The 255,896-nt window shown below is 35.5% G+C and overlaps 14 protein-coding genes, 3 long non-coding RNA genes and 23 other non-coding genes across 42 annotated transcripts in view; 29 read left to right on the forward strand and 11 right to left on the reverse strand.

Moving 5' to 3' along the window:
• The first annotated feature begins 7,849 nt into the window (after positions 1-7,849).
• Positions 7,850-17,963, forward strand: LOC136807246 (uncharacterized). The gene is made up of 10 exons (XM_067063846.1): positions 7,850-8,018; positions 10,704-10,782; positions 13,430-13,483; positions 13,753-13,823; positions 14,213-14,271; positions 15,248-15,300; positions 15,444-15,502; positions 15,858-15,935; positions 16,554-16,596; positions 16,850-17,963. The coding sequence occupies exons 1-10, from the start codon at positions 7,923-7,925 to the stop codon at positions 16,948-16,950; spliced, it is 693 nt and encodes a 230-aa protein (XP_066919947.1). The 5' UTR covers positions 7,850-7,922; the 3' UTR covers positions 16,951-17,963.
• Positions 17,520-20,011, reverse strand: LOC136807247 (dickkopf-related protein 3-like). Its single transcript, XM_067063847.1, has 3 exons — positions 19,737-20,011; positions 18,658-19,025; positions 17,520-18,314 (listed from the first exon to the last, which is right to left on the reverse strand). Exons 1-3 carry the CDS (start codon positions 19,872-19,874, stop codon positions 18,251-18,253), a joined length of 570 nt encoding a protein of 189 aa, XP_066919948.1. The 5' UTR covers positions 19,875-20,011; the 3' UTR covers positions 17,520-18,250.
• A 2,787-nt stretch (positions 20,012-22,798) lies between these two features.
• LOC136807248 (dickkopf-related protein 3-like) lies at positions 22,799-28,012 on the reverse strand. The gene is made up of 4 exons (XM_067063848.1): positions 27,770-28,012; positions 24,767-24,856; positions 24,124-24,497; positions 22,799-22,961 (listed from the first exon to the last, which is right to left on the reverse strand). The coding sequence occupies exons 1-4, from the start codon at positions 27,869-27,871 to the stop codon at positions 22,925-22,927; spliced, it is 603 nt and encodes a 200-aa protein (XP_066919949.1). The 5' UTR covers positions 27,872-28,012; the 3' UTR covers positions 22,799-22,924.
• Positions 28,013-43,803: 15,791 nt separating this feature from the next.
• On the reverse strand, positions 43,804-51,885 carry LOC136807250 (uncharacterized). The gene is made up of 2 exons (XM_067063851.1): positions 51,555-51,885; positions 43,804-43,958 (listed from the first exon to the last, which is right to left on the reverse strand). Exons 1-2 carry the CDS (start codon positions 51,797-51,799, stop codon positions 43,844-43,846), a joined length of 360 nt encoding a protein of 119 aa, XP_066919952.1. The 5' UTR covers positions 51,800-51,885; the 3' UTR covers positions 43,804-43,843.
• Positions 51,886-52,079: 194 nt separating this feature from the next.
• Positions 52,080-67,413, forward strand: LOC136807249 (protein mago nashi homolog). The gene is made up of 6 exons (XM_067063850.1): positions 52,080-52,228; positions 60,985-61,043; positions 61,282-61,338; positions 61,486-61,539; positions 66,494-66,576; positions 67,050-67,413. The coding sequence occupies exons 1-6, from the start codon at positions 52,138-52,140 to the stop codon at positions 67,147-67,149; spliced, it is 444 nt and encodes a 147-aa protein (XP_066919951.1). The 5' UTR covers positions 52,080-52,137; the 3' UTR covers positions 67,150-67,413.
• Positions 64,126-64,616, reverse strand: LOC136807251 (uncharacterized). Its single transcript, XR_010846660.1, has 3 exons — positions 64,527-64,616; positions 64,347-64,406; positions 64,126-64,204 (listed from the first exon to the last, which is right to left on the reverse strand). It is a non-coding gene; the product is annotated as an uncharacterized lncRNA (long non-coding RNA).
• On the reverse strand, positions 64,621-66,087 carry LOC136807068 (dynein regulatory complex protein 1-like). The gene is made up of 3 exons (XM_067063636.1): positions 65,632-66,087; positions 64,765-65,227; positions 64,621-64,682 (listed from the first exon to the last, which is right to left on the reverse strand). Exons 1-3 carry the CDS (start codon positions 66,085-66,087, stop codon positions 64,621-64,623), a joined length of 981 nt encoding a protein of 326 aa, XP_066919737.1.
• Positions 67,414-72,420: 5,007 nt separating the features above from the next.
• On the forward strand, positions 72,421-74,882 carry LOC136807252 (uncharacterized). Its single transcript, XM_067063852.1, has 2 exons — positions 72,421-73,593; positions 73,978-74,882. Exons 1-2 carry the CDS (start codon positions 72,528-72,530, stop codon positions 74,265-74,267), a joined length of 1,356 nt encoding a protein of 451 aa, XP_066919953.1. The 5' UTR covers positions 72,421-72,527; the 3' UTR covers positions 74,268-74,882.
• Positions 74,883-76,072: 1,190 nt separating this feature from the next.
• Trnal-uag (transfer RNA leucine (anticodon UAG)) lies at positions 76,073-76,154 on the forward strand. The gene has a single exon. It is a non-coding gene; the product is annotated as a tRNA-Leu (tRNA).
• Positions 76,155-76,478: 324 nt separating this feature from the next.
• Positions 76,479-76,560, forward strand: Trnal-aag (transfer RNA leucine (anticodon AAG)). Its single transcript has one exon. It is a non-coding gene; the product is annotated as a tRNA-Leu (tRNA).
• Positions 76,561-76,848: 288 nt separating this feature from the next.
• On the forward strand, positions 76,849-76,930 carry Trnal-uag (transfer RNA leucine (anticodon UAG)). The gene has a single exon. It is a non-coding gene; the product is annotated as a tRNA-Leu (tRNA).
• Positions 76,931-77,553: 623 nt separating this feature from the next.
• On the forward strand, positions 77,554-77,635 carry Trnal-uag (transfer RNA leucine (anticodon UAG)). Its single transcript has one exon. It is a non-coding gene; the product is annotated as a tRNA-Leu (tRNA).
• Positions 77,636-78,258: 623 nt separating this feature from the next.
• On the forward strand, positions 78,259-78,340 carry Trnal-uag (transfer RNA leucine (anticodon UAG)). The gene has a single exon. It is a non-coding gene; the product is annotated as a tRNA-Leu (tRNA).
• A 247-nt stretch (positions 78,341-78,587) lies between these two features.
• Positions 78,588-78,669, forward strand: Trnal-aag (transfer RNA leucine (anticodon AAG)). The gene has a single exon. It is a non-coding gene; the product is annotated as a tRNA-Leu (tRNA).
• A 294-nt stretch (positions 78,670-78,963) lies between these two features.
• Positions 78,964-79,045, forward strand: Trnal-uag (transfer RNA leucine (anticodon UAG)). Its single transcript has one exon. It is a non-coding gene; the product is annotated as a tRNA-Leu (tRNA).
• A 623-nt stretch (positions 79,046-79,668) lies between these two features.
• Trnal-uag (transfer RNA leucine (anticodon UAG)) lies at positions 79,669-79,750 on the forward strand. The gene has a single exon. It is a non-coding gene; the product is annotated as a tRNA-Leu (tRNA).
• Positions 79,751-79,997: 247 nt separating this feature from the next.
• On the forward strand, positions 79,998-80,079 carry Trnal-aag (transfer RNA leucine (anticodon AAG)). Its single transcript has one exon. It is a non-coding gene; the product is annotated as a tRNA-Leu (tRNA).
• Positions 80,080-80,376: 297 nt separating this feature from the next.
• Positions 80,377-80,458, forward strand: Trnal-uag (transfer RNA leucine (anticodon UAG)). Its single transcript has one exon. It is a non-coding gene; the product is annotated as a tRNA-Leu (tRNA).
• A 247-nt stretch (positions 80,459-80,705) lies between these two features.
• Positions 80,706-80,787, forward strand: Trnal-aag (transfer RNA leucine (anticodon AAG)). Its single transcript has one exon. It is a non-coding gene; the product is annotated as a tRNA-Leu (tRNA).
• Positions 80,788-81,073: 286 nt separating this feature from the next.
• Positions 81,074-81,155, forward strand: Trnal-uag (transfer RNA leucine (anticodon UAG)). Its single transcript has one exon. It is a non-coding gene; the product is annotated as a tRNA-Leu (tRNA).
• A 2,443-nt stretch (positions 81,156-83,598) lies between these two features.
• Positions 83,599-83,680, forward strand: Trnal-aag (transfer RNA leucine (anticodon AAG)). The gene has a single exon. It is a non-coding gene; the product is annotated as a tRNA-Leu (tRNA).
• A 294-nt stretch (positions 83,681-83,974) lies between these two features.
• On the forward strand, positions 83,975-84,056 carry Trnal-uag (transfer RNA leucine (anticodon UAG)). Its single transcript has one exon. It is a non-coding gene; the product is annotated as a tRNA-Leu (tRNA).
• Positions 84,057-84,304: 248 nt separating this feature from the next.
• Positions 84,305-84,386, forward strand: Trnal-aag (transfer RNA leucine (anticodon AAG)). The gene has a single exon. It is a non-coding gene; the product is annotated as a tRNA-Leu (tRNA).
• Positions 84,387-84,678: 292 nt separating this feature from the next.
• Trnal-uag (transfer RNA leucine (anticodon UAG)) lies at positions 84,679-84,760 on the forward strand. Its single transcript has one exon. It is a non-coding gene; the product is annotated as a tRNA-Leu (tRNA).
• A 246-nt stretch (positions 84,761-85,006) lies between these two features.
• On the forward strand, positions 85,007-85,088 carry Trnal-aag (transfer RNA leucine (anticodon AAG)). Its single transcript has one exon. It is a non-coding gene; the product is annotated as a tRNA-Leu (tRNA).
• Positions 85,089-85,380: 292 nt separating this feature from the next.
• Trnal-uag (transfer RNA leucine (anticodon UAG)) lies at positions 85,381-85,462 on the forward strand. The gene has a single exon. It is a non-coding gene; the product is annotated as a tRNA-Leu (tRNA).
• Positions 85,463-85,709: 247 nt separating this feature from the next.
• On the forward strand, positions 85,710-85,791 carry Trnal-aag (transfer RNA leucine (anticodon AAG)). The gene has a single exon. It is a non-coding gene; the product is annotated as a tRNA-Leu (tRNA).
• A 293-nt stretch (positions 85,792-86,084) lies between these two features.
• Positions 86,085-86,166, forward strand: Trnal-uag (transfer RNA leucine (anticodon UAG)). The gene has a single exon. It is a non-coding gene; the product is annotated as a tRNA-Leu (tRNA).
• A 246-nt stretch (positions 86,167-86,412) lies between these two features.
• Positions 86,413-86,494, forward strand: Trnal-aag (transfer RNA leucine (anticodon AAG)). Its single transcript has one exon. It is a non-coding gene; the product is annotated as a tRNA-Leu (tRNA).
• Positions 86,495-86,792: 298 nt separating this feature from the next.
• Positions 86,793-86,874, forward strand: Trnal-uag (transfer RNA leucine (anticodon UAG)). Its single transcript has one exon. It is a non-coding gene; the product is annotated as a tRNA-Leu (tRNA).
• Positions 86,875-87,120: 246 nt separating this feature from the next.
• Trnal-aag (transfer RNA leucine (anticodon AAG)) lies at positions 87,121-87,202 on the forward strand. Its single transcript has one exon. It is a non-coding gene; the product is annotated as a tRNA-Leu (tRNA).
• A 22,780-nt stretch (positions 87,203-109,982) lies between these two features.
• LOC136807253 (uncharacterized) lies at positions 109,983-112,302 on the reverse strand. Its single transcript, XM_067063853.1, has 4 exons — positions 112,145-112,302; positions 111,760-111,820; positions 110,694-110,800; positions 109,983-110,489 (listed from the first exon to the last, which is right to left on the reverse strand). The coding sequence occupies exons 1-4, from the start codon at positions 112,226-112,228 to the stop codon at positions 110,283-110,285; spliced, it is 459 nt and encodes a 152-aa protein (XP_066919954.1). The 5' UTR covers positions 112,229-112,302; the 3' UTR covers positions 109,983-110,282.
• A 2,161-nt stretch (positions 112,303-114,463) lies between these two features.
• On the reverse strand, positions 114,464-117,023 carry LOC136807254 (uncharacterized). Its single transcript, XR_010846661.1, has 3 exons — positions 116,961-117,023; positions 115,888-115,994; positions 114,464-115,673 (listed from the first exon to the last, which is right to left on the reverse strand). It is a non-coding gene; the product is annotated as an uncharacterized lncRNA (long non-coding RNA).
• Positions 117,024-130,260: 13,237 nt separating this feature from the next.
• Positions 130,261-160,781, forward strand: LOC136807255 (outer dynein arm-docking complex subunit 4-like). The gene is made up of 11 exons (XM_067063854.1): positions 130,261-130,573; positions 137,585-137,716; positions 138,099-138,252; positions 138,630-138,694; positions 139,084-139,261; positions 139,474-139,683; positions 140,033-140,240; positions 142,868-142,954; positions 156,638-156,834; positions 158,158-158,289; positions 158,479-160,781. The coding sequence occupies exons 1-11, from the start codon at positions 130,439-130,441 to the stop codon at positions 160,116-160,118; spliced, it is 3,138 nt and encodes a 1,045-aa protein (XP_066919955.1). The 5' UTR covers positions 130,261-130,438; the 3' UTR covers positions 160,119-160,781.
• Positions 160,782-169,001: 8,220 nt separating this feature from the next.
• Positions 169,002-171,942, reverse strand: LOC136807259 (transcription factor Sp8-like). Its single transcript, XM_067063857.1, has 2 exons — positions 171,722-171,942; positions 169,002-171,496 (listed from the first exon to the last, which is right to left on the reverse strand). Exons 1-2 carry the CDS (start codon positions 171,782-171,784, stop codon positions 169,439-169,441), a joined length of 2,121 nt encoding a protein of 706 aa, XP_066919958.1. The 5' UTR covers positions 171,785-171,942; the 3' UTR covers positions 169,002-169,438.
• LOC136807258 (uncharacterized) lies at positions 171,808-228,957 on the reverse strand. Its single transcript, XM_067063856.1, has 16 exons — positions 228,837-228,957; positions 219,547-219,687; positions 218,867-219,284; positions 217,048-218,149; positions 216,576-216,802; positions 216,268-216,442; positions 215,341-215,521; positions 214,451-214,825; positions 213,974-214,037; positions 212,873-213,017; positions 212,294-212,352; positions 194,972-195,485; positions 194,228-194,411; positions 192,442-192,593; positions 173,416-173,575; positions 171,808-171,850 (listed from the first exon to the last, which is right to left on the reverse strand). The coding sequence occupies exons 2-12, from the start codon at positions 219,674-219,676 to the stop codon at positions 195,326-195,328; spliced, it is 3,036 nt and encodes a 1,011-aa protein (XP_066919957.1). The 5' UTR covers positions 219,677-219,687; positions 228,837-228,957; the 3' UTR covers positions 171,808-171,850; positions 173,416-173,575; positions 192,442-192,593; positions 194,228-194,411; positions 194,972-195,325.
• Positions 201,586-208,381, reverse strand: LOC136807257 (uncharacterized). Its single transcript, XM_067063855.1, has 3 exons — positions 207,137-208,381; positions 206,631-206,858; positions 201,586-205,784 (listed from the first exon to the last, which is right to left on the reverse strand). Exons 1-3 carry the CDS (start codon positions 208,314-208,316, stop codon positions 202,201-202,203), a joined length of 4,992 nt encoding a protein of 1,663 aa, XP_066919956.1. The 5' UTR covers positions 208,317-208,381; the 3' UTR covers positions 201,586-202,200.
• A 3,580-nt stretch (positions 228,958-232,537) lies between the features above and the next one.
• On the forward strand, positions 232,538-233,561 carry LOC136807320 (uncharacterized). Its single transcript, XR_010846667.1, has 2 exons — positions 232,538-232,631; positions 233,360-233,561. It is a non-coding gene; the product is annotated as an uncharacterized lncRNA (long non-coding RNA).
• A 10,698-nt stretch (positions 233,562-244,259) lies between these two features.
• On the forward strand, positions 244,260-248,649 carry LOC136807260 (uncharacterized). Of its 2 annotated transcripts, none has more exons than XM_067063859.1 (5): positions 244,260-245,183; positions 246,461-246,549; positions 247,097-247,150; positions 247,723-247,866; positions 248,387-248,649. In XM_067063859.1, the coding sequence occupies exons 1-5, from the start codon at positions 244,289-244,291 to the stop codon at positions 248,552-248,554; spliced, it is 1,350 nt and encodes a 449-aa protein (XP_066919960.1). In that variant the 5' UTR covers positions 244,260-244,288; the 3' UTR covers positions 248,555-248,649. The 2 variants fall into 2 exon arrangements, with proteins under 2 accessions (XP_066919960.1, XP_066919961.1); XM_067063860.1 differs by having other exon boundaries at positions 247,723-247,907; positions 248,387-248,529.
• An 884-nt stretch (positions 248,650-249,533) lies between these two features.
• Positions 249,534-255,896, reverse strand: part of LOC136807261 (F-actin-capping protein subunit beta-like) — a 12,846-nt gene continuing 6,483 nt past the window's right edge. The window contains exons 2-10 of one of the 2 annotated variants that reach the window (XM_067063861.1): positions 253,997-254,086; positions 253,329-253,564; positions 253,014-253,093; positions 252,634-252,758; positions 252,109-252,162; positions 251,499-251,564; positions 251,100-251,176; positions 249,870-250,468; positions 249,534-249,680 (exon numbers count right to left, since the gene is read on the reverse strand). In XM_067063861.1, coding sequence (XP_066919962.1) covers positions 250,381-250,468; positions 251,100-251,176; positions 251,499-251,564; positions 252,109-252,162; positions 252,634-252,758; positions 253,014-253,093; positions 253,329-253,564; positions 253,997-254,086 — 816 coding nt within the window. In that variant the 3' untranslated portion in view covers positions 249,534-249,680; positions 249,870-250,380. Of the gene's footprint in view, positions 249,681-249,854; positions 250,469-251,099; positions 251,177-251,498; positions 251,565-252,108; positions 252,163-252,633; positions 252,759-253,013; positions 253,094-253,328; positions 253,565-253,996; positions 254,087-255,896 lie in introns of both variants that reach the window. The other variant, XM_067063862.1, reaches the window with a different exon arrangement.

Consider the following 255,896-nt stretch of genomic DNA (forward strand, 5'->3'; position numbering starts at 1 on the left):
TCCGCGGCATAATTTAAGTGAATACCAATGAACTCTTCCAGAAAAAACTATTCATGGGGGGGGGGGGGTGAAGGAAATCTTGTCCAGGGGGTATTGAGAAAAAAACCTGAAAAACTGCTATGTCCATGGGGTGAATATTTGTGTCCAGGGGGTCAATTTGATGCTTGTCCAGGGGGTATAAAATCGAAATGTCCAGGGGTAGATCAAAGACAAAATAATATATCCTCCACCCCCCATGAACGAATTTTTTCTGGAAGAGTCCATTATGCAAAGACAATCAAATAAATGTCGACAGAGCTAGAATCTTTTCGCGATATTTTTAGAGGTATTCTGTCAAAATTAATGGGATTTGTGTCGTCGAAAAGTTATATTAGAAATTACTACCACCACTTTAATTAACAAATCAAACACAAATCAATTACATAGCTTAAGTGAATTAATTAGGATGATATTTTGTATCATAATTTAATCTTCGTGTATGGTGTGAAGTCATAATTTTTGCCAAAGATTTTCATTTTTAGTGCTCGGGAAATGAAACTCGCAAAAAAATCAGCTTGAAAAAAATTACCCGGATTAGATACTTTAGGAGCGAAAAATAAACTAGACAAAAATGCAAATTAGTCTTCCCTTCAAAAATTATCTAAATGTAGAAAAACTAAGAGAATGAAAAAATAATACATAAAGTGAGAAATAACAATCTAGTAATGAATGTATAATAAAAAAATAGTGGAGCAAAAATATGCACCTAAAGTATAAAGCTAAATTTCCCTAAAAAACGACGCATAATTTTATAGTGGATCGATTATGTAAATCCTTCTAGATGGGAAATAAGCACGAACTTGCATAAAAAACCCTGAACAAATATAGACTCTAAAAATTCTATATACTAAGAACAGTATCTCACTAGGTATGAGCCTCGATTTGGCAATCACCAATTTATAAACTGAAGACATAATTCAGAGCTCAAAAAAATGAATCAACGACATCCACCATAAAGTTACTTTTTCCTCTTTGGCAAGGGTTCATTTAAATCGTAATCGGCTGACTGCACTGGCTGAATACGTCCTCTAGTGTTAGCAGTGACAACACGTAAAATGTCCGACTTTAACAGCATAATCTTTCGTTCGTTTTGAGAATATTGTAGCATGGTCGGGTTATCGGAGCCACCACAACGCATTCGTTGTTTGGAGAAATTCTCTTCTACTGGATCCTAAAAATCAAAGAATATTTAAATAAAATCTTTTCTTAAGTAATTTTAGCCATTCAATTGCCGAATCAAAAATCAAGTCTGTAGTAAAACTGATATGTGGTTCAATTCCGATTCGATGATGAGCTGGACAGCTTCATAGTATATTTATTCATTAAAATACAAGAACGAAAGCAAAAAAGAGCAATAGAATATTATTAAAGATAATACCTGGTTAAACTTGTCAGGTAGTATGTAGGTTTCAGGGAATTCCGTCAGCAAATGCTTTGCAAGTGAACAGAATGAGTGAACTAAAAAAGAAGAAAAATGTAGATATGAATGAAATGAATTTCAGTGAAAAATGTGATATTGCATCCACTATCAAATATCTTATTGATTCACGTTAAAAATAACATCACAATGTCAGGAAATGTCTTTACCTACATACAAGATATCAAAGTTAATCTTATCCAACGTTTCTTACCTGTTATTCTTATTCCATTGGTCGTTTGGCGGCTGATCATCAGTTTTGGTTTGACCTCTTCAGGAACACCTTTCAGGTTTTCGACTTGTTTTTCCCAATCCGAAAAAAATCCAATAACTCATCTTCGAGAAACTAAAATACAGAGAAACTTAACTTAAGGGAGCTATTTTTTGCGGGAACTAATTTTTGCGGGAACCAATTTTTGCGATTCGCAGTTCAAGATTTAATATTAAATATTTGCGGGAACTTAATTTTGCGGATTTCTCACTTGAAAGAAAATTAGAGCCGTACTGTGAATTATTCAGCCTTTGTTTTCGCATTTTAAAAATTTTGCGGGAACTTAATTTTGCAGTTTGGGCCTAAACAGGCCTAAATCCGCAAAAACCGCAAAATTTAGTTCCTGCAAAAATTAGTTCCCTTAAGGTATTATAAATTATATGAAAACTAAAGATATCACCAGAATCTAATACTATGGTAGGCTTTCCTTAAGTATGATAGCTAAGAAAATAAGCAATCAGGAATATCAGATAAAAATACAATTAATAGCGTAAATGAATACCTTAAATCTTTTGTCTGTAACTTCAAAATAAGGTTTTAAATCGTCTTTGTTTCTTCTCTGTCCAATGAAGAGTGACCAACCGTTTAAACAATCAAAGAATCGATCCATTTTTCGAATGTATTTCCGAGTCGAGGTTGTGGACTGAAGATTCTGTTTATCAAGTGCTAGTGCAACGCTGTTGCTCAAAACCTGTACAAAGTAAAAACTTTTTAACTTAGTATTATACACAAGAGATTTAATTCCCATATAAAAAGATCCTTTTTGGATGAAAGTTTATCACAAACAAAGTCAATAATATCTGAATGAAGTAAGGCTTGAGTTTAAATAATGTTTCAAGATATTTGAGATTCCACTAAAAATGAGAAGACTCTGAATCGATCAACGCTAATAAGTATATCCTCCCAAAATTTTAAATTTATGACTAACCTGGGCTGCAAGGTTCACTCTCATTCTTAATCTTGGTGACAAATGAATATGTTCATTGCTTAGCTTGTACAACTTCCTCATAGCCACACCATCTTCGTCTTTAGTATCTGGGATGAGATCTTGCTCATAGACTGCGATAATATGCTGCCAGCTCAATTCGTAACCATCAAGCTAAATAAAAGTTATCTATATAATTATGAGCACAAAATTTCCCCATTGTGTAGTAGGGTAAACCTATTAAAATTCAAAAAATCCCTTAACAATCAAAAGTAACGAAATTTTGACTTTGTTTGAAATGTTTCCAAACTATGGATGATGCTACAAAATTCGACTAAAGATGGTGTAGCTGGATTCAAAACTTAAAGACTGGTGATTATGATATCTAACAGTCATCAAAACCTTGCAGAGATCAAATAGAAAGTACAGAATATTAGTGAACATATAAAAAGTAACGAGTGCTACTTACTGTTAGCATTCGTGAACATAGATGTGCATGCGAGTTCTCCAAGTTGTTTCTAGCTGTTTTGATCAAATGCGGGACATCACAAAAGAAATATATTTTATTAGCAACATTGAACCGATTCCAGCACCAATAAAGGGTACCATCCTTGTGGATGTTGCTCTCAGCATCTTGATCACTAGAATCAGGCAATTGGTGGATAGCATAAAATGTTCGATTGCTTGATGCCCCATCACTAATGAATGCCCTGACATTGAGGCCAACTGCTTCAAGCACTCTGACTGCTTCCCAGGCACAATTATAGATCTGATCACTTCGACAACCGTTGGTACCAAAGAAGCCAATCGGATAATTGAGGTGGGTGTATATACCTCTCACCATAAAGCACAATATTTGTGTGGATAATGGACGCTCTTGGCTGCCAGCAAACTGCTGCTCAAATTTTTCGATTTCAGTGTTGATGTCACCAAGGTCTGTAAACCCAATCAACTTCCCTGATCCCTTGTCATACACTAGTCCCGATTTGATATGCATTTCATCAAATGCCAGAGCAACATTCTTTTCATAATCCTTGCAATCGTCTATCTTAATTTCTTTCAGGAGTTGCTCTATCTTTTTAACATCAAAACCGGTATTCGTGCTGCAAAACTGGCTGTAGGCATTCAGCGTTGTTTCACTGGGTAGGTTGAGAAATGCTCCAGCTTTGAGATGCCTGTAAGTAGCTGAAAATAAACAAAGGCTTACAATGAACATCTTCAAATAAAATTTGATAGGTCAATTTTTTGAGCTTTGTAGAGCTAAGCATAGTTTGCATTGGAATATGATCCCCCTATGTTTATTTCATCCCCCCATTATACTAATTCCCCCTTTTTTGCAGCAAAAATTTGTTTAGAAGAACTCGCTCTAAATGCATCACCAAACACAAGCAAACAATTCCACAATATAACAATAACTAGCATTTTATTTAACATGATGCACATTTTTGATTTGCTGGTACATACTTTTAATTTAAAACAGCCTGTAGTCATTTGTATATGACTAAATTGACCAAAATTTTGATCCCACCCATCATCCATCATTCCCACTCCCTCCAATTTTTTTGGTAAATGTTGGTGCCATCCTACAAAGGCCCCTAAAAATTTGGCACTCTCCCTATTAAAAGGTCTATGCTTAGGTCATTCTGTTTTTAATATCAGAAGTAAGCCCCTTTATTCTCACTGGGATGTAAATCATTAGTTTCCATAGTTATTCTAAAAAAATTGCAATGGATTTGATGTTTTCAAAATTCAAAATATTGTAGATTCTATGTATTTTTTTTTCAAGCTTGATCTGTAAACATACCTGGAGATTTCAAGAAGATACTGATTGCCCATCGAATGATTAAAGGATGCCAGCGCATTCCCCTTTTATCTTTCAAGGATGCATATTTTTGTTGTTGTTCCCATAAAATTCCTTGGGGTGTGTCAGCTGGAAAACCTGCATCATTACTTTCAAAAACAGCTGGAATGACTTCTTTCCATTCATCAGGCAATGCCACAGCTTCATTAGTCATAAGCTTTTTTACTTTAGTCTTCAAGCGTCTAATTTCATTTTGCAGTTCTCTTTTATCCCTTTGCAATGTTTTGGCTTTGTTTTCCAATTGTTGGCGAGTGAGATAAATATTTGGAGTGTTTGGGTGGTTAGTCGTTGGAAGTTTTTGAGCCCTGCTGGACATGGAAGATAAAATTTTACGTCCATAGTCTGCACAAACTTTACATTTAATATTGTCTTTGGAAATCAATTCACAGTTTACATGGCGGATTGTAAGCTTGTCTGGATGGATTTGGTTGAATCCAGGTGCTTCGATGCAAGCAGCAACTTTTCCTTGCTTGTCGAGAAATGTGAGATCACTTCCTTTATCAACTTTTTTCTTGACAAGTTCCTGATATCTTGTATTACCCTCACATACATTGTACAATGCCAACATTTCGAAAAATTCATTAGCATTTTTCATCGACAATACCGAACCAAACTTTTGGTAAAGTTCATGTTGAGCTGCAAGCTGTCTATTATTGACAAACACCTTCCATTGACAACTAGGATCAATTTGACAGTTAATATATATTTTAACTGTGTTTTCTAGATTTACTGGTTTTGAGAGTACTAGAAAGTCTTCATCAGTCCTCAATTTAAGGAAGCCATAATCATTACCAATTTTCTCGAATTTAGGAAGTGAGGGTGCAACTGTCTTTAAACTAAAGCGTATTGGTACCAATCTTTTGCAAACATCACATTCATCACGATGTTCCAGAAAATTAAACAATTCAGTTTCAGTTGAGTATTGCGGATGTTTTCTCTTGAGTTCAAGCTTTCTCTTACAATTTCCACAAAGATATGGCGGGGCATGAATATCACTCAACACATCAATGTCAAACAATGCTTTCATCTCGGTTGTAAAGTCGGTGATAGGTCTTTTTTCGGTGTAAGATTTATCGGTTTTGATCACCATACAACATATTCTGCAAATCCTTTGCAACTTAGCATTATGGTTTTCGGCCATTCTGAAAGATCAAAATAAAAGCAAATCAATTTTACAGAGGTAATTTAAAAATAAAATTATATGTAACCAAAATTTTTGCAATAAGTAATTTTTGTTATTATTTTGACACTAGAAGTCACTTTCAAGTCAAGCTAGCTGTTGGGTATAGCCTGGTTTTCTCATGGAAATAGTCGAGCCCGAATCTGGCGGCTACATACCCTAGAAACTCATTAAGAAAAACAAGTTAAATGGTTGCTATTGGATTGGGCAAGGGCAATAATTGCTCACTGCTTTGTCCTCACTCAGAAAAGCTCTTCTCAAATTAGGAACAGCTAATAGAGTTGGCTTTGTTGAGAAAAAAATGTCTCTTTTCAGAAGACATTTTACAATAATCAAATTATAACAAACGTGGCCATTTTTAGCAAGTTATTCAAATAGAACATTACTTTGAATCCAAAGTAAATCTTTTAGAAAATGAAACCAGAATCAAGTGAGTACCTTTCAGAATAATTCTTGATCCTTAGAGTCTTGTATTATATGACCAGGATGTATTTAAAAGAGAAAAGCTCAGGCAATGTGCAGATCACCCCTAAATTACAGAGCAAAATAATAGCCAATTTCTCCAAAGTCCTGTAAGTTCCTGCAAATTAAACTGATATAAGTGTGTTCTAGCTATATTCATGAGTGGCCACAGAAAAAATCATAAAAAAAGGAAATGTATTTCAGAAGATATTGAAAAATCAAAACTCACCTGAGTTCTCTCTAACTTGTGTCTCCTCGTGCAACTACCACAAAAACAAATTTGAATAATTTTGGATAAACGAGTCCAATCTGTCAAATTTCAAAGGGAAACCCCCAAAAGGTAGACAATCTTTGAAATAAAGCCACACTGGGTTTTCCAATGCGATGAAATCAATCAAAATATGAAAAAATTCCCGCGTCACCAAAAAAAGTGGAGAAACTAATCAGTGTAAGAAAATCGCCATTTTGAACTTCCCGCTAGAATTCGCGCCGACGAAGTGTGCGCATGCGAAGACATTGTTAAGAACAATGCAAAACAATGACCATTGTTCGGACTTTAGATTCCATATATCCTATGTTTCTTGATATATTGGTATGCACAAGCCATACGAAAGCATCCACCGAAGGGGGACTTCAAAATATCTGTTCTGAAGGCACGTTCCAGCTGGATATGGCGGTCTGTTCTTAGCGAACTAAAGAAAAAAAGTCTGCTGGAAAAAAGTGGTCTGTTCTACTGAAGATTGGGATCAGCTGGAAAAATATGGTCTGTTCTACTGAAGATTGGGACCAGCTGGAAAAATATGATCTGTTCTACTAAAGATTGGGGCCAGCTGGAAAAAATGATCTGTTCTTATGAAAAAATAGTTTGATATCTTCTGATATTTATAAATAAGGTGTCTAAGAATTTCCTAACTGTTCTGAGGGAATTTCAAAAAAGTCCTGAATGTGGTTGCCTGGAGTGGCAGCTGAAAATTCTCCATCTGTTCTACAAAACATGTAGAAATTGTGGATCTGTTCGAACTGTTAGCTGGAAATTAAGTTTCTGTTCTTAAAAGTCCTTCAATGTCAAGCTGGAATTTAGCGACCTGTTCTTATAAGATTTTGTCAGTCCTGGTAGATAAGAACAGTTAACTCGCGTAAAATCAATCGCCTGGTAATTTCGTATCTGTTCTGAAAGTTTTTTTACCTCCTAGCTGGAAAAATATAACTGTTCTGGAGTAAAAATTTCCCCCCTGAACAACGAGGAACTGTTCTTAATTTCGCGGAAATCCTTCCAGCTGGCAAATCAGAACAGATATTTGCAAATTTTAGGTCGATGGCTGCTTCTGGCCATAATAAGTTGGGGCCCGTAAGTTTGAACACTCTGTGACTAAATACGTGTATTACACGTATTTCCTATTAGCGGATTCATGTAAAAAAGTCACGAAAAACGTCGAGAAAGTCTCTGATTGGCTGAAATATTGCATATACAAGCATATTTTTCCAAATGTCCTGAGTATGAGGTAATCTTTGCATGCCTCCGCCAATCAAAAGTTTATTTACTTGACGTTTTTCGTGACTTTTGCATGAATCTGCTAATAGGAAATAGGTGTATTGCCGTTTTTGTTCGCGGCTGTCCAGCGCTGTCGCGCCCCGCGGGGCGGGAACTGGTCAATCTTCATTGGCAGTCGGGTTTAACCTTAAGTTAAAGCAAGAGTTTTCATCTACTGGAACATTAACTGTCAAACCCGACTATACTAAAGGGTAATCTTCGAAACACAAACAAACATGGCGCAAATTTCCCAAAATATTTCTGACACTTTGAGAAATGTAAATCTTCAAAATCCAACTCTTTCAACGCTTGCTAAGAAAGGAAACGAAAGTGTAAGTAATCTATTTATATACTTAAATCGATATTTTATATGGATTGTTTAAGTTTATGGACACAGACCTGCACAGACCATTTTTTTTTTAACACAAGTAAAATCTCTGGCAATATAGTCTATCAACCGAACCCTTATACTTGTCGAACCGATTTTCATAATCGAACCATCAAATTTTATCAAACGATGGGTATTCAATTACCAAACTTGATCGAACAGTAATATAAAGTATAAAGTTCGATTGCTTATCGCAGTTCTATTAAGTTTGATATCACTAGCTCAAATGGTTAACCAGTTTACTGCTATAGTGCAACAGCTCTAGCCTAAACGATCCCTAATAATCATTGGATTAGCAGAAAAGAGTTGTTCATGCGCTCCGAGAATGATTAAATCAAACACATCGAACATCAATCAATCGAACTAACCGAACTTTACCTGGAATTTCTCGGTTCGATGACTGTTCGATTTGGTTCGGTAATCAAACACTTATTGCGGTTTGTGTAATTTACGATGCGCGATCCAACGATTCATGATGAACGATGCACGATCCATGCGTGATTTATGCCAATTTATGTTAATTATTCTAATTATGCACGAATAAGTTTTCATAATGCTAGCTACAAACATCATATAACAATAACGAAAAAAAAATTTAAAAAAGAAAGGGAAATAATTTATCATAATCAGAATGATTAAAATAACTTATATCTTCTGTGTAGAAAAGCCAAAAATTGATAGCAAGAGAAAGAAAATGTTTGCCTGCATACCTCACTCCTTTTTAAAATGAAAGAAAAAGCCTTGACGTCATAGAAAAGTTTTGGCGCGAAAAATTTATTATAACGCAAACTCATTTTTGTACGTTTATTATTTTTTTAAGAACAGTGAATAAAGGTAAATAAGGAATCATTGGCTACATTACTTTTGGTGTGTTCTTATAAAAGCCTTTCACCAATTGAATTGCAACTGGTGTTTTTATTTATTTGATATTTTTCTTTGTTACACGCACTCTCTTCACTAAAAACGTCTTCCCACAACATTGTAAATTTTTTTTATAACCCTGTCTCAATCCAATGCATTTGGTTGGTTTAATCGGAGAAACATTTTTTTAAAGAAAGAAAGCAAAAAGGTTACAAGATATTCAATTCAAAGCATGGGCAAAAAAGTTTATGTTTTGATTTGATTTGATTGTCGAGGTTAAAATATATACACGCATACTTTACATTGATTTCCCAGGAATACAAAAGAAGAAATTAAAATATGTGAACTGTAAATGCATAATTAGAATAATTAACATAACATATGCATGGATCGTGCATCGCGCATCGTGAATCGTTGGATCGCGCATCGTAAATTACACAAACCGCACTTATTGTTCGATTAATTTCAATTGAGTTCGATTAGTTCAATATTTCAAAAATAGTTCAATTAACATTGCCTGGAAAATCTGGGACAGCATATATTTGATAGGGGTACTCAGACTGGGCAGGGGACTCTACTTCAAATAATTTTTTATGATTTTAAGAGGGACGTTCATTTCATTTGGGGGGGGGGAGTTTAAAAGAAGAGGGTGTTTATTGAATGATCTTTTAACCAAGATCAATTTAATAAAGTGGATTGGTGGGGAGGCGTTTATTCAAGTGGGAGTTTATTCAAGGGGATGTTTGAAAAAAGTGAAAAAAGGGGGCATTTAAAAAAGGAGCATTTATTTAAAAAATGGCAGGGAAAATATTTTACAATTTTCATTTTCAAAACAGAAGTCATGTCAACCTTTTAGGACAAGATAGGCAAAGTTTTTTCATTGAGATGAAAATTTCAATTTTTACCCATATTTTACCCTTTACATAGCAATACCCCCTTAACTGGCAAAGCCCCTTAGGAAATTCAAACTTTTAACACCCCCTTGTTTGGGTTTCATCAAGATTTGAGACCCCCCCCCTAAATGTAGTGGGTTAGAAACTAGGCGGCAATCAAAAATATGTTCCATTCGGGTCCTAAAACATCTTCAAATCCAGTCAGTCGGTCGGTCGGTAGTAAATTTTGTCAGATTTTTAAGATCTAGTAAATCCCGATAAATCAAGTCGGCAATCAACAGAATCTTATGTTGCCATCTTTAATTTGCCAAACTAAATGTGTGCGCGCATGTGTTAACCTTAAAGTGGCCCTTATTTCGGCCCCCAGGGCCCTACCGCGTCGCTGAATTTTGACATGAAAATTACAATAAGGGTACATGAAAAAACTTAAACGGGACTCAATGTGGGTTAAGTAAACAAAAAATAATGATTCAAAGACAAGCTCCTTTTGCCCGTGCCTGCCATTATGGGAAAGATCTGAACCTGAGAACAGCACCCAAAAAAATCCAACAATTTTACCAACTTTCCGAATAAGGTTTTCTTGTAAATAAACAGGCGGTCGGACGACCCGAATGGAACATATTTTTGATTGCCTCCCTATGAACTTCTATCTAATTTCTATCATCCTTCTTTAAAAAAGAAGAAGAAAAGAATTTGCAATTAAGAACAGGGTTGTAATAGCTTTTTTTTCAGCAAAAATTTTCAGAGATCACATAATGACTTAAAATAGGAAATCGATCAGAGGTAGCAGATAAGTATAAGAGGTATATTCGTATTTCTCATTTTTTGTACAATAATAATGTATGATAAACAGTTCTTTTGAAATTACATTTCAGTTAATTCAAAGATTTCTCACGGAAAACCTTCAGATAAGTGGAGATGAAGAGAACAAAATGCAAAGTCAACTTTACATTGGTGATTATTTCTTTATTTTTAATTTGGATGAGTGGACCTTGACAGCCTTGGAGCACAAAGTGAAAGGATTCCCTGAAAACATAGAAAGATCCTGATTTCAATGTAAAACTTTGCTCTTTGTTAGTTTTAGAATTTTTGTCTGGGCTCGCCAAAAAAATAGCTAACTCTTTTCTGCTTTGGCAAGAGATCCAAATTACACTTACATACCCCTTCTCATAATGTTTCACAATTATAAAATTTTTGTTGAAAAAATGTTTGTCTTTTCATCTCTGAAACATTCTTTGTCTTTTGACGTGATAGAGAATTCCCAAAAGGTTTTATACGTAAAGTAATTGCTTTTTCAAGAGTTCTAAGCCAATTAAAAATTAAAATACGAGCACAAAAATATGTGGTTTGTCCCCTTGCGACCAAAACCGTTGGTGAAGCCATCACCATCATAATAAAAATCAGAAATATTTGATTTAGCAAACAGGTTTTTGTTGCCAGATTTCACTTAGGCACAGATTTTGATTAATTCGTCTCAGACGTCTGAGATCATCTAAATTTCATCTCAAATCTTGACTATTTTTTCCTTAAAAATAAGGTCTCAGACGTCTCAGATCATCTGAGATCTTTCGACATCATCTGAGGTTCATCTCAAATTTTGACTATTTTTTTCCTTGAAAACAGCGTATCAGATGTCTCAGATCATCTGAGATCTTTCGAGATCATCTGAGGTTCGTCTCAAATTTTGACCATTTTTTTCCTTGAAAACAGCGTCTCAGATCATCTGAGATCTTTCGAGATCATCTGAGGTTCATCTCAAATTTGACTATTTTTTTCCTTGAAAACAGCGTCCCAGACGTCTCAGATAACCTGAGATCTTTCAACATCATCTGAGGTTTATCTCAAATTTTGACTATTTATTTCCTTGAAAACAGCGTCTCAGACGTCTCAGATCATCTAAAGTCTTATGGTCATTTCTTTCTTTTAAATGAATTTTTTCCAAAAATTGTGATTAGCCTCAACTGTTTGTGAAGATAAATGAGCTAATTTACAGCAAATATAAAAAATAAAAACATATTAATGGTTCGAGACAATTACAACTAGAGTTATTAAAATTCGAAGCGAAAAGATCTAAAGGTTATAATCATTTTGACATTGAATCAGATGATGTTTTAAAACTTACAAAATAGCTAAGATAGGAGAAAAATATCAAATAGTCAAAATTTGAGCCCAACCTCAGATTATCTCGAAAGGTCTCTGACGATCTGAGACGCTGTTTTCAAGGAAAGAAATAGTCAAAATTTGAAATGAACCTCAGATGATCTCGAAAAGTCTGAGGGCCCTGAGACGTCTCAGATGCACATTTTAAGGACAGAAAGACTTTAAACACAGGAAAAAATTTTCGATTTCCAAGGTTGAAATTTCAAGTTTTCTTAATTGGAAAAAAGATAAAATCCAATGGAAAATCCAACCTGGAAATGTGGGACATTCTCCAAGGTTGGAAATTTTGCATTTTCCCTGGCGTGGAATTTTCAAAAATCTAGGTTGAAAAAAGCCAAAATCCAAAGTAAACAAACTTGGAATTTTCAAAAATCAAGCATTGAATAAAGCCAAAATCCAAGCTAAAAAAGGTTGGAGTTTTCAAAAGCTCATGTTGAAAAAAGCCAAAATCCAAAAAGTGATGGCAGAGATGTGGAAAAAGAGATCTCAAAGGCTTTTGTTTTTGTGAACATTCACTCGCTAGCCTAGGCTCGATGGCTCCCAGTCAATCTCTCGTCATTTTTCGCACAGATACGTGGTTGATCTTATATCACTCACACAGCTCAGCAGGGCACCATTTGAAACAAGTACCTTCACTGTGCGAGCTCACTGCGATTGACCGAGGCCGCTCCGAAGGGACGCCTCACCTGAAGGAAACTTACATCTTGACTGCTCACATTATAGCCAAGTATCTGGTTAGCTATACATCAAAACAGTTTTGAGCAAAAAATCGCTTGTGGTTTTCACAAAGGACATGCGCATAAAATGGTTACAAAAACGTAATTTTCACATGGATTTTTAACATTTTCCAAACAGTTTGGAGAAACAAAAATTTCCAAGCCAAAAAGTCTAGTTTTCCAATTGACAGAGTTTCAATTTCACAAAAATGTAATTTTCACATGGATTTTTAACGTTTTCCAAACTGTTTGGAAAAACACAAATTTCCAACCCAAAAAGTCTAGTTTTTAAACCAGCCTTGGAAAATTGTCATTTCTACATGGGTTTTTTTCACTAGATTTTTCAAGGGCATTGGTTTATTCTACAAAACATATATGGGAAATTTACGTTTTCCAAATCAGCTTAAGGTAATCGCTCAAATTTCCAAACTTCAATTATAAAACCAAAATTTCCAACCCAAAAATGAAAAAAATTTTCCAGACGAATTGTGCAAAATCCGTGCTACACTCCCAGTTTTCCAGGCTAAGTCAGGGCTAAAGTTTGCTTTGTACATCTCTTAGAAAATCTTCAATAAGTTGTGTAGCAAAAATTGTTCAAAATATCTTTCTAAATCAAAACTTTTTTCTTTTTTTTTAAATATCTAACTGCTCCTTACTAGTCATTAATTATGATAGTCATTTCAATAACATTATTTACATTATTACAATAGTATTTTTCTTTTCAGCCTCTTTTTGGGGATTTGCAGATGTAGTGAAAACACTTCTTGAGAATGGCGCAGGTATTTTTATGTAAAGATACCATTGTTTGATTTTATTACCCTAGACATTTCCTAGCTCACTACGAATAAGTTATCCAAGAATTCAGATCAGGAATATTACATTGAAAAAATCATCTATAGTTCTTTGACAAAATATATTTTAATAATCCTAAAAACATTCCTCACTTCTTCTTTTAATAATAAAACATCCATTAAATGCAAAGATTAAATTATCTATTTCCTCTGTTGGTAAGTTTCTTTTTGCAAGGTTTCGATATTTTTTTTTCCAGATGCAAATGCACAGAATCCTGATACATTATGGACACCATTACATGCAGCTTCTTTTCAAGAACATGGAAAAGTATGATCTGATCTAGTACTTCAGTTTCTCTTCAGGAATGGGCTTTTCCAGTAAAATTTGAATATGGGCGGTGGATATAATATTTTTTGGAAATTTACCCCCCAGACATTGTGAATTTTGACCCTCGAACAGCAGGTCTACCCCCACCCCCTCCCCCGGCCACTCAAACAGAGCAAAATTAAACCCCATAACAGAACCCGCCGGACAAGACAAATTTTGTAGATTTTTCACTACCCACCGGACACTATATTCTCCACCCGCCTCCCCCATGTACAAACATTTTCTGGACAAGAGCCCAGTCTTCATCTATTTTTATTTTACATAATCCAGGGGAATTGCAGTTGACTGCTTTTTTTGAAACTTTTTTAAATACTGTTTTCTTTTGATAGGTGATTATGTTACTACTGCAGAAAAAAGCTGATCCTTGGCTTGAAGATTTTGAAGGAAGGTGGGAGAATTATTGAATATGTATACCGGGTGCACCAAAAAAAAGTATACAACTTTGTCAAGATATTGAGAGCTTCAGGATTCAAACTTTTTGTTTATTCTTTTTTTATCGCATAGAGGATGCTCTAACTTGAATTTTTAGCTATCATACATTAGGTTTGAAAATTATTTTTAAAAAAACTGACTTTTTTTAATGTCGAAATTTAAAAAAAATCATCAACTTTTATCTTGACACTTACCTTCTTTACACATAAAAATACCGAAAAATGCAGCTCTGTTCATCAAAATTCGTTACGGAATTTAAGTATATGGTAAAACAAGCTATTCCCATGTGGGATAACATTTTTGCAAAAGCTGAAAAAAGTTTTTGGAAATCTCCAAGAGAGGTTTTGATGTTATGTGTGTGTGTGCTATGTGAGAAATTTTTTGAAAAAATAGATCATTATTTCTCGACTAGTTTCTCAAAGAACTTGGGTTTGCATTGAGTTTGCTTGTGTTGGAAATGTTTATGACGTGTAAATAAGATGGACAAGCTGTTGGCAAAATATAAGTTAAGAGAAAATAGAACCAAAAAAACAATGAAATCATGTTTTTGTCTTTTTTGTCTTATTTATAGCGTGATTGCAGTTTTTAATGATTTCTTAAAATTTCGACATGGAAAAAAAGTCAGTACTTTGGAAATAACTTTGGAACTACTTTTTCGAATTTAATGTATAAAAGCTCAAAATTCAAGTTAGAGCATCCTCTATACAATAAAAAAAGAATGAACAAAAAAATTAAGTCCTGAAGCTCACAATATCTCTATAAACCTGTATACTTTTTTGGTGCACCCGGTATGTAAAGTCATGAAAATATTGACCAATTATTGATTTGTTCAGATTAACTTCGTCTTCAGGTGGCTTAAAACTCGATTATCCCGGGAGCTTTATGTGTTGTTATCATTTTTAATAAAGTTTTTATTTTTATCTTACTTTTAGGTCATCTGTTGATTTTGGCTCAGCCTCAGACAAAATATGGCCACTTTTTGCTTGTAAGTTGATTTACCTGCCAGAAAACATTCAATATTTTCGGGTTGTCCTGTTGCCTGGCTTGGGTTCGATAGAGGTCGGAAAAGACTGTTGGTAAAACAGTATGAAAATGAACAGTCACAAAGACTTTTTTTTTTTCATTTAGCATGTGGATGCACAAAGACTTCAAGGAATGTTTTGATTGAAAAAGGTGTCATTCGAAAGGTACAAGTTTTTAGTACATTTTTAAAATAAAAAGTCAAATTTATTTACACCGTAATTTATTATTTAGAATAAAACAAGCATTTAACTCAAGGAATTTCTTCATTAAAGTATTGTCAGTTTGCAATGGCTTTTTGGAAGAACAAAGAGATTTTCGATTTTTGGCCACTTTAGGCATGACGGGTGACGTCATTAAATTTTTTTTTGTTAATTTTTACCTTTAATGTCAAGGAACTTGTTTGAACTTATGGTACTTACCTTAAGATAGACGACCTTGAATTTTTATGGCTATTTTTGTCTATAATGTTTGCTCTTCCTATCTACAAAGAGTGTCAATTGGTTTATATCTTTGTTCTAGAAAATTGATGATGGCAATGTCGGACAAACAGGAAATCGAACAGAGAACAGTCTTCGAAGTGGAAATATGAACAACTTGGTAGGATGTCTGTTTTAACTTGCTACTTGTAACCCTGGCATTTTTTTTCTTAGACCGAGCAATGTGGCTTGCTTTTTAACAAGTAGAGAGAATAGACGTGGGACAATTGTGGTAAACTTATATAACCAAACAATAGTCTTACTAACATGTTACTTGTAACCCTGGCATTTTTGCTTAGGGCGAGCATTATGTGTGCTTGTGCTTGCTTTACATCCAATGGGGATAATTGTTTCAAAGTTGTACTACAAAACAACAACCCTACTAACATGCTCTTTGTAACCCAAGTAATTGTGTTTAGGTATAGCATTTTAGTTTTGTATTTGCTTGCCTTTCAACAAATAAGAGAATGGGCGGTATAACATAATTGTGTTTAACTTACGCCAGTAAACAAAAACCATATCAATATGCTCCTTTCGATTATGTACCCCGAAAGAATCAATGATTCCAAAGGATTTTTGTTTGTTTGTGAAGCTGTTTGAAGCCCACTGATTGCTGTTTGAGACGTTTAAGGATTTTAACTGAATTGTAAACAAAATGCTTCTCGAATGAGTAGACTGGTCGAAAGAAATTAGTTGTTGACACATTTTGTGATCTAACGTATATATTTTCTTTACCCAGATCAATTACGAAAATCGAGCACTCAACATTGACAAGACAAATGGTAAGCTTTTAGATGATTTAGATTTAGTTCATCCTGAAAGTTATTATTGATACCTATCCACGAGTCCGTTATATACCTATAAAAGAGACGATTTTGTATTTTGATGTTTTTAACCTACTCTGTCCTGCTCTGTCCTACTTGGAACCCACAGTGGAGGAAAAAAGGTTCTCTTCCAGCGGCACATTCTTCTTCCCATTTTATTATACATCTTTTTTGACAATGAACTAATATCTTTTCTACATTGTACTTTTAGAACGTTCAGCATATGCAGCTTCTATTGATGGAGATGTTTTAGCAGGAGATGATTCAAGCATGAAGACTGGGGACCAACCTTCGTTCAATGCTTGGAGATAACAAGGAAAACCCTCTTCATTATGTGATGTTTCCAAAAATGTTTCGATTCAGATGTCAAATGTTAGAAACGTTAAAAAAATTACTGGATTCGGAAAAAAATAGTCGAAAAATTTATAAATGTAACTCTTAGAATCTCAATGAGCATAGACTTTGGTACTATTTCTACACAGATTTGAAGACTTGATATAAATGAATGTTATGGTCAAGAATGGTCGCTGTTTGACAAGGTATACCGGGTTCTTGTATTCTATAATGACGAAATAAATCACCCCAAACAAATGCAGATGTTTGTCTTCGTTCTTCAATAACGCTGGCAGCTACTGATGCAATGAATTGTTATATGTATTATAATTTGTTGAAGTAAAACATGAAGGTCCATTATTAGTCTTGATCTTTCGAAACGAAGTGAAAGCATTCCATTGGCTTATTTTTGGGACTTCAATTCTAACCAATGGGTTGACTTTATTTCACTTCTCTTTCAACTTATATGCTAGTAGTGTTTGTAGAAAAAAGGTCAAAAATCACGAATTTAATCTGACACAAACTTATTAAATCAATAGACGATGATATTAAAATGACTTGATATGTTTTTAAAAGATTTTTCAAACTGTTACATACGTTGTATAAAAAAGTAAATATAATATATAATTTGGTTTATATAATATTTATTAAATTTAAGTATGGTTTTTTAAGTTAAAAGGTGGATTATATATTATTTTCTTTATTATGATACAATGTTGTAGAATAGTTTTTAGAATTTTTAAGATCCTGTTTTTCGTATAATTCATATTCAAATTTTGCTTACACTTTTCTCTTCAGATGAAATGCCCACAGATTTATAAAGCCCAAAGGGCTAGATGTCGTGCTTTAAGCCATCACAGGCCAAAAATACTGTTTCTATTGTTTTCGAAAACCCGTGAAGCTTCTGATTGGTCAAGAGCTGAAATTCTATTGTAATGTCACGTGACCTAGGAACCACTGCACACTTTTCAACCAAAGCACGACATCTAGCCCTTCGGGCTTTTTATATCTATGGAAATGTCATTTGATAAAGCGAAACTTTTCGAGGTACCCATTTCCAAATTTGAGTTTGATTTTCTGATGATTTGATTTTCTTCAAACAATCTAGATAGAACTCTCTCTAAACACTCACATCATCATTGTTGTATTCATTCTCATAAATGCTTTTGGTTTTCTAAATTATTCGATTCTTATTCATAAGATAAATAGTTTGTGTAATTTCCAGTTTTTCATCATCGAATCCGTTCTGGGTCTTTTGATTGATCTCATCCACATTTCTTCATTTATACGACGTCCATGTTGCGTTCGTATAGGCACATCTCAAATCATGTTTCCTCACAGTACTGAAATCAAAGGATAAAACAATCATGTATCTCTAAGTCTCATTTTATTATTGAAAGCAACGATTCAACATTTTAGGGACTAATTTTTTAGTTTCTCTTTATCGGTTAAAGTAACAACTTGATTTGTTTTGAAGAAAAATTTAAAGTCAACCATTGCAAATCAACAGAGTATTTAAGTTAAAATTAACTCCACTCGCTAGAAGTAATACCCAAGTATCTGAATCCTCGGTTTAACACAACCCAAGCTAGCTGTTCCAATGAGTCCTCAACTTTGTGGACATTCGAATTGGATAGTAACCCACTCTAAACATTTTAACCACTAACAAACATCAAACAAACTTACCTTTTAGCTTGGCATCTTAACCCTTTACCACAAGGACATTTATGATTGATGGTAAAAGAAATTCCTCCTGGTGGAACCTCACACGAATCTCCTTCCAACAACAATGGACGACAAACACTTTCACCTTCATATTTGGCACAACAGAATCCTGGTCGACAATCTTTCTGGTTGTAACATCTGTGGTTTTTCTTACCATCCGTCTTCAAAGGATCAATACACTTGCCCCATATACAACGTAAGTCTTCATTGCAGCAATTTCCACTTCGTCTACACAGTTCACCACGTAATTTACACCCTTCACAATTCTTGGTATAAGCATTGCACGTTTCTTTGTGTGAGCATTCGTAATCGTTTCCACAAACTCGTGTCTAAAAGTTAATAGAATTAAGTTATGTAATAAACTGAAAAATCCTATTATCCTGTATAGCTGATCCACCTGAAGAATTCTTTAACATGGATGAGAAGGGTTTTACTTTAACAGGTCATCGGGTCGTCTTAAACACTGAGTTTTTTTTGCAATTCCGACTCGTTTTGACAACTGACTTTCATTTTAAATTTTTTTGCCCACTATTTGCGAATTATCAGTTCGATAAAGCTGGGTTCGATTTCAAAAATCTTTTCTTTAACAGTCAAGATCACACTACTAGCCTACTAACAAAATAATGAAAATATCCAAAGGAAAATTGTCGAATAAAAAAGTTAAAGATTTAAAAGTTACATAATACAACAGAAATTATAAAAAGAATATCCGAGCGCAGCTCTTCTCTTTAGATTTAATTTGAAGGTCTTCGTAAATACGTAATGGTGAGCTTACATTAACTTTATATAATTGTACACAAATCTAGACCTAGTAGATCGTACATCTCAGGAAAAATTGGATGAATTCATTTGAGGATGTCAATAGCCTAGCTATAATCTAGCATATTAGTCAACTAATTCAGACATAGTAAAAAATAAGTAAAAAGTAATGGAAGGGACAAAATTGTAATTTATACAAACTGGTATTGCATAAATTAAAAACGGTCCTAGTCTACCTAGCTAGCAGTTTTTCTTTTGAGAAATTGACATATTGAACTTACTGGTGGTGGGTATGTAGGTTCAACAAAAACAATCCCTCTGTTCATTGCTTGAAGTCTTTTCCACAGACTATCAATAACATTTGCCTCCACCACGCCAACACATAATACCACAGATATTAGAAGTCTCCACATTTTCATAACATCAAATCCCTATTCAAGTCAATTCAAGTAGTAAAGATATTCTCAAAAATTTTTCCTCTTCCTGAAATATTTCTTTTGTGACCTCTCTTCTCTTATGCAAGTAAGTTTTGAACGAGATTTCATAAACTTGTACTGTATTTATAATGTAGCCCACACCAAACTCGTTAATAAAACCACAGCGGCTGTAATCACCTTTAAGACTGTTTGTTGGCTTTGGGTTTCATACATCATTTACTTTATCTCGTCGTCACTTTCTTCTCCTGTGTTTAATATTGAAGTAAAATCAAATAACAATTTATTTCTCGTCAACGCTTCAACTTTGTTTACTCGCTCGCTCATTATTTTGTCTCGTTATAAATTTTCAAGACAGATTCTTTGTAGACCGTGTGAAACGGTCTCTATTGATTCAACCACATCTTTAAGTTTGAAAATTGATAAAATGCTGATTGATATACGAGGTTGACATTCTACTTAGCTATCCAGCGTCTTTTATTTTTCAAACACACTCACAAAAAAGTTTTAATGAAATTCCTACACCGACCTCAATTTAATGGCTTTTTTAGGATACACCGCGCCTATTCTATATTACACGTCTTTAATGTCATTTTTTATTATATTGACTTTTAAAAACCCTTTAACAGTGAATTTTCTTCTCTAAGCCAATCAAATTTTCCAATAAAGTCATGAAAATCATATTTGAACGAGGTTTTTAGTTCTTAATTGTGGTTTTTACAGGTTTTCCTTTGTTGTGGTTTAGAATCATAGACTTTGTAAGTCTCAAATTTTTATCAACAAAATTTTATTTTTTTTCCGGGATAGGAGTAGCCAGTAGCACCAAAGAATTTGTTGGTGATTCCGCAATAGGAAGCAATGGCCGTCTGGTACAGGCTAGATAGGCCAGCAATCATTTATACAGATGCGAAGCTTCTCTTGAGAATGTGCTGCTAGAGATTTAAAAAGATACTTATAAATTTAAATGAAAGTTCTGTTTAACCAAAATCTTTCGAATCAAACTGTCGACACCCTTTTATTGGGGTTGTTATACATATTATACAAAGAATCGCATTCCCTTCTTAAGGCTTGCAAACTTTCGTGATTTCGCAAATTTTAGCCGTTTTCGAAAAAGGAAATATCTTTTCTTTAAAAATTCTTGAAAAAGCAATTCGGGAAAGTTCATGCTCGCGAAAAAAATCTGCAAAGAAAATTTACTCAAATTGTCCTCTTCGATGTTAACAAGGATAAAATTTAGTGTACATATTATATGCAAAAGTTCATCAATTGTGGTTTGAGTACATTTGAGCGATCAAAACACTGGTTTCGTGCATTTGAATTTACAATAAATACTAAAAATATACCTTAATCGCGAAAGATTATGCTGGCGAAATAAAATTTTTCGCCAAATTTGTGAAAGTAAATGTCGTAAATTTGGTGATTTTTCGACCTCGTGAATGTTTGTACGCCTGAAGTAGATCGAACAAGAAAAAAATTGTAGGGAAAATTCCAATAACTTTTGAAATATTCAGCCGATTGAAAGAAGTTTTTCCAGTGTGAACAAAAATAAAAAGTTGGTAAAAAAGTAATAATTTTTCTCCATTAAAAGATACTTTACAAAATAAGTTTTTATTGATCTTGAAGAAAATTTCTTAAATCATATATATGATTTACAAATAATTTCAAACTCTCGTTGTAAAGATAATTTTAAGTGACTTGATGTGAGGGTTTTTGCAATTTTCTAAAAATTTTAAAATTACAAAGGAAAATAAAGAAGATAAAAGTAAAGGTTTTTTTATATATTTTTTCGAAATTTTTAACCCCGCCGATTTCAAATATGTATTCCGATATTTTTATATCACTTTTGGATCACGAACCCTGAAAAGGTCAAGATGAATTGCTTAAAATCCTCCAAGTGGAATATAACTGTAGCCCTTCGCTCAAAGGAAATCTGAAAATCTGAATACGTAGGTATTTAAAACCAGTGGGGTTAAGATTTTGAAGAAGTGTATAAAAAAATTTTTTTGAGTACATATAAAAAACCTTCACTTTTTTCTTCATCTTTTTGCTTTTTCATTATCAAATTTTTAGAAATCAAGCAACTTAGAATTTTCTTTTTAACGAGTTATTACTTTTAGTTATACCCAATGAAGTATAAGCCCGAAGGGCTAGAAGTCAATCTCCTTGGTAGGATTTGAAGCCAACATATCCTACCCAAATTTGCGCAGCCTTGAGCGGCTCGCCTGGTTTTTACACAAATGACAGATTGAAACTAAAATTTACCGCTAAATTTCGAAAAAAATATCAATCATAAACAAAGGAATTGCTAGATTCAAACTGTCGTCAAAAATGCGGCGCGTTTTTTACGGCTTCACTTTTTCTTGCCTGAGAAAGGTTAGAGATTGACCTCTATCCCTTCGGGCTTTAAACTCAATGGTTATACCCCCCCCGAATGTTCGAAAAGGCTCGGCAAAGTATATAACAGAAGTTTTTAATCCAGTAGAAAAATCTTATTTCAGGCCGCCCAAAGTTATCTCTCCAACGAAGTAATTCTTGGCGTTATTTCTTTTTTTCAAGAACTATGTTTCAAAAAAGTCTATCGGTTCACCTTCAAAATCAGTCTCTCTAAGGGTCGGTTTTTAGAGGTCCCGTCCGCACATACCCCTCATCAGCCAACCCTAGTACCCCCCCCCCAGTGGACCAAATTTGATACTATTGTCTACCAGGTTGTTTTCAAACATAAGGCTATAATATTCCATTAATTGAGATTTACGATGAATAAAATGTCAGCTATTTAAAATCTGCTACGATTAATTTGTCTTCTTTCCGGTTGAACCAGATAAAAAATCACAAACTGCTTCTTCATCAAACTTCAGTGTCCAGAAAGTCAAACATAAACTTTTAATATAGATTGTTCGCATTGTTCGTTATGGCTTTTATGAGCAATCTTTGCTTCTTCAAAATCTGATTAAAATTAAGCCTGTCGTCTGCCATCTTTATAAAAGTCTTTCTTTTTCCATTATTACCATAAACTTTATTCAAGCTCTTTCATGTTATCAGCGAATTCTCAAGCATCGTGTGAACAATCCAAAGCTAAAATGTGAGAATCATTATTGAAAGCCTGAAAACCTGAATATCTTTTTATTCCTAACCAGTAGAACTGTTAGTAGGGGGGAATTTGTTCGTTTTTTTTTATATCGCTCGATTGTTTTGGTCAAAGCACTTGATATATATTTTTGGGAAGCTAACGGGTAGGGGAATCAAAATTACTTAAGTTTCAATTTTTTATCGGGCACTTTTGTGTGATTTTCGGACAAATATGACGGTCTCAGGCAAAAATTATGGGGTCAAAAATTGATGAAAATTTAAGCTTGAGAAAAGAGACACCTATAGTATATTTTTGAAAAGCTCTCAAAAAATTGCGCGTATAGGTGATTTCAGTACCTAACTCGAGATATTGAGCCTCAAAAAGCGCAAAAACTGGACAAAACAGCTGTTTCTGGCTTAAAAACACTGTTTTTAAGGGTCAATATCTTGAGTTAGGTACAGAAATCACGGCAAGGGATCTGCTCCAGAAAAGACACACTTGCTTATTGCAGTGTATGGTATCAAGAGTGAAATTAACGAGGGAGAAAACTTTGAAGGAGGGACCTTGATTATTTTGAACCACTTTGTTTAATCAACCCTTTTCTATTTCACTTATTTTTAAAAAGCCCTAAGCTATATTATTGACTTCTAGATGTTTGAAAAATCCTTCCAGGGCGTCTCTGCTGTAGACCAATCTTAGCTGCAGAGATCCTAATCATTCTACTATGGGGCCGTCCACATAGTACGTACGCACTAAAATGTCGAAAGTCGAGTACCCCCTCTCCCTGTACGCAAGCGTACGCAAATGGCTATACCCCCTGGTAAGTGCGTACTTTTTCATTCACCCCCCCCCCTCGGTTGAAGAAAATTTCGAATTCAAATTGTTTGGTTCGGACCTTTATTTTATACGTTAAACTCATCTTAGTAAGAAACCTTTTCTTTTTCCTTTATGCGTATAAGAAGCTTAAAAGTCGACAAAAAAGGCGAAAAAAGACTATGAAAAATTTCTCCCTCCCCTGCCCCTGTATGCAAGCATACGCTTTTGAGAAGATCCCACCTCCCTTCCCCTTAGTGCGTACGTACTATATGGACGGCTCCTATCATTATCGAGAAAAGAAGCAAGTAGTACATAGTACATAGTTTTACCTTAATAGAAAAAGGTACTTACAAGTCCGCCCTGCAGTGGAGTCCTTCTGCGCATGGGCAATGGTGATCAATGGAGTGATTTATACCACCAGGTGAAAGTGAGCATAATTGATATTTTTCCAATTCGGGTTTGCAGACACTGACACCATTGTTTTTCGCGCAGCACATACGTGGGTTGCAATCCTTGTCTGTATCACACATATGTCCTTTTCCACCCTGCCTTTTCAATGGCTCTCGACATCGGCCGTAAACACATTGTAAATCTTTGTTACAGCAATTTGCATCTCGTCGACATATTTCCATGCGTATTTTACAACGCTCACAACGTTTGGAATACATGTTGCATGTTTGTTTGAAGTCACATTCTTTATCTCGTAAGCATACTACCTCTTTTCCCTGTATTTGAAAATAGAATTTGTTATACGATATTAGATTATCACCATTTTGTTTCAAATTTCTTATATTCCCTGTACACCCCTTGTCTTAGATCTTAGATAAGACTTATAAAAGGCTGTTTGTTTCGTTCTTCTCTCTTTTGGTCCATTTTTCAGTGCGTTGAGGGGATGAGAGGGGTCTCGATGGTTCCATGATAAAGGGATGACCCTTTGGTCAGACTGCTCATCATATTCTAAACATTCTATTAATCTTTGAATCAATAGACTTACTTTATTCCAAGCGGATTTTTTGGGAATTTCCAGAGATTTTCCAAGGGGTCGATTAAATTGGATCGATTTGATTGATTTTAGTCTGTCCACCTGTAGAATTTTCCCAAAAAGAATAGTTAATTAATAGTGTATTTGGAGGTTCAAAAAGAAATTATTGAACCTACAATCATGGTCGTAATATTTGAGAAAAAAGGGAAACCCACCGGGAAGTTTTGAAACCACAATCGATTTGTAACTGCTCTAAAGTAGGTCGGAAGGGTAGAGTTTTAACTCTGAGTTTTAACATGAAACTTAAGACTTCTGATGATCCAAAAGTTCAAAAAAGGTCCAATAAGGCTCATAATATAGCCTGGAGGTCTATAAACCCGAGCCAAATTGAAATATCCGATTAATTTTGAGGTAAAAGTGATCTTTTCAAAAAGTGAAATATTTCACAAAATACTGATTTTGACTTAGTGAAAATGCTTCAAAATGGTCGGAAAAAGTTTTTTTTCAAATTTTCTGGGCTTTTCTCGTAATTTCGGATCCCCTGCAGAGCAGAAATCGGCATTTTTCATTTTCAAAGACAATCATGGTCGTAATATTTGAGAAAAAAAGGGAAATCCACCGGGAAGTTTTGAAACCACAATCGATTTGGAACTGTTCTAAAGTAGGTTGAAAGGGTAGAGTTTTTACTCTGAGTTTTAACATGAGACCTAAGACTTCTGATGATCCAAAAGTTCAAAAAAGGTCCAATAAGGCTCATAATATAGCCTGGAGGTCTATAAACCCGAGCCAAATTGAAATATCCGATTGATTTTGAGAGATGGCTCAAATTCAACTTTCTCGCCCGAACTCCAAATTTCGAAAAACGAGGAAAGAAGATTAATTCTCAATATATTTCGATCATGATTGTACTCTTAGGTTCCAAATAAAGGGGGGGGGGGGTGGAAAATTTTCGAAGTTTTAATAAGCGGGGGCCTAATTGCCGGGGGGGGGGTTAGAAATTGTTCTTCTGAAAACCCAAAAATAAGGTGAATATAGGCTAAATCAGGCTATTCAGAGCAAAATAAACGGGGGGTCCTAATAAGGTCCGAGAGTTGGAAAATTTTCGGAAGGTTCTATAAATTAACCCATGTCCGTCCGTTCGTCTGTTACCAGCTTTTCTCGCGATCCACTCATTAATTTTTTTCTGATTTTTTGCACAATGATGCAAAATTGCAATACCCAAAATGTGACGATGCTCGTCTTTGAGAAAAAGGTTTTTTGGTAAAATTTGCCTAAAATAGGGCTTTCATTAGATTTTTTTATTTAGGGACATTCCCTTTTGTCATTTTTGGAAAATTTCTCACGATGTACTTGGTATTTTTTCTGATTTTTTGCGCAATGATGGACAATGGTAATGTTTAAAATCTGATGCAGCGCGGTATTCGAAAAAATAGTTTATTTGGTAAATTTGGGCCAAAAAGTGCCTAAAATTGGGTTTTTTTGGACTTGTGAAATTGATGAAGCTAGTTTTTTCTGATTTTTTCCATAAAGACAGAGGGCAAGCAAGGTTCTTTAACGAGCGGATGAAGCCGTTTTTTCCGAAATTTTTTTTTGGCCGAAAAAATCAGATTTTTGTATTTTAGGCAAAATGAGCATTTCACGGGTTTGGCTCGGTGTCTTTTTCTGATTTCATAATTAGCATTTTTTTAATACTATCGTTGCCAACTTTTCTATTTTCTTATTACATTAGCTTACAGGTAGGTAGGTCCATTCAGCATATAACTCGGTGTATATTGAATCAAAATAATTCCTTTTGAATCATGTGGTATACAAGGGGGTTGGACCATGTGGCTGACAAGTAGAAGATGATACCCAATACTACTTTTTACGGTTTTTAAGTACAATTTTGTGGTCTAGAATGAGTACCCCTCCCGTATATTTGATAAAGTTTTTTTCATTGTGATTTTTAAACTTAGATTGAAATTTCAATACATTGTCAAATTGAGATTCCGTTTTGAAAATAATAATGTGAAATTTGAAATAATGCTAAGAAACTATAGATCACTACATTACAACGAGTGTATTGCTGATACAAAAGAGTCTTCATAACTTCGAAGTCAAACAAATTTTCTGGTCCTATCATCTAGCACAGTCTTTTTTCTCTGTATATTTTCGAGTTATAGAGACTCTATTGTACCACATGAAAGGCAGAGTAATACTTGGTAGAGTTACGCTTAAAAAGCTCTATTTAAGCGTTGCTAAGGCATTTTTAAGCAAAAACCGTGTAAATGCGATATTAATTTTTTTCTGGAAGAGCCCATTCTTAATCAAGTTCACAATGAAGTTTTAGTATATTGAGCCTTATGCTGGTTTGCCGTAGGCTTAAAGAAAATACATTTCTTGGTACTATGACCTGCTCCTCTGATAGTATATTCTTTTTTTTTTATAAGGAACACGTTTATAAGGAACTTGAGGCTGAAAATGGTCCCAAAAATGAAGAATTGACCTTTTCATAAATTACGTCATGAACATCACTTGCCTCGTTTTGAAATTATTGCCATGGTGATTAACTCTCAACGGATTTATTAAAACTACTTTCTATTTGTAAAAAAATTATTTAATGTCTCAAGGGACATAATCACCATGGTAATTGTTTGAATACGAGGCAAGTGATGTTCGTGACGTAATTTATGAAAAGGTCTATTCAGTCGAATACTCGATAAGGAACTTCGAGGCTGAAATTCTTTGAAAAAAATAAGGAACTCTAAGCTCGAAGCCAAGTTAAGGTTCCTTATAAGAGCCCCCCAGTCACCTTTCAAATCACGCCAGCACGCAAAAAGAAATCCAAATCACGTTATCACGAGTTGAATTTCCTTTTTATCACGATCACGTTGATCACGTTAGTTCCTCCGATCACGCAATCGTGCACTTCAAAATCTTAAAACACAAAATCACAAACTTGAAAAAAAGCCAATCGCGTCATCACGAAAACCACTGGGCTGGGGGCCTCTTACAAAAAGCGTGTACCGTACAAACCTTTCTTAGTTTCTTCGCGTAATAACTTTTGTAAGAAATCGATTCTGCAATCGTCACCATACAACAAAGCAGGATCAAAATCTTTCCAAACAGCCCTGTCATTTTGAACTCAAAATCACCACCAATAAAGTATACTATACGATGATTGATCTTTTTTTACTGTAAATTTTACCGTACCAAAGCAATTCAATTAAAATCAATGTCGTTTTGTTAGCTTTTACTTGTGTAATGATTTTCAGGAATAAATGTCTATGTGTAAAGGAGTGGTTTTTTATGAAGTTTTACTTTTTGTCGAAACTTTTTTGACAGTCTGTAGACCACATATAGGGTATAAAAACTATTGACATGATGGACTTAATATTACTATTTTTTGGATTTTCATTTGGAATCATTTGATTGGTTCACAATTTTACTTAAAGCCCTTTGGGTGCTCTGCTTAGTTATTGTTTTGATGCATTTACATGTTACTAGTTTTCTAAGTTCAAGGCAAAAACTGCAATCAATAGATATGATAGAAATAAAGGAAATTTGGATCTTTGACCAAAGTTGAAAATGACTATGCTAATTTCAATTCAATTGTTATCCTTACGCCGCAAGATCCTTAAAAAAGTTAGGGGCCGTCTGTTTCACAAAACGATGGATATTTTTTACTTTAAAATGAAAGTTAAAGATTTAGAAATTACTGACTTCGCAAAAAAATGTCCATTCAGAACTTAATTTCAGAATTCAACGATGCTTCCATTTCAAAGAGCTTCAATGGGCTCTTCCAGAAAAAAATTAAGTATGGGGAGTGGAGGATATAACATTTTTTGGAAGTTTATCCCCCTGATATCATGAGTTTTGACCCCCGGACAACAAATCTCACCCCCCGGACAAGCACAAGTTGATCCCCCGGACATTCAAATTACCCCTAAACAGAGCAAGTTTGCCTAAAAAACAAGTCAAATTTTGCAGATTTTTCACTACCCCCGGACAAAATATCCAATATATCCTCCAACTCCCCCCATGTACAAAAATCTTCTGGAAGAGCCCATTTCCTAGATTCTTTTGCAGTTAAATTGAAGTAAAATTATCTTAAGGCAGCATTATTACTATGAATGAATTGAATTTCTGAGAAATTGAAACTTCCTATGATCATACACCACAGCGAAACGAGGATCAAAGCTAATGCTACTTAAATCTGGTTTGCGTTACTTTTCACAGGTACTTTCAACTGTTAACCGGAATTATGATATAAAGTAGCCGAATAATTTACGACTAGCATGATGGAAAAATTAAATGACTTGATAAAGTATGTTCATTAAGGTTGGTTAAGATTATTCATGAGATATAGTTTACACTTTTCACACACTTTTCAAAAGTCCTCAACGAATTTATCATCATTGAAATTTTTGTGACAAATTTTTTCGTTGATGATCTGGTAAAATACAGTATTAATCATGCTCGTTGGGAAAATTTTGTGGTTTTCCGTCAAATATTGGTCATTGTCGAGTGTTGTCAGAATCGAGTGTCGGTTTTCGATCCGTCATCACACAATTATATGCCTTTGAATGTCTCTTCCGAATTTCGTCATCCGTTTAATATATTGATCATTCAGTTGTACTGTAATATGTTCTGACAAAGTTCGTCATTCATCGAATAAAATTCGTTCAGTCATTCATTCATTCCCTCACTTTTGGACGTGTCCTGCGTAATGTTATTTCATCCGGTTTTACACGGTCTTTAGAATATGCTTCGAAAATTTGCTCATTACATAATAGTTCATCCTATTGTTACTGTAGCATGTGCGATTGTATATTCGGTCTACGAGACTTAATTCTCGCAAAATTCTCTCCAGTCTGGCTGTTAACCCCATTTTTTATGAATCCCTCACATCTAGTACATAGGCGGCCAACCATTAGGATCCGTAACATCTTTCGTGGGACGCAAATGTATGTGATTGGTTCGAACGAAGATAGGATTTTGAGAGAGGGCCCGTGAATTAAGTCTGGTAAAGGTTTTTATGGCCAAGAAACTGATGTTACAGGCAAAACTCCTAACCCCCAAAGTAAGTAAAAAGTTTTCCTTTCCTTTCCAAAGTCTTTTGATGTTTACCTAAATAATTTTCAAATCATGGGATAAACGAAGCTTACACGAATTACGCATTCCGAGCGCTCATTAAAAGCCACAAAAACCATATCGAGTTTCAATGGGTTAAAGGTAAAGAAATTGAGAAAGGCTTTTGTTTGGTCAAAATTTATTTGAAATGACGAACGAACTGGTTTTCAATATGTCGCCTTTTAAAATGAAGTGTTAAACCAGGAAAATAATCAAATTCTTTCAGTGAAAAAAAGCGATCTTGTTATTGCATTAGAAACGTTTTGGTTTTCAAAGCCAAAAGATTCCGGACACAATTTTAGACGAATTCGTATGGGGAAATAAATTTGTTCGAGTTAAGGAAATTTCGTGTTATGAACACTGACCTTTATATAACCCTGGACCAAGCAATATCTGCCATCTTTGATTGGAATTTTTTTAGAATTGGTACCCAAGGAGAAGCCATTGCAATGCTAAAAATTAACGTCTAACGCCGCTACATCATCAAAAGAATTTGAGGGAAAGTAGACCTAGCTCTCTCGATGCATTTACACCGCTATCGAGTAGTGCCGACATTAGGGTACCAATTTTCAAAAAACTCCGATCAAAGATTTTGCTTGGCTGGGATTGAGAAGCTTTGTCCAGGGTTATATAAAGGTCAGTGGTTATGAAGTAAGGTTTATAAGGCATTGATTGTTAACTGAAGGGACGAGATAACTTGTTTGAATTAAGGATTAGATTTAAGACTTAGCACCTTAGGATGTGAGGATCCAAAAGTTCAAAAATGGTCCAGTAGGGCTTGAAATATAGCAGGCCAGTCTCACTAGAAAATCTACAAAATAAGTAGATGTATAAATTTTCTTAATTCTACGGACGTCTGTAGAATTACGGCACTCTTTAATATCGACATAAAATGTAGAATATAGAATTCAACTGATTTTGTAGATATTCTAGAACGATTTCACTTTTTGCGCGCTCGAGACTCGAGCTCCAAACCCCTGACCCAAGAACTTTTGAATTGACGAGTAAACAGTCTAACTGACGAGTTAGGCTAACTGTCTAGATCACTACTTATCCGGTATACATTCTCGCTAGAATTTCAATTTTCAAAAAATGGTAAATTAGCCAAAAGTGCCAATATATTATGGCACTGATTGTAGTAGTGGCAAATTTAAAATATATACGGTACAAAAGTTGTATGACATTTGCCAGTACTGGCAAAAACCGGGCTTTCCGTAGAAAACATTACGTCATGAATATCATGAATGTAGATTGGAATTGAGTAACTCCTTACCTAGTCTTCAGATCAGCAAAATTCCCGGAAAACTCGTCACCGCTATCTATTATCATGCTGTAAAGAAATGGATCAAAATTTAGCAGTTTAGGGCCTCTCCCCTTTAGTGAAAGTATTAACCAGTAAAGTGAATCAATCAATCAATCAATCAATCTTTTCTGTAACTGAGCTAGATTCATTGGCTAATCCTATGTCCAAGGGCGAGGATTGTTATAGCAAGTCTTAATTCACTTGTGGTTAACCCACGGAGATTTTTCTATAATTTTTCTTATCTTAAACTTAAGGCCATGCTCGCACGTGACGGTTCCGTTTCGCGAAATGAAGTAATTCTACTGGTTACATTCAAGTGTTACGTCACTTCTAACCAATAGAATAGCTTCATTCCGTTTCGGAGCAAAACGGAACCGTCACGTGCGAACATGGTCTAAAACAATGAATAGCTTTTTTGAAGTGAAACAAAGGAAAGCAATGCCATCTCTGAAAAGAGTTTCTGCGAATTTCTGCCAAAGACTCCTTCCTTTTTTCGGCAACCTCTTCAAACACAACCGTTGTCACCAACGGGTGTTATGGCGGGTACACAGAGTCTTTTAATGCTTCGTATGACGTTCTGGACGTTCGCACGACGTCATTTGGACGCGCCTCAAAGTCTTAGTGAGTGCTAATCCTTCATTCGCTTTTTTGTTATTTATCAAAACCTTTAAAGCCATATTTTGGTTCTTTTGTCATATTGGCCATAGGATTAATACGACAGTTATAACTGTACTGTGGCTAGATCCTTGAAAATGTAAGAGTTATTAGATTGGTTTCTAGGTTAACCGAACCGATTTTCCAACGTGTGATTTTTCTTCTCACCCTTCCCAACTTCCACTATCAATTAATTAGATGAAGAAGATTTAAGGACGTTCTAACTCCTTGTTGTTCATTGGACCTACCTGGAGGTCCTATAAATTAACCTTTGTCCTTCCGTCCGTCTTAGACCAGCGGCCAAGGTAGTGAATTGTGTCTTCGTAGGGTACCCCCTAGATCAGGGCAAATTTTTGATATTATGCTCCCAATAGAATGTAGAACTGACGTCATCAGAAAACGCTAAAAACGTCGATTTTTAGCCTTAAAATGCCATTTCTCGGCACTGGATGGTCGAAACTTAGCAAATAACCTCATTTTCGTTCGTTCGTTCGTTCGTTCGTTCGTTCGTTCGTTCGTTCGTTCGTTCGTTCGTTCGTTCGTTCGTTCGTTCGTTCGTTCGTTCGTTCGTTCGTTCGTTCGTTCGTTCGTTCGTTCGTTCGTTCGTTCGTTCGTTCGTTCGTTCGTTCGTTCGTTCGTTCGTTCGTTCGTTCGTTCGTTCGTTCGTTCGTTCGTTCGTTCGTTCGTTCGTTCGTTCGTTCGTTCGTTCGTTCGTTCGTTCGTTCGTTCGTTCGTTCGTCCTTTCTTTCTTTCAACTATTAAAAACAACCTCGAATCCTCATAAAAAAGTTTCCAAAAGGCGGACACTCAACTAGCGGACAAAACTTTTTGCACGAAATGGTTAAAACCTGGTGGTCAAACTGGTCACAGACATTGAACACTAACACTAACCCTATTACATTCCTAGTCTAGAAATCTAAGCTAGTTTGATTCAGTCACTAGGACCTAGGATAAATCTGATGGTAAGTTGTAACTGAATAACTAGTATTATTATCCATATAGCGGTCATTAAGTAAGCCATTAAAGGTTCAATCGGCGGGCGGTATGGAAAGGTTTTGTGACTCAAACTGTTATATCCGCGCTGAGGAAACTAAAGCGCCAGGCCTCAGAGGGCTGAAATATCATTAACCGCCCGGGTATAGGGCAATAACGTCATTTGTGGCCCGCTCGGAATTGGATTAAAGTCGTTGCATTGAAGCGAAGAGACTAAAATAACGTCAGAAAAAAACATATTTTGGTCATTTGCGGCCCGCTCGCAAGGTGCTAAAAATTTGTTGAAGAGATTGCATTGGAGCGAAAAGACTTGGTTGACATTAGAAAAAAAAACGTTGTTTGAATATCCGCTATGAATAATAATAGTAATAGCGTTAAGTTTTCGTTCGTTGTTGCATTAATTCTGCCCTTGCAGTTTGATTATTAGCCCTCTAGTGCCATTTGAGCCCTCCGCTTCGCGTCGGGCCCAAATGACACTATCGGGCGAATAATCAAACTACGCGGGCAGAAAATAACAACAACGACCTCAAACTGGACGCTATTGTTATATTCCAAGCCATGTGTCCTAGCCTTGTGAATATGGGCTTTGTTAACTAGACTACCCCCTATTCCTTGATGGTTGCCGCTAATTGGAGGTTCCTCTGTAGATTTTCCTCTTTAAGTAGACACTTGATTTGCATTCCAACCTATTTGTCATCACAGTTTGCAAAACACCAACAACAAAACAGTGTAAATATCTGCAAAATATGAAAAATATCTAAAGAATTTTGTTTCGGCATTTCGATACTTTTGGATGTTTCATCATTTAATACCGCACTCTCGGGTACCTAATCCATGTAGGACATTCTTATTCCAAACCCTTCGCTTAATGATTTTTGGGAAAATGTTTTTGAAAGTTCCCTCTTTTGCCCTAATTCTGCTGTATTAGCCTCATTTTCAAAAAAATTTTACCCAGGACATTTTTATTCCAACCCCCACCGCTTATAAAGTTTTGAGAGTTTTTCCACCCACCCTGCTTATTTCAAACCCCTCGCATATTAGGTACCCGAGAGCATCTATTTGATTTTTTTTTTATGTGCGGCGGCACTTATTAGAGGGTGAAACTTAATAGTGGGTGGCGTGGCGCTTTTTTGGAAATTCGACTTTTCTAGCTTATGAAATTTTTACCTATTATTTCTATAATAAGTGTCGCATTTGAAAGCGAGACGGTCATAAGAGGCGGTGCTTATCTTAAAACTCAAATTTAGGTGCTGCGCTTAATGAGTATAGGACGCGTAATACAACGGTATGTAAAAAAACTTTTTCGTTTCGTTGAATCATCACCTTTTGCACGCACTTACTCCTTTAGTACAAAATACTATCCAAAAAAAATTAATTATTATTATTAATACTATTATCCCCAACCTACAAATGCAAATCCAAACTTTTACCGTACACCCTCTGTAAAATATGAAAATACTAAATTCACTCTCACTTTTTATAGGAACCAGTGAATTGTTGAGGCTCAGTTGTTCTTGTTTGTTCTTATTATGATCTTATTTCCAGAGGCAAAGATTAGGTATGATGACAGGAGCCTTATTAATAATACCTTATTTTTACTACTTTGACACTTTATTTTCCGGTCCAAGGTTATCTGATATTCCGATGGCGTATTGGCGGCCGCCCACGCTAAAGCTCTAAAGGAGCGGGCCAATATACCATCGGAGAGAAATAGTAGTCATCCATTGATGTGCCGACATAAATTTAGCCCTCATTTTCGGGGCCGTGCTGAACGCTCAAAAATTGTTTTTTTGAGATCTGGCGCCTCAAAAAGACCGTCAAATCACTGTCGTTAGTTACCACGTCATGAGTATGCCGGCAATGTGTGCTGTATATGGTTGTTTTTGGTTTCTTTTGATGGATTTTTTGTAGTTTAACTGACTTATCACTCCCTGAATATTAGTTTTAGTATCCAGTGTAATTTCTGTATGTGCACCAACCCAAAAAATGTGTTTCTACCACAGAAAAGTTGATAATCATAACTTTTGTTTTTGTTTGTTTTGATGGCTGATTTTTCCTGCACTTTCTCAAATTTTATACCATTCAAAGACCAAAGAAACTGAAGCAGGTATGTTCCAATGGGCTTAGGCTTTTATCAGTAACTTTCATGTTGTTATCTATCTTACATCTTAGACCGTCCTCCAAATATAACTGTTGTCCACCGGCCGACAACCGACAAACCGACTTCAGTGTTCCAGAACTGAAGTTTTTTGGATAAAATCTTTATTAAACTTCACAAAAGTGTTCATTGAGGGTTAGTATTCATTTTCTATAGCTTTAGTTTTTCTTTTAGTGTTATTTATAGATGCTGATTATGACTTTTCTCTTCTTTCAGGCTTTTTTGTGTACAATGTTATTTCTATTTTGTTTTTGCTTCTGTGATCAGTTTAAAGAAGGAAAAATACTTATTTGAGTATTTCTACATGCCCTCCTTGTGAAAAGAATGATAATATTTTGCATGATTCCTTCTCCAAAAAGTTTTGTATTTGAATTTATTTTGTGAAACCTTTTGAAGTTTTTTTCTGACCCAAATTTTGTCGGCCATGACACCTTCCGTGTCCAAATTGCACTCGGGCCCATTTTTCTAAAAAATTACGCGGTCAGGCGAAATTCCGTAATGTATTTCTTCCAGATGTTGAAAATTTTCCCGACCTTCAGAGCTTTAGTGTGTCGGAAGAAAATTTCTACATCGGGTGCCAGATAAGGTCCAAGGTGCAGCTGTTCATAAATTGTTCTTATTTGTGACGTTTTTGAGCTTCATTGTTCTTAGTATATTGTTCTAATGAAATTGTTACTCTGAATAAACCTCCACCTCATAATACATACCGGGGTCCCTTCAATCATGTGCTTTGAATTGTTTTTAAGATTTATATTTTACTATTTTTCACATAAATATATTATTATAAAATTAAAATTGGGCAAATAAAAATAAAAAAGCTATACAACAAGGGGGTAAGGGCAAACAATATAATTTTCGATAAGATTTTAGCCATTATTATAATATATTTACTACGTTTTACAAGGTGTGAAAGTTGATAAAAAGGGGTGTAAAGTTTAGCCTTCATTTTCTTTGAATATTATAAAATAAATTAAATTTATATTTTTTAAATGTTAATTTCTTTCTGTTGATATTAATTAATAAAATCATGCATTCCCACATTATTACCAATGGGTTGTTCCTTAAAAAGAGTTCTGTAGCTTTAATACCCAAATACACGTTTTTTATATGAGAAAATAAGGCTTCGTAGCCCAGATATTTAAGAATATCCTAAGATAATTTTAAGGCTTCGGAGACACTGAAACATACAATTTCTTAGGAAGTCACGCCAAAATAACCTCGTGGTCCACACTTTAAGAACATTTTCAGGCTTAAAACCCAAAAAGTCTGAAGGTTACAAAACTTTTCAACACTTATTAAAAAACGTGTAAATTTACTTAATACAACAAAGGTCGAATCAAATCCTTTGCGAGGGTATCATAAATTTTTTATTTTAGGATAAAGATAAATTTGATCAGTTTTACACGATCCTGTGCATGATTCTTTTTCTAGGGAACAGTCCATTAGATTAATAGAAATTCATTTTCGAGAAAGTTCATTGATGTGTTATGTTACCAGTTATTCCATTCATTACACTTCCAAACGTGTCCTGTTTTATCCACGCATACCAAAATGAAAACATTCGATTAAATCTTTGTTTATTACTGTAAATCCATTCATGTTATTTTGTCTAAGTGGTATACAAGTGTTTTCTCGAGACATCCATTTGTGTTTTCTTCTCATACCAAAACACATCTCTTTGAATAAAAAATTATTGCACAAGTTTGTATACGGCCCATCCAGAGATTCGAACTCAGTCCACTTGTATGTTATTCACTCACTGGGACCAGAATTTTGTTAATATTCTGTCATTTTTATTCAGTTTGTGTGAACCTGTTCACGCCCACGCCACTGATTATAGGTTGCGTACTCACTTGATACACCGCCCGTTGGTTTGGCGAAATTCATCACTGAAATAAAAAAAAGCGAAAGTTTTAGTCATTGAACTTAATGTTCATAAAAGGTCGCTCAACTACCTTTTTTAAGACTTAGAGTTTACAACGGATTTAATGCAGTTCTATATCTAAATCCGCTCTTCAATTTGAGTTCGAGATTCGTTAGTCTCATGGTATAATTACTCGATTTGGGTCAATATTTCATACAATGATATTATAGCTATTACCATCATCATTGCTTGACGAGACGAAAGGAAAAGATATTACCGTATTACTTCGAATAAACGCCCCGGGCGTTTGATTAATTTTTTGATTTTTAGATGGGGCGTTTATTGGTGGGGCGTTTAAAAGAAGGGGGTGTTTATTCCCAGTAATACGGTATAATAAAGTTATGGCCCACATCAAGTAGTAGTGCCATTAGGTTAGCAAATTCAAAAATTTAATCAGTTTGGCCGGGATCGATAGCTGTCTTTAGAGCTTCAGTTTTCACATTGCATTTTTAGCTTTGACTAGGCCCATATTGCAAAGAATATGAGGTTTTTTGGCGTAATGATATTGGAATTTAAATCGTGTTGCTTTAGTTTTCTTAATCGTGTATTTTTCGTAAAGATAATCCTAAGTAAAAGATCACTGTACTTTGTAGCGGATATAACGGTTCTTAATACGCGTGCGCAAACAAGATAAAATCAATACATTATTACTTTATCAAAATATTTAGATTAGAATTTTCGTTGAAAGTTGTTTTGAAAAAAGGATTTCGGACTTTATATATACTGACGTCATCCAAAGATTTTCAGATTTTTTTAAAATTGAGCCATCGAAAACAAATCCATCACTTTTACGATTAGTAGGCACATAAATTAGAATTAGACTGGACACGTCTTGACTAAATCCTAAGGCGCCTGTAGCAGTCTAGACCAACACACCAACTAGAATTTAAATTTGGTTATCGTACGAGCTGAAATGGTCTTGACTTCAAAGGGTTTAAGCAACTGTTCCTTACTCTAAACACTTTTTATAGGTGTGCCCGTTGATTAAATTTGCAGTATTGACTCTTCCCAATTCGAAATCGAACGAAAGTCTTAATTTGTTTGTATTACAGAAGTTATTTTTTAGTTCGACTGGCATTTAGAATTACTACGACACATATTCGAAGAATTAAAGTTCGAGAGCTCTACTAATGGCGAGACCACTAATGGTTTTAGCCTGTACCACCCCACACACGGACGTTTATTCATATTTTGAAAAAAACTTGCTGTGTTATCGTTTCATTTAAGAGTTTGATACAGGCTATAACGGTTTTGCATCACCATAATTTTCTTATATCGAGTAAGTGAGGACAGTGAGGCTTTCATTTAAAGTGATTTCGAGTGAAAAGGAGTGGGAAACAGTTAATAACTGAATTGATATTAAATTTCCCTCAATGTGATAACCACAAAAAACATAACTGCAGGCCAGAATTTTATGGTTATGACCTGTCCCTACCCTAGCTTATTTTTTTTGACAAAAGACGCTCTTTGAAGTCATCTTATATGATGAAATCAGTACTAAGGAATTTCGATTGTTTTTTTGGTTTCAATATTTTCCAAGTATTCTAATCCACGACATAAGTGGTCTACCACCCTCGACCGTTGATTTAAGCCTTTCTAACATTTTTGAAATATGTTTGTCTCATTCAAGGAAGCTTCTTCTAGGTGGGCAACAACAATCTAAATACAGAGAGTCTTTATAACTCTATAGAATAGAATTATTGTTCGAACAGAGAGATTCGAGTTACAGAAGTTCGAGTTATGGAGACTTATCTGTATCTTCTTCATCTTCCTATCATTCACGACCTCATAACTAAGGATTACCTAATGTGGTTAGCTGGGACTAACTCCCTTGATGATTTCAAATTTAAGTCGTCTTAAAGAGTAGAAAAAGAATAAAGGCTACTAACCTATTCCGGCGATTGACTTTGCACCTTAAGCCCTGCTCACACGGGCACGAGTGATGTAGACTGAATACCAATCCTCCTAACGGGATCTCACACGTATCACCTTCTTTTTGATATCGTTTACAGACGCTGACACCGTGTTCTTTAGCACAACAAAGTCCCGAGTGACAATCTTCATTACTTTTACACAAGCTTTTTTCCGTTCCGTTAGTTATCGGTTCACGGCAACGTCCCCATAAGCATTTCAATCCGTCACAACAGTTCCCGTCGCGACGGCAAATTTCTTCACGGAATCGACAACGTTCGCACTTCTTTGAATATAAGTTGCACGTGTTACCTTTGTTGCATTCTTCGTTGCGTGAACAGGACTGAAAAATAAAGAAAAATGTGTTTGTTTTCACAGTCATGTTAAGGTCGCCAACTTTCGATGATACTTTGAATAATTTACGTCAATGTATGCACTTTGAAATTATAGAATTACAGACTTGAAGTCGCGCTAGTAAAAAATTAGGCATGATTTTTTTGGGTAAAGTTCGCTAAGTAAGTCTGGGACCGCAATCGGAGGTGATCAGAAGGCTCTCCTTTCAAGAACTGTCTACCCGAAGGGAGAGGAGGGCACCACTCTTTCTCCTTAAATTGGTTAACTAACAAAGGTTAACGCTTCTCTGATATCGTTAAACTATCCAAATGTCTTATAGAATGCCCAATAGTAGGGGGCCAAGCCTGGGGTCCCGTGACATCTTTTTTACGACCTAGTCATTTTTAGTCTATTCCAAAGAACAGATATTTATAAGATATTTTTGAGAAGGAGGACGCGGATTAGGCCCATAATAGTGACGCCATAGGCAGAACTGCAAGGGAAAATAAAATATCAGTCTTTGCACAAAAACACCCCAGTTGGCAATATAACAGTAGAGGAACGTTATTTTGACGTTGTGTGCCACCGCTGTACTAATATACACAAAAATAGTTATATTGTATAACGATCAATGAAACGTTCAAGATTCCATTGGGAAGATTGCCAACAGTGAACTTTTTTCTGGCACATCTTGTGCAAGTGGATACTCGTAATGACGTCACAACTTCATAATTGGTGACAGTTTTAAGTAACAAAATTTTGAATGGACTTGTAAACGTGATCATCTACATAGTTGACAGTTTTTCTACTACACTACAAGAGACTCCCTGGAATGACATTGCCGCCACAAAGTCTTTTTCTTGGGACTGTTTGCTATATTGAAGGGGGCTGTGATTGCTGCTCTTCGATTAAGTCTGAAAATGCCAAGTCAATATCTAGCTACTTTATTACTTGCCATTGCAAAGTTGCATTCATTGCATCATACTTCCTAGTACGTTTCTGAATAATAAATCGAGACTGATCTAAGTCAAGTCAAGATTTTTATTTCGTGATTTTCATTCATAAGTTAAATGCACTTATTTGTATCTCAAGGAAAAATATGTTGAAAAGTTGAATGAATTTTAGAGGGGTTCCTTGAATAGCACTTTTTGAAGGAAATGTGTTTTCAGTATGGAAAAAATTCCCAAAAATCAATCAACCTTTCCTCCAGTGAAAGCTGTTTTCAACAATGTCATTGCTATATAATATTATAGTCACCGTCAATATTTGGATGACCAATATTTGCGAAGGTCTGTTTGTTTGTTTTTCAATCAAATTTTGTGTAAACGTACGATATGAGATTTGGGAGAAAATTGAAAACTGAATATTTTCTGCCCATATCCCTCCCATAGGGGATACCCTTGTGTTTTAATTTAACCACAATTATTAGATAAATCATAGCTAAGATTTGAATTCTATAAGTTTGAAAAAAGTTTGATTTCCTTGGAGCTAACGAAACAAGGAATTTCTGGGGGTAATGATTTTAGATTCTAAATCCAAAGACTTTTGAATGCTCTCAATTCAAGATTTTCAGAAGGTTGTCTTTATTGCTCAGTCCATCATCACTGATGAAAATATGTTTATGTTTTATCATCGGGGAATTTAGATGCATATACTTTTCCGGCTTTATAGTTACTTCATCAAAATTTTTACCGGAAGTTGTGGATCAAATCATTTCCTAATTTCAACAAAATGACTAACAGTTAATCACTTTGTTTTTCCTGTGAATTTTTCTGGGTACGCACTTTGAAAAAAAGTTTTGTTAAACCTAACATTTTTCTGAATTTTAGATCCCGAGAAATTAGCCTGGATTTTAAAACTTTGGAGTTTCCAATTTTGAACTTTTAATCTCTTTGGCAGTTCCTGTATTACAATTTCAAAGTCTTGGTTTAATTTCTTTGTAGACAGAAAATCAGTACTTCTGTTATTCTAAGTATTGCCAAAACATTCTTTATTTGCTGAAACTGAAACATAGGAATATGCTAATACACACACGCAAAAAATTACCATTTCGCAGCAGTAAAATTTTTCTGAAATTTTTTGAACCTCTTTCATCAATCCGAAAGAATTGCCTTGTTCACGTTTTTTTGTAGATTTCTCTGTTTTACGTTTAGGATTGCATAAAAGCTGGAGTTTTGACATTGAAAAGACCCACAACATCGTTCAGTAAGTGATGATCATTCATTTTTCATCATTTTTGTGTCTCAAAAGATAAACCTCCGATTACGAAAGATTTTTCACACACCACAGTCCACAAAAAATATTACTGTATAGTCCAGATAGTTTCTCATAAAACCACTTTTTGGTTTTTAGAATGACGTTAAAAACCCATTTCGTCATGTTTCATTCGAGAGAATGCCGCCCTTCGAGAATGAAGTTTCTTGGCGATATTTTATCACTAGAATTATCTTTTTTGTCAGGAAATTTAGCAGTGTGCTCTATATTTCATATATTATTTCTGCTACACTGCATAAACTTTAGATATCGTATGAAAACAGGACCTTGACATAAATTCCTGTCCTGTCATCATTTTGGAACAAGCCGAAAAAATTTTCGATTTGTAATGATTGAAAATATTTATAGTCGGTGGTCAAAAAACTTTTTTCTCTCGTCAGGAAATGTTCAACTTCCGAATGGAATTCCAAGGATTTTATCGTATGTTTCCACGTGTTTTTTACCATGTCTTGTTGTGCAAGGCTACCCCTTCTTGTAATTATCTTTACAACTATGTATCTTCCTACATATATAGACGTAAACCCAAAGCAATCAATTTTTATTGAATGGTTTTTAGAACTTCTCTTGCAAATGATGTATTAGGTATTACTCGCTCATATGACAATAAATATTCAAATGGACTATTTTCTACATTTCCTTAGTTCATTAGAAATAAGAAAATACCCTATTAATTCCAATAGATTTCGATTTAGAGAGGATTTATTTTTTAAATGTCTCCATTCAAGTAGTATCCAATCCACTTCGATTCAGGTTTTCGCCTGAAAAGATCAATTCAAGCATAACTCTCGTCGTCGATTCTTTTGGTCGGTTTTCCAGGTATTGAGGTTTAATGTTTATGCAATGCTGTAGTTTTTTAGCCTGGAAATGTTGATATCACGTTATGCTTTACGAAAAACGCGAAAAACGTGTATAAAGAGTAGGTTTTTAACATAGAATCTGACAGGATAGGTTTTTCAGGGTAGAATCTGACAGGGTAAGGTTTTTCACAGTAGAATCTGACAGGGTAGGTTTTTCATCAAATTTTTCTTCTGACAGGGTCTATTTTTCATCAAATTTCATTTCTGACAGGATCGACTTTTGAAACTCCAGCGGCACGTCCCCGTCGGTCGTCAAGGTCAGTGCCCCCCCCGGGCTCAAAACACCCTATTTCTTAGAGAAATGGTAAAAATTATTCACAAAATGGTCAAAATAATAATATATGTTAAGAACATTTTTAAGGTTGAAACTCAAAAAGTTAAGAACATCAGAAGGCTTCAAAAATTGTGGATGTTCTTATAAAAAACGTGTAGAGTTGAAAATTTGCAATTCAATAGCATAACAAATAAATTCTGACACATGACACCTCACCTAAACTTTTTGCCCAATGCAAGAAAGCCTTTAAATGACATTTTGTTCCCTGAAAATGACACCTAGACAACAAAGCAACAAAACAAAAGAACACAGAGTAAATAAAGGGTTTTTAGACTAGACAATTATTTGCTAATGTGAAAATCAGTTTGAGTTCAAAATATTGACCTTAAAACTAAATAGTAAAGTCTGAAGCATACTTATTAAAAGCTGCAATAACAGAGAAAAAAAAACTCGCAAAATTTTCCGCCTGATATTTTGACATCAAAAAATTCTTCATCCTTTTTTCTTCTTCTTTTTCCCAATTTTTATCAATCTCTCAAAAATTGTCTACAAATACTTCAATTACAAATAACAAAACCATATGCTTTGGCGATGGAAAAACTAGGAGCAGAAAAGAAAGAAGTAGAAAAAAAAGAACGAAATTCATTTTTCTATGAGGAATTAAATTTCATAATCAAAAAAATAATATATGAAAAACAGACATGTTGGCAGAGAAGTTCCATGTCCACTTTTCTTTATCAACATAAATTATTTAATAAAAATCTTCATTCTTTATTCAAAGAATTCTTTTGAAAAACAAAGGGATCTCACAATACGCCGATTGTATCGTCTTCAAATACCTTCTTAAAATATTCATCACTTGTACAATCTCTCCTTCTCTTCTACAGCAGGTGGTTTTTCTGTTGTGATTCCACAATAATTTTCCCTTATTCATGCATCCATGGACCAGTTTGTTTTTTCCTACTCTATTAAAAAAATCCTCCCAAAATAACAACAACAAATTAGATCTAATTGATGATATGATAAAAGATATGGAATTCTTACAGAGCTTGGTTGGCTACATGTCGACATTAACATAACTAAAACCCTCCAAAGTGTTGGTGATTCATTCAACACCCTACTCGAAGTAAATCAGAAGCCTACGGGTTACCTTAAAATTTTTCATTCAAGCTGATTCAAGCAATATGATAACCTGAAGAGTCGTTTAAATAAAACTTTAGTAAGAGGAAGTTTTAATGAAATTAATAGAAAGCGACTTCCCGAGTGTGTTTCATATATTTACAAAATGTTAAAAAGCTAATAGTAATATACAAAGTAAGAGTAGCAATCAAACATTCCCTTACGTTTGATTGTTGCAGTGGGTGAACGACTCCTTGATCGTTTGCGATCTCTATCTCGACCTCTATCGGAGCTGGAAAAAGAAAGGAGGAAGTAATTGAAAAGTATTCGTCCACCAGAAATTGCACTGAGGTTAATAATAAACCATATCTCATCACAGCTGTCATTCTGTGATTTGCAAGGTAAAATTAGCGGAGAGAAAAAGGAATGAATGTTAGAAAATTGGCTTTCCCAGAAAAAAAACGTATACTCCCTGTTGAGGAGGTCTGACATATACAGACATATGGAGGAAAAAGAACGGATAATGCAAAATCTGCCTAAGCTGAAACAATTCAAGAAAGCTGGCTTTAGCATTACAGACGACTTCACCATCAACGTAATAAAAGTTATTAAAGAAATGTGCCAAAAGGAAATTAATTTAGAAAATGGCATGTAAGAGGAAGCCCTAGAACAAACCTTCGCCTAGCACGAAAACCTACGACAAAGACCAAAACAATGTCTAGTTTGTCCCATAGATTTATAAAGCATGAAGGGCTAGATGGAGTGCTTTAAGCTCTTCCAAACAAAAAAAAGTGAATATCGCAAAAAATATTGCTGTTCAGCCAAAGCAAGATATCAGATATCTAGCCCTTCAGGCTTTAAATCTATGGTTTGTCCATATCTTCTGACGACTGGACGACAGATGAAGATTAGACAATTATTTATAAATCTAAAATTATTTCGTATTAGGTCGATAGAATAATATAATTCTATGAATAAAATAGAATATACAAAAATCTGTCAAAAAAAACTGGAACTTCACAGGGGTAGCTTTTTAAATTCCAGTGGGGTTTAAACCTAAAATTGCCTGGAAGTTAAAAGCATTTCCAGCAACAAAGGAATAGACCTCCTCAACTGGGGGTACACGTTTTTTTTCTGGAAAAGCACAACAACTTTTAAAATTGAGCTACAGTTACTCATGGAAAATACTAAAAAGCCCCCTAAAAATAAAGCTTGGCGCTGAGCCAAGACCGTGAAATACCATTCTTCTGTCTACAGAGCTATTGGTGTCTATCATGGTGGTCATGGCATAATATTTGCAATTCTCCAGCTTTGTAGACAAAGGGGGAGGGAGACTCCTCGAACACTGAAATTTGTTGCCAATTGTCGAATGTTTGCAAAGACGTCTAGAATTTTGATTAAAGCATATGGCATTAGAGCTACTCCCCCCTCAAAATTGCCTGACCAAGCCTCCCAAATTGTTTCCGAAATGTGACAGCAGTGAGAAACTTTAGTTCATCAACGTTCATATTCTAAATGCTAAATCAACATTTTCAAAATAAATTTTATGCTGATTTAACCCTATTCGTCCTAGGGGGGGGGGGGGCTTTTTCTGTTCGGAGACCTCCAAGACCTGTCATATTAATGATAATAGCCTCTGGAATAATAAAATAATAGAGCTTTTGCCATGACATTTTCTGTAAATTTCTAACCTCTATTTAGCTTCAATTAAAATTTGACACCTAAAAATTTTCACACCTTGAGCATGATGACATTTCTGACAGTAAAGTATCACAAAAATTTATACAAATTTATTTTTAATGTCAAATATGGGACCATTCAAAGAGTACGTACGCTCAAAATCGTCGAAATTGACCACCCCTTCCCCCTTGTACGCTCTCGTACACTTTGGCATTACCCCCTCTTTCGCGTACGTACGCTTTTGAAATGACCCCCTCTCAAAAAAATTTTAGATCGTATTAAACAGTCTATACAAAGGTAAATTAGGGGATTTTGAGAAAAATTAAAATAAGTTCAACTTCTGTTTGTCTTTGTTGATGATATAATCAGAAGATCTAACCAAACTTTGACTGAAATTTCGTTGTATTGAAAAATGTCAAAGCGTACAAACCCTTCTACCTGACCTCCCCCTCCCCCTTGTACGCTTTCGTACGCTTTTGGTAATACCCTCCTAATCCCACTCAGAGCGTACGTACTTTTTGAATGGTCCATATATCGTTTAAACCGTTATTTTTTATTGAATATTAAGGATAAAATAAGCCTTTTAGACTCAGGCAATTTTTTTTCTAAAGTCTTTCTTAGAATGCGTTAGCTATTTATAAGAACAAAGAAAATTTTTCGGCTTTTGCTCACTTTGGGCATATAAGATAAGTGATCTCATCAAAAATAATTTTTTTTTGTCCAAAGTTACCTTATGTGACAAGGATCTTGTGTGCCAAATAGACCCACTAGATAAAAACCGCCCCTAAAAGCCTAGTGTGAATAGGATTAAATTTTAAGTGTAATTCCCAATGATATTGATAACATTATATGATTGATTTGCCTTTTACAACACAGCTACTGTTACCTAGTGACAAGATGATTTATCCAGCAAGTTGACTGAGGGAAAGTGATATATGCTGGAATAATTTCTTATTCAATAAATTGTTGAGTTCTCCTAAACGACTTTTCATAAGACTATTGTCCAAAGCAAAATAAAAACCCCTAGAACAGCTGAGTATTTATAAATTCAGAGGAAAATGTCATTAGCATTTTGTTGTCCCTACTTGATACCCTACACTATTCTGGGATGAAATAGATAAAATAAATTATTCTCAAAATTAACTTTATAGCACTTTTTTATTTTGAGAATCCAAAAGCTTTGCATTGAACGGTTCCGTTATAATAACTTGAAATTATGCAGATTGATGTTACACTGCTAAAAAATTATAAAAAGCGTTTGGGGACCCCACCCATGACTGGCTTCAAAAGGCTGGTCCTAACTAAAAATGAAGAAAAGTGAAATTTTTCTGTCCAACTTTCTCCATTGCTTATCATGTGCTATCATATCTAGAATATTTTATTGTTAATTGGTGTACAAAACCTCATACTTGGAGATAAATCATTATTTACATAATTTTAAGTGTCATTTGTTGTCAATATTTGGGGTTGATGATTTGTCGTTCAAGTCTTCTAAATAACATATTTTTGATATTACGTTTCCATTACATATAATATTTTCAGGAGCTTATGTTATGAGTTCCATCGAAATGATCTATCACAGCTCAGTCTACCCTTTTTTAGCGCGGTACGAGGATTGAGCTTCAAAAAACTGATTTTTGTTCCACCTTTGCGGGACTTTGGCTTAAGGGCTTGAGTGCAGCATAGGGTACTGAGTCCAAACATTGTGTTTCCTGTAATTTTTGTATGAAGAGTTAGGTTTATACTGTGAGTGGTCCTAAATCTGACAACCCTGCCTAAATCCGACCCCCCAAATAACTGCTATGAAAAAAATTCTATGTTTACAAACATTCCCTCTCCAAGTTGAACAATAAACTATTGCAAGAAGTCTCAAAACAAAACATCTAACAAGATGACTATATGTCAAGATGTCAATTAAATGTGATCAAAAAAGTGTGAGTTGTAAAATTAAGTACCTCTATTATTCTGAATCTGTTGCTGGTGTTTAATAACTTTAACAATTTTGTAATAAAAAATTATGTTTTGAATAAAAAGCAATTATTGTTATTTGATTCAATTGGTTCAGTGTATCAAATCTTTCAGTTTAGTTGACACTTTGGTATGCGTCACAGCAAAAGATTTGTTTTTATTTTAGTTTGTATCTTTGAAAGACCCCATCGGATTTAGGCAGGGCTGTCGGATTTAGGACCATTCACAGTACTTTCCAACTAAATCCAACCACGGTTTTTTTCGTTCATGTATTTTTGCATACAATTCAAGATGGCGGATGGAAAGGTGAAAAGGTATATTCCTGCTAAAACGCAATATTCCAAGCAAAAATCCATTTATGCAATTGTTTGATCGCGTTCGATTACGTTAGATTGATTCGATTGCACTTTTTGTTTGAAGTTGTTTGATTAACACTGCCTGGTGATAAACCAAGTCCAAAAAAAGAAACAAAACAAAATAAAAAAGCCATAATTTAGCAATAAAAAGGGGCCACTCACATTGAGAAAAAAGCTATACTTTAAAAGAACAAATTGCTTTTCCCGGATTTTTTTCCGCATTTCCGCAACGAAAAAATCAGCGGAAAATATGATGCCCACAGCTGATGCAAATAGAACAATTTTTCAATGACCGCCTAAATTATGTAAGTAAGTGACATTTTAAGTAGCAAGTTCATTGACAATTTTATTTTCAAGTTTGTTTTTAAAAACAAAACCCCCGTGCTAGATGATAATTTCATCTTCTTAATTTATGGACCCATTTGGAAGTATTTGTAATACAGATCATTTGGCAGTGTAGTTGCAGCCTATACAAGAATTGGAATCTAAAGTCTGAAGTCGTAACTCCTTGCCAGTTAACCCGCAGAGAAATTTTTAGTTGGCAGACACTGACTTTAGGTTGGCTTGGAAATTTTATTTTGAAATGTAATCTTCACTTTAGATGAATACTTTTATTTATTTGGATTACAGTATGAAAGGTTCAAGGTTTGTTTACTTTTTATTTCAAATTATTTCATTGATTTATTGAGCTGCAATAGCTGATTGAAAAACAAAGGTTTTTGATAGTTATCAGCGTACTTGCAAGGCCGGTGCATCATGAAGATTTAGCCATCGGTCAGCGTGGGCTTGGCCGCCATTTTGAACTTCAATTTATTTTCTCCTGTACTCGGCAATTTAGAGGTTGTTCGTAATACGCGATTTGGCTTACGCGCAGTTACGTGTAACACAGTCTGGGAAATCCTCTCAATTGCACGCTTATGTTCCGAGGCCGTAAGCGCGCAATAGAACCGTTGCAATGTTTTGATTTTTCGCGTTTGTATGCGCATGCGCCAAAATAGTTACGGTTTTTCAGAGGCAGAAAACACGAAGCGCTTGCTGGAAAAAGGCAGTTTTGATTTTATTTTTCAAAATCTCTTCATCAGAATTTCATGAAATTTTAGTATAAGAATCCTATATAGTTATTAGATAACATACTAAAATTTCTATTCAAAATTCCTTCTAGATCCTGAAAAAATTGACATAAACTGCGTGCCTCCAGCTAATGTTGTTGTCTTTTTTGCCTCTGAAAGTCGGGCCGTTTTGCGGGTCGTAACGAGCTGATGTAAACATGTGATGTCACATCCAGTATGGATTTCGTGTAACTAACGCCGAAGTTCTTCGGCGAAGTTCTTTGGCGTACAACTGAAACGTTTTTGGCGCATTGGCGTAAGGGTACTTACAAAGATTGTTTGATTTTCAGTTGGCGTAAAGTAATAATTCCAGCTCGGCGTGAATGACTCCATAATCCATTGATTTTTAGCTTCCATTTGGCAAAATTTGCTTTCGCTCGCTTACGCTTGCGTCAATTTATTAATTATGTTGGCGCATGCGCCTCTTTTCCCATCTTGCACCCTTATTGAAAAATTGAATGTTGGTACATAAAATTTTGCTTGGCGTGAGGCTTGCTGCACGGAAAAATATCTTCAGCGCGAGATTTTGTGGAATCCATACTGGCGTCACATGCAACGGGTCTATTGCACGGTTATCAAAATGGCAGAATTTTTAAGGGTGTAATTACACGCTTATCGAAATTATTCTGAAACGGGCGGTAAGCGGTAAGCGTGTAATTGCACCCTTTATTATTCTGACACGCAATTCCTTCCGAAAGCTCTGTTGAATTTCAAAAGCCTAGGGCAGTTTTACTCAAAATTTATCGTAGAAGAAGATTCTGTAAAAATGGATTGCCCGTTAAACCATGCCTTCGCCCGAATTAAAGAATTCTGAACCCCTTGAAATCCCTAAGCAATTTCAACCGGGGCGGGAGCGGGCGTAAATTATAACCATGCAATTGCGCGTTTACAGGACCCTGTTGATGCACCGGACTGTCCGGTGTATTTGTCCGGTGGCAAAAAGTATCCTTTTGCTACACCGGACGCAATAAGTCCGGTGTCAGTCCGGTGTTGTATACAGGGAATCTTGGACGCCGGACATTTATGAAACAAAAAATTAAGAAACACCGGACACCACCGGACTGGTCATGTCCGGTGTTTTGATTGTCCGGTGGGAAAAACTTTCCTTCTCCGACACCGGACATCCGACTTTCTTAAGTCCGTGTTTGTTAAGTCCGGTGCGTTGGCAGGGTCCTGCGCTTACGCCCTCGGAACATAAGTGTGCAATTGAGAGGATTTCCCAGACTGTAACACTGTACCAGAAAAATAATAAGTATGAAAATATACCGTAAGCAAAGAAAAAGTTTCAACCTTTCTATAAATTTCAGCTGATAAAAGGGTGCCGAAATTTAGAGGAGGGCAGGCTTCGGCATATTAGGCGTGCGATCGCACGCGCACGCCTCCGCACACGCCTAAAAGCCTTTTAGGCGTGCAATTTATCACACGCCATAAATCATGAAAACTTAGCGAGGCGTGCAATCAATCGCACATGCAAAAATTTATTCTAGAAATATTTTTTCTGCTTGTTGAAAGAAGATCAAATATCATTTTCTACTTTAATCATAAGAACCAAATAGATGAAAGATAAACTTTCCTTTACTCTTTCAAACTGCTATATGTATACAAAATTTCTTATAAAAAAGTTACTCTAATGGATACACATCTTCTCTCTCCTCTTTCTCTCATACTATGCTTTGGTCTTCAATAAACAAGCCTTTCTCAAAAATAACTTTTGCTGCACGTTTTTTCGTCTCTCTAAAACCTTTTTAAAAAAATCACTTTTGCTGTATGATTTTTCCTCTCTCAAATCTTTTTCCTTCCCTCTCGCATGCTATGTTTATGAGGTCGTTGGTTTATGACAATAAACTAGCTCTTCTTAAAAGTTACTTTTGCTGCATGATTCTTCTTCTCATTTGTTTTCCTAAAGTAAAGTATTCTCTTTCTTGATTATTCAGTGCTCTTTTGGTTTCTGTTTTTGTTTTTCAAATATGAAGATTGAATATACACTTTCTTCTTTCCTGTTGTCTAGTTTTTATGTAGATAAAAAAAAGATCATTCTTAGGAATTGTTCAAAAGTTTGTGCCTCATCATTGTTAATGATGTTTATAAAATAAAAGAAAAAAACGATCGCACGCGATCGCACGTCTAAAGAAAATGAGGCGTGCCATGATTCGCACGCCTAAATTACTAAAAATTACTATGTAGGCGTGCGATGATCACACGCCTTCTTTTTTCTTATGCCGAAGCCTGGGAGGGGTGTTGACATTAGACCAAGTTTCGGTAGTTTTCTTGGAATTTGAACATCTGTTGTTGGGCCTCGAAAATCGATATCTCTAGTAGATTTTCTTAGTGTCACTCGATCTAACCCACCCACCCTATAGCGTCAAAATGACGCTATGCGTGGGAAAAATCAATAAGTGAGTGGCCCATGCATTAGTAGCCTGGAGATCCATGCTATGATTTCTTATTCTATATACTGATGGCGAAATATATAGCATGGTATGGGCTGACAGTTTGAATTTCCCATATCCTAATAACGGTTGAAAACACTATTGTTTCACTGGTCACACTTTCTTAAAGAAAGCGCAACTTCCGAAATTTGGTTTTTATTTTAGTTAGTGAGGACAGCACTAAATTCGAATTTCCCACTGTAATTTTTTTGAGGCCAAAATCGGACTCACAGCTCTGACCCGTCAAGTATTCATCAGATTTAAAAAAAATACGCAGACGGGTTCCTGTCTAATGCATTAGCGATTAGGATGATGAAATATAATAAAAATAATAGACCATATATACCTGCCACCATAATTTGATACAACTGGCGGGGAAGCTTCTTTGCTTTCTAAAACAGCCTTGAATGCAGGATCTTTTTCTGTATATCTGTCTTCAAATTTTTTCTCTAGTTCTGCCACTCTTGGGTCTTCTTCTTCAGTCTTGCTTGAATCAACAGCTTCATTTGTTTCTTCTGTTGTGTCAGCTTCTTGAGGTTCTTGAGTGACCTGTTCCATTGGCTCAACCTGATCTGGAGTCTCTTCAGTCATATCTGCCTACCTTCTGAACTTTATATATTTCTAAACGAACAAATTAAAAAGAAAATATAAAAAGCTGAAAAGGCCTGTGAATATTTTGAATTTCTCCACCGCGTTCAGTTTAGGTTCTCCCGCTTAAACGAAGTGATATGTACAGGTATTTACAAGTCCAAATAGCTTTTAAAGTTTCAAACAGAGTGTTAACACGGCAGCCTGTACATATCAAAATTTTGAGCCGGGGTCGACATGGTAAAAGCATGACCGGAATACACTGGTATGATAGGAAGGGATAGAGAATAATTCTGAGGTCTTTATTTTACACGTATTCATTCTGTCACGCTCGATTCAAGATGGCGGAAGAAGATTTCTACTGTCGTTACTACGTTGGACACAAAGGCAAATTTGGGCATGAATTTCTAGAGTTTGAGTTTCGTCCTGATGGTAAGAATTAACTCTTTTATATTTTTTTTGCATTAGTCATTTAGATTTTACTCAAATCAGTAGTTGAGGGAATAAATGCAGTGTGTTAAAACGGAATTCTTCCTTTTTCTCCTGGAGTCTGTGGGCTAATAAATTGAAAAGTGGTCAACCAAAACACAAAATCAAAAATCTTACAAACAAAATAAGTAACTGTGATTTTTTCTTTAAATGACCCTTAAATTTTCCAATTTCAACTTTTAAATCAACCGAGTCGCACTTTTAGACTCTGTAATCAGGTGATTATATCGAAACACAACTAGTGCGTGAGGTTTGTCGGAAAACGATAATTACAAGGTCTCAAAAGAAGGTTGTCTATTGCTCATTCCGACATTTTAAATTTTCCGGGGGTTTTGTTGATTGGAATTGATTAACTAACAGTTAGGTAGGGTCAGGGTTGCTAGTAATGGCTTGTCACTGTGCCGGGTGCATACTCGGCGCCTTGGCGCTTGGGCCCCGCAGGGTTGCTAGTAACGGCTCGAATTTCAGTCAGGTTAAAAGTCGATGTCGGAATGAGCAATAGACAACCTTCTTTTGAGACCTTGTAATTATCGTCTCCCAGGTTTGTGACGGAAGGACAAGTGTTAAAATATAATGGACCTTCTTTTAAAAAATCAAATGATTAATCAAAAATGAAATGTTGTTTTAAAACAAGTATACATACCCTAGCTCGTTTAATAGGTTTATTCATTTTGAAATAAGTCAAACAACAAAAAAGTATGCAAGCAGAAACTTTTTTCAAATATCTAATTCCTTCCGTGACAATTTCAAGACAAAAAGTTTTTTCACTAGTTTTGTGCAAGTACACCATTCTTGATATTATTGCAAGTTATAACTATTGGTATATACCTCCTAACAAAAAATGAAATTACATTCCAAAGCAATCTCCTTCATATCTTCATATTCACTTACAAGGTCAGAAATTATTACGTCCTTCCGTGACATTTTCACCTTGTCCTTCCGTGACGGATTAAAAATATCTTGTTATTTTTAGAAATCTTGGACTTCAATGGGTCTTATCCATTGCAGGAGAGTGTCCTACGAGGTTTAGAACCATTGGGAACCAGCTCAATCCTGTATGGAGCTCAGGATAAGCTTAACTAAGGCTCCAGTACAGCGCAGCGTAAGCCCAGGCGGCTCTGGAGGCCTAAAAACCGGTTTTCTGGCAAAACTACTGTTCCCAGCCGGTTCTAAACCCTCAAAATCGCTTCAGCACCATGGAAATATGCTAATTAGAGCCTTTGGAAGTAGCTCACTTGCTTGCAAGGTTGTGTTTTTACGTTTTTTGCTTAAAAAAGCCTTAAAAACGCTCAAATAGAGCTTTTTAAGCGTCTATAAGCTATTTTAGTGAAAATTCGTCGGTTCTGCCCCCTTCGCTGGACTTCAATGGGTCTAATCCATTGCAAAGGAGTGTCCTACAAGGTTTAGGACCATTGGGAACCAGCTCAGCCCTGTATGGAGCTCAGAATAAGCTTAACTAAGAATGGAACCACTACCCAACTATAACTTGCCAGAAATCACCGAAAATCAACCAAATCTAAGTGATATCGACTTCTCAGAACAAAATATTATAGAGGAGATCGACACCTTATCCTCCAATGCTGCAGCAGGACCTGACGGCTTCCCTGCAATTTTCTTAAAACAAGTCAAGTCACAGATTGCGGCCCCTCTCTCTCTCTAATCTGGAGAAATATATTTGACAAAGGCTACACACCTCAACTTTTGAAAACCAGTTTCATCACACCCATCTTTAAAAAAGGCAACCAAGGCCTACCTGAAAACTATCGACCTGTAGCATTAACTTCGCATGTAACAAAGATCTTCGAGAAGATTGTCAGAAAACGGCTACAAAATCATCTAGAACAAAACGACCTCTTTAACGATAATCAACATGGATTCAGGTCTGGAAGATCATGTCTTAGCCAACTTCTTTCGCACACAGAACAACTCATCCATCACATTGAAAAAGGCCGTAACGTTGACGTTATTTACCTTGATTTCAGCAAGGCATTTGACCGTGTAGATCATACAATCTTACTCCATAAAATCGAGAGAAATGGTATAACTGGCAAATTACTGCAATGGATCAGATCCTTCCTTACCGGTAGGACCCAACAAGTATCTGTTGACTACATCCTCTCCAAAAAAGCAGAAGTCATTTCTGGCGTCCCCCAAGGATCAGTTCTTGGTCCACTTCTCTTCCTGATAATGATCCAAGATATTGACACTAACATCCTACATTCATTTCTATCTTCATTTGCCGACGATACACGTTTAATGAAGGAGATCTCTAATAACACTGATGTTCAATTTCTACAAAACGACCTTGATGTGGTGTATCAATGGACATCATTAAACAACATGCAGCTCAATGGCTTGAAGTTTGAACATCTTAAATACGGAAAAAATGAAGAACTGAAAGAACACTCAAGTTACCTCTCAGACACTGGCTCTCCTATCGAAACCAAGATGGACGTGAATGATTTAGGAGTCACTCTGGATGTTAACATGACATACAGCAAACACATTACAAACCAGATCGAGAAAGTCAAAAGTATCATTGCTTGGATCCATCGAACGTTCAAAACAAGAGATTGTCAAGTAATGCTAACTCTTTGGAAGTCACTGGTACTACCACACATTGACTATTGCTCCCAGCTGTGGTCACCTTCAAAAAAGATATCTGATCCAACAACTGGAATCACTTCAAAATCTTACCTGAATAGAATCCCTACACTTCAACATCTCAACTATTGGGAGAAGCTCAAAGAACTTAAACTATACAGCCTGGAGCGGCGCAGAGAAAGATACAGGATTATCTACACCTGGAGCATCCTAGAACAGCTTGTACCAAATTTTAACTATGCTGAAAACAAAGGTGGCATCTTCAGTTACGATAACCAGAGACTGGGTAGAAAATGTTATCTAAAAGAGGTGAACATAAGGCAAAAAAACATATGGAGAGACTCCCTGTCAGAAGAAGGTCCCAGACTATTTAACGCCCTCCCACAATCCATCCGTAACCTCAAAAACTGCTCCAAAACTAGTTTTAAACATCAATTGGACCATTTTCTCAATTCACTACCGGACGAGCCACTGCTGCCGAATTACTTTCCTCTTAGGAGAGCTGATTCAAATAGCATCAAAGTCATGGTCTATCATCGGATATCTCAAATTGGATGATTGTTGAGACGAACAAAGAAGCCTTCAAAAAGTATCAAAAAGTAAGTATCTAAGGCTCCAGTACAGCGCTGTAAGCTTACAGCGTAAGCCCAGGCAGCTCTGGAAGCCTAAAAACTTTGGTGTTAAAAATTTTGGTGTTAAAAAAATTTCAAGTTTTTGTCTTACAGCGTTTGGAAGACATGATAATTGTTTTCTCCCTTTTTTTCTCTTCACTTCATTTTCCTGCGCTTTTTCATATTAGTTTTATTTATAAGAATCAGTAGAGATGATAAAGCCCTAGAAACCAATCTCAAAAAGTAGTATGACACTTTACTCAATATGATGCAGACAAATACAAAAGGATACAATTAAATGACCTATATATTTAATCTCAAATAACGTTTAAATACTGTGAGAGGTCCTAAATCCGACACCACTGCCTAATTCCGACCCCCCAAATAACTGTTATGAAAAAAAATTCTATGTTTACAAACATTCCCTCTCCAAGTTGAACGATAAACTATTGCTAGAACTCTCAAAACAAAACATCTAACAAGATAGCTTTAATGTCAAGATGTCAATTAATGTAATTAAAAAGTGTGAGTTGTAAAAATAATTACTTTTTATTCTGGATCATGTTGTTCATGTTTATAAAACGATAACAGTTTTGTAATAAAAGTGACTTGTGCGGGAAAAATACAAAACAACTTGGGCTGGTTTCCATCAAGATACAAACAGACTAAATTGCAAAAATGGCGCGAAGTTGAAAAAAGGGCGGATGCGGTAGCACTTAATTTGAATAAGAAACATGGAATCAATGAGGCGGCAACTATTAACGCCCTCTTTACTACCCATACGTCCGGATGTTTATCTACGGAAGGCCCGCAATCAAGCCAAGTGCCAGTGTAAAGTAATAAAAACCAGGCTTGATTACGTAACATTTCAAAATGAGCACGCTTGTACACAGACCTCTTTTATATTTTCGTGTGCTTTGGAAAATCAAAACATTGCATTACTTTTTTATGATGCTGTTACTACTGTTGTCATTTATGACGTTGTGCATATTGCAATAAAAAAATATCTTTTGTTATAAGAAGCAATTATTGTTATTTGATTCAATTGGTTCAGTGTATCAAATCTCTCAGTTTAGTTGACACTTTGGTATCTTCGTTGCGTCACAGCAAAAGGTTTGTTTTTATTTTAGTTTGTATCTATGAAAGACCCCATCGGATTTAGGCAGTAGTGGTGTCGGATTTAGGACCTCTCACGGTAACGTTTAATCCATTTGGATCTTTATAAAGGAGACAGGGGTGTATAAGAATAACTGATTTTGGATATTTGCACATGTGTTCTTATAATTGAATCAAAGTCATAATGGAGAGAGCAGTAAAAGGAAGAAAAACTAGATAAAGATAATAACCTTTTGCTTTGTACTTATACGAGGCGAAGAAAATATTTACTTTAATATTCAAATATTATTCTTTTAGATAACACATTCCACGAAACTAATTTTCTTAGAATATAAATTTCGAACAGGCAAATGAGAGCCAGGGCCTGGAAGTTCTGGTCTGTAAAGTATCCAAACGGATTAGGTAGTCAGTATTAATTAAGTATTAGGTATAAGTATTAAGTAGTAGGTATTAGGCGTTTTAGACCTGTTTAGACCTGCCCTGTGAGAAACTGACGAGGCAGTGAGAGTGGCTGCTCTACTGACAGTCTGGACCCAAAATCCATCCAGAAAATATTTCTCAAAAATTGATCAACACGCCAAAAATTGATCAACACGCCAAAAATTGATCAACACGCCAAAAATTGGTGAAATCTTGGGACAAATCTAGTAATTAGACCTTTTCTCCTTTGGCGGCGGCAATCAAAAATATGTTGCGTTCGGGTCGTCCAACAGACTGTTTATTTAAGAAAACCTGATTCGGGAAATTCGGTAAATTCAGTAAAATTGTCGGGTTTTTTGGGTGCTGTTCGCAGGTTCAGATCTTTCCCATAATGGCGGGCACGGAAGTGATCTATCTATCTAGAATCTGCGCTCTTTGTTGTTGGTTTATGGAGAATTGGTATCGGCTTCAGAACTCCCAATGAGCCCCGGTCTGGAAATCGCCATTTTTACAGATTTTCATTGGATTTTTTCCTTATATTCATTTCTATGTTTTTTACACAAAAATGATGAATTTATTGCGTTATGCATTTTCCCTAAACGCTATATTTTTTTGACTGATTTTTTTTCATTTCTCTCCTTGCTATCTAACTTTCATCATCAGGTAGGTCCATTCAGCATCTAGCTTGTTACTTTAGGCATCCACTTGGGGTGACATGATGTGTTCCCTCCATCTATCTCTGTCGTGCATCAGCCGTATAAGTTCCCTCTCTTCCAACCCGGTGTCTTAGTATATCAGTGATTTGATCGTTTTGGTTGGTCGACCTCTTCGCCTAGGCTTTTCAGGTTCCCAGAACATAATTTTTGTTGCAGGTCCGTTACCACGTATGATATGGCCAGCTAAGCGGAGACAACGGATTTGAATGACTTTGCTGATTGGAGGTCGCCCTCCGTAGAGGACTCTGTTGGTGGTGTGTGATTGGGGATTGATGTTTTTCACCCTTCTCAGCATCCTTGTGTAGGTCCCAGCAATTTTTCTCTTGAGAGATTTATTGAGGGACCAGGATTCACATGCATATAAAAGGATTGACATGATTGTCGCATCAAAGATCTTTAGTTTTGTTTTATCAGAGTTTTTGGACTTCCAGCATTTATCAAGCCTGTTGAGAGCAGACCAAGCTTGTGCCATTCTCGTATTGACTTCAGTAGATGTTTCAAAGGAGGAGTATGAGCCGAGGTATTTGAAGTCTTGGACCTTTTCAAGTTCTGATCCATCGATGGTTTTGAAGCTTTGGTTACTGTTGAGTTGATATGCAAGTATTTGTTTTTTTTGTATATTCAAAAACAAGCCAATAGATTGTGATGCTTATTCAACTTTTTGGAGAACACGCTCTGCCTCTTTGATGCTTTCGTCAATTAGGGCAATATCGTCTGCAAAGTCTAAGTCGGCAAGATGAATTGAAGGGTGACGGCGGCTTCTTCGTCTGAACAAAGTCAATCCATCAGAACTCTTTATGGCCTTTCTTAGTGCGTAGTCCAGAACGATGATAAATAAGAAAGGTGCAAGTGGATCGCCTTGTAATACGCCTGTTTCGATTTTAAAGAACTCAGTTTCAACTATTTAATTTAATTAAGATTAGGGATATATTGAGAGTATAGTTGATTTCAGTACATAACTCGAGATATTGAGCTTCCAAAAGCGCAAAAAGTGGACAAAACAGCTATTTCTGGCTGAAAAACACTGTTTTTAAGGATTAATATCTCGAGTTAGGTAAAGAAATCACCTACTTTAACCGGGTTAAATTTCGCAAGATTAAATTTCGCGAGCTAAAAAAATCGCGAAATTTTCTGGATTTAATTTCGCGAGTGAGAGTTTTGAAATATTTTGCGTAGATTTAATTTCGCGAATAAGCCAGAAAACAGCTGAAAATAGCCATTTTTTGCCATAAATGGAGACTTGGAACTAGTTTCTCCGCCAAAAATACAATTTTAAAAGTTTTGTGGTGGACTTAATTTCGTTGAAGAATCTGTGTGTTTAGACAGGAAATTTGGGTTGCTTGGCGTGTTTTCATGAAAAAACTGGCCAAATTCGATATTTTTTTATAAGCACATTATCAATTACTTAGGTATTAGCTTTTCTCGAGATTGGCTCTTTCATTCTTTATGATTTATTGCACAAACATGCATAACTATAAACCCTCGAATGTAACGGAGCCCGATTTTCGAAAGAAAATGTTTTTGGCCAAATTTGGGCCAAAAAACGGCTAAAAAAAGGGTTTTTGGACCTTGTGAAAAATTGGATCATTAATTTTTTCTGATTTTTTGCATGAAAGTAGGTAAAAGATGGCTGAAGCAGATTTTTGTAAAAGAAGAATTTTTCAGCAAAAAAAAACGCATCTTTATCTATAAGAATCACTATTAATAAGCATACATCAATGTTCTTAGCCAAATTACTCAATTTTTTGAAGAGATAGATGTTTGTTTTTGCTCACAAAGTCTTGAATATGAAAGAATATTTCAAGAGCATGAAATTTTGGTTTCTAAACGTTTTTTTTATAAGAAACAAACGACTAATTTTAATAGATCGTCACTATTTGTGTTCTGAATGATTGTTTAATGGTCACGTCACGTAGATATCAATTATAAATGTGTTAAATGCATAAGCAGGTAGGTCCATAAAAGTATCACTTGTTTTTTGTTTATTTAATATTTTTACTGTTTTACATGTTATTTTACATAAGAAATTTACATTATGATTTAATAATTAGTTAATGAAACCTAGTACAGATTCTTTTAATTTTTTTTACTTTTATAACAATTTTACGTGATTTTGAGCTATGCAAATTTTGAACAACCATACCCACCCACCAGTTGTCCCTACAGCTGGGCAGAGGGGTATCAAGCCCCCCCTTAAAAACCCACTATGTGAGTGCATACCCCCTGATAGTAGTGTCCCATAGTTTGGGGTGAATATTAGACATTCCAAAGTAGGGACTAGGTGACCTGAAATTCAAAATAATTGTAGTTCTTTTTATGTCACATTTTACGGTCATCTATGATAAATCTTAATTCTCATTTAAATCTCAGTTGTAACCATCAAACTATATGAAATACTGTTGCAGCATGTGCTTATAAACTTTGCTAATAATGTAGTTTGTGGGTGAATATTAGACATTCCAAAGTAGGGACTAGGTGACCTGAAATTCAAAATAATTGTAGTTCTTTTTATGTCACATTTTACGGTCATCTATGATAAATCTTATTTCTCATTTAAATCTCAGTTGTAACCATCAAACTATATGAAATACTGTTGCAGCATGTGCTTATAAACTTTGCTAATAATCTAGTTTGTGGGTGAATATTAGACATTCCAAAGTAGGGACTAGGTGACCTGAAATTCAAAATAATTGTAGTTCTTTTTATGTCACATTTTACGGTCATCTATGATAAATCTTATTTCTCATTTAAATCTCAGTTGTAACCATCAAACTATATGAAATACTGTTGCAGCATGTGCTTATAAACTTTGCTAATATCTAGTTTGTGGGTGAATATTAGACATTCCAAAGTAGGGACTAGGTGACCTGAAATTCAAAATAATTGTAGTTCTTTTTATGTCACATTTTACGGTCATCTATGATAAATCTTATTTCTCATTTAAATCTCAGTTGTAACCATCAAACTATATGAAATACTGTTGCAGCATGTGCTTATAAACTTTGCTAATAATCTAGTTTGTGGGTGAATATTAGACATTCCAAAGTAGTAGGGACTAGGTGACCTGAAATTCAAAATAATTGTAGTTCTTTTTATGTCACATTTTACGGTCATCTATGATAAATCTTATTCTCATTTAAATCTCAGTTGTAACCATCAAACTATATGAAATACTGTTGCAGCATGTGCTTATAAACTTTGCTAATAATCTATGTTATATTTTCATTTACAGGTCTTCTTCGATATGCAAATAATTCAAACTACAAAAATGATGTCATGATCCGAAAAGAAGTAGGTTAAATTTAAAAGGGTTTTAAATTTCTGTAATAATTACTTTAATCTGCAAAAGAAAAAGAACAACCAGGGCAGCTTCTGATAGAGACAGAAAATTAGTTTTCGAAAAAAAGGCTGTTTTCCCATTTTTGCCACATTCAAGGTGGTCTTGATATATTAATATATTGTACCCTTTGAGAGTAAAAATTAATAATGTAAAATAATATTATAACACTTTTTTTGAATTTTTCTTCAGGTATTTTGTGCAAAGAGGTGTATTGAAGAAGTTAAAAGAGTTATTGAAGACAGTGAGGTTAGTTGAACTAATTTTAAGAGAGGCCAAATCTTCCCAAGTAGATCGAACTCTCAGTACATGACGATTCAAAGTTTTTATATAATGTACTGGAAAATATTTGATTTTATCAAAGAAACCCATTAAAATGACTTTCTTTTTACTTAGCTGCTGAAAGAAGACGATGCCTTATGGCCACAACCAGATCGTATTGGTCGCCAGGTAAAAACATGTTTTCTCGTTTTGTCATGTTGCTCTAATGTAAATTTGGTTTTGGACTTCGATCTCCTTCAAATTAACCTTACTTAAACTAATTAAAAAATCATTTAAGGTAAATCATTTACAGATTTTTGAGCTGCATTCCCAAATTATGGGGACATGGAGTTTTTACAAGCTCTTATTTGATTTGGTTGGTCGTTAAGATGTAATAAAAGAATCTTATAGTGAGGTCTGTTAGCACAAAAATACTTCAGATGGTGATTAAAGCATGAAATTTGGCACAGATGATCCTTAAAGGGTCTAAAACTTAATTTTAAACAGTAACACCAAATTTTGCCACCTGGCCACCTGCCAGATGACGTCATCAGGTGGCTTAGCAAAAATTAATTTTTTTGAAAATATTTAAAATCTGATGGTATCAGCGGAAAGAGCATGAAATGCTGATGAAAATCAAGGTATAAAACATGCCTTCAAAATCTTCCTATCAAAAGTTATGAAGGTTTAAAGTTTTGTGATGACGTCATCATAAGCCTTTCCAGGCAAAACCTAAAATACCGTAATAACGGAACTAGTTGACCAGATTTAGTGTTTTATACATGAGTCCATGTCAAAATTTGAAGTTCCATCTGATGCTTGGGTCTAAACAACATAGGAAGGCTTAAAACATCCAAAAAAATTAGTTGGTTTGTACACTGTGCTCTTGAAGGGAGAACGCTGTGTTGATTTGCCTTGTAAAGCTCAAAATCTAAGTTTTAGTATTCTGTAGGATTTAAAGCTTTTAATTCAATTTGAACATCGGAATCGGAAAAAGCAATAAATTTTGATATGAATTCATGTATAAAACATGAAATTTGGTCAATTTGTACCAAAATTACGAGGTTTTTAAGTTTTGCCTGGAAAGGCTTATCATGACGTCATCAAAAAACTTTCAACCTCCATAACTTTTGATAGGAAAATTTTCAAGGCATGTTTTATACCTCAATTTTTATCAGCATTTCATGCTCTTTCCGCTGAAACCATCAGATTTTGAGTATTTTCAAAAAAATAATTTTTTGCCCAGCCACCTGATGACGTCATCTGGCAGGTGGCCAGGTGGCAAAATTTGGTGTTACTGTTTAAAATTAAGATTTAGACCCTCTAAGGATCATCTGTGCCAAATTTCATGCTTTAATCACCATCTGAAGTATTCTTACGTTTTTATGTGCTAACAGACCTCACTATTATTACTTTTTATAAAGAACGCGTCATCTCTATCACTTTAAATGACCAATTAGTGAAATATCTTGTAAAAACTCCAAGGCATCTCAAATTATGCATATAACGACTCATAGAAATTCGTTAAGGATTCTTAATCGAATATTATCCATGTAATGTAAAGGATCTGTTAACTTTGATAGCTATGTATTTGGTAATATAGGTCGTGTTAGATTTATTTCATCTTTAAAGGTAGGTTTCATTAATAAATTCAAGGGAAATCCATTCAATAAAAATGTAAATATCAAGCTTGTAGAATTTGTTTTTGATGTTATATTTTGATGGTTATATTATGTATTTACATGTTCAAGAGGAAATCCATAGCGTCGTCCAAGTTGTTGGAATCAAACAATGCGTCACTCTCTTCATCAAGGATGTTTTTCGATGAAGAGGGGCCGAAAATATCGGCTGCCGTGATTTTCTCTTGTTTAGATTCACCAGTTAATGGTTTTGATGGGATTTTGTTCAGCTTTGGTAAAGAGTTGTTCCGTTTTGGCAATTGTTGTGGAATTGTCTTGATTGGATGGTATTCAGGGATGTTTTTCGTAAGACTTTTCGAACAGGAGCTGGCTTTAGTTTGCTGTTATCTGAACCAAAGATTTTCGAGGTTTCGCTGTTTGGTGCCTTGAGAATGTCAACATACTCTTTGTTCTTGGTCAGTGGAGTGTTCTGTTCATCAAAGTATTGCAAATCGACTTTTTGGTCGAAGGAGACTGATTTCTTTGTTCCGTTCAATGGAGAGATTTTTCGCTTCAAGTTAGATGATTTCTTTGGTGTTAATCTTGCCAAACTGTCATCAACGCTTTGTTTGATTTCATTTTCTGATGCAGCGAGAATCTTTTGCGGTGGCTTTACGTCAATTTTTGATTCATGGTCGAATTTCTTCGGGATATCGTTTGTACCGTTTGAGGTGTCATCTTGTAATTGAGCTGCAACATATTGTGGCAACTCACTTCTGATAACATCTCGTGGTGAACCAGCTTCATCAACGACACTCAAGGAAGTGTCGGCTTCGGTTTGTTCAACGAAACTTTCTGATCTTGGAGATGTTTTGTCGTCAGTAGTAACAATCTTGGTAGAATCGCCAGAGCTTGCTGAACTAACACATGATTCACAGCCAGAGTTGATGGTAGAAGGTTTTTGTTCACCAGATACCTCTTCAGAAATACTTGTTGCTGTCGAAGAAGAATTTTCACTGTGGCTCGCCTCTTCGAAATCATCTTCATAGTCTTTGTTCATGTTTTGCTCGACTCCCTCCTCTGATTTAACTTTCGGTTCAGAGGTATCGTCTTTGTGTTTTTCAACATCTTCGATTGGCAAAATAACTTCATCTGTGTTTTGTTTTGAATTTTGTTGAATTGAACATTCAAAAATAAGATCTTTAACAGCTTTGATGTACCAATCAGGTCGTTTGCTAAAAAAAAATTAGACAATTCCTTGCACATTTTGTTTTCTGGAACTGAGGTTAAGTTTTTTAATCATTTAAACTTGATAAAATAAACTGGTATCTAACTTTCTCTAGATTGACATGAACCCAGCTAAAAAATGATGCTTACCTCAGTTTGAATTTATGTTGCAATTCTTCCATTGCTTGTAAACAGAAAACTCCTGATTCCCTATGAATGAAGATGAGAATTTTGTTGGAGAAAGTACAGTTTAAAGGGTTTAGGTCGGGTGCTAGCTCTAATAAATAATAATCTTATATAGAATGATCAGGGGGTGGTTGTTATACTCACGTTTTGCGGAAGGGTGTTGATTTGTTTGTTTGCTCGCTTTCGCCTTTTAACTGTCGAATAATTTCATTCTTCAATTCTAACTTTTGTTCGAAGTTCAAAACTTCGAGACGAAAGCCAGCCCAAGCTTCATCGAACCATTCTTCGATGTTTTGGATTCTTGATGTCAATGTTACATTTTCTTCGATGACTTCTTGATGGGTGGTATCGAGGAGAAGCAAGCTCTCATATTTGTTGTTACTTTGTGATAAAGACTTTCTCAATCTTTGATTCTCCAGCTCAAGTGATTCCACTCGTCTAATCATTCCAACATACTCAGGTCGCTCCTTGTTGAAAGTGTCTTTATATTTCTGCTCCAATCTTTCATACAGATTTTTTAACGCGTCGAAGTTTTGATGGTGCTTTCGTTCTCTTTCCTTGAATTTCTCAACTTTCGCTTGACAAGCAGTCAAAAGGTCTCCTTTCTGAGCATGATCTTTCAAAAGGACTTTCAAATCTTCTTCACATTTCTGTTTCTCACTTTCCCACTCAAATCGTTCACTGTTCATTTTCTGAACCCTAGCCTCATAATCCTCAATCTCCTTTCTCATTAGCCTGACTTCTTCATTATATTTCTTTTTGACTAGCTTAAGTTCTTCGTCATTAGCAACAGACTGTGTACCGTTCTTCAAGGCTTTCAGTTTCTTACGCAACATCAGCTGCATCTAAAATAATAAACGTTGTTTTTAAAGAAAGTCGCTCGGAAATACAGTGGAACCTCTAATTAGCGGACACCATCGGGGAAAGGGGTTAGTGTCCGCTAATTAGAAGTGTCCGCCTTTTAGAAACTTTTTTATGAGGATTTGACTAGGAAACGGCCGGGGAAAATGAAATTGTCTGCTCATCAGAGGTGTCCGCCTTTTAGAGTGTCTGTGAATTAGAGGTTTTACTGTACTTTCCTTTGCTGGTTTTAACTGAATTTTACTGTAATTAAAATTGTTATGGGAAATTATCTTTCTTTCTGTCACAAGCTTTACAGCTTATCAAAAAAAGAAAATTACAGAGAATTACAAAAGATCCTTGTACGTTAGGAATGTTTTCGATAAAGTATCTTTCAGTCTTTTCTTACCTCTTTTTCTTTCTTGATGAAATCTTCTTGTTCTTTTTGTTTCTTGGTCAAAACCTTATCAAAGATTTTGACACGTTTCTTTAAACTTCGAATCATTTTATTCTTCTCATCTGCTTTCGCTTTCAAATCATCCAAATCCTTCGAATTGTTTTGATCTGACAGCTCCTCGATGAGAATTCGACGTTTGTCAAGTTCGTTCTTCAATATTTGGATTTTGTTTTTTTCACTGATTTTCATATCAGCGATTGTCTGTTGAAGCTTATCTGCTTCATTCTCTTTTTCTTTCAATTTCAACTCACATGCATTCCGTTTGGTTGATTCTTGTTCAACTTTCTTCACTAAACTAGCAATCTTTCCTTTCGATTCTTCATCTTCTTTTTGTAGAAGATCAACAGCTTTTTCAAATCCTTTTTGGACTTCAGCAAAAGCTGCGATTGATGGGGCTTTATCCTCCATCTTCGTACTGTAATTTTTTTCTTTTTATCAACTATTAATTCCCAATTTCTCTCGAAAATTATTCGTTAACTATCGCAAAACGCCAGAGTGAAACTTTTCCACTCAAAGTTTTGCGTTTCAATGATCATTTCATCTGTTCGTTCAATAATAAACTTTGAATATTGAATATTTGACGTCAAAAAGTCATAAAAATTTGACGTCGACAATATTCTAACTCGTAGTGACGTCAATTTTCGAAATGCCTTTCATGTATTTCATTTTAGCTCTACCTATATCGGGAATATAATTGCCGAAAGGTAAAGTTTGATTTGAAAATTTCAGCTTTGCTTAGGGTTTGTTTTCCCGAATTTATCTCGCGTTTCATGTTTTTCCATCGCCAAACAAAAGATTTTCTTCTTAACTTCAGGAATTGGAGATCGTGATGGGAGACGAACATATTTCATTCACAACCTCCAAGATTGGATCCCTCATCGATGTCAACAACTGCAAGTAAGTCTCACATCATGCAATTTTACACTTCACATAGCGCTGTTATAAACTACAATCTTATGTACACAGTCTGTAGTTTCCTTCCATAGTCCTGAGCCTCCAAATCTTTTTACCAAACGTTTTTTACAAAATCGAGAAATGACCATTTGAAATTTCTAAGAATTGTTTCTTGCACGGTTCTTACGTTAGAATTCTTTTGTCTTCTTGTTAAAAGTTGTTAAAAGTTATTAAAACTTGAATATCTTGACTTTGAGAAAGAGTAAGGCAAAACGATCTCAAGCCATTTGGGCAAAAAGATCTCAAATCATTTGGGCATAAAAGATCTCATACCATTTTGGCAAAAATGTCTCAAACCATCTGATTATCCCTTTAATCTAAAAATGGCGCTCGATGGCTCAAGAACTCTTCAGTTCCATGAAATTCGAATCAAACAGTTCTTTACTGATGACCTCCCATCTTTCTTTTATTTGTAGAGACCCTGAAGGATTGAAATGTTTTTATTACTTGGTTCAAGACTTAAAATGCCTCGTCTTTTCGCTGATCGGGCTTCACTTCAAAATTAAACCCATTTAAAACCTATGGTTCGTCGGGAGAAACTTATATAACGAACATTACACCGTACCGCTGACGTCACGTCATGTTGTTTATTCCTAATGGAATGATGACATTTTGAAATTACTGGACATTGCGTTTATTCATATCGTTGAAAAACATTAAAACAGACTATAAATGGTCATTACTATTATCATTATTGACCTATTTGGATGCTTTGTAAATATGTCACAATTATGTAGCTTCTAAAACGCAAACATAAGTTGGTCAAATTTTAAATTAAAATGCATTTTGCATTGCATTTTTTTCTTAATTACACTTCGTCTCGATTGTGAGCCTTTATACAGGTACGAGCCGGGAAGTATCTTATCCATTTGGTGGACTAACTTTCTTGGGGTTTTTCTTGTTCCTTATGGTAATAAGAATATTTTAAGCTTCTGGGCCACCTGGATTTCTCACCCGGATATCCATAATGGCGGATTTTTGGTCATGTGACCCCTGTAGCGAAAACTGAAAATTTTTCCAACCCAAATATAGGCTTATCATATATCAATCGATCGGAAATTTGATACTGATTAATTTTGAGATACAAAGTTGGGTCTGAAAATTTTCCTATCTCGGGATATAAATCACTTTCGTTTTCTCAGGTTTGGCTGCAGTTGTAGGCGGGCTTTCATTGAGTGATGCAATTCTTTTAGTCATATGTCAAGAAATATGCTTTTAAACATATCAAAACTTTATGTGCTCTTAGAAAAGGCATTACAAATTGTTTTTGCAAATTTTCAATAAGTTTGCAGTAAAAATGTGTATTTTACAGACCAGAGTACAATTTCCGTACCTTACCCTTTTCTTTCAAAATTGGCCTTTTTGTCTGAAATGAATGAGTGAAATGATTCTTAATAAGGTTTAGAGCCACTCGATTCTTTATATTATACTCAGAGAGGCACTTGGGGAATATATAAGGGCTAAATGTGTCTTGTCAGCACTTTATAAGCATGTTTTTTTGGTAAGATTTGATCCCAAAAACGGTGAAATTTCCAAGTTATTAATCAAAGATTTGACAAAGTCTCTCATTGTATCTCGACATTAAAGAAAGTTGAACCTTATTCCTTAGTTTGACACATGCAAAGAATTAAGAATACATGTAATTGTTGTGTGCTTTTTACAGACCAGAAATTAAGTGCTTCTAAGTGGTTATATTGCCCTAAAATGTTTAGACTTACCACGGAAAAACCCGAGCTGGAGAATTTTACTAAGTATAATCCGTCAAAATCCTCTAATTCCTATATCTTTATTATTCATGCATGTAACGAGAAATCTGTGTAGCCTGTCTTTGAGACTTCGAGAATTGCTTAAAACTTCCTGAACTGCGTAGCTACCAAAGCATAAAATTTTGATGAAATTAGTCTGGCTTTGAGCTCACTAAGCCTGGGTAACCTTGTAAGCGCGAGACGTCAGACTTTGAATCATTTTCCTAAAAAAGAACAAAGCCCGAAAGTTTTTATTCCTTGCATGCTTGCTAGACACTAGCACAGATTTGTCGCGCAGTCGCTTAACGGCCTGTAGAGTTTCTTTCCACCCAACGACCCTCACGTGGTATGGGTTAGTCCTAGAAAAGTAGCATTTACTTTTCATTAAGTGAAACACAGCACCGAGTTGGAGTTAGTCCTGATCTCCTAGACGACGGTCAATACTTGGTACACTACTGCACCTTCACATGGGATAAATCATAACTGGACGTCTATCTTCCATTGTGTCTTTGAAGTGAGCTTCGTTGTCACCTGTATTTTAAAATTGGTATAAAAAATCCGACAATATTCCGTCACAATGCTATTTCTTTGAATTACAGGTAAAATGATTGATAGATAGCTTGCGATAGCTTGAAAATCTATACTTTAATCGTAGAAATTTTAGCGAGACTAATTTTAGCGCATATTAACGAGTCACGAAATAATCCTGATTTTTTTTGGATTTATTTTAGCGAATCACGTTTCAAAAAATTTCGCGTGGATAAATCTTAGCGAATACTCGTCTGACAAAAATTTTGCGTCGATTAATTTTGGCGAGGGCAATGATTTTGGAGAAAAAATCAATGCACGAAATGTTTCCCTGAAAAAGGTTTCATCCTTTTCAATGCATTCACATGTATTTGTAAAACATTTCTTGACTGAGACCGGATAAAGTTGGAAATTTACGTCCCCATCCCCGGTTACTGGTTTTTGAAAAATTATGAAAATGATAAAAAATGAAAGAACTGAATTAAATACTGAATTTATTTTAGCGTATCAGCTTTTTGAAAAATTTCGCGCGGATAAATTTCAGCGATCTGTCGTTTCGGCGTGTTTTAGCGAGATTTATTTTAGCAAAAATAGGGAAAACTTGCTAATTTAACGCTAAAACGTGTGTGTTTACAACGTTTTGTAAAAAGTTTTCGAAAATCTAACAAAGCTCTACAAAGCCTCCTCTTCATGACGTTGAACTTTTTTCTCCTTTCTTTTATAAAATCAAAATCTTATCATCTATCGACAGCTATCTTTCTTCCATTAAGGTTTTTTAGATGTATAACGATTTGCTGGATTGGGACACGGAGCGTGCGACGCTGCGCATACGGCTAGTTACTCTTAAGTCACAAAATGATCATTTTCAATTTTTTTATACGCTGAAATGGAGAATTTCAACTGTGTGTATACTTTTGACTTGAAAAAAAAAGTATACCAAAGTTGAGAGCCTGTGTCATAAGAATATCACAATTTGAATCCTATACTCTCGATCCTATATACTCAATATTGTTTTCATATTTTTGAGTCAAAATTTAGAAATATTAGTTGGAGTTTTGACAAATGACGATGATTTCGTATCTGTTATCTTTGTTATGATATAGATAAAAGACTTGAGAAGAGTAGAACAACAGAGCCTTTTGTCGAAGTTTTGACGTTGTTAGCAAGGTATTCCCAAGGTAGATCATCAAAATCTATTGTTTCATTCTATGTTTTAACGAGTCGGCTACGAAGGTAGCAGTGCTTTCTACGAAGGTAGCAGTGCTTTCTACGAAAATACGAAGGAGAAGGATGTCCAGTCGTTTATATGTTTATGTTCTGATGAAGCCACAGAAACCAGATGATTAAAAATAAAACCTTAAAACCTCATGAGGGGAAAGGAAAATGGAATCACTATCAGCAAGCCATGTCCGAAACAAATAAGAATTTTAAAATCAAGATTTCTTAATATTATACTTAGATTTTTGTGAGAAAACGAGGATGATTTTGACATATAGCTTAAGAGGAAAAGGGAAGCATTATTTTATGTGGCAATAACTTCTTGAAAGCGCTTTTAGTTAAAATTCCTAGAGTCTGACTTCTTCAACTAGCTGAAGGTGTTGTGTTGCATTCATGTAGTTAAAGCGACTATACAATGATGCATTGGACCATTATACGCCTCTTATAATTGTAACAGTAACCAGCATAGCCCCAAGCAGGTTCACAAATATACCTCTATCGCTCCATTACAATGGCCTAGGCTTATCGCCTCTAGAAGCCATATTATGCCGAAGTTTTGTGGCCCTACACAGACAACACAGATTCTAAGCCCTCTAAATCTCGTTACATATGCATGAATAATAAAGATAAAGGAATTAGCGCATTTTGACGGACTAAACTCAGTAAGTTTGGGTATTTCTGTAGTAATCCAAAGTGTTTTAGGACAAGACAAGCTCCTAGAAGCACTTAAGTCTGGTCTGTAAAATACACACTGTAACGATTTACATTATTCATAATTCTTTGCATTATTCAATCTAAAAGAACAGAAGGTTCTCGTTTAATGTTAAGATGCAATGAGAGAATTTTCATTAATTGTTTGGAAATTTCACCGTTTTTGGGATCATGTCTTACCGTAAATCATACTTATAAAGTGCTGACCGGACACATTTAGCCCTTTTGTTGCTAAGTACCCCTCTGAGTGAGATTTTACGAAGAGAAGTGATTGGCTCTAAACCCTATGGGAAACATTTCACTCATTCATTTCAGAGAAAAAGGCCAATTTTGAGAGAAAGGGATCTTTTTTCGACGGTAAGGAAATTGTACTCTGGTCTGTAAAATACACATTTTTACTGAAAACTTATTGAAAATTTGCAAAAACAATTTTTAATGCCTTTTCTAGGAGCACATAAAGTTTTGATTTGTTTAAAAGCATATTTCTTGAGATATGACTAAAAGAATTGCCTCACTCCATGAAAACCGGCCTACAACTGCAGCCAAATCTGAGAAAACGAAAGTGATTTATATCCCGAGATGGGAAAATTTTCAGACCCAACTTTGTATCTCAAAATTAATCAGTATCAAATTTCCGATCGATTGATATATGATAAGCCTATATTTGGGTTGGAAAAATTTTTAGTTTTGCCTACAGGGGTCACATGACCAAAAATCCGCCATTATGGATACCCGGGTGAGAAATCCAGGTGGCCCAGAAGCTTAAAATATTCTTATTACCATAAGGAATAAGAAAAACCCCAAGAAAGTTAGTCCACCAAATGGATAAGATACTTCCTGGCTCGTACCTGTATACTTGTTTAAAAGTAATTTTGGGAAGAAATTTTGGATACATATTGATCTTCTACATGTCAAAGTATCTATTCGATTTGAAAACGAGAGCCGAAACGATTTCAACGTATCTCAAGAAAAATGTTTCTGAGAAGGTTTTCGCTCGATTATCGATTGTTTCCTCAGACAAATCACAATTTGTGTTTCGTGAGTTTTTGCATCCGCTTTGGCGTTGAGAATATGATTTTCGGCTGATGCAAACTTTCTCTCTGTTGCGAAGGTAGCATATTTTATTTTTAGTTTAAAGCCGCAGCACTTTTAATGTCAGGTGCTCCTTGTATTACGACATATTTGCAATAATTTCCCTACCCTCACCGCAAGTCTCCGCTTACGAAACGATACACGTGCTTGGCGCGTGATTTAAATTTGTTCATGTTTCAATTATGTCTCCAGATTGCTGTTTTCCAACTTCTTAGCCAATTATTCGATTCGATTGGAATTCATCTTTGTTATGTACGTCTATGTGAAAGCTGGATTTTGCATTGTCTGAGAAAGATTACAATCGTATTAATATACTAAAGTTCGATGCACTCTCTTTAAACTATGCATTCTGCGTTCAAACAAGAGTGATTCGTGCTGAGTATTTTGTATTTCGTCATTCCTCATTTTTCATAAAGAGGCCTCTTTAGAAGTCATGAGTTACTTAATCGACATGTGATCACATGATTAATCAATCTAAAATAAACAAAAAGAAGGTCTTAGCTAAACAAGAATTTGTACTATATATCGATCATTTTTCAGTGCGACAGTGTCTAGCAGACGTTTCTTATTCATTACAATCTTGTAGTGTTTACAGCTAGGATGTCATTTACTTCGAGTGAAAATCATGAAAAGCAACCTCTCTTAACATCCGAATCTAGTCAAAACTATCATAATCGCCATGGAACCAATGAAAGCCTTGAAGGTTCTCACTTTGTGGAAGTCAACCCTGGCGGCCTTTCCGTTATCAAATGCGCAATTTTTATCATCGCTCAGATGGCTGGTAGCGGAATTCTTGCGTTACCCGATGCCGTGAGTGGAACTGGGTGGACTGGTATTTTCCTTATCGTGGCTTTGGGAAGTCTAGCTTGTTATTGTGGAACTATGCTGGGTAAATGTTGGGTGATTATTCGGCGTGAGAACAACATACCGGGTCATGTCCGGGATCCTTACCCTTTGATTGGATATTATGCTGGAGGAAAGAAAGGAAAATACGTTGTAGAATTCTGTGTTATGATCACACTATTGGGTGCTTCCGTTGTTTTTCTGTTGCTGTCCGCTAGGGAAGTATCATCCATTCTTGACGTTTCAATTGGTTCGTTCAATACACAGAAAACTGAGTTCCGCATCTGGTTGTTAGTCATTGGGGGGATTCTCATTCCATGCACCTGGTTTGCTTCTCCCAAAGAAATGTGGTTGTTTGCTTACGGTGCCAGTTTGTGCACTATTATCGCTTGTTGGATGATCGTTATCAGAGCTTGTATGCAAATTGCTCGAGATGGTATCGCTCCGGCTTCTGCACGTAAGGACCCTACAGCTGAAGGTTTCTTCAACGCGTTCGGGACGATCGCTTTCGCTTTTGGAGGAGGTGCAATCTTTCCAACCTTTCAAGCTGACATGGAAAAACCAAGTAAATTTGTTTACTCAGCAATATTAGGTTTTGCAGGTGTTCTTTCTTTATACATGCCAGTGGCCATACTTCCATATATTGGACTCGGTAGCAACCTGGATACAAACATCTTAACCACTATGAAGAATCTGGAAGGTGATGGTCACACTTTGATTCTAGCTGCTGAATGTTTGATCACGTTTCACTTGTTATTCGCTGTAATCATCTTGAATAATCCAATTTCACAACAGATCGAAGAACACATTGGCATCGAACACAGTAAGAACACTCTTAAAATGAAAAGAAATGACTTTCAGATTTCCGAGAACGTTTTTTTAGAACTATGCGTCACTTTGGAAATGTATAAAAAGTTAAATTCCACTATCACGTTCATATTGAATTTATCTTCTCAGCGTCTCGTCCTTAGAAGGGACTCTTATTACACATTAACAGGGCCCACGCCATGAATTTGAAAGTGGGGGGTGGCAATAAATATAGAGTCTAAGGAGGCGCAACCTTTTTTTTTACTTTGCAAAAATGTGGGGTGGGCATGGCCCCCCTGGTCCCCCCGGTAGCGTGGGCCCTGATTAGTCAAAGAGTTTGCTTTTCTAGATAGATACAAATGTAGTAACTTTCGATTTTCACCTTATTTCCTTCTTTTAGAGTTTGGTTGGAGGAGAATTTTATGTCGTTCAGGAATAATGGTACTGGTGATGGGATTGGCGGAACTTTTCCCGAACTTTGGACCAGTTCTTTCTTTCATAGGAGCATCTACAGTCACAATGATGTCATTCATTTTACCAGCAATCTTCTACCTTTGTTTACAACACTCAGAACTAGTTTCTCTACATCAAAAGGTGTTCCACTACGAGATCATTTTAATCTCGCTCATCTTTGGTTGTGCTGGTATTTATTCTTCAGTTCAAGGGTTCTCCAACCCATTCAAAGCTTGATAATTCATTTATAAAACCTGCCAACGGTAGACAATTTTCATCTCACAATTCAATAATCGAAACCTCGACTTGATTCGAGCGAAGAATGTTTTTCGCGCTTCAAAAACTTATCACGATTGGATATCGAGGAATAACATCATGAGGCAGATTGAGCAAAATTGAATCTCTTATAGATAGGAAGTGGGCCTTAGAGACCTTTTTATAAATCACGTCACGAACATCACTTGCCTCGTTTTGAAATTATTGCCATGGCGATTAACTCCCATCGGATTTTATTACTATTTAGAACCATAAAAAAATCATTTAATGTCTCAAGTGATATGATTACCATAGAAATTGCTTAAATACGAGGTAAGTGATGTTTGTGAAATAATTAAAAAAAAGCCTATTGTTCTTATGTCCTCAGATTATAAATTTTACCCCTTGTTAAACTTTGGCTAAAAAGTCAATCATTGAATATAGTTACACTTGTAGGCATAAAAGTGCGCCCACAACTAGCTCGACTGGTTGAATTAAAAAAGTTTTTATAAGATTTTAATTTCATATTTGTAAATATTGCTTTGATTTCACTTTTACATTCATGCTGTATCGAAATAATTCAATCTCTAAAAATAATATTTCTGGAAGATTCTTCGTCACCAAATGTGGTAGATCGTATGTAGTGGATCGCTGGTTGAATTCTTAACAAGTTTTCAAGCTGGTAAAGAATTAAAGCGAAGCTTGTTTTACCCTAAACAGGTTTCCCACTAAAAACTGGTAAAGAAGTCGCCCCCAGCTGGTTAAGAATTTGGCCAACTGGTTAAGAATCTAGCCAAGAGCTGGTAATGGTTACGGAATGGTTAGTCCTGTAGAATTTAGGGCCAACCTAGAAAAAGTCATTATTATGTTTCTATATACCGTTGGAAAAATAATTTTTATCAGCTTTTCAAAAAATGAAACCGGTCTCTAACTTATGATATCAGCATGCTATGACCTTTAAATTTAGAAAAAAGCTTGAAAATGAAATACTAAAAGATTATAAATTATAAATTACTGCTAAAAAAATAATGACGTCATCAAAAAATACACTAAAAGCAATAAAATTACTAGAACTACTCTTGTTGACCCTTTGAACGATTGTTTTTGATAACTTATCAAATATTTATTCAATTCATTTGAAATTTTGCAGGTATGCACTAAATACTCTTTGATAAAGATTTAGGCAACATTGATGACGTCATCATCATTGGATGACATTATCATTCTTTGAACACACCAAAAATAGGACCACCCACTTTTTGCTCATATTTTGCAAGGCAACTCTGCGTGACATGTATTTTGGGCAGAGGGTAAATTCTTTGCCACCTGTTGGTACCGTGTACTCGAGTAACTTAGGGCAAATCTCAAAAACCTAGCAGTTTACCCTAAGTTTTCGCTACCAATAGCAGCCAGATTCAGAGATCCACTTAGGGGTCTAAAGTACCTCTATACCTTGAAGTTGTGACCTAATTATATATATCACCCCAAAAATCTATAATTAAAGAATTTGTAAAAATGACGTCATAATTTGATCGAATTTGGTGACGTCATGAATAGTATAATCGCTATAATATTAAAAATATGAACCAAAGATGCATCTAACTGAAATGTAACTTTTTGAGAAAAAAAAATATTCGAAAAATTTGATGACGTCATCAAAAGACTTTTCTTTGAAAATCTCGAGAATGAAAAGAACAAACAACCAGAGACAAGACCAAGAAGACAAACAGGAGGACCAGTGCTTGCTTGCTTGCAATCTATACACTCTACCCAGTTTATCAATGCACGGCAGGATGGCCGAGTGGTCTAAGGCGCTGGTTTTAGGCACCAGTCACTTCGGTGGCGCGGGTTCGAATCCCGTTCCTGTCATTATAAGGCTTGGGATGATGAAAGAGACAATCTCCATACAACTTTCACAACCCAAACCCTAACTCTAACCCTAGTCATTATAAGGCTTGGGATGATGAAAGCGACAATCTCCATACAACTCTCACAACCCAAACCCTAACTCTAACCCTAATGATACTTCCCATCCGCAATTGGGTGCCCTATGCTCCTGGATTTGATGAACAATAAGCTCTGATGACGAGGCTTCTTCGTTTGTACCACTTGGGTACCACTTTTACTACCTATAGAACGTTTATAATCGTCTACTCTTGCAACTACTATCTTCAGGGGCTGACATCGTGACATGGTAGGTTGGCCGAGTGGTCTAAGGCGCTGGTTTAAGGCACCAGTCACTTCGGTGGCGCGAGTTCGAATCTCGCACCTATCACTCACTAATACATTTTCTGTAAAAGAGCATTGATCAGTTTCGAAGTAGTGAAAACTAACAGGGATATGGTAGATAGTAATAAATTGCAAACTATTTGAGCAATTAATTCTAAATAAATTTTTTTTGACGTAGGCCCGGTTCGAACCGTGACAGCTCGTGCAAGTGCAAGGTGTTTACTTCTCGACAATTAAAAGAACAAACAACCAGAGACAAGACCAAGAAGACAAACAGGAGGACCAGTGCTTGGTTGCTTGCAATCTATACAGTCTACCCAGTTTATCAATGCACGGCAGGATGGCCGAGTGGTCTAAGGCGCTGGTTTTAGGCACCAGTCACTTCGGTGGCGCGGGTTCGAATCCCGTTCCTGTCATTATAAGGCTTGGGATGATGAAAGAGACAATCTCCATACAACTCTCACAACCCAAACCCTAACTCTAACCCTAATGATACTTCCCATCCGCAATTGGGTGCCCTATGCTCCTGGATTTGATGAACAATAAGCTCTGATGACGAGGCTTCTTCGTTTGTACCACTTGGGTACCACTTTTACTACCTATAGAACGTTTATAATCGTCTACTCTTGCAACTACTCTCTTCAGGGGCTGACATTGTAACATGGTAGGTTGGCCGAGCAGTCTAAGGCGCTGGTTTAAGGCACGAGTCACTTCGATGGCGCGAGTTCGAATCTCGCACATATCACTCACCGTTACTTTTTCTGTAAAAGAATATGTGCATTGATCAGTTTCAAAGTAGTGAAAACTAACAGGGATACGGTAGATAGTAATAAATTGCAAACTATTTGAGCAATTAATTCTGAATAATTTTTTTTTGACGTAGGCCCGGTTCGAACCGTGACCGCTCGTGCAAGTGCAAGGTGTTTACTTCTCGACAATTAAAAGAACAAACAACCAGAGACAAGACTAAGAAGACAAACAGGAGGACCAGTGCTTGGTTGCTTGCAATCTTTACACTCTAGCCAGTTTATCAATGCACGGCAGGATGGCCGAATGGTCTAAGGCGCTGGTTTTAGGCACCAGTCACTTCGGTGGCGCGGATTCGAATCCCGTTCCTGTCATTATAAGGCTTGGGATGATGAAAGAGACAATCTCCATACAACTCTCACAACCCAAACCCTAACTCTAACCCTAATGATACTTCCCATCCGTAAATGGGTGCCCTATGCTCCTGGATCTGATGAACAATAAGCTCTGATGATGAGGCTTCTTCGTTTGTACCACTTGGGTACCACTGTTACTACCTATAGAACGTTTATAATCGTCAACTCTTGCAACTACTCTCTTCAGGGGCTGACATCGTGACATGGTAGGTTGGCCGAGCGGTCTAAGGCGCTGGTTTAAGGCACCAGTCACTTCGGTGGCGCGAGTTTGGATCTCTCACCTATCACTCTCCAATACTTTTTCTGTAAAAGAATATGAGCATTGATCAGTTTCGAAGTAGTGAAAAATAACAGGGATACGGTAGATAATAATAAATTGCAAACTATTTGAGCAATTAATTCTAAATAAATTTTTTTTGACGAAGGCCCGGTTCGAACCGTGACCGCTCGTGCAAGTGCAAGGTGTTTACTTCTCGAGAATTAAAAGTACAAACAACCAGAGACAAGACCAAGAAGACAAACAGGATGACCAGTGCTTGGTTGCTTGCAATCTTTACACTCTACCCAGTTTATAAATGCACGGCAGGATGGCCGAGTGGTCTAAGGCGCTGGTTTTAGGCACCAGTCACTTCGGTGGCGCGGGTTCGAATCCCGTTCCTGTCATTATAAGGCTTGGGATGATGAAAGAGACAATCTCCATACAACTCTCACAACCCAAACCCTAACTCTAACCCTAATGATACTTCCCATCCGTAATTGGGTGCCCTATGCTCCTGGATTTGATGAACAATAAGCTCTGATGATGAGGCTTCTTCGTTTGTACCACTTGGGCACCACTTTTACTAACTATAGAACGTTTATAATCGTCTTCTCTTGCAACTACTCTCTTCAGGGGCTGACATCGTGACATGGTAGGTTGGCCGAGCGGTCTAAGGCGCTGGTTTAAGGCACCAGTCACTTCGGTGGCGCGAGTTCGAATCTCGCACCTATCACTCACCGATACTTTTTCTGTAAAAGAATATGAGCATTGATCAGTTTCGAAGTAGTGAAAACTAACAGGGATATGGTAGATAGTAATAAATTGCAAACTATTTGAGCAATTAATTCTAAATAAATTTTTTTTGACGAAGGCCCGGTTCGAACCGTGACCGCTCGTGCAAGTGCAAGGTGTTTACTTCTCGAGAATGAAAAGAACAAACAACCAGAGACAAGACCAAGAAGACAAACAGGAGGACCAGTGCTTGCTTGCTTGCAATCTATACAGTCTACCCAGTTTATCAATGCACGGCAGGATGGCCGAGTGGTCTAAGGCGCTGGTTTTAGGCACCAGTCACTTCGGTGGCGCGGGTTCGAATCCCGTTCCTGTCATTATAAGGCTTGGGATGATGAAAGAGACAATCTCCATACAACTCTCACAACCCAAACCCTAACTCTAACCCTAATGATACTTCCCATCCGCAATTGGGTGCCCTATGCTCCTGGATTTGATGAACAATAAGCTCTGATGACGAGGCTTCTTCGTTTGTACCACTTGGGTACCACTTTTACTACCTATAGAACGTTTATAATCGTCTACTCTTGCAACTACTCTCTTCAGGGGCTGACATTGTAACATGGTAGGTTGGCCGAGCAGTCTAAGGCGCTGGTTTAAGGCACCAGTCACTTCGATGGCGCGAGTTCGAATCTCGCACATATCACTCACCGTTACTTTTTCTGTAAAAGAATATGTGCATTGATCAGTTTCAAAGTAGTGAAAACTAACAGGGATACGGTAGATAGTAATAAATTGCAAACTATTTGAGCAATTAATTCTGAATAATTTTTTTTTGACGTAGGCCCGGTTCGAACCGTGACCGCTCGTGCAAGTGCAAGGTGTTTACTTCTCGACAATTAAAAGAACAAACAACCAGAGACAAGACCAAGAAGACAAACAGGAGGATCAGTGCTTGGTTGCTTGCAATCTTTACACTCTACCCAGTTTATCAATGCACGGCAGGATGGCCGAGTGGTCTAAGGCGCTGGTTTTAGGCACCAGTCACTTCGGTGGCGCGGATTCGAATCCCGTTCCTGTCATTATAAGGCTTGGGATGATGAAAGAGACAATCTCCATACAACTCTCACAACCCAAACCCTAACTCTAACCCTAATGATACTTCCCATCCGTAATTGGGTGCCCTATGCTCCTGGATTTGATGAACAATAAGCTCTGATGATGAGGCTTCTTCGTTTGTACCACTTGGGTACCACTGTTACTACCTATAGAACGTTTATAATCGTATACTCTTGCAACTACTCTCTTCAGGGGATGACATCATGACATGGTAGGTTGGCCGAGCGGTCTAAGGCGCTGGTTTAAGACACCAGTCACTTCGGTGGCGCAAGTTCGAATCTCGCACCTATCACTCACTAATATTCTTTCTGTAAAAGAATATGAGCATTGATCAGTTTCGAAGTAGTGAAAACTAACAGGGATACGGTAGATAGTAATAAATTGCAAACTATTTGAGCAATTAATTCTAAATAAATAATTTTTTTCGACGTAGGCCCGGTTCGAACCGTGACCGCTCGTGCAAGTGCAAGGTGTTTACTTCTCGAGAATGAAAAGAACAAACAACCAGAGACAAGACCAAGAAGACAAACAGGAGGACCAGTGCTTGCTTGCTTGCAATCTATACAGTCTACCCAGTTTATCAATGCACGGCAGGATGGCCGAGTGGTCTAAGGCGCTGGTTTTAGGCACCAGTCACTTCGGTGGCGCGGGTTCGAATCCCGTTCCTGTCATTATAAGGCTTGGGATGATGAAAGAGACAATCTCCATACAACTCTCACAACCCAAACCCTAACTCTAACCCTAATGATACTTCCCATCCGCAATTGGGTGCCCTATGCTCCTGGATTTGATGAACAATAAGCTCTGATGACGAGGCTTCTTCGTTTGTACCACTTGGGTACCACTTTTACTACCTATAGAACGTTTATAATCGTCTACTCTTGCAACTACTCTCTTCAGGGGCTGACATCGTGACATGGTAGGTTGGCCGAGCGGTCTAAGGCGCTGGTTTAAGGCACCAGTCACTTCGGTGGCGCGAGTTCGAATCTCGCACCTATCACTCACCGTTACTTTTTCTGTAAAAGAATATGAGCATTGATCAGTTTCGAAGTAGTGAAAACTAACAGGGAACATTAATAAATTGCAAACTATTTGAGCAATTAATTCTAAATAAATTTTTTTTGACGAAGGCCCGGTTCGAACCGTGACCGCTCGTGCAAGCGCAAGGTGTTTACTTCTCGAGAATGAAAAGAACAAACAACCAGAGACAAGACCAAGAAGACAAACAGGAGGACCAGTGCTTGCTTGCTTGCAATCTATACAGTCTACCCAGTTTATCAATGCACGGCAGGATGGCCGAGTGGTCTAAGGCGCTGGTTTTAGGCACCAGTCACTTCGGTGGCGCGGGTTCGAATCCCGTTCCTGTCATTATAAGGCTTGGGATGATGAAAGAGACAATCTCCATACAACTCTCACAACCCAAACCCTAACTCTAACCCTAATGATACTTCCCATCCGTAATTGGGTGCCCTATGCTCCTGGATTTGATGAACAATAAGCTCTGATGATGAGGCTTCTTCGTTTGTACCACTTGGGTACCACTTTTACTACCTATAGAACGTTTATAATCGTGTACTCTTGCAACTACTCTCTTAAGGGGCTGACATCGTGACATGGTAGGTTGGCCGACCGGTCTAAGTCGCTGGTTTAAGGCACCAGTCACTTCGGTGGCGCGAGTTCGAATCTCGCACCTATCACTCACTAATACTTTTTCTGTAAAAGAATATGAGCATTGATCAGTTTCGAAGTAGTGAAAACTAACAGGGATATGGTAGATAGTAATAAATTGCAAACTATTTGAGCAATTAATTCTAAATAAATTTTTTTTGACGAAGGCCCGGTTCGAACCGTGACCGCTCGTGCAAGTGCAAGGTGTTTACTTCTCGACAATTAAAAGAACAAACAACCAGAGACAAGGCCAAGAAGACAAACAGGAGGACCAGTGCTTTGTTGCTTGCAATCTTTACACTCTACCCAGTTTATCAATGCACGGCAGGATGGCCGAGTGGTCTAAGGCGCTGGTTTTAGGCACCAGTAATCATTCGCTGAGGTAAGACGTGTCTTCAAGATTTTTGGCGCGTAAAAAGTAGGCGTTGTTTCTCGAGCCAAAATGCCTGTAACAACAAGAAAACAGCATCAACAAGCTGATATGGAGGAAATACTTGCTGATATTCCTGAATACACCACTCAATCAACACAAGAACAAACACATAAAGATGCTCCTGATGGGGATATATTCCATGACTCAATTTCTCAACCTCCTGCTTCTTCAATGATACGTAGATCTGGTAGATCACAATTCGTGTCAGTATCTGGTAAAAACTCAAGATCAAAACCCATGGAACATGGTGTCCCGCAAGGCTCTGTCCTTGGCCCTTTACTTTTTCTTCTTTATGTGAATGATCTCCACATTGCACTTCGATATGCATTGGTCAATCTTTTTGCTGACGACACTATGTTATTTTTTTCAAACGAATCTCTAAAACCAATTTCAAAGCAAGCCAATATTGATCTAAAACTCTTGATGAATTGGCTGAAGGCAAACAAAATATCTCTGAACACCAGCAAGACTGAGCTCATGATCTTCCGTCCAGTCAGAAAGAAAATCAACTACGATTTAAAAATTAAAATCAATGGTCATCGGCTTAGGCCAAGCAAAGTTGTAAAATATCTTGGCGTGTACATTGACGAGCATCTGAACTGGAAACATCACGTCGACTTTGTATGTAACAAATTAAAAAGAGCCAATGGGGCTCTGAGTAAACTTCGACATTATGTCAACAAAAAAACCTTAACATCGTTATACTTTTCTCTCTTCCATTGTCATCTTTCTTATGCAGCCCAAATTTGGGGCCAACGTCAAACTACTCATGCTAAACGAGCTCTTATTCTCCAGAAGCAAGCTCTTAGAATTATGTCCTTCTCTGATTTTCGTGCACATTCGTTTCCCTTACTTTTGGACTTTAAACTTCTTTCCTTTTTTGACTTTGTCAAATACTTAAATATCATTTTACTGTTTAAACTTTTAAATCACAAGCTACTTCTTCCTCTTCTGCAAAGTCTTGAATATAGGCGTCTAAATGATACTGACCGTCATAATGTAATTCGTTGTAAGTCTGGTCTTTTAAAAATTCCTGAAGTAACTACAGTGACTTATGGTAATTACTCAATTTTATACCAATCTATTTCGATTTGGAACGAAATACAAAAATACCTAGCCTATGACGACATCTCTACACTAACATTGGATCGTCTCAAAGATTTAACAAGATTATATTTCCTCTCTTCATATACTTAATTTTTACGATTTTCGAGTTTCGTTCTGAATTTTTCATTTCTTTATTGCTATTTTATAAAAAATTTATTTTCAATGTATCCTAGTAAGATCTTAGAAACTATTTTTTCTTGTAACAGTAGCGTGCGGCCACCTCCTTAGTTTAGCTTTATGTCTATGAGTGTGGTCGCTCGTCTCGCTTATTAAGACAAAAAAATTCATTACTTACTTACTTACTTACTTACTTACTAGTCACTTTGGTGGCGCGGGTTCGAATCCCGTTCCTGTCATTATAAGGCTTGGGATGATGAAAGAGACAATCTCCATACAACTCTCACAACCCAAACCCTAACTCTAACCCTAATGATACTTCCCATCCGTAATTGGGTGCCCTATGCTCCTTGATCTGATGAACAATAAGCTCTGATGATGAGGCTTCCTCGTTTGTACCACTTGGGTACCACTTTTACTACCTATAGAACGTTTATAATCGTCTACTCTTGCAACTACTCTCTTCAGGGGCTGACATCGTGACATGGTAGGTTGGCCGAGCGGTCTAAGGCGCTGGTTTAAGGCACCAGTCACTTCGGTGGCGCGAGTTCGAATCTCGCACCTATCACTCACTAATACTTTTTCTGTAAAAGAATATGAGCATTGATCAGTTTCGAAGTAGTGAAAACTAACAGGGATATGGTAGATAGTAATAAATTGCAAACTATTTGAGCAATTAATTCTAAATAATTTTTTTTTGACGAAGGCCCGGTTCGAACCGTGACCGCTCGTGCAAGCGCAAGGTGTTTACTTCTCGAGAATGAAAAGAACAAACAACCAGAGACAAGACCAAGAAGACAAACAGGAGGACCAGTGCTTGCTTGCTTGCAATCTATACACTCTACCCTATAGTACAATGCACGGCAGGATGGCCGAGTGGTCTAAGGCGCTGGTTTTAGGCACCAGTCACTTCGGTGGCGCGGGTTCGAATCCCGTTCCTGTCATTATAAGGCTTGGGATGATGAAAGATACAAATTCCACACAACTGTCACAACCCTAACCCTAACCCTAGCCGTAGTGTTACTTCCCATCCGTAGTTGGGTGCACTATGTTCCTGGATTTGATGAACAATAAGCTCTGAAGAGAAGGCTTCTTCGTTTGTACCACCTGGGTGCCACTTTTACTATCTATAGAACGTTTGAGATCGTCTACTCTTGCAACTACTCTCTTTCAGGGGCTGTCATGATGACATGGTAGGTTGGCCGAGCGGTCTAAGGCGCTGGTTTAAGGCACCAGTCACTTCGGTGGCGCGAGTTCGAATCTCGCACCTATCACTCACCAGAAATTTTTCTGTAAACAAAGATGAGCATTGATCAGTTTTGAAGTAGTGAAAACTAACAGGGAAACGGTTAGATAGTAATAAATTGCAAACAATTTGAGCAATTAATTTTGAATAAACATTTTTTTGACGTAGGCCCGGTTCGAACTGTGACCGCTCGTGCAAGCGCAAGGTCTTTACTTCTCGAGGACCAAAAGAACAAACAACCAGAGACAAGACCAAGAAGACAAACAGGAGGACCAGTGCTTGTTTGCAATCTATATACTCTACCCTATTTTACAATGCACGGCAGGATGGCCGAGTGGTCTAAGGCGCTGGTTTTAGGCACCAGTCACTTCGGTGGCGCGGGTTCGAATCCCGTTCCTGTCATTATAAGGCTTGGGATGATAAAGATACAAATTCCACACAACTGTCACAACCCTAACCCTAACCCTAGCCGTAGTGTTACTTCCCATCCGTAGTTGGGTGCACTATGTTCCTGGATTTGATGAACAATAAGCTCTGAAGAGAAGGCTTCTTCGTTTGTACCACCTGGGTGCCACTTTTACTATCTATAGAACGTTTGAGATCGTCTACTCTTGCAACTACTCTCTTCAGGGGCTGTCATGATGACATGGTAGGTTGGCCGAGCGGTCTAAGGCGCTGGTTTAAGGCACCAGTCACTTCGGTGGCGCGAGTTCGAATCTCGCACCTATCACTCACCAGAAATTTTTCTGTAAACAAAGATGAGCATTGATCAGTTTTGAAGTAGTGAAAACTAACAGGGAAACGGTTAGATAGTAATAAATTGCAAACAATTTGAGCAATTAATTTTGAATAAACATTTTTTTGACGTAGGCCCGGTTCGAACTGTGACCGCTCGTGCAAGCGCAAGGTCTTTACTTCTCGAGGACCAAAAGAACAAACAACCAGAGACAAGACCAAGAAGACAAACAGGAGGACCAGTGCTTGTTTGCAATCTATATACTCTACCCTATATTACAATGCACGGCAGGATGGCCGAGTGGTCTAAGGCGCTGGTTTTAGGCACCAGTCACTTCGGTGGCGCGGGTTCGAATCCCGTTCCTGTCATTATAAGGCTTGGGATGATGAAAGATACAAATTCCACACAACTGTCACAACCCTAACCCTAACCCTAGCCGTAGTGTTACTTCCCATCCGTAGTTGGGTGCACTATGTTCCTGGATTTGATGAACAATAAGCTCTGAAGAGAAGGCTTCTTCGTTTGTACCACCTGGGTGCCACTTTTACTATCTATAGAACGTTTGAGATCGTCTACTCTTGCAACTACTCTCTTCAGGGGCTGTCATGATGACATGGTAGGTTGGCCGAGCGGTCTAAGGCGCTGGTTTAAGGCACCAGTCACTTCGGTGGCGCGAGTTCGAATCTCGCACCTATCACTCACCAGAAATTTTTCTGTAAACAAAGATGAGCATTGATCAGTTTTGAAGTAGTGAAAACTAACAGGGAAACGGTTAGATAGTAATAAATTGCAAACAATTTGAGCAATTAATTTTGAATAAACATTTTTTTGACGTAGGCCCGGTTCGAACTGTGACCGCTCGTGCAAGCGCAAGGTCTTTACTTCTCGAGGACCAAAAAGAACAAACAACCAGAGACAAGACCAAGAAGACAAATAGGAGGACCAGTGCTTGTTTGCAATCTATATACTCTACCCTATAGTACAATGCACGGCAGGATGGCCGAGTGGTCTAAGGCGCTGGTTTTAGGCACCAGTCACTTCGGTGGCGCGGGTTCGAATCCCGTTCCTGTCATTATAAGGCTTGGGATAATAAAGATACAAATTCCACACAACTGTCACAACCCTAACCCTAACCCTAGCCGTAGTGTTACTTCCCATCCGTAGTTGGGTGCACTATGTTCCTGGATTTGATGAACAATAAGCTCTGAAGAGAAGGCTTCTTCGTTTGTACCACCTGGGTGCCACTTTTACTATCTATAGAACGTTTGAGATCGTCTACTCTTGCAACTACTCTCTTCAGGGGCTGTCATGATGACATGGTAGGTTGGCCGAGCGGTCTAAGGCGCTGGTTTAAGGCACCAGTCACTTCGGTGGCGCGAGTTCGAATCTCGCACCTATCACTCACCAGAAATTTTTCTGTAAACAAAGATGAGCATTGATCAGTTTTGAAGTAGAAGTAGTGAAAACTAACAGGGAAACGGTTAGATAGTAATAAATTGCAAACAATTTGAGCAATTAATTTTGAATAAACATTTTTTTGACGTAGGCCCGGTTCGAACTGTGACCGCTCGTGCAAGCGCAAGGTCTTTACTTCTCGAGGACCAAAAGAACAAACAACCAGAGACAAGACCAAGAAGACAAATAGGAGGACCAGTGCTTGTTTGCAATCTATATACTCTACCCTATAGTACAATGCACGGCAGGATGGCCGAGTGGTCTAAGGCGCTGGTTTTAGGCACCAGTCACTTCGGTGGCGCGGGTTCGAATCCCGTTCCTGTCATTATAAGGCTTGGGATAATAAAGATACAAATTCCACACAACTGTCACAACCCTAACCCTAACCCTAGCCGTAGTGTTACTTCCCATCCGTAGTTGGGTGCACTATGTTCCTGGATTTGATGAACAATAAGCTCTGAAGAGAAGGCTTCTTCGTTTGTACCACCTGGGTGCCACTTTTACTATCTATAGAACGTTTGAGATCGTCTACTCTTGCAACTACTCTCTTCAGGGGCTGTCATGATGACATGGTAGGTTGGCCGAGCGGTCTAAGGCGCTGGTTTAAGGCACCAGTCACTTCGGTGGCGCGAGTTCGAATCTCGCACCTATCACTCACCAGAAATTTTTCTGTAAACAAAGATGAGCATTGATCAGTTTTGAAGTAGTGAAAACTAACAGGGAAACGGTTAGATAGTAATAAATTGCAAACAATTTGAGCAATTAATTTTGAATAAACATTTTTTTGACGTAGGCCCGGTTCGAACTGTGACCGCTCTGCAAGCAAGGTCTTTAAAAAAAACAACAAAGAGACACAAAAGAATAAAAGCCAATTTTTTCATCTTTTCAATCTTATATAATACCTTCTAGCTTGTCAGATAATCTCGTAGACACTTTATTTTGTTAAGATGGGTTCAATTCAACGATATCAACATGTGAGAAAACAAAACACGAATGGTGAAGAAATTATTCAATGCTTTCCACAACAAATTGCACGATGTTTATAGCGAGGGTTTACTCATTTGATTTAATTTATCAAGGACAAAATTGGGAGTATATTTTCCCACTGAGGACGATATTTTGGCCAATTTTTCCAGTAGGAAGGGCTACCGCCGGGTAAGAGGATGTTTTAAAAGCTGAGGACACTAAATGAGATCGTCTACTCTTGTCTAAGGCCTTTTGTTTAACATAGATTTTACCTCAATGCTGTAAAAGCTTTCATATTCAGGAGTTTAATGCAATTTCGGCCCTCTCGTATCTTTCATATATAAAGAACTGGACTCTGGATTAATTTAGTTTGTCTATTTATCAGATGTTTAATTGATAATAATGATAAGAGTAGACTGGGGCCGTTTATAATCTGTGAGTAATATATAATAATACGATGATTGTTACCATAATGTCAGCTTGTATAATTATGTCTGAATTACAGTCAAATCGTCTAGAATACTAGACTATGATATATAATGGCCCCCTAGAGGTTTTCGTAATAAAAAAAAGTTTAGCGTGTTGATGACGTGATGAGGAATGCTTCATAAAATTTTCTTTTTCTTTATTTAGCGATAGGAAAATCAAAACAAATTAGAAATATTAAGAAGTTAACTTTGCGAAAGCTTTTTATTTCGTCATGAATAATCAGCAGAATTATTTTCGATTAATTGGAATCCAAGAGATTGTCTTGAAGTTTTTGACCAAAGTTGATACATTGGAAGTTGCACATCATGAAGATTTGCGATCCATCAAAGACTTTGTTGAGACTGAGTATTGCATTCCAAAACACTTACAGATTTATATACTCTACAATGCAGAGATAAGAAGCAATAGCTCAAGCAACCAAGAAGTACTAAGGACCAATTAGAAGGATCGTTAACTCTAAATTTAATTACCAAACCTCCCGACACTTTACACGTGTCTTTCAGTTGTCCTTATTATAATCTCAAGGACTTGAACATAGGTTTACCAGAGATGCTTAAAATGGCTGAAACTTCGACAATTGCCGATGTTGAGAGAAAACTAGCACCTTTTGATGTCTATGTATCATTGTCCCCCACTCTTCCATCTTATGATAAACTTTCGAACATGAAAAAAGAAGATTGCCATTTGTTTCGAATTGCAAAAGATGGTGGTAGTTTCAGTATTGTTGAATTATATGTTTGCCGAAGGATCAAAGTTAGACTTCATTCGTGTAAGACCTGTAGGCTAGATGTCAAAGAAAGAGTATTTATCATTGACAGTATCACCAAAACTATCAGAGACTTTATAAAAGATGAATATATCCGCCAGACCAAATTTTGTTGTCAAGAGGTGGATCTACGATTGTTCAAAGATCACCCTAAAGACATTACAGTGCAATCTCACTTGATTGACTTTCCCCTAAATGTAGATTTGAATCTTCAAGCTGTGCGCTCGCCATGGCGATTCTTTAGATGTTAACTGACACAGACGAACTGCGACAGAAGTATTGCGTGCAACAAAGACTAGAATTTATAGAGATTCAGATGACGTTTATACTCATCTGGAAAAATACTCGACTATTTTGTAAATTTTCATTCATTTTTCTTCATATTGGAAGTTATTGTTGCTTTGGATCTATGATCTATGTTTGGGTACGTTTCGAGAGATTCTTTTCCCAACATCGGGCAAAGTGGATGATGTTTTCTTCGCTATTTGCACTAAAACCATCGGCCCATATAATAATTGTAAACTGTTTAATTTTTCTTGATTTTTGTCTTTTTTATTTTTACTTTTTTAGATTTTAAGAAATAATTTTTTTTCATCATTCTTACATGCATCTCGTATGATCTAATGAAACGGTAGGTTTGAAAGTATGAAAAATTGAGTTGTGGGGAAAGTTTTGAAACTGTATCCTGATGCAAACAGAGAATATCATAATGGCGCCTTCCGTTTGTATCTTGAATACCCAAGGTGAAGACATTATTCAATGGTTTCCAAAGGTGCACGCATGTACTGTGACAAAACTGAAATATTTCATAGAAGATCATATATTTCTTCCAGAATCAAACCAAGTTCTTTACTTAAACAAAAAGGAAATATATGATTCACCTTTTCGACAGTTTGATCTCCAAACACAGATGAACGACAGCCAATCTCCCTTGGAGATACAACTTGCTTACAAGTTATCTCACGCATCGAACATTGATGAAAAAGCTGAACGATCCATCGCTATTTATCACATACAAAAGCTTCCTGCACTTCCACTTAAAGATGCAAAATACAAGATTATTGTTTTGGAAGATGTTTTTGAACACATACGATACATACACTTGGTCAGTACTTGGGTAGAAAAATTAAAAGAAATTTTACGTAATCATTTAAATCTACTATTCCCGGCGCGTTCATTTCAAATCAGAACATCATCGAACGAAAAGATATATGGTGATAGGAGACTTGAAGACCTGGTCATTGATGACCATAATGGTTTTAAATCAAATTTTCATATTGAAGTGTCTCTTCCTATGTCCACCTCTGTTTCACTCAAAGAACATTATTATTTCAAAGTGGTCGGTTTGAAAACACTGGTTTTGAAGTCTTTAACCAAGGTTGGAAAACTGGATGTTTTAAAATGTAACACAATTGCTTCGATTAAAACTTTTGTGGAAAGCGAATATAAGATTCCAAGACATTTGCAGATTCTTATGCACAAGCACAGAGAAATGACCGAGAATGAGAATTTGATCGATATCTTCTGGGAAGATTGCAGTGCTGAGGAAAGAGCAGAAGAAATCTTAACCTTTAATTTGATAGCAAAGCCACCAAGCGATATATGATTGCATCCATTTGATCGGTTACCAGAAACTTTTTAGAAATGAAAGGAACTTTATTGCCAGAGCTGAATTTATTTATCAGAACTGACCCAGTACCCTATTTCTTTAGTGAAGCTGGGTGAATCTAATATTCGTGATATGAGGATAATTCATTTCTCTTTGGATTTGAGAGCTGGTAATAGAAGCTGTACTCTATAAAACAATTTTCTATGATACTAAATACCCATAATTTGAAATACACTTTATTGGGAAGTTTTTTCTTGCGATGTTGCCACCCAACACGTTTATACCTCCCTAAACGGCTCAAAATGGTGTATTTCAAGCAAACGCCTTGAAAAATTGATGCCAAAAGAACATCCAAATAGCTAAAGAACCACCAACATTTTTATTTTTATTTCTCTCGTAACTTCAGCTAATTATTTTTGTTATGGTGAAAAGATATCATATTTCATTTTGAAACTAGATTATAGAAGTAAGCAGCATATATTTCATTTATTTTTACGCATATAAAATGACACCGTAGGCGAAAATTTCGTTCATTTACGAGAAACATTGTGATCTAATAAAATTTATGAACTCGGTGATAACAGAAAATACACCCCCTTCCCACAAACTCGCCACGATTTCTACAGCCAGTGGTGGAAAAAACGGACTGAAGCTCGATGGGGATTGATATTCCCATGTTTTTATGGCTTGGAGTTTAAATTCTATTGTTTTCAAGTCAGAAAATTCAGTGGGGATGGAAAAAATAGCCAAATATTTTAAAGCTCGCAATCTGTTTTGTGTCGCGATAAATCAGGTTGATATGTCCAGAAACATTATTACAGCGAAAAGACAAAAAACTGTATGTTTTATTTCACAAAACGCCAGAAGACTTGCAATGGATCGTTGTGAATGGAAGCATTTGGTTTTAATAATAGTCTTTTCAGTGAATAAGTCATAAATAAGCGCTAAGATTTTTCCTAGGTTTATTACATTATTTTATATTTAGGCCAATTCCCCATGGGATGGTATACTTCTTCTTCTTCTATCTGACGAAAATTGGAGTAAAATTTTCCACTGGGGACGACTAAAGTCGTTTGCTATCCGTGTAATACAGTAATGTAGGTGTTAGAAGATAATACGACAATTATTACGTAGAGGGGAAACCATCAATTTGTATGAACTACAATTTGTCTCTCTTTCCTACTTCCTTGCTCTACTATGTATGAATTAGTCGTCTAGCATGCTAGATTACGGCCCGATGGGACCCCATGACCCCGTACGATTAATGTGAAAATTGTATGCTAAATATAAATATACGCAGTCATGCAATTCTTTTGATTTTAACGCAAACCACACTGTCAAAAAATATCCAAACATATATTCCGACTAAAAACTAGATTCCAGTTCATGTATCAGGTCTTTGCCTTTTACCTTAATATATCAAAAAGTACTATTAGTACGCCTGATTGGTGTAAAAATCGTGCGCATTTTTGCTTTGTCCAAATTTTCAAGATTTTTATGAAATTTGTTACCAGTCGGGCTTACGATGTAAAGTATATTTCAAGCCAATTATATTATTGAAGCCAATATACTGTATTCGAACTCATACATTAGCAATGTCGTTTGTAATTTTTTTTTTAACTAACTGACGAATGCTTGAAAGAGCAGAAAACTTTTAAGTATTAGGAAAAAAAGTTTCTCCGTTCATTTCTGAACTATAAAGTATATCACAAATATCATATTACAACTAACATACGTCATACGTTTGTTTGACCCGAAACCAAAACGTGTTGATATTAGATATTAGCGAGATCAAATTCTGCAAACGAAGCAGGAATTTTTGTCCATTTCGAAGAAAAGTGATAAAGCAAGCTATACTGATTGTACATTACATAAATATTGTATGTTTGTTGGCTTTTTTGGTTTCATAGAATTGTCTTTTGTATAGTTCGCTTTGTGAACGATTTGAAGAATTGGCAAATTTTATTATGGTGTTGAAAAATGAGATACTGTGGGCCAGTTAGAATACTCAACATGCATTGTAAAGAAATTATTCGATGGTTTTTCTTAACATTGGAAAATGCATCATAACTTTCCAAGCGTTTGTGATAAAGTAAAAAGTTTGTTATCGTTGGAAAGATATTCAAATGCGCTTAAAATATTTTCCACTCATTTTTTTTCAAAATTTGTTCAAGAAAGTGAAGAAAAATGAAGAAGAAAAAAATGAACTTCTTGTAGAGTAATTACCATTTTTACAAGAGTGAAACTTCAATCTTAGATCAGCAACATATTATATGTGTAGGTAAATTGAAATTGAGATCCTGGAGACCCTAAATCATAATCACTAAACGTTTTTATCATTTAGAAAAACTTAAAAATTGTGAAAGAACAAGGGCTAAAATCATAACCATCTTCAACAAAATCTGACTCTACAAGATACCATCATAGTTAACTTGAAAGATGAGCTTATGTAGAGAACTTTCATATGTTAGTATACTCAACACTCATGGTGAAGAAATTCTCCAATGGTTTCCAAAGAATGGCAATCGCACTGTGGCAGGATTGAAATATTTCATTGAGATAAATACGTGCATTCCATTTAACAATCAAGTTCTTTATTACCGTAACCGCGAGCATATGGATTTGGTATCAATCGGGTCTTATCTCGAATGGCTATTTAGACATGATGAAAATACTACACTCGAGATCGTTTTGACTTATAGATATATTTCTAAATCAAGATTGGACAATAAGGCTTTTGAGTTTATTAAGAAATACAGTTTACAGAAACTGACATCAATTCGTATCAAGGAGGCAAAATATGGAAAGACAATTATTGACATGACTATGGAGAATTTGGTTTCTTGTACACATTGGGAGATTAAATTGACGCAAAGCATTATGGAACTGTATAATATCACATATGACCAGTATGATTTGATGCTAAACTCTGGGAAAAGTATTGCAACTTGTAAATACGTCGAAAACTTGTTTTTCTTGGGTTCAAAGTTTGAAGAAAATGTTGAGCTTGTATTGGTTTTCTCAAAACATTCGAGCTTTGATAAAACAGAAGGCTTCTATTTCACGTTGCTTGGCCTAAAAAAACTTGTTTTGAAATCGTTAACTAGAAGTGAAGTATTTGACATTAATGAATACAGAACTTTATCTTCCATTGGAACAAATATACAGATACATATGAAGATTCCAAAGCATTTGCAAATTTTCATGCACAAGAAGAGAAAGATAAGCAAGAAGGAAAGATTGTCTGATATCTTTTGGTATCATTGCAACGAGGAGGAAAATGCAGAGGGAACGTTAACCATTAACTTGATCTCAAAACCTCCTGCGAGTTTAACTGTACGGTTAACCTCTCCATATCCTGCCAGAATCGGATTGCCAGAGACGCTGGAGATAAAAGAGACTGCAACAATTGCCGAAGCTGAAAACTACTTATCGGAACTGATCCAGTATCCTATCACCTTGATGAGACATGATAAACTTAGCGTTACAGATATTTGTAGAAAAGAACAATTTTTATATGAAATACCAAGAAGATATGGAGAGCAATTACAATTACTAGTTTTCAGAAGTTTCGAAATTAATTTTCGATTTTGTTCTAAATGTTGTGAAGAGACTCTCAGGGACAAACAAACGTTCTTTGTTTTGTATCATGAAGCTAAAACCGTGGAGAAACTTTTAAAAGAACATTTCAACAGATGGTTGTGTTGTTCTGACACAAAATGGAGATTATCAAGAGAGAATGCAAAATACATGTCTAAAGATTCTCTTTTGGTTGATTTGGCTCCTGATGTCATCATAAGCCTTGAAGCTACGTCCAAATCATTCTTAGCCCTCAGAAGAATATTTAAAAAATAATAGTCTTCGATTCTTTGGTTGGTGGTAGCAAAGTGTTGTTCTGGGGATGCGATGAATTTGAAAATTCATAAAATTTCTCAAACGGGCTGATAGCTATACTTTTTTTCATTAGAACCAGTAAAATTTTGCTGAGGCTCGGCTGTTCTTATTTTTTTGCCACTTTGAACCTCAAATTGTTCTTATGTTGTTATTTATAGGGTGTAATTGAGGTATTTTAGGCGGTATACTTAATTTTTACCACTTTGACCCCTAAATTGCTTGAAATTGGACCATCACTTGTGGCACGCTAAATACTTTTTAGGACTAAACAAAACTTCGATAGTAAGATGTATATCTGAAAACTTTTTTTGTGTGAGGATGCGAACCAAGAGTTGGGTGTTCTTACCTAAAAAAATTACTTAAGGGAATATGTGTGTTAAAATAATGCGAGCTGCGAATGTTAGCTCCGAACTTTTCGCCGGCTGTCTAAAGTCAATACATTTCTCTCTTTCGACGTCAATGCCATGGCCTCTTTCAAGCTTTTCAAGCAAAGAATTTAACTGCTAACTTTCTGCCCTTTTTTGTTACCCTTACAATAAGAATAGATAGTGGAGAATGTCGGCCGTCTAAACTAGAGCTTAGTCATTGTATACACGCTTTTCTCTGCAGAGCAAATTAATTTTGGCTGATGATTGACTTGTTCTGGTTTTTCGTAATTGTCAGGAATGAGTGCTCTTAAATTATTCTTAGTAACTTACTTTGTTCACTTATTGACTCAGATTGACTTAAAGGGCTGGAAAGGTAAAGTTTTCTGCAATTTCTTAAACCTGAGACTAGGATTGTTTTTAATTTGTTCTTAGGCTTTATTGCCGAAATGGACCATTGTTCTTATAAAATTCTTCTTATAAAAGATGAAGCGTGTAACATCAAGTAGTTATGAGAGCAATTAAAATGCCAAGCAATTACGGCTATTGTTGGAAAGGGATCCATAGACGGGGTCATTGATTCGTTACTTTGGAAACCACTACTAGGTATTTATAGATATTCTTGTAGGATATTTTTAATTGTTTTTTTATATTTCAAAGATATGAAGTATTTCAAATAGTGTGTAATTTCTAATCTTTGTTTTTGTCTGTTTATTCAGCATTTGACATTGTGCCCTTATCACAAACATAAAAATATGGTTAATCTGATCGGCATAAAAAGAAGCGATATTTTCCTGATTTTCTATTTCACATGTAACTACGCCATTGGTGCTGGGGAGGGGAGAAGGGGACCTTTCGACCATTTTCCAAAAAACATTTCCAGTGATATTGGATATTCTCAAACATTTTGCGTCCATGATTGTAGTTGAAGAACAAGATCGCAGTTCTGTTTAAGGCACATTTTGGGATTAGACTTTATTTACCTTTTTTGTTGTCATTTTAAAACTGAACATTGGTAAACTGAACTTTTCCAGAAACTTTTCCTACCCCCTTTTGAGGTTATTCCTTTTTCCAGTTTCACAGCCTCCTGGATGTCTTGCTTACAAAAAAGATCCCCTGGATATCCAACCATGTCTAAGTGGATAGAATGGTTGAGGATATCAATTCTGACATGTACCCCTCGGATATCCAGGCATTAGTTCTGTCATTATATCTAACACTGTTTGTCTGTTTAAGACCATATTCAGACATAATGGTTCCGGTTCACTATCATAACATCATACAAGACGACTTGAAGTCGAAAATTTCGCCAAATATTTGCAAAAAGTATGCTAAAATGCTGGCTCTGAAAAAGCTGTTAAGAAAATTACGAGGTGGATTAGAAAAAAAGGTTTAGGTCGAGTCATGAGAAATGATTCGGACACGGTCATTTTTTATGATGAATAAGCAAGCCTGAGCTATATTAAAACTGCTGCAACCAGTAGTCCCCTGTCTACCTTATAAAAACTAATTACCTAAAAGTATATCCCCAGCTATCAAAAGTTATTGATTTGATTTTTATAAAGTATATGCTTATAAGAAAAATAGATATGCCCATATTGTGCGCATTCCCTTGTTTACTTTGTAAGAACTAATTACCGAAGGGTATATGGCTGTCTATCAAGAGTTATTTATTAGATTCTTATAAAGTAAATGCTTATAAGAAAAATAAACATTCTCATATTGTGCACTGTCCCTTGTTTACTTTGTAAGAACTAATTACCGATAGGTATATCACCGTGTTTCAAGAGTTATTGATTAGATTCTTATGAGGTAGATTCCTATATGATAAAATAAACTGTTCCCGCATTTTATGCCATCCTTTGTTTACTCTGTATGAACTAATATCCGAAAGGTATATTGTCCATTTCATTTGACTATGTTTCTTAACCAAATCCTCTTTATTTTAAACGCATAATTAGCCTCCGTCTCAGAACGCGGTCAGAAAATTTTGCGGATAATTTCACAGCAAAAATGCATCCAGTGAAATGTAAGTAATGTATCATGATTAAAATCGACTGACATAATTATACCCATAATACAGGTTACAAGTTCTGGCTACGGATTCTCAAGCTCGGCTATAATAGAACTATTACATGTTAGTAGCAGACCCGACTGACCAATGTTATGTAGCAGGTTGAAACATGAGTTTCTGCTGGAAAGATGCAGTTTGTTTTCGAGTTAAATCTTCAAAATAAAACAAACTGTGTGGGTTTCTTTACTTCCAAACAACCTACCAATAGTTTTGGAACACTCCATAATAAAGGAAGATGGCTCTTCTTGTGGATTGGCTTTCTGATACCCCATATAAACACGATCAGACGATGTGACATGAAAGTGAGGAGACATGATTTGTTGGTTTTTGTTTGATTTGTTGACTCATATATCTCATGGCAAATGGGATAGCAAATGACTTTTCATGTATTGCTTGGCTCTACATATGATACCTCTAACTTTGAACACCTCCAGAATGTTGAAAAAAGCATTTTACGAGATAAGTTTCAATTATAATTTTCATGGAAATTTTTAATCGACAGATTTGGCTTGGCGTCAGTTTTGTTTGGTTGATGTTTGGTATCTTGATCATTAAAAGCAATGAAATGCCACACAGTCACTCTAAACATGATGCCTCCAGCCATGATTGGTATCAGAATGTTGGAAAAAAAACATTTTACGAGAAATTGTTGATAGAAATTATATTGACTTATTTTTACAATTTTGGCGGTGTGGGTTTAGTTGGTTGATAATGTTTACACTGTGGGATGGTTTTCAAAAAACTGTTATATTGATTGTTGTTTGTTGGAATTGATTACCAAAAAAAAAGAGAACCTTTTTTTGATAAATACTTTATTTTTTTCATGAATCGAAAAAACCGTGTGGATAGTATGTCTTGTAGTAACCAATGCAGTGTCTGTTTTCAAATTTTGAAAGCTCTATACCTACTGAATTGAAGCTCTGACTAGCTCTGTTTTTAAAACTTTGAGCCATGTTTTTTTCTTTGTTGCTATTAAAGATAGATTTTTAAATGGACGTAATGTATATTTATAGTAAAGTTTTAGTTTTTGAGTTTAGTTCATCAGTAATACATACAGTAGCATTTTTTCAGTAATCCTTTCTTGTAAATATAGTAACATTTAACCAGACTCATTGCCCTCAATATATTCGAATTTGTATTTTTTTAGGACTGATACAGTAAGTACATATTTTTAAACACCAAAACAAACAACATGCCAGTTCTTTCTGGACAAATATATATGTACACTTTATTGTGTGCTTTGAGTTCTATTTTAATCAACCCTCTCAACTGCTGATCTTTCAACTATCATTTAGGAGTATAGAATGGACTTCCATAGTACCATTTTCTCTAAGTATTTTGTGCAAATTTTCAACAAAGTAGACTTCTTGACTGTCCTTGTCCCTTATGTTAAAGTTGTTCTGATGGAGGACATTGCTATTTTTGGTAGCCTTCACATATCAATAAGGAGCTTTCGTGTAAATGTTTTTTCTGATGAAATCATACTAATCTGAAACTATTAGGCCTTTATGAACTTTCTAGAACAATAATCTTGTGAAACACTGGAAAAATAGGTTAGCATTCCCTGCCCTGCCATAATTTCACAGATTTCCTCTGCTTTCTGCTTGAAAACGCTGTCGTATAGCCGAAAACGAAAGTGAAACTGTGAAAACGTCCGCAAATTCGGGCCCAGTCCTCTTCCGAGACGGAGGCTAATAACCACTCTCTGTTTTTCATTTACGCATGTCAAGTAGAACATTCATAAGAAAAATAATAAAAGAATAAAGTGTTTGTTTAAAGTACAATGAAGATGAGCAAATAATATTAATGATATTTGAATTGTTTCAAAATTGTACGTTTTATATTTATTATTTTTGGACCTACCTCCGGGTACCCCGGTGGAGGTTCTATAAATTAACCCATGTCCGTTCGTCTGTTCGTTCGTCTGTTCGTTCGTCCGTCCGTCCGTCCGTCCGTCTGTTACCAGCTTTTCTCAGGATTGGCTCATTAGTTTTTTCTGATTTTTTGCACAATGATGCAAAATCGCAATGCCCAGAACGTGACGGAGCCCGATTTTCGAAAAAAAATATATTTGGGCAAATTTGGGCCAAAAACTGCCTAAAAATAGGGTTTTTTGGACTTTGTGCAAAATCCTGTCATTACTTTTTTCTGATTTTCTGTACAAAGATGGAGGGCAAGATTCTCTAAAGAATGGCTGAAGTGGTTTTTCCCGGAAAATTCTTATTCGCCTTAAAAGATGGATTTTCGTATTTTTGGGAAATTCCCTTTAACCAAATAAGAAAATATAGCTTTTCTCAATGTTGACTCATAATTTTTTTCTGATTTTTTGCACAATGATGCAATATGGCAATGCCCAAAATGTGAAGGAGCCAGATTTTTAAGGAAAATCTTTTTGGGCAAATGATTTTCGTATTCGGGGAAATTCCTTTTTACCATTTTACATTATTCAACACACAAGCTTTATTTTTCCATTCTGAATTTTTGTACAATTATTGTCACTTTTTTCTTATTTTCATCTGTCATCTGATGTTAATCATTAGGTAGGTCCATTCAGCATGTTGCTTGTTCTTTTTGAAAAAAAAAACGACCACAATATTTATACATGGTGAGTGTGACCGAGGAAAGGTAGAAAAACAAATTAAATTTAGTGAGTTCATCCACCGTATCGAGTACTTTCGTTTCCTAATTTTTTTTCCGAGGACACCGACGCCGCAGAAAGGCTATCGTAATACTTTCGCTAAGCGAAATTAAAAATCAAACTGTCAAAAAATGACAAAAAAGTACTATTAGTACGCCCGATTGGAGTAAACATCGTGCGCATTTTTTCTTTGTCCAAATTTTCACGATTTTTATGAAATTTGTTACCAGTCGGGCTTACGATGTAAAGTATTATTACAAGCCAATTATATTATTGAAGCCAATATACTGTATTCGAACTCATACATTAGCAATGTCGTTTGTAAATTTTTTTTTTAACTAACTGACGAATGCTTGAAAGAGCAGAAAACTTTTAAGTATTAGGAAAAAAAGTTTCTCCGTTCATTTCTGAACTATGAAGTATATTACAAATATCATATTACAACTAACATACGTCATACGTTTGTTTGACTCGAAACCAAAACGTGTTGATATTAGATATTAGCGAGATCAAATTCTGCAAACGAAGCAGGAATTTTTGTCCATTTCGAAGAAAAGTGATAAAGCAAGCTATATTGATTGTACATTACATAAATATTGTATGTTTGTTGGCTTTTTTGGTTTCATAAAATTGTCTTTTGTATAGTTCGCTTTGTGAACGATTTGAAGAATTGGCAAATTTTATCATGGTGTTGAAAAATGAGATACTGTGGGCCATAAGTTAGATAGAATACATGCATTGTAAAGAAATTATTCGATGGTTTTTCTTAACATTGGAAAATGCATTTATATAGTTTGAAATGTTGAATTCTTCATAATGAAGCAATTCAGGTTTTTATCCATTAAGGAGGTTTGAGAACTGGAATGGCTACCTGATAGTCGCAAGTTATTTGAAGTCTGTGTCAAAAGATGTGCAGTGTTTTTATTCTTGACCATAACTTTCCAGGCGTTTGTCACATAGTAAAAAGTTTCTCAAATGCACTTATATTTCCACCCATTCGTTAGACGTTTCCACTATAATTTTCTAGATGAGAAAAAGCTTTTCAAAAATGTTAATTCCGTCAACAGATATTGAACAAAATGTTGAACTGATTGACCCCTGGAATGCGTGTTTTAGCTTAACTTTTTTTTGTAATCAAGTAGAGACAAATTTGACAAAGTTTCAATCTCGTGAAAATGGTAATTATTACATTGTGCTACAAGAAGTTTTTTTCTTCATTTTTCTTCACTTTTTTGAACAAATTTTGAAAAACAAATGAGTGGAAAACACTGCACACTTTTTTGGCACAGACTTTAGCTGAATTCTAAAACGCAGGGGATTGTAAGTAACATTCTAGACAAAATAACATCAACAGTTTTTTGTCAAGTTTTCACAAGGAAAACGAACTTAGGTCATTTAGAGGGGGTCTATCTAACAAATCCTGCATTACTAAAAATAGACAAAAAGGACGACAAATTTCATAAAAAACGACAAAAAAACGGCAAATTCGATATTTCGCCGTCCACAACCCCGACCGAAACTCTACCACCCCTACGGATTCATTCCTCTTTGTTTATCACGGGAATTAACTACATATGGTTTAAAAGAACGACAAATTATGCTTGCGTGCTATTAATGCAGGAATTGCAAGACAAACCTACAGTTTACTGGGCCTACCTCCGGGTGCCCCGGTGGAGGTTCTATAAATTAACCCATGTCCTTTTATTTCGTCTGTTCGTTCGTTCGTTCGTTCGTCCGTCTGTTACCAGCTTTTCTCAGAATTGGCTCATTAGTTTTTTCTGATTTTTTGCACAATGATGCAAAATGGCAATGCCCAGAACGTGACGGAGCCCGATTTTTGAGAAAAAATTTATTTGGGCAAATTTGGGCCAAAAACTGCCTAAAAATAGGGTTTTTTGGACTTTGTGCAAAATCCTGTCATTACTTTTTTCTGATTTTTGTACAAAGATGGAGGGCAAGATTATCTAAAGAATGGCTGAAGTGGTTTTTCCCGGAAAATTCTTTTTCGCCTTAGAAAATGGATTTTCGTATTTTGGGGAAATTCCCTTTAACCAAATAAGAAAATATAGCTTTTCTCAATTTTGACTCATAATTTTTTTCTGATTTTTTGCACAATGATGCAAAATGGCAATGCCCAAAATGTGACGGAGCCAGATTTTTAAGGAAAATTATTTTGGGCAAATTTGGGCCAAAACAGCTTAAAAGGTTTTTTGGGCCTGAATGGTTTAAGTGATTTTCGTATTTGGGGAAATTCCTTTTTACAATTTTACATTATTCAACACACAAGCTTTATTTTTCCATTCTGAATTTTTGTACAATTATTGTCACTTTTTTCTTAATTTCATCTGATGTTAATCATTAGGTAGGTCCATTCAGCATGTTGCTTGTTTTCGATCTTTATTCATTCATATTCGAAATAAAGTCCTGGAGACCCTAAATCATAATCACTGAACGTTTTTATCATTTAGAAAAACACAAAAATTGTGAAAGAACAAGGGCTAAATTCATAACCATCTTCAACAAAATCTGACTCTACAAGATACCATCATAGTTAACTTGAAAGATGAGCTTATGTAGAGAACTTTCATATGTTAGTATACTCAACACTCGTGGTGAAGAAATTCTCCAATGGTTTCCAAAGAATGGCAATCGCACTGTGACAGGATTGAAATATTTCATTGAGAAAAATACGTGCATTCCATTTAACAATCAAGTTCTTTATTACCGTAACCGCGAGCATATGGATTTGGTATCAATCGGGTCTTATCTCGAATGGCTATTTAGACATGTTGAAAATACTACACTCGAGATCGTTTTGACTTATAGATATATTTCTAATTCAAGATTGGACAATAAGGCTTTTGAGTTTATTAAGAAATACAGTTTACAGAAACTGACATCGATTCGTATCAAGGAGGCAAAATATGGAAAGACAATTATTGACATGACTATGGAGAATTTGGTTTCTTGTACACATTGGGAGATTAAATTGACGCAAAGCATTATGGAACTGTATAATATCACATATGACCAGTATGATTTGATGCTAAACTCTGGGAAAAGTATTGCAACTTGTAAATACGTCGAAAACTTGTTTTTCTTGGGTTCAAATTTTGAAGAAAATGTTGAGCTTGTATTGGTTTTCTCAAAACATTCGAGATTTGATAAAACAGAAGGCTTCTATTTCACGTTGCTTGGCCTACAAAAACTTGTTTTGAAATCGTTAACTAGAAGTGAAGTATTTGACATTAATGAATACAGAACTTTATCTTCCATTGGAACAAATATACAGATACATATGAAGATTCCAAAGCATTTGCAAATTTTCATGTACAAGAAGAGAAAGATAAGCAAGAAGGAAAGATTGTCTGATATCTTTTGGTATCATTGCAGCGAGGAGGAAAAGGCAGAGGGAACGTTAACCATTAACTTGATCTCAAAACCTCCTGCGAGTTTAACTGTACGGTTAACCTCTCCATATGCTGCCAGAATCGGATTGGCAGAGACGCTGGAGATAAAAGAGACTGCAACAATTGCCGAAGCTGAAAACTATTTATCTGAACTGATCCAGTATCCTATCACCTTGATGAGACATGATAAACTTAGCGTTACAGATATTTGTAGAAAAGAACAATTTTTATATGAAATACCAAGAAGATATGGACAGCAATTGCAACTACAAGTTTTCAGAAGTTTCGAAATTAATTTCCGATTTTGTTCTAAATGTCGTGAAGAGGCTCTCAGGGACAAACAAACGTTCTTTGTTTTGTATCATGAAGCTAAAACCGTGGAGAAACTTTTAAAAGAACATTTCAACAGATGGTTGTGTTGTTCTGACACAAAATGGAGATTATCAAGAGAGAATGTAAAATACATGTCTAAAGATTCTCTTTTGGTTGATTTGGCTCCTGATGTCTCCATAAGCCTTGAAGCTACTTCCAAATCATTCTTAGCCCTCAGAAGAATATTTAAAAAATGAAAGTCTTCGATTCTTTGTTTGGTGGTAGCAAAGTGTTGTTCTGGGGATGCGATAAGTTTGAAAATTCATAAAATTTCTCCAACGGGCTGATAGCTAGACTTTTTTTTATTAGAGCCAGTAAAATTATCATGAGGCTCGGCTGTTCTTATTTTTTTTGCCACTTTGAGCCTCAAAATTTTCTTACACTGTTCTTATTTATAGGGTGTAATTGAGATATTTTAGGCGGTATATTTAATTTTTACCACTTTGACCCCTAAATTGCTTGAAATTGGACTATCACTTGTGGCACGTTAAATACTTTTTAGCACTAAACAAAACTTCGATAGTAATCTGTATACCTGAAAACTTTTTTTTGTTTGAGGATGCGAACCAAGAGTTGGGTGTTCTTACCTAAAAAAATTACTTAAGGGAATATGTGTGTTAAAATAATGCGAGTTGTGAATGTTAGCTCCGAACCTTTCGCCGGCTGTCTAAAGTCAATACATTTCTCTCTTTCGACGTCAATGCCATGGCCTCTTTCAAGCTTTTCAAGCAAAGAATTTAACTGCTAACTTTCTGCCCTTTTTTATTACCCTTACAATAAGAATAGATAGGGGAGAATGTCGGCCGTCTAAACTAGAGCTTAGTCATCGTATACACGCTTTTCTCTGCAGAGCAAATTTATTTTGGCTGATGCTCGACTTCTGGTTTTTCGTAATTTCCAAGAATGAATGCTCTTAAATTATTCTTAGTCACTTACTTCATTCAGTTATTGAAGGGCCTAAAGGGCCTAAAAGATAAAGTTTTCTGCAATTTTTTAAACCTGAGACTAGGATTGTTTTTAATTTATTCTTAGGCTTTTTTGCCGAAATGGAACCTTGTTCTTATAAAATTGTTCTTTTTAAAGATTAAGCGTGTAACATCAAGTAGTTATGAGAGCAATTAAAATGTAATTACTGCTATACTGTTAGAAAGGGATCCATAGACAGGGTCATTGATTCATTATGTTGGAAAACGCATCTAGGTATTTATATTATTGTAGAATATTTTTGAATTCTTTTTATATTTCAAAGATATGAAGTATTTCAAAATGTTTGAATTTTCTTATCTTTGTTTTTGTCTGTTTATACAACATTTTACATTGTGCCGTTAAAACAAAGATCCCCTGGATATCCAACCATGTCTAAGTGGATAGAAGAGTTGCTGATATCCAGGCAGTTTGTCCTGTACCCCTCGGATATCCATGCATTTTGTCCTGTACCCCTCGGATATCCTTTCTCTCTTATATGGTCCTACCACCTGAATGACCGATATTCTCAGCAGGGGGGCACAGACTGTTTTTTTTGGCGTGAACTGTAGGCGAACGTTTTTTCCTTTCAGTTAGGTTTGTCATTCTATGTTACACTGTTTAGCCTGTTTAAGACCATATTCAGACATGATGGTTCCATACAATTCCAAATTAGACGGTTCCGGTTCACTATCATAACACCAAAAACTCAAACTTCAAAAAAGAAGTCGTTACAAAGCAAAACTGTTTCGCTCCTCTTTTTTCTTCGGAAAGGGGCTACTCAGTTTACTTGCTTTGAAACGTTCCGCTCAATGGAAGCGTCGGTGAACGATTTCCCGTCTAGTGATTTTTGAATCATCTCTCCCACCACCTCCTATCCATAACAAAAATCATACATAGTAACGCGAAACCGTAACTTCTGAATACCATCTTAATTAGCGGGAAATTACAAATTCTATTGTTTACATACGAAAAGTCCAGAACAAATTGACATTCTCAAAATTATATTGATCGTCAATATATGAACACACAAACATAATCTAACTCCGAATTTCTTTTCCCTTACAGCGGGTTGTGCGTAACCGAAGCGACGCCAATTGTCATATCGATTATGGCGTGTTTTGTTTGATGATCGAAGACTTTCAAAAGGTAGACATTTTGATTTATTTCGTCGAAAGTACTTTGCAATAAACCTAAAACAAATACACAACTTGTTATTAGAACCCTGTTTATAAAAACATTTAGGTTGAAATTTAGGGGGAAAATGAGAATATCGTAAGAACACGGCTACCGTTCGAATTGTAGTGATTACCCAAGTTTTCCCAAACTAATCTTGAACTCTCAGATTTGTTTTATCTTAAGGGGCAGATTTTTTCCCAAGATAATCTTGATATTTAGGTAAATTAATTTTGAGAACGCCAATAAGAATATTCTAGGCCCAAAATGGTCCGAAAATAACCACATCCGGGCTCAGCCAAAACTAAGTTTTCTAACAAAAAGGTTTGTATCATGTTTAAAATTGGCTACACCACAAAAATTGCCAGTTGAAGGTAGTACAGTAACTGCATTACAGTCGTCCTGAAAATTTTATTCCGAGTAGCTTTGACTTTGGCTTTGACATTTTATTTAGCTGTAATCAAATGTTGATAGGAATTTCTCAAAACAAATCAATTCTGCGAAATGTTCTAGTTCATTTTCTTTTTACTTTTATGATTTTGTCTGCGTTTGAACATGGCTCTTCTTTAGATTTTTGGATTTCACTAAACTCGCAATAAAACTATAAATATCAGTTTTGAGTCGCTAGGTGGGCTCAATTCAAACTCTGGGAGTAGAAGAGTCTTAACAAGGCTGTCCAAACCAATAGGTCTACTACAAAAGTATTAATTGATTTTATTCGATTTTACACTTTAGGCTGAGCAATGTTTCAAAGATGGTGTTTCGTTAAATCAAGAACACTTGCAAGGGTATGTATGTTCGGTTTTTATTGTTCTTGAATGGCATTGCAATTTTCTTTAAGCAGAAGCTCTCCATATTTATTTTGAAGGCTCCGATACCAACTGAGGTCCACTACTATCAGGAAAGGCGTTCTATTTGGACATTTGGATACATTTTTGTCCTCGGTCTTTTCTTTCTTGCATTAAAAACCTTTTCTGAACCTTTTTTTCATTGTTGATACTTCGGTAGAGTCTCTTTAACTCGAACCTCTATAACCCGGACAAGTTTTGTGTCCCCCGTGAGTGTTCGAGTTATCGAGACTCATATGTATTTGTCTATTTGGCTCTTCTTACAAGAAGTCAACCATCACTTACTGTATTCTTTTGACACACGTTTTCAAATAATTTTATTCATAGTATAGTATCAAATACTAAGCTCTAGTTTAGACGGCCCACTTTATGCCCTCTATGCCCTCTTTAATTCACAATTAGAATAGGCAGGGCAAAAAGTGGGCCGTCTAAACTAAAGCTTAGTATTTGATACTATGCTATGAATAAAATTATTTGAAAACGTGTGTCAAAAGAATACTGTACGTAATGGTTGACGTAGGTTGTCTAAGCCTTGAATGAGAAGCATTAAAGTAGTTTTAAATTTGTAGTCTCTTGGTATAAGTCTATCAGATTATTTCCCTTTAACCAAGTAGGTGCCACTGTCATTCTTTTCAATTCTTCGTTAGAGACAATAACAACACAGTTTTTTTACGGTGTAAATTGGTATCTGTTTGGCTGATAGCGTGAGGTGGCTTCAAAGAATTTACAACGAGTGTAGGAGCGTTCTAAGATCATCGCACGGTGCGTGGTCACTTTTGCTGTGGCACGAACCTACCCCAGGATGAAAACCATTTCGTCCCTTTAAGTGCCAAATAGGGGTTCTAGTGATGCTTTCGAAATGTAAAACCTTTGGGATTACTACTTAGAACGCTGCAAACTACTCCTACTAAAAACTTAAATTTACAAGAGAAGTGAAAAACGCTATAAGATTAGTTAAAATTGGTAAAAAACTTTTTACAAATAAAAATTCTGCACACTGCTCAAATCCGTTGCTTCTTTTTTGGGAAAATTGAAGATCGAATGAATGTGTGTGTTGGTCGTGGTGAAAACAAAGAATGATATCTTGTGCCTTGTACTCTTAGGTTCCAAATAAACGGCCCCCCCCCCGCTTGTTAATTTTTCGAAAATTTTCCAACCCCCCCGGACCTTATTAGGACCCCCCCGTTTATTAATCTCGAAGAATATTTTCAGCTGTCAAAGAGAAGGTCCCTTATTTTGCTTTAAATAGCGTAGTTTTAGCCTATTTTTACCTTATTTTTGGGTTTCAGAAGTACAATTTCCAACCCCCCCGGCAATTAGGTCCCCCCCGTTTATTAAAATCTAGAAAATTTTCCAACCCCCCCGCTTATTCGAACCCCCCGTTTATTTGGAACCTAAGAGTACGTGGGTAGAGCAATCCTCTTTGAATGTCTTTCGTAAGATAGCCAGCGCGTTGGAATGATGACATGAACGAAAGAAGAAAAATAAGCGATTATTGAAACAGATTGAATAAGGTTAACGATAATCAGCATGAACCGTGATGGGCTACCATCTTGGAAAGCGTGTATTTAATGACACGTCAAAGTGGATCAGCGCATGCGCCTAGCACTGCCAGAATCCGAAAAGAAACTTTGTTTCCTGTATCTGCGAATCGGGAAACCCCGCTGATATAAGATCGCTCGTTTTTCTGGTCCTGTAGCGGTGATTCTAGACCTAAGAGCGTCGTGACTAATGGTGCCCTGTCTTTTGAAATGCCCGAATAAAAACATAGCCGATATTGTCATTTATAATCTTAGTTTTGACCTACGCGCATTTGAAATCAGAAATCATTAGAAAATATGAAGTTTAGAGTGTTAGCATTAAATGGGTTAAAAAGATGATATCTCCATGGCTAAAGCAAGTACGGTAATTTATTTCCTACTGTACCGTTGTCGCACAATGATGCAGAATTAATTTCATCCCTTTCATTTTTTCAGATTGTTATTGAGTGGCTTGTGTTCTCTGACACAAGAAGAGTTTAGTGAAGGCGAACAGATATTGGATGCCACAACTTATCTTTATGAAGACCTGCCACTGCCATGGACTTTACTGGGTATGTATTAATAAAGTTGAAAACTAAAGAATGAAATTTTCATCTTAAATTTGTCACTCAAAACAATTCATCCTGTTTGATTTTCAGGACACCAAGGGGATGGGTAACTAAACTGTTTTAAATTTCGATTTTGACCCCCCCCCTTCTTGTATGCCCTATTTCACATTGATTTTAACAAAAGTAGTGTCTCAGTAGGGTCTCTTTAACTCGAACCTGTATGACTCGAACGTCTTCTTAACTCGAACAAGTTTTCTCGTCCCTTCAGTTTAGCGATGCCCCCTGTATTTCAAAAATGAAATTTAGTTTACTCCCTCCTCTGGCGAAGCAAGTCTTCTCTTTATTTGGGTCAAGCTGGAGTTTTTACAAGGTTTTCGATGATTCGGTTGGTCGTTGAATCTTGAGACAAAGGACTTTATTGCTTTTTCTAAAGAACGCGTCATCTCTATTATTTCGAATAACCAATGAATAAAACATCTTATAAAAACTCCAGCTCATCCCCTTTATTTCGAGAAGAAAAAAATGAATTTTTGCTTCAAATTTTTTTTCTTCCAAGGTCTTCATTTTACATCGGTTGAAAATTCCATCATGTCAGAGCGATGCTTCAATAAAGCAGAAGAAACTTTCGGTAGGATGTTTGATTCATCTTTTACCTTGTAGAAGGTATGACCTGTCATATGTCAATGGGGTGATGGAATCTCCGTTGAATTTCCCATGGTTTCCAAAAGTATTTTCTTTTTGAAAAAAGTTAAAATTTTCAATTTATTTTTTTAAATCCAAAACCATGCAAACTGGCATAAAAGCTTGTAGCTTGTGAGTTAGACAATGTTACAATGTTATTGGTACCATCAGAAAAGTATTTTGAAACTCCTTCAAAAAGTATTTATGCCCTTTCAAATCAAGTTGTTAGGAGTTATAGTCCTTGACTATAATAGTGCCCTATAATAGTCTTTGACTCGGTATTATTGGCGAATTTTGAACGTATGCATACCCCATTGGGGTTTGAAGGGTAAAGGGCAAAAAAATCAGTATTTCCAATTTTAATCTTTCCATAATAGGAAAACAAAGAACAGGTGAAGAACCGAACGAACTTTCAGACGAATTCTCCATTTACATTGAAGCTACTCAGTTTTTGTTGGATTGCAATATGTTACAGGTACAAAAATTTTTTTTACATCATTTGAAAGGTTAGAATCGCCTTATACATTGACCTCGATGTTCTAATTGTGCTGGGAGACGGGTTTACGCATAAACAATCTTAATTTGGCAAATCCAAAAAGTTCAGAGGGTTTCTCTTGATTTGAGCCTCTTTTAATAAACCAAGGTATAAACGAAGTCGGCGAACGCATCGTCGAAGGTAGAGTGAAGGCTCCTCTTTCCATTGCTATCTACCCGAAGATAGGAGAGGGCGCCACTCGTTTTCCCTGCATTGCTCCACTTACCCTTGGTCCTTCTCTTTAATTACTGAGCATCACTCAGAGAGGCACTGAGTACCTTTTATACTAAGTACGAAGTCTTTGGGATGATGCGGGCGGGGATTGCAGCCACGACCTAGACGATGTTATCCGTCCGTCACAGTGATAGTAAAGGCGAGAAAGTGGTATGGCGTTATGGCGGTATACGGAAAAAAAATCGGTGGGAGAGTTTCGAAGAAACTGACAAACTCTACCGACTGTAAACTCTTTTCGGCAAAAAACCTGTTTGCGAATTTTCTTTGGCTTTGGGATTATTTCTTAAATAGTGATTTGTCTTAGACTATAGCATAGTCTAGCCATGACCTTGCGCTGACCAAAAGATTGTGATTATTCCATACAAAAAGGTAAATTCTTAAATTGCAAAAAAAGTTGTCACAAATCTTATGAAGCTGCCCTAATATAATTAATATTTTTACAAGAAATTTGTGAATTCAAAATTACTAATATAGAAAGGACACGCAATTTGCCAATCATTGCTCATAAAAACTTTCACATCATAAAATTGTCTTGCATCTGTGTTCAAAACACTGTAAAGCTCTTCACCGTCAATTGTGATGAAATATCTATAATCGCCATTGCTGACATATCTCTGGTGTACCTCAAGATGATATGTCTGGTTGATTGTTAAACCATTGCCCACGTCCATCGTGGTTAAAATTAAAACTTGGAACATTGTTCACAGCACTAGTAATGTGAAATTTAGATGTTGTTTTCCCAATGCCGATGAAAGGTGTTCGATCTCCGTATTGAAAACTGTGCCCTCCTTGAGTAAAATGTACTATGTTACACGCCCACATATTTTGGAACTGTAATGCAGAAATAAATGTTGTTGTTTTTTTCATTAATAACCCTTTATATCCAGACACACCAATGACGAAGTTTTCCTCAATTTCAAGAGGATTGTGACGAATTTTTTCACGAAAGTGAAAGATATTTAGCTTACGAATTCTTATCATCAGTTCATTAAAATCGTTAATGAAAGAAAACACTTCACAAGAATTTCCACTTACGTTCACTTGAGAAATGGGCGAATGCAGTCGAACGTCGAGTGATACTATCCATTCATTGGATAATCGGGGTATAATGGCTACCAAGGTGTTCCGTTTTAACTCTTGCTCTGAAAGCGAAAATATGGTTTTTAAAATATTAGGTCGGCCACTTGTTGTTAAGTTGTCATTTTACTGGCCAGAATGTCAAAGAATGAATGGGGTGACTGGCTTGATTTTTTTTTGGTTTAAGACTGACTTTTGGATTTAGTCCTTTTTCGGAACAAACAATCTACTGGACATTTGGACCAGTGATGGGTCGTGACCACCAACCTTGTTGGTATTTTACAGACCGGTCGCAGTATCGCTTGTTCAATTTTGCTGAAATCTCCAGTCCAAAGTAAATCTCTATTGTCTATACTACTGGTCCAAATTTCTAGTCAATAGCATTTTTCATTCCTGTAAATTTAGGCCTAAATTTTATCAAAAGGCCCACTTAGGGCCGGTCCATTAAATACATATATTAGACAGGTGAATAAATTGAGGCTGCCACCCTTGTTTTAGATATGTCAAGTGGAGGTTGCACACAAAATTTGTTTAAAAATAAAAAAAGGCTAAAGCCGGTCCCCACTTGCGCGCGCTTCGATTGCACCTTTTGGCTTCAATCCTTTTTGCTTGGAAAAATGATTACGTCATAAAGAATGTAGCGCGCGCTCGAAATGGAATTGTTTCATTTTTTCTTTTGACCAATAGCGTGGAAGCTTTGCTCGAGAAAGTGCGATCGCAGCGCGTGCAACTGGAGACCGACCATTAGAGGGAAGCTTAGTTTTTGAGGTGTCAAAATTTGATGTCGTTAATAGGTTGCAATGACGTAGCCTATGATCATGAAGCTTTGTCAAAAGGTGTCAATCCATAATTTACTCACACTGTCCAAATTTCATTGAAAAATTAAGTCTTTCAAAAGTTATCAAAGATTTTTAGCCCCCCTCCCCGAGATGCACGAAGGATTAAGGGTGATATTTAGTACTTTCTAGACCAGGCTATAAACTATTCTATAATCTTTGTAGCTTGATATATAATTACCCATTACCTTCATTACCAACCAAGATAATTGGCTCCTTCCCATGATTGTTGCTAGGAATTCCCAAGTTCTAAAGAATACCATAATTCATAATGTTACTCAATCAGTAGAATTTAAACTGCATTGGCATAACCTGATAACAGCTGCTCATAATTTTCTTACGGGCACGGTAAACCTCTGAAGCCCCTTAAAAATTAACGATCTGAGGCAAATTATCCTCCCGCGGAAAATTCTAAAACAAGAATCTTGTTGTGCGCCGGAAAGTCATATTCTTCAGAATGTTTGTTTCACACGTCGCGTGGTGGGCAGAAAACAATCACGATCTAGTCTCAGCTTACATTGACAGTGCTCTATCAAAATTCAATTGTATGTGAGTTTCTAAAAGCTTTCTTACCTTGCAACATTGTATGTCTTTATAACAGAAAATTGCAAACATTAAAACAGTTGAAGATAAATGAAAATATATCGATACCATCATTATTCTTTACCCTACACAACTTAATCAACATTTTTACTAAATTTAAAAAGTTCCTTTTCCCTATTTCCCTCCTATCACTTTATATGCTATCCTTTTTTCCTTCTATTGATCATTTAATATCATCATATTTTGAATCATATATATACAGTGGCCGGGACAAACAAAATAAAAAATAAAAACAAAATAAAAAAAAGGAAAAAACAAAAGAAAAAAAGAAAAACAAAATAAAAAAAGGAAAAAACAAAATAAAAAAAAGAAAAAGAAAATAAAAAAAGGAAAAAACAAAATAGAAAAAAGGAAAAAAACAAAATAAAAAAAGGAGAAAACAAAATAAAAAAAAGCACGAAAGAAAAAAAGATACCTCCAAGATACCTCCTCGTAAAGCTTGCTTCCAGTCACAAAAGATCCCTCTTCAACTTTTCTTTTAACGAAATCGATTATCCAAGCACTGTAAGTCTTTCTTAAAGTGGACCACCATGCTTCGATCCGCTGGTTATTAATTGATGATCCATAGAGATGTGTGTTCATGTCATTCCAAAGCGTACATTGCAGTGCTGCGGTAATGCCATTCTCAGTGCCCAAATCTGTTCTTAAGAGAGTAGGTATTAATTTCAACTTGTTCACCGTTTCAACGTAATAAATTGCTGGAACCGATGGATGATTATTGCTCTTATTTATTTATTATTCTATTATAACCAAGATTTGAGGATGGTCCATTGATTTCAACTTGAATGATGGTCCGTAGAGCTTGTTCATTGATGTTCGGATTTTTTGTTAGGCCATATGTTTTTAATTACCTTTTAAGCGTTCTAACAGAGTATCTTATTCCACGACGTTTAAGTAGGCGAATTATTGTCTCGTATGTATGGCCATTGTTAACGTATCTCGTTGTGAGAAATTGCCTATCTTTTTCTCCCTCCTCGTCTCTATTCCTTGGGCGAAAAGGAGTCCCACAATCATAACAGAATAGATTTGCATTTCTTCTTGGCGTCCCACAAGATTCACAGAACATGCTAGATGAACAAGAAAATTCACTTTCTTCTACTCACGCTAAACAACAATCCGCATTTCATCATCTTTGATTCTCTATTCTATGTTTTTTTTATTTGCTGATTTTTCATTTTCTTTTTCTTTTTTTATTTTGTTTTTTATTTTTTTAGTTTGCTTTTTATTTTTTATTCTGTTTTTATTTTTTATTCTGTTTTTATTTTTTTATTTTGTTTTTTATTTTTTTATTTTTTTTGTCCCTCCTCGGCTGCCGTATATATACCATCAATCGGAAATTTTTATATTTTTTTGTTCAATAATTGGCGGGATAGATTTGGAAGACTAAAATTCTTACATTTAAAAAAAAAAGTTAAAAAGAAAAAAGTTCATTGTTAACTTAGGTGGGAAATTAAAGGCTCTCGCCCAAGACTTTGATAGCCAGAAAAATGGAAAATAGAGTTTTTGTGCCTATTCAACCTAGGCTTTTAGTGGTGGTTCAGAACTAGGGGGGGCTTTTCCTGTACCACCCCTTAACTTTTGATCTAGTGGGTCTTTTTGGATGAAATTTGGCACACAAGATCCTTGGGACGTAAGGTAACTTTTGCAAAAAAAAAATTTTTGATGACGTCACTCATCATGCCCAAAGTGAGCAAAACCGAAAATTTCCTTTGTTCTTATAAATAGCTATTGTATTCCAACAAAGGACTTAGAAAAAAGTTGCCCGAGTTTAAAATGCTTATTTTATCCTAAATATTCAATAAATTACGGTTTAAACGATATATTTGACATTGAAAAGAAATTTGTATTGGAAACAGTACTGATTGGAAAAGTGTCAATTTTTATGACACCTTACTGTCAGAAATGTCATCATGCTGAAGGTGTGAAAATATTTAGGTGTCAATTTTTATTTTATTTTGAAGCCAACTAAAAGTTAGGAATTTACAGAAAATTTCATGGCAAAAGCTCTATTATTTCAGGAGCTATTACCAATAGTTTGACCTCCGAACAGAAAGAGCCCCCCCCCTAGGCCGAATAGGGTTATCATTAGTCGCCTTTATCGTCTTTCTATGCTGGCTTTAATTCTGCCATTCATTGATGCACCAATTGATGCAAAACAATATATGTTGAAAAGTAAATCATTGTAATAAAATCAAATCGAATAGTGCTCGATGATAAACAAAAAGGGGACAAAATGATACCAGAGCCAAGTAAAATTCGTGCTTCTGCACTTGTTTAAATGAGGAGAGAAATGATCTAAAAAGTCTGTGTGTAAAAAGTTAAAAAGTGTTACTTTATGTAAATGTTATGTTATGTGTTATTTTATGTAAATTTTATGTAAAAACATAATTCGTTTGACTATTAAATACACGATGGTAGGGTGTATATATTGGAAAATGTGGGATATAAGTGGTGAGCAGCTACCTACTGTTGAAAATGAATCAATAATTTATGGAGCCCCACCCCAAGCGGTTTTTGTGATGACGCGATAGGGATTTTTTTGAAGCGTGATTACGTGATTTGGAATTTTTTTCTTCGTGATTGCGTGATGAGAAGTCAAAACGTGATCTTGATTTGAAAGGTTTTTGAGCCGTGATACGTGATGTTGACTTTTTCAAAAGGAATGCGTGATTGTCCATTTTTCTTGCTGATTTGCGTGATCGTGATTAAAGACAAAAAGTTGCGTGATATCGTGATCAGAGTTACCGCTGGGGGGGGCTCTTTGTGAGATTGGGAGAAGGATATCTTTTGGGAACGATTGGGATGGAGTTGGTCCCCATTGAGAGGGGCGAGAGGGTGCTCAAATATGGTATACCTTCCGTAGTGCTATTTCTTTCAAGTAAACGCCCTTTCTAGCCTTCCTAGAAGAAAAGCGTTCATTCCTAGTGGGCGTTTATTGGAGCAGAGTTCTTATTGAATTTTTTTCCTGAAAGGCGGGACTGGAGGGTGGGGTTTAAAGGAAGAGGGCATTTATTCGAAGTATAAATTTTATAGTTTAAATGATCAATTTGAGTTGCAGACTGAAATAAAATGGAAAGAGACAGTATAAAGGTTTGATATTTTACAAGAAATTTGTGATTTCAAAATTACTGATATATACAGGACACACAATTTGCCAATCATTGCTCATAAAAACTTTAACGTCATAAAATTGTCTTGCATCCGTGTTCAAAACACTGTAAAGCTCTTCACCATCAATTGTGATGAAATATCTATAATCGCCATTGCTGACATATCTCTGGTGTACCTCAAGATGATATGTCTGGTTGATTGTTAAAACATTGCCCACGCCATCGTTGTTAAAATTAAAAATTGGATCATTGTTCACAGCATTAGTAATGTGAAATTTAGATGTTGTTTTTCCAATGCCGATGAGAGGTGTTCGATCTCCGTATTGGTGCCGTAAACTGTGCCCTCCTTGAGTAAAATGTACAATGTTACACACCCACATATTTTGGAACTGTAAATAAATGTTGTTGTTTTTTCATTAATAACCCTTTATAACCAGACACACCAATGACGAAGTTTTCCTCAATTTCAAGAGGATTGTGACGAATTTTTTCACGAAAGTGAAAGATATTTAGCTTACGAATTCTTATCATCAGTTCATTAAAATCGATAAAAGTTCGGAAATCGTTAATGAAACAAAACACTTCAAAAGAATTTCCACTTACGTTCACTTCAGAAAGTGGCGAATGCAATCGAACGTTGAGTGATACTATCCATTCATTGGATAATCGGGGTATAATGGCTACCAAGGTGTTCCGTTTTAATTTTTGCTCTGAAAGCAAAAATATGGTTTTTAAAATATTGGGTCGGCCACCTGTTGTTGAGTTGTCATTTTACTGGCAAGAATGTCAAAGAATGAATGGGGTGACTGGCTTGATTTTTTTTTGGTTTAAGACTGACTTTTGGATTTAGTCCTTTTTCGGAATAAACGATCTACTGGACATTTGAACCAGTGATGGGTTGTGAACACCAACCTTGTTGGTATTTTACAGACCGGTCGCAGTATCGCTTGTTCAATTTTGCTAAAATCTCCAGTCCAAAGTAAATTTCTATTGTCTATACTACTGGTCCAAATTTCTAGTCAATAGCATTTTTCATTCCTGTAAATTTAGGCCTAGATTATATCAAAAGGCCCACTTAGGGCCGGTCCATTAAATACATATATTAGACAGGTGAATAAATTGAGGCTGCCACCCTTGTTTTAAATATGTCAAGTGGATGTTGCACACAAAATCTGTGTAAAAATAAAAAAAGGCCAAGGCCGTTCCCCACTTGCGCGCGCTTCGATTGCACCTTTTGGCTTCAATCCTTTTTGCTTGGAAAAATGATTACGTCATAAAGAATGTAGCGCGCGCTCGAAATAAAGTTAAATACATTTTAACTTTTTCTTTTGACCAATAGCGTGGAAGCTTTGCTCGAGAAAGTGCGATCGCAGCGCGTGCAACTGGAGACCGACCATTAGAGGGAAGCTTAGTTTTTGAGGTGTCAAAATTTGATGTCGTTAATAGGTTGCAATGACGTAACCTATGATCATGAAGCTTTGTCAAAAGGTGTCAATCCATAATTTACTCACACTGTCCAAATTTCATTGAAAAATTAAGTCTTTCAAAAGTTATCAAAGATTTTTAGCCCCCCTCCCCGAGATGCACGAAGGATTAAGGGTGATATTTAGTACTTTCTAGACCAGGCTATAAACTATTCTATAATCTTTGTAGCTTGACATATAATTACTCATTACCTTCATTACCAACCAAGATAATTGGCTCCTTCCCATGATTGTTGCTAGGAATTCCGAAGTTCTAAAGAATACCATATTCATAATATTAATCAATCAGTAGAATTTAAACTACATTGGCATAACCTGATAACAGCTGCTCATAATTTTCTTACGGGCACGGTAAACCTCTGAAGCCCCTTAAAAATTAACGATCTGAGGCAAATTATCCTCCCGCGGAAAATTCTAAAACAAGAATCTTGTTGTGCGCCGGAAAGTCATATTCTTCAGAATGTTTGTTTCACACGTCGCGTGGTGGGCAGAAAACAATCACGATCTAGTCTCAGCTTACATTGACAGTGCTCTATCAAAATTCAATTGTATGTGAGTTTCTAAAAGCTTTCTTACCTTGCAACATTGTATGTCTTTATAACAGAAAATTGCAAACATTAAAACAGTTGAAGATAAATGAAAATATTTCGATACAATCATTTTTCTTTACCCTACACAACTTGATCAATATTTTCACTAAATTTAAAAAGTTCCTTTTCCCTATTTCCCTCCTATCACTTTATATGCTATCCTTTTTTCCTTCTATTGATCATTTAATATCATCATATTTTGAATCATATATATACAGTGGCCGGGACAAACAAAATAAAAAATAAAAACAAAATAAAAAAAAGGAAAAAACAAAATAAAAAAAGAAAAACAAAAGAAAAAAAGGAAAAAACAAAATAAAAAAAAGAAAAACAAAATAAAAAAGGGAAAAAACAAAATAAAAAAAAGGAAAGAAACAAAATAAAAAAAGGAGAAAACAAAATAAAAAAAGGAGAAAACAAAATAAAAAAAAGCACAAAAGCAAAAAAGATACATCCAAGATACCTCCTCGTAAAGCTTGCTTCAAGTCACGAAAGATCCCTCTTCAACTTTCCTTTTAACGAAATCGATAACCCAACCACTGTAAGTCTTTCTTAAAGAGGACCACCATGCTTCGATCCGCTGGTTATTAATTGATCCATAGAGATGTGTGTTCATGTCATTCCAAAGCGTACATTGCAGTGCTGCGGTAATGCCATTCTCAGTGCCCAAATCTGTTCTTAAGAGAGTAGGTATTAATTTCAACTTGTTCACCGTTTCAACGTAATAAATTGCTGGAACCGATGGATGATTATTGCTCTTATTTATTTATTATTCTATTATAACCAAGATTTGAGGATGGTCCATTGATTTCATCTTGAATGATGGTCCGTAGAGCTTGGTCATTGATGTTCGGATTTTCTGTTAGGCCATATGTTTTAAATTACCTTTTAAGCGTTCTAACAGAGTATCTTATTCCATGACGTTCAAGTAGGCGAATTATTGCCTCGTATGTATGGCCATTGTTAACGTATCTCGTTATGAGAGATTGCTCATCTTATTCTCCCTCCTCGTCCCTATTCCTTGGGAGAAAAGGAGTCCCACAATCATAACAGAATAGATTTGCATTTCTTCTTGGCGTCCCACAAGATTCACAGAACATGCTAGATGAACAAGATGAACAAGAAAATTCACTTTCTTCTACTCACGCTAAACAACAATCCGCATTTCATCATCTTTGATTCTCTATTCTACGTTTTTTTATTTGCTGATTTTTCATTTTCTTTTTCTTTTTTTATTTTATTTTTTATTTTTTTATTTTGCTTTTTATTTTTTATTTTGTTTTTCTTTTTTTATTTCGTTTTTTATTTTATTATTTTTTTTGTCCCTCCTCGGCCGCTGTATATATACCATCAATCGGAAATTGTTATATTTTTTTGTTCAATAATTGGCGGGATAGATTTGGAAGACTAAAATTCTTACATTTAAAAAAAAAAGTTAAAAAGAAAAAAGTTAATTGTTAGCTTAGGTGGGAAATTAAAGGCTCTCGCCCAACACTTTGATAGCCAGAAAAATGGAAAATAGAGTTTTTGTGCCTCCCCCCTTAACATTAGTCGCCTTTATCGTCTTTCTATGCTGGCCTTAATTCTGCCATTCATTGATGCACCAATTGATGCAAAACAATATATGTTGAAAAGTAAATCATTGTAATGAAATCGAATAGTGCTCGATGATAAACAAAAAGGGGACAAAATGATACCAGAGCCAAGTAAAATTCGTGCTTCTGCACTTGTTTAAATGTGGAGAGAAATGATCTAAAAAGTCTGCGTGTAAAAAGTTAAAAAGTGTTACTTTATGTAAATGTTATGTTATGTGCTATTTTATGTAAATTTTATGTAAAAACATAATTCGTTGGACTATAAACCTTTCAAAGCCGCTAACTTTTTTGAAAATGGCCAAAAAGTTCATCATCATTTTTTTCTGGAAATTTATTCTTTCAAAGGCCATTTCTTGACCAGGACGAATGATTCAGGTATCAACTTTGGGATCGTTGGAAATTTCTTTCTCTCACCTACAAAATAAAGCGGATTTTTTTTCTTTGAATTTCAAGTGGTCAGGAGTTATGACCAAAAGACTGTGTATCGGTAAAATGACCTTTTCAAAACGTATATATACGTCTTTCGTCGTCTAAGGGTTAAATACACGATGGTAGGGAGTATATATTAGAAAATGTGGGATATAAGTGGTGATCAGCTACCTACTGTTGAAAATGAATCAATAATTTATGGAGCCCCCCCCCCCCAAGCGGTTTTTGAAATGACGCGATAGCGATTTTTTTGCAGCGTGATTACGTGATTTGGAAATTTTTTCTTCGTGATTGCGTGATGAGAGGTCAAAACGTGATTTTGATTTGAAAGGTTTTTGAGCCGTGATATGTGATGTTGACTTTTTCAAAGGAATGCGTGATTGTCCATTTTTTTTGCTGATTTGCGTGATCGTGATTAAAGACAAAAAATTGCGTGATATCGTGATCAGAGTTACCGCTGGGGGGGGGCTCTTTATGAAGTTTAGGAGAAGGATATCTTTTGGGAACGAATGGGATGGAGTTGGTCCCCATTGAGAGGGGCGAGAGGATGCTCAAATATGGTATACCTTCCGTAGTGCTATTTCATTCAAGTAAACGCTAGGAAGCCTTCCTAGAAGACAGCCGTTCATTCCTTGTGGGCGTTTATTGGAGGGGAGTTCTTATTGAGAAATTTTCCTGAAAGGCGGGACTGGAGGTGGGGTTTAAAAGATGAGAGCATTTTTTTGAAGTAATACTGTGTTTAAATGATAAATTTGAGTTGCAGACTAAAATAAAATACAAAGCGACAGCATAAAGGATATTTTACAAGAAATTTGTGATTTCAAAATTACTGATATAGACAGGGCATACAGCTTGCCAATCATTGCTCATAAAAACTTTAACGTCATAAAATTGTCTTGCATCTGTGTTCAAAACACTATAAAGCTCTTCACCATCAATTATGATGAAATATCTGTAATCCCCATTGCTGACATATCTCTGGTGTACCTAAGAAGAAATTTAAGCGAACATTTAATTTTGCGGACAGCGTAAAAAGTTTATCTTTTTGGACAAAAAGCTTTATCAAACAAGCAAAAGACGAGCAGTCCTAAAAGAGCATGAATTTGAGAAATGAATGAAAAAAATCAAATTGGACTGGACTATAATTTCGCGGATAGGGATTAATCAATTTAACAGCGGGAACTTAATTTAGCGGATTTTGGCTAAATATCCGCCAAAATTTCTTACTCTGACAGGTTACCTCAAGATGAAATGTCTGGTTGATTGTTAAGCCATTAACAAGTAAATCAATGTGTTTTTTTTTATCACCATTGATGGAGCTGGCAATGTGGAATTGAGTTGTTGTTCTGGTGATGCCGATTAAGGGTGTACGGTCGCCATAATGTTCGTCACGTTCACCTTGAGTTAAATGAATGATATTACACGCCCATCTCGTTATCTGTGATATAGAAAAAAAAAGCAATTCCTTGAGGCTTCAAATTGACCTTGAATAACCTGGTACGCTGGGTAGACCAGGGTAACTTAGGAACTTTCATCTTTTAGATTTTAAAAACAAAGTAACTTTAACTTTTTCTAGAGCGTCAGATTTTGGGAACTTTGGAAAAAGGACCCTTAAGGGCCGCACGTATGATAGGTAAACGACCTTGAGTCCCCCTGGGAAATTACATAATAATCATTTATTTATTTTCAGGTAAAAAAGGTCTAATTTTGCTCCTAAAATCAGGAAAACTGAGAGAAAATGATTTATCGATTTCTGTCTTTAATCCTTTTAACGCTTTAAAGTACTTACGTTCACTTGAGGAATGGGCGAATGCAATCGAACGTTGAGTGATACTATCTATTCATTGGACAATCGGGGTATAATGGCTACCAAGGTGTTTTGTTTTAACTCTTGCCCTATGTAAAAGAAGAGGGGGTTAGGCTTTTCCATGCTTCATCTCTTGATTTGAGTAAAACCATCTGCGGTTATGTGTTATGTGGACTCTAAAACACCTAATTTCTTAAGAAAATGAACAAAAATACTCTAAAAATGGCGAAAAAAAAGAACATGTTAAGAATATTTTTAGGCTTCAAATTCAAATAGTTAAGAACATCCGAAGGCTTCAAAAATTTCAGATGTTTTTATAAGAAAAAACGTGTATCCAAATAGAAATGTATGGATTGTCAATTACTTTCTTTTCCGATCAAGACAATCGGTTCCTGTCCATGATTATTCTTTGGGATTCCCAATATCTAAAGTGAAGATGAAAATTTATCAATTATGATTTGGTACTGATACTACATAAATGCCAAAATTTGTATGGTATAAATTGGATCTTGTTTTTTTTTAATCATCCGATACTTTCTGAAAATAATCAAATGAACCGGTCCTCGCTGTAAAATATTATGCTAATTTTTCCATCCCCACTTGATTTTGTGACTTGAAAAACATAATATGGGAGTATCAATCCCCATTGAGTTTCAGTCTGTGGTGTGTACGCCTACTGGCTGAAAAAAGTCCTGCCGTTGAGAAGGGGGTGTGAAAAGTTGACAAGCTGAAGAGATATTAGAGGGAAAGATGTTAAATTTGAGGGAAAGATATTAAATTTTGAATTGAGTATGAAATGCTAGTATTTTTGGGATATTTGTATTCTGAAAATGCATAAATCAGAAGATCCCCACTCATTTTTGCTCCTTTTACTGTTATTGATTGTTTAGTCGTATTCTACGAGGGGTAAAATGATTATTCTCCCGTAGGGTACTACGAAATGCTAGAGATGTTATTCGACAAAAACATTTACAGACCCTTTTTTGATCCAAAAGAACCAACTGGAAATGGAATGCACCACCGACTTAGTAGTTTCTCAAAGAAAATATCAGTTTCAAAATCATTTTTATGGTTTTGAAACCACAGATCTGTAAAGCCCGAAGGGCTAGATTTGCGGCCTTTATCGAAAAGTGAAGCAAGTTTTGGTAGGATTTCCTACCAAAGAAATCACGTGACAACAACCAATTTCACTGGTTTGAGAGATGCGAAATAGCGTTTGCCGCCTAATTTTTTTGATCTCGCGCTCTGAAAACAATTAAAATGCTAGATCCTATCCATCGGCACGAAATTTAAAAAGTCAAATTTTTGCTTCACTGTTTTTTGCCGGAGAAAGCTTACAGTTGACTTTCTAGCCCTTCGGGCTTTACAGATATCTGTGTTTGAAACCTACCTTACAACAATGACTTCCTTTTAAACGAAAGTCGAAAATAAATTATGAAGATCTTTTAATATGATCATTTTTCACCTAAATCTGTAGTCTTGAGACAAACTCCACTTTCCACAAAGCTCACATGAGTGAAATTGGTTATGTTGAGAAACTTGAACTAGGCATGTATCGTCCGATCAAAAACGCTCGATTTCGATTTAATTGTTTTTTTATGTCTTACTTTAAATGTTGTCACCCCCGATTTAACCACACAAAATGTATAGAAATTTCGATTGATTTTGATGCCTATTGATGCTTTGAAGAATGAGCAGCCGGTCACATGCGCAAATATTTTGGCAACTACGTTCGAAGTCTGAATAATTGATCAAAGAAGTATATGATGCTGTGAATTGTGCGAAAACATAAAATTTAGATTGTAAACGAAGTAAAAAATTAGCAGATCACAAGTTTGTGAAACGTCGTTTCCGGCCCTTAAAAATCGAATTTTCAAAATTTTGTTTGTGAAATAAAGTTTGGGATATTGTGAATATTGGGTTTGCTTATTTCACATAATAAGTTTTCTTTTCACAAGGTCATTTTGAATTTGATTTTCAATTTTGAGTTTTAAAACTACAATCTAAATCATTTTTGAAATTTTCAATAATTTGAATGATTTGTTTTCTCACCGCCCTCTTGGACGATTCTTTCTCATCGGGAATTCGATGAATGATTGTATTTCAAACAAAGCTGTACTGTGACGACGGACACTCAAACATTTTTAAGCGATAACGCATTGAATTTCAATGTCTTTTAATCAAGGGAAAAAATCACCGGGTCGATCTTGCTAAATAGCTATGGAAGTTTAACCATATCGGGAATCGCTCTGATAATCCGCGCAAAAAAAATTAAATTGTACTAAACCTAATAGATCTTCTCATTTGTGATTAATTTCTCTCTACATTCGATGCAGACCTCTCACAAATCACAGGTATTATAAGGAGCACGACTCTGGATGCCAGTAGCTTACCCGTTGGGAGAATGGCGGGGAGCACTAAAACTATCGGCCTAATAAGAAAGTATCCATACAATAGATACGTGTGTTTTCTTCTTTGTTTCCATGTCTCGTTACCGGGTTTTAAGAAGTTCATACTTTATCATCCCTTTTTAAACAGGTCGCTGAACGAGCGTTATCACACGAGCTGATCAGATTACAAGAGAAAAAGAGCGTATCTTATCTCATGTTACTTGCTCGACTTCACGCTAAAAGGAAAGACTATGAACTTGCTTTGGAAGAAGTCGAAAAAGCAATTGTGCTACGACATCAGGTACAGAATTATTTTTATCTTCAATCTATATACATATTCTAAGGCCCCGAAAAAATGTCTACCTCCACTAATCAATTTTTGAAATTTTTTAAAGATCCCACCCCAGTTCCTATTAGGACCCCCCGTTTATTCATTTTTAAAAATATTTTAGCCATCACAAGCCTCACAAGCTGAGTTTAAGCTTGACTATAATTACCTTATAATTACCTTGTTTTTTTTTTGGGGGGGGGTTCAGAGGTACAATTTGGACCAACCCCTCCCGTTTATAAGATTTTGAATTTCGGACACCCTTTTTGATCGAGTCCTTCAACTTCGAGACTTTAGACTCGGACTTCGGACTCGTGAAAAAGCTCTGAAATTTTGGACTGATACTCTTTAAATGAGATGTTGAAAAAGAAAAACATTTTGAAGTTGCCCTGACAACCAATATATTGACAAGCGGCACTAACGTCAAAAGATCGTCCCTAAACAAAGTTATGTGTCATTATTACTTTACCCTCCCAGCTGGCACACAACGTTATTTTAACGTTCACCTAACGTTATATGGACGTTGTGAACGTTAGATAGACGTCGAAAAAACGTTGTGTGCCAGCTGGGCTTGTCTAGAAAGGCTCATCTTTTCTTGATGAAATAACTCAACGAAACTTTTTCTTAAAACGTGGCGGCTACTCCCGAAAAATGAGGCTAATACAGTTGCTTGACTTGAGAGAGACAGTTTTACGGCATTAGTCTTTTGCTAAAAGTCTTCTCAGAAGAAGGTGGCAGATATTCAAAATACAGACAAGATTGCCAAGCTTTAGTTTGTTTAGTCAAATAACATTCATGCAAACTTTAGCTAGATTCAAAACTGCTAATTTTATTACGAAATGCTGTAAAACTTTCTTTTACAAACGTTGCTCTCTTTTTTTCCCTTAGCATAACTTTCATCCCTTCCTTTCTCATTTCTAGAATTCAGACGCATGGGCGATGAAAGGAGATTTGAATTTCATGTTGGACAACTTGTCAGAAGCCAGTTCTTGTTATGAACGTTGTTTGGTGTATGAAGAACAGCCATCTGATTTGAATCGTGTCTACACACGGCTTGCCATGATCTATTTGAGATTGGAAAAAGTAATTACGCTATTACAACATTCATGATTTATCCTCTCTGTTTTCTGTAATCCGAATTCCAACTTTGTTCAACTCACATTAGAAAACTGTTACGTACAATATAGAAAACTCTCCGATATTTGGATGTTTATCAGCCCCCCTTAAAGATCGAATTATAGAGAGCCAACTGTAATACCATAATACTGTAGATTAATCATTTTCGTGGTCTTAATTTCTTATTGTGTATTTTGTCTGTATACGGAAGCACCTTAAAACAATCCGGAACTCCTCGTCTTTTGTTCAAGTTTGAAAAATGTTGGAAAAGTGCGGTCTTTTTTTCCTTTCCGTATAAAATATAACGAAGTGAGTTTTACTAGATTTCTGACGTCGCCTTACATGCGTCTCTTCAGCTAGTTGTTTGGAAGAACACGCTTCATCTTTTGTTTGGATTGACATCGAAGAAAAAAATTAAGAATATCGGGCGGAAAAAATAATATTGGGATTTTAGATAGGCCATTCTGTGTTATATCCATACAGGAGGTGGATATTTTCAAAGGATAGTCCAGGAGTCGACTTCCACGAAGTCGATTTTTAGCTTGAAAAGTTTGTCCCGGGGGATGGATTTCAAATGGAACAGACTGTAGGTCGATGGGTATATTTTGAAAAAGAAAAAAAGCAAAATAATTCTTCGAATGGTTCTTAATGTAAATTTTATTTCATTTTATCTAAAGTACGAAGATGCGAAGAAGACACATTTATATTTGTGCAAACATTATCCCTCGTGTCACACGTGGCTTGGACTTGGTGTTTCATGTTGTCAGGTAAGATATGGCAGTAATATACACTCATTTCACAAAATTACTTTCAAACCTTTTGGAAGGCTTTTCGGTAATTTTATAACGATTATCCCAGATGAAATTTTCATATCTTACCAGGATTTATCTTGGTGAAAACTAATTTTAGCGAATTTTGCCAACATTCGCCACATTGGTTCTCGCCAAAAACTTAAAAACGTTTCTCGCCTAATTTTGATTTTTTAGGATTTTTTCTGCTCGCCACAATTAGCTCTCATCAAAATTAGTTCCCTTGAGGTATTAAGTATTCAATGAAGGGTCAACTAAACTGTCGATATATCCACTTTCACCACTTTTTGATTTTACTGATATGGTACAACCACTCTGGAATACATTGCCGCAAGTTTTCTTTGATCTTACTGTAATTACTGTAATTCGCTGAGCTACAATCTAATTCAAGTTGTTTTGGTAAACTGTATGTGGAAATTGTATGTAGATCGGTGATAGTTCAAAGTTCCAAAGTTCTAAGGAAGGTATAATTATAAGGAATATAATATCATATGGTGAATTCTTTGAGCTCCAAACAGTAAAAGAACTAATGGATTCCCATCCTTCTAAATTTCAGTTAAACCAATTAGACGAAGCAGAACACTGTTTGAATGAAGCTAACATTTATGATAATATGAATGGAACTGTCTGGTCATATCTTGCCTATGTGTGCCTCAAGGTAAGGTCAAAGATTGTGAAATGATAGCGAGATTTTCTTTATCGGGTTCCACTTAAATGTCATTTATAGAATGGACTCAAAAATTATCCGAAAGCAAAGTTCAGTCAAAAGTACATTCTAGTCTATATTATCAATAGATCTTTCAATCCTAAAGCCACAAAAGGGCTAGGTTCTAGTTTATAAGGGCCTAGTGACGTCAAAAATATCTTCAAAATTTGGACCCGGTGTACTCAAATTCAATTCCCTTTTGTGTAGCGTTTGATGCAGAAGTTGAAAAGTGTATTGTTTCATGCCTGGTCGAAGCCAATTGTATTCTATGTGGGGTTTCACGAACAGGGGAGCCTTTTTTTGGGGTGAAGTGGCGGAATTTGACAAGAATTTAGAAACTAGGTCCTTTGACGGAAAAACGGAATTTCGCAAAATATCGGTCGGAGTTTCGGGGAATAGGGAAAAAATATTCAATATTTCCGCAATTTTTAACGGAAATGATGAATTTCAAAGAAATATTCGGTTGCGGAATTATTAGTTTGGATGGTTTGACGGAATTTAGGCTAAAAAATGTCGAACTGGCGGAATCGGGTACCCCCTGAAACCATCCCCTACTGTACTTACCTTAACAATCCAAAGCTCCCTTAACAATCAAAAGCGCAAAAATTGCAAAAATTTGGATGTTGCTGCAGTATAGTCACTTGTGTGCAACTTTGGCGCTTTTGATTGTTAAGGAAGCGATTGGATTGTTAAGGGTAAGTACAGTAGGTGGCGTCCAGGTGCGTCTTTTTTGGTGGTCTCGTTGACGATTTCTTAAACAGATCATCACAGCTTATTATGTGACCAATTATTTTTGTAGAAAAAGAAGACAAACCAAGCTGAACAGTGTTACAGATATTCCACCAAGGTACCAAGAAACTTTTCTTTAAAGATATTTCGTGCAATCTTTAAATTTACAGTGAAAACAAATTATCCCTTGTAGTTTTCTGCACACTGCTTGCCTCCTTTTGAAGTTTTCCAAAATTTCCCCAATTTTTCTTGACAATTTTCTCTGATTGCCAATATCAGTGGAGCAGGAATTACGTCTTACGTTGTGTATTGCTGCGTAAGTGTCGCCGTTTTCTAGCATTCTGCGAGTGCTTATATCATCAAGCATTACTCTACCGGGTGCACCAAAAAAAAGTATACAGGTTTGTCGAGATATTGTAAGCTTCAGGATTTAAATTTTTTGTTAACTTGAATTTTGAGCTACTATGCATTAAATTTGAAAAAGCAGTTCGAAAGTTATTTTCAAAAAACTAACTTTTTTTCCATGTCAAAATTTCAAAAAATCATTAAAAACAGCAATCACGCTATAAATAAGACAAAATGACAAAAAAACAATTTCATTGCTTCTTTTATTCTTTTTTCTCTTATCTTATATTTTGCCAACAGTTTGCCCATCTTATTTCACGTCATGAACATTTCCAACACCATCAAACTCAATGCAGACCCAAGTTCTTTGAACAACTAGTCGAGGAATGATGATCCCTTTTTTCAATAATTTTCTCACATAGCATAACATCAAAACCTTGGAGATTTCAAAAAAAAATTTTCAGCTTTTCCAAAAATATTATCTTACATGGGAATAGCTTGGTTTACCATATTCTTAAATTCCGTGACGAGTTTTGATGAACACATTTGCATTTTTTGGTATTTTTATGTGTAAACAAGGTAAGTGTCAAGAAAAAAAGTTTGCTCGCTGTTTTTCATGGTTTTTTGAAATTTCGACATTAAAAAAAAGTCAGTTTTTTTGAAATAATTTTCGAACTACGTTTTCAAATTTAATGTATAATAGTTCAAAATTCAAGTTAGAGCATCCTCTATACAATAAAAAAAAGAATGAACAAAAAAATTAAATCCTGAAGCTCACAATATCTCGACAAAGTTGTATACTTTTTTTTGGTGCACCCGGTAGGTATAGAGATTAATGTTTTCTTGTTCTTTGTTTAGCTTGGCGGGGCTCCAGACGACCTGAAAAAGATTCTCGATTCTTCATTCCAAAGCGTGTTTTGAATAACTTCATCGAACACTTCACTTCATCGATAGAATCTTTCCTTCGTTAAAAAAGGAGTATGGGCTTCATCCGGATAGAACTGCAAATGAATACTTACAGTTGAATATAAGACAATGTAATTGTGTACTTTGTAGCTTATATTTGACAAGATTGTACAAAGGGATGGTAACTTTATTTTTTAATTTGTAAATTGTTATTCTTGATAATATATTTTTGTTTATGCTAACTTATAAAGAACCTGAAATTAATTAAAATCTAGTCTCTTTTCTGACTTTTTTCATCCTTTCAAATTAGAAAATTTTAGGAAAATTTTAAACCTTTTTCAATATAGTTCCCCATAGTTCCTATTCAAAGGAATTGGATCAAATTTCAGATTGCGTTCTCATCACTTCTCATCGGGTTTATTTTCGACCGATCTTCTAGAGAGCTAGAAAATGCTAAAAGTGAAATTAATAATTTTTGGGGCGATGTTTGGAATTTTTCGGTTGATTTATAAAAAATGGATGCACTAAGAACCACGTTATTATTCCGTGCTAAGAACTACGTCTCTTTTTCATTTCTCCTGATCAGAAATAACTTCAAATCTTAAATTATACTTACTGTTATTAATTTTTTTAAGGACCGAGGGTCGCTATAACGCAGTCAGAGAGAAATAGAGGCTGATCGAAATATGCCGAAAAACTGGGTCGGTGGCCCAAATTTAGACGGTTTTACCCAATATGCAAAACGAGGGCTCCTACCGGTTCTTTTTCAGTGGATTTCGAGATGGTTATTCAGTGCCGTAGACAAAAATTATATTTTAGGGGGGCCCTAAATGTTCAAAGGAGGCCCCACCATAGTTGGGACCGATGGGCCAGGCAAATTTTTGGACTTTATGCCCTCCAGATTGGCTAAAACTGCAATTTTCAGCAAAAGGCAAGTAGAAATCGCGTGCATATTAGTATATTTTCAAATCATAACACTATCTTCTTACAAAGTTAGTAAATATACAGACAACGTTGATGAAATTTACACCTTTTTTAAAAAAACACCATAGCATAATCTGAAAAATGTTTTTGGGGAGCCCATCAGCAAATTCGTTCTTCTCTTATCGGTGGGGACCTAGAAATAGTATAGACGCTGCTATCTCAGGACCTACCTATATATTTCATTTGATATTCTGATGGCGGATTGGTGGCCGCCCAAGTTAAAACTCTAAAGCTATAAAGAATCGGGCCAATTTACCATTTGATGAAGAAGAATGATAGATGGTCTTGCGCACGTATTAGCCTGAAAATATTTTGGTTGATGTGGTCTGGTGAAATTCCGTAATCTAAAGCTTTCTTAAGCCATTGACCTTCTACATAGTTATAATATATGTTGATTCAGCAGATTGAAATAAATAGAATCTTTTGTAATGAATAAAGAAAAATGTGGAGCAAGATTTTTTTCTTCCTTTTATTTACAAATTTGAAAGGACTCTTTTATTAAAATTTTGCTGACATCAGTTTCAGACGAGTCGGGTGTATATAACACCATATAATTCCTTTAAGAAAATTTCTACATGATGCTTTGTATACTGTCCGTAGTGCGCGGATGATGGGCTTGAACGGATTTACATTTAACTTCTTTAGCGCCTGGTACTTTCTCTTTTACGACTTTTCATCGCTTTGGCGCCCCTTCATCATTAATTTTTCCGTTACCATGGAGAAACGTTCGATAAATGGTACCTTTACTACGAATTAAAGATCACACCGTGGTTGTGGCCGGGCAAGCAGGAACAAAAACAATAACAAAACAACATCATAAACTGCTCATCTTTCTACTTTCTACTAGGCACTCACTATTACTACCATTTACATTCAAGTTAACCTCCTCTAGAACCACACATATTTTTTATACTTCACCTCAGCTTTATTTTCATCATGCCTGCTGAATCTTACGATGATGATGAAGACGAAATCGAAGGACCAAAAAGTTCCTTCGGGACTTATTTAGCAGAGGGTGATGCACTCTTCAAACAAAGTGAATTCAAAAAAGCTCTTGAGAGCTATAGTTTGGTAAGTGAAGCTTGTTATCTCTTTATTTGTCATCTTTTTTCTCTAGCAACCTCAAAATCTAAATAATAAACCAGCAGGCGATGTCAATGAATTGTTCGATTACCAAACTAATCAAACTTAAATCGAACGATAGGTGTGTTCAATAACGATAGGTATTTGATTACTGAACCAAATCAAACTGATAAATTTCAGTAAAGTTCAATTAGTTTGATTGATGTTCAATTGTTCAAGTGTTCGATTTTACGGTTTCCGTTCGTGAACAAATCATTCGCTGAACTTCTCAGAGCGCATGAACTTTTTTCTGCTAATTTGTTGGGTATCGTTTAGGCTAGAGCTGTTGCGTAAGCAATAACTGAAACCATTTGAGCAACAAAAACACTGATCAAACTTAATCTAACTGATAAGTTAACTAACAATTAACAAGAAACACCAGTTACTCCAAATTTGAGTCTAAGTGAATAAGGCGAAACCTTGGGAAACCTGGTGGAGCCATCTTTTTCAGCGAACTAAAAAGAAAAAGAAACTAAAAAATTATAAAATACACTACTACAAGACGCCCTGGTTTGGAACTGACAGACTGGACGAGGAAATCTGGCCAAGTCTGGCCAAGTGTCCAATACAAACGAAAAAGCAGAATACTACTGAGGTCTCGGCAAATAACCAAGGACCAGCTGTGCGTGTGATTGGATCCACGTGCAGCTGAGCAGGTACCTCTTATTCTATCTTATTCTATTGTATTACCTTCTCAACTAATCTTTTACAACAATGATTCTCTCGCGACTGCTGCTCATTGCTATGTTATCCTGGCAACTAACAGAATGTCAGATATCTTTGAACCAAGCAAACTCATTGCTTTGCTGCAAAGTTCTCTCTAAAAATGAAATCTCGCTGTTTTCCTTTGCTATTACTTATCAGGAAAATCGATACCACCCATGCAAGACGAAAACAAGTGCCATATTACAGCAGATGCAATTAATCATTAGTGGTACTGTTGAACTCAACCCTGGCCCATCACAGAAGTTGAAATATCCCTGTGGTGAATGTCAAAAGGCAGTTTCCTCTGGTGCTTCTATCGCTTGTGACCTCTGTAACCAGTGGTTTCACCTTAAATGTACCAACATGGATGATCAAATCTATCAATGCCACATCCAAGAGGAGAATTTAGAATGGCTTTGTCCAGGTTGTGCTTTAGCAGACATCTCATATAGTTTATTCGATACCTCGATCTCGTCCTGCAGCTCAACCTCTACCAACGATATCACACCCGAAAAAAAGAAAGTCAACCATCTACGTGTCGTTGTGTGCAATTTCCAAAGTATCTGGAACAAAAAACTTCTGCTTGGAAACTATTTACATAAAAACGACATAGACGTTCTCATTGGCTCTGAAACCCACTTGTCTTGTAACATTAGCAACTCTCAATTCCTTCCAAAGCATTACCTCGCCATTCGAAAGGATCGCATAGATGGAAAAGGAGGAGTAATCTTCATCCACAGAGATAACCTCCTAGTTCAAGAGCTTCCGCAGCAAAAATCTGAACTTGTATCAATTAAAATAGAATCCTATGAGAAGCCAGTAATTCTCACAGCTTGCTACAGACCCCCATCAAGCGATGCTTCTTACAACACTCAGTTAATTAAAGATATATTTCCAACACTGTGAAAAAGTATAAACTGAGCCTTCCAGACATAGACTGGGAATCTAACACTATTGTCAGAAGCCAATACTCAAAACAATTAAACAAAGATTTCCTTGAAGCCTTCGATGTTCTAAACCTCAATCAGCTTGTTGACTTCACAACTCGGAAAAAAGCCATACTTGACCTAATTCTAACAAACCGACCTGGTCTTACTAACAAATGTGAGCCGTATGAAGGATTTGGTGACCATGAGACAGCCGTTTTTGCTGATATTTTCTGCCATCCCCAAAAATCGAAACCTATCCAACGCAAGATCTATGTTTGGCATCGAGCAAATATAGAAGGCCTTCAAAAGGAGATGAGTGAAGGTATGCAAAACTTCTGCACAACAAACACTACAGAAACAGACATCGATAAATGTTGGGAAACGTTCAAGCAAATTATCTCGAATGCGCAGGACAAACATGTACCAACAAAGACCACATCTCAGCGTTTCAATCAACCCTGGTTTAACATAGTATGCAAAAAGGCAGTTCGAAAAAAGTCAAGAAGATATCGAGTTTACAAAAGAACTAAACTTGATCGAGACTGGAAAAGATACCAGGAGGCAGCAAAATTTGCAAGAAAGACCTGCCAAAACGTTTACAACACCTACATCAAAGAAAACATTTGCAATGATAAGAAAAATAGCAAGAAATTTTTCTCATTTGTGAAATCCAAAAGAACAGACATTTGTGGTTTATCACCTCTTTTGGGTGAAAACAACGAAATCCATACCAAAGAGGAGGAACTAGCAGAGATTCTAAATAACCAATTCACAAGTGTCTTCACAAAAGATGATGGTGCAACCCCAACACCGTTAGGCCCTAAAGGAACAAAGATCAATGACATCATTGTTACCAAAAACGGAGTCGTAAAACTACTTAAAGAATTGAATCCCTTTAAAGCTAGTGGTCCTGACGGAATCGGAGCCCGTATTCTAAAGGAATCAGCTGACCAAGTTGCTGACGGTCTCACCCTATTATTCAATGCATCATTAAAGCAAGGGAAAATACCCACTGATTGGAAACATGCTGTAGTCAGTCCAATCTTCAAAGGAGGAAACAAAAACAGGTCCAAAGCAGAAAATTATCGACTGATTAGCTTGACGTCTGTCACCTGCAAAGTTCTCGAGCATATCGTTCATAGCCACATCATCAACCACCTCGAGGAGAACAACTGTCTTACAGATACTCAACATGGCTTTTGCAAGAAAAGATCGTGCGAGACCCAATTGCTTCAAACCATTGATACCCTTGCTAGAGCTATCAACAATAAAGAACAAGTTGACAGTATTTTACTTGACTTCAGTAAAGCCTTCGATAAGGTATGCCATCGTAAGCTAATTATTAAACTTAAACATTATGGAGTACATAGCAACGTCCTAACTTGGGTTACAGACTTTCTATCTCATCGCACCCAATGTGTTGTTGTTCGTGGGAAATCCTCCAAAAACTCAAACGTCATTTCAGGTGTCCCCCAAGGAACTGTCCTCGGGCCACTGCTATTCTTAATCTATATTAATGACATGCCACTTGAAGTAAAATCGAAAATTGCGCTGTTTGCCGATGATGCATATCTTTACCGCTCAATACACACACAGGAAGACTGCAAAAAGCTTCAAAAAGACCTAGACGAATTGGTAAAATGGGAAAACAAATGGTCCATGGAGTTTCACCCAGACAAATGCTTTAACCTCAGAGTCACCAACAAACGAAAAATTCATGATAAAACCTATGAAATCCATGGTCAACAGCTCAAAACTGTTAACAAAGCTAAATACCTCGGTGTCGTAATCTCGAATAATCTCTCTTGGAAGAATCACATCGATCTTGCCACTTCCAAAGCAAATAACACCCGAATATTCTTTCAGAGGAACCTATCAATGGCAGACAAAGAAACACGTCTGAAGTGTTATAAAACTTTTATCAGACCAACGGTGGAATATGCAAACACTGTATGGGATCCCACTGATAACCAATCCCTTACCCAGAAAATCGAAATGATTCAGAGAAAATCTATCCGCTGGATCTGTAGGGAATGGAGTTCAGAAGTCAGCCCAAACGATCTAAGAAAATCACTCAAACTTGAAACACTAGAAACAAGGAGATCCAAATCGAAATTGAAAATGCTATTTGATATTTCGTCAGGAAACAAATTCGTTGACAGCAGCATCCACCCAGCTAGACAGCGTTGTACAAATGTAAAATATCAGCCCATTCAGGGCAGGATTAAATGCTATTCAAACTCATTCTTTCCATCTACCATCAAAATATGGAACAAATTACCAATTAGAACTGCAAATTTGAAAACTGAAAAAGAATTCAAAAATTCTATTGATCATAGCTTAATATTCTAGTGTACACTTAAATCTGCGCCCGTTTTTCCACTGAGTCTATGCTCACACTTATGTTTTTTTGCTACATTATACTCTAGCGACCAGCTGGACTCTTGTTCACCTCGATTCTAGTATGTGCTCTCCTTCAGCTTAACCTTTTCTCATGTGACCCTGCAAATTGTGCGTCCCCTATTAGTATACTATTTTTAACACACTTTTTATTACTGTACTATGTTTGAACTTTTTAAATTTTTCTGAATTTTAATCTAATAAATCTAATTTAAAATTGTATAAATTACCTATTTATTCTATATTTTATATCTTTATCTTAGCTACTAAACCTTTTCATTTTTGTATTTTTACGTAGAATTTGCGATATTAGGCATTTTTTGTCTTATGCAAATATAAAACTAAAACTAGAACAAGTAATCCCAGACAATCTCAATCGAACGGAAGCGACGATCCAACCAGTCGAACGCAATCGACCGATTGAAATTCGATTGTTGAACGCAATCGAATCTCAATCGAATATTACCTCAATTTTCAGATTCGATTGATATTCGATTGCGTTCGATTGATGTTCGATTGCGTTCGGTTGCGTTCGATCGTCGATTCATTGACCCCCGGATTGTTCATCGCATAATTTCTACGGGAAATCGAAAGTAATTTCATTTGGCTTGTGATGTTTGAGAGCTTGGATGTTGGGAAGCTGCAAGAATAAAGCCAGACGATCTCAATCGAACGGAATCGACAATCGAACCAGTCGAACAACAATCGAACCAATCGAATATTACCCAGAATTTTGACGTTCGATTGAGATTCGTTTGCGTTCGACAATCGAATTTCAATTGGTCGATTGCGTTCGATTTGGTTTGACTGGTTCGACCGTCGATTCCGTTTGATTGAGATCGTCTGGGTAATCAAACTGAAGATTTTCTGGTAAAGTTAGATTACTGTTTCGATCAGGTTCGGTAATCAAACACCTATCGTTCAATTTCGTGCAGTGAGATTGGATGGTTCGATTACAAAAATCAGTTCGATATAACTTCGCCTGGAATAATCTACCTAAATAAAATTTTTGGGAAAATTCTTTGGGTATATCTCCAGACGATCTCAAACAAACAGAATCAATGATTGAACCAAATTGATTAAAATCAATCACAATCGAGAGTTTGAATATCCATTGTTGAACGCTATTGAATCTCAATCTTAAAATTCTGGGCAATATTCAATTGTCTCGATCGTTGTCTGACTGTATTTGATTGGCTTTTCCCTGTGTTTGGCATCTTTCAACAAAGCTCTAAAGAAGGCAAATGAGATTTAACTCAGGGTAAGGCCTGATGTTAACAATTTACCTGATTTGAAGAGCTTTAAAAGCGTATCAAGGTTTTTACGTCAGTTATTTTGATAAAGAAGCAACAAGGCCTATTTAACATTATATACCAACAAAATACTAACGAATAGCATAAAATTGAATGTTGTTGAATCCTAATCTCAATTTAACGCAATAGAGTATCAATTGAATCTGGAAATTGTGATAATATTCGAATGAGATTCGATTGCATGCAATTGAATTTCAATAGTTGTTTGCGTTTAGCAATCAAATTTCAATCAGCCAAATGATTTGATTCAGTTTACTGGTTCAATCCTCATTTTCATTTGATTCATATTTTCTAGGTATGCCTAAACACTCATTTGTGTCATCACAAGTTTTAATAAAATACAAAAAAAATATTCACTGTAGTAAAAGTACGTTGCACATTCTTATCGAGTTTTAACAATTTTAAACTTTGGACGTAAAGGATCATTCGCCATTTTTCTAGAATGCTCAAATCCAAAACGTTCTTGAGCATTCTGTTCTAAAATGTTTCTGAACGTTCCATTTCATTTGTACTTTAATTATCGCTTCTGATGACACATTTCATCCCATTAACTGTATTTTGACATTCTTGTTGTCTTGATCTTTGCAAAGGTTTATGCTCACAAAAAAAATCTTAAAAGAAAATTTACTTAAATTTCCTCTTTGATGATAACAAGGATAAGAATTTGGTGACAGGTATGTGCCAGTCAACTTTCAACCCTGGGATCCTTTGTGGCTAAAAAGGAGAAAATAGAAACATTTTTTTTTGGTTTACTTGAAAAGTAGGCTAAAAAGTACCAGGTATACTCATACTGACCTACAAATAATATAATATATTTAAAAATGAAATTAACATTATGATAAATTATTTTAAAATTGTTTAGGGAAAGAGCAAAATGATTGGGTAAAAAGTGAATTATGCCTTGTGACTGATTGTTTTTTTGTGGCAAGCTAATTTGACCAGATTGTCTCTAAGCCTGTTATGGATAAACCCTTTGAAAAATAATAAAATCAGTCATATTAATTAACCTGGAATGGTATGCCATTTTGTGAAATCCTCACTTCGTTCTTGCTATTTCAAACTTTTAAAAACTATTTCAAAATTAAACTTGGGTATCATTCCCTAATTTCCCTCAAAGTCATATCATTAAGTACTATAGACCTCTTTAGGAGAACACATTTTTGATTAAGTAACAAATTACTACAGCATAAGTTACTTACCAAAAGCAGTACAAACTAACAATATAAATTCTTTTGTATGCCAAAAGGGTAAGATATGACACAATCCACTAAGCTGCAGGTATGGTAATTTAAGCTGTAGTCAGCTGTAGTATTGGATTATTCATAAGACTGTCGCCATCACCTGACCTGAAACAACTTTTTTTAAACTGTCATCAATTTAAAAATCATTATTTCAAGGAGGCTGATTGCAATCTTGGAATTCCTGATACACCCATTATTCATTTTCTAGCTGCCACCACACTTCTGGGTTTGTTACTTACATCCACTGGATTTCATGATTTTCTAACCTTTTCGATTCTTTTAAACTCTTAACACTGAGAGCAACGAGAGCAAATGGTCTTGTATTGTTGACTCAATTGTCTGGTAACATTAATTTTTTCATATTATCTTCAGGCTCTTGAAATTGAACCAGAAGATAAGAACTGTTTGGTTGCACGTTCCAAGTGTTACTTGAAGCTTGGTGATCCGCAGAAAGCTCTACAAGATGCTGAAGAAGCTTTAAAAGAAGATAAAGAGTTTAATCGGGTTTGCACTATTTTTCCTTGTCCACTTTTATTCTTTTAGAAAACTGAGGCAAGGGACGTTTCAAACATCTCATAGATCCCTGATTAATTTTGAGATATTTTTTTTTGATTAAAATCTTTTTTATAAAGTCTACTCATACAAAATCTTCATTTTGCGAGCTAGGAATCGGAAATATCAAAAGTATGATGAAGTTATTTCTTGTTTGGATGATCATCACCAGAAAACGTATTGATTCTCCACCTTCCCTTTGGAGAGATTTGCAGACAGGGATATTTTGCTAAAATCCAAACAAAAACTTTTAAAATATACATGTTTGTAAAGATAAAGTTTTTTGCATTGTATACATAGATTCATTATTTCTTTTCTTTCTATTTTATTTTAGGGTCTCTATAGAAAGGCTGAAGCCTTGTATTCTATGGGTGACTTTGAATATGCTTTGATGTACTACCATCGTGGACACCATTTACGACCTGAGCTGGATGAATTTCGACTGGGAATTCAGAAAGCCCAAGAAGCTATTGATAATTCCATTGGAAGTAAGATTGCAACATTTAGGATATTTTTACTTTTAACACCATCTAAAATCAATTTTTCTGGCTTCTTATTTTTGTAATTTTAAAGCATACAACACAGTCTGGAGCCTATGAAACTAGGCTTTTATTGCCTCGAAATACTAAATATGCGTAAAGTAGTAACCCTTCATATTTGATCATTGACTCGACTCTCTAATACACCTAATAAACCTTCCTTTAAAGCTGCATGAAAGGGGATGGCTTTCCAGTTTTTTAAGATATAATGGTCATACATACTACATATATTTTGAGTCATTTGGCCCTGGTTAACTAGAACTTAATTCCAGATCTATAAAATGTGTTCTAATTGAACAATCGTTGATCATATAACTCTTTTTTAGATGCTGCCAATGTCAAACTTGAAAATAAGGGTGATTTATCATTCTTTAATCGACAAGATGACCTTGTAAGTTTCCATATTGTATATACAATTTTCTTGTTGTAAGGTTTTGTTGTTTTTTTTACGAAAATTTCAAATCAGCTTGTTGGAATCCACTGACCAATTTTAATAACTATGACTTTCAAACTATTGCTCCTAAAATTGTAATCTCACTATTTAAGTCTCGAAAGGAAATTCAAAGTAGAGCCCAAAAAATGGATAAGCACCTGGCAGTTCTGTCATTGTCATCATGAATGGTGCTATTGTGCAGAATCTCACCTGAGACGTGGCTGTGGCTGTAATCTACACCACCTTTAAGAAATTTAAAGTTTACGGTCAAATAAAGCAAAGAAGTTAGAACTACTTTTTTTGATTATTAAATTTCTAAATTTTCATCTTATTGCTTGTTTTTTTAGGGAAGCAAGAAACGTGGTGGATATAATAAACCAGCCCGTAACTTGAAACTGAAACCAGTCATTGTTAACCGGAACAAAGAAGTCAAGCCACCTGCACCTTCCAAAAAGACAGTTAAACAACTCTTGGGTGAACTTTATGCTGACAAGGAATATATGGAAAAACTAATGAATGATGATGGTAAGTTTCTAAACATTTAGTCATTCCAGACTCAGAAATCTTATATTTGCAATGATTTAAAGCCTCGTCTTCTGGGCTTTAACTGCAAGCTGTTAAAGGGTTGAGCTAACTTTGTAGCCTACTGTCGTCATGGAAGTATCCTTTACTACGCCTTGAAAAACCCTAACCAATCGAACCTTTAAATGACCAGAATTTTGTCTTTGTTTCTTTAGAATTCATCAAGAGTCATTCCAACAAACCAGTTTACGATTTAGTACAAAGTGGTCTCACTTATTTGGACACACGTACTGAGTTCTGGCGACAACAACGTCCACTCTACGCTCGTCGTAAGGATAATGGAAAGACAAGTCCAAGCAAGAAGAAAAAACCAAAACAATCTTTTGGAAAACAAGTTCTAATACAACTGGAAGAAGTTGACCAAGGTATCATTAAAAGGAGATTATGATTTTCAATTTCGCATCTGCCTTGTTACTTCTTCCATTCTGCTTCAGAGCTCTTTTGATTCAACACTCGACTTTATTATAAAGCAGATCTTTTAGAATCAATCAAATTCATTTGGTGTGAAATTTTACTATAGCTATACCATTTCATTTCAAGTTTATAAAGTATTCTTTCGGTCCTCTGCAACAAGCAGCTTTATTATAGCTATTCGAAAATCCTTTTCCTTTAGCCTGGTATGGCTTCAAATAACTGATTCTTTTTTTATTTAGTACAATATTCAATTATTCTTTTCTTTCTTTTTGATTTCTTTTTCAATTTCTTTCTTTACAGCACTTGCAAACGGGGATGCAGAACGCAGTCTAAAACTAGCCCAAGCTCTTATGAAAACTGTTGAAGAAGCTGACCCAGCCTCACTTCCAAACAAAAATGACGTCATCGCTAATATCCACTCCTGTATTGGAAACGCTTATGTTGAAATCGAGAGCTTTACAAAAGCACTGAAACATCATCAAAAAGATTTGGAGATATCCAAGAAGAGGTCAGGCCAATTTACCGACAGTCTACCTTGTATAGGAGAATTATAGTGAAGAAGACATAGTCTAGTCAGATTTGCTTGGAGACCACAAAGTGATAAAAAGAGTTTATAAAAACAAGAAAGAAGAATAAAAGATCACTCAAATTATGTCTTGTTTTAGTCTTGTTAATCTTAGAGGAGTTATCAACCTTGATGCTATGCAGGAGGTCGGGGTTTGATTCCCTCACCTTGTTAATAAATGTACCTCTGCCCGGAGGGCAACAAGGTTATGGGTAGACCTATTCCATGTGTAGGGAGTATTGTATAGTCAGCTTCTATAGCTGTTAGCATTTCGCTAACTTATAGAGTTTTAGTAGTTTTGTTTTTACATCAGAAATCTAATCAACGTTTCTGCATCACACAATATGGATATATGGATACTCGGAATAAGGTAATGCTAAATTGCAAACGCAGCATAACTAGGGAAGGAGTGTCACATTTCAGCACCGTAAAAAACGCTGCTCCAAAGTCTGCAGACATACATACATTCATACATGCACAAACAAACATTCTGAAGCTCTACAATCATGGTCAAAATATATTGACATTTTAGTGTATTTTAACGTTTTTCAGAATTTAATGTTCGGGCGAGAATTGCTATTATAGCACTTGCAATTTCTTCCATTGAATATTTCGATTTTAGAGGGGTTCGGTGGCTTCTAGGCAAGTCTTAAGTCTCATGTTAAAACTCTTCTTTCCAACTGTAGTTTAAGGCGCTTAAAAATCATTTGTGGTGTTTAAAATTTCGCCGGGAAATCCCTTTTGTCTCAAATATTTTGTCCATGATTGTAGCTGAATTGTAGTTGAAAAAACCTATTTGACGTTTTTTTTGCATAATGAAGAATTTATTTTACGTTTTTCCAACAAAAATCTATTTGACGCTATTAGATCAAAAATCTATTCGACGATATTACATCAAAAATCTATTCGACGATTTTGCATCAAAAACCTATTTGACGCTTTTTTGCGAATTTATTCGACGTATTTTTCCAACAAAATTTATTTGACGATATTGCATCAAATATCTATTCGACGATTTTGTATCAAAATTCTATTTGACGTATTTTACGTCAAAAACCTATTTGACGTTTTTTTGCGAATTTATTCGACGTATTTTTCCAACAAAAATTTATTTGACGATATTAAACCAAAAATTTTTTTGACATCTTATCTTGATCGATGAGTAAAATTTTTTTTTCACTGATGTGATATTGAAAATAATTTGCGTCAATAATTTGTTTCTATGGAAGCATATTGAAATTAACGTCACAAAAGAATTACAACAGTCTCAGAAGACTGTTGTAAATATTATTTCTATGACCCGGACCATTAAGGGACTCTTTTTTGTTCGATACTAAACTTTAGACGTCCGACATACTGCTCTGCCCATTTCTAGTTGTTAGAGTATATACAAAGTGGGTAGAAAGTTGGCAGTTGAAATCTTTGTTTGAAAAAGATGGAAAGAAGTCGTTGCATTGACGTCAATAGGACAATGCATTGATTTTAGACAGCCAATTTTCTGCCAAATTCAATTAAAAATTAAAATAGATAGAAATTAGGCCGTCTCAACCAGAGCTCAACTCTCAACTCAATGATGTTACGACCAGTAGGTGAGCGACGCAGTCACTATTCCACACACAAAATAGTGCCTACTGCTCTCAGCTGACCTTTTGTCTAACGCAGAAAGCGAGTCAACCTTTGTCTAAAGCATATGTATGAGTGTTTTCCAGTGACAGAGACGGTTAGCTCTTGATTTGTCTAAAACCTAATTGACTGAGGAAGACGTCAAAAGCTTTATCGTCCTCGATTTTGCGGGTCAGAACTGCGGTTTTTTTCTTAATCAGTTCGGTCATTCCACTGTCTTCAAAAGTGCAAGTACGGTAAAATAACTCGCTAGTAAAATAAAAGAAGTTAATGTAAACGAAGCTAGTTATAATTTATCTTTAGTTATAGTTTAGTAACATCCAGGCCAGAGCCACAATCTGTCACTTCTTAATGGCGCAGGTATGGTTTTTAGATAAAGCATATTTTGGGCATTTTATTGAGAAACTAGCTTACTTCTTAGGAATAGCGTAACACAGTGATGATACAGGGGTGTTATAAAATCTCAAATAGGCTGTAATTTTGCCAAATAAATCCTGGCACTCTCGGTATTGAACAATAAACAGGATACAAATTTTGTAGTTTCTTAGCTGTTGTTTAGATTACCTTTCCGGCCCAATTACAGAGACAAGGACGGGTTAGGATTAGGCACAGAAAGAGTTAAAATTTCGATAACGTAGGCCGGCTGACAGACGGGGTAAGTTAGATTATTAATAAAATAACTTGGTCTAATGTCGACATCGCGCATCTAATTCTGACACCCTTTTTTAGAGCTGAAAATAACAGAAAGGTCGAAACTATTTTTCTTTGCTTAGTGGTCAGAGAGGAAAAATTTAGTTTTAATCAATGGTTCCAACATTCATATTATTCCTATATCTAAAGAAGGGTGTCGGTGTTAGGTGAGGAATGTCGATATTAGATTAACTTACAGTATACTATTCCTTCCACAAATTCCCAACTTGGATTTTTCTTTTCTTTGTTTACCTCAGCAAATCTACAGAAGGCGTATCACGCGGACTGGACAATGTTGGTCGTGTGTATGCAAGAATGGGTGACTACGAAAAAGCCGTTAGAAGGTATAATTCATTTTGCAAGGTCTGATAGAGAACTCAAAGATTGTGGGTCTGATCTCCGGTTAATGTGAACCCTCCGAATCAGATAATCTGATCTGAACTGATAGCAGGTGCAGAGTTCCAACTCAATGTTCCCATCCCAGATTTAGCGCAAATGGAAAATGGGATAGACTGTGTCCTTCCACAGATGAACATAATTTCGGGAGTTAGAATAGGGTACAGCTATTGAAGACTGCGTATACTAGACTGTTTCATAGCCTAAGGCAAGTTCCATCTAAAATGACCAAACGCAACAGGCGAAAGTTTTTCAGGGATAGAATTACGTAATGGGTTTATGTTATAGGTAACTTACGTTCCCACTGCGGCAACGTCCCGCGCCATATTTTTTCCCCTTCGTGCCAAAAAGGATAAAACGATGACAACTTCTATGCTTATAGTAAAAATAATCTATGCTATCACTTATTCAGTATATCCTTGGATATATTTCCTTCTTTGTTGCATGAAAATGATCTTAGCATTTTTTAAAGAAAATTTGTTACTCTGTTGGACTAACCCATGTCTAGTTTTGAAGTAATAAAAATATTTCAACATCCTTGCGTTGGTCAGTGTTTCCAATTTGACCAACGCAATAATATCTATGACTTCAATGATGTAACGTCCTGTCTAGCAGTAACCAAACCATTACTAAAGTTAAATTGACAAATTACAATATCATCGTTTTTAAGAACGAATAATATCTGGCAAGTGCTTTGTGTCTCATCTATTCCACGGTCGCCAAGAATCACAAGGAATTATGATAACGAGTTGCCGTTGGTTGGGTACGAAAAGCTTTAACATTTTTGTCCAACAAGACTTTTAGCAGGAATTTTAAAATGATCCAGAGTTTGACTTACTGTGAACTCTCGCTAATTCGAACTTCTTCAATAATTCAAAATAGAAGTACTCAGTTCCCGTCACTTCAAGGTTATACTTTCATAAGATACTCTCTATAATTCGAATCCCTGCCATTCGAACAAGTTAGTTAGTAAGAGCTAACTGTTGTTCTATATAATCGATTTTTGGGATGAGCTGGAGTTTTTATAATATACTTCACTAATTGGTCATTTGAAATAATAGAGATGACGCGTTCTTTAGAAAAAGCAATAAAATCTTTTGTCTCAAGATTCAACCATCAACCGAATCATCGAAAACCTTGTAAAAACTCCAGCTTGACCCCGATTTTTGGAGCCATTTCAATTGTTTTCACGGTCTCCAAGACTTTCATTCCCTCCTTGTACTAACCGTTAGTCCATACGGTCCAAAGGGACACCAGTTCATCATTTAATATCACCCATTATTCCCATATATTCCGGCCCGGTACTGGATTTTTTCTTACAAATAATCTAAACTTGAAGAAAATAAACCAGACACTTGGGTGTTTTCTGTTTCTAAAAAGAAAGAGGTTCTATGGTATATGAAATTACAACTTGGTGACTTATCACCGGTGGTTAGCTTACTGTATGTAAATTCTGTAATTTCCGACCGAAGACGTCAATCTGTTTATGTTTTTTCACACAGGAAATCGTTTGATTTGGTGATGATATTTTGCACGGCTGTGTTGGTCGTTAATTTATCAAAAATAGGTTTTTGTTTAAATTTCTGGTTACACTTTTGGATTTCATTTCGCTACCTTAATTCAAAAGGGGCCTAAGTCCAGGTACCCCCCAGTTCAAAAGGGGCCTAAGTCCATTTTTATGAAATTTGAGATCTTTAGTTTTTCTCAATCTCTGGCTCATTTGCTCTCTTTTGATGTACATAACAAGTAGTTTTTAAAGTTAAAAAGGTTCAAAACTTCATACTGAAGCTCTGATAAAAGTGATGTTTAATTCAAAAGAGGCCTAAGTCCATCATCTTTTCACAATTAAGGGCCTAAGTCCATCAACTTTTTACAATAAAAAGGCCTAAGTCCACCAAAATAAGTTTGTTAAGTTTTGAAGAGGCCTAAGTCCAATCGAATTGCAAATGGGCCTAAGTCCATGCATCCTAAAAAGTTTAATTGAGTTTTTCTTTATTTTACTGAGATTGTCTTTTCTCTTTATCTTGAATCTAGGTGTAAGTGGTTTTATTTTGGAGTGTCATATGTGCAGGTTTTGAACTCTAAAAGGCAGAAATTAACCCTCACACGTTTTTCAAAATTCATGTTTAATTCAAAAAAGGCCTAAGTCCACTCTGCAAGATTTACTAAGTTGCACCTGTTACATACAAAAATACATTCCTTTCAAAGGAATGCCTTTTCATTGGAAAAACAACTTATAGCTATGACTTTCAGAAAACATTTACTTCGAAGCTTTACCATCAAAAATGGTTTCAGAATCAAGGAAAAACTTTAATTGCAATTTTCTCAAAATGACCCAAATGGACTTAGGCCCCTTTTGAATTAAGGCTCACAGGACTTAGGCCCCTTTTGAATTAAGGTAGCGATTTGTTCCGTCATTAAAGGTATACGTGAGAAACGAGTACCCATATCAATATAACAATAGTGTTCACTCTGAGGTCATTTCTGCTGGTTTTTTATCCTGAGCAGTTTGATTATTAGCCATAACCGTTTTTCTATAGGGGCACTTTGCGAGTTTTAAGCCTAAATGTTCTTAATTTCATCATTTTGTGAGTATTTTGTGTGAGAAACGACACGAAAAGGTCGAATTTGTGGATAAAATAAAAAATTGAACATAAAAATGTAGTATGAAAATCAATTTTATTCTTACTTCGATTTTTTGGAATTTCAGGGTCGGTCGGGCCAATAAAACAACTAATCAAATTGGTCTCGCCTTATGTTATGGTAAAAATTATACACCGTTGGTAAGATATTGTTGAGGATTGAAAATTATCTATTAGGCTGAAAAATTTCATTGAATCGAAAATTGAAAAAAATTGAGCCTCGCTGTTTTCAAATCTGTGTTCAGATTTTTAGTATCTTATTAGATAAAGAATTACAGCGCTGCGAAGTGGGTAGTATTTTCGCTATTTTTGGCTATTTCTGACTGTACAGGCCTTGGATTTAGAACACCATGGTGGTGAGAAATTGTTGAAATAGTTAAGTGTTCACTTTTGAGACAGACTGTAGAACAGAACAGACTGTAGAATAAGGGAGTATGATTATTTGTAAAGCTTTTATCGTTCATCCCACTAATTTCTTCTTGTAATATACGCCTGTTTTTGTTTTTCACCGTTAAACAACAGCGAAAATTAAATTAGCCTTTTTTAAATCCTGATAAGATTATTATTGAATCTACCATTTTGTTTTTGCGTGAGTTTAATCCCAACCAATTTTCTAATTATTACGTCAGAAAAACAGCCTCCTTATCTCTCTTTGCTCATAATGACGTCATATAACGTTTTAGCCTGAGGTTAATAGTGTTACGGAAGCAGGCAGCAAGCCTCAAAGCCGAAACAAAGAATTTTAATCAAAATAGGAAGCAATTAAGAAAAATCAAAACACGAAAAGTTTTAACGCTGATAATTAATTAAATTTGTTTGATGATGTTTTTGATGTTTTGTTTGCATCATTGTGTGTTTTGATGATAATTTTTGCAAAGAATTTTATCAGTTTGGTCATAGGCAGGAAATAATTTAGACCACTCTGAAACACAACAAAATACCTTTTTAAAACAACACACTTGATGATTATCCAAAATTAGATCTCCTTAATTAATATTGAAGGAATTTAATTCAGGATCACGTAGAGCTCCTTAATTCAAGCAACTTAATTTTTTTATGTGTTATTTTTGAGTCATTGACCAATTGAATTGGCAAAAAAGTTGAAATTCAAAACTGGAACTTTGAGATGAGAAAAAAAAGAGATCTTGCCAAATTTAATGCAAAAAACTACAGTTTTACCATTTTAGAATAAATTATTGGGTTTTCGTAAAGTTTTGCTCTAAGAGTGAAAAATGGTCCAAATATTTTTTGGAAATAATCAGTACGGCACAGAAAGCCAACAAAGTACTTCTATTTGATACATATAAACATTTTTCCCTCTAAACATTTTTTAGAAAACTGAGGTTTTTCAAGTGATTCGAAACTTTGTCAGTTAACAAAGTATAACGGACCCATATTACATTCAAGTCGACGTCACTGTTTATCATCTTTGATTTGATACTTTACAAATCTCCCTAATTCCGCAGATGAAAAAAAATTCATGCAGAGATGCTCTGGGAATTCACTAAGTTGTTTTTACCTCCATTTGGACGAATTTTAAAACCGACGAACGGGGAAATTGCAAAGAAGCTATACTTTGAGCTATCACACGACGTTTTTTCAATGTACATATTACGTAATGGACGTCAGATGGATGTAACATAAACGTTCTTTTGAAGTTCTTTTGCTAGCATGGTCATACGTGTATTCCTACAGTGTAAAACTACTAGTCAAAACTTCTTTCCGATTTTGATAAAATGCATGTGAAGTGAAGTGAATAGATACTTAATAATTATAAGTATTGAGGGTGGAGCAAATCACTCGCAAAATTTGATTATTCGCAGTGAATTCAAATTTTCTATCAAAAGTATAATTTTAGCCTCACGGGTGATCTTGCAGTACGAAGTCTTGTCTTCACCGCAGAGAATTTCAGAACCTTGCGAAGAATTTCTTCGTGTACGGATAAGGGCCAGATTTTATTAGTGGAACAGCTGTGCTGCATTCCAAAAAATTACCGTAGAGTGGAAAACTTAAGTCGGGGAAAACTTCGTCACTTTTTTGAAAACATTTGTCACAACTTCTTTTAAGTTGGCAAGAAAGGTTCTCACCGGGAAGTTTCGTCGCTTTTCCCCGACTTATTTTTTCCATAAAGGTATGTTATTTGCACAACCCTTTGCACAGGTTTTTTCAGGATTTTTCCTTTTTTGTAACAATTAGAGGAACTGAAATTAAATTTTATGGTTATAACGACGCTTGGCGTGATTGTGAGGGTCCAGAACAGGTAACTTTTAGGGCAGCACATACCTGTACCATCCATTTTCGTAGGTAAACCTTCGCCCCTGGACAGTACCTGACTTCTTGTTTCAAGAAAAACAAGGGTACAGGCTAAAACGCTTAATCATACTAACAATTAATTTTTTTTACAAAGTTTAACACTAGCAAAGAAGATATTACTATAATGGGAGGAGTCGTTTTAAGGGGCGGTACTTTGTGGCTATAGTACTTTCTTATGACAAGGAAAAATTTATTCTATACTACATGCTTTAGAGCCTTTGAAATGAAAGTATTTCTTTTCAGTAAAATAATCTTTCTTAACATTTATTTCGATAAACTTTCGCACGATCTAGACAGAAAACATGTTTAGTTGTAGATAAAGGGTGGTTTTTAGGGTGGGTTGATACATAACACCCTTTTGGAGGGAGGAGTTTTTGTTTTGCAGCTCGTTTTGAATTTGAATCGGTTTTATGGTAACGCACGTGTTTCACAAAGTGTTGATACATAAAGTAGCAAGTAGAAATTACCGATTAAGAGATTGGTATCTCGAATAAATATTTCTCTTTTTTTCAATATAATCTATTATTATCCTTGCTCAATTCCAAACTTTTCATCATCGCTCTCATAAAAATAATTCTTCCAATTTGCCTTCCTATATTTTTTTGAATGATCAGCCTGAAAAAGTAATCAAGATTGTGATCGCTTTTGCGCGAAATCTGAGAGTGCACGCTTTTTTTTATAAGAATGGTGTAAATCCATTTCATCATGGATATTCTTAACTTTTTGGTCGTCCAAATCATCCGGGAATATTCTTACAGTATTCTTAGATTAAGATGAAAACCAAGCCTAAATCTAGCATGCAATATATACCTCAATCAAGGAACTTGCCTCAAGCAAGAATTTCGGATTTTTGTGAAACTTCTTAGCATTGCTTGGGAGTAAATGTCAATATTCGTACGACATTCTTAATTGTTTGGCCATTTTCATAATGGACATTCTTATAAAGTGCATTCTTATAAAAAAGCGAGTAGTAATGGAGCACGGGGCGGCATTCAGCAAAGCTTATTTTAGATGGGCGCCAAGAACTCATACTGACTGTTTTTAATGTCAAAATTAAATAACATCAGTCCTCAAAATTCAAAATGTCGTAAACTTACACTATCTTCTTTGTTTAAAACAGGCCCGGTGGAACAACCATAAAAGTGGGGATTCAGTCTCCTAAAAATGAGATAAAATTCGCTAGGAGTCTAGAAAAAAAAGTCTCGCTTTCTCAAAAGTGGGGAGGCTGAAGTCTCCCCAGTCTCTCCGCTTCCGCCGGACATGTAAAAGAGCGCTACTTTCTGCTGGGCAATCCTAGAAAAGTTTCCCATCAGTTTTCTAGTCAGTAAATATTAGTGTACCAGGGATCATTCAGCATTTATGCTCTTTATGAAACTTTATCCTTTTCATTACTCAATGTCAAAAAAATCGATACATATACAGTAGCGTAGACAGGAGGGGTGCAAAATTTGTGTAGGAGAGCAGATTTTTATGACACGGTAATGATCTTTTTATTTTATGAATAGATAATTACTTTGTCATAAAAATCTGCTCTTCTACACAAATTTTGCGCCCCTCTTGTCTACGCTACTGATATCTACAATGCATTTGACCTCTCCTGAAAAGTAATTCAATGTTAAAGGCAAATCCATTTTCATGTAACTGTCAAAACCCATTAGTCGATTTCATCGAAATCAGAAAATTTGATCCCATCTTAAAATAGGACAATTGAAAAGTTTTGAATTACGAAAATTTAAACTTTGATGTCGCTACGACGTCATATCATTCCATTTCTTGTTGTCAACTTTTGAAAGATGTATATTCTGTATTTTATAGTTCGTGCTACAGATTTGATTAGAAGTCGATAGAAGCTCTCTATCTTCATTCAAGTTGTTTTAAAGTATGTAAGATATTAGGTATGAAAACCTTTATCCACAAACATCTTTTTTTCCTACAAAAATACAAGGAACGTTTTCCTACAAAATTACATAGGATCTTACGCTTCGATAGAAACTGTTTGTAGTTCCCTATAAAGGCAATGGACTTTTTTCTTTCAAAAATTAAAGGATTCTTCCTTCCAAGACGCCTAAAATGTTTTCCTTCAAAAATACATACGAAAGATTATCCTTCGTAACAATACACGGAATTATTTTCCTTCAAAAATACAAATAAATGTTTTCCTTCAAAAATACAAGGAAATATGTTCTTTCTTTTAGAATTCAAAGAGCGTTTTTATTTAGAAAAACCTTTCTTCAAAAATACAAAGAACCATAATAAGTTCAAGCTTAGTTTCTTGTCACGAAATTGGATGCCGTGATTGACCCAAGTGCTCCGCCTTCAATTAAAATTTCCATACATATTATCCGTTGAAAAGAAAAAAAAAATCGATCAAAAATAAATAAGTAGGTGATAAACTGACATATTTTTATTTTGATTGTTTGAAACATTATCACAAACAATAATAAAATGATTTTGACAGCATTTAATAGAACTAGCGTGCACGATGCAGTGTCAAGTTTTTAATCTACTCTGGTTTTCTATTTTTAAAACTATTTCTGTAGTATTATTCAAAAGAAAATCTATCTTTGTAAGAATATTATTGTCTGGCTAGACATTATAACATTTTCAACGGTCTTTAGGGACAACTTACAGCCTTCAGAGAAAGTCCAAATCCCTCAACTCAAATGCAGACTTGAGTAATTCATTCATTCAGTAAAGTATCAGACAGAAATTTCAGAATTTTGATTTTTTTTTAATTTTACCTTTCATTACAGTTATATAATTATATGGTTGATTACATTTAGCTTAGATTTGTAAAGGACGAGCAGGGCGATAAATCCGTAATAGCCCCGCTTTTTTGTAATCGCCCTGATGTAAACAAAAATTTCTTTTGGTTGAAAAAAAAGTATCGTACGATATTTTGATTGGTTAACAAAATATCGTACGAAATTTTTAAGCCAATCAAATTAAGAGTGTCAGTCGAACGTTTTTTTATAGTTTCGAATGTTTTTATAAGTTTCGAAAAGAATAGCGATTGAGTGCTCTTCAATTCTTTTTTGACCGTATAATTAACGCGGAATAACATGGTTTAAAGGGTGATTTTGGATTAATAACCCTCTAAACCATGTTATTACTAGTACAAATATTCTTACAGTTATTTGAAGGGTTTTGATGTTCTAGATCCGCATTATTTTCAATCATGCTAATATCTATTTGACAAGGTATCATATTATTTTAAGAATATTTTGAGTTAATTTTCGGTATCTAAAATTACTGAGACTCAACTCTACAAACAATACATTACTTTGAGTATTGGTCGACACCTGTTTTTGAGAAAAAGTTTTGACATTGCCCCTTGATGTTTTGAAGTTTGGGGTGGGACTTGAATTTTTCTTGAGCGTTTCGAAATATTTTCAGTCTTAGATTTCAATTTTTTTGTAATCAAACAAAGGTTTAATTTGTTCGAAACCCAAGAAAGAAAACCTTTAGAACGTCTTAATAACGTCTTTTTAATGTCTTGTCATCAACAAGATAATTTGAGACCTCTACAGTACGTTCTATTTATTACATTGAGCCCAAGAATGAAATAAAGAAGCTTCTTTTTTTTTGCTCGAATTTCAAATTTTACATCAGTATCAATCACCATATTAAATATTTCCATCATATTTTAAATGCAATACATTTATCAATTTATTGGGAAAATGGGTGTTGCCAAAGTAAGTTTTGATGAGGTAAGTCATTGGAAAGGTCATTTGCCAGTGTTTGGAAAATCATCCATCACACCTTATAAAATTGATATGCTAAAATATGACCTTCCAAAAACCTTCCTGTATTACAGCATTATTTTGGAAAAATCGAATTTCAAGTGAATTCTTTTGTTGATTTGCAATAGACGCCAAGAATTCTAAAATTTGATTCGTTAAATGTCAAATGTTTTATAATTTAGGCAGACAAATTTTTTGTTAGGGTGGTGAAGTTGAGGCTGAATTGTATTTACCAGTATCAATTATCATAATGATATCCAGATTTGAGATTTTTTAATTTTCTAGCATATTTCATAGTACAGCTCCACTTGTTTCAAAAATTGCAACAAAACTCTTGCAAAACACAAAAATGCTGTTAAATTTTAGGGGAGTGGTTTTGTTAACAGCTCTCAGCATCATGGGCCCTGCCTACTTATTACTGAAGTATATTATCCTATTGCTTTTGCTATTTCCTTGACAAGAGCAATAATTTTATTCATTTATTCCAAGTTCTATAGAAATATGAAAATTTTTCTCATGGAAATTTTAACTTCACGAGCTCATTCCGATAAAAAGTTAATGACTTATTTTTGAGGACTTTCGACTAGGCTGTGTAGTTAAGACTGTGTCAATGGACACTTTCTACATATAGATTCAGGTACTAAATGAGAAGGAAAATGCAACTAATAATAAACATTGATTTCTCTTTGTAAAAAATATACTTCACTAGGAGATCAATTTGGTTAAATGCCAAGCAATTCAGTGTATTCTAGTAGGAGAAGTGCCCTATAAATCTCCAGATTGAGATCAAGAATATCAATCAACTTTGACCAATACTTAAGAATTCATCAAGAGAATTCAAACTCTTTCAAATTACAGTGGGTCTCTTAAAAATAGAGAAAAAACGCACCCCAAATGCCAATGAAAATCCAGAGGAGTTGCCTAGAAATATTGCTGAAAATCGAGTGGGTCTCTGAAGTTTAGGTGAAAATCCAGGGACTTCGTCCTGACAAAAATTCCTCGACATGGGGTATTTTTTTAGTAATAGTGCTAATGTCTTAGCTTGAGATTCTCAGCTGGCAACGTTGTTTAAAGTCGTATTAGTGTCATTAGATCATGCATTCTATGAAATTAACATTTTTGCGATAATAGTTTCCCGAGTGCAGAAAATTAAACGTTGACCATCAAAACTGCACTTTCAGCTAATCACCTGACTAGGCAATTAATTTTTAAAGGTTTTAACGAGTATTATTAATGACTTATGAAACGATCCTTAATTATAAGAATTAATTAGATTTAATTTGTCTTTGGTATTTTTGATCATCATTTTTAGTCTCGTGTCAATAGGCCTTATCGGAGTTTTTTATTTTTCTAAGAAAGCGATGCATTGTGGGATTGTTTCGAGTGTATTACAATAGAAATCTCTTAGGAATTCCTCGAGGGAATTCTATTGTAATGCACTCGAAACAATCCCACAATGCATCGCTTTTTTAGAAAAATTAAAAACTCCCATAAGGTCTATTTGTTTGATCTTGAAAATCTTTGATCTCAGAATCAAGATTGTAGCAAGCTAAATACCTAACAGTGTGTGCTATCAGTGCATTATTTTCAACCAAGTCTTTTTTTCTTCAAATCTCAATCTTACAATCTCTTGCTAAGTATCAGCAGTTTTTATTCCTTAAATATTCAAAGTTTTCACTTTAAAGGCTAATTTCATTGTCCCGCTGCAAACAACTATTCATTGTTGTAATGGGGAGCTGTGGAAAGAAAAGTCCATACATATTTCTTACCTGATTTTAACATTATATGTGTTTAGATTTTTTAATACGCAAATTCAGCTAAGTAATTTGAATCCCATTCAAAGGTTTTTGAGGGAAATCGATCAATCGTTCTAGAGAGAGAATTATATCATCCAACTATGTTCCTGTTCTGATGATCTGATCAGATCTTAAGGCTTAATTTCGATTTTTATCAGCGCAATTGATGTCATCTAGCCAGAAATAAGTAAAAAAAAAAGAAAATTTCTATCTTAAATGAATGCTGATAAATGTAAAAGATGTCTATCGTTTCATCTCGTTTCTGATTGTTTTTAAACGTATCTTCCCTCGAATAAGGATTCCTGATTTATTTGTTCTCAAAAATTTTCATGTTTTCTTTGCTGGGGCAATTAACTTATTCAGGCTTATCCTTTAATATGTCATTGGTCGGTTTTACCCGGGAGGGAAAAAGACCGAGCAATATCATACCTTTAAGTATAAATAGTCTGTCCAGTTTCACCTGCATAATCAGCGACTTTTATTTTCGCTATCAAAAACACTGAAAATAGAGTGCTTTAAAAAAACTGTTTTCCAAATGAAACTTGACAAACAATGTTTTTTTTAACAGGCTGGAAGTTTACAGTACTCTTTGTATGGTATCAGTATTGACAGTCCAAACAAATTCTTTCTAGAAAAAGAGTAATTGAGCTATACATTATATTCGAAGAGTAGAATAAGCCTTTGAATTACCTTAATCACCTTTAATTGTTACTTGTTAATTACCCAACAATAAAAAAGATGCTTGCAAAGTTTCAAGCAATTAGCGTTGGTATTAAAGAGAAAACAGGCCTTGTTAATTAAAGTATCATTAATCCTATGAAGAGATAACTAATTACTAAAGCTCATTAAACAAAATGACCCTAGCTATTATTTTGCACAAAGGTCATTATGATTTTTACAAAGAGTTTACATTTACATTTTTAACCGCTAAAAATGTGACTGCTACAGCAATTTGCGGTAAATTTGATAGCCGCGAAAATATGTACAAATCATTTCTTGATGTCTTAATGTGCCGCCAGTTGTGTTATAGAAAACCATAACTTGTGACCAAATATAACATTCAAAGATACTACTGCACAATCTGTCCTAAAGCTTGGTACTCACTTGTGCAAAAATCGCGTTTAAGGGCGTCTAAGTGCACCTAAGTGCGTCAAACACATTTATGCTTTCTAGTGAGTACATTTACTAAACGCTAAACACTTAAGCGAACTTAGACGCACATACGCCTTGATTTTGCTAGGTGCACTTAAAAGCGATTTTTTTATTGCGTTTAAGTGCGCCTAGCTCCTTTTTCCCTCTTTTTCATTCAAATCACTTTGTAGTGAGTATTTAAATGGCGTTTAAGTGCGCCTAGCTGATGATTTTTTGCACGCTTAAATGTCCTAAATTTTAGAGCGATCAATTCTCGTTTTGGACGTTTTGGACACTTTGAACAAATATCGCTTACAACGCGTCGAAGGGTTTGTTTTTAAATAAGAGTTCTATCATTATGAAAAACATTTTTTTGCTTATATCAACATAATATAACAATAGGCAGACACTGTCCTGATATTAAATATGTGTCTCATATGAAACGGGAACACTTATGTGTAAAAATAAAACCTTTAATTGCTCATTTTCAAAATTTATGCATCCCATCACAAAGACAAACTTTGAACTTTGTTGTGGCTTAGTTTAACCCTAAACAGGGTCTTAAAATCTAAAATCATATGATTTTAATTTTGAAATCTAATCAATCACGCTTTGTTTACAATTTGTCAAAAAAATAAATATTGATAATCCATTAATTGTGTAAGGCTCAACAGTTGTTTGAATTCCGGAACCTATAATTAAATGTAATTAATCTATCATTAAGGCGTTCCATTTATCCACCCCTCCCCTTTGCAAATATTAATAACACTTGTCTAGGGGGACTCGTTAAAATGAACCAGAAATCTCATCCCCTTTTGACCAATGTTTTTTTTCTTTTTAGACTTGAAACCGTTAATTAACATTATTTCTTGTCGCTCTAGTTGTTAATGATGCAACCTTCTAATTACTTTCTAACCAAAAAGATTATGCCGGTGGGGGTGTTCTGTTCGCTTTGGTTTCGAGAGCTGTCAGATTGCTTCAATTTTATTTGGCTAGCAACGTGATAAACAAAACATCAAATCTCCCTACACACTGATATCCGGCCAGTGAAACCTTTTCCAATACCTCTTGAAAAGTACCTTACTAAAAAAACCTGTATTCTGTGAATACTATTTGGTAAATATATTTCATTCACAGACCGTTTTAAGACCAAACTTATGGGCCTTTTTCACCCGGCCTTTATTAGCGTTATTTTTTAGCCTGTGGCGGGATTAAGGCCGGTGTAAAATGCACCAAAATTTTGAAATCTGAATCTAAAAGTGGTCTTAATTTTTTACCTAGTTAACTCTATTTGAGAACATCAATATGTGTGATTAAATTGAACAGTGGCGGATTAAGGGCCGGTGTAAAAGAGGTCGTAAAGGGGCCGATAACGTATCTAATCATCTAAGTAAGAAGCTCTATGAAGCCGATCATTTTCATACACGCTGAGATTCCACCTTTAAATTGTCTCTTGTTTTGATTTGGCATACCTCAAAAAATTTTCTGAAACGCGTAATCACGATTAGACTCGTGACCCGGGGGGGGGGGTAGTCAGGCAAATTGACCGACGGGTATGTCGGGTGGAGTTTTGATAAATGCACTGTAAGGGCATGAATTTTACCGATTTTTTTCTGCACTGTAAGGGTGCGACTCTAAAAGCCAATTTTTTCGCCGCACATACCGTCAGTTGGTAAACCCCAGGCTCGGATACAGAGGGAGGCTATAACCAATGGAGGAGAGTGCACTTTATTATCGTATTACTTTATATGGAAACTAATTACTCTCCATGAATAAGATAGCCTACCTCCTGTATCCGACCCGGAAACCCACTGCCCCCCCCCCCGACTCTTGATCACGCAATCACGCAATCACACAAAAAGAATCACAATTACTCTATCATTCAACTCACTGCGGGGCTTCTTATATGATAGAATAGACTGTAGTCTCCATTTTCGGTCCTACTTTCGAATATCTTTCCATTCTTGCTGTATTGTTGATAAATTATCACTCCATTTTTTCTACAGCTGGAATGAGAAACTCCCAATGGTCAAAACTCCACTGGAAACCACTTGGATTTTTCATGAAATAGGACGTTGTTATTTGGAATTATCAAAACACAAGAAAGCAAAGGATTGTGGGCTGAAATCCCTTGAAGCTGCAATAGAGTTTGAAGATGAAGTCTGGCAATTGAATGCGTCAGTTTTAGTGGTTCAAGCACATGGTATGTTTATATTGTTGATTTTTTAATTTATTTACATTTTGATGACTTCAAAATTTGAATTTTGGCTAAACTCTGTTTTCCTTTCGATGCAGAGTTAGACTATTAAGTCTCATTTGAGCACGCCCGTCAAGAGTTTAAGTGTAAAGCTTTGTGGCTCCAGACGCACGGCAACTTCCTTCTACTCTCTAATTTCTAAAATGTCGGCTTTTCACCGTGAATAATCCTGAAAAAGTCAGGGAATAATTGCCCCCTCCCTACGAGGGTGCTTTTTTTTCAAAGGGGACTTTTTTGAAGGGGAAGGGGTTAAAAAGGAGTCTTGACACCGTCTCGTCAAGTTTTAATTTTTGAATGTGAATAGAGATATTGGTCTGCTCTGCCAGCCAGGATGATGAAGAATCTGTTTAATGATGAGCAGAATTTCGCAATATCCCTTTTACCAAAAAATAATTCCTTTCTTTAATGGCGGAAACCTAAGTAAGTTACATTTTACATAATTTGTAGTCAATGAAATATACACTTCCTGGCACAGGTGGATTTAAGACAATAGAGCAAGTACATTGGAAACATGCGAAGGAGTGCAACGCTCTTTAAAAGACAATGAAATTACAATTACAAATCTCTTCCTCTGATAAGTTCGATGTGGTCTAAAACTGCCTACGTATACTGGACGAAATTTCTTTTTAATTTCATTGTCTACTTACTTTCTTAAAAAGCTAAAACCATATTTGGGTAAATCTAGCTGCAATTAAAAGCACATCAAAATTTATTACATTATCCTGTAACTGCTAAAACCATTAATGGGACCAGACGATACAGTTTACCTTTCTTTTATGATATCCTTCATAATTTCCTCAATAGCGCTGTAGAATTATTGTAATTGATAGTTTAGATTATAATTATTACTTTTTGGACATTTCAGGCTCTTTTCAGAGTATGATACTTGCTTTGTGGACACTTTAAGGCTGCATTGAGTAGCTGAGCAAAACTATTGCCTTGCCGAGGTTTTTCAAATGTTGGACACATTTCTTCTATTCTTTTAGCAAGTATTTGCTATTTGCTATGCTCAGTAATACAATAAACTCTCACTAATTCGAACTTCTATTATTGCAATCTTTCTATAATTCGATTTAATTCTGAGTTCACTTCAGTGGAGAACCCTCGTAAAAAAGCATTACTATTTGAATCTCTCTTTAATTCGAACATTATTGTTTATGACCCTTGGTATGTTTGAAAGTGTTTTTCGCATTATAAAAGAAAAACGATAATAATAACATTGATACTAACAAGTTCCCATCGTTTATGCAATGTCATTTCTTTTTTCAGTAAAACTTGGTGAATTTACCTATGGTTTAGACAAGTTTGAAGAAGCGCACAATCTTGCAGTTTCGTTGAGTGACGATGCTGCTCAGAGTGCTATCACCAAAGCAATTGCTGATTTGAAGGAGAGAATCGAACGTAAGTTATTATTGGATTGATCCTGGGAGATTTGTTATTAGGGATTTTGTTTTATCCAGTGTCACTTACATCTATCAAGATGAGGGGATGGTTGGGATATAACAGCCAAAAATGGATCTCCTGAGTGGGGCTCCTGAGAGATTTAAAAGTAAGTGGCAAAGCATTAAGATTCTAACTTTCCAAATTCAGGAGCATTGACTACTGATGAAGAGCAACCAAGTCGCACAACAACCTCAGATAGTGATGGAGGTGATTCGCAAACCTCTGATAAAGGTGAAACGAGTGATCTTGATGAGACCGAAGATGATTTGACACCAAGAGTTGCTAATAAAGATTCTGATTATGAATTGGATAGTGACCGAGATTCACCAACCGAAGATGTCTCGAAAGATACGACACGCGAAGATACGACTTCTGAAACGGAGGATGTGTCTAAAGAACAATCTAAGGATACCATATCGTCTGACCATGAAACAACAACAACATCGGAAACTGAAGATGTTTCTAAAACAGGTGGTAAGACGACCACCTCTGATCAGGATGGATCAAATTCTGAAACAGAGGACGTCTCTAAGACTTCTGATACAGAGACGACGTCTAAAAATAAGTCTAAGGATACGTCTGACGATCATGACACGACTTCGGATACTGCATCCGTTAGGGATGATGAAAAGACTGATGTGGATAATTATGATGATGAAGATTTTGAAGAGGATGATCCAGACGTGACCAAAGATGAAGGAACCACTGAGGATGATGAGGTTCTTACACCAAGAGATTCTGACGCTGATGGTGGAAAACAAGAATCTAATAGTGAGGTAACACCACAAGGTAGTGATTCTGAGACTACCAAAGATACTGGTGGAACTGATGACGAGAAAGCCGATACGACAGAGATTTCATCGATCTCGAATACCGAGACAGGACAAGTGAGTACCTTGCAGTCTGATGATGCTAAGGATAAGGAGGGAGAGGATGATACTGAGAAGGATGTTGATGGTGCTGGTGATGATACTCTGGATGAAGTCACTCCACGGAATAGTGACGTGGAAGAAGATCTTTCGGAACAAGAAGAGATCCGACCAAGAAAAACACCAACACCTGAAGTGAAGGAAGATTCAAAACCTAATCTGGTTGATGATAGTCGTACTGATGTAGATGTTAACGAATCGAAAATTGATCAAGTGGAAGATAGTGATTCAAAAGGATCTGATGTCAGTCTTAAGGAAAAAGCAAGTGAAGATTCTACTGAGGCTAATGAGGACGTGGACGAAAACAAAGTCGATGGTGTCGGTGAAGATAAGAAAGCGAGTCCAGAACCTTCCAATGAAAGTTTGCCAAAAGATGAAGCCGAAACTTTAAAGGCTGATGAAAACGTGAATGACAAAGATGATGAAAGCCGATCTGATTCACCCGTTACGGAAAGCGAAAACGTGAAACCGAAAGATGTGGAGAATAAGGACAACCAGGAAAAGGAGGATAGCGACAAAAACGAAGAAAAGAAAACTGATGAGAGCGAAGTAACCAATGAAAAGGTGGAGAAAGAGACCACCCAAGTTAAAAGTGAATCAAACGAAAAATTAGATGAATCGACATCTAATGATGCGAAAAATGATGATGCAGATGACATTAAGAATTCTTCCAAGCCGGATAATAACGGGAGCAAAGATAACCGCCATGGTAACGAAGAAACAGATCAACAAAATGAAGACTCCACTTCTCCGGTGAATCATGCCGAAACAGATAAGAAGGATGCGGGGGTTAATGAGGAAGAGAATGATAAAAAAAGTTCTTCTGAGAAATTGAAAAATGATGACGATGGCAAATAATGACTTCTTCCCTTCTCCATTTAAATGAATTTCGATTCATGATGGCGGTATTTCCTGTGTTAATTTGATGACATGATTCTTTATCCAAAATTACGGGTTGATTAAAATTACCAATGGATAATCAGGCTTTAATCAGGGGATCATTATTCCAGTCCCAACTGAGAAAATTTAGAAACTATCCTTAAAAGTTTTGAAAAGATTGTTTCTTGCCCTGGTTTCTCTGTCTTAATCTCATTTTCAACCAGAACATGTTAATCTTTTCTTTTGTTATTTCTGACACTGGAATAAGGACACCCGAGAGCGAGAGTACGTTTTTTTTAGATCTTGATGTTATTGAATTTTTTATCGTTGAGATAACTTTAATGTCTTCAAAGTAAGTTATTCAGGCTCAAAGATTGGTTATTTAAGGTCTGGGGAGGGAATAATAGGACGAAAGGTGTACAGTACCTAATTTATGATTTATTTTGTTTGTATATGATTGAAATTGATTTGTAGATATTAACTGATTTTCTTTGATATGTATAGATTATTAATTTGAGCGTGCTTCTGAGACGATTTGAGTAAAACTTTTAAATTATTTTTTTCAGTACTATGTAAAGTAAAGCACTTATATTTTTATTTTCTAAAATAAAATTCGGCTGTTAAATTGCCAAAATAATTGAATTATAATAACAAACCTATTTAGGGTCTTTTCATCCAATTTTTCAAGTAAACTGAGAACTTGATAATCAGTTCAGTTTTATTAATTCGATTTTAATTTGATTTTGTTTGTAATTTGAAACATTTTGAAAGTGGGTGGGCAAGAATAAGGTGGGCTGGTCTTAGAGACATAAATGTGACAAAATTCAATTTTCATAATTTTCTGTGAAAATATTTCCTCGTAAAAAAATTTCTTGATCTTTTCAAAATACCGATATCACGCTATGAGAATATAACAAGGTTTTTTTATCCCATTTTTGTCTCTTTTACTCATTTTCTGGATATGTTGTCTTCTTCTCAAGAGGATTAAGAGAACGTTGTCTGGTCTTTACGAGAAACACGGAAGTTTAGGATTTTTTACAAATCCAACGGCCTTTATTTTTTAACGCGATTAAGTCGATTGCGAAATATACAAAGTTTCGAGTTCCTTAAGTGAGTTTAAACGTCAGAATATTTTCGTTTGTTCAATTTTTTAGTTCCTTATTCGTAATTTCCGGGAGGCTATTTTTAATACCTTAGAGATTTGAGCTATATCGATAGATTTCTTCTTTAGATGTAAAAAAAAAAGATAAATCAGATATCTTATCCTCAGAAAATCAAAATTAGATGATTCCATCGCAAGAATATCTTCACGCCATATCACTTGTCAAAATGCTCATTTTTTATACCGTGGGAATTTTTTGGAGAAATCTTCGCATGAGAAGTTTTTTTCCGTTTAACTTTAGATCTGATTTTTTATTATTCTTTTTATATCAGTTAAATGATTTTAGATTGAAATTTAATTGGGCCACCATCAATTTAAAATAAAATCGAATTAAGATAAACATTTTTTGTAGCTTTCATAGTTCTGTCCATTCATTCATTTTCAACTGAATAAATCAGAAACTCCCACCAATTAACATAAAATCGTGAAATCGTTAAAACTGAAGAATAAATCCACTATTAAGGCTTTGCAAACTCTAGAATATCGAATTTCATATGAAGATGGACAACAATACTCAAAAAATGGCGAAAATAAAAAAATGTTACGACATTTTTAAGCTTAAAACTCAAAAATTTTGGATGTTCTTATAAAAAAAAAAACGTGTACCACAAAATGTTGTTTCAACGTTCATTTAACGTTGTATTGATGATGTCATGAACGTCAGAAATACGTTGTAATGACTTTCTTTTACACACCCCTGTCCCACAGTGGGGATGAAGATTTCTACCGAAATCTCAATGGGGATAAAATTTCTATATATAATATTGTCCCAAAGTTAAAAAATCCAGTGGATATGGCTTTCAATTTTTAAACATTAAATTTAGAATGGGAATGAAATCAAAGTCAATTTCCCAGTGGGGCTGAAGTTCTAGGGTACAGTACTGTATTTTTCCCATCGGTGACGAATTTTTTTCGGAGGGGCTGGGACCGTAGGCAGGTACGACAAAGGGTTGTTTTCTCACTGATGTAAAGATACCCACTATAACCTTGAGAAAGTTAGCTAAACCAAAGTACTTTCTATATCCAAAAATGACCACGCCACAAGGATAGAAATCTTTGCAAGGGATTTTTCTTACTTCCATTTTTTCACAGGGAAAGAAAAAAAAATTCACACCTTTATTTCGCACAATGATTTAGACTTCTCCTCCCCTCTTCCTTTGTTTTTTGTTTTCTTTTTTCAATTGAAGGTTTTCTCTCCATTTATTTAAAACCCTATTTTCTTTTTCTTTTCATTTATTTTTTCTTCTAATTTATTTTCTTATAAACAAACAAACACAATATTTCTTTTCCGCTTTACTTCAAAAAGTCTTTAAAAATCGATGAGAAGGTTCCCCTTTTGCAATGATATTTCACCTATACTATAACGGCCCTATAACACTTCGTTGACATTCGACCATCTTTACCTATTGACTCTATTTGAGTCACTTAGATAACAAGGACTATATATTATAATTTTACTCAGATTTTGAATTTATTTGTATATTTTTGGATAAACTTAGTCGAGACTTAAGGAGTCCTTTCTCATCACAGATCACCCCATATTGATAAAGCTTGTCGATAGCCTCTTCTTTTTCGAGTATATGTCCCATATGTTCCTTGTTTTTTGGATATTTCTAAATATTTATGCCACCTGGTTTTATTTTCCTCATTTCCATAAGTACCATGTCTTTCCTTTTTTCCCCTTTCTAATGATGCAAAACTACAAGATTTCCCCTTTATAGGAAAGCTTCTTTTATGTCACCGTCTGTTACATAGGTATTTCTTAATGATTTTCATGTCAGTATTTGGGAAGGTGGTTAAATATATCTATGAGGAACTTTGATGGCACCTTATGGTAAATTGACCTGAGTTGAAGTTTAAGGGGGATTGTTAAATTCATTTCATTACCTTTAGAGAAACCTGATCTTGTATTTTTGTATGAACCTTTGAATACAGTATTAAGAATACTTTTGAAATTTATTAAGCTTATATTGTTCTTAAGTTTTACTAAATCTTAGCTCTATTTTTTTCATGAAAATTTCTTCCAATAAAACTTAGTATAAATTATAAAGGGCTTGTAAGATAAGTTAAGGAAATACTAACTTTTAACTTGGGTTAGAATTCGTGCTCGATCTAGAGCTCTTGGTGAGTCACCAAAAACCCTTTGACGTCAGAGACTTTTAGTGTATTTTGGCCATGTAGTCTGTTCATATACAGGTGCGAGATAAAAAACTATTTGTTTTTTTGAAAAATCTTAAAACCAAAGAAACTTTAGCCAACTAGTCAGTGTATGTAATCAAAGAAATCTAAACATATTGAAATTTTAAAACTTTGTAAAAAACATGTGAAAAATTAATGTTCACTGTTATAAAGGAAGACGCCTTATAAATTTTATTTCAAAATAAACTTTAGAAAAAACACTCATATATTTAAGTTTACACAAACTTAGGCATCAAGTTACTTTGCCACCTAAAAGTTGTTACAAAATCCTAACTGTTTTGGGGAAACACCTGCTCCATATAGTGAACATTTGTTTATAATTTAGGATCAATGTTCAAAAGAAAAACACAACATCCCTTAAATTGCAGAATCAGATATTGTCATCAGTACAAATCAAGGATCATGACAACCTCTGAGTGGTTGGAATGCGTGAGTCTCACGTCCAATGCGTGAGAGTTGGCACCTCTGGTAACACTCTATCCCAGTGCAATTTTGATTGGAACTCCCCCCTGGAATAAAACTTTCCCTCTCAATTCCATGGCTGTGGAAATGGTTTTGGAGGGCTACTTACAATTTCAATTTCAATGGGGGATAGAATCCTCGGTCAATAGATATTTTGATATTCCTGAGCAAATGCTACTTAATGAACAGCATTTCTTTCGCTCTAAAGCTCCCTTTAAATTGGATATTTTATTTGGCCCCCTCCTGAAATTGTCATGACATTTGACCCTTTATTAATCAGCATTAAATACAGGTCATAAAAAGAGTAATAACTGAGATTTGTCATCAGAGAATCCAAGGACATCATCAATCTTATTATGATTCCCTTCGTCACTTATAAGAATCTTAAGAATATAAGTTCTAGATGGTATTATCATTAATGATACCCTTAGTAATGAAATATGTGCAGCAGTATGTATTGGTATGTATTACTGGTACTCTTTTCATAGAGAGCACCATTCTCTTTACTTATTTGCTTAAGGGAAGAACAATATAGTAAAAATCGTCAACTTTGAATTTCGATTTAAATGTTTAGATTTTAAGCGTTGCCTATAAAAATTGAAATATGTCGAATCAAAAAGTCATCAACCTTAAAGTAAGAGAAATATAATAAATCATTAAGCCCATGAAAATGTGAGAAATTAAAACAAGATCAACCTCCTAGTGAGGGAAACAACATTCGGATTTTCCAAAAGAAAAAAAATACGATGCCATTAGGATTAGCAAAGATTATAGTTTTTTCCCCTTTAAGGGGGGGGGGTTTTCAGGGGTCTTAAATACCGTCATACCGACAAAATTTTGGGTCAAATACCGTAATACCGTCGGTAAAGGAAGCCTAATACCGATACCGATATTATATTTATATTTTTTTCGAAAATAATGAATTTTCAGTTATCAAATCTATTGTGTAGTAACAAATTAGAGACTGTACAAACAAGTCTTGTACTTTATGAGGCCCCCCAGTCAATTCTAATTCACGTATTCACGCGCGAAAAAAAAACATTTTCACGTTCACGCACCAATTTTGCTTTTACATCTTTGGTTAAGCGATTGTGACCTTATTGGGCTAAATTTAACCTTTTTATGGTCTCTTTTAAACAGATTGACCTATTCTTATACCAAACATTTTCACCAATATATAAAGTTTTTTGCTAGTTTTGTGACTTTATTCTCGATATCGTCGACTTTTTAAGGCCTCTTTTACAGCTATTTAAGCTTTCATAAAGCAATATTTTAGGTCTGCCGTGCCAAAGTTACTTGCTTGTTACGGGAGGCAAATGCAAAATTAAGCCTTTCCCACACTAATTTCTTCCTCGCAGACCCGTAAGATGTCTTTTATATTGAGAATTAATTTAAAATCGAGGTTTGGGCCAATCATGGTCTGAGAAACCGTAGACTTCAACACAGGCTTCATAGAGGTGGTGCTGTGGTGCAACTAGAAGACGCGGATTCTAAAGTTTAACCCCCCGCTCTATCGGAGGAAAGAAAATACAGTTAACGCTCTCTTATTCGATCTTCAAGGGGAATTGGATTTTCATCTAATAAGGGAGCTTATCGAATAAGGGAGCTTCGTTTATGAGAGTTTCTTGTTGATGGGGACTTTAAGATTTCATCGAATACGGGAGCCTATCGAATAGTAGAACGTCGAATTAGAGAGCGTTAACTGTAAATGGAAAATAAGGCCGCGAGCGAAGCGAGCGCGAAAATTTTTCGACAATTTTCGCTCTCCTTTGTTATTGAAAAACGGCCTTAATACGCTATTGTTAGCCAAGTATGCCTTGTTTGGTCACACAATTTTTGATTTATTTAACACTGACCATTTGTTGGCAAAAATACGGTACGGCGAGCGACGTACCTGCCGTACCCGGTGCGGCGTTCCAAGAGTTTCGCCCAAGAAAAAAATTAGAATGCCTAGATTGCCTGAAAATGCATCATGTGCATCATGATGTGAATTATTTTTTAATCGTTCGATGCTGCACAAGATGTTTTTAGAACTACCTACTTTTACTAATTATTGAAGGAGTAAATACCGCCTTTACTGTCTCTAAGTTACTGCAGTATCAGTATATTGTATTGTAGTAGCAATATAAGTGAATACGGAGAGACGACCATATCATTTAGTGCTGACAGAGAAAGTTTTATCTAGACTCATTCGTTGGATGCAGTATTTGCATCACAAAAGTTGTCATTAAAAAAACGCGCCTGCAGAAAAATAACGAAAATATTTGTTTAGTATCGTAAAGTTTTGCTTATTTTGAATAACCTTGACAATAAGTGAATAGGTTTAGGACATCCAAGATTGTGCGAGCGAAGCGAGCAAGAAAATTTTACTGGTTAAAATAGCGGAATAGACTTTTCTTTTTTGAAAATTTTTCTGCATGAAACTCATGAAGAAACTAAAAGATAAATAGTTTTATACCGAAATACCGTTTTTATGGATAAAAATATCGAAATACCGACAAAAAAACAGGCAATTTACCGATACCGGTAGAAAATGAAATACCGTAATCCCGTCGTTTTTTTCTCGTAATACCGATTTACCGGGGGTAAAAAGGCCCAATACCGTCATACCGTAAAAGTGAAACCCCCCCCCCCCCCTTTAAGGTATTTTCTTGCGAGTCGTGGGAAACGTGGTCAAAAAGGGGGAACCAAGCAAACCTTATTATCTTAGTGACCCGGCGAGATATTTATAGCCAATTAGCGGAAGTGGAAGTATGATCGGAGATTTTGGTCAGCATTTTTGACAGAGGACCACACCTCAAGAAACTTTTGATTCTGGAATCAATGTTGTAAAAATATTTCAAGTTTATTGTCACCTTGGCACCTAAACCAATGTATTCTAAAACCGTTGAACCCCTTCTGTTTGTGGCAGTGGGTCACCTTTGATTCCAATTTGTATACCTCTATTCAGTAAAGCATTCCAACTTGATGATAGGTCATTTTGCAAAGGACATTCTTTCTGCAAAATAATGCAAATTTCTTATTGTTATTTTTGTTCAGGGTCTTTAAATTACACTTTAGCATAACTGTAGCTAATATGTTTTTGTTTTGGATGTTGCCCTACTTTTTATAAAGTGATTTTTCTATAAGAACTTTTCCTAACGTCTTGATAGTAAGGATTGTTGCAGATCGAGGTTGGATTTTGATTGATAGTTCTTATCTTAGCTTTGTTGGATTTCTATATTCTACTGCTCTACCCACATTTTTATTGAATTTATAAATAAAAACATTCTAAACAATAGGAAAGCGACATGACTATAAAAAAAAGTCATAAAAAGCAATGAACAGACGCTTTATTATATAAAAAAGAATGATTTTTTTTCTTTTTAAAAGTTTAATGAGTATAAGCTCGTTAATTACTAGAAAGTAGGAGGAGAAGTTTTTAAAAGAAAAAAATAGAGAGTTCGATTAGCATTTTTATTATTACATCGTCTAATAAAAGTAGCTAAGCCGTGAGACTTTAGTTACGGTTTTATCTTTAAATACCCTTCAAAAAAACGCTTTTGGAAATATTTCAACTATTTTCTTGCATGTAAAAACCAAGTAAAAGTTTTAATAAGTTACAAGTATGTTTTTTTCACAAGTTATTTTTACCGTTGACACAGTTACACTTCTTTCTGTCAACAGCACACTTTAACACAGCTTTTTACAAAATAAGGATGAAAATTTAAAAGGATTCCCGTTTTACCCCTCTATTGTCTATACATGGCCTCCAGTATTATATCTTGAAGGGGAAAAAAAGAAGTGTTGTAAAAACATGTATATATATTTTTTTATTTAGTCCTAACTTCTCCTCCCACTTTTATTTTTGAATTGTTTTTCAGAAAGCTTTCCCTCTGTCTTTTTTCTCTCTTCGCGACATTTCTGGCTTTAGTATTTCCTCCCAAACCCTACAAGAGCCAATATAATATCAAGCATAACAACACACGCGAGTCTCTTACAAGAAAGGAGTGAAAAAATGGTTTTTATTTCGAAAAAGAAAACTATCTGTGGCCTATATAATATTTTTCCTTTTTTCTATGATATTATATCCCTACTAATTTTATTTGGATACGTTTTGATATTTTTTCTTCAAAAATTTTTCTGTTGTTATTATTATCATAAATAAAAACGAATGAATGAATCAAAATAGAAGAAAAATTATTTGATCTTTCTTTCAATCAAAATCTTCTTTTTTGTTGTCTGGGTGCACTTTAAAAATCTGTGCTTCCGGTAAATTTAAAGACTTCTAAGCAAATAAGCTTTTGTTTGATTATTGAAAGGGCACGAGTCTCCCAGACCGGGCCCAGACCCCAGAAACAAACTATCTTTTGTGATTTCACCAAATTGACCTCAAAAGAACAACTTTAAATTCCTCCAAAGCAACACATTTTTTTATACAAAAATATTTTTCTCAAGGCTTTATAATCTGGTAAAGGAAATCTAATAACAAATTATGCAGATTCTCTCATCTGAAAATCACAAAAAATACGACTTAAACCGATTTTGTGTCATAAGCAAATAATAATGACATTTATTTATGTTTATGCTGAGATTGTTTCAACACGATTTTTTTTGAAGAAAAAAATGTGAAAAGTTAAAGTTGACAAAAAAATCTTCCCGTAGAAAAAAAATCTGTCGAAAATTAATAAGTGTTGAAAAATTTATATTGTCATGAGAAAACCTTTGAGATTTTCGACTTAATATAAAAACAACATTGACGTTTTTCTTGTCGAACAAAAGCTACAAAGAAAAAAATATTGCTCGTCGTATATTTGACAAAAGGGAAACGAAGTGTCTGTAATTAACTATTCCTAGTTCAATGCCAAAAAAATTTGAACACATTATATATAAAAGAATTCTTCCCTTACTGCTTTTGAGATTTTTCATTTCTGTCACAAAGCAGAAAGACAATTCATGATGATCGAAACATATGTTTGGAAAATTTTCAGTCAAAAATACAAAATTAATCTACCCTCCGAGAATTAAGAAATTAGATAATTTGAGATACGAAAACAAAATTTATGTTGAAATAATTCTTTTCATAAAAAAGATACTAAAAATCATAAATAAAGTATATATTTTTCCAAAAAGATTTTTTATATAGTATATACCATTTTGTTTCTTTTAAACATTGTGTCTCATCAAAATATATATAGACAAAAAATTTCCAAATTTCTGCTCAATATCGCAACGTTAAAAGAATATTAAATAAAATTTCCTTATACTCCTAAAACAATCCTAGAGGATTTTAAAAAGGGCGTGGTTCAATCATGACTAGACCAAAAAGGATATTGAAGTCAATTTTATAGATTCAACCAAAAATGCTATAAAATTTTTTTCGCAAGAAAAAGAAAATTAATGTACGAGTATGCCTAAACCTTTTTATCTAAAAAAAAAGATGTCAATTTTCGTTTTTTTTCTATGTAACAAAAAAATTTCAAAAAAATACACAAAATCATAAATTCATTACGTCTGGTAATCCTAAATTATTTGTTGACTTTTGGTCCAAATGATGATGATGGTGAACGACCGAAGCTTGATGATCAGAGGTGATCATAGTTTGTTGTTTATTTATTGGAGTGCCTTTAGAGACAGCAGCCATGTTCTTTTCAATAGCATTATTATCATTAGTCGATAATTTATCTTGTTTATTTTGTTGTTTGTTTTGTTGACTTTGATGAGTTTTCATATGTTTTGATAAGTGATCAGAACGCATAAATTTCTTCAAACAAACGTTACATTCAAACCTCTTATCACCAGTATGAGTACGTCGGTGCCTTTGCAATTCGTCTGACCTCGTAAAACGTTTATTACAAAACAACCAGTTACAAGCGAAGGGCCGTTCGCCTGCGTGCCACCGTAAATGCGCACGTAAATGACTCGTTTTCCCGTATTCCTTACCGCATCCAGGTATATGACAAATATGTAGTTTGCGTTGTTTCCCGTCTTTGGTTGTAACAGTTTTATTTTCTCCGTCACGGCAATTCGGGCACGTGCAAGCTATACGGCGTGGTCTACGGTTTTCACGTGAATAAAACATTTGTTGTTGATATTGATAATCAACAAAGTTCGGTGGTGGGATCATATCCGGTGGACCAGCCATCGGGTTTCCGACCATGTCCGGGTTTTGATGCATAGGAAAACTACCAGGATACCCCGTTCCGTAGTCCATAGTTGGATGTCCATGAGTCATGTAATGCGGACTTTGTAAGGGCATAGATTCAGGAGGAGTGCTCATATTATGAGGATGTGAATCGTAACTCATACCTGAAGAATTTCTCATGTTTTGTAAAGCGTACGGGTCTGGCTTGACATCCATATTTTCGAAAGTTGAAGGTGCGCCGTAACCGTCAAAAGTCTGTTGTTGTTGATGATGGTGGGGCGACGGGATAGGTTGACTTGAAGAACCATAATGAGAAGGCGCTGAATGATGGCTTTCGACGCTTGGAGGTCCATATTCAGGACTTCTGAAACTTGAGGAAAATTGTTCAGGTGGCGAATAGGTACGAAAGGCTCTCTCTTGAGGACTTGATGGTACCGTATTATGGGTAGTTTGGCCCCCGGTGAAAGAAGAATTTTCGTGAATCATACAGGATGGTTTGTGTATTGTCTCTTGTGTTCCCAAGCGATGAACCGATTGATTTTGCCAAGGGTTGATTGATGTTGTCGATTTAGTGCGAGCGAAAGACGAATTATCAGCGAACAGATTATTATTGTTAAGCGTAGATGAAGCGTTGGTAGAAATTGGTAAATGACTCAATGTTGTCATACCAGGACCACAGCTCGGTGAAAGTTGTTGATGACTGGTTGAGCTACCAGTAGATGATGGTTGATATAAACAAGACGATGTGCTCGAGTTGGCTGGTGAAACTGCACCAGACGGGATATGAGTTAAAGTTGAAGTGTTCTCACTAGCACTGTGTTGACACGAAGACTGATGTTGAATCTGAATAGCACTTGATGTTTGATGTTCACAACTTGAGGTTGAATGGGCGGGCTCGTGGCGACAAGAATGCGTAAACGAAGGCCTTGCTTGAGGTTCAAACATTCTCGTTTCGTTGACAATGTTAGGACATATATGCATACTTTCTGTATAATTTTGATTATAGTCTAAAGTATTGTTCGTTGGGATTGTTCCAGCCGTTGTTTGCGGTGTTAAATCTTCAATTTTGATTTTGAAGTTGGATGATGTGAGTTGTTTGTTAGACGGTGTGTGGTGGTGGAAAGATTGGGTCGTGTTTGTATTTGGTAGATCCAGCGTTTCGGTGGTTGGTTGACAGTGATGTAAACAGTTTGTGTTTTGTGGAAGGTTTGTTGTCCTATTCGTTTGGTCGATGTTAAAATGTTGTGTTGTTGATGAAGTAATTGACGATCTCGTATTCGCATCATATATCTTTTTCTCAATGAAATTTGTTAAGTTCTTTTGAGTGAAGACTGGATGAGATTCTTGTAACGTATCACCAATTCTACTGCATGTTGCTGCCAGCAGGGCCAATGGTGACGGTTGAATACTCTGCAATCAAAATCAAAACACTTTTATATTAAAAAAAATAATTTGAGAAAAGAAAAACCAGATCTCTCCAATATTAGGGGCGGAGATTTATGTTAAAAAGGGGGTGGTTTTTTAATGTCTGAGATGATTGCTAACCCTAGTTTAAACAAAAAAGGAGAGTCTTTCTCTCCCCCTCTCTCTCTTTTATTATGTTGGTAAAAAAAAGTTAATGGATTAAGTACATACCGTGGTATGGGCAATATTAGTGCCGAGTTTCGCATCGTCTTTCTTGATTGCGTAGGGACGCATTCTTCTGATGTTTTTTTGTATAACTTTTACGTCTGTAGTCGTCGACGGCCGTTTGGCGAATTAATTCTGAGAAAATATAAAAAAGAGGAGAAGTATATAGATGTGTGCACGAGATATTTCTTTCTCTCTCCCTCCCCTCTCCTTCTTTCTTTTCAAATGATTTTCTCTCCGCGCGAATCTTTCGTCAAAATTACTCAGCGTGTTATGAATTATAATGGCAGTCGATTGTTTTCTCAAAATGTAATAAGAGGCCAGCTGCACGGGCTCATTACTACATATCAATACAAAAAAATAAAACAAAATAAAGAGAATCCGTTTTGAGCCAATAGGAGGAGAGAATGGGTGTTTGATTGACAGGTCAAAATCATTTTTATTGTTCTCGCTCAGTACGTATAAGAATTCTTTTGACTAGAGCTGTCAATCAAATTTTTGATTGAATTCCATTCTTATATCTGATAGGTGATGATTTTTCTTGCTGTAGCGCCTCATGTGGTTTTTAGCTTTCTTTTCAGTCACTGTAGAAAATATACAAAAACAAAACAAAATTTTCTTTCTAGTTCTTTCTACTTTTTTATGTTTAGAAATAAGAAATTTTTTGTTCCACATAGGGAAAATTTGCGAAAGAAGGAAAAAAATTATGTTTACCATAGCAGACACTGAAATATTCTTGTTTAGTTTTTTCATTTATGATTCCTTGTTTACTTTTGATAGTGTTAAAGAGAAACAAAGTTTTTTATTGAGGAAAGACTAGCTAAAAAAGAAACTGGGCTGAGAAATGGTATGGTCATGGCTGTGACTTTTTTTTTCTCTTTATGTTATAACACATACAACAAAAGTGTCAATGGAAGGAAATTAATGACTCGAACATAATAAGACGAAAGTGCTCCGCCTCTAAAAATATTTTCTATTCACTAGTGCGGTTTTTGTAATAAGACTTCTTTTAGTAATACTTGATCTTTTTAAGGGAAAGCCAATAATGGCTACAAACTTGTTTTTACTTCACAGAGATCTGTAGAGGAGTTGAGGCCTATAAAGAGCTATCAAATCCACAAATCAGTATGTAATCAATCGAGCTAATATTTTGTTTTATATTAGTTATACTGTCACAATCCATAAATATCAGGTTGAAAAACAAAAAAGAGAGACTTTTTTCAATTCCAACAAAAAATATTGTAACGTTTCCCCATAAAAAATGTTCTAGAATAGAGATTTGTTTTTTTATATAAAAATGATGATTCATCATTTAGTTCGCTATGAAATATATTTTATACAGAGTAACAAAATTCCTCATACTGTTAACTTGTCTCTTGGTAAAAAAAAATTTGAACAAGACTTTTGATAAGACTGTCTGTATATTTTAATAGAGACCCCACTGAGCTTAGGGCATAAACAAAATGATATGCAGTAATGAACTGACTTGGTACAGCGATATAGGCAGACAGGCAAAGACACATATATACGAAATAGAATAATAAACCTTATCATGATCTCAGCTTTGATATGATAACGCGAATACTTTTGAGATTCTATAACGAGTACACATTGATAAAACATTTTTCTTCTTATTTTTTAATACTCATATCTACTCCTCCTACTAACATCTAATTTTCCATAAAAGGAAAACACCTTACCTTATATGGTCCGAAGACTTGTCCAATACTATCATCCAAAATCAATAATGGCAGATACGAGCAGCGTATGGGGTGTAAACCAAAAACAAAATGAATAATTTTACCAAACAAAGGTGTTCTCCGGCTTATTAGGGTCTTTCTTGTTGTTTAATTGGATGCCCTGAAGTGATTGAAAAACAATTAATTAAAATTAGCACTCCTTTTGTTAATAATGATCTATTTTAATGACACGTGCAACCGGAATGGAGGACAAATCATAAAAGATGAGATTAAAAGATGATTTGGTGTATTTTAGTAGTGCTCACATTTGGCTCAATTTATCCTCTCCCATTGACTTTTGTTTGTTTACCCCGGTAACCAATCTTTCTTAAATAGAAAAAAATGTTTTTTTTCCTTCTCATTTTTTGAATGATTTTGAATGTTTCTGAATGGTTTAAATATGTGCATTGTCAAAACCACATTTTCAACGCTAGAAATAGTAACTTAAAATGTACAGGAGGCTAAGCAGGCAAATGATTGCAAAATTTACAAGTTCAAAAATAGATTTTTTCCTGTTTCCTTTCTTGGCAGATGGGGAAAACATAAAATCACTATCCAGGTCAAAAATATACTGCAAATGTACGTATATCCTTCTTACGTCAAAACGGAACCTACTGTTCACAGCTTGCTGAAGATAATTCAGCATCATAAAGCTAAATTATTACTCATTTTCACAACAACAAAAAGCCCCCCCCAAAAAAAAAAAAAATATTGAACACACCCCTGTAAGTTCTTCAACTTAAGAAACAATTGTTCCGGCCAATTTTCAGCCTCGTGTTCTTATAAAATTTTTCTTCTACTTTTAGTAATTTTTGTCATTTTTCAGGGTGAAAGTGGGAAATTTTTTTCGATTTTTCGTTCTGACAGGGTCCACTTTTCAACTCCTGCGGCACGTCCTCGTCGGCCGTCAAGGTCAGTGCCCTCTCCCCCCCCCCAAACTAAATTTTATTATTTTACCAGAATTTGACCAGTGAAGAAAGTTCCACTGCAGTGAAAACTCGACAAAATACTCTTTGACATTGTATTAAGAATAGGGGGAATGACTTAGGATTTGAAAGCCACTTCTTTCCTAGCTGAAGTTGTGCGAAAACATCGAAAGCGATTGTCTAAAATGCTGCATAAAACATAAGCCATCACTATGTAGTTAGATCGCCGCCAAAATTCGATCCTTCAAGTCGTTCCGTCGCAATTTTTGGTAGTCGAATCATCCCAAGTTTCAAGTCGTCCCGTCGCACTAGAAGTTCGCAGGTCGTAATTCTTTTAAGTCGAACCATACCAAGTTTCTAGTGGTTCCTATCAGAAGTTAACTCGTCGGAACTTGGTACATGTTCCAATCATGTATGTTTAACTGTTTTCATAAGTGTTCATGTCATCCATCAGGTATATTATGGAGATGAAAATGTAAATATAAATTCACATTGCACACCACACGAACATAACATTATCTCCACAATATTTTGATTTTGATATACGAAACAATAAAGTTTTTTTTCGGAATAGCCTAGAGTCCAACTCTTTGGGATGAGTCGACTGCCGAAATTTGCGACGAGTCAACTTCTGAGGCAACGACTCGACTTAAAATTTGGAATGTTTCGACTTTCAAAAGATTCCGACTTGCGCACTTCTAATGCGACCTGCGGACTTCTAGTGCGACGTGACAACTTCTAGTACGACGGGACGACTTGAAGGATCGAATTTTGGCGGCGATCTAACTTCATAGATCACTTCCTTTCATCTGCATGTATACAAATAAGATGACTAAAAATACTTTTTTTCTGCTCCAGACATTTCGTGTAAGAATTTTGTTCTACCAATATCCGTTAGTACATTAACACCTATAAACCCTTTTTTGTGTTTCGTTTCACTTAAAAAAATGTCAATACTTACGTGTTGGAGAAATGATCTCGAAATTTCCTGTTTTGTCATTAAAAAATTTGTGGCCAATTTTATGTGTAGCGCTATAAAAGGGGGGGGGGGGAGGTATTCTCCCGTCAAAATTTTTAATGAATCCCAAAATCCCGAAAATTGAAAAAATAACACCACCGTCACACCGGTTTGTAGAGGTTAAAATACCGGCATAATGACAAAAATAAGGCTTAATACCGTCATCTTCTGATTTTAAAATACCGTTTTCCGTTAATTTTATCATTTGATTTAAATTTACTAATTCCAGGGTCGGGATTTGTTAATTGTTCTTATTTTTTGGTGTCTTTAAACCATATTGTTCTGATAAGATTGTTCTAGTAAAAGTTGTGTTTCGATGAGAATATACTTTATAAGAATATACTTTATAAGAATAGTTATGATGAAATTGGTCAAACAATTAAGAATATGGTAAGAATATCACCATTATGGAATTTGCAAAATAAACCTAAGAATGCCATTTTAAGAGCATGTTATTACCAATAAATTGCCAATTATTTCCAAGATATGCTGAAAGTTAACCCAAAAATGCCAATTTTTTCACATGCTAGATTTTGTCTGGGTTTGGATCTAAACCTAAGAATACTGTAAGAATATTTTAGGATGATTTTCCCAAAAAGTTAAGAATAATTCATGATGAATTGGAAAAACACCATTCTTATAAGAAAGCGTGTAATTTATACCAATTTATACATTAAGGAAAAAATAACATTTCTGATAAATTTTGAGCCTTACATACTAGGGGGGGGGATAATTGGCAATCGACAGTTAAAATTGCTCTGAGAATGGCATGTTTAAGTTCTGAATTCCATGATGGTGACATTCTTAGCATGCTGTATTCTCAATATTATTTGCCCAAATTCATTATGAATATTCTTATAGTGAATATTCTTGTAAAAAAAATCCGTGTAATCAGGCTTTAAACGAAAGATATGTGAATGACATTACATCATCAAGTCTGCATATATAGCCGCAACTCCTGCAAAGAATTGGGCGCCTCATACACAGTCTAATGAAAAAATGACATTATGGTTCATAATAAAGGAGAGAATAAAATAAAAAGAAATTTTCTTGTAATTTGATAAAATTTTGACGATGTAAAAAAAAGGTTTCACACAAACACAAATAAAACATGAAACTTAATTAATTGCTATTAATGGGCTGGGCTGCTCCTCCTCAAAACAATTACGTAACTAATGAAGAGGTGTCGTTTTCAAGAAAAAAATGAGAGAGAAAAGAAATTCCTTTAAATATCATCAATCAATTGTATTAAATATTTAACGAGTTTTTTTTTAATAAGTGTTAATTATACTTTACACCCGAGAGTACATAAAATAATTACTTGTAAATCATTCCAATATCGCGCTCCAAAAGAAAAACCTATCAATCATAAAATCTTGTTTTCAAAAATTGTTTTGTTGCTGATTTTTCTTCTGTCTGATTTCTCATAAAAATTCCGTACATTTTCTGGGGTCACAGACCAGCTTTGACCCCGCACACCGGAACATTTAGCCAAAATTCCGTCCCCGGTGGGAAATTGACTTCTATATCATCCCCATTTGATATTCAATATAAAAACTTGCACTCCAAAATTATTCCGACTGGATTTTTTTAGCTTGAAATATTAGAAATTCCCCATTGAAATATTTGTCCCCACTGTAGAGAAAATTTCCGACGGGGTTGTGGGACAGAGGTGCTAATGTAGTCCAAAATTTACCCAAGCCGAATATCGTGCAGGCTTATATTCCGGTGGCAAATTAACGGCAACTCTGCTTGCTAATTCATGATATTCATAACGTTATTTTTTTACGGGAACACCCTGGTTTTGGCCAGTAGTGGTAAATCTAAACTAGAGAAAAGTTGTTGGAAATCTGTCACTACTGGCTAAAACCAGGGTGTTTCCGTATAATAAATTACGTCGTAAATATCATAGTATGAAATACTTTTGAGGAACAGACCATTTTATATTAAAGAAAACGTGTAGCCGGCATTTGCGTGTAAACCTTATATAAATCACGGTGAATTGACATTCTCCGAAAGCAGTGACTTTTATGATGGAATTACAGTTTTTGCACAGTCAGCGAAATGTCACGAAATCCTACTTTTGTCAGGGATGATTACTCAATTAAGAAGTCATTATTGGGCAAAATTGTTGAATATATAACCAAAAATACTTCACGCAAATTTAAACATAAATGCCATGTGAAATTTGCGGTTTTCTGAAAGTTTATACGACCTGGGTGGTCTGATTGTGTTTGAGGGTTTTCTTCTTCCTCCTTTCAGGAATAAACTTCCCAACCCCCATAGAGTAAAAACAATACAAGTTTGTACTTTTTCCTTCTCTGGGTCAACTTTGGTCTAAATTATTCATATTCCCATGAATATATATTTATCATACAGAGGCAATTATCAGAAATTTTCATTCAAAAATATCCATTTCATTGAATTTTTTTCCTAAACCAGCATGAATATAAATTATATCATGAATAATTTAAGAAAAACTCACCTTGACGTGGGCAAAATGAAATGCTATAGACAATAATATGTTTAGAATATCTTTTCCCTCAAGCTTGTCTATTTCTAACCTTTCTAAGGGTAAAGCCTAGTATAGTATATACCTCATTGGCCTTTTCTACGGCGACTGTAAGACTACGTGCACGCTACGGTTCCGTCTCGCTCCGAAACGAAATGAAGCCCTTCCATTGGTTAAACTCAAGTTTTACGTCACTTCTAACCAATGGAATGACTTCATTTTGTTTCGGAGCGAAGCGGAACTGTAGTGTATGAACGTGGTCTAAAGTAAACGCCGATCCTTTTTTGAACCGGTTCTCAATCCGCTGTAAACACTTAAATAAGTACATAAACCAATAAAAGCAAAGCAAACGTTAGTAAACAGATAATGCTAGCAAAAAATCACCTTTTTGTGTCTTCCACACAGAGCAACAATAGACACAAATTTACTACTGGATAGTTATAAAAAACTCCATGACAAAACAGTCGGTAAAAAGCACTGAATCGTTCAATGCATCAATTTGCCATCTCCGTCCAAAGTTTTGTAAGATTCCGCAATCCCGTCCGAAAAAGGTCTGACTCCGCTTCTCCACCAACCGTGAAACCCACCCTTTGACACCGTACCAAATAAAAAGTGAAACTTCATTGATCAGTGAACTGCACGTAGATACAATATGTAGATAATTCTTGGCGAAATGGCGTATTCATTTACAGGTTTATTGGATTGCAATTGAAATTGAGGAGAACTTTCTCTCAACGAGGCATGGCCTTTAGAGTGAATGTGTCATTTGCGGAGCAATCAGAATTCGATCGGAGATTAAACTCTATAATGCCCCGACAGGGGTTGGAATTTACGATACCATAACCAGGGACAAAGTTCTTTCAAACTATTTTTATTTATATTGATTGTATCCTTAAAACTAGTTAGTTCCCTACTGTAATAGGAAGTGCGACCTTGTTTGAAAAAAAAGGGATACACAATTTCCTATGTAAAATATATGTCATCGACCGTAGCTGAAGCAAAAAAAAAATGCAAGAAAACCTAAAAAAAACACTGTCAAGAAGTATAAATCAGTGCAAATTTTAACGCATTAGTTTTTTATACCGGATATCCTTTACTCAGTGATTTAATCTATCACTTAATCTTGAGGTATAAATGTGAACGATTATATGAGACAGCAGGGACACGAAGATTTCAAGGTCAGTGATGACAACATTCTAATGCAGACATATTATCAAAGCCTTTTTTTTAAATCACGTGACATGTAGATCTCATGATTTCCTTAAGTAGTTTGTTCGAAAATTCAATTCAAAAATAGTCCTTAGGGAAAGTTTACCGTACGCTAGTCAAGGCTAAAGAAATGGTGTTATAAACATATCTTGTAGGGTAAGACGGGCTAAATTTTTCACCGGAGAAAACTTCATCACTGTCCCCTTGTATTTGACAAGCAACACTTTCTTTCGAAGAACTTTATTTCCAAGAAATTTCGTCACTTTTTCCGGTCTTATTTTTCCCATGTAAAATATTGGGACTAGATAGCATGTTTCCATGTATGTGAGGACACAGGACAGGGGTTTTGATTGATAGACAAAAACTATTTAGACAAAAAGACGAAGAAACTATAGTTTCACCTCTTTAATTACTATTTTTTCGCATATCCTCTTTCGAACTCAAGATGCCGTTTCTGTGCATGGTTTGAATAAATGGCGAACATGATTTCGTAATTTGGCAGAATAAATAAAGATAAAGAAGGTACTATAATATTCATGCTGTATGTTATTTTAAACCTTTGAGCATCTTGAGGGGGGAGGTCGGGCAAAGGGTCCCCCTTTTCAAGGATTTTTTTGATAACTTTTGAAATATTTATCCAATTGACTTAAAATTTTGCAAGTGTGCACCAAATATGAATTGGCATCTTTGGTAAAAATTTAGACATTATTAATGACGTCATCGCCACCTGACGACGTCATCATTCATTGAAAATAGTGAAAATAGGACCCCCCCCCTCTAACTTTTTTTGCAAAAATTTGTGTGGCAACTCCACGTGACATGTATTTTCAAATTTTTACCATCTGTTGGTATCGTGTATTTTACAGACTGGCTCAAAATTGCCCTTTTTTGCCTAAACAGCCTTAGAAAACTGTATCTAGTGATTGGAAAATGCTATTGAGTTGAAATTTTGATAAGTGTTAGGTATGTTAGGTATTGATGATACAAGCTTGCAGCCAAAATTTTAGCAAAAATCGGACCAGTGGTTATGCTGAAAGTGAGCATTTTAGGTAGAAAACGGACCGGTCTGTAAAAAAACAACCACTCAAGTGACTAAATTGAAATTTATCCAAGATGGTCAATATCTGTCACTGGTGAAAATTTCAAGTCAAACACAATAGCAGTTCCTGAGTTCCGGCTGGTGGTCAGCGTGTATTTTACAGACCGGTCTGTAAAGTCCCAAACACTCATGTGAACGAATTTTTCTGTCACTAGTCTCTTCTATTTGACAAACCAGCCTTCAGGAACAAATTTCAGTCAAATCAAACGAGTCAATCAGTCAATACACGATTTTGGTCAAATTTACATTCTGATCTGTATTATGTATCCCTCTCCCAGAGCAGTTATGTATCCCTCTCCCAGAGCAGTTATGTACCTCTCTGAAAAATTTTTAATCCACTAAGAACGTTAACTTACTTCCAAGAAAAACTGAGCATCCTTAGAATGAAATACTTTTTCGTAACTTTCGCTGGAATGAAATTTTTAACCCGTGAAAGCCATCGGAACAATAATATAAAGTTTTGCAAGAATTAAAAAAAACGCTCTTCTGAGACTTGAAACATTTTCAAAATAACAGGGGAGTTTCTTTGAAAGATCTTTAGAATCTTTCAAACCCTCAAGAAGTATTGTAAAACAGTGAAATAGTGCAAACACATTTTCTCAAAAAATTACTTGATCCGTGTAGTCCGTTGAAGGGGTTACATATTTTTAATTTACAACGTTAAGGGGGGGGGGGGGTTTCACTTTTACGGTATGACGGTATTGGGCCTTTTTACCCCCGGTAAATCGGTATTACGAGAAAAAAACGACGGGATTACGGTATTTCATTTTCTACCGGTATCGGTAAATTGCCTGTTTTTTTGTCGGTATTTCGATATTTTTATCAATAAACAACGGTATTTCGGTATAAAACTATTTACCTTTTAGTTTCTTCATGAGTTTCTTGTAGAAAAATTTTCAAAAAAAGAAAGTCTATTCCGCTATTTTAACCAGTAAAATTTTCTTGCTCGCTTCGCTCGCACAATCTTGGATTTCCTATTGAGTTATTGTCATGGTGAGGTTATTCAAAATAAGTTAAACTTTAGGATATCTAACAAATATTTTCGTTATTTTTCTCTATTTTTTTTAATGACAGCTTTTGTGATGCAAATACTGCATCCAACGAATGAGTCTAGATAAAATTTTCTCGGGTATTTTCTCCGTCAGCACTAAATGATATGGTCGTCTCTCCGTATTCACATATATTGCTACTACAATGCAATACATAGACTTGTAAACAAGTCGGTTATTTATAATTCCCGGGTACTGGCTAATGGTAAAATCAGGAAAACGTTCACACAGGAAATTGCGCGTAGAGAGTGAGGAAAATAACCGACTTGACGCTTGTTCCGAAGCAATATTTTCTCAAGCTAAAACTGTAAGCTCTCACATGCAGATTTCTGTATGTGAGAGCCGTACAAATTTGCAAGACTTCAAACCCCCGTCGTATTTGCCTTGAAAAAAAAAAGAAAAAAATTTTTTTCTCGTCAGTCAACTTCTAGTCGTTGAAATTTGGAAATTCCCATCACAAAACAGTTTCCCCGATTTTAACTTCGATCGATATTTTTCCGTGATATAAATAATGTTTATGCTATATCTTTTCAACGACATAGTTCACTAGTCTATATAATACACTGATACTGCAGTAACTTAGAGACAGTAAAGGCGATATTTACTCCTTCAATAATTAGTAAAAGTAGGTAGTTCTAAAAACATCTTGTGCAGCATCGAACGATTAAAAAATAATTCACATCATGATGCACATGATGCGTTTTCAGGCAATCTAGGCTTTCTAAATTTCAAAAAAAATTTTTGGCAAAATTCTTGGAACGCCGCACCGGGTACGGCAGGTACGTCGCTCGCCGTACCATATTTTTGTCAACAAATGGTCAGTGTTAAATAAAATCAAAAATTGTGTGACCAAACAAGGCATACTTGGCTAACAATAGCGTATTAAAGCCGTTTTTCAATAACAAAGGAAAGCGAAAATTTTCGAGAAATTTTCGCGCTCGCTTCGCTCGCGTTCTTATTTTCCATTTATTTTCTTTCCTCCGATAGGGGGCTTCATCTTTAGAATTCGCGTCCTCAGTTGCACCACAGCACCACCTCTATGAAGCCTGTGTTGAAGTCTACGGCTTCTCAGACCATGATTGGCCCAAACCTCGATTTTGAATTAATTCTCAATATAAAAGACATCTTACGGGTCTGCGAGGAAGAAATTATTGGGGAAAGGCTTAATTTTGCATTTGCCTCCCGTAACAAGCAAGTAACTTATAGTAAAATATTGCTTTATGAAAGCTTAAATAGCTGTAAAAGAGGCCTGAAAAAGTCGACGATATCGAGAATAAGGTCACAAAACTTGCAAAAAAATTTATATATTGGCGAAAATGTTTGGTATAAGAATAGGTCGATCTGTTTAAAAGAGACCATACAAAAGTTAAATTTAGCCCAATAAGGTCACAATCGTTTAACCAAAGATGTAAAAGCAAAATTGGTGAGTGAACGTGAAAATGTTTTTTTTCGCGCGTGAATATGTGAATTGGCAAAAATTTGTGCGTGAATACCTAAATTTAGGGTTGACTGGGGGCTCATAAAGTACAAGACTTGTTTGTACAGTTTCTAATTTGTTACTACACAATAGATTTGATAACTGAAAATTCATTATTTTCGAAAAAAACATAAATATAATATCGGTATCGGTATTAGGCTTCCTTCCCCGACGGTATTACGGTATTTGACCCAAAATTTTGTCGGTATGACGGTATTTAAGACCCCTGAAAACCCCCCCCCCCGTTAAAGGGGGAAATTGATAAGGGGAAATGTATTTTAAAAGGGGGGGGGGGGTGAAAAAGTAGCTGAAGCTTAAAAAACTCATTTGAGAATATACGATATGAAACCACAGGAGCCATTTACTAATTGTCTGACAGAAAGTGTTTTATAATAAAAACCCCTCCTATTTTTTTTTAAAACACATATTTAGCCCTTGAATTCACCCTTGATTTGGTGACAGTTTGATAGGTATCTTGCGGTTAACTTGCTAAACGATATGGATTGACTATACTTCATCGTAAAGAAAAAAACAAACAATGCCTCTTATATAGATACTCTGTGATGGACTCAAAATCCTGCTCATAAAAAGTGACGAAGAGCATTAATCTCCCTATATGGAATAATGATAAATGCTATGATCTCCGTTCTTATTTTGTAGTGAAAAATAAACAATCCCTTTTTGCTCTAGACATAATGTTTTTATAGACTGGAGGCTCAGCTTCTTAAGTGTTGTTTTCGCTCCTTATCTTTACTTGTATTGAGAAATCCTCTTAACGAACAATTTTGCTCGGTTTCTAACGGTTTAAAGAATAAGGTCAAAGAATTTTGCCAGGATCCCAAAAAATTGCAAAAAAGGAAAAGTTTTGGGTATTAAGATATCAACCAATCTTGCCTTCAAAGAACTTAAACACATGATTAATATAACCTGCCTGAATGTAGCAACGCGTTTTTTTTGTTAATAAGTTAAACGTTAATAAGCATAGCAAGGGTAAGATTTGCGGGCTTAAAAATAAAAGGTATATTGTTATAGACAAATAGACAATTAAGCATATGCAAGAGCTGATTTGGCAAGAGCTGGTTTGACAGCTATGATAAAAATTCACTAAAAACTTATTTATACCATCGTCTATGAAAGTTTGCTAGGCGCTTCAGTATCTATACATTTTGTACCTACACAATTTCCAAACCCGGCTTTATCAGATCATGTTCCTGGACCAGATTTGTAAAATTTTGCAGAATGTACGTCTTGAGAAACCTCGATGAGAAAAGTTGTGCAGAGAAACGTCAAAAACAGTAGATTATGACATCTAATCTCCACTGATTTTACCAACGTATTTCGCAATAGGTCATTTAGCTAATAGATTCAATTAATCATAACATGTAGTTAAATTCGCAAATTAATTTGGTTTAATTCTAGTAATTAATTCGCCACCTTCTACTTCGCCTTTATAAATTATACCTTTTTAAAAAAAAAGTTAGTTATAATCGAGACTTAATTGGTGAGCAGCGAGTGATCGTTAAAATTCCAGGTTTATTTGTTTTGTAGTGGTGAAATTCTTTGTATTTTGAATTTAAAATTCTCGATCGATTTGAGAATTTCAATTGCAAACGATTCATAGGATTTCTAATAATTGATTTAGCTACACACTGCAGCGCGTATAGGTCCAAATACAATCTAAGCCTTAAAATTCACTTTAATTGGTCAAATACCGAGAAGTACTAAGCGATAAACTTCGACCAGGATAGGTGCCAGTACCTAGGAGCTGACTAAAGCCTGAGTAGAAATTAAAATTATTTATGAGTTATATAGGGGGCCAAGCCTGGGGTTCCGTGACATCTTCTCTACGACCTAGCCATTTTTAGTCTATTCCAAAGAACAGTATATTACAAGATATTTTTGAGAGGGAGGACGCGGATTAGGCCCGGGAAAACTTTTTATGACCAAAATAGTGACGCCATTTCCAACTGCAAGGGAAAATAAGGGGTAGAGAAATAGCTTATTTTCAAAAGTCAAAAATAAACGAAAATTATTGGTACCATCTGATAGAGCATGAAATTCTGAGCAAAAAATTGTATTACAACAACTCTCTGACTAAAACACACAATGGAATACAGCCGCTTTAAGACCAACTAACTGTCAGCTCTACTGTGATTTGACGTCAAATCTTGTCTTGATCGTACTGACGTAGGTATGTTTTAGAACTTCAAGCGACTGTAGTTCTTCTAACCATTTAGGTTAGCTTGGTCAAAGATGGACGTCCATATATAAACTTTGAGAAATGTTCCGTTCTATATAGCCCACATGGGTTAATATTCATTTAGCGATAAAAAGACGACCAATATTTAGTCAGATTGAGGTCGCAACGCCTAATTTATTAGTCGGTATTCGGTTCCGCACATATGCTACAAACATAAAGCCCGACCGCTTAAACACATAACTGCAATTGTTTGTTTTACGTTAAATCATCGTAAGATCAATCTCTTTTACCTTTTACTAGTGCACAAGGCTAAAAAAAGAAGAACTTTAGAAGATTGAAACCAATTTCTATTTCAACAATTTATGTTTAAGGGCCACTCACATCGATGTTTCCTAGAGGGGCAGAGGGGGTCAGAGGAAGTGACGCTGAGAAAATCAATCAATGCATCGATTTTCGGGGCTGATTGAATTCTAATTTTTCTAACAGCTGATTTTTGGCCCAGCGCTAGCGAGTGGGCCTTTAAAGAGAGTGTCACTATTTTTTTTCCGTGTTTCCTTCTGTGTGTCCGTTTTGGTAGAAACGGCGCTTTATACCAGTAACACACTTTTTGCCGTCTGGAGAGGGAAAAGCTTGCGAAAGTCGGGTACTGGCTAAAAAAGATATATTTTCTGATTTCGCGCTCCTTAAACAACAAACGTTTTCAAAACAAAACAGATACAAGATGGCGGTTGAAGCGAGGAGATTGATTTCATGTGTTGATTCTTACTTTCTTGAACATTTTCTTTGCTTTAGTGGTCAAGAGACTTTCAAACCAAAGAAACTTTGTAGTGATTTTTTTTTGTAAACTTTTTCAACATTCTGTCATATGTTATAGTTTTCATAAAGCTTTCTGAGTGAAAATTCTATACCTTAAATCAATTTCTGACTTTCACTTTTAGTTTCTTGTTTTCAAAAAGACTTGATTCTGGAATTTGCTGATGAACACTAAATGGAGTTCATGTGTAAATTATAGCAAGATTGGAACTTTTTCAATCATACTACGTGTGAAAATGGTTATTTCTAGATCTGTCTCGTTTAACGAATTGGTGGCTTGATTTTTCAAACTCAACACGGAATTATTTCAAATACCGATATTAAATGGAATATGGCAATGGAGACTAAAATGCAGCTCATGTGTAAATTTGAACAAGATTGGAACTTTTTCCATGATGCTACGTGTGAAAATGGTTATATATTTCTAAGTCTGTCTCGTTTAACGAATTGATGGCTTGATTTTTCAAACTCGACACGGAATTATTTCAAATACCGATTAAATGGAATATTGCAATGGAGACTAAGATGCAGCTCATGTGTAAATTTGAACAAGATTGGAACTTTTTCCATGATGCTACGTGTGAAAATGGTTATATATTTCTAGATCTGTCTCGTTCAACGAATTGGTGGCTTGATTTTTCAAACTCGACACAGAATTATTTCATTACCAATTAAATGGAATATGGCAATGGAGACTAAACTGCAGCTCATGTGTAAATTTGAACAAGATAGGAACTTTTTCCATGATGCTACGTGTGAAAATGGTTATATATTTCTAGATCTGGTCTCGTTCAACGAATTGGTGGCTTGATTTTTCAAACTCGACACAGAATTATTTCAAATACCGATTAAATGGAATATGGCAATGGAGACTAAACTGCAGCTCATGTGTAAATTTGAACAAGATTGGAACTTTTTTCATGATGCTACGTGTGAAAATGGTTATATATTTCTAGATCTGTCTCGTTCAACGAATTGGTGGCTTGATTTTTCAAACTCGACACAGAATTATTTCAAATACCGATTAAATGGAATATGGCAATGGAGACTAAACTGCAGCTCATGTGTAAATTTGAACAAGATTGGAACTTTTTTCATGATGCTACGTGTGAAAATGGTTATATATTTCTAGATCTGTCTCGTTCAACGAATTGGTGGCTTGATTTTTCAAACCCGACACAGAATTATTTCAAATACCGATTAAATGGAATATGGCAATGGAGACTAAACTGCAGCTCATGTGTAAATTTGAACAAGATTGGAACTTTTTCCATGATGCTACATGTGAATATGGTTGTGTTCTGGATCTGTTGTGTTTTACGAATTGGCGGCTTGATTTTTCAAACTCGACACAGAATTATTATAAATACTAATTTTAAATGGAATATGGACATGGTAAATGTAGACTAAAATGCAGCTCATGTGTAAATTTGAACAAGATTAGAACTTTTTTCATGCAATGATGTTGTTTCTTATGGAAGTTGAATTTAATTATATTTTGAATTTGATTGTTTACCTTCGGGTAGAAAGTTTCGAGCTTTCAACATTCAATTTATTTTTGATTGACTACTGTACATTATGTTTCGTTTATTTTTTCACTTCCCTGTTCTAAGAAATGAAGAAAGGGAGAATTATCCTTGTCGACTTATTTTTCATTTTATTTTGCTCGACGCAGTAAAATTTTAAATCCTTTGGACATCCCTTTCCTGAAATCTTGTTAAACATTTTTTGGAATTTTTGGAAATCGCGTAAATTACGCTTTTGCTGGGCCTTCACGCCTAACGGGCTTCTTGTTTTTATTAACTACTCTCTCTCCAGGCATAGTTTTGTCGTCTATTTTTCATGGCTATAAATTGGTGTCGAGACGAGACGAGACGAGACGAGACGAGCCAATCGATTTTCGAAATTTTCAAAAAAAGGTTGGTTGGTTTGTGTAAAAAAGCTAATATCTAAGATACAGGAGGTAGGTGTGAAGAGTTATAAAAGAAGAGAATGGTTGTCTAAAAAAATGACGATTTCATCGATTTCTAGTGGCTGACATTAAAGCTAAGGCTAGGGGGTGAGAGGGGGTCTCGGACATTGGTAGTCGTGGGAGAAATTGATATGTGAGTGGTCACTCACATTTACTTCAAAGATGTAATTTCTTCAGTTAATATAAGATGCACCAAACACTATAGACTAGTAACTCTCTGTATTTCGCTACAGTTTACGCTTGCATTTGGGTCGTACGCTGAATACAAAGCTTTCCGAACCGCTCTTCTGCAGTAATTTTCATTTTTTAATAAGAACTTTTCATAAGCACTATTCTCGTGATCCTGTGTCTAAGGAAAGGAAGACGCTTTTCTAGTCCAACCAAACACAGGTCTTAAAAAGGGGAGAAACTTAAAGGACATGTGTGTGTTTATCGGTTCAATCAACCTGAAAAAATACCAAATAGAATGGAAGCGTGCGAAACTCTTGTTTAGACAATCGACTTTCTGCCCTGCCTATTCTAATTATGAAGTGGGCAGCAAGTTGGCGGTTAATATCATTTTTCTGCCCACTTTAATTCAAAATTAGAATGGTAGGGCGTAGACATGGCCGTCTAAACCAGAGCTTAACAAATGCCTTACCCGGGTTGCTACACATCACACGAAACATAACACAATACACGCTTTTTTTATAAGAATACACTTTATTCATGATATTCATGACGTAATCTTTTATACGGAAGCACCCGAGATAACCCGGAACTAGTGGCAAAATAACAAAAGACTAGTGGCAAATTTTGCCACTAGTTCCGGATTATTTTGTGTGCTTCCGTATAAAAGATTACATCATGAATATCATGAATAAGAATGTCCATGATGAAATTGTCAAAATTAAGAATAATGCTAAGAATAACACCATCATGGAATTTTGCTACTCAAGCTAAGAATGCCATTTTTAGAGCATTTTCAATTATAATTTGTCAATTACCCCCAAGTAAGAATCACTCGTTTCACAAAAATGCCATTTTATGCTTGAGACGTATGTACTAAATGTTAAATCTAGTCTGAATTGATCCGAACCTAAGAATGCTGTAAGAATATTTTAGGATGATTTTCCCAAAAAAAGTTAAGAATATCCATGATAAAATGGATTTACACCATTCTGATAAAAGAAAAGCGTGTAACGTGTATTCAAATCAAACCTTTCCTTACAAACCGATGGACAACAATAACATCTGTCCAGTAGAGCCTATTCCACCACAATACAATAAAACTAGCTCACACACACGCTTCTAACAAACATCAAAATACCATCAACAGGCATCATGATCACCCTAATCATTTCATGCTATTAAAAAAGCATCTATTTTATGTATGATAGTCACATTATATCTATTCAAAGGTACCTACTGACGTGATCTATGCACATATGTTTGAAATACGACATGGCAAAGCCTTAAAAAATATACTTAAGGAATATTGTCAAAGAATTTATTCACTTTTTGATGATGCAAAAAATGTCAATTTCAAAACTTGTGACAGGATATTTTGAGAAATTGGAACTTTTTCAAGGCACCCAGGAAACGTTGTAATATGAGTTTAGAGTACGTGACTGGTCGAGATTTACTTTTGATTTAAACATATGAGGAAAATCCAAGTCCCCAACTGAATATATCCGTTCGAAGGACGCCACTCAACTGCGTTATTCTCTGGCACGATCACCAAGGAAAGTGCAGCGAAACTGTGGTCACAACGTCCATATAACGTTAGATGAACGTTGAAACAACGTTGTTTGGCAGCTGAAAATATACAGCGAAACTGAGGAAGACCAGCAGATCAAAAAGAATTCTGGATGGACTGGCCGAGAGTTAAACAGTTTTTTTGGGCTGTTTATGTTTCAGACTTTTGGGAAGTTTCTTCATGATTAATTAGATATTATGTAACTTAGTTGAGAAAAGTTTCAAACGCTTTCCGAAGATAAAAGGAAGCAGCTCTACTTTAGGTAAATTAAGACAACATGGCCACTCCACAACTCATGAACTCCAGAAATTTCAAGAACTTTTGTGATTTTAGCTCCATTTTAACTTCACAGACACTTTGATCAATGATAATAGGTAGCGAGTATGGGCTCATGTCTTATAGTACCAAACAAATAGATAGATAGGTAAGTTTATTGAAGAGTTTTGATCCAAAATAGCTAGATATCAATTAGATTTTTCTCATTTTTCTACCTATATATACTATCTATATGCAACTTAGCTTGCAATGACGTTCACTCAGTATATTTGAAATCGAGTATAATTTAAAAGTCATTTCCCCAATCTTGAGCTAGAGATGCATCACTCAGGGTGAACCTCTCTAACTATCTAATCAAAGAGGAATGTTTGCAAAATCGAAAATAAGGGACCAATTTGATATGCCAAACCCATTTTTTTCTTCACCGTCTCAAATACGTTAGTTTACGTGGGAAGCAAAACCAAATTCCTAATTGAAGTCGGAAAAAGAACAAGCCAGAAGAAAAGGGAACAAAAATGATAAAAACCATTTTTCTTTCCGATAATTCAAAGAAAGAAGCATCATAGGGCAATATCATACCATGGATAAAACTACACACTAAAAGTAGTTGTTTGAAAGCTTGGCTCTGATTGGATTATTACAATGACTTTGGATTTAATGTTATCGCACAAGAGCACTTCTTGAAAACTTTTTCAAAAGGAATGCCCACCATAAATAAGACTTTTAACAAAAATAAACAAATTATACGCTTGGATCCTGAACCATGTCATTACGCGGTTAATTTCGTGGTTTTGGAGGATAATTATCTCTACCAGATCTGTAATTGAACGGGTCATTAACTTTCACATGTTTTTCTCAAGTATAGAGAATTTTCATTTTGACCAATGATAAGTATGACCGGAGAAAATCAAAAAAATTTCCTTGGGAAATTGATCCAAATTTTGTTGACCTATTTATTTATCAAGTCAAAGAAGCAAAACTTTTCTGAATCTCATAACAGATTATCCATTCCGCGCACCCCACGCTCTGCACAAAAGGGATGTGGCGAGTGTGGCACCATGGCCTTTAGAGTGAATAAGTGCCACGCGAGGAGTATCAATCTTCTCGAAATAAAAGATGGTATTTTTATAATTTTTTTAGAAATGCTGAAAACCTGCAGTTTTATGATTTGATTTCGGAGGAGAATTGAAAAGATTAGACATTTAAGAACCCTTAAAAAAGGTATTCTTGTCCGACAGAAAAGTCGATGCACTTCCAGAACTTGAAGAAGACTTTACAACAGGCAATAAAAAAAGCCAGTGCACTCAATCGAATTTGTAATCAACCAGGATAATAGACATTCGAAAGATGTATATAAGAACGTTTAGACCATTTAATACCGTCAGAAATACTTTAAGACTTTGTATGTGTTGATAAAATGTGGTTTTCCAGTTTTCTAGCACCATGACGTCACACTTTGTCTAAGGGTTTTCAGTTTTAATGACATCTTGATAACATAAAGGGGTCATTGCGCAATCCCAAGGCGATCTCTTTATACGATCTCAAGATTTGCTTTAACTTGACTTTTTTTAGCAAAAAGCGAACTACAAAATTTCCTTTTTAGGTGATCCCTATAGGGTGTCCATAAACAAAGAAGATATGGTTTGATATGAAGAAAAATCCTCATAATTCACAGAACCTTTTACGACCAACGGTCTCGGTTTCAAGCTTAAAGAAAAGGGTGCTACCGAGTCTCACCTGTCTATCAATCAAATTCGATATGTTAGTTACCCTTAACAACCTTATCAACATATACAAACACTATAAGATTTTGGGTTTGAGCCAACTAATATAATCGCCGAACCTGACATTTATTTAAGAATTTTGATAAATTCTCCGAACTTGAGCTGAGCATAGACAGAAAAGTGAGTTTTATAGTATGGGAGAGTTACGTCAACAAACTATTTGTGATGATTAAGGTTTACTGATTCATCATTACAAGTGAAATTTCTCTTTCAATTATTTCACCCTAACCAAGCTGGCGCTAAACGTTAAAACAATGTCCATCTAACATCCATGCACATCCAAGTAACGTTTTATAAAGGTTTTCACTTGCCAGCTTGGTAGGAGCAGGATCACGTACTCCAATGAATACCTTTCGATCATTAACAAAAGTTAATTTTGTCAGGACAGTAAGCAGAATAATTTTATAGGAGAAATAGAATATTGACCAGAGCCAAGAACCCTACAATCTGAAATCCAGTAAGGACCAATTACTCAAACTGCACGTATTCCGACTAGAAAAATCTATACACAGGAAATAAACGTCGTGACCTGTACCATATTTATCGGAATCTCCTGCAGAAGAAAACCTAAAGATGTGGCACTGACCCTGACGGCCGGGGACGTGCTGGAGATTTAAATGGTCCCTGTGGTAGATATTGGTTCTTGAAAATGACAATTAGTCGATTACTTGATTTTTGGAGCCTGATAGAGGCAAAAAAAAATTGACAAAAACGAGCTTGACGCGAATAAGAAGGTATATTTCAATATTTTGAAATTTGGGTTTTGGTTTTTGGTTTGAAAGGACTTTTCAAAGGATCAAGTGTATCCAATTTGATTGAAAGTCAGGAGAAGAATCACATTTCAGATGTTAATTTATATTATAAAGAATTTATTTAAAAAGATGAAGTCAAAATAATGAACAATGAACACTCACTATCATTAGTCCAGAAAAACGGTGCTGCGATATGATTGGTTGATTTATTCGTTTAAAATGCGGTCGACTTCGTTCCAGTCTACTGTTTGGTCGGTCAGGGTCATCGAGTTCATTGTTCCACTTTCTTCTATCAAAGCAAGGTCTACTTCGTCCTACAAAACGGGATGCGAATAGACCTCAAGAACCATTATTTTTGAAATGGGGCTCATTGACCTCATTAAAATGTCGGTGGAAAAACGATAACCATGGTACACAAGGTCTTTTTCAATTGTGGCGATTTAGGTTGAATAGAAAGGGTCAACAAACAAAAAAAACACCAATAGGTAAAATTTTAAAATCTATAAAAACACAGGGTACGTTTAAACTTCTGGCCTTTGGCATATCATAATTGGATATTTTTCGCTTTTTTGGAAAATTATCCGAAAATTTTCGAATAATATAAATTGATTTTTTTGGAAAAAATATCTGAACTTAAAATATGTAACTTTCCATGTGTCAAATAAAACTTTGTCATATTGATGAAAACAAACTATGAATGCTTCGAAAGTAACTTAAATCAATTAAACTTATTCTGAGCGTTCATTAAAACAAAAATAAAACAAAGAATTTAAGTATTTAATAACTTGTTATATCTAGGCCTTATCTAGAAAAGCTGCAAATTACCAATTTTAAGGGGTGGTGTACCCCTTTCTGAGCACTGAGAACAGTTGCTGGTGATGGCGTGGTGCTGGAGGTACAACAAAGATTTTCCAAAAACTGCAGCCGCTCATCATACTCATCATTGTGACATGAAGCAACTTCGTGACCCCCTGTGGCTTGCAAGGGAATACTTTTTGAAGTCTTTCTTTGCGGTGTAGCGTATGTTTTCATACACGGAATCGTTTTCCCTTAAACCATGTTTGAACGTGCGCAACGCACTTGGCCAAGCATCAATTTAAAAATTAAAATGAGAACCCTCAGATATTCAAGATAAAACAAGTGTCTGCAAAATTTCAGCCAAATTCGACTATTCTTGAAGTCTCCAGGCTGCCCCCAAAGTTCAAAGTTTTGACATTCTCAGGCCAGATTCTAGGTCAACTGAAGTTGAATGAAATGCTTTCGATTCACTTAAGACGAAAAGACAAAGACAGCGTTCTTGAAAAACGACATTGAGAAATGAGATTAAAGGTAGAGCAGACAACTAAGGCAACTCAAAAGGTGTTAATGATCATTTTTGAACAAAATATTTTCTTCTTTACTGACTTGAAGAACTTTATCTCAGACATAGGATTTATAGAAAACGATTCCGTGTGCAAAGACTCGCGCTTAACAAAAAAAAAAAAACACTATCAAAACTTTTTCCGTCGCAACCAATTACGATATGTCAGATGCCAAAGAAGTGCAAACGCACCCATGCAAAGCAAACCGAGGATATGATGACTCTTCTGGATAACTCTTTGAGCCGTCAAATCAAAATGCAACTTAATGTTATACTCACTGACCTTTACATATTCCTCCAGGAACCAAGGGACCAAGCTATATCTGCCATCTTTGATCGAAGTTTTTTTGTTGGTACCCGCAAAGAAGCCATTGTAGTGTTTGAAACTTTGCCTAACGACAAATGGCGCTACATCAATAGTGCAAGCAAAACTAGATTTAGCGCTCTCTCCGCGGGTACCAATTTCAAAAAAACTACGATCATAATATAAATGTGTTATACTAAAGGTTTCAAGATCGAGAGCGATTCAATAGGAAAAAAGAAAAGGAGTGCACTCACGTATGTCGTGTGTAGAAAAAATGTACATACTAATAATTTGGATGTTTCAGAATTTCTTTCAAACAATCCATGGTCAACCTCTAAACCGTACGAAACTAAAAGTGTTTTCAAATCTTCTTTATTTGCAGTGTGACCACCACTCTCTCTTTCTTGTTGCTTGGGCTGAGAACGATATGTTGTTGATGGTAAAATATCACCTGGTGTCTCTGTTCTCCTACAACGAGATTTAATAAATTCAAGTTTTATGAAAAAGGAGTTGGGAGCTGTTCATCGCTTTTCTTCATTTTGGAATTAAAGGAAAAATGCTTATCTTGGATTTTAACTAATACACCTTTTCGACTGTAGCCGCCAATTGCCGCGCAGGCATTTTTTACCACCCTAAAACCGCCCCAGTCTTTTTTTCGCACCAATAGACAATAGAAAAAAAAGACTGGGACGGTTTTAGGGTGGTAAAAAATGCCCGCGCGGCAATTGGCGGCTACAGTCGAAAAGGTGTATTCTGGTAGTTAATTTCTTATAACTCTATAGCTCTGGAGACCACATTCACGATAAAAAATAGATTGGTTAGTTATATGTCCACAATGCAAACATGGGCGTCAACCACACCGAGTTTGGCGCATGGCTTGTAAATTTCCCGAGCAAGAATCCTGACAGTGTAGCAAATAAATGTGTGTATGGATGGGCTGACATCATAATGGCGGGAAATATAATTTCACAGGAAAATTGATGATAATTTTGTAAAGAACCTTTGAAAGAAAAATGCATAACACTAACCTATTGACAAGCTTTTTCCAATTGGTTGCTTCGAGCGATCGATCGAGCGGGGATTTGTGTCGCTGGTATCGGTTATACGTTTTCCCGGTAACAAATTCGTCCGGGTGTACTTGAATACGAGGACTTCCTGCACCGGAATTAACCAGCTCGAAACTTTGATCCAAAAGGGTGTTGGTTGATTGGAGTGACATCTCCAAAAGTCTATTGTTTGGTTTTTTGGGTGATTTATCACTCGCTTTTATCTTTGACGTTTGTTGCCGGATCTTGGACCGATCTTTGCGTACAACATCTGCTATCAAGGCCGTTTTCCGCATTACACTGGACCTGGTTTCTCTTATAACCGGGATCTTACCACTACTTGTATTTTGATAACGTTTGTTGATTGAGGTTTTCCGTCGACTGTTTGGGGGTAGCTTCTCCCCTTGTTTTGTTTCCCTTGTTGTTATGATTGATTTCAGTCGCTAATCGCTCAGCTGCTTCTAAACGTCTCTTGTTGTGAACTTCAAGATTGGCTCTGAATATAGGAAAAGACATTGTGGTTTTGGCTATTAAATGAAAAACATACAAAGTCACAAAGTACAAACCATACAGTCAACTTTCTGCACCTCCAACTAAAGCACAGCCCGTCAAAGACACATAAAATGCTTTATACAATGGGCTGTTTCATTTAAAGTCCATACATGGGGGTAGACGAACCTTTTCAAGCCAAAGATAATTCTTGAAAATACCTGGATTCTCCTTCGAAAATAGCAAAATTTGCAGATAGAGATCCCTTGGAATAATTCTTCTTCATACATAAAAGTAAGGGTGGACGAATTAAAATCAGTATTTTACTCCCTGGAAAATCTAGAATAACTTTTTACCTCCTGGAAAAATAAAAAACTTTCCTTAGACCCTCTGGAAATTCTTATTCGGATTACCCCCTGAAAATGTTCGCCCACCCCTTGCATGGACATAAAATGGAATGGTCCAATTCGAATCTTTCTCTAAAGTCTATTCACGATAAGTGTGCACTCTTTTTTCTTTTACCTATAACTTTTGAAGGAATTCTTTAATCTTTATAAATTTGGTATCGTTGGAAGGATATTAGTGAGTGGAACAATTTGAAATAAAAAAATCTTTAACCTTTACCACGCCTTCTCTTTGGGAACTTCACCCCGTGCACGCCTTGTCTTTTTGGGAAAAATGGCAGTTTTACGCTTTCCGTCATAACTTTTGATCTACTAAACCGATTCAAAAAAATTAGCCCATTCTGGAAAACCCAACTATCCTGCTTTCCAAAAATGTTAAAATAAAGGATTTTCCTCTATCAATGGTGACACAGTAGTCTTCTGCCTTAGAGTTGAAAAAAATCCAAAACGCAATTTGTCATATTTTTCAAAATTTTAAGTTCCGGTTAAAAAAAAAGTGGGGAGAACATTTGCGATACCATTCCTAATTTTCTGGCTCATTGTTTCCACCATTATAACTACAACTGCTAGCCAAAAAATCACAATCATACCTTTACTAGAAAAGGCAGAATTCTTTTTTAGAAAACCTTGGTTTTCGAGAAAATTTCCACGTAAATCAGAGGCACGTAAGGCAGAGGCCCCTTGAGGTAATTTTTATGGGAAATATCACTAAAAACAGCTAAAAATGACTTTCCTATCATCAACCAGCATGAAAGCAATAGAAATAACATAGTATATACACTTTGAAACTCTTTGCAGCCTTATCAGAAGCCTTAACTTGGGTTTCGGTGACGGTCTATGACGGCCGACAAGCCTCCAGTCCTCACCCTTAATGTACCGTCATACTAAAGAATAAGGAGGCAGAAACTTACCTCAAACACTGACTAAACTACAAACAAGCAATACATAACATTTCCAACCAATAAAACAAACCATTTTCCACTAAATAAACATAAAAAGTTAGTTACAGCAGTCAATGAGCTCATAATTTCCAAAGGAATATTTTGCCTGATTTTCCACTTTGTTTTGACAGTTAAAATCGAAAGTAGGTGGTTTCAAACTATTGAAAATAGTTTGTTTACATTTTCTCTCCGTCATATAAGACATTTCCCGGGATTTAAAGGCGTCTTTAAGGCGGTAGGGCGCCTTTTCTTAAAACCGCACGAAAAACGTATATTTACGGCTTCGGCGTGGTAAAGGTTAAAGAAATTCTAAAAATGAAGACGAAAATGAAGAAGAAAAAAATGAAGATCTTGTAGAAAAGTACTATAACTATCATTTTAACTGAAGTCAATCCTTGATCATCGAACGTCATCACTGTGAAAAAAATTCTCAAAAATAATCATTCAGTCAAAAGATATCCAACAAAGTTATAAGCTGATGATGTCTAAATACGCTGTTTTCTGCTGTTTTTTGGGGTCAATCACTTATTAACTTTGTATCATAACTTTATATTGAATAAATATTTTAATGAAATTTCTTCATAGTGATGACCTCCTAAGATCATAGAATCTCTCCAGTGAAAATGAAAGTTATACCACTTTTCTACAAGATCTTCAATTTTTTCTTCTTCATTTTCATCTTCATTTTTAGAATTTTTTTAAAGATTTTTTTATTCTAAATTGTTCCACTCACTAATATCTTTTCAATGATACCAAATTTATAAAGATTGAAGAATTCCTTCAAAAGTTATAGGTAAAATAAAAAAGAGTGCACATTTATCGTGAATAGACTTTAATAATCTAGGAGATTACTTGGTCCCTTCCAGCTAGAATTAGAGAGCTCTAAAAGAACGAGGCGATATCCCGTGGGAGAAGAATTATATTTAGCTATTGATGTCCCGTGTAAGCCTGGAAAATTCCGGTTGGACCTGCTAATCCCGAGAACGAGGGCTCGGATTCAGGCCTTCGCTACAAAATCAGCGTAATCTAAACCTTCCAGGCGTTCAAAGTTTTCCCGAACTTCAAAGCTTTAGCGTGTCGGAAGAGATTTTCTACGTCAGGTGACAGGTGACAGATAAGTCTCATTTATTGGCTGTATAGACTTTCGTCGCAAGGGCCCAGTGGATCAATAAGACCGGTTCGAGGTCATCAAATTGGCTCCCGGGTACGGCTTCGAATTAAAATTCGGAATTAAATGAAAGTGCTATGATTTTGACCTGCGGTGTAATAAATTTGTTGAGAATTTGCATTCAAAATTCCGATATTTGCTTCGTTTTTTAAATTTAGCCCCTCTGCATTCTATGGAAACTAAATGAAAGACTGTGACACGAAGCTTGGCAGTTTATATGTAAAGTCTGTTTCAAAATAATTTGCAGCTGAGACAAAAATGGATGTAACTTTTGATAGAATTCTAATCAAGTTGCGATTTTGTGCTCGTTGAAAATATATTTGTTAGTGGAATATTATCAAGCAAAAGGTTTGAAAAAAAAACGAAAAATGAAAATGAAAAATGAAGAAGAAAAAAATCTTTTTGTAGAAATGTTGTATAGTTACCATTTTCACAGGAGTGATCTTCAATCTTAAATCATCATCACTGCGAAAAAAACTTTTCAAAAATATTCAGTCAATCAAAATATATCGAACAAAGTTTATTGCTGGTTGACTCTATAGAGTAGTAAAAAACGACAAAAAAACAGCCTATTGTCAATCAACCAATAACAAACTTTGTGTGATATCTTTTGATTGAATATTTTTGAAAAAGATTTTCACAGTGATGGTGATCTAAGATTGAAAAATCACTCCCGTGAAAATGGTAATTATACCATAAATCTACAAGGAATTGATGGGTTTTTGACTTACAATCATTCAATTCCCAAAGAAAATAAACCTTTAAGTGAACAAAGTAGAGATAAAGTCAAGGAATTAATGTTTCATTAAAAATAATACGGAAGATAATTAATCATAACAAAAACAAAACTGAATCCAAGGAAAATCTTGTATAAGACCTTAGGTAGAAGAAGTTCCTTCAAAATTTCCTCAAAAGAAGAAAATGCCACCTCTCAAATTAGTCTCACAAAAAGTAAAACTGCTCTACAGAAGCTACTATTGAATTCTACCAAAAACTGAACATCCTTGTCAGAAGAATTAAAGAACCTTCCTAAAAAATCTAAAATAATATTCAAAAAATGAAAAATTATCTAAATTTTAAAAATAATATATAAAACTAGCCGGTGCCCGGCGTCGCACGCCGGTTTAGCTGTTTGCTGAACGCATTTAAAGTCCTTTGGATATTGGGAAGGTGGCTTAAACACGATGAAATCAAAATTAAAGAGAAAAATTCTCTTCAAAGTTCTATTTCTATTTCTATTTGGTTGAGTTGCAGGAGGCTTTGAGGCCTATTTTCGCAACTATAGACGCTTTCAATGAGCGCCCCGTCAGCACCTTGGACTGACTACCCAATTCCCCTCACATGGCATGGGTTGACCCGGGCGAAGGTTCATTCACTTGCCAAGTGAACGGCTGCGAGTGGGAATCGAACCTCAGTCGCCTGTGCAGTAACCAAGGTCAATGACCACTATACCACAGCGCCTTTTTTTTGAAGTTTGACTCTATCCCCCCGTGGTGACGTATCTTTTAACCATATTTTGAAAAAGATTTTTGTGGCAAAAATGATCAGAAAGCAGAAAAAGGGCGTCATTCCCAAATTACACCATACCGGCGACCAGCGACGTCCGAGACGGCTCTGCAATTAGATTTTTTTTCTCGCTTCACTTGCGTTACATTTGCCGTAGTTCTTGATGTTTAGGAAAACTTTGATGTCAAGATAAGCGGAGTGAAATAATAGACATGGTACGAGATTCGTCGAAAAAAGGCAGCCCGGAGGGGGGGGGTACTTAGGCAAGAGAAGGGTATGGGTATTTGCCGGCCTTAAGGGTGCCTTTTTTGAAACATGGCAGTTTGAAAAATCAAACTTCAGTCCCACTAAGAATCGAAAAAGTAGGAAAATTTGAACTTTTTTCCCCCAGAAAGATAGAAATTTGGTCAAATTAGTTCCAAAAAGTGAATTAAAATTCACACAATTTCCCTTGTTTCTTCTCCTCTTTATTCTACTAAGGGTCCGAGGGACAGGGCCGAAAGTCAGCTCGAAACCATAGTCTCCCTGGAAGGCAGCTAACGCAGACAAAAAAGCGTGATAGCGCAATTTTATGTTGCTTTTTATAAAATAATTTCGTCATAACTTCGATAACTTTTCAAATTCAACAATGACTTAGATTTACAGCAAAATAATTATCGACATAGATGTTTAAAGGTCCCTTTTTACGAAGAAAGAACTCTAGTTTTTACCGCCTTTTGAATTTATTTTTAATGTTGCTGTTGTTCTAACAAACTTGTCTTGTGATTCTTGTGTTTTATTTTATATTTGTTCTTTTCCTTAACAGATTCTGTTTAAAAGATTTTTGTTTTGAAAAGAATTCGAATGTCTCAAATCAAATAAGGTCGTTAATTACATTCGAAAACATTAAACAAAAGAAAAGAGAGAAAAGAAAAGAAAAAGTCTAATCTATCAATCAAAACAAAGTCTTTATAAAAACGGCGCGAATCGGATTCAACACATTTGTGGAGCAAGAAGCAAAAGTCATCCTTTAAAAGAACAAAACATTGCTTGCGAAAACGAAAGTGACACACAAAAAACAAACAAAATGACATACAGACTACGGCTATTAATATATAGATAACCTTATAAAATGATCCTTAAAACATTTAACTATGAACCATTCAATTTATTACAAAATACTCAAACTCTCCATTTCCTAGACATTTTGATACACATAGACATTTAGCGGCTAGAGCATTCAATAGGTAGCAATCCCTGGGGGGGGGGCAGTGGGCTTACCAACTGACGTTATGTGCGGCGAAAAAATTGGCTTTTAGAATCGCACCCTTACAGTGCAGAAAAAAATCGGTGAAATTCATACCCTTAAAGTGCATTTTTTTCAAATTTTAAACTCTTTTAGTGCAAAGAAAATCAAGATTTTCGAGCAAAAATTTGCAATTTTTCCCAGATTTGCTGAAATTTCCACCCGCATTTATCAAAAGTCCAACCTTACAGTGCATTTCTTATATTTTGAAAAACATACCGTTAACCACCGCACATACCCGTCAATTTGCCTGACTGCCCCCCCCCCCGGGGTAGCAATATAAATAAACCATTTTTATAACCTTCAAAATTTCATCAAAATAACAAAATGCAACCTTTTAAATCTTTCCAAATTAGTCTCACAAAGTAAAAACACTCTACAGAAGCTACTATTGAATTCCACCAAAAACTTATCAGAAGAATTAAGTATTAAAGAACCTTCCTAAAAAATCTAAAATATTCAAAAAATGATAAATTATCTAAATTATGAAAACAATATATAAAATAACGTTATAAAATGATCCTTAAAACATTTAACTATAAATCATTTAATCTACTCCAAAATGCTTAAGGGTCCATTTGCTAGACTTGTCGAGAAATAGACATTTAGAGGCTAGAATATCCAATAGGCACTAACACTTACTTAGTGTAATAATTACTTCATGTTAGTTAGTACTAATGTGAAAAACAGATGTATCCTTCAAACGGTGATTAACAAAACAAAGCATTTTAAGGTGTGTTTTTCAAAGCTCTAGGTAAAACAGCGGTTAAATCTTCTAAAAACAAAGAATAATTTGGTAGGTCTTTTTCAATGTGGGTCATAAAATATCAGCATATATACCGTTGGAAAGATATTTTCGAGCATTATATCTAACGGATCACTTACTTGAGTTCTGGCACAATGAAAAACGGGTAAAAAAAATCCTTTAAAATTAGCAACTGCATGGTTCAGATGGTAAAAATCCACTTGGTTTGTATTAGTACTAAAATTAAAGTTCCACGCTTCAAGCCATGAAAAAGTTTGTCCAAAAACCTAAACTATCAAATTATCTTTCCAACGGTTTAAAAAAAATATTGTAATATAAAAAATACTAAGTAATATTTATTAAGAAAAATACTTGAATTGTAAACCTTTTTCAGTGAAGAGTGCAGAGAAGCGTGGGGTTTTTCGGTGTGGGTGCACAGGGGTGCAAGGAAAACAAAAAAGCTGCTCAGATCACTACTTCGGTGTATTTTTTAGCAAAACCTTAACGAGTAATGAATTTTTTAGCCAAAAACAGGAAGATTTATACAAAAACGTACTTTGAAGTACCTATCATACGTTTAAACCTTTTCCATGTGTCAAAATTTTAGTTTCGTTAATTTGCTTCCAAACTCTCAGTCATTTGGTCCCTTTCCATCACTTACTCTGAGAGCGATTTATAAATCAAGTTCCAAATTTGAACGATCAGTAAATGATTGTACTTGTTGCATGTTGAGGTCATCATTCTTACCATAAATTTGCTCAACTGTAGAGAACGGACAGTTCACTTTTAATTGTAACGAATTGACATGTCTAATAAAGTTCGTACATTCTCGGTTGCTCCTGTCAATAACCAAACCTTTGGTTCCTAACATACAGTCAGGGATCCGCAACTTTAAAGCGAAACGCGTTATAAATAATTTGATTTGATCGATGAGTTCTTTCCGCCTTTCAGGAAGAAACGACGATATTGAATCCAATGGCTCGCTTTGAATCTCAACTCCGTTGAAAGGTAAATCACATCGGCACATCGGTTTTGTTTTTGACTGATGGAAGAACCATAAAAACCGTCTGCATTGCCGTTTGTCAATATCGATAATGAATGAACGAGGACCGAGCATTTGAGACGGTATTTTCAGCTTTAACTCGACTCTTTCAGACTGAGAGACTGTTTTGATATGCGTAAATAATGACTCTACACGTAACATATCTTCACCACTTAAGTCACTGCGAATCTCGACCACATCGAACGGTAAGTTGTCAAACCATAAATTCATGGCGGTGAAAAGTTTCAAAAACCCTCTGCATTCTTTTAGGTGACTGTTGATGATTAACGAAGTAGCCCCAATCATGCAATGAGGTAGTTTAATAACTTTTACACTGTTTTGTTCAAGCAAGAAAATAACGGTATCTAAATCATCAGGCTGTAAATCAGACTTTATCTCAACTTTTTCAAATTGTGTTTTTGGGCCTGTAAGCCTTTCTCTTAGCTTTACGTTAGAAATTAATTTAAATTCTGGAATCTCTGCATCAATAATCAGTGTACGTTGATCTTTCATACAACTCGGGATTTTGAGTTTGAGTTTGAGGTCCATACTTTCAAGAAAAGTGGCCACTTCTGATAAATAGTAGTCCCAATAACGGATATAATTTTCTGCTGTTGAAAAAGGATGACATTCTTTATCATTGAAATCTCTGTAAAAGCCCACATTGGAGTCTACAATTAGTGACTTGTTACCAAGCATTGGGATCGGTATTTTGAGTTTAAGGTTCATAGCTTCAAGAAAGTTAATCACATCTAATGGTTTACCGCCCTTGATAAGGGCTTTAACCTCTGCTGTTGAATACGAGCATTCAACTGGACATTTTGATTTGGCAATAAAGTCTACAAAACTTCTGCAGGAATCCACATTGCTGTCGATAATTAACGATTTAAAACCGAGCATACAATTCGGGATTTTGAGCTCTAGATTGGAGGATTTGATGATATATGTTACTAATCCAACATATTCATAGCTCACATCACAGTGAATTTCAATTGACGATGCTGCTTGATAAACAGGTTGTAATTTCAGCTCAAAAATAGCCTTTATATAAGCTTTGCATTCTGGAAAATCAGTGTTGATGATTATAGTGTCAGAGCCAATCATACAATTAGGAACTTTTAATATTAAATGCAAATGTTCAATAAAAAACGATATCTGATCAACCAATTGACTTTCATCAGCCATTTCATATATTTCCACTTCAGAAAATGGGCATTCAACTTTAGCCTCCGTTCTATAGACAATTTCCATGAATCGAGCACATTCGACATCTAATCCATAAATGATCAAAGTATCATGATCACTCATTAAATTTGGTAATTTCAATGTCAGATTTAAACGTTGAACAAGAAATAGGACTGATTCTATGTCAGCTGTTTCACAATGAATATAAGTTCTGGTAAAAGGGCAATCCACTATTATTGAATTTGACTTCATTAAAACTTTGGTCCATTGCTCACATTCTTTAAGCGTAGTGTCGATAATGAGATGGTTCGTACCCAACATCCGTTCAGGTACTTTCAATTTCAGGTTCAAATGATCTATGAGAAAAATGGCGTTCCTCACATCAATTTCGTTGAGATCACTTTCGATCGTAACTGTAGAAAAAGGACATTCTATCTTCAATCGTCCTTCATAGAGTGATGTCATAAACTCTTGGCATTCTGGGATTGTTGAATCAATCAGCAAGCTGTTTGGACCGACCATACAATCAGGGATTTCAAGGGTGTTCCTGGTGAGATACTTATTGAATACCCATGTTCTATAGGGCTGGAATATTCTTCTGAAAAAGGTCGACTTTGTTGTATGTAAATTAGAGAGTCGTTGGAAGAATTTAATGAAGAAGTCATTCTCTTTCAGAAGACGTCCAATGCCAAATATAACTGGTGCACAACTTGAAAGTTCGCGGTTTGTTAAATACGGGGACATCCCTTTCGTAACGCACAAATAAAGTCCTGTCAGGAATTCCTGAAGAACTAGGTGCTTGTAATGGTAAATCGGTTCTCTCATTTCGCCACGATTGTATTTGACGATAAGACCCGTTTGCTCAAGATGTACGGGACAGTTCAATTGACGAACCTCCTCTTCAGAAAATAGCACCTGGTTTTGCATGTACGTTTTCACCGATAAAGTCATGAGTGAATAAATGCAATCAATAACATTATTATCGTTTAGCATATCAAGCAAGTTATCATAACCTTGAGTGGAAACACCTTGTAAATGTTTTCTCAAAAAGACAAAACAAGCATACATGTAAAGTTCTGTACAAGTGTTTAAGGGTTTCGTTATGAGATCCTCGCTGTATACGTTACAGATGACCCAAGCAAACACGGGAACGGTGGACATGACTTTCAAGTTGTGGGATACGCTGATGATTTCTTTCACCCGATTGATTTTCTCAATGTTCCCGTTGAAGAATTTATCGATGTATTTTCCGACGTCCTCCTCCTTAAATCCGCAAACTACGACTGTTTTGATTTTGATCACCGTTCTATTGGAAGTTTTCAGATCCATTATCTTTCTCTTTAAAAAGTCACACGCTTTTGGTCTTCCACATGCAATGCTTTTGTGACCTTTCAAGATACGACCTTGTGTGTTGATGAGATCGAAGACGATTTGAAAAGGAGTTAGCGTTCCGTTTTTGTTTACTTTCTTTTGGGAGCAATCGTAAACGTCTTGTAGCTCATCAAGTCCGTCAACAACCAGTAAAATCTTATCTGCAACTGGTTCGAGATCTTTTAAAGTAGTTTTATCAAAAATGTCAGGGTATTTGTCTTTGAAAAGGTCCTCGATCGATTTGACCTTGCCATACATTTGATTGATCTCCCGGCAGGAAAAGAAGAAGACAAATTCCAATGGGAAATCTAAGCCCAGTTGATGCCTGGCCCACTTTCGAGTGTACATTTCAAGCATGGTTGTTTTTCCCATACCGCCCACAGCACGAACAAAAACTGCTTCATCCTCCTTCTGGAACAAGTCATGGAGCTCTATGCTTTCTTTCTGTAACAGCTTCTGCTCCATTAATACCTCACGATCAGAATTATTGATCTCCTTTTCAACCTCGGTTGCTTTGAGGACTGCTAGATCGGTGTATAGATCTTCGTCGTATTGGTAATGGACTTCATTTTGGTCTCCCATCAAGGGCTCATGAGCGAGTGAAGTGATCTTTTCTTTAGCGTATTGACATCGTAATTTTGATGATGCTAATTGGATATCTAAAAAGATGATTGTAAAAACAATTTCAATGTCAAAGACTTTGCTACACACTTTCAAGGCCATAAGTCAGTCAAACAAGCTATATGCTGAATACCGTATTACTTGAAATAAACGCCCCTCCCTAAAGGAAAAATTTTCAATAAACGCATCCCTTAATTAAACGCTTCTTCCAATAAACTCTAGGAGGGGCGTTTATCTGAAACAATTAGCTGCGAGGGAAAATTATATGAAGGAAAACTTAAACACGTGTTAAAATAATTGTATTCTTTAAGAACTCAAACTCATTTTGACTCATTTTCACCTCTCTAAAATGACATTTTGAAATGAAAGAAAACGGAACGGCAAAACAGGGTTCACGTTCACTTTATTAAAGTGACCTTGGTTAAAGATTATTCAATAAACGCCCCCTTCTTTTAAACACCCTCCCTCGAATAAACACCCTCCCTCGAATAAACACCCCCCCCCCAAACCATTAAAATTTAATAAAAATAAAATTGAATTTCCTCGAAAACCGAAAATCCGTATCTTAAGTCGAACAAATATTTTACGAGAGCAACAGATTCAGTTACTTTTTAAAGATTCTTATTCTCTGTCTTTAAAGCAAATAATCAGAAAAAAACCTACAAGCAATTTCTCACAAATCTCATAAAAAACCCCTTTTCAGGCCTTTTTTGACCCAAATTTGCCCAAAAAATTCTCGAAGAACGGGCTCCGTCACTTTTTGGGCACTGTCATTTTGCATCACTATGCAAAAAAAACAAAAAAACTAACGAGCCAATCCCAAGAAAAGATGGTGACAGACAAACGAATGAATGAACGAACGAACGAAACAACCTCGTGCTTACCTTCAGTAACTGGTGTTTTTTTCTTGATATCGCTGACCAAATCCACTCGTTCCAATCTTTCCAACTCCGATGATAACCGTGCCCATTCGACTGTTTTGAGTTGTTCTGTTAACTTTTTTTGATCGTCATTTAGAGATAAACCAAGTCTTGTGAGTAATTGATCTTTCTGTTGGCCAATATTGTTGGAAATAATTTCCAGAGCTTCAGAGTTACAGAAAGTACCAGGTTCTAAAAAATAAATTGGATGCACTTTCTTTTGAATAAAAAATTCTTCACAGCTCAAGCATTTGTATTTTGCTAAGATTGTTATTCCAGAAGAATTCTCTCACCCCTCCTAGTAGTCCTAGTCAATTCTTGCCAGCCTTGATCATTTTTGTTTCTTCTTTTGTAATAATTTACCGTATTGGCGTCAATTTTGCAGAAAGGTTTTTCGTAAGTCTTATTCCGACTGAATGGCCTGTTCACAAAACATCTGTTCAAATTGCTGCTAAGAAAAGAAATTATACCTTTATAAGTGGGTAAAGTCTTCTTTATGAACTCATGTTCCTCTTTCAAACACTCAACTACTTGGTCAAGTCTTAAAATACATTCTTTATTTTCCTGCAGGAAATCGTTATGATCGGTCAAAATGTTTGAGTGATGGTCCAGGACATCGCCGTGATCGTCGATGGAACTTTGCTGTTTATCCAAAGTGTTCTCGTGTTCGGTCAGGGTATAGTCGTGTTCGGTCAGGGTATAGTCGTGTTTGTTCAATGCAGTGTCGTGTTTGTACAGGGTATTGTCGTGTTCGGTCAGGGTATCGTCGTGTTTATTTAATGCAGTGTCGTGTTTGTTCAGGGTATTGTCGTGTTTGTTCAGGGTATTGTCGTGTACGGTCAGGGCATTGTCGTGTTCGGTCAGGGCATTGTCGTGTTTTTTCAATGCAGTGTCGTGCGAGTTCAGGGTAGTGTCGTGTTTGTTCAGGGTAGTGTCATGTGAGGTCAGGGTAGTACCGTGTTTGTTCAGGGTAGTACTGTGCGATGATAGGGTGGTGACATGAAGTTTTAGGGCTGTGTCGTGTTTCGAAACGTCCTTCTTCAGTTTTTTCGAGAAGAAGGAAAGCGATTGGACTACAAGATTATTTGTGACATCAAGCGGTCTGGTTCTCAAGGCGTTCATATTATACGTTGTAAAACCTAAACCAATGACAATCTTTTCCCCTTCATTCCATCTCAAGTTAAGCTCATTCAAATCAATACTTTTGGCATCAGCGTGTAAAAGACGATTTCTCCAATCACGAGCAAGAATAACAAATGCTGCAGGACTGATGTCACCAGCTGCTAACTTTTTATTCCAGCCATTTTTCGGAGGTGGCAATGTTGTGAAATTAATAATCAAAACGATGATAAGAGTTATATCAAACGTTTGGCTGTCTGTCTGAGTTGAGTTCGGAGGTAATAGAGTATCTACTTGATCTTGCTTCAATACCCCCTTCTTTACCAAGCGGTTAATGGTATTCTGCTGCTTTCGAATCTCGGTATTAAGAGCGGTAGGATTCCTTGGCAGACCAACATAATAATTATGTTTATAATCGTTGTGTAAGTTAGCAAGCAGTGCTTCTTTTAAGGGTTCGTGAAGCAGAGTAGCCAATCTCAGCCAGTTTTCAATTTCTTGAATGGCTTGAGCTACAGTAACGTAGGATGACATTCTCAAATCTTCAAATAATCATCTTAATCTCATAATCTAAAAATCTATAAATCGTAAATTCAGATTAAAGTTGATTCTGATTTTCAAGGCACCTGTCAGTTGTGAGTAAAAATCTAATAGCTCCATCTAACATACGCGTTCTTTCTTTAAGAACAATTTTATGGGATAGAACAAGGAGCTCAATTTTAGCTAGAACAAATTTAAGAACAAATTTAAGAACAATCCCAGCCTCCTATTTCAGAAATGGCTTTTTATAATCAATAAGTGAATAAAACAAGCATAAAAGGAATACTTTAAGCCTGAAAAAATAAAGACATTCAAACCCTAAACTAAAAATATCTCTTTCCCATAGAAAGTTTTAAGCAGAACACACCATAAAACACTACAGGATTCAAGATATGGATAAACGTGAACATTGAGAACGCTTATAGGTGCTTAAGCATATCAGCTCCAGAATTAAAGTTTCTTTTTCAGTATGAGAATGAGGCTTGAAAAATAACCGGATGGCCCCTTTAAGACAGTTCGTACTAGGGGGGGGGGTTGTTCGGGGGTCAAGCTATTGGGTGTTTAAAACGCTTTGTAAAACTTTTTCGAAAATCTAAGAAAGCTCTACAAAGCCTTTTCTTCATGGCGTTGAACCATCATCTTTTTGCACATTATACAGATTTCCTATAACACCAGACTAACTTTGAGACACCAAGAGACTATTTTCTATACATGAACCTTGGAGCTGGATGGGTATTCTTCCCAAATTTTATTTTTCATTTTGAAAAATTCTTATTCAGATGCTTTCTGTTTACAGTAGTTGTTCCCTATCACTTTCAAAACTTTTCAAAGTCGTTCAAAGTCACCCTCAAATGCCCAGCCACGATGGCTAGCCACGATTATTATTCGATTAGATATATTATTGAATATTTAGGATAAAATTAGCATTCTAGACTCAACTTTTTTCTATAGCCTTTGTTAGAATAGAATAGCTATTCAAAAGAACAAAGGAGTTTTTCGGTTTTTGCTCACTTTGGGCATGATGAGTGACGTCATTAAAAAATATATTTTGTCAAAAGTTACCTTATATGACAAGGGTCTTGTGTGCCAAATTTCATCCAAAGAGACTCACTAGATCAAAAGTTAAGGGATGGTACAGGAACAGCCCCCCCCTAGTTTTGAACCGCCCCTAAAAGCCTAGTATAAATAGGGTTAAGCCAATTTTTTGTCAAAAGTTACCTTATATGACAAGAGTCTTGTGTGCCAAATTTCATCCAAAGAGACTCACTAGATCAAAAGTCAAGGGGTGATACAGGAAAAGCCCCCCTAGTTTTGAACCGCCCCTAAAAGCCTAGTATGAATAGGGTTAAAGGGACATAACAGTACTTGCGAAATTTGTAAACAAACTGTACGCAGCGGATACAAAATCAAAACAAATGTCACATGTCAAAATAAAAAATCAAACCAAATATGGCTAATTTTGATTGTTCAATTGTTTTACAAGTTTGTTTTGGACACGTGATTTTAATTGTTCTCTTTAATGACACGTGGTTCGCGCAATGTTTACATTTTACTACTTTTATGTCCCTTTAAGCCAATTTTTTGTCAAAATTTACCTTATATGACAAGGCCCTTGTGTGCCAAATATCATCCAAAGAGACCCACTAGATCAAAAGTTAAGGGATGGTACAGGAACAGCCCCCCCCCCCTAGTTTTGAACCGCCCCTAAAAGCCTAGTTTTCCAGTTTGATTGTGGAACCCATCGGGTCTGTGACATGGGTGTGTGTAAAATAAATTATGTAATTTGCTTCACTGAGATCATCAGAAAATCGGAATTCCCCTGTCGTCACAAACCTCCTCATTAGTCACTTTTCAGTGCCCATTCATTTCTCTTCGTAAACGTTGGTTCTATCCTCATAAAGTTTGTGGAGGCTTTCTTTCTCACTTGCACAGATACTATTAGGAAGAAAACACTTTTACTTAACCATGTTGAGAAGATTTTACACCGTTCCAGAGTTTATAAAATTTAATACAACATACTGCCTCCTATAGCCCCCTTTTCCCAAACCTCACTTCTTCTCTTTCCATTATAAGAAGAGATGTATTTGATCGAAATAATGCTTCTAACCCAGTACCATGTATTAGATTCTCTAGCTCATGCAAAAAATTGTCAACATTTTTAAATCAAGGAAATTTTGTCCACCCCGCTCAATATTTGAAAGGATAACTTGCACCCCCAGAACATTTTTGAAGTTCAACTACGACAAGTTTCGTACAATATTATTTTTGGAGAAGTTTTATATAAACATTCCCATTTGGGATTAAAAGTTAAAATCAAAACTATTATCAAAACGATTCCCAGTCTAGAAAAACAACTTTTCAAATCCAAATTCCCCTTAAATTTATCATTTCTCATACTTCTCATACAAGCTCATTACACATAACAAATCATATGATTTGAAAAGAAATTGCCCTCTCTCTCTCTCCCTCTCTCTCTCTCTCTCTCTCTTACATGAAAAAACCCATTCCGTCAGCAATCTAAACAAACTTCTTAGAAAATGCTTTTAGTTTCGCTTTACCCTCGTCATGTACAAATTTTGTGTAAGCAACTCCAATTTTCGGGTCAGCCCTGGGGTTACTTAGCATTCTAACTCAAGTCAATGTCCAAAAAAATATGCTTTGACCATCCCTGATATTTATGGTTATTGGGTCAAGGGCTTTTGTTTAATATGGTGAGATGATCTAAAAAGGTGGAAAAATTGGCAAATATGAGCTCTCGAGCCATAGCAACCCGGTTGCTTATAAAAATGTACATTCGCCACTAGAAAAACTACGAAGTTCCATTGTACTTTTGGAGAGCAGTGTTTCTAAATGATAATAATAATAACAACAATCTTTAAATATTTTGTGTCTTAATTACCTTTAACCTCATTATATATTTTTTCAATAAGAATGCTAATAAACTTTTGGACGGTAAGCCGGTAATTTATGAAGAAATTATCGGTATTCCGGTATTTTGCAACCTCAGAAACTCCACACGCTTAAATTAACTCGAGCTCTTAAGTATAGTTCAGCTTAAAAAAAACAAAGGGTTACAGATCTCAAGATAAATTCAAAGGACAAGTTCCGGTTGCCTTCACTCGGAATACAGAGCTTTTTAACAGGCTGAAACAAAAAATCAAGACAGACTTTTCCCCAACTTGTCATTTAAAAATATCAAATACTCTATGAAAGCTAAATTTCGTGAAGCTTCTTGCTGAAGAGCAATCGTGCGTCATGGAATATATCACAATATTTATAAGTTATTTTATAGCTACTTTCTTTATCTAGGAACCCTTGAAATCGCCTTTAACCGAATTCCAAAAGTCTGTTACGAAGAGTTCGGAATGTTATTGTCAGGACTGGTATCTCCCAGTAGGTGAAAATATGGCATATAAAGGATTTAGGAGGATACGACACTCCCTGATCAAAGAACTGTCTTCTCTATTCTACAAAAACAGAAGATCATGGCCATTAAAGCTTTAAGATATTACTCCCGATTAGAAAATTGAGGGCTCCAACCACACGTTTAAATCAACCATGCAGTAAAGACCTAATTCGGCGTCACTCATGATTGACATTAATGACAGTTCACTTCCGGTCACGTTTATGGAGCGACGTCCGAGTGGTCAAGGCGTTACCATCTCAGACCAGGCGTTACCATCTCAGACCAGGCGTTCACGGTTCGAATCCTCGCTTTTACCAATGTTCTTTCTTAGTGAAACATTCTCAATGATAGTCAAGTCGTCTGACTGTGGACCCCGTGAAAACAATCGAAATACAGCCTAAAAGTTCTAGATTACTGGGCTATACACGTAAAATATCGACTCAATCTTTCTAGCTACATAAGACATAACAACCCAATCCTTACAATCGTAATGTATCCGGACTCAAAACTTTGAGAAATAGAGAAAAAATAATAAATAAAGAAAAGCAAAAGATATATTTCATACCGTTTCAACTCATCATTGATAGTCATGTTTTGATCGATTTGGCGCTTCGTGAAGGTTTTCTGAGGAAAGATGAATCATTATCGATGAAAAAAGTATTGCTCCGCTATGTAAATACGCTGGTATTAGACTTCCCTTAGAGAGATGCCAATCATTATTTGTATACAAAAACTAACAATATACGAGATTATTAAATTAATTCTTTATGCACGCTTACCAAACAAAAAAGTCGGTTATTGAAAATAGGGGTAATGTCGACTTTACAAAATTCTGTGTATTGCATACAATACCGAGTTTATGTATCGGTGGATATCGAGGGGGACGGTAAGTGAAATGATACAAAACAAAGTCGATAGTTGATGTACGGCTCTATATTGCATTTGCTCACCTAAACAGACGACGGTATTTTGGTGTTTTTACCGTCGTCAAGCAAAGCGGACGTTGATTTTGGAGACATGTCAACTTTGCTTTATACGGTCTCCCTCGATTTATCTCTAATACATAAACTCGCTAATGCCTTCAACGCGTACGGAAGAAAAATAATAGAGCACTGTCGAATAAAATCACCGAAAAGGGATTTACCTGTGCATTCGAGACGAAAGGTCGAAATTCGGAAGCTCTTTTCCCATCCAAACGTTCGAGATATTTCTTGTTTCGTTCATCGTGTTGTGATTTCATCCACTGGCGAATTTTCATGCGATCTCTTTCTTTCCGTTCCATTTGTTTTCTGAGACATAAAAATAAGGAGATTTTATTGTTTAGCAAGCACTTTTCATACAGAAAGCAAATGACCGCTATTTCACAAAGATTTTAGATTCAACGGAGAAACATTGCATCAGCAAAGTGTCAGAATGATGTAGGTGCACTTAAGCAAAAGGATAAAGACACACAAATGGGTTTGACTGTACTTTCACAAAAAATTTGAAATTTGAAAAATTTCAATGAAAGTCTTGAAATACTTACTCCAAAGTAGGGTTTTTGTTCATTTTTTGAAGAAGTTAAAAGTTTTGTTTTTAAATAAGAGTGATATCGTTTGCTTACTCATCGATTTAAATTTACAAGCTTTTTCAAATTGAATTGAATGTGGAGCAAGATTGGTCAGATTGGTCAATTTTTTGTTTATTCAGCACAAAATAACAATCAGCATAATGTAACAATAGGCAGACACTGTCCTGATATGAAATATGTGTCTGATATGAAACGGGCACACTTACGTAAAAATAAAACCTTTTAATATTTTCAGAAATACAGTTACTGTATGAATCTGGTTTAACTACGAGGCATGAGTAGCCAATCTGAGGTAATTCAAAATTTATGACGGCAAATATTTATACTCTTGACAAAAAACAGAAAGATGACATTGCCCTTTGAAAATATTCACTTGTTTTTCAATAAATCTTCTTAAAATTCTTCACTATTTTCTCTAATATTTGGCCCCTCATTTAGGTTCTCAAGCCAATAAACAGTTGTGAGATTCTTCGGCCTGCCTCAAAGTTTCAGCAACGTTTAGGCTCTAAACTCGTCCCAAGGCCCAAAATATGAAAAGTTTATGAACTGGAAAAAATATCCCCAAGGGATTTCCTCAAGGATCAAATGAGTTGAATTTTGAAGATTTTGAAGTCTCCAGCCTTCTCCAAAGTTTTTAGGGGACGGATAGAAGGACAAATAATTTTCAGAACTTACTCTTCGTCATCTTTCATTCGTGAAATTTGTAATCGTTCTCTGATCTCTTCTTTCTTCGCTTCCACTAGAAAGATATAATGGCGGAGTAAAAAGTTCACTCAGTTGTAAAAAAGTTTCTCTGAAACCTGGAAAAGTCTATTCATTAAAACTCTAGAATGAATACCATCCTAAGTTAGAAGTATTTCAAATCTTGACTGAGACCAGCGATCACCGAACGATAGTTGGATTTCACTTTTTTCTCATTTTCTTACGTCTGATTTCTCTCTCCACATAATATTTAATTTTTGAATTTTCAGATATATTTTGCAAATATTTGACGTCCAATGAAGACGTCAGATAAAACACAGCAAAATATAAAGTTTTAAAAAATCCTCAAAATATCTTTAGTTGAATTAATGTTTGCAAATTCTTCTCTCGACAGAAAAACAATCTTCATTTATTTAAAGAGATGCAAAATACAACATTCCAAAAACAAACCTTTCTTTCGTTTTTCCGCTTCATCTTCTTTTTCATTGAAATCATTTTCCAGTGAAAATTCTTCTTCCGCCCTACGATATTCCTCACCGGGCGTAGAGCACGTATTCAACATCGGGCGTTCAAGGGTGTAATGCGATATGACTCTCTCTTCCTCAGGTAACGCCGAAAGCGATGAAAAATTTTGAGCCTGTCTACTAAAAGGACCGTGAAGGAGAGAAGAGGGCGTTCTTTTGCTGTACGGTGAAGAGCCCGTAACTCGGCTACCATCTTGTTTTAACAAATCTCGAGCGAAATTTATGACGTCATCGGTATCATTATCTTCTTCTTCCTTTTCTTCTTGGTCGGGAATGGTTTCTTCAGTGAAATGTTTCAACTCTAATATAATTACAAAATAAATATTTGGTATTACAAAGTAGAATCTACTGGAATGTCTCCTTAATTCCAACAAGTTTTCTGATCCATTTAAGTAAAAAATGCTGGAAGTCTTTGGACCTCAAATTTTCCATTATTTTAGTTCCTTGTTCGGGTTTGAGTTAATAACACTTAACTCTATAATAAGTAGATTGACAGGTAACTTGGTGAAATGATATTCGACCTTGGTTGCTAAGCAGGTGATGAATCCCCACAAGTGAAAAAATAAAAAAAGTCATCGCTTAGGTCAACGGTCAAAACCCATGACAAGGTGTGAATACAACCTGGAAAAAATGTTGCCCCTTTTGTACTGGGATAACTTTTAAAGCACTCAATACTTATAGATGAAGATCTAGTGACCCGTCCCTTGATCAGTAGCCCCCTGATATAAAGACTAAAATTAGATGCGAGTAGCCGTTTGAAACACCCCCCCCCTATCAAACCTGGGGGGCAAGCAGATGTGGAAAACAAGGCAATACCTTCTGCTTCAACAGCATTTAAAATTCCGTCATTATCATCGACGTGAAGGAGTGTATTGTAACTCAATAATTCTTTGACATCTTTTTCAATGTTCTCCTCCTTGGGGAGTCTTTCTACTCTGTCATCTATTGGTTGAATACCGTCGAAACCTTGTTGTAGAGTCTCCACTGTTTTGAATAGCTGAAGAAGTAAGGATGAAACAGAAAATTATTTTAATTCGATTTAGGAATGTCAAAATTATTAGATACCGTATCTTCCAAATTTTCAAAGGTGATTGAGAATAAGTCGCGTGTGTTGAAAAAAAAAGTGGTTAAATCATTTTAGAGATGCTCCAGAGATTGACGAGTGTTGTCTAGCCTTTACTAGACGACACGGCTTTTTTTCTCGTCCATTCAACTTTGCAACCTTTTGCTCCGAATGATGGAGCCCAAATTTTTTATTGTTGACTTTACTTTAAACATTCGAAGCTCCTACAGTAGTGAAAGTAGAACACTCCAAGAAACGGAATGACAAATCCCAGTTTTGTTGAGGTCCTCGTTAGGTTTAATGCTGAAGTTGAATTTGCGACATAGAGTTTAGATGTCTCAGGATGACTTAAAAAGGTAAAAAACCGAATAAAGTTTTACATCGCGATAACGGTTTTAAAATTTTTGTTTTTAAATAAGAGTGATTTCGCTTGCTTACTCATCAACTTTAATTCACAAGCTTTTCACATTGGATTGACACGGATGTGGAGCAGAATTGGTCAGAAAGAGGAAAAGAAAAATATATTTTGCTTATATCAGCATAATGTAACAATAGGCAGACACTGTCCTGATATGAAATATGTGTCTGATATGAAACGGGAACACTTATGTAAAAATAAAACCTTTAAGCAATTTCTCTTGATATGATAAACTTTAACCAAGGAACTCGGTTTAACTTACCATGCGAGTAGATTTCAGTTCTCGTTCAATGTTTTCTTGAAGGTCCTCGATAGCTTGTAAACCGTATGAGAAATCATCCATATTCTGTAGTAAGCCTTCCTTGCCACCTTTGCGTTGCCGAGAAGACGAAAATCTTTTTTCTTGTTCGTCTATTCTTGTAGGTGTTTTTGAGCGCCTAAAAATTTTGGTAAAAATATAGAAATAACTATAAATAATCTAGTAAATAATCTCAGGAAAATACCGAGAAAGCGCAATTTTGATGAACTATAAGTTAATTTTGAACACATTCAAAGACTTTAAATTCTTACTGCTCTCTTGATTGCTTTGTTTTTCTTTCACGACCAGTATTAGCCAGTAATAACGATTCCTCTGCAATATCATCAATCTCACTTTTGCCAGCCAGTGTAGTTGGAGGTCGATATTGTATCTCCTGAATATCATTGATATCAGAGACATGGATGAATGATTTTTCAGCCGATACTTTATCTCCATTATCCAGTTTGAGATCGTTAATCGTTGACGGTGGGATGTTGACCTGAGAGAAAAAAAAAATGAAGAACGAATTATATAAGAAAGCAAAGATTTTTTTCTGCGAAAGCTTTAATCATAGAATGTTCTTATTTTATCCACAACTTCAAAAATTCTGCCAGCAATCCTTACTTGTAGCAAAATTTAAAATAAAAGACGAACGTGTAACAAAATGAGATCTTCAAAAAACTTTAGGTTTCTTTCACAGTGGAGACAACACTTCTTGAATTATATTCATAAAAAATCACCTACCCTGTGACTAGTATCCGGAACAACTGGAGATTTACTTGTACCAACACAAACACCAACTCCGCCAACGACCTGTTGTTTCTGTCCTTGTTCAATTTGTTCACAAGCAACGCCCTGTTCAACGCCCTGTTCAACGCCCTGTTCAACGCCCTCACTTTCCGTTTGTGTGTCTGCGTGACAAATAGTCTGTACAGTTTTATCTTCCATTGATTCTTGGTATTCTAATTTCTTAATCACTTCTTGTCGAACACGATCACAAAACTCATCAGTCTTTTTCTTCGTCATTTTATCGTGATCGGTGAAGAAAGTTTGAGTTCGTGGTATCTCTATCATTTCTTTGAGTTCTGTTTGAATTTCTTTGGTCTGTAATAATACATCATTCTTTTTAAGCTTTTCTGTTTGGGTTTCCTTTGTCTCGAGCCTGGTAGTTCGTTTTAAATTTAACCAACCTTCAGGATCACTATTAACTCCGGTTACAAGGTCTGAATCTCTCAAAGCGTGATTTTGATTCACAGATTTGATTAAATCTAACCAGCTATCACTGGGTTGCTTTTGTTTCTGTCCGTCTCGGAAATCATTTTTCTTTTTATCAGGTATATTTGCAGGACCTGAATGACCTAATGTTTTAGTGGTTGATAGATTTCCTGGACCAGGGAAAGGATCAACTTTAGCTTGGGTCTGTGTTTTGTTCTCAAGCAGAGCCCGTTGTTTTGTTTTAGCGGTTGGAAATGAAGTTAATCCGTAATTAAACAAAGTGTCGTCAAGTTGTCGAACGTTTTCCTTATTTTCAGTATTTCTCTTTTTAAAAGACTGGTCTTTAGTATAAGCTCTATTTGAGCTTTCATCATCTGATGTTATTGGAATATTATCGATGATATCGAATAAACGAAACCGTTTGTTCCTCGATTTCTTATTACGTTTAGCTTTTAATAGTTCGTTAATGATATCAAATAGTTGATCCTCGCGATTTTTCCTAGGCGAAATCTCACTATCATCATTATCAGAAAAAGGCTCAGGTGTTTTCGATCTTTTCTTTGGTTTATAGTTGGACGGCCTCCTTGGTGATGGCTGAGGTGGAGATGTCAGGAATCGAGGTACTTCAGGTCTAGAAAAAAGGGGGCAGTATTAAAGTTGGCATGAAAAGGCTAAACTTAACTTAGACCTCATCTCGTATTACAATTTAAATACGAGCGTGATTTCCTAAATGGGCCCTCCCAGCAGTTTGCGTGAAAATTGAAAAACATTGCGAAAATGCATGAATTGGAAAACTTTGCGTAAACAAAAACTGTGTGAATTGCGAAAAAACATTGCGTGAATGCGTGAATTTGGGAATAAAATTTAGCGTGATTGCGTGAATTGAAATCTAATTATTTGAATAATACAGGTTAAGAGAAATCTGGTTTTATGGATTAAGACTTTAACAGACAGATGAGCAATCTTTCAAAAAATGAAATGAAATCTTGGGTTCTCTTTTGTAGAAAAGCATTCCGAAAGAGTAAAAGAACACCGATTTCTTGATGGATTAATTTATTTTACAAGGATGTAATAGCCATTACTTTTGGAGGCAATTGGTAAGTCTTTTGTACAGGTCTACATGAAAAGACAAGTCAGGCTCTAAAAAATGAAGAATGCCAGTTTTACAATAAATGAAACCCATTCCCAAATAGCAAAGGGGGTCTTAAATATTCTTATTGGTATTTTTAGGTCAAAAATATTTTTTGGATCTTTTTAAAATTATAATCCAAGATAGTCCACCCTTTGTAATGATTAGAATTTAATGAATAGAATATCTTTAATGATTAGAATTTAATGATTAGAATACCTTGGTGTAGTTTGTTGTTGTTTGTCATCTACCAATGTCTTTGTCTTCTCCTTTGTCATATCCACAATTTTCACATCTTTATGGTGTTTCCTCAGATTCCTTTTCTTTGATGGTTTCTCATGCTTAAGAGATTCTAAAAGTTGTGTTGGTGGCAGCGCATGTTGTTTATCCGTGGTAAAAATGTTTGGTACCCTTATGAGTTGTGGGGTCTTAATTTGCTTGGGTACATTAGAGTCTTTGGATTTACTTGTGAACTGTTTTGGTGTTTGTTTCAGAACAGATCTTAAATCAATTAACCTTGGCTGTTGGATTACTGTGGATGGGGGTACTGGTTGATTCCGTGTTAAAGTTATGACTGGTTTTGATGAAGTGTTTTCCTTTTGAATTGGCACACGAAAAAGTTTGATAGGGGATGGACCTGAAATAAAAAAAAATTAAGAATCAATTTGATCACTTTTCTAGAAAGAATAATGATAGCAAAAACATGTATTTTTTAAGCTTTAAACTTTAAGTGATTCTAATTTCGAATTTTGCTCTAGGAAATGTTTTATGCTTTCTTTATAATTTCTACCAACAAAATAGTTGGAAATAATCGTGTTTGAAGGGCAAATTCTTTTGATATACTTGACAAAAATATTCAAGATTTTCAGGTCAAAGATCTTAAAACTAATCAAACTTACTTTCATTCGGAATTTGTGTTCTATTAACTTCAATCAGTGGATATCGCCTTGGTGTTGTCTCATCTTGTTGATTGACAAGGGTTGAAGATGGGATTCGCAATAACTTTGGTGGTTGACATGTTTGATCCATATTTTACAATTCTGTAAAGTGAACAACAAATCAAAGAAGACATTGTGATTGCATTGGTAAAATAGAAAAACAGCAGAGTACAGTCTTAGCACTGGAAAAATAAAGCTTGCTTTGGCGGTGACTATTAGCAAAAGATTCAGTTATGAATGGCTTTTTCATTAGGTATATAAGTTTAATTACCTCAAGGGAACTAATTTTAGCAGGAACTAATTTTTGCTATCGAAAAAAAATTGCAGGAACTAATTTATGCGGCTTTGCTCTATTTTGGACATATTTCTTTCATTTTCCTAAGAATTTTTCTTTTTTTTTATGAAAAATGGCCAAATTTGTAGATAACAGGTTCTGATTTACATAGTTTTGCCTAAAAACAGCAAAAAAAGCAAAATTGATTCCACCCAAAATAAGTTCCCCTTTGTAAGGTAAGACAATCCTTATTAATGTCATCAGATTAAATGCTTATCACAATTTACATGCAAGCAGGATATTCAATAGGGTACTCCTTTCTTGAAATTTTATTTGGAGTTGAGCTAATCACCTTGGAAACCTTTTTAAAGACCCAGCTCATAATTTTTAGTAGAATTTATGAAAATCAAAATGAATCTTTTGATCAAAATTATAAGCAATTTTACACAACACATGTAACGCGTGCAAACTTTCTCGTAACTTTCTCATTGTGTCTCATCATTAAAATTTTACAACTTTATTATGCTTCAAGTCACGTGATAAGAATAATTCGCGCGCTTAGCCTTATTCCTTCCTTATTTATCAAAAACACATGCTCTAGGCGCTAAGAGACAGCACGCCATGATGGCCAATATAGTCAGGGAGCAGAATTCAATATCTCGAGTTAAAAGCGTTTTTGCTTAACCCTAAAAAAGAATGGGGTAGTTATATACCGTTGGAACGGAAATTTTATGCTGATTATGGAAACCCAGGTCGTAAAAAGTCTATCCTGGATGATTTTGAAAACGAGGCTGGAGTTTGCGCTCCTTCGTGGTGTTTTTTCGATTTTACCTGTTTTAGAAAAATGCTGACTGTCAGCAAAGTAAAGGTTTTTAGAATTTCATTTTTTTGGAAAATTGCTACCAATAGAATTGCCTTTTAGCAAAAAATTCAAAATTAAAAAAAAAAAAAAAATTTGTACTCCTTCTTGGAGGTTTTTTGCAAAAATCACCGTTTTTACAAAAATATACTGCTAAAACAAGTCTGCTGGCAACTGAAATCCGGTTCAAATGACCCCTTTAATGGTTTTGACGGAAGAATTATATCTTACCATGACAAAAAACTGAAAATAGCTTTCAAAAAACAATTATTTGGCTTTTTGCTCTCCTTCTTTGGTGTTTTTTGACAAAAATCGATTTTAGCCATTTTTAACCAAAATTCGACTTTTACAAACTATTCCCTTAATTTTGGAAACTGAATGCCTTCGTATCTCTAAAAGTTATTCTCCATTATGTAAAATGATGAAAAAAATCACAAATTGATATCCTCCGTTGATGCTTTTTTGACCAAAAAGTGATGTTTTTGAACGAATTTCTGCCTGTCCAGGGGAATTTCAGGCTTAATTTAGGGAACCCAAAATTTGCGTACACGTGAAATTTTTTGATTGAAATGTGTTCATTAGGTCCTTAGGAGTGAAAAGCCATCGAGTGACACTTTACACACCTTGGGCATTTTCCATAATGGTGGAAATTTCAAAATGGCGGAATTTTTTTGAAATTTTGATGTCTCTGAACATAGACATATTATATACCGTTGGAAAGGGTTTTTTCATGCTGAACAACTTTTTTGCTTACAAAAAAGTCATAAAATGTACTCAATGTGAGTAAAAGGGGACAGAAGGTGTTACAATGATTCCATCATCACTACCAAAAATTTGACATTTGCTTCAAATTATTGAAAAGGATTTTTCATTACTCACGAAAAAATCTGAAAATCTAATAAGTAATGTGTAATGTACGAGTAAAAAGTGATAGAAGGTATCAAAATAACGTCATCACTGTCCAAAGAATTGACATTTGCTCCATTATATTGATGAATGTCTATATACCATTGGAAAGTATTTTCATGCTGATGTTGGTGCACCATAAAGAAGCACTGATTCGACTGTAGCACGTAAAAGGTTGTGTTTAATCTTGCCATGAAGGTTTGATTCAGTAGTAATTACTTAATCATTTTGAGATTCTCACATTAACATTCCAGTGGAGGCTTTGTGACTGCCAAGGCAGTTGAATTCTTCTACATTTTACATTACAAGAATATATCCATGTATTCGATCTTTTTTGAGCTAACATGTAGAACTATGACAGGAGAAACTTTGATAGTGTGGAAGAGTTTTTCTGCATCTTCGGAATTGCCCAGATTGTATCTGTAAAGTAGTACCTGCTTCGGGTTGGTGTAATTTAAGATGCACGATCTAACGATTTACGATTCACGATGCGCGATCCATGCATAAAGTATGCTGATTATTCCTAATAATTATCATAAAACCTAAATTATATAACATAATTCTAAAACAATGGCATAATCTTTTCTCGCTTTTGTTTACCACTGTAAATTCATGCAACATAAAATAAATAAGCAAGCAATGGAACTACGAATAATTGAGAAGTACTTTCAGCGCTTGAGTTAAAATAGGTAATTGCGTGAGAATAGGTGTTGAAGTGAAAATGGGTTTCAATAGAGAGAGGGAAAAAGTAGTAAACAATAGCTTAACAGATGTGCTATTTACTGTCTCTCCTACGTTGTGACTTTTCTAACACGGGGGTAGAGTTTTCTTGCTAAAGATTTCACAAATGAGTAAATCTATTGTTTAGGTGAATTTTATTATAAGAACGTTTTTAATCTAAAGACACCTTTAATTCTTATAAGGCGTGAAAAGCTACACTGTATTAAAAATATCTTTATAAAGATTCTTAAACGCAAGTTTATTAAAGAACTTTAATATCTTGGCTCCAGCTAAATGTTGTGGAAATTACGGCATAGGTCTTATCTTTAAACGAGCCTAAGTTCCATGTTAAATGTTGTCGAAATTACGACAAAGTGAAAATAGGTTTTATCTTTAAACGAGCCTAAGTTCCAGCTGAATGTTGTCGAAATTACGAAAAAGTGAAAAAAGGTTTTATCTTTAAACGAGCCTCTAAGTTCCCTGCTAAATGTCGAAATTACGAAAAAGTGAAAAAAGGTTTTATCTTTAAACGAGCCTCTAAGTTCCCTGCTAAATGTTGTCGAAATTACGGCAAAGTGAAAATAGGTTTTATCTTTAAACGAGCCTAAGTTCCAGCTGAATGTTGTCGAAATTACGAAAAAGTGAAAAAAGGTTTTATCTTTAAACGAGCCTCTAAGTTCCCTGTTAAATGTTGTCGAAATTACGGCAAAGTGAAAATAGATAAAGCGCGTGTGTGTAATAAAAGTATAATAGAAAATGTCCAATTTCCTCTCGTATATTTTTTCTTCGTTGTTCCATGAGAGAAAATATTTTCATCCATTGTTGCATTACTTGATGCATAATGACAAAAAATCCTTTTAATAATTGTTCAAATAAAAAATTAACCATTATTTTATGCATAATGACGAAGAATACCCTTTTATTAATAATAATTACGACTGTAAAATTATGAAAAAAACTAACTTGCATAATAATGTTGATAATGGAAGCTACCCTGTGAACATCTTACAATAGACAGAGAGTGAAAATAAACAATGTACAAGAAATATTTTTGCTCTCCTCAATTTTAACAATCATAATCGAATATAGGAATTTCTTTCTTAAATCAAGTAAAAGATTATATTGGCTAACAACATGTTTTGCGGACCATAATGTACGAAGCAAAAAACGGGTGCTCTATTACGAGAAAGAATTTTCTTTCGGTAAACAATTCCCCAATATTGATTCAAGCTATGAAAAAGAGAGAGTACAGAAGGTGAATGTTGAAAAGAGAATAATTTGTATAATCTTACATAAATGATGTTTTTAAAAATAATTGAGTTTCAGCGAATGAAAGTTTGTAAATTGCCTAAATATTTTATCATGATTAGCATAATTATGCATGAATTAACATATTTTATGCACGGATCGCGAATCGTGCATCGTAAATCGTTAGATCGTGCATCTTAAATTACACCAACCCACCTGCTTCTTGATATTTGGGGAATAACACAGTGGCATATCCACGGGGGGATGGGCTATTCTCCCAAAAAAAATAAAAATTGACCAAAAAGGTCAAAGTTTTCCCAATAGAATGTGAAGGGGTCTGTAGTTTTTGTAACCTTTTTCTGGCTACATCTGACCTTTTTAAGGCATCCTTTAAGCTGCTTGACATTTCTTAGAAAATTTTTTTTGCGTTTTTTACACTTTTTATGACCCTATTCTCACTAACTTTGAGATTTCCAATGCCATTTTTTAAGCTATTTGAACTTGCTTACAGCAAAAATTTATGCCTGCGGCGCATAAGTTACGAGAAAAGTTTTCTCCGAAAATTTCCTCTAAAAAAGGTGAAAATTTTTCCAATCTCGCCCCCCGAAACGAAAACTCGTGGCTACGCCTCTATTACACCGTATGTTTGTGGCGGTTGAGGGAAGTCTTCAATACATAGTCTAGGGACAGTTTAATAGAAAAGGTGCCAGCGCACTTTTATCGAAGGTATCTGTATCATTTAAAGGCGATTTAACAATGGTATTTGTTCTGTAATTGAATTGATGATTGGATGGATTACAAAGAATCGGAATCCCAAGTCTGAAATATAAGCTTGCGTTATGATATAGTTGAGATCTTCAAACTTTTGAATCACTACATAGTGTGCAAGGGGGTTCCAGGTCCCACCTGAAAATTCAGGTCCCACCTTATCCTAAAATTCCCACCTTCAGCCCAGACTCCCAGATCCCAGCTAAAAACAAAAAAAATATACTAATTCGAGGAACAAAACAAAATTTCTTTACCGTAATATGAAGATGCAATATATTACATATGTTTAACTTTCCATTTGCCTATGACCTACATTAGGGGTAGAAACCAATCAAGTAGTCAGACGGCTTAGAAGTAAGTGTGAGTCGTTAGATATAAGTTTGGCATGAAATTATGGCATGAAATTATGGCTAATCCTCGAATAAGAAGTTTTGGGGAAAATTTGTCCCGATAACTACAATATTAGTATAAATAAGTGAGGATCGCCTACAACCATAACTGCAGGGAGGGAGGGAGGTAAAATATTTCATTCTGTCAGCTTTCAGTTAGAGCGTCGACTTGAACAGGGAGATGTGATAGTCATTTTGAACATGACGTCACATGGCTATTAGCAAAGTAGACTCAGTTGGCGGAGGGCGGCCACCCAGCCATTCGAATACTGTATATAGCGCTTATCAAATAAAAGTTAAACCGCAATTTAACCTGTGTTAAATCCAAAATATATTAATATGTCTATTATATACATTTATGAAATATATAAAAAAAATATATCATAAAATTGTAAAATCTGAAAATAAGAAATTTTACTTTAACTTTTTCCAAAACACCTAAAGTCCCACCTAAAGAAATTAACTCCCACCTTAACTTGTTTCTCCCACCTAAAATCTGGAAAACCCCAAATCCCACTTGAAAATTTTCGACCCAAATCAGCAAACCCCCCCCCACTATTCTGGGGGGGGTGCACACTATGCACTATGACAACAAATCATGTGTTTCTAAAAAATTTAACCAACAAATAAGACCTGAGAACACAGCTCTGAACTGGTAAAAGTTTTCGAAAGTTATGGTGATCGTGGACCCTATAGCAAATCTCTTTACTATCGAGGCATCAAACAGTGGAATAGTCTGTCTGAAAAAGTAGTTAAATCATTTGTTAGAAATTCCTCTAGATCATGTACACTTTTCAAGGTTTTTTGGTCTATTTTAAAGTTTCTTCAAGGTTTTCAAGGCCCTGTAGTCACTCTCTTTTCAATAATTTGAAGCAAATGTCAAATTTTTGCTGGTGATGATGACATCATTTTAACACCTTTTGTACCCTTTTACTCACATTGAGTACATTTTATGACTTTTTTGTAAGCAAAAAAGTTGTTCAGCATGAAAAACCCTTTCCAACGGTATATAATATGTCCATGTTCAGAGACATCAAAATTTCAAAAAAATTCAAAATCCGCCATTATGAAATTTCCACCATTATGGAAAATGCCCAAGGTGTGAAAAGTGTCACTCAATGGTTTTTCACTCCTACGGACCTAATGAACACATTTCAATCAAAAAATTTCATGTGTACGCAAATTTTGGGTTCCCTAAATTAAGCCTGATATTCCCCTGGACCATTAGGCAGTTAAATTCGTTCAAAGACATCACTTTTTGGTCAAAAAGCATGAACGGAGGAGATCAATTTTTGATTTTTTTCATCATTTTACATTACGGAGAATAACGAAGAGATACGAAGAGATACGAAGGCATTCAGTTTCCAAACTAAAGGGAATAGTTTGTAAAAGTCAAATTTTGGTTAAAAACGGCTAAAATCGATTTTTGTCAAAAAACACCAAAGAAGGAGAGCAAAAAGCCAAATAATTGTTTTTTGACATCAGTTTTTGTTTTTTTGTCGTGGTAAGTTATAGTTCTTCCATCAAAACCATTAAAGGGGTCATTTGAACCGGATTTCAGTCGCCAGCAGACTTGTTTTAGCAGTATATTTTTGTAAAAACGGTGATTTTTGCAAAAAACCTCCAGGAAGGAGTGCAAAAAATTTTTTTTTCAAAAATTTTGAATTTTTTGCTAAAAGGCAAATTTTATCAGATTTTATTGGTAGCAATTTTCAAAAGAAATGAAATTCTAAAAGCCTTTACTTTGCTGACAGTCAGCATTTTACTAAAACAGGTAAAATCGAAAAAACACCACGGAGGAGTGCAAGCTCCAGCCTCGTTTGGAATTCCATTTGTACTATGCCCTTATTTCGGAATCCCCCCTTAAAACTTACTTTTCTTTTCTAAAGTACACCTTAAATTTTTTGCTTAAAAAATGTGAATTGTCTTCAGCTTAGATTGGTACGTGGAATTTCTTGCTGGCCCCTGGCGTGCGAATCAGATAGAGGGGGCTGTACTAATGTACTTTGCAATAAAAGCCAGAACATTTTCTAATACGAAAAGCTGACACTTTGTAATAAAGGAAATGCGATTAACGATTAATCATACTCCTCTAAACCAATCAGATTTGAGTAATTTTGCACAACTGATGATTTTAAGTAAGATTGTTCATTATTTTACATGTTTAAGTATTTAGGACTGAATCCAGTTTATTTTGTTTATTTCAAAATATGTCTAAAACTTTGGATCTAAATCTTCAATTTTCTATGTTTAAGTGTATAGTGAAGCAATTTAGAGCTCTTTATGAAGCTATTTTTATGGCATTTAAATTTATATTTTATTACAAAGTGTATCTATCAGCTTTTGTACAGAAGTAGGTATTGCAACTGTGGCGTTTAATACAACGTGTGTTAGTACAGGGGCCAAAAAATCGTGCACAAGTGTTACGCGTAAGCCAAATCGCATATTACGAACAACCTCTAAATTGCGGAGTACAGAAGAAAAAAAATAGATTCCAATTCTTGTATACTTTAATCGTAGAAATTTTAGCGAGACTAATTTTAGCGTATATTAGCGAGTCAGGAAAATCTTGATTTTTTTTGGATTTATTTTAGCGATTTCAAAAAATTTCGCGTGGATAAATTTTAGCGAATACTCGTATTAAATTATTGACTGAATTCGTTTTCTAGCATTTCTTTGCACTTAAACCCCTTTCTATTGATGAAAATGTATTAAGGCAATATAACCAGAAATTTGGCGTGGATAAATTTTAGCGATCTGTCATTCCGGCGTGTTTTAGCGAGATTTATTTTAGCGAAAATAGGGAAAACTCGCTAAAACGCTAAAATTAGTCTCGCTAAAATTTCTACGATTAAAGTAGGCTGCAACTACACTGCCAAATGATCTGTATTACAAAGACTTCCAAATGGGTCCATAAGTTAAGAAAATGAGATTATCATCTAGCACAGGGGTTTTGTTTTTAAAAACAAACTTCAAAATAAAATTGTTAATTGTTAATGAACTTGTTACTTAAAATATCACTTACTTACATATTTATTTATGGTCTTTTATGTTTGCCGCAAGAAGGGAGAAAAATTTAATTTGACCCCCGGTTTTTTCTCTCGGTTTCTAGCCATTTCCTGCGTGTTAGTGTAGACACAACTTTAATCCGGGGAAATGAAGCGTTTTCATTGGTCTAAAATCACGGATGGTCACATGATCAGAATTTTTTTCCAGGGAAATGCCGTGGCCGCAATGTTTTGCTTTAGTGAGATTGACCATTTTGTTGTGATGATTTGAGCGGGCAAAATTTCTGTACAAACCAAAATATTGCTTCGTTGGAATACCGGTTGAAACACTTGTGCGTGTCACCCACCATGGTTGGGCTACAGAAAATTTTCACCCTTAGTACTTAATTTACCATTTATAAACGGTATATTAAGTATATTTAAGTCAAACAAAAAACTTTGCAAGAGTATGAAAAGAGATTTGGCATTCACAAGAATTACTCACCCTTTTAATTTAAAATTATTTTTCTTTGGCTCCCTTAAACTTGAATCCCCCCTCATTTATTAAAATCTCAAAATTTTCCCCCTTAAAATTTTACCCAAAATCCAAGTCCCCCCTTATTTTAAGGGGGCTGAAAACATGCGGGTTCTTTTTATTATTTTTGGTTCACGGTGGTAAAAAGGTCTACTAAAAAATTCTTCGTGTGCAAAATGTTGTTTTGATTTAGGTATCTTCGTTCAAAGCATGCTAATTAGTTTTTTAGTGACTAGTACTCTACATCGTTCACGTTAACGTTAACGTACCTTCTCTTTTCGAAAAAAACCCACTTCACAATTTCTTACATTGAACATACATATCAACAATCTGTGGCGTGATAGAGGGAGAGTACAATTTAGTGATTGATTGATAACTTTGAGTTTGGTATGTATTTGTTTATATTTGATTTTTTATTTCGAAGACCAGCCTACAGCTATCGAAGATAACAAGACGCCATGTCGATATTACACATTAGACGATTCTACGGTACCGTCCTTTTACCTTTAGTCCTCCCTTCAGCCCTTACCCGACAACATTGATTATAAACTGTTAATGTTTTTACCTGAATCTGCATCTGATGTACACATATCAATGATAAATATCAAACTACAAACTGCGATTTCTCATAAAATTCTGACATCAGCAGGTCAGGTAGTCAGAGTGCAGATTTGATCTTTGTTTACAAAGGGTTCATTAAATCCTGACAATGCGGATCTATTTTCCCCTTCTTATCTCTCGATCTCCTTTTCTATTTTCTAGTTTCTGAGACTTAGTTTCTCATTTCTGACTGAGTTTTCATACCTGTCAATCATTTGTTCATCAATTTCGACCAGTCTAATTTTCGCACCGAGTGGGATTCGAACCACCACCAAAGAAAGACCTTCGGATCCGGAAGCCAGCGCTCTATCCCTTGAGCCATCGCCGCACAGCAAAATCACGCAATTCATAACATTTTATACCAAACTGGCAAAATACGGGGGTAATGTTATTATAATATGGGTAAAAGTACCCCTTTTTTAACCTGACTGAAATTCGAGCCGTTACTAGCAACCCTGCGGGGCCCAAGGCGCCGAGTATGCACCCGGCACAGTGACAAGCCGTTACTAGAAACCCTGGCCCTACATCGAAGACGCCAAAAAATAAAAATTTAAAGTTTCCGCATTGTCAGGATTTAACCGCTTCTTGTTTACAATTTTATCTACCATATTTGAAATATTTACGCATGCGCCAGTCTAAAAAAGCCCGCGGAATCGGTCCTTGATTTCAGATACGTCTTTCGTTTGAGGAGATACGTTTTCCGATGGATGGACGAATGGAACGTCGGAATGAGATATGTTGTTGTTCTTGGATGGGGGGGGGGCGTACGAGGTTTTGAATTACCGCCATCCCGGCCATTTTTTTTTAAATCACCGTTATCCCGTTAGCCTATACTAGACTAGCCAGTACATTCCCACAAACCAAATTTTTTCTTTGTTTTATGGTCAGTTACACTTTGAAGCGTTTGTCGAAAGTTATCGCACTGTGGTGGAGGGTGACACGGAACTCGAAAGCAAAGACTGGAATGGACGACCGAATAGAATTTCTTGGCGGAGAGGTTGCGCGTCGATGTCAAATCTAGTCTTAATTTTAGAGTTCCGTGCATAAAATCAAAACAAAAGAATCCTCGGGATCGGGGTAAAGTTTTGGTGAGCTAAAAATGCTTGTTGTTCTAGACTAGTAAACTAGTCGGTTATTACTTATAATAAAACTGTCAATCAAATAATGTAAACACTAATTAAATATTCAGTGCGCGTGAGAGAAAAGGAAAATAACCGACTAGAAGCTTCTTCCAACGCCTTTTTTTCTTCACCTAAAATCGTAAGGAGAGACATACAGATTTCTGTATGTCTGACCCGTGCGGGATTGCATTTATTTTTCTTTCTGTTTATTGCATTTTTGGAAATGCTCATCTATTTATATGTTCTCATGTTTAATGTTACTATGAAATATCATTTAGTCAAAAAAGTTGGATGGATTCTCAAAAACCTAAAAAAAGGTTGTAAAATTAAACAACGTTTTTTGAGGGAAGAAGCTTCTAGTCGTTGAAATTCAGAAAAGACATGCAACCTCACAGTATAGACTTAAACTCGTATATCAAGATTACGGGATTTCGAGTGCGGGCCGATTTTCAGCAGTTTCAGTTTCGATTTCAAGCAGACATCTTAGCAACGAAGTACTCGCCCATAGTTACGGTGGTTTGTGCAAAATTCCAAACATAGAAACAAATTTTAAACCACTTTATCGAAAAGGAAATAAAAAAACACAACTTTTGTATGTTTTATTTTTTTGCACTTTTGTTTATAATTCACGATATTCTGCTTTGTTTATTTCTACAGCAGCGACAGAAATACTCAGAAAGACTTGAGCGCTCAGCTGACACATGCGAGAAGGGGATGTGGATGAGTGATTTTTCGATTGGAATGTGTAATTATATACGCGTGCCGCATGCATGTAGTAATTAATAAAAACTAATTTAGCCAAAATCAAACTGTCGGCATAAACATAACGACAAATGTAACGTCAACAAGTTACTGATGCAGTAGGTTTAGTGTGGATAGGCCTATCTTTTCACAATGTTTATGGTTTTTTTCTCCAGACATTTAGGTGTTGAATAATTACAAATCTGGTACGAATTTTTAACTCTTTTTTGTATGGTGGCTCAAAATGGCCTAATGTATCATAGGTCTCGGATAAAATTTGTGATAATGGTACAACATATTTAAGAATTTTAAGACGTTTTGATGTATTTTAATACCCCTGTCTCACAGCCGCGGTGGAACTTTTTACCACAGCGAAGACGAATATTTCTATGGAAATCTCAATGGGTAAAGAAATTATATTGTTTCAAGCGTAAAAAACGCATTTGGATTGGGATGGAATTGGAATTTCGAGTGGGGATGAGATAAAATTTGATTTCCCACTGGGGCTGAATTGAGGGTATTTTTTCCACTGGGAACGAAATTTTGGACGAATTTTCCAGTCGGGCTGAAGTCCAACCGGGTCTGTGGCACAGGAGTGTATAATATTTCGCCTTTTCTCTAACCTCTGAAGTTATTGCTATTGGCATATCTTCTCTCTCATATACATAATTTACATCGAGTGTAAAAAAACTTCACAAAGGTGACTGAACAAAATTGCCCTGGGCCGGTAAAGAGATTGAATCTAGCAATTCCTTTTACGCCGGCCCTTATAACACCACAGCCTAATTTTGGGCGTACGCCAATTAGGGCCGTTAATAACGCCAAAATTTGTAAAAATGGCTACTTGTGCTTCAAATTAGCCAATAATGACTGCAAAATTTACATTAGTGAACCTGTTGAAAATTCCAAAGAAAATCACTGATTTTCAAATATATTAAATATTTCACTGAAGTTTTAAATATGGATTAAAACAATGGATAATTTTCGTCTTCGAATCATACCTAAAATCCTTTAAAATTGAGAAATAATGATAAAAATTAACGCCGCTTTTAGGTTGAAATTGCAAACGGAATTTAGCAAAATGTTTTGTGGAATTTCGGTTGATTTTTAGACAATTTGACGGAAATTGGTGAAAAAAATGGCGGAATTGCGGAAAAGGGTACCCCTGAAACCCCTCCATCCACTACATAAGGCTCTGGTGACCGAAATGTTAAGCTAAATAACATTTTAAGGATTTGTGGACGGTAAAAAACATCCAATTTCTTTGGAAGTGGACAAAAATGCGAAAAGGCTATATCCCTGATTTCTTTGGAAGTGGACAAAAATGCGAAAAGGCTATATCCCTGACAAGAAAAAATCATTTCCGAACAAATGATTTAAATATCAAGTCAACCTTCAAGATCCGTAATTCGTAACCTTCAGCGTCTGCTTTCTTTCTCGTGTTTAAAAATGATACGGTGAAAAACCAAAGAATTATCAATCAGATAAAAAAGAAAGAACAGACCCCTAATTAATACTATAGCATGGGTTACTCTCGTGTGCCCGATTACCTTAAGTGGATAAATTTTGGCAGGGATTAAATTTAGCGAATTTGGCGAATTTTGTCAAAAATCGTCAAATTTAATCTATGCCAAAGATTAATCCACTTAAGGTAATAGCTGGTGGTATGTGATAAAAAATCCCAAAACTTACCTAGTAGGAATTAGATTTCACCTGTGTGTAAATTTGTTAAAATCAGCACTGGACGCGTAGCCTACTAGTATAAGAATTATGAAATTGTCAATATATTTTCTTTTTCAGTTAGAATAATACTAAAATATCTCACACGGGACCACGAAGCGAAGAAAAAACACGAACAACCAGGAATATTATGCTAATGGCAGCTTAAAAATGAGAAAGTAAGTGATTATACATCTTGACTTGTTCCACCCACAAACCAAATTTTTTCAAATCCATTAAAGGGTAAACTTCCGTGCTTCAATACCTCAGAGTGTTTGTGCCCGTTCCCCGTTTATTGATTGTCGAATTTAAAGCAGAAGAAAAATTTCTGGGTATAAGTTAGAACCACAATCATGGTTAAATTTTGAACAGTTGACTTGGAATTTAATAGATGGAAAAACTTCCATGGTTTGAGAGATCGCAAAATATATCTTTCAAGGTTATTTGTGTCTTTGGTACTTGACGTTTGTCAGCCTGTTAAAAAGTAACTATCATTCTATGTGCTATAATTTCATTACTTTTACTCCAGGACTGGTAGCTTTTATGTGACACTGAGACAGGGATATATTTAGAATAGAGCCTTTTTAGACTAATTACACAGGGTACTCATTTTTAACGGACAGGGCAGGCCCAGTGAGAACCCTATCCATTTGAAAAAAATCGTCATCCTCTATGGAAACTTCACTTGTATGTATAAGACAAGTAATGAATCTAGTAATTCAGACTGGATCTCTGTACTATTATCGTAAAATCTAAATCCACTAAAAACAGACCTTTGTTCTATGGGTTTTATGTTCTTTATGTCCTTTTCCTAGCGGGCTAATAAACGACTCGGACTTTTTGAGACAGGGACGTTCCCCTTGCACAAATGAAACATGTATAACAACGCTTCCATTTTTTTCTTCAGAATATTGCTTGACTTAAAGACGAAGGGCCCAATGAACCGTCCGTGACAGACAAATATCATCGTCAAGCTGTGAAGTAAAAATTTATGGTAGTGTTACCTAATTGTAATTTATCGAAAGTGTACGTAAGGTAAAAAAGCTAAAAGAATAAAAGTTTATCTGGCTAAAAAATATAAAAGCCATGGATCATTTTACAATTAGAAATATCTTTGCCTTCTTTTCGTTTTTCTTCTAGCGCCGGACCAGATTTCTAGATAGAGATAATTACAATATATAGAGTCCCTCTAAAAGCACCCCGTGCTCATCACAGTACAGCCCCACTGGAAAATTTAACCAAATTTCATTTCATGGAAAATTAACTTTGTTTTAATCTTCATTTGAAATTCAATAGATTTATATCCCCCATTGGGATTTCGATAGAAATTTGTCCCGAATCCCCACTTCCACCGGGGGCAGTGAGACAGGGTGCTCAAGAGTACATATAGTGTAGAAAAAAACTATGACGTATAGCGAATAGGCCACAGGGTGAGGTATAAAATTGAATGGGGATTAAACATATTTCTCGTTTTGATGGCAGTATAACTTTGACAGTCTCAAAGTATAGTGGAATTTCGACCGGATCTCGTATTCATGTATAATTTCCTCTTCATTACGAAATTAATTGAATTTGAAAGAAGATATGACTCTTACCCCCGGTAAAGACGACGTGCTCATGTCCAATCAATCTGAAACGAATGCATTAAAGGAAAAAAAAAATAGAAAAAGATTGAGGTATCCCAAAATCCCAAAGTCGCTAAAATTAATCAACATCTTTGAAATCAACTCATCTGAACCCGGCTTTATTTCCCCACAATATATCGCAACTAAGAAGTAACGCTTTTACACCGTATATCTTAGTTTAAACTTTACAATCGAACGTTACATGAACGTTGTGGACGTTTATGTTTATGTCAGCTGAGGTGCTGCAGGGGTGAAACAACGAACGGGGTGGTGCCTGTCCTTAAAAAACGCCTTTTTGCTACTTATTCATTTAAGATTGCACTCAAATGCATTTAGTCGATTTAGTATTCTCAAAGGTATTTCAATATGGCACTTTTTACGAGGAAAATGATAAAAATGCTTTTTTGACAAAGTCGTTAAACGCACTTAATATTACAGATTATGGTTTTAATAAAGACAAATTACGGTATTAACTATTAAGCATCTATCTACATCTTGATTGATGTGTCGATGTGTCGACAAGGACGACTTCTCAATAACCGGCGAACATTTGTCGTTCACAGAGATTACGTCATACACTCGATGGTCTCTTGAGACGAAACACTGATTGACTTCAATCATCTCATTTTCCGTAGCGATTTCAATCAACGCGTGAAGCGATTTTGTTGTTCGTTCGTAGTTGGTGTCTGAAGAGAGAGAAAAGAGGTTGGTATAGCTTTGTCTCTAATCCCGATATAGGAGTTTAAGCTTAGACTGCCTCACCTCTTCGATTCTTTTTATTTGGAGCTTGAATTTTTTGTATATGGGTCTGTTTTCACCGACTAGTTTACTAGTCTATTGTTGTTCCAAACGAGAATATTTTGATACACCGCTTTATAACGAAAGAACTATAGAAGCAAAAAAGTCTCCAAGCAGCTCCAATTAATGGTATTGTCAACAGGCTCTTAATTTAATAAAAAAGGAAACCCCCCTTCTTCAAAAGGTTTTCTTCCTTGCAGAGAAACAACCAAAATCAAAAAACTCTCAACACTAGCCATAGCCAGTCTTTGAAACAGGGATACTAATCACCATCAGCACTATTTTATGGCTAGGATCCAACCCAAAGCAAAGAAATGATTTGATAATTTTCATTCACCATAACAGGATTGTAGAAGCCGAGAGATTAAACTTTTATGGAAATAACCCAACGACTCTGCTGCTGTTGTTGATTTAATGATAAAATTTCCATCTTCTTTCTCATCCTTGCGCAGATTTTTGTTTCTTTTCAAGAAAGGCCATTTACGGGGGGCCAAGTTTTGTCGCTACCCAAAGAGTAGCCTGGATATCCAAGCTCAAAATTTAAGAAAAAACAAAATTTACCTCAACATACAAAGTTCTTAAATTATAGAGCTTGGTCTCCCTAGAGAATGAAAGTGAAAACCCATGTTTCCTAGCCAACCCAGGGCAGCAAAACAGAAATTAATAAAAAGCAGTCTTACAAGATCTAAAACTATTAAAAACATCCAAAGATTACACCAAAGTCCATAAAAAAGTTTGCATGCATTATCATGACCAACCATGTTTTCTTGGAAAATGAACTTGCCTCTGTTTTCTTCTTTTTCATGTTTTCATGTAACAGAAAGCCCTATCTTCACTAACAACTGGAGGACTATCCTATTTTTGCTTTAGAATTGCTCAACGCCGTGTAGATTGGCCCTTACGGTTTTAGCGAAGTGAGCGCAAGCAAGCGGACTGCATTCTCATATGAGAATGCAAAACGCTCTAGGGAGACCAGGCTGTAAACCAGAACATAAAATATCAAAAACTAGACTGTGAAATAGTTTACAGCCTGGATATCCAGGCTACCCAAAGAGCCATTCACTTTTCAAAACAAAAAAATCACTCAAACAATGTTCAACATTCGAATCACAAAATTCGAAAGTTCGAAAATCTATTTGAACTTTACCGCTCGAAGCAATGCAATGACTTCTTGAAAATCAGAAAAAGGCACATGCGATGGAGTGCAACTTGTCCAAAGTCACGGCAAAATGCGCCGCGCCGAAGAGAAAATCTTGGACGGACTTTCCCGTCCAAGAACATTCGATTCCACGGCAAAAAGTAACAGACGTTAAATCGCGATAAAAAAGCGGTTTTCGTCTGACAGGCTAATACTAGACGTCACCCGCGTTTTTTTACGCAAGAAACGAGATGAAAATTCCCGGTTTTTAGTGAAGTACTCGCTATAATCTCATGGTTGATTGAAATTCGATTGACGTTTTTGCTTACGTTAATTTGTAATTTCCCGCGAACTTGTAATTTCCCTCCTAGCTTTTGTAATTTCCCTCCTAGATTTTGTAATTTCCCGCAAAAGTGAAATTTTCTTCGTTTGGAATATCATCACGATTTTTGACTTTCTTAGTAACTTCAAAGGCTTAAGTAAATGGAATACTATCCAATTAAAACTCGATTCGCGTTTCTATGACTTTTTGAGACTTCTTTAAATTTTCAGATTGATTTCCAGTGTTAAATTGACGTTTTTCAGGCGAATTTGACGAATTTGACGAATTTCAATCCAAACCATGAGATTAACCAGGAATCCCATGCTTGTTTTTGTGAAATTCTGGATAAATTACCCTCGGTCAAATTTCGAAATTTTTTAAATTTCCGTCGTTGCACTCGGGAAATTTCAAAAAATTTCAAAATTGACTTCGGGAAATTTATCCAGAATTTCACAAAAACAAGCATGGGGTTAAATTCCCGTCTAAATTTTTCGAAAATACCGGTGTTTTTCCCATAAAATTCTAAGGACTAGAAGTCAAAAATTCGGCGAAATGGAATAGAATGTGAATGAGGTCGATCACTATTTTTTGTATTTTGTTTCGATTGAAAAATTTCAGCCTAATCGGACAATTTTAGAAGTTTCTAGTCTGCCCCTAAGTTAGCCTCGTTTTGAGGCTAAAACTTGTGACCACGCTCAAAGAAATCAAAACTTTGAAAAAATGAAAAAAACCACAGATATCTGTAAAGCTGGAAGGGCTAGATCTGCGGCCTGGATCAAAAAGTGAAGCTCATTATTGTTTGTCTCATCCTTGTTTGGGCTTTGGTAGGATTTCCTACCAAATTCACCTGACTAAAATCATGCAATTTCACTGGTTTGAGAGATGCAAAATAGCGTTTGCCGCCTACTTTTTTTGATCTCGTTCTCCGAGAACAATGAAAATGCTAGATCCTATCCATCACCACAAAACATTTTCATAGGAACCGGGCTTTATGAAGCTCCGTGCACATATGCATTAACGTTTCAAATAAGGTTTTTTATGAAATGTAAGATCCTTATTTTTTGGGTGTTTTTCGCGTTTTTTCACCTTTGCTGACTCCAGTGACAAGCTTTTTTATAGTCCGAAAATTCTATGTACACCGTCTACGTATGGCTTTCACCGAAATACCGTTGTTTTTTATAAGAATTACCTCATCCCGGACGAAAAATCAGGTGTTTTACCGTCACCGTGGCTCTTGCAAAATACCGTTCCCCGAACACTTTTTATCGTTTTTACCGCTCTCCGGCCCTAAATTAGGCCTTATCCCGAATACCGCCAGATCGTACGCCCCCACTTGGATGAAGCAAGTACTATACTAGGTTTACGAGGTGACCGGTATGTCCGAGCCAAAATTCGAAAATCGACCCTTTTTGAGAGAAAATTTTTTGACATTTTTGAGACCCTTTGACCGCCCTCTTATTTGAGAGATTTTTGTCACATTAATTTGGTAGATTTTTCCCAAAATTTGGTCAAAATTTTTGAAAATCGCGACCCATTAGACGATGTTATCATCCGAGTAAAGATGAGAAAAAAATAACGCGCGCGTAGTTTAACAGCCGTTATGGTGTATGGCGGTAGACGAAAAAAGATCGGCGGTATATAGTTTCGAAGACTGGCAAACTCTTTTTTTTCAGCCGTCATTACGAACGTGTATAGGTATTACTGACAAAAACTACACTACATAATAAATATTTACACTACGTAAACACAAAAAGGTTTTATGTACAATTAGAATTTCCTGGGACGTTACCCGTACTGTAATTTTCTACTTATACTGTTATGTTTTTTCCCTTGTATAAAATTTTTACAATCACAGATACTGCTCGCAGAATTTCAAACTCTCAAGGTTATGTAAGGTAACCTTTCGCGATCGCGAGCCTTGTACGCACCGTCTTGTTGGCGCGGAGGAGCGAAAAACAGTTTTGCGCGACTGGCAAACTGGTTGTAAACTCTTTTCGACAAAATAACCCGTTTGTGGATTTTTGGGCTTTTTCCTTAAATAGCGATTCGTCTTAGACTATCATCATCATCATCCTTCGACCTAGGTCCAAATGGACCTAGGTCGGAAACAAACAATAACCCTCCCTCCACAGCTCTCGATCAGCCATTGCAGTGCCCAGTTCCTCAATCTCTAGCCCTGTTTCTCGTTTCAAAGTATCAAGAAAAGTGCGCTTTCTCGAGCGCCTAGTGCCCGCAGGACACCAAAGTAAGATCTCAGACACCATTTCGTTTTTCGCACGGAAACAGTGACCTGAGAAAGAGAGCATCCTGCTAGTCAGGACAGAGGAAGTTCTTGGGAGTCCATGATATATCTCTTGAAGGGTTGGGTGGTTGCGCCAATCAAGATTCTGGACTCTTTTCAAAAGATTTGTATAGCAGCCATCAAGGCTCTTCAGCATGGTTTTTGTCATGGTCCAAGTCTCCGAGCCATATAGAAGAATGGGCTCGACAAGACTTCTAAAAGTTTGAAGTTTAAGAGCGTTAGACAAATTAGAGTGCCATATCTTGTTTAACTTATTACAAGCTTTCCAAGCTAGACCTTTCCTAATTTTAAAATCGTTTTCAGAGCTGTTAATATGAGAGCCAAGATATTTAAAATCCTTCACAAGTTTGATATTGACACCATTCTTGGAAGTTAAAGGGAGAACAATCCCAGAGGAGCTGATAAATTCAGTTTTTCCAGCATTGCAATAAAGACCGACTTGACTGGCCGAAGTTTCAAGTGAGTGAAGAAGACTTTCAAGATTTTGAATACTCTCAGAAACTAAGGCAAGATCGTCAGCAAAGTCAAGATCGGTCAGAAAAAGGCCGCGGTTACGCTTGCGCAGGGGAACTTTAATTTTGATTCCCTTGTCATTAGATAAGTCAACAGAAATTCTTAAAACATAGTCTAAAACAATGATAAAAAGAAAGGGAGCTAAGGTGTCACCTTGTAGAACTCATGAATGTCAAAAATATCAGTGTCTCCGTCAGCTGTAATGACCTTTGCTTTGGTGGACACGTAGAGTGCCCTGATGGCTGAAATGAGTTTCTCTGGAATGCCGTGCAATTTAAGAATTTCAAACATTTTTACACGAGATATGGAATCAAAGGCTTTTTTAAAGTCGACAAAGCAAATAAAAGCATCTTTGTTAAGTTTTCGCATTTCTTCCAAAATACGCCTGATGGCTAAAATCTGTGTAAGAGTACTTCTTCCCTTCCGAAAACCATTTTGGTTTTTTCTTAGAAGAGGATCAAGAACTGGAACGATACGTTGTAAAAGAAGTTTGTTGAAGATTTTGGCGGCGATAGGCATAAGAGTGATGCCTCTGTAGTTGGATGCTAAGGTCAAATCACCCTTTTTTGGAACAGGAATGATACCGCCAGTTAACCAAGCAGAAGGGGGAGTTAGAAACTCAAATGTGTGATTACAAAAATCGAGAAGCATTTCCATAAAGACGGGATCTTTCCAAAGCAGAGTTGGAATATCATCAAGGCCTGAAGATTTATTATTTGAAAAAAGTTTAACGCAATTTGAAAGTTCATCAATTGTAAAAGGAGAAGTTGATATGTCAAGCTCATCAAAAATTTGAGTTAAAGGGAGAGCATTAGTATTTAAAATAGGTTGGTTTCCAAGTAAAGTTTTAAAGTGGTTGAGCCAGTTTTCTCTTCTTTTATCTGGTGAGCCACCTTTGAGCTGAATAGAAGGGTGGTCTTTTCGACCTGTTAGATCATTGATCGTTTTCCAAGCGGCCGAGTGCTGATGGCTAACATGAAGATTGGAAATTGAGTTTATCTTACCCTGAATAAACATCGATTCGGCGTTAAGGTAGGGCATCATCCAGAGCTTTTTGAGCATCAGAGAGGATTTTTGATGTTCTTCTTGTAGGGCGTCGCTGATGTTTTAGTTTGGCCTCTACAAGTGCATTCCGTGCATCAGAAACAAGGTTGTTTTCAAAGAGATATTTCTTTTTGACTTTTTGTTTCTTTGGTAGAAGAGCAAGACTAACTTCTTTATTAGCTTTAATCAGATTTTGGTAACTTTTCTCAATGTCGTCGTCTGCTTGAGCCAATGTATCAAATCTATTTTTCACTTCAATAGTGTAAGTAGTTCGGAGGTCGTGGTTACAATAAACCTGTTGCCAATCGATGGATTTCATTGGGTCAGGTTTAGACTTTTTAGATGATCTAAGGCTAAGAGAAATGCGACAGGAAACAATTCTGTGGTCAGAACCAACAGAAGAAAAAGAAGAATAGGACTGAGCATTGCGAACACTGTTCCTCCATTTGTTTCTTACAATCACATAATCTAACTGAGAGAGGCTTCCTGAAGGGTGTTGGAATGACCAGAGTTTGGAAGCCTTTTTCATAAACATTGTATTTGTTGCTAGTAATTGAAACTGTTGCATGAAGTCAAAGAGTTTGTTACCGTTCCGATTAGTTAATGGGTGGAAAGAGAACTTAACGTTGTCTAGGCCAAGCTGAGCATTAAAATCACCAGATATCACCAAGAAGTTGTGGGCAGGGGTGTTAAGGACAGCCCTAGAAAGAGAAGAGTAGAATTCATCAACTTCAGATTCATCAGAAACGTTGGTGGGGCTATAGCAAGAAATGAATGTTGTTTTCGGATTGCTATTAAATTCGGCGACAATAATACGGCTTGATACTTTTGAAAGTGAAATTAGGTTGTTCGCTGCCTAGACTATTAGACTATAGCATAGTCTACCCTTTGATGAGAGGAGGAATTTTGTTCTATCCTCTCAGTGGGATATTGAAAATGTGGAGAATTCTCATCGAGGCTGTATGATTGAGACAGGGGTGTAATAATGATACAAAAAATGTGGTAATTACCGCTCTAGCTGAGAAACCTATGGTAATATAGGTTTCTGCTCATCCTCTAGCGAAAAAGTTTCTTATAGGAAGTATAGGTCTGCGAATCAGACTAATGGTAATACTTCTCATCAATCACCAATGTTATCATTTAAAAGCAGAGAAATGAACATTGATAGAAAGATTTCTTTCCAAGCTGTCTCGTCATCCAGTCATTTCAAATTCCTATTGTGAAAATTAATCATTTTTCGTAAAAACAGTTCCGTAAAAGAGAAGTTGTGGCATGTTTTGTGATTTTAAAACGTTTGGCCGGACTTTAAAAAGGAACACGTTGGAACACAAAGGCAGCACTCATCTAAATCAACCAAGGTAGCGAACTCATGTCCCTACTCAGTACTCAACCTCGTCCCCGTGTATCACAGGCTTTATTTACATTACTGATTGACGCCAGAGAATATTATCTAGTGCTATCAGTAAACATCAAAAAGCTGATAAAACGCAGGGAACGAGGTTGCTCTGTACTATCACGCAGTAAGCGCCTTTCAGCACGCGCATAAAACGAGCTAGTCGAATAAAAATATGAAATACAAACTCATGTAAATTCATAGATTTGTGTCTAAATCTCACTAAGATCGAAAATTCTTCTCGTGATTTTAGAAATTTGACAAAAACCCTTAAAGGCCCGGTTTGCGTGAATGCGTGAATGCGTGATTGACCTTTTCGGTTGTGTGAATGAGGGAAAATAAAAAAAGTGTGTGAATGCAAGAGGAAGAATTTGTGTGAATGTGAAAATCCACTTTGTGACTCACTATCACGTGCGTGGTTAATCTGCAATATTTTGTGTGTGAAGACGTGAATTTTGTCTTTTTTTTCATCGATTATGTGCTAATTTCCCGATTTTTAAATGTTTCCCCGATTTTTCCAAAATATTTTCCGATCTTTTTCTGAAAAGTCAGGTTTGCGTGAAACCCGAGAAAAAATTGCGTAAATGCGTGAATTGAGGGTGTGCTGGGGGGAGAGGGGGCTCCTCAAAGGGTAAAAAAATGTCGTAGTTTTTTCTCTCAAAGAGTCGATTTTCAATTTTAGACTCGGACATACATATAGTCTAGCAAGCTAGACGACTAATTGATACATAGTAGAAATAAAGCAAAAAGTAATGAATGGAACAATTTTAGTACAAACTAAATCCCGTATTATTATTAGTATTGGTATTATTAGTATTGCACGCATTATAAACGACTCCAGTCTAGACATACCCGTCAACTCGCAAACCTAGTACACCCCCAAGGAATTCCATCGTTTATTCCGTTACGATTCAAGAAAGCATACATTGCAAAAATAAAACATAAAGCGGAAATGTAAGCATTTTGCTTGTATACCATCAATATTTCTTTTGTAAAATGTTGTTGTATTTTATGTGCGTGGGTTGTAGTGTCAAACTCCAAGTTGTAACATGAATTGACAACCCTTACATGTTTTGAATCTGACAGGTAGGTTTTTATAAGGATAGGATGACTTGCGACTTTCGAATTGAAACTTGATTGAATAACTTATTGATAATACCCTTTATTAGCGAGGTTAAGTATCGATAGATAAATCAACGCGGCGAACGGACGGGTTTTGACCCGCAACGTGCAGCAGTAAACACATGAACCTGCATGATCTGCATTTTCTAGAATCCGAACTACAGTAAAACAGCTCAAGAACGAAAACCGTGAAAATCTTCGTTGTTGAGCAAAGAAGATATAACATCTAATTTGCTAACCTTACCATATTGGAGAGAAAAAGCCCGCGTTCGTCGCGTTGATTTATCCTCGATACTTAACTTCCCTATTAACTTCTGCTAACGGTTTGGTCGTAAAAAGAATTTAATTATTAAGGAGACTGGAAGCTGAAAGAGGAGTCTGCTTTTGGATACTTAAGAAACGAAGTTACACCACATCTACCCTGTCTCAAATTGGATCCAGAACTCACGCCATTATGCAATCCCTTCCATTTACCCAATCGTCAACGTTCAGTTAGCTTCAATATTTTGGGCAAATAACCAAATAAGATTTGAAATTCAAAATTTGATAGACAAATATCATAACAGTTCTTACAAAAAACACGATACATATAATGCAGTATCAGGCTGTTGATGTCATTCATTTACATAAACATATACAAAAAAAACAAGACCAGCCAGCATAACAAAAAAAAAGTAAAAAAAAAGTTGCAAAGAAAATAAAAAACAACAATGCTGATCTACATTTTTTGTTATGCATTTTGCGGAGGAGGTATTGACACAAATTGACGACTGGGTTGAAGTGGTTGAATATCTTGGTGGTCAGAGACAAGAGGACAAAATATTTGCTTATTATTTCATTCTCTAATGACAATATTTTTGTCAAGTCAATGATGTGGTATGTAAGAGTAGGCACAGCTTAAGGATTCGTCGTTGGTTTTCTTGGGAGTTTTTCGATTTGAAATCGATCGTGAAGAAAGGGTAATTTACATGTGCAAATTTACGACAAAAACCATGCTACAAACAAAAGAGTCTTGTACTTTTTAAGTGCAGTTAGCAAAAATATGTGTCATAATACATCCATTTCTTAGTCGAGAACTTTTAGGATCAGATTAGGTAGCTACTCTCGGGTACCTGATAGCCGGGGGGTTTGGAATAAGCAAGGAGGGCTGGAAAAAATCTCAAAACTTAATAAGCAGGAGGGGGGGTCGGAATAAAAATGTCCTTGGTGGAAAATTTTCGAAAAATTAATTAGCGGCCCAATCAACCCAGTAATATTAATATTCATGATATGCACATTACATCACGGACTCTCAATAGTTAAACCAGTCAATACGTCACTTACAACCAATCAGCTGTTGGGTCCGTGGAAGACATTGCAATGGTGCATATCATGAATTGGAAGTTTGTGGTGGCTTGGATCATAAGATTTACGTTTTGGCTATGTTTCGAGATTTGCATCACATCCTCCGTCCGAAAATAATCTCTTGAAACGTAACCATAAACGCAATCCAAGTTATCCAAGCCACAATAAACTCCCAATATGATAAAAATCCCTTTAATCTGATCAGACCTGAACACAAAATAAACACAAGCACAAGATGACGAATTCAGAGATGCAGACATTCACCACAAGTCTACCATTAAGTACATCTAAAACAAGTATCATAAACCATACATCCGATGAATATGATACTTTGAATCACCATCAAAACAATCGTTCACTTTCCGTCGAATCTGGCATCGGTCTTACCAATGAAGCTTATGAAGTCTTCGAATCTGAAGGAAACAGAGGAGATTCTCAAATCAGTGGAGCATATACAGCATTGGATGTCCATCAACCACCAACACCGATCAACCAAGATACCAGATATGAGGACTTGCAACGATATGAGAAAATGACCAGAGATGGCGGTCATTCAGGTGTTAGTCAACCATCAAAGGAACATCAGATTTATTCTCTACCGGAGTTTCAACAACAGACTTCTGATATCAAACATAAAGATCGTTTATATTCGCTACCGGAACATAATACTGACTCTAATAACGAAATGTCGACAAACCAAAGACATCAACATTCACGAACTTTGCCAATCGGTGGTCATAAAAAAGCAAACGTATTGTATGAGTCCAATAGAAGTGGCAGTTTAGATCAGAATAACTATAGGCAGAGCCCTATACCATCCAGCGTTGGCGGGAGCAAGAAAAAGAACATTCTATATGAATCAACAACAATGACTGAAACGAACCATAGAATCGATCGTGGTTTGAATAAAATCTCAATCACTAAACAAAATTCGACAAGCACACGAACAATATGTAAGAATCGGAACACGGTATGTGGTATACCAACCAAACAATGTTTTATGGTGTTGAATGTCATATTTGGTGTTTGTGCAATCGTAGCATTGATTATTGGTATTTTTCTGGTAATCCACCAACAAGATGGACACGAGCAAAGCAATGTGAGCAATAGCAATAGCCAGCAAAATAAAGGTAAGGGTTAAATATGAATTAAGCTAGTTTATTTTGACTTTTACTGTAAAAACCGATTCAATCGACCTCGGGTGAGGGTGACTGTGGCACAAAAGGAAAAAGAAATCGATGAGTGGCTCCATGTTACCGAAAATGGCGTATCAGCTTCTAGACGATGCTATCGTCCGTTTAAAGTAAATGCGAGAAAGAGTTAGGGTGTCAGGGCGGTTTACGGGGAAAAAGTGGCGGTAGATTTTTGGAACAAAACAACATACACTGTAAACATCTCCGCCACTGCTTTCCACCCGAAATTATCACGCCTCTCCTAAACTATTCCCTTTTTTAGTGATCTTGTGTAGACGATAGGATCGTCTAATCAGCTTCTAGCGCCAAGTAACTTTTCATGGTCAATTTTTCAAGCGGATACGGTGTAAGATACGGGGGCGTAAAATTGTTAGAAAATATCAGATAAGGTATACATCCCTCAATCTCCTATCACAAAAGGGACGTTAGTTGTCAATGTCAGTGTATGTCACAATTGAGTGGATAATTGGGAAACAACCAAAAAGATCTTCTCCGAAAAATCAACAAGGCTTAGTCAGTGTGAGTCGAATAGATCTTATGGGAGTTTTTGATTTTTCTAAAAAAGCGATGCATTGTGGGATTGTTTCTGGGGTATTACAATAGATATCTCTTAGGAATTCAGCGAGGGAATTCTATTGTAATACCCCCGAAACAATCCCACAATGCATCACTGTTTTAGAAAAATAAAAAACTCCCATAAGGTCTATTAGACCGTTGTTTCAAGGTGTTTGCTTTATACGAAACTTGCTTTGTAAAGTGAGTTTTAAGCTTATTTCTCTTTCTCAACTTTTCATCTGAAACTTCTCGACTGTCATACTATTCATGTTGTATTTTTGTTGACAATATGGTCAACTTTTTGTATGTTTGTGGTTTCTTGAAAATTTCCTCTATTTCTTTCCGTTTCCTGGGGTAAATAAAGGGCATTTTCTCACGTCTTGATAAAGGAAAGTCCTTTAAGAATCATGTATTCGTTTCTTGGTATGAAATGTCCGAAAAGGCAGATATGCACGTTCTGTTTTCAGCTAAAATGTGGAAATAGACAGTATAACAATGATTTCCTCATATTATCAACTTATGATTCAACTCTAAAGAATGAAATACGACAATCTGTTTTCGAATGCTCAAAATTTGTGTAAAATTTTAGATTAGACAGTTAGCAAATACAAATAAAATTTAAAAATTCAAAACTACTATGTATCATTCTTTTGTTTTAGGGTCATCAGGCACAACATCTGGTCCTGACAATACACAGTTGAATCAAATGCTTAACTCGTTAAAGGACATTACGTCACATCTCAAAAAGGTATGTAGATAATAAACAACACAGTAAACAAGTAAACAAAATCTGTTACCAAACAAGACTGGATAGCTAAAACAAATGAAGTATTTTTTCTCGGCTTTTACAAGTTGGAACGTGCAGTAGGAAGCACTTCAAATCAATCCAAACAAGAAAATATTTCCCTGACATTTCACCAACAGTCTACATATCTCGTGATGATATCTGTTTATCCTGAGGCAAAAATTCAATCTTCAAGAACGTCGTTTAATTTCTCCTACCGTATGTGCAGCATTTTAACAAAAGAAATAACCGCGTCTTCCACATGGCTCTATTTTTCGTGTAACTTTAAGCGGTCTGCGAAAGTCAAAATAAACCCAGAGGTTGTCCATCATTTCAGTTTTATCTTTGTCGACCTTGTGACCCTCCAGCTTAACCAATTTATCGTCTGACGTTGCAAAGATAGACGCACAAAACTTTGAGGAATACTATTTTTAATTTTGCTTTGTCAGTAAAGTCAGAGTAAACTTGCGTCCCCCGTGCGTGTTTAAAATTAGCTTGTCTTTCTTTCCAGTTGGATCGGACGATATCAACAGTCAACAATACAGTCGGTTCTCTTGCCAACAAGGTAAGGAGCTCTTTATGATGGACCTATCTTTTAGTTCAATAGGGGGAAGTGGTTCTAACAGCAAAGAAGGTTCCAAAACGAGAAGACAATTTCATGCAAAAACTTGTCAAAATTTAACATCCGCTGGCTTCTTATATTTTATAAACATATACATAATGTTAGCTCTTACAACCCAGGGACTGAAAAGCATTTAAAGCCCTGAAGGGGCTAAAGACAAAACTCTTGGATGGGAAAAGAAGCCACTGATTTTCGTACAAACAAATGAAAAAACGCCGAATTGAAAGTAAAATATATCGCCAGATTTCGAAAAATATGCCACGTGAAAATAAATAGAGCGCTAGATTCAATCCTTTAAACTTAAATGCTGCACGATTCTTCAGGTTTCATTTTTTCTTGCTTATGAAAGGTTGAAGATTCAAGATTTTTTTTCATGTGCCACAGATTTCTTAAGTACTTCGAAACCAGTCTTCTTTTTAAACGCCCATAAAATCTGTGAAAATTAAACCCTCTATCACGTGACAAACATGTCAGTTGTCATGTTCACATATTTACTTACTTTTATACAATTTCAGATACCGAAAGACAAATATACCAACAGTAAATATGCCAGTATAACAACATTCAAAGATTGTGTATACAAAAGAAAAAGAGCCTTGAATACTGACTTGAAAAGAGACACACCTGGTGCTGAACTGTTCGCTACGGTGAACGCACCAGTAAGTTTAAGTTCACTCTCAATTAACAATCCTATTTACCGGTAAAGCTACTCTATTGGCTAATTTTCGGCAATTTGCCAATCCATACTTGGGTTGCTCGAGAAAGAAATTTCAGCCCCTATGTTGAGGATGTCTTTTTGAAAGGTCAAACCCCTGTAGAACCGTGTCGAAATTTTAGATACCACCCTAGACCTTGGATTTTATTTCAAATTTTACAGACGCGTGGATTTTTGTCTATTTCTAACACTCTTTGGAGAGGGCCAGATTATTCCTATTAAAAAATCGTTACTATGCTTTTTCAACTCTAATGATAAGCATGCTATTCCAAACTTCATGTTTAACTTTATGTACCACCGCAATGAGTTGAAGGGTATTAGCGTAACTGTCCTTTTGGGTTGTTTTCCTCGATATATCTGTAGTTTGTTGTAAGAATGGGGTTGAAAACATTACAAGGATGAATAACAAATCATGTGAAGAAAAAAGAAGCATAATCTTACAAAACTTTTTTGAATTTTTCCAGGTTAACAAAACGATCATTGGAGCATCATGTGACGGTATGGCATCTTCCATACAACTCAAGGTGACCACGGATCCACCACGATTCCAATGTCATTGTGTTGGTTATACTCTTGTTAAAGGTCTTACCATGGAATGTTTGCTGCATTACTGGTTATGCCCCAAGTATTGATGTAACGGGTTGAACACTAAATCTGAAACATTAAGACGTTTTGTTTTTAACAAAGCATCATCGTTTTCGTTGCCAATCTAAAAAGACCAACCTCTTCGGCCTTGAATGGAATAATGAAGAAAAGTTTCCAAGCTGTAGCTAATAAAAAATATATGTTTATATGGGCTTGCCTTTTTTTCTACCAAAAATCTGTTCTTAATTTTGTCTCTCATTCAGTCTTATTTCTTGAAATAAAAGGGAACTAATTAATGTTGGATTCTTCCTTGACTTACCTTAGCAGTAATAAGGTGCACATTCTTATTATAAATTCCAGTCATTTGATTGGCCCATTAGTTTATTTGTTTAACTGACACTGTAAATAGAAGATTTTTATGATTATCATTGAGAGAAAGTTGAATTTTTCGGGATCTGTATGTAAATTAAATTGACCTCAAAGTATTGAAAATAATTAACGTCAACTGCACTAATTTGAGAATGTCATTCTTAACTTTTCTAAAACACAAACCAATTAAGTAAGCCGATATAAACAAGATGGTCAAAAAAGGTACAAAAAGCTTATGCTAAACAGGGAAGACATTTCCAAGTAAGTCCAGCTGACGTATAAAACAATAAAGGAATATTTTATATCATTGATCACTTTTGAAAATGTATATACGAGATTTTTTAAAGATTTTATGCTATAATATAATAATGACAATTACATAAAAACTAGAGGCACTTCTAGATGGCCACTGACCAGATTGTAATAATCTGAAGATGAGAAGACTGTTTCCATGATTGTTAACTTTTCCAATTTTCCAACAGATATGGCACACAGGCCAAATGATCTTACTCTTAGATATCTGCCAACTTTTTTGCACCCCGTAAAACAATGAAAGTTGATCCAAATATAAATGGAAGTGCTAAAACTATTTAGCTGGCTTGAAATTGGAGATATTTTGTGCTCATCGAAGCAAAGGAGTGAAAATATTAAAATATATAAGTGAATGAATTTGAACTGTTTTAATTTTTATTTGAAATTTTTATAACAATAATAAAGCTACTAATAGTACTACTGCCTGAAAATGATATTCAAAAAAAATTCAAGTTCTTTCTATCAATAGAAAATTGCGTGAACTTTGGACCACTGACTTGGCTAACTTTCTCTGAGGTGTGAGGGCTTGTTAATGAGCTCTAAACACCCCTTAGAGCATTCTCGAGGCTTGGCACCTTTAGCCAAGCCTCGAGAAAGTAAGCACGAGCATAAAATAGCATTGCTAGCATTACTGGAAGAAAAACCTCCACTGCTGCTCCACGACACCGGGAGTTCCCAGGCGGTTAGATTTGACATAATAGTCTAGATAGTTCGATTGAGAATATGAAATCAAGTTTCGCTCTAAACTCAATTCAAAATAAATGGACAAAATTTTTGGAGTAAGATTTCAAAATTTAACTAGTCACATGTTACAGCAATCAATATAAAGAAACAAAAACAAAAAAAAAGAAGAAATTACAAAGGAAAAAAAATAATCAAAAAAATTCTTCTTAAATTAATCAGTTTTCACCAAATGATATAATAAACAATTAAAAAAATTACAATTTGAAATGTCAAAATATTTTTTGCGTGTCGATTTTTTAATTTATTGTATATTCTTACCAATACAATAATACAACCATGTAAATGTTTGGGAAAATTAGGAAAAAAGAAAGTTTAATTCCAAGCTATCCAAACACCAAAGGTCTTTTTTTTATAATTTAAAACATACGAAACTAGACTAGCTCACAACTCCTTTTTCTTCTTTCGGCATTGTATAAAAATAGAAGATGGCTGATGATGATGAATTGATCTATTTTTCTTGGCGAGCCTTCAGATTTTTGAAGAGTTCAGCTTGGAGGTTGTTTTGTTTCTTCTTGTCCTCCAAATTGTTGATGGAACTAGAAAAAACATTTTTTGAGAAAGTAAGATTTCGTATTCTTATATAAATTTGAAGATGTACCTTAAAGGAAGAAATTTTGGCGGAAAGAAAATTTGGCGGATTTGGCGGATTTGGCCAGAATCCGCCAAATTAAGTTCCCGCCAAAATTTCTTTTTTCCGCCATCCGCCAAATTAAATTCCCGCCAAATTAAACTTTTTGAAAATATGATCTCTTTGAAGGTGTTTTTGCATTTTTTTGCTGTTTTTACGCCATTTTAAGGATACATTTTTCAGCAAACGCCAAATTAAATCCCCGCCAAATTTAGTTTTTTCGTCCATCCGCCAAATTAAATTCCCTCTAAAAACCTTTTCCGGCCATCCGCCAAATTAAATTCCCGCCAAAATTTCTTCCTTTAAGGTATTTACTTGCAAGAAGATTGCGCTCGAGAGTTTCTGTCCTTTTGAAGATTTATACTTGGAAGATTTCTCTAGAGTTTAAATCCTTATTAAGGTAAACTTTTCATTGTTTATTTCCTATGCTTCTCATGAAGCAGATGATAGATACTAAGAACAACAATAATATTTGAAACAATTATGGAAACCAGTTCAAATTTACTAGCTTGGATAACTTATTGTTTTTCTAAACTCACCGAACGCTGTTGACGATATCTCTTGTTTTACCGAAATAAATTTCGTTCAAAGTGTTACGAATTTTATTTTCCATATCCTAAATGAAAACGAGTTGAAGTTAGTCAAAGCTAGCATGGTATCAATGAAAATAAAAATGACATTTTCAAAACAAAAATGAAGTTGTATGTCAAGATGTATATCAACAAGTTTATGAGCTAATCGTGTTAAAGCCAAAAGGAAAATCAAATGTTAGGACAAGTTAAGACTACATTCCACTTCTGGCTAAACTTTGCGTTTTGATAATCTTTATGACACTGAATTCATTAAAGTAATTAATTAAGCAGAATCAAGCCATCCAGTCTATCTATAAGGACACGCGAATATAAAAAGTTCCATTTATGATAATTAAATGGACAAACCTCAATCATACGGCCAATGTTGATAATATGAGGATTACTGTCGCTAACTGCATTGTCCATTTCAGTCTGTAAAAGTGATAAACGTATAAAAAAAGACATTTTTTAAAAGCTTCACTACACTAGATGCAGCTCACGGATATACTTAAAAGTTCTGCTGCGTTGATATTTAAAAAAGTAAAAACTTAAAAAAAAAGTCATTTCTAGCAAATTGTGTAGTTTTTATAGTATAGCAGTTTATTTACGATTGTGTGACCACCATCCTGCTATTATTTTAAAAATAACAGCCTTCTTGTTTTCACATATAGATCCGTGTGTGGAGCAAGTTACAGTTCCAGCTCTTCAGTTCTCTTATCTCATTGGATCAAAATCGGAAATCAGGCTTAGAGAAAATCACCCAGTCTACTCTTAGATGTAATGTTCAAGTGTGAAGAAATTAAAAACTTTGCCTTACATGCATATAATTATGGCTTTTACTATTCCTACTGGAGACGAGTTTGTAACTATAATAAGCTTATTTACAAGAAGTGCTATAGTTTTAGACAGAGAAAATTGGGAATGAGTGCACTTACAGTGAAGATAAAGTAAATGAATAAAGTAATTATGTTCACACCTGTCTCGTTAAACTACCACCAAGGTTCATCGTCCCTGATGATGCTTTGTTTGTCTATAAAAAAGATAAACTTAAAAATTTAATTTTTCAGTTCAGTTTTACCATTATATTACAATTATATTACAATTATATTGAAAGAATACAGTAAGGAGGTGTTAGCTGTTTTTAACGAATTTTTGCTGCCAGTGTTGAGGGTGATTCAAAAGAATTGCGTCGGTATTTCTTTCTTCGCGACCCCTGTACGCCCCCCTCTACAGTACATACAAATCATGCATTAAGTATATGTTATTGCATAATAAAGAGTGCAATTTTCGAATATCTATTTCGAATGAAATTAAAACATTCGATAAAAAAAGCGAAAAAGAAATATTAAACTCTATTTTGTAAACATAGTCGCCTCAATGAAGAGTGTGATTAACGATTAATTGCTCTCTACAGAATACAATCAACGATTAATTGCTCTCTTTGAAGGGGCGCCAAGTTAGAAAAACTAACCCATCGTGCGATTTTCTATAAACTCAGTACCTGGAGCCATAACATAGCAGTGGAGGTTAATTTGTAGTGTGCCTTGCTTCCACCACTCTTCTCTTGTACCTCGACCACATGAATAGAATCCCAACATCCACGAATTTTCTTTGATCCATCCCCAGCTGGAAATGAAATGGAAAGTGTAGAATTTTAGAGAAGAGTCTATAAAGGTGTTTTCCAATTCATCTTAAAAATCCCCGTCATTTGTGTGTTCTTTTAAATTTTCCCGGATTTTTCCAAACCAAACACAAATTGATTTAAAACCAATTAGTTAATTAAGTAGTTAACAAGTCTCATGGAACAGAAAAGCTACCAATAATTGCTTTCTGACATTCTCAGTTTTTTGTGAAGAGACTGTATAAAAAATAAAATAATACCTTTCTTGATCAAGATGACGCCAGCAAACCCATGATCCAAATCCCATAAATAAACAGATGATACTCCACCCTCAAAATACCTTTAAAAAATTCAATTCATACAAAATATGATATATCTTTTGGACTGAGGAACGAAATTATCAAATATACATCTTGCTTTACTTCAAAATGCAAATACCAAGTAATCTTAAAGAGCCCCAAGAAAAATAGCTTTCACAGACTTTAAAACCACCAGGTCTACAAACTCCACAGCATGTGAAAAAGTTGTTGATTGATGATTCCGAAAACACTTGGTGCGAAAAAGAAATCACTCACATTTCTCTATATTGATCAAAAGCAGCGTTGGCATCAATCTCTAATTTACGAAGTCTATCTGAAGGCAGGGCACCATCGTCGAGTGGTGGGTCGTATGTGTTGCTCCATGGTGACCGGTATGAATCACCATCTCTGTTGTAATCGCATAACAAATAATCTTTCCCCGTTTCTTTGTCACGAGCAATTTTTAGTGGTTGATCAACTGATGATAGTAAGTCTTCACATAATTCTGGTCGCTGAAGGAATTATAAAATTGTATCATAGCATAAAAAATTCACAAAAATGAAATATCCTTTTTGTAAGAAATTTTTAAATAGATTATCAGACGATTTTTGATATTAGAGAGAGAAGAGAGATAAACCTTCCCTTAGCACAGGGAATAGGCACTATCCTAGATCTAGAGATCACAGCGCTAGATAGTTTTTTGATATTTAGCTTAGAACCGACAAATTTTCACTAAAATAGCTTAAAAACGCTTATGAATATCTCAGCTTTAGAAAATAATTAGGTCAAAGACTAAGGTGTTTCTTTGGACCATAAAGAGGTATCTCTAAAAGCCAAATATAAAAAAATAATCTGATAATCCATTTAAGAAAATAAACCACTCAATTTCGGCTAAAACAAGAACAAATTAGAACTTAACTTGGAAATTAAAAGCATATACTTACGAGGTCAATTAAATCACTTAAATTCTTTTCAATTTGTTGTGGGGGTAATCTTCTCATCAAATCCAACGCACAGTCCAATTGTTTGTCACCCTAAATCGTGAAAAACAATGTATTGTGCATAAAGTGTAAAAACAATCTATAAATAATTTTATCTTTAGCCATCAGTTTTGATTGGTAGTTTTCATGTGAGTTTTTCAAGTTATGTTTGATATACACCCTGAAACTGGTTTAAGAACAAGGAGCAACTGATATCACAAATATTTGCTAAAAAGTAGCCCTTCTTCAGCATATTACATCCAATCTAGAAATTAGTTTAATGTCCAGCAAGTTTTACGTCCTGTTTTTCCCCAAAATTCAGTCTCAGAACTTTCCTTTTTTATTCCCTCATTAGAAGGGGGCCAATCCTTATGATCAATAGAATCTTTCATGGGACTCACCTGCATGTGATTGGTTCGAAAGCAGATAGGATGTTGAAACTTTTTTGAGAGGGAGCCCACAGATTTGGTCTGGCAAAAGTTTTTATGGCCCCAAAAAACTTATATTGTAGGCAAACTCCTAACCTCCAAAATGAGTAAGAATTTGACGATTTTTAAAAGTCGAATTCAACAAAAATGATTGTTATCATTAGATGGAACACAAAATCCCGAGCAAAAAACTGCAACTCTTATACTTAAACACATTTAAGATATGACTATTATAATGTTTGATATCCTGTGGAATCTGTTATGTTTAAGAACAAAAAAATTGATGTCAATCGTATTCTAACTGACAGAATTTTGAACTTCGAAAGCCTGTATTTCTTTATATGTTTGAGTACAAAACTTATTGTAATATACTCTTAGGTACCTAATAGCCGAGGGGGTTGGAATAAGCGGGGAGGGGGGATCTCAATTAACTCAATAAGTAGGAGGTACAAATAAAAATGTCCTGGGTGGAAAATTTTTAAAAATAAGGCTAATACAGCAGAACTACAGGAGAAAAGAGAAAATTTAAAAAAACATTTCCCCCAAAATTAATAAGCGGGGTGGGGGGGGTGGGGGGGGGGTGGAATAAGAATGCCCTGGTTGGCTATTAGGTACCTGAGAGTACTTTTTTGTTTTATGTCAATCCCATCTACTTTCAAATCAATCACACGCGGTTGAGTTCCACGAAGGATGCTACATATCATAAGGATTGGTCCCCTACCACATCTCTGCCATGAAAAAATGAAAAATGTTTGTATTTTACTCTACCCTCTATTATTTAGCCTGATGTAGTGTTTTTCTGCATTTATAGACGACTTCCTCTCCCAAATATTTTCAATATAATAGACAATCATCAGCAATCATTTTTCTTTCTGCAGTTACACAGCTATAGCTAACTTTTAGATTGTTGTGGTTGGTTATTTTATGTAAAAATAATGCATTTTAGGATGGAGCACATTACATCTCTCATGAAAGCTTGATTTACACTGGACAGTGGTGTTTGGCATGATTTAATAATACCAGTCTGAGAAATCCTCTTAATTGCGCGCTTGACTGCCAAGGCTGTATGCCAGCAATTACACAGCTAAAATTTACGCCCGTGTGCGATTGCATGCTTTGTGATCCTGTCCCGGTTGAGATTGCTTGAGCAGATTATAGAGGGTTCAGATTTTTCAAAATCCTAAGGCAAATACATGGTCAAACGGGAAAAAGTTTTTAACACAATCATGTTCTGCGATAAATTTTGAGTAAGATAGTCCAAGACTTTCCAATTTTAACGATACGAAGCAATTGGAAGCAAATAAAGTTTTTTAAATGATTACTTTAATCGTAGAAATTTTAGCGAGACTAATTTTAGCGTCTTAGCGAGTTTTCCCTATTTTCCCTAAAATAAATCTTGCTAAAACACGTCGAATCGACAGATCGCTAAAATTTAT

This window comes from Clytia hemisphaerica, unplaced genomic scaffold, assembly GCF_902728285.1.
Source record: "Clytia hemisphaerica strain Z4C2 unplaced genomic scaffold, Clytia hemisphaerica genome assembly, whole genome shotgun sequence".
Lineage (NCBI taxonomy): Eukaryota > Metazoa > Cnidaria > Hydrozoa > Leptothecata > Clytiidae > Clytia > Clytia hemisphaerica.

Coding starts and splice junctions, on each gene's coding strand:
- LOC136807246 (XM_067063846.1), top strand. CDS start 7,923: ATGGCGCAAATTTCCCAAAATATTTCTGACACTTTGAGAAATGTAAAT. Junction 8,019..10,703: donor CTAAGAAAGGAAACGAAAGT/GTAAGTAATCTA, acceptor ATTACATTTCAG/TTAATTCAAAGATTTCTCAC. Junction 15,503..15,857: donor AAAAAGGTGTCATTCGAAAG/GTACAAGTTTTT, acceptor TCTTTGTTCTAG/AAAATTGATGATGGCAATGT.
- LOC136807247 (XM_067063847.1), bottom strand. CDS start 19,874: ATGAAAATGTGGAGACTTCTAATATCTGTGGTATTATGTGTTGGCGTG. Junction 19,026..19,736: donor AACCTACATACCCACCACCA/GTAAGTTCAATA, acceptor ATTAACTTTTAG/ACACGAGTTTGTGGAAACGA. Junction 18,315..18,657: donor TTAAGATGCCAAGCTAAAAG/GTAAGTTTGTTT, acceptor CTTTGATTTCAG/TACTGTGAGGAAACATGATT.
- LOC136807248 (XM_067063848.1), bottom strand. CDS start 27,871: ATGACAGGGCTGTTTGGAAAGATTTTGATCCTGCTTTGTTGTATGGTG. Junction 24,857..27,769: donor ACGCGAAGAAACTAAGAAAG/GTTTGTACGGTA, acceptor AAAATTCTACAG/GTGGACAGACTAAAATCAAT. Junction 22,962..24,123: donor CTCCACTGCAGGGCGGACTT/GTAAGTACCTTT, acceptor CTCACATTTTAG/CTTTGGATTGTTCACACGAT.
- LOC136807250 (XM_067063851.1), bottom strand. CDS start 51,799: ATGACTGAAGAGACTCCAGATCAGGTTGAGCCAATGGAACAGGTCACT. Junction 43,959..51,554: donor GTATCAAATTATGGTGGCAG/GTATATATGGTC, acceptor TTCTTTTTCCAG/CTCCGATAGAGGTCGAGATA.
- LOC136807249 (XM_067063850.1), top strand. CDS start 52,138: ATGGCGGAAGAAGATTTCTACTGTCGTTACTACGTTGGACACAAAGGC. Junction 61,044..61,281: donor ATGTCATGATCCGAAAAGAA/GTAGGTTAAATT, acceptor ATTTTTCTTCAG/GTATTTTGTGCAAAGAGGTG. Junction 61,339..61,485: donor GAGTTATTGAAGACAGTGAG/GTTAGTTGAACT, acceptor CTTTTTACTTAG/CTGCTGAAAGAAGACGATGC.
- LOC136807068 (XM_067063636.1), bottom strand. CDS start 66,087: ATGGAGGATAAAGCCCCATCAATCGCAGCTTTTGCTGAAGTCCAAAAA. Junction 65,228..65,631: donor TCATCAAGAAAGAAAAAGAG/GTAAGAAAAGAC, acceptor TTATTATTTTAG/ATGCAGCTGATGTTGCGTAA. Junction 64,683..64,764: donor GAGAAAGTCTTTATCACAAA/GTAACAACAAAT, acceptor ATTGACATCAAG/AATCCAAAACATCGAAGAAT.
- LOC136807252 (XM_067063852.1), top strand. CDS start 72,528: ATGTCATTTACTTCGAGTGAAAATCATGAAAAGCAACCTCTCTTAACA. Junction 73,594..73,977: donor ACACATTGGCATCGAACACA/GTAAGAACACTC, acceptor TCCTTCTTTTAG/AGTTTGGTTGGAGGAGAATT.
- LOC136807253 (XM_067063853.1), bottom strand. CDS start 112,228: ATGATGGTATCGATATATTTTCATTTATCTTCAACTGTTTTAATGTTT. Junction 111,821..112,144: donor AAGACATACAATGTTGCAAG/GTAAGAAAGCTT, acceptor GGTATTCTTTAG/AACTTGGGAATTCCTAGCAA. Junction 110,490..110,693: donor CGCCCATTTCTCAAGTGAAC/GTAAGTGGAAAT, acceptor TCTGCATTACAG/TTCCAAAATATGTGGGCGTG.
- LOC136807255 (XM_067063854.1), top strand. CDS start 130,439: ATGCCTGCTGAATCTTACGATGATGATGAAGACGAAATCGAAGGACCA. Junction 137,717..138,098: donor AAGATAAAGAGTTTAATCGG/GTTTGCACTATT, acceptor ATTTTATTTTAG/GGTCTCTATAGAAAGGCTGA. Junction 156,835..158,157: donor TTTAGTGGTTCAAGCACATG/GTATGTTTATAT, acceptor TTCTTTTTTCAG/TAAAACTTGGTGAATTTACC.
- LOC136807259 (XM_067063857.1), bottom strand. CDS start 171,784: ATGCGTCCCTACGCAATCAAGAAAGACGATGCGAAACTCGGCACTAAT. Junction 171,497..171,721: donor CTAATATTGCCCATACCACG/GTATGTACTTAA, acceptor TTTTGATTGCAG/AGTATTCAACCGTCACCATT.
- LOC136807257 (XM_067063855.1), bottom strand. CDS start 208,316: ATGTCATCCTACGTTACTGTAGCTCAAGCCATTCAAGAAATTGAAAAC. Junction 206,859..207,136: donor GACTTTACCCACTTATAAAG/GTATAATTTCTT, acceptor TTTATTTTTTAG/AACCTGGTACTTTCTGTAAC. Junction 205,785..206,630: donor AAAAACACCAGTTACTGAAG/GTAAGCACGAGG, acceptor TCATCTTTTTAG/ATATCCAATTAGCATCATCA.
- LOC136807258 (XM_067063856.1), bottom strand. CDS start 219,676: ATGGATCAAACATGTCAACCACCAAAGTTATTGCGAATCCCATCTTCA. Junction 218,150..218,866: donor CAACAACAAACTACACCAAG/GTATTCTAATCA, acceptor CCTTTTTTCTAG/ACCTGAAGTACCTCGATTCC. Junction 213,018..213,973: donor CGAATGAAAGATGACGAAGA/GTAAGTTCTGAA, acceptor TTTATGTCTCAG/AAAACAAATGGAACGGAAAG.
- LOC136807260 (XM_067063859.1), top strand. CDS start 244,289: ATGACGAATTCAGAGATGCAGACATTCACCACAAGTCTACCATTAAGT. Junction 246,550..247,096: donor TTACGTCACATCTCAAAAAG/GTATGTAGATAA, acceptor CTTTCTTTCCAG/TTGGATCGGACGATATCAAC. Junction 247,867..248,386: donor TCGCTACGGTGAACGCACCA/GTAAGTTTAAGT, acceptor GAATTTTTCCAG/GTTAACAAAACGATCATTGG.